Here is a 288358-nt window from a genome sequence, read left to right on the forward strand (position 1 = left end):
GTAGTAGGTATCTCCTACAAAAACATGGCGGCGCTTGCGAGCCTGTGGATAATAAAGACATTTGAAGAGGTTTGTGGCTTGATTTTGGTCATGGGTAAAGTTAGATAGCCTACCTTACTATCCTACTAGTATACTAAATCTTTATCATTTACTTATCTAGTAGAATGTCAACAAGCAGGTTTCAATACTTTTGAATAGTCTGCATTTTACAGACAATTCTAAAGACCCTAGGAAAATTAATTTTTCATTTTAGTAAATATATATAGCAGCTTTCAGCAGCATTTTTGAGGTGCAAATTTCTTTACTAATTGGCTTGATATCCTAGGGGTATCGGAGTCATGTGACCTTGGTAATGAAGGGGTTAAAAGAATAAGAAGTATTGTTCCTATAAACAAAATATGGTTTATGAGTGACTGACAAACAAAACCAAAAATTGTACATTTACCTTGATGGGACTCAAATCCACCATCTTCTGATTTGTAGCCAGACACTTTATCTATTAGGCATAAAGTTGTTCTGTTTGAAAAGTAATTATGTTAATTAATGTTCGTGTTCTGGTCTTGGAATGCTAGGTAGTTCAGCCAAACAAACTAGAGCGGACAAACAAACAAATGCTTTGTGAGTCGAGTCATGTACGTATATAGTTACCTACATGTATTTTATGCTGAGTTAACAGCTATTTTTTTCATAACAGAAAACATATAAAACTTTATTAGAAATCACATGGCACTATCTAGAATGTACTTTATAAGTTATCTTTTTGGTTAGGCATTCATTCTAAATGCATACATATTATTTTGATTGCTGAACTGTTTAGTGTGGCAGCTGTAACACAAAATTTTTTGTTACATAGATAGTCAAATGGTTGTGTTACAACAAAGGCACCAAAAAATCATCATTTTACTTTTTTGAGAAATTAGAAACAACAGCAACTTTGTATAAACTTTAGGCAAAATATGCCTGCATTTAGAGACATTTTGGTAAGGCAAGCAATGAAAATGAGCTGAACTCTAACAAAAATTTCTTATTTTTTTGTTTCAGTAATTTTACTGAAATTTACTGAAATTTGACTGATTTCTTTTAAGAAATTAGCAGCTAAGGAATATTAGCATCATTTAAAATAAAACATTAAACTTTTGAAAAGAGTTCTGTGAAAAAACCTTTTCTTGAATCAGAACCTGTACTAACACTCGCTGTTGAGGCTGATTAGTTTAAATTGTGTTAGTTTTGAATTGAACAAACCAATTCCAGTCTTCTTCTAGCTTTAGAGTCACACCGCCTATAACAGAACTTAGAGATTTTGAAGTTGAAAAATTTGAATTAATTTTTTAAATTAAATTTTAATTAAATTAATTCTAATAAAATTTTTGAATTAATCTACTTTTACAAAAATAAAAAGCATTCTCTAAAAAAAATTTAAATTGCAGAATAACTATAAAAAATACTAATAATAAAGAAATAATAAAGAATACTTATAAATTAAAAGCTAAATTATAATCTTTGATGTTTTTTTAATATTTTCACTTTTAGCAGTTACTTTTACAAGCTATACATTTTTTGCAGTAATAATAACACTCTTATTACTTCTGCAGTTTTTAAGAAACGCCCACACTTAACAACTTACCTACATGCAAGAATCGGTATGAAAACTCATGTATAAACCTTTGTACTAGCTCTTCTCTGAATTCTATTCATTGTATCAAAAGTTAACCATCGAGGTGGAGAGGAAGCACCAATCTGGTTGATGATCCATCGACAGAGATAAAAATCAGCAGTATATAAATGAAACAAAGATGTAAGCATCAACTCGGCTATCCTCATGCATCCGTACACTCTACATCTCATTAAACAAGAAACCAGTCGAATCATCTAATGTAGGGATCTATGAACATTTGAACTGAAGGGCAGCGTGAAGTTTTGAGCAGCTGTTTGATGCTAGCCTCATGTTCTAGGTTTACATAAAAGTTGGACGTGCAAAGCATTACGAAATTGTATTCAATTTTACTGGTAATTACTTAAAGGTTGACTTGCAACAAAATTCCCGTTACACTTATTTGGTATCAAAAGATTCACCATGTCTTACTCTGTTGTGTTGTCGGTGCAAAATATGTGGAAATGTGATTACAAGCTTTTAAAAGCTCAAAAATGAACAGTTAATCGCCGCTATGACAAAACCGCCGTAGATTGGAATTCTAATAATTCTAAACCGTAGATTCTAATCTACAGCAGTTTCGTGATGAGGGCGATTAACTGTTCGTTTTTTAGCTTTTAAGAGCTTGTAATCACATTTCCACATATTTTGCGCCTACAACACAACAGAGTAAGTAAGACATGGTTAATCTTATGATACCAAATAGCTGTAATGTGAATTTTGCTGCAAGTCAACCTTTAATGGTTATTAAAAATAACTATGTAGTTTTAAGAACCAAGAACTAAAATTAGTGTCAAAAAACATCAAAAAAAATTTCAATGTAAATGATGAAATTTGGTTTTTGATGTAAATTTTGTTAAAAGGTTTTGGCTGCAAATTAGATATTCAAAGCATTAATAGAAGTTTGGAATTCAAATTTGACAAATTGAATCTCAAATTGTATTTAACAGCCTTCATTTTTGAAGAGGTTTGTTAGTGCATATAATGTACTTGTATGTGGTACCAAACATAGATAGAAATCATGAAGTGGTGCGCCTTGAATTTGGAAACTTTTCATTAGGTAGAAGTTTATTTTAAACTTCCTTTCAATTTCATTCTATTTCAACAAAACAGCAATTGACAAAACCTACATTTTTAGTTCGGATGAAACTTTACAAGCTAGCAAAACTTCAATGGTTGCTCATCTACAACATAAACAGAGCTGCAATGACACTGGCTCAGAATTTTAAAAAAGTTACAAATTCTTACCCCAAAAAACCAGCATTTTCATAACTTGATAATGTTCTGTTATCATTAATTAGGAAGTTGATCAGTCTCTTTAATTTAAATTTAAGCTGTCAGCTAAATACAAGTTATAGTAAGGTGCTTTAATCTAAATATTTGATGCAAACATGTCTTTCGCCTTGAAATGTTGCATTACTCTCAAAAAGTTGCAAAAGGTTTCAAGCTATATCCATATCTATGGTGGACCTCACATTTTTTGAAGCCTTTCCATACCTATAGTTTACTGGAAAAGTTCTAATTATATATAAAAAAAAACTGGTTGTGGCTAAAATTTGCTATCATAGACATTAATATTCTTTTAAATTTACATTGAGATGTTTACGTCTCATATGTGAACTCACACTAAAATTTTAGTGGATTTTATCCGCAAGTACCAATATTTTTTATCATTTAAGATTGATTTTTTATGGTAAAGGTGATCTGACTGCCAGGATGTTTCACGATTGAAGTTGATAAAACCTGATCACATTTAAAACACAAAATTAACAACCATGGATAAATTTCAGATTTCTGTCAGAGCGAACAAGTTTTAAATTAAAGGGTAAATTTTCAGTTGTGGATTTGCTATATATTTCATGATGAATCTCACTAGCAGTATAAGTTCATCATAAATACAAGAGTTGTCTACTCTTAAGAATGAAACGAACATTTAATGATAACTTTTTGGATATCAGTGTACTTGCCGATGACTCTTATAAAAAATGATTTTCAGTCATGCTCTATGTCTGATGACTGGTTATCATAAAACCGTCAGTCAATTCTGTAAAATTGATAGCTCCCACAAGCAAAACATCTTTCATCTCTGGAGAACATCATTTGTTGTTACAGTTGAGAATATCATTCTCAACTGTAACAACAGGTTTAGCAGAACACTTTCTAAAGGTGATACTCATCTTTCTAAGCTCAACAAGTCTTTTTAGATGCTGGACTGTAAAGGAAGTTCCCTGACCCCTTACTTGCCATACCAAATCAATGTTTTAGAATGACTCATTGTGAAAACTTATAAAGCTTATAAGGCGGACATTCAACTATAGAATCTGTAGTATACTGTAGTATACTACAGTATACTACTATACTGTAGTATAGTGTAGTATACTATACTGTAATATACTGTAGTATACTACAGTATACTACTAGTACACATTCTACTACAGTACTATGTGTACACGTAGTACTGTAGTACTATGTTTACTACAGTACTACTACTACTTATACTGCTACTCACTACTTATACTACTAGTATACTACCGTATATCTAGTAGTATACTAGTAGTGAGCATAGAACAAGCATACAAAACAGGTACACAATGCTTCTGTATTCTATTGTGAATCTTCTCCTTTATAGTCTCTGGATTGCTAGTCTTAATCCTAGCAATCAAGCCAGCCTCAAATTGGCGGTAGTCCGATCTATGTCCAGGCTGGCTTGGCTTCCATTGAAGTCGACAACCTGAGCTCACCTGGCAACCAGCCGGCTGGCTCCCACTACCAAACATAAATTTTGTGCATTCTCAAATTACCAAACCTGCAATTCGATTGCTGTGAAGCGCTTCTATCATCTGGTTGAGATGCTGAGTGTGGTCTTTGACCGCCATGATTGACAGGCACTAAAATCTTTGTATTGATTTTTTAAATTCTTGTTATCTAGTTTATCTGTTTTTCTGTCATTTCTAATGACTTTAACAGATGTGTTATTCTTCTCACTTGTTCCACAACAATATTATTGTTAGTTTTTAATATATTTTATATTCCTATTTGTTGATAAGAGACTTACAACAACCTTACATAACGGCATCACTTTTTTCGCTTTTTATCCTTTGATACAGTTTTTATTAGCAGGTACTTTTAGTAAGTGTGTAAAACTGCATCATATGTCTAAAAGGGATACAATATTCCACTTTTATCCATTATTAAATGCAACATAGCCAGTAAAACATTTAAAAAGCTCTTGCATATAGTTACACAAGCTCAACCTATCTTTGTCTAATTATAGAGTTCCGACAATCTCTGTTCTACTATTAAATTTTAGAACAATATTTCTGAAATTTGTCAGGGATGTACCAATGACCAATCGATCCATCTAAGAACTTCAAACATTGTCTGGTAGAAACACAGAATGTGACAAACTCTAGCTTCTTTATTATTTTCAAATTAATAAGTAAGAAAATGTTTTTAATTACATTATTTTGGTATAATGTATATGTTATTTTATTGTGATTGTTGGTATTTGTGGTCAAGTAAGCGGAGAGCGAAAATTGGCAAAAAACATCTATGACCTAAAATACAGCCAAGACGTGTACCAGGTTTTTATACACCAATAATCTATGGACACTTGGGTGTGCCAGTGTGGAAGAGCTATGATGTGCCAAAAAGGAGATCATGTTTCTATAGGGCGCGGTTGTAAATAGAGAATAGTGTTTCAACAACAAAAAGTTTTGCATATGAAGCAATGTTCAGGAAAGCAGGAACTTTGCGCATACACAAGTGTGACACCATTGGTTGCTAAGGTCATTTCTACGGCACAAAGATGGCGCATCACATGGGTGTTTCACTTTCAAACAAGGACACTGAATCACGACAGAAAGAGAGCAACACGGCTGTTTCCATGGTGGCATTGCAGTGCCATATGAGTGCGTGTCGTTATGCTATAAATGTATGAAAACATAGTGAATATCAAACAGGAGCAGAGATTAATGATGGGGCACATGACATTTTCTTTGATATAGAGGAGCTGATGATCACCTATTATAATTGGTGACTGGTGAGATGAATTATAATTATTATTTTATAATAATATAAAATAATATTATAATAATTATAATTGCTCTTGAACTTTCTAATGTGTCTACACTCTAGTGTTGCCACTCTTGAACAAAGGAACAATGATCTACATGTTTACAGCTTTATGATTTTCAAAAATCACCATACGATTTGATAATGCAATTAGATGATTCAAGATATATCGTAAAAAACTATTATTATTATTATGTATTATCGTGTAACGAAATTTGTAAACTTTTGTTAACATTTTTTGTATATCCCAACTTGAAGTGAAACAGTTTTGTGTTCTTGATAATTAAAAGCATTCATTTCATGAATGCTTAATGCGCGTGGAAAGCTGTGGAATGAATTTATTATAGGACTACCAATCCGGTGTCTTTTAGTTCCAGTATGAAAGTCACTCCGAAAATTGTCAAATGTAAGATAAATCTCCATTAAACGAATATATCATTTATACGATTTGCAATATCTTTTTCAATGGTGACGATTTTTAAAGCGTCTATCTTAAAACCGTCACCAAACAATAAATTGTCATGTAGTGAAACTCTGCTCATGTTTAAACATAAAATATTTTGTAAATCCCAAACTAAGCTGGGGTTTAAATACACTAGTTTAGCCTATGGAGAACAATTTTAAAGCAATTGTAGGATTACATACAATATACTCACATACTTGCAAACACTAGTAGAAATGCAAATATAAATTGTACTCTGTGAAAAGTTAAAGTAACACTTTAAGTCATTTGCTAACTAGGCCAACAGCCAATGGGGTGTAATTAACATGGTTGATAACTGTTTACAGGTTAGAGCAGCCGTTGTCTAGACTGCAGGAAACAACTGGTCGGGGTTCAATTTTTACAAAGCCCACTGTTGAAATGACATCCATCCTCTCATGGCTGGGCATGTTTTCAGTTGATGAAGTTTCCTTGCCACTAGGGTCAGTTATGTCTAGCCAAGATCACAGGGCCAATGTTTGTGTTAAGTGGAACATACCGCTTGTGAAATTGCTGGCCCACAAAAGAGCCCAGCGATATTACAGGATATCAATGGGAAGGGGGCGGTTTATACCAGAAATTGACTGAGAGAAGCAACTGCCGTAATGATGAATGAGAAAAAGGAGACTGCAGACGTACAGAAACTGTTCGTTATTTTATTTTAGGTTTAAATGTGCTGAGGTTGTGATATCTGAAGTTGGTACAGATTTTGTAATTGTTGAGCTTTTTCCCATTACATAAAACATTTCTTACAATTTTAATAAAACTTGGTTATATTCCACAGAAAATGTGCACCAATAAAATCACTAAAATTTGAACTAGCAGAACAGAAAGGAGATCGAACTAATTCTATCAACAAAAGATATTTAAGGAGGCGGATTTCCAGCACTCAGCAGAACATGCTTGCCCTGCTTATCGGTTTGTTAAAGGTGTTTTCCCTCCAAGGGAGACAACTATGAACCCCCGAGTCCTAAAGCTGGTAGAGCTCTGTGTATCAGATACCCTTCCAGGCGAGACTGGTGCGCCTGCAGCACGAAAAACTTGGCTCAAAGATTTGCAAGATAGAATTACAAATTCATTTCAGCGTTGTTTAATGTTGAAATTACATTTAAGGAACTTGTTGTGACTATCGGTTTTACGCATATATTGATATTGTAAATATAATGGATCGATCTATATCGCCACTCTGACCAGTGCTACCTCTAAATGTTTATGGACAATACAAGCTATTAGATGAATGTCCAGAGTTGTGCGGGTAATAAAAACAGCTTATAAACAGTGGCAGGTAATGTAGTTGCCATTAACTAATTTGAGTAAGCTAGTATATTGCTAAACTGATTAATATGAGTTGAGAGAACAAGCTTAGTGACACTGCATCTAATACAGCATTGTTAACAGTATTTCAATCGATGTATTGACCACCTGCCCAATGAATCCACTGTATGCTGTATAGCTTAATGGATTAGATTGTCGTTTTGTTAACTGGAGGTTGGAAGTTCTATTCCAGTGCATTGTGGAATTTATTTTTGGCTAGAATTTAATAGCTATAGCTGGACATATACACGACTTTGAGATTCACATATATGATTAAATACTTGACAACGTATTGGGCTCAATTGTTGGATACTACCCTGATAGTGTTGTTAACATCCAATAACATACAAAAATCCTCTCATGTGCAACAATCTTTGCTGTAATTGGAGAAATGAAGGGCCGTAGCCATTGGTAGATGTTAGAAAAAAGACTGCATTGTATGAGATTCGAACTCCGACACTCGGCTAGGCTGGAGCGGTACCATCTGCAAGACCCAAACACCTTGGTGTATTCTAGAATTATTGTACACATAGTTATTACACATGACGATCTCTCACAGCGCGAGAGAATTCCAGAGTACTAGCGCTCGTAAAAACATGCACAGCCTCTGATAAGCAGGCAGCATACTGGATCTTTGAGGGATTGCTCAGACAAGCTGTAACAGTTATCCAGTAATAAAGGAGGTGTCACACAGTCCCAAAGATACAATAGAACAAGGCACCTGTTTAGATACTATGGCAATCAGAAACCTTAGATCAGCTGATCAGCAGTATGATGCCAGAGGGTTGCAGAGTTTCTTTGTATTCGCTACTGAAAACTAAACAATTGTGATGAGAACAATACATAATAGCAACATAATATAAGCTTTTGAGTATAATAATACATTTATCATAAATAAAATTAAACTTTGAAAAGCCCAAAATAAGTACTAAACTCATGCCTTAAGCGAGTGTGCGATGATACGCTAGTCCGACACTCACAGCATACATGAATGTTATAGAACCTAACAACCCCCAACCCAACTTGGCTGGCACAGGTTCGTAAGAAGCACAGGCTAAAGGGAAGCTATCAGTCGACTTGTATGAATCTATTGATGCTGTTTCAGGGTAGTTGACTCCTTTTTGAGTACATTAAGAAGAGTCTGTGAGCTCTCAAGTATCTGAAATATATGGAGTAGTGAAAATAAAATAATTGGAGATGTCATTGGAAACATGACCTTTGCTTGTTCCGACTTATAAAGACTGGGCCAAGTTTGGACACTGAAAAAGTCCAGGCAGTGAAAGTTGAGTATTGTACAGTACATTAAACAGTCTATATTGTTTCACACATATACTCCTAGGTTCCAATATGGTATAGGAAATACATATACAGTACACATGAGAGAGTAACATATGGTCATACCTACAATAGGGTACAGAATACTATTAATAGCAGTCAAATAAAAACCGAAAATTACAGGAAGACGGGAATTTTACAAACACGCATCGTCTGTCATGAGAACCACCTATCGATCGCAGTTGTCATTTTTCAGAATGACACGGCTACATCGAACAATCGACCGAACCACAGACAATTGAAATTCCAAGCACCCAAAGTCAGAAGAAGCAGGGGCGACTGTATACGCACTGCATGTAAACTTGTACAAGAAATATATTATGGTAAATACTTCAGATAAATAAAAGCATTTTATAAAACTACTATCTTTGAATGCCTGGCGTTGCACGGGTAATAAAACAGTTACCTAATGATTTTGAGTAACTCACCTGGAAAGCTAGAAATTTTTACTAAAACAACACCTGCATTTTAGGCCAGCTTAACAATTGTTACACGTAACGTAACGTCAACAGTGCTAGTGATTAACCCCAAACAATCACTTTATGCATAAGTATCTTAACCAAAGTAATAACTATTACTATTATTACTATCACTAAGTAATGACTATTTGCCCAATGGATCCATTGTATTCCGTGTAGCTTAATGGTTAAGTTCGTCGCCTTTAGGTCTGGAGGTCTCGAGATCAACATTAGTGTTGTGTTGATTTTCAAAGATAGATTTTAATTGCAATAACTGGACACAGGGTTTAACAAAAAGCCAAACACTAAGAAATATAGATATAGATGTAGATGTATATACGGTATGTTGGACTCGATGTAAGACACAAATCTATAGGTTCTTAGAGTGAATCCACACTTTCGCTAAAGACAGCTGAATTAAGGTACAGCAGCAGTGATAGCTGCTTTGTATATCTGCTGCTGCTGACTTGTATATCTGCTGCTGCCGCCTTGTATATCTGCTGCTGACTTGTATATCTGCTGCTGCTTTGTATATCTGCTGCTTCTGCCTTGTATATCTGCTGCAGCTGACTTGTATATATGCTGCTGCCGCCTTGTATATCTGCTGCTGACTTGTATATCTGCTGCTGACTTGTATATCTGCTGCTGCCGCCTTGTATATCTGCTGCTGCCGCCTTGTATATCTGCTGCTTCTGCCTTGTATATCTGCTGCTGCCGCCTTGTATATCTGCTGCTGCCGCCTTGTATATCTGCTGCTGCCACCTTGTATATCTGCTGCTTCTGCCTTGTATGTCTGCTGCTGCCACCTTGTATACCTGCTGCTTCTGCTTTGTATATCTGCTGCTTCTGCCTTGTATATCTGCTGCTGCCGCCTTGTATATCTGCTGCTGCCGCCTTGTATATCTGCTGCTGCCTTGTATATCTGCTGCTGACTTGTATATCTGCTGTTGCCTTGTATATATGCTGCTGTATATATGCTGCTGTATATCTGCTGCTGCCTTGTATATCTGGTGCTGCCTTGTATATTTACTGCTGCTGCCTTGTATATCTGCTACTGTATGTCTTCTGCTGCCTTGTATATCTGCTGCTGCCTTGTGTATCTGCTGCTGCCACCTTGTATATCTGCTGCAGCTGCCTTGTATATCTGCTGCTGCCTTGTATAACTGCCGCTACCTTGTATACCCGGTGCTGCAGCCTTGTATATCTGGTGCTGTATAGGTGCTGCTGCGGCTTTGTGATAGTAGGTGTACAAGGCTGGTTCACAGCAACGGAGTTGTCCTCTTGACGATTATTAGTCAACTATGCACACTGTAGACCGATGGCATCGCCGAGGCATCCCGGATGTCAGAAAATATTCCAGCTGTCAAACTTTCCAGATAGTTTGCCGAGCATCCACAACAGCCTGTGCACCACTTTAGTGATGGTGATTGGATGACATAGATTGCTTGATCTATGTTTCCACTCATGATAACTGCTGCAGGACTAGAATTTTATGGTTTCAGCATCCACATTGTATAGTGAGAATATTATGCCGCGGACTATTTACTGATATTAACGCAGATGGGTTTGTGATAGTGTGAACAATATTATTACAGACGGTCACCAATGTTTAGTGAGATTAATGTCGACACACTGCGATATAATATGCACCAGCCTTTAGGTGAAGGTCACAGAGATAAGGGTTTAGTCAACTTTTTGTACATGAGCTTTAAAATAGCATAACTTTCTGACGGATTTGTTATATTTGTTAGTTTCAACAGCTTACAGCTAGACTCTCCACATTTATGCATTTCAGGTTTTCTTTCTATTGTAACACTTCCACTTTTTTCTTTTCTTTGCTATTATTATTAATTGGCTTCAGAGTCTATATCAATAATGAAGTCATAATTTTTTTTTAAAGTAAAAGATTTTTTGATGAATTCGTTAAACATTTTTAAAGTTCTCTGGTAATCACAAGCGAAAAATAAAGTGGAAGTAATACAATGAATGGAAAACCTAAAATACATAAATGTGGAGAATCTAGCAGCGAAAGCTAGCAATAAACTGCAATTCAGACTCATTTTGTTCGATTAATCGGAACCAGTTCCTCGCAAAAAGGCAATACTACTAATGTATATACTACACATAAATATCATAGACCTATTAACTATATACTATAACCTATACTAACCTATATAACCTAAACTATACTATAACCTATTAGCTACATTAAGTATAGTTAATTGGTCTATCTATATATATATTTCTCAAAGTATGTCGTATGTGTGTAGGTTTTCCGGCTATAGCTATTATTAGAACAGCTGAGCTGGACAACAATGCAGACTCAAAGTCATGGCTTACGGTCATTGGAAGCCTAATTTTATTAAATAGCTTAGTGGAATTTTCCATTGGCAGTATGCCAGGCTACTAGCTGGAAAGGTACAGTTGTTTGACAAAGTTTTAAAACCTTTACAGTTGATTTCATTTTTTTCTTAATTTATTTCAACTACACGACACACTTCTCTCATGATATGTAGTTTGAAAGTTAGAAAGGCAAATGTTGTTATTTGTTAAATACAAATCAATTTTCTGTCCAAAGTCTCTTCTATTACACGGGCAACGCCGGTTAGCACAGCTAATGATAAATATATATACGATGTAGCCAACATATGGGCGCATTACAGTCACATATGCAATATGTACTACCAATGCATATACTACAAATACCCAAATAATGCATAACCATATATTCAATATTAAGAAGGTACATTGTATGCCATACTTTCATATATGCAGCTTCTGTTTCAGCTATTGTCTTGTCAAATTCGTTTCGCTGTGCCATTTTCTTTGCTAAGCTTTCGTTGACCTTTGCCAGTCGTTCTGTAAGGATTCGAATGTCATTTTGTATGCGAGATTTTTCTTCTTCTTCAACTATCGTTTGCCGATGCAGCTCATCCCGCTTGGCACACAAGTCCTCGATGCCTGCAGAGAATGGAAAATACAACAAATAAGTAAACCTGCCATTGATGTTTCTATTTTCTTCTTTCACACTATTTTTGATGTAACTGATCTGTTGCATTTTTTTGCTGTGTTATTATCATTTTCTGCGATTTTTTGTATTGTATCGTAACCTTTAATGTTTTTGATGTCCTAAGAGCAAAGCATATAAAGTGTTTACTTTTTGTTTTCTTTTTTAATCCTCATAGATAAAAAATTTATTAAAGTTAAACACGATCTACATCTACCTGGTTTTATTTATAATATGCAGTATACAGTACAGTTTATGGTGTAAAATGTTAAAAAATAAATTACCGAAGTTGTTAAATCGACTTGGAACGGATTAAAACTTATACATATTAATTCTAATGAGAAAACCTGTTTCAGATCTCGAACAACTCGGTTTTCGACCAACCTTCTGGAACGGATTGTGTTCGAGAACCGAGGCTGCATTGTACTAAAATAAATCAATATATGGACCTCTGCTAATTTTAATTGTAGCTATAATGCATAGCTTTCTGGCTTTAAGACGTGATAAGAGAGCTTAAGTTTAAAGGTTTATGGGAAATTCTATCGGCCGAATTAAGGTGTAAACACACTAGGCGATTTTATCGCGAGCGTCATGAGGAGGGCGGAGATATCGCTAGCGTGTGCATAAACACACTTGAGCGATTCTCTAGCAAACGATATAATGGTCACGCCCACAAACTGCCAATAAAATTCCGTATCATCAGTTTCTTCGGAGTTGTTAATAAATTTAGGTCAATCAATATGGCGCCGTCTAGGCGACAACGTAAACAACTTACGCATTTGCTATTAAACCTATCTCACTTTCACGGATTGTACACTGCCTACACTACAAGGAGACATAAGAAAAAACGATTATTGCATTTTTAACTGTAACATTTTTTACTATTTTTATACATATTTTATTTTGTAGTGGTTTTTTATATTTAGGCCTAATGTATTAAATATTTACCGTTCTCAAGATGGTCAACCCGCGCAACGATTGACTCCAAATGTTGGTTTTCAACATGGATTTTTTGTAATTTTTGTTTGTTATGGTGCACAGGACTGGGAGTGCTATTATTAAATTTATGAACAATTCAGTGCTCGTTCTGAAGATGTTTCAATATTAACAAAATAGCAAATTGTCGCTGCTGTACGTTGGTGAACATCGATAAGAAATAATTACCCACCATAAAATGGCATTCTGGTAAAATCCAACCAATCGAAATGCATCTCGCTAGCGATAAAGTTGTGCAGAGAAAGTCTAACGTTATCGCTCTGGATGAGCACGCTGGGTGAATTCTAGCGCAGATTAGCGCCACGCAGCGCGATATCGCTCTAAATATCGCCTAGTGTGTTTATACCTTTACACATTTGCCGAAATAACAATTGTTAAAATTGCAAATTTTCATCTAAAAATGTTGTTTTTGCCGAAAATTTAGAATATTAGTCAAAAACTAAAACCATTCAGTCAAAAATAATAATATGGGACAAAAATACTATTAGTTATAATATTAATAGTAAGCTTTCACTTATTAAGTAAATTTATATTTAACTTAGTGTTAGTTTAGTTTTATAATTTTGTACTAGCTCTAACAGCTAAACATATGTTATGTTCGGATTACTTGACCGTAAGAAAACTTCACACACAATTTTTATGCGCACGCAACTTTTTTTTCATAGAATTTTGTGACATAATAAAATATACTTGCACAGCATATTGTGTGTTCCTTTGATTCAAGATCCAAGTTGCAATGAAAGCTAATTCGTTAATTGAAAGCTACGACAACTCTCCCAACATACAGATATTTATTTGTTTTTTTTATATATATGGGTCATGATCACAGAAACCATGGTTAAGTCAGGATTGTAAGATTTGGAGTTATCTACATTAGCAGAAAGAGAAAATTCTCACAATTATTTTGCAAATTTTTTTTGATTCTAGCTTATTTACAGCAGATTTTATGGTCAATAAACTGAATGCGCGTTTACCATTAGTGCGAAAACATAGTTTCGAGAAAACTGGTGTTAAAGTTTGAGAAACGAAAACTAATGCCCAATTTTGTTTACATTTCAAAACGTCATAGCAACCAATATCAAGAGGTTGTGATATTCATCTAGATTTCTGTGTTTCTATTCAAAAAATTATGCTGAATTCAAAAATCTAAACAGATTTTAGCTGGTTGTCACAGAAATAGCTGTATATTTATAAGAAAATGTATTACTTAATTTTGTAGATATTTAAAACGGCTTGGCAGTACCGTGATATCGGGCACAACCAAATCATCAGCAAAATCTTTAAAAAAGTAACAACAGTAACACATTGCACACTATCGGTCACTATATACTTTGATCTTAGAAATTCGAATAATTATTCTTATAATTAAATCTGATAATAATCCTATAAAACCGAATAATTATTCTTATGATTAAATAATGTAATAATCTTTTAAGAATTGTTAGGAAATTATCATCGTCATTCCCTTTACTTTTACTGCTTTGCACTTCAGTTGGAACACCAAAGTACTCATTACAAGTGCCCAAAATGTCAGAGTTATCTTTAAAATCGGCAAAAAAGAAACGATTATATTTATCGGACGCCATTTATCTGTACTTCCTGTTTAGCTTAGCAACAGTTTTAAGAGGGTTTTTCCGAGGGTTGAAGACTTCTATTGGCTAAACTGATTTCAGATTCAGAAAGATCACTCTTTGATTGGTCCAGATGCACGTGTTACAAAAATCGTTACCAATATTATAAATTCAGTGGGTGCAACTTCAAAGTCGGATAACTCAACTTCGTGATTTGCGACTTAACCATGGTTTCTGTGACCGTGACACATATATATATATAATGAAATCTTTTGAGATGGCACAATTTTGATGTTATAACTTGGTGTGCACTTTTGAAAAGTTGTAGCAAAGTGATAATGTAATAATCAAGTCCTTTGAAAAGTGTTCAACCTGAATTTGACTTGTAGCCTGCATAGACTTTCAACAATTATCATTTTGATTAAACGTCCACTTACTAACCAAAAGACAGAAAATTACTAAATATTTTTATTTTTCAGAAAGTCTTTCATAGGTTGAAAGAAACATCCTTGTATGAACTATCAAATATTTGCTGTTAAAATTTTTTTCAAATTGTTTTTGGGCTGAGCAGTTTGTTGCTGCAAGATCACTATTAGTGCTGGTGCATTGTTGTATGGAAATATCACCAAAACAATATACAAACAGGGAGTGAAGCCCGACTACAAGATACACACCCAATACGCACTAACAACACGATGCCAAAAACTTCTTAAGATCCAATAATTGAAGAAGCGACCACAAGCAAATTAGAAATTCAATGGTGGAAGGAATTCATCACAGAAAATGAGTCAATCACCTGGCCAAAAAACCACCCAATAGACATTGGAAACGAATCAGATGATAATACGTATAAAGATCTGCCATCCTCTGCCAGACACAACCTAGATACCAAGAGTAAGTACGAGCTCTACCCTAGACATTTTACATCACATACACTAACTGGAGACTTACGCAAAAAAGATATCTTCACGCGTCTGACATAAAGCATTGAACCTTAACGCTCAACCTACTCCCCACAGGCTAGCCTTTCCACATGCTATACTACTATCAAAGAGAACAGCTGCAATGACTCTTTCTTCCTTTTCCCAAGGACCTGCAAAGCTCTCTCTTTTTCTCAAGGGCCTGCTGAAACACTCTTTCCTCTGCCTGCTGAGGAACTTATCTGTCCTGCATGTGGAGTTTCCTTTCTCGCACCACCTGTTGAAGCTTTTTCACCCATAGACTCATAACTGTTGTTTGACTGTCAAGGCTCGAAGCCGTACGGCACTGAGCAAACGAGTATGAATGACCGTTCGAGTAAGGTTGTAACATTCATTGGCTAGTTCAACCTTTTGTCATTAATATTATTGTGTTTAGAATTTTGTTAGCTGTGTATTTTATAGTTTAGCCTAGGTTATGGAAGAAAAATTCTTTTTACTGGTAAATATCCGCCATGCTTATATTAGCTTAACGCCTTCACTAGTACCAGAACCAGTAATAATCAAATTAGTTCACACAAGCTAAGCAAAAGTGCACAAACTAAACAATGTCAAAATAGAAAAAGATGACAAAGCAAATTCAATGCTGATGTTGTGTTCTAAATTCTCTCAAAACACACGTGACAACATCTGCGCAAAAGGCTTTAATTTTATAGCCAAATAAATACAGTTTTGCAGACAGAGTAGAGAAACCATAGATATAGTAAACCCTAGATTGGCGAATAGCTATCATTACAATGGAGCAAAAGTGGGCCTATAAATGACTGTTGTTCTCACGACGTTAGGTCGCAGTGATGTGCATCACGGCAACAGAGCTTTCAGCTGAGCAATGAGTTTGGTAGTGAAACCATGCTTGTCCTACTAGTTTGTAAGTCATAAATGTTAAAATAAGACCAAATTCTTGGTGAAATGTCATCAGAGGAGACTACAAAACCTAGATATGTGAACCCACACTAAACATTTTAAATACTTGGTAAACCTAACCTTTGCATGTGTACTATACCATTGATTCACGTTGTGAGAAACTACTGAAAACAAACTAACTACCAACTCAACTGAACTTACTTGTCTTATCATGGTCTCATAACAATGAACATACATTCCTATGATTATTCTGAATTGAATGTGAAGAGAATGAATGCTTGGGAATATCAAAAGAGTGTCTAGACTGATTACAACAACACATATTACAAGCTTGTCTCTCAGCTGATAGGGTTGTAATCTAGCTTGGCATGATTGATCAAATGCCTTTTTTGTCTCATTCCAAGTAGGCCTAATGCAATGATATTGATTCTACTACATTTATTGCTAATGTTTAGGCTAAGAGAAATTCAAGCCCCAGCTGGTGCTGTGCCTAATGATGTTCAAGCAATCCTGAGAAATGCCAGGATCTGACGTTTCACCGCTTTCCAAATGAGAAACGATCTGTAACCCGTAATGCTTGAGTAAAAGTGGTGCGAAGACAGGATTGGACTCCAACATCAAGCTCTGTATTATGCAGCGGACATTTTGAGAAAGACTGCTACAAGGTTCTACCAGGTATTGGAAGAAAACCAAAGCTAAATTCTGACGCAATACCTACAATATTACCTACAGCTTATCCAACCTACCTTCAGCCAAAAGCTGTGAAAAGACGGACACCATCTATAAGAACAGAAAGCCTGCCAAAACGCGAAAGAACATCTTAGACAGCAGCCAGCACCATAATACCTGACCCTGAAAATACTACATTTGGTGATACTACTATCCATGATGATGAGCAACCTGCAGCTTCTGACAATTAGGACACACCTACAGCCTCAACAACAAGCTGCCAACGTGATGGTAGACCTAAACAGCCTGCTGTCACACGTATCTCAATATTAAAAAGAAGAATCAAAACTCTACAGCAGAGAGTTATTAGTTTCAATTTCTATTTGGTCACTCTTTGTATTATCAATGATATAGAAGCTTCTAAATCATTGGTATTATCCATTACCATGTGTCTAAGATTTTTGCCTTTCTCATCCAAAGTCAGTTCTATATATTATCAATAAAATATAGTCTCACATGCACAAACTATGGAAAAATGGAGCAGTTTTTTTAGTGTAAGTCAATAGGAGTTCATAGATCAGCTGATTCGCTTTACACATCACCATGACGTTGCATCATGCTAATTATAGGCCTCACTTGTTCTGATTATTCGCATATTTAGGGTTTACTATACCTATAAGAGAAACTGTCGAGAAACTTAAAATCATAACTAAAATGAGTTACTTGAGATCAGTGAGAATCACACGAATTACAAACAACAGCTTGCTCTTTTCCTTTTAAACTAAAGTTAGCGAGTCAATGTTTTTTGTCAAAAGATAATATTTGTTGAAAGCACCATAAAACTTACACTCAAAATTAAAAACTACATTACATATACCAAACTTAAGTGAAATGTGTATCTAAACATTCAATATAGCTATCTCCGAATTTTTAAATAACAATTCTCAAATCAGTACGACTTCCATATTTTTACACTGCAAAATATAATGAATATGGTCGAATTGGTGAAACTAAATTTCTTGTTGCACCATCACGCAAGTTCTTGGGGCACCATCACGCACAGCAATACTAGATAATAGGTTAAAACTGAACAACGGGTTTACTCTTTTAACTTACATTTTACAAGTTCGTTGTTGTAGCTTTGCAAAGCTGCGCCTTGTTGGGACATTGCAGGAAACAACAGCTGACGTTTTAAACCAATTAATGTTGCAGAACGACGTAAAAATTTCCGCGAATACGTCAACACAAATTCAAATCTAAATTCGAAGCGGTTGTTGTCAACCAAACACAATGTCGCCGAGGAAGAATATGAAATATTGGAGACGGTAAAACACATCACTTGACGTCGAAAGTTGTTTGGTAGAGTTACACATTGCTATTTTCTAACATGTTCTATTACATGACACTTCATTGGTTGAAAAACGGAAACAGATTGGGATCTTTGCGCTTGCTTCAAAAGCAGCATCCGCTTTGTCGCCATAGACGCCTTTCACGCACTGGGATTGTACGCGGGTTTATCATTTTATGTTTACTTGCGAATATTTTCTCTTAAGGTATTTAGCTATCATAAGTGTTATGCTTGGTTTACAGAAAGTTATTTAACATTTTGAAATAAAAGCTTGCATATTATTTGCGCCCATACAAACATACGTAACTTTTTATTTTGACTTCCTCCCGTCGATGGTGTCAACGCTAAATGTATTATATAAGTTACATTAGTCTTTAACATAATTCGAAAAAATGCAATAAGTGGACATGTAGCAAAAGTTTATGAAACTCACCTGCATGTAACAACTTAGCACTATCTACGTCGAAACCCATATCAACTTCTTACCATTTCATCGTAGCTTTTTAATTTCCAAATCGACTGTTACTCTTACTCTCTCCCTCTCTTCTTTTTTAACACGTACAAGAGTTTGCGGCAAGGGATACGCCTCAGTGTTTTAACTTCTTTGCCAGCGCTGTTTAAAGTTTGGTTGCTATATTGACAACTAGTTTGCTATATTGGCGACTAGTTCGCTATATGAAGTTTGGGTTTTAATTCACGTACAGTTTTTGATTAAAAAACTCTTACAAAAGGTTTAAGTTTTTGCATATACTGTAGATGGGACACCTCTGGTTGTAGCTCTGGCGTTTTGAGTGTCTTAAGTTTTACTGTTCATCAATTCTTCATATGAGCCGATACGAGATGAATGATTTTTCTCCTTTGTTATAAGACTATGCAGAACGTTGTGTCTAATGTTGTAGCGCCATGATGCTAGAGTTTCTAGTTTTTTCTTTCACTTACATTAAAAATGAATCGTACAGCTGTATTGTGAATATTCTTTGCACATTTTGTGTTTTCTTCGTGTATAAATAACTTTTGTTAGACTTAGGTTGTCGGTTATGGTGGTTAATGAATGTGGTTTGTTTTTTCTGGAGAAAAATATGGGTCACATGATCAGATTATGACTAGATGATTAGACCAAGCTGAAACGAAACTGTAAAGTAGCAAGCCTCTATATTTGATAAGGGCTTGCTTTCCAGTAGAACCCGAAGTGTTTGTCATAAACTAGTGCTAAGAGGCATTTTATATTGAGATTTGTATTGGCCTTTTCATTTCATAAGATAACATCACGTGTCTAAACACTAACCACATCAAGTTGAATACGTCATCAAAATAAGGGGTTCCAACCTACAGCCTGTTTTTTAACTGTTCGTTTTTGCGCTACTAAGAGCTTGTAATCACATTTCTACATATTTTGCCCCTACAACACATCAGAGTAAGACATGGTGAACCTTTTGATACCAAATAACTGTAATGTGATTTTTGTGGCCAGTCAACCTCTAAAGACAAACTAATATTGCAGCATTATAAGAAATACTAAAAACTTTGCCTAAATACTAAAATAGTAGCGTTCATATACACTTCAATTGATGATGTCTTCATTATCATCATATTATTATTCATTACTATTATATATATACAGTCAAACATGGATAACTCGAACTTCACGGGACCGAGCAAAAGTGTTCGAATTATCAGAGCATTCAAGTTATCAGAGCACTGTCACAAGTCCATGTATTTACTTATTTATTAGTAGATACATGTACATATGCAAACTATAATATAAATCAAAAGCACAAATGGCTTGTTTCAAATTAAATGCTTCTAATGTAAAGTTTAAAACGTTTTTATCAAAAAGTATAGAGATTTTTCTATCACTTGAGATTGGTTTGTTGTTTGAGGTGATGTTATTGCCAGGACGTTTTTTTAGATTGACATTGGCAAAACTTGATCGTTGTTGAAATGCTCAAAAGAAAAGACATCTTTTTCTTTTGAGCGTTTTACCCACGATCAATTTTGTCGATTTTTCTTGAAGTTTATGCAACTTCAAGAAAAAGTTACCAAAGAAAAATCCCTTACTTTACCTGGGATTCGTTAAGAGCAACACTCCGAGGCAGTTCAATTAAAAGTTTTACGAGGTTTAACGGTACATTGTATATCACTCACGCTTTTTGAATGGATACTTATTGAATGTACACACGTATTCTGTGTTTAGGTCAAACGATGAATAGTTTTTTTAGCTAAGACAACGTATACGTTTAATAAAAACAATTTTAAGACGTTTTAAACATTCAACATTCCGACGTTGATTGAACACGAAATCAACGTCGGAAAACTATTCGTCACGGGCTAGCCGGGTCACGCACTCAAGGATTTTCGCCACGCACATACAAAACAACATGCTGTTTTTGTTTTGTATGTGCGTGGCGAAAATCCTTGCGCCCGTGACCCGGCAAGCCCGTGCTATTAATCGTATAGCAGTATAAATCAAATTGGACCAAACCTTTAGAAAAGTCGTTGACAAAATTATTTTGCCGATGGTGGTAATAACAACGCTTATGAATTACGAAAAGATGAGGTTTACCTCTATGGCTTTGAATAAAGTGATTTTCTAAAGCGATAACAACCGTTTCGGTAGCCGTTGGGCATAAAAACAGTTCGAATTAACAGTGTTGAATTTGAGTTATCTATAGCAATTTATCATTACCTGGGAACGGACCAAAGAAACCGTTCGAATTAACCATGTTTTCGAGCTATCCGTGGCCGAGTTATCCATGTTTGACTGTATATATATTATGTACATAAGAAAAATGGCATGACTATCTAGCTTTTTTTGGTTTTATATTAATTGACTTTCCAGTTGTACTGTGTCCAATCTTTTTGGTCCAAAACCCGGTGTAAAGATCGTAGACTCGCTTACAATGTAAATAATTCATTCCGAGAATGTTTACATTTGGCAGGTTTCATATAATACGGGCGGTAACAAAATGTATGTAAACAGCATAATCTGTAACAAGATCTTCTCAACCTCATCTCTTTGACCTTTCAAAATGAAAAAAAAAACTTGACTTCCTAGTTTAATTTTACTGTACAGTAACTGTGGCTTTATTGATTTGTATTGACAACTTTTCCTTTGTTTTTTTTTTTCATTTACCCTTGTTTTGGGGGCACAGATTTCCAGTAATTTTACAGTAAGTTAAAGGGAACATAAACTTTCAATGTCAAATTGAATCGATTGTTCTTAATTTTTTCTACAGCAAAGTCTATGCTACGAAGAAAATATATTGTATACACCTAATATAACTTATAAAAAGTATATATAATAGATTCTACTATACGTCGTTTTCTTTTTCAAGTGTTATTCAAATTGAATTTGAGAACTTGCACCGACTTGCCGCTTTATGTTGTGTGGAATTTGTTACGCAATAAAAAGCGAAAACCTCACAGAAATTCTTCAGAAATGTTCAGAGAACAGAAATATTCAGTGGAGTTTATGTAAAAGGTTCACATTATAGGACCGTCCACTGTATCATGTAGCAAAACAGAAACATGACAAGTGTAGCAACTGATACAATATTGATGCTTTTATAAGAAAGATAAATATTTAACAATATCTCACCTCATTAAACTCCAGTTAGGTGATTGTCAGTGTTCAGACTGATTTGCACTGCTGGTTTGGCAGAGAGCGCAATTCAAGGTTGCATGCTATTCCTGTTACAACTAGGGCCGTTACCGGGAGTTATACCTCAACCCTACTGTTCCCAGGTCATGCGCCCTAAATCATTATGCTACAGCTGTTTCTCAATTGATAATATTATAAAAACTTTTATCTAAAGCAATATTACAAAAGTCGAATCTTTAAGGTCGAGTGTCCTATTGGTTACTATCGATAGCACTTTTTGGCAATTTGAACCCTCCCCTCTTGCTCTCAGGTCAAATGCTCCAAATCGCTACAGTTTGATATGATTGGTCCCAATATATTCACACTCACCAGACAGTTTAAATTATAACTCGATGTGGTGTTTGTTGTAGATGAGTTTGATGCCGGTTAGAAAGGAATGAACATTGCCACCTCTTCCAGAAAAGATTATATACAGGTATAGTAGTAGTTTACATCAAAGTTCAGCAAGCACTCAGTTGATTTACCTTCAATAAACAAGGAAAAAGTGTCCTACTTGTTTTAGTAGGTAAGACACTAGCTTTTACAGAATTTTCTTCAAGTTGTCTACATTGCTGATGATTAAAGTTGGTATCTAATGGCTGAACTCATTACTAATCTGGTAGTTCATCACTTAACAAAGCCTCCTATTAGCTTTAATGTTTTTCTAAGCAGGTTTTTTGTTAATGACAGCCAATTATGTCCATGCTTTTTAATATATCAGTAAGACGTCTACCAGTTGGTGATTTGATGACCATACTAGGCATTATGTAAACGAATAGAGGTGTTTCGAAGGAACAGATTAAGATAGTGCCGGAATAGAGGAGCTATTAAAATATGTATTCTGTATGGCGAAAACTCATTTTTATCATAGTCAGAGTAAAACAAACGTTTTATATTCCACTAAATATACCGCTATAGAGCCTTTTAATTACTGTGACCATTAAACTTAGGCTTTAAAAGCATTTTCATTTTTGCCTTTTTTATTCCTGCACATTTGATTTTTGTTGAGTGAATTGATTCCAATTTGACAGTCAGTGTTTTTGTATTATTACGAGGGCTTTTAAAACAGTCTACAGTGTTTACATTAAACGTTGGTCTGGGGTAGATAAAAATATCTAAAGATCTGGTTTTTGTGGACTATTTAGACTCATGACACATAGTTTGCTTGTCTACAGCAATATATTAAACCTTCGACAGTGTCTGCTATTGTTTTATGTTACATCAGAGAAGCAATCAGTTTATTATAAGACAATCCAATTCATTATTTTGAACAACTTCTAATCTCAGGTTGTTGCTACAACAATGGGGATTGTTTGCCTATGTAAAACATCTCGTCACTCCATCTTTTTTATTTTGACCTCAAAATGAAGACTATCTGCCAATAATCTGCTCAAAAAAAATTGCATCACAGAATCTTTTCGGCTTCAAGATGAAGACTATCGGCCAATAATCTGCTCAAAAACACTTCGTCATGCAATCTTTTCGACCTTAACATGAAGAATATTTGCCAGTTATCTGCTTAAAAACATCGCATCACAGAATATTTTCGGCCTCAAGATGAAGACTATCTGCCAATAATCTGCTCAAAGAACACCTCGTCACACAATCTTTTTCAGCCTCAAGATGAAGACTATCGGCCAATAATCTGCTCAAAAACACTTCGTCACACAATCTTTTTCGGCCTCAAGATGAAAACTATCTGCCAATAATCTGCTCAAAACACTTCGCCACACAATATTTTCAGCCTCAAGATGAAGACTATCTGCCAATAATCTGCTCAAAAAGCACCTCGTCGCACAATCTTTTTTGCCTCAAGATGAAGACTATCTGCCAATAATCTGCTCAAAAAGCACCTCGTCACACAATCTTTTTTGCCTCAAGATGAAGACTATCTATCCACAATCTTTACAAGGGAAAACCTCATATCATACTCTTCTTGTTTTTGCCTCACATTCCAGAGTTAAGCCTTGTAGTGGCTTACAAATCTTCGTGAGATCGAAGTGAACGTTTTTTTAATAAAAACTAGCCTAGCACTCAACCCGAACACTTAAGTTACTATACGCACTGTTTGAACTAGCTGCGTCTTTAATCAAGTGTGAAATGATAACAACAGGCCCTCAGATGAGGTGACAATACATGGCGCTAGGAATAACGGAGTGTTAAATTACTGTTGTATACACCAGACAATGCATGCCTTGTGTTACAACATTGCTTTATTAGCATGCCTAGCGGCTGCCCGCTGACTTCATCGCCATCTAATATGTTGACCTTATCGGCAGCATTTCATTGAAGCCTTTATATAATCAGATTCCTTACAGCGGAGGTTGTTGTGAGTGCAATTTTCTATAATTTGCCATGCAGTTACGTCAGGCCAGTTCTTGAACCAGGCAAGTTTGCGTCATCTTCAAAACGGAAACAGCATAGACTCCGCAAGTCAATCGAGTTCTGTTACTCGCAAATTGTTATCGAATGTTTCATGGTCCCAAAAAGATGGAAACAACACTTGCGAATCATGCCTAAGAAATCACATGCAAGCTGTTCCATTTTAAACATTTTTCACTCTTCAGGCGTTCATATTTCTAAAGCGTCCTGCTAAGCGAGACAGGAGTGTGCCGCTATGAACTATGACCTACATGTAGAATTCCTTTTCTTTTTTAGCAGAGTGTGCGCACAATTCCAAATTTGCAGCATCCACACAGTGGAAACATTGAAGGGGCTCTTATTGGGTAACCAACCCCCATAAATACACTAGGTTTAATTTAATACGATTGGATTACTGTTACATAAGAAAACAACCATAGATTTTCATACTAGAAGCTGTGGGTTTTTTAATATTTCCAAGTTTGTTTCAATTTGAATGGAACCAGAGAACTTTTAGTAGTACTAACTAATGTTTAGCTATACTGTTTACTATTGCTTTACTACGGTATACAGTGTGCCCTCAGGTTACGACGACTCTGCTATACGATTGTTTCGCCTTACGACGTGAACACGATGTTTTTTCGCCTTCGCCATACGACAATTTTTCGCCATTAGATATTAGCAAAAGATTTCTCTCAAATTTGGCAGTCGGTGTACTAACTACCTCGGGATAACGAAGACGTTGATATGCTATTCGCCGAAATTCCTCCTACAGCCCATGAAAGAGATACTACGATGCTCACTCTCTCCCAGTAGCGTTATTTGTTATTAGTTATAGGAAAACGAAACCGGAAACAGAGGTGATAACATTTTAGCCAATAGAGAAAGTTCAAGTTCAGTAAAATAATTAAATATACCTACTAAAACCTAGCTTTAAGTTTCTGTTTAGTAGGCTGAATTAATTTAAATTAGATTCAATGTTATGCGTCTGTCTCGAAGGTAAGAACTTCCTACGGTACGTACTGCGCATAGTACATTGTAATGTTACATTTTATTGCAGATCATAACTAATAAATACACTAAAGTTACTGTTAGGAACTATAGTTACCAAGGTTAACATATTATTTTGTTCCTAATTTTTAATATGTACAGTATATATATAAAATTTTGATGATTTTTACCAGCGGATGATCGCATTAGATAATTACTATAGGTTTCTAAACCCCTCTATATGACATTCTCGCCGTACGATGCCAACACTGGAACGAATTAAAATCGTACGTCGAGGGCTCACTTTACTATGGCTACTGCTATAGCTGTTCACTAGCTCATTTTAGCTAATTGTGTCAATTGTAGCAATACTTTGAGGCTTTTCGTTCGACCAACAACTTGGGCTTAAATATCTCTGGATATGAAATATCACCTGGATCGGTTAGGGTTTTGGTCACATTCCAATCCATAACTCATGGATGATTAACAAAACTCTGGTGATAGCCAATACTGAAGTACATGTTCAGAGAAGATGAATAATATAATATATTAGCAGCTATAAACCAGCGTTTCACCAGTTTGAAATGTCCGTATTTCATCTTACCAGCCACGTCCATTAAGTATAGATGTTGGTTATAGGTCATTTAGTGGCTGATCAATCAACACTTTTCTCAGCGGCATAACTTGACATGATGACATGATTTTTTGAAATGGCCTCTTTAAAGAAAAGGAAAAATATGATCTCAGCACACAGTTTTTCACTTTAGTTTCCACTATGGTCTGATAAAACTACCATTTTTATAAATGCTCTATTTCCAGCTGACTTTGTTTCAGCAATAGCAGCATGCACTCGTAATAGTAGATCTCTACGAGGATGCATATCTCATTCGAACAAATTGATACCTGCTTAGTTATTTTAACATAAAACATCCACAGCAGTTACTATCCATCCCTTTAACTCTTATCAATGAGCATTCTGCTGCTTGGTTTTTTCAACACTCTTGGTACCTAGTTGATTGTTTAATTGGTCACAAATATGTCACAATCAACTATCACTATGTTTCCATGGTGCGCAGTACTGCGAAGCAGCCCCCTCCGAAGTCGAGAGGATTGTACGTTTCCATGCTGCGCAGTGGTTTTCAGCAAATACCGCAAATTAGCCAGAGAAGAGAAATTGTATAAATCGAATCGCCTGATGGAGAAATAGAATCGATCACGGATACCGAACGTCATAAACGGTCTTTTTATGATTCTGTCGTCATTATACTTTTATTTACAATACACATTCACAAGGTTTTACAAACCTTAACACACTTTTTACATAGTAAGATATTTTTAATAAAGTATTTTCAAGTAATATATTATTTAAACGTTAATTTAGGACTTGCCACCTATTTTTCGAAAAGTGTTGGCATCAATAACAAAGTCCAGGAAAGTAATCACCTCATCATCCTCTTGAATGCAGACCATAATTAAATTTAGGTGAAAGAAGATCGGAAGAATAGTAAAAAAACAAGATTAGCAGGACAACCTTTGTACTAGTTTATGGCCCTCGAAGAATCCGTCTCCACGGCATGAGAGCTATGCGCAGCCACTGCGCAGTCGCTGTTTCCTTGCTGCGAATTTGCACTGGCTTCGCACTGATCAGTGCGCAGTGATTTCAGTGCGAAGACGCCGTTTCCATGATTCGGAGATAGCGCAACTCCGAAGCACTGCGCATCATGGAAACATAGAGAATGTTTCAATGATCACAACCACGCAAAATTAGGACCAGTGTTATCTTTTATTTCAGTCAGTCATAGAAACTAGTTTAACATCTTATATCATTGTCTTCTAGTTTGTCAAATCTACATGAACAATTGTCAGATTCTAATAGCCAATTGGCTCAACCAATAGCTGAAGAATTCTGATAATTATTTTATTTATTGGCCTTGGAGATGTAGGCTCATATTAATTAGCAACGATATTATCGCTGATGGAATTAAAACAAGACAATATGCCATGTATATATAGAATATATATAATACATATAGATCAATTATTGGACTAAATATTGTTATCATTACTTTTATAGGTCTATTATGTGTTTTTTTTGAAAAAAAGACAGCGAATAAGCTTGTTTGTCATATATGGAAATAACAAGCATATAGACTGGGTTGTAATATATCTGAATAATAAGCTTGAAGACTGGGTTGTAATATATCTGAATAATAAGCTTATAGACTGGGTTGTAATATATCTGAATAACAAGCATATAGACTGGGTTGATATATATCTGAATAATAAGCTTATAGACTGGGTTGTAATATATCTGAATAATAAGCTTATATACTGTGTTGTAATATATCTGAATAACAAGCATATAAACTGGGTTGTAATATATCTGAATAACAGGCATATAGACCGGGTTGTAATATATTTGAATAACTAGCTTATAGACTCGGTTGTAATATATCTGAATAACAAGCTTATAGACTGTGTTGTAATATATCTGAATAACAAGCGTATAGACTGGGTTGTAATATATCTGAATAACAAGCATATAGACAGGATTGTAATATATCTGAATAACAAGCATATACACTGGGTTGTAATATATCTGAATAACAAGCATATAGACTGTGTTGTAATATACCTGAATAATAAGCTTATAAACTGTGTTGTAATATATCTGAATAACAAGCATATAGACTGGGTTGTAATATATCTGAATAACAAGCTTATATATTGGGCTGTAATATATCTGAATAACAAGCATATATACTGTGTTGTAATATATCTGAATAATAAGCTTATAAACTGTGTTGTAATATATCTGAATAACAAGCATATAGACTGGGTTGTAATATATCTGAATAACAAGCATATAAACAAGATTGTAATATATCTGAATAACAAGCATATACACTGGGTTGTAATATATCTGAATAACAAGCATATAAACTGTGTTGTAATATATCTGAATAACAAGCATATAGACTGGGTTGTAATATATCTGAATAACAAGCTTATATATTGGGCTGTAATATATCTGAATAACAAGCATATAGACTGTGTTGTAATATATCTGAATAACAAGCATATAGCTTGTTATTCAAGTATCCTATATGAACAAAACAGAAATGTGGATGCAGTTATTTTGGAATTTAAATTTCCGACTTTCCTGGTACTTCAGCCAGTGCTAGACAGTTAATATTTCAACACTCGATTTTAAATTGTCTCCACCTGTTTTGGTTGAACCTAAATATAATCGAAAGTATTATTAAACAGTATGTCTCAAAAAGTAGGCAGTGGTTAAGGTTTCATAGAGGTGTTTTTATAGTTGAAGTTTTACTTTTCCACTTGTAGGTTGCACTGACCTATAACTGACGTATGTCAGTCTCCTTAACCCTTTAGGCAAACAAAAATTAGCACAATGCAGATTACTATACAAATTTGATTGAACTCATAATACTGACTAGTTTTTATTTGCTCGGAAATCGTTTGTTATCGGAACTGTATTTATGACCTTGCCATACAATAAAAATTGATACGTCGGTATTCAGTATTATTGACTAGAGCAGATTGTATGATAAAGCTTTTGAAATAATTTCACAGTTGTTTGTATTGTGTATTATTAATGTTACTAGTATGCTGATAGTCCCGTGAGAGATCGTCGTGTGTAGTAAGTATATGCGTGATTATTCCCAATACAGCAAGGCGGTCGCGTGGCGTCATTGGTAGTGTGCATGGCTGCAAAGTCAGATATCTGAGTGCTATTTCTGTGTCATGTGTTTTTTAAAATCTTCAAGCGTGACTTTGGATGCACCTGACTCTTATTATAGTAAAATATTTGATTCTCTTAGTATACATAGAGAAGAGTTCATAAATTGGAATTAATTTCAGATACCATGAAGCCTTTCAAGTTTTGATCTAGAATGAGTTATATTCATGACCTTTAAAAATATTCCACTGTGCTTTAAGTGCAGATTTTAGAGTCTTATTTTGTCCATTAGCTATCTTAGTTTTTAAAATGTCTTCTTATCATTGGTACAACTCAAAATGAGGCATTCTATTTTACGCTAGACAGCCCTATCTTGACATATGGGTGCTCCAATATACGAGAAACTCGAGATATGAGCTGAATTTCAAGCACGTTTCTTTCTTGAGATATGAGCCGGTTCTCGATGGCCGCCATATGGTCAAGTACGCGAGAAGCCACTTTTGAGAACAGCATCCATAGGTCTTTCACCTCGAATCAGTTTGAAAGAAGTTTTTAAAAGGTAGGCTAAAAGATATAGTGAACCCAAGGCAAAACGCGGCTAACCAGAAAATTACTAAAAAATAGAAGACAAAATTAAAGTTAGTTTTTTGAAAGCTTAAAACTTAGCTTCAAGTGTGTGTTTAGTAGGTTAAGTTCATTCAAGTTAAATTCAAAGTTTCTACTACACAGGGTCACAATAGTGTACCGAACACGTTGCTCTCCACTCTCTCTTAGGCGTCCGTTATCCACAATGTCTGTTTCAAAGGTATAAACTCCATTAAGTAGTGTACATAGTGATGCTACATTTTATTGCAGACCGTAACAACTAAATAGGTATTTGTTACTTTTTTAGCGCGTGTACTGAATTACAACTAAAATTACGTTTTTGCACAGGAATATTCAGTTTAGGGGTTTTTTCAGTGTGTGCCAATAGATTAATTTGTACATAAATATTTTATGTTGGAAATAATGCCATGAGACGTGAGTAAATTGACATACGAGCTCAGCCTACAAACGCATTAAGCTCCTATGTCGAGGTATGACTGTAGTTTGATTTTCCGTTTTTACTAGCTGTTAATGAAGTAAGTCTTTTTCGAGTTTAACTATAAATATTTCTTTCTCGGTATCACATTCTGAGTCAATTTATTTTGTAACATCGTTATCGAAGGATAGCTACTTTCTATAAATTATAGTAAGTTTTTCAGATTTCTATGTAAAAGATGAAATCCCATGTTATCCAATCTCTTGACGCTTTGATATTGATATCTCAGCTACGTGTTGTGTTCGTACATTTGGGATATTGTTTCCATATCATGATAGGTTATGCAAGCAAATCACATTTAAAAACCAGAGCTTCTTTTAGGTGGCAGATATGTACCAATGGATAATGCCACCCTACTAGTGGCACTGACACTAGATGTCTTCAACTAATACTCCTAACCAAATGAGTCAGTTGACTGACAGTCACTATAACCTACAACATTGTTGACAAGTGTCAGCAAGTTAGGTGGCACATATGTCCATAACCAACAAATTTAGGCATTGTCGACAGGTGTCAACATGTTTTTTGACACATGTCAGGATAGGCTATCAACTTATATAAAATCTAAAGCTGTGGGAGGGTAATGTAGCTTCACCACTCGCATATGCTAACTGAAAATACAAGGTTTTCAGTAGGTTGAGTTTGCTGCCGACTAGTCATCAAGCTTGTCATGTCCCGCCTCTTATTATGCAGCACCTCGTATTACGGGCTGTTGAAAGGGCTTCAAGGCTTATCTCAAATTGAATAGAACTAGATTACGTTGTGTGTTTGTTGTCGTCTGATCTTAAGTCCAGTTGAATTCATTCAAACAAAACTAATCAAAGGCCTTGATTTAATCATACGGGTTCTCTGTAAGGCTTAAATTCATGGTTGTTAGTACTAGAGCCCCCTGTGACATTTCGGAATCAGGACATGTAATTAGGTTAGCCAATGATTGTAGGAGAAATGCCATTGGTGAATTGTTCTGCTTTTGTGTACTCCAAACCACTTCAACATTAAAGATGAACTCGTACCAAATTTTTTGTAGATTTTATCAACCATTATCGGTATTTTTCTATGATTTGCGATTGGTTTTGATGTTTGAATTGATCTGACTGCCAGGATGTTTCAAGATTAAAATTGCCTAAAAACTTGATCGTGGTTAAAACTCTCAGACGAAAGACCAAAATGACGTCATTAGTTGCGATCGTTGCTATAATTAATATCGGCTATTGCGTTCAAGTTGTAGCGTTACTCGTCTCTATTCCGTTGGTCTCTTCACAACTATAGATGTCTTAATCGCACTTTCGCTTGATCTGAGCGTTTTGACCTCGATGAAGTTGTGACGATTTTAATCTCGAAACATCCCGGCAATCAGAATACCTCAATACATCAAAACAATTGCAAATGATTGATTAATACCGATACTTTTTGATATAATCTACTATTTGTGTAAGTTAGTCTCAGAAGACTAGGTTGAAAGACAGATACTAAACTCAGTTGACTACTAGGCCTATCCTTCGTTTTTTCGTGACCTTCATTTTATCGTTGTCGGCCACCTTTATAGACAATTTTATCATTAAAAACATGAAGCTTTTGCAATAAATGTTTGAAAACGATGCTGTTGTTTGCAATTTTTTTATATTATCAAAACAACATCAACAAGTACTATTAAATAAAAAAACCGATTGTTTTCTACAAATATGGCGGCTTTTCATGAACGAGCCCATGTGCAAACGGCTTGATGATGTAAAAAAAACGATGGATAGAAGTTATAGTAGTCAGTTGTCCAACGCTGCTGTTGATGATGAGTTTGGTCTACGTATCCGTTCTCTCCAATGTTTCTGTTCCGGTGTAGACTCTGCCAAGATTCAATGGAGATTTCATCATTTTCCCGATTCTTTCATAAAGTGTCTTTATATCTCATCTTTGGACGCTCTATGAGTATCCTATGCGAGTTGAAAATAGAGTGTGAGTCGGTCCTGTCTGTTGGCATGTCTTGTCTACCTGAGAAATCTACTTGTGAACATGAAATACATGCTTGGTAGTAAAGTTACTTTTAGAGTCTTTCCATATGATGAAATCTATCATCAGCATATCACAATGTTTCCATGACGCGCATGATGCGCAAATTTGAGCCAATCCGCGAGTTAACTGCATCATGGAAACAGCATGAATCCGTCGTGCCTGCGAATAAGGGCAACAGCACTTGCAAATGATGCGCACGAAAATACCGTGCCAGCTATTTAATTTTCGACATTTTCAATACTTCCGTTTGTCCTTTCTCAATCGACTTTCACGCACTTGCGTCGCTAACATGTGAGAGGCTAATTATTAACTTATAGCATACAATTCCTTACCTTTTTTCAACAAGGCGCCGGAATCAATCGGCATCATGTGAATGTCCATGGAAACACTTGATTCGCGTGGTACCACGACTCCAAATCCGCATGATGCGCTTCATGGAAATATAGTGTATTACTAAATCATTTCACAGCTTCCATCATTCAGTATTGCGTTGTATCTTAAAGATATGCTCAGACAAAAAAGCCTTCTGCGCCTTCTCGATTTGATATGAGCTGCCACCATTTGATGTTGAGTCCCTGTTTCATTATATGTTCACTACTATAGCCTCAAAACTTTGTCCTAACCCAACAAAATGCTTGTTTTGTGGGATAGCCTACAGTTCCTCCTAACACTATTCAAACATTCCTAAGTTATAAGCATAAGCATAACATACCAAAGTTATGCTCACTTTGAAAAAGTAAGATTTCGTAGTTTTTCAATGTATCACGCTGTTATTTCTCTTTCAGGTTTTTTAATTACAGCTCCATTTTAAACTAGCAAATGTAAGCTATGTTGTTATCACGCACTCGGTCAGGAGGCCAGATGTAAAGTTCTTTATCTCTCAGTATCACTCATAAATTACAACCATTTGTCTGCATTCTCGGTAACGCAAGTAAACATCAATCACAGATAATCCTACGACATTTGGTCTAGGGAGATTGGCACAGACTCCATCATAGCGTTAGTTGGGGATATATTAATTTGACAGGTGACATTTAAAAACAAATTTCTCCAATATGAGGTTGCCCTGTTTACCAGAGAGTTATTCACTGCCGTCTTCCATCATCCTATGCATATCAGACATGCCTTAAATCTCACTCTGTCATGTAGAGTTTCGAGTGTGAGCGGATATTATTAGTTGTTAGTTAAGAATCTTCATGTACTTGTGTTTTGCTGAAAGGTTGATTTGATGCCTACCATTTCATCGGAAGTTTCCTTACTGATTACTGTTTGCAAATTTGCCAACATTTAAAGATGAACTTGTCCAAAATTTTTAGTAGATTTCATGAGGAAATATTTGATATTTTTCTATCATTTGAGATTGTTTTCGATGTTAGAAGTGATCTGACTGCCAGAATACTTCAAGATTAAAATCGACAAAACTTGGTTGCAGTTAAAACGTTCAGATCAAGGGGAAGTGCGATTATGACATCTATAATTGCCAAAAGACTGACAGAATGGAGACACATAACGCTGCAACTTAACACAATAGTCGACAACAACGATCGCAACGATAACAACTAGTGACATCATCTCGCATGAATTTTATTTCTGAGTATTTTAATCATAATGAAGTATGTTTGATTTTATTCCTGAAACGTTCTGGAAGTCAGATCACCTCAAACATCAAAAACAGCCTCAAAAGATAGTAAAATATCGATCATTTTGGATAAAATCTACTAAAGTTTTATCCAAGTTTATCATTAACTGATTTTGTATTGTTCTTCAGAAAGATAGCTAGAGTGATGGATAGATATAGCTTGATATATAGAGGGTTTGACAATTTGAGTGGTGGAAGGGTAAATTGTTAGATTGATAACTAGGTTGTCCGATAGACTGACAGACAGATACATAGATAGCCAACTATAAAATAGATAATAAAAGAGCAGTGTAAAAATTGATAAAAACTGTATAACTTAGTTTCATGCTAAAAATATGTTAAAATATTGAGCACTCATCAGACGCTAATGCTAAATTGTGTCTTGCGGATCTTATAAAGGAATACAGTACAATCAAATACAAGCTAAAAGACTAAAACATTAAAACTTTAGGATGGTTTGAATTTGGAAAGCATAAAATTACCTTAATGGCGGCATGAGGAAACGAGACCTCATTTGTTGTTGATAGCCAACTAGATGGAAAGTGGAATAGCTAGAGAAATAGATTGATGGGTAGATAGATAGGCCTATGTAGGTTTATTGGTGATGTCAGGTTTATTGGTCGCATTGTCACTATATTCATGAGGCTGCTACATGTACTGGTTGTGTCTACATCAATTACACTCCTCCGATCGATCGGAATCAAGCGCTCACGTCTCAATTTTATAGATACATTTCGAACTATGTTTCTTCCGTCGCGATACATTAATCTATTTTATAGTAGATAAAAGCTGATTATTTGATATGGTCAAGGTCAAATAATCCTATTGATCAGTTGATACAGTTCCTTGTTTAATAAAGTACCATCAAATAGATAATTTCATTGGTCAAGAAAATATGACCCGTTATTTAGTAAAATACTGTGACAAAAGATTTTACCGTTTTGCGGAACTATTTCGTAATGTTTTTGTGGGTCTATTACTGTCGCTCTGTTACTACGGATGATATAGATATTTTTAGGAAAAATATGACATTTTAGTGATGTGATAAACGACCTTTAGCCAGCACGCTCAAGCTGTGAATCACGCTGATGTTTTCTTTGCTGTGCTCTGCAAGCAGACAAATCAGATAGTCACTGTTTTATATATAATAACCAAGGACTTTATTAGGTCAAGGTCATTTTCAATTTCCTGTTTAAACTGGTAATGAATAAATAATAGTTTTATCATGAACGTGATTCATACTAAAATCAAGGGCTAGTGAAAAGCGATCTATCTCAGAGATCAACATTTGGTCTCGTTTATGCGATGAAGGCCTGTGCTGAACATCGTTTTTTGGATTACTGGGAGCATCGGAGTAAAACTCCACCCTGTGTAGCCAATTGTGTTTGTATTGACCTTTACTGCGAGGTCATTGCTAAAATCTCTGACTGTGCTGTTTGCGGAAAGCATAATCTTTGCTTGAACAGGCTCTAGTTTACCACCCAATCAATGTTATTGCTGCCTTCAGTATTCTGAGCGCCATAATTTCCTATTTGAGAGTTATGCTATTTGTCCTGTTTGTCTGGTGTCCCAGAGAAGACTGCAGACGTCTTCAACCCAACCAACAACTTGGCTACTTCTTTACAGTGGCTTGTGAAATCAACTGGACCATTTTTGTTGGGAAACTAAGATTCTCATTTACAATATCGTTATCTGTAAATTTAGTCAATAACCATAAGTTATACCTTAGAATAATCCTCATTTGGTTCTGATTTCATTTATGTAAACCAAACAGCTGTAAAATTGTGTTTTAGAATGTTTATGTAGGCTAAATTCTAAACATTTCATTTTTTTAATGGTTGATGATAACAATTACATGTATACATGTGTATAATCTGAACTAAGCAATTAAAAATGCATGTAGTATGAATGGTGTGAATTCACAATGGGTAACAATGTTGTAAATGGGAATTTCAGTTTTCCAGCAAAAGGGTCCAGTTGATTTCGCACGCCACTGTACTTCGAATACTTTGTAAATCTTGAAATTCTTTTTGAACCAACGGAATTTTTCTGAAAAATTTGAGTTCGACCTATTTTGTCGACCTTGACCTTTCTGCTCTTCCGTCCTTCACCCTTAGCTCGTATGTCAACACTTATTGAAGTTTTTCTAAAACCGTAATATCAAAATCTTCATCTATCTTTTTAGCTATCGTCGCTTCACCTCTAACAAGGATCTGTGATTCATCATTTCCCAACTCTATTATGTTTTCAGTAAAAGATGGCTGACATGTCTAAGATACCCTTACATGACATACTCAACACCTCAGATCACTTGCTGGATATTAGCAGTGAACATGAGTCGCTTACACACCACCCTTCTCTCACGTCAGCCTATGAATCTGAGCTACAGTTTGATGAAAGTACACTACAACACGAGACAGAACCTTATCACTCGCAGGTGAGGGTGGGAATCATTTACCATTTAGACAGATTAACTGTTTAAATGCTAGATGTCGGTTTTAGCCTTATTCTAATCAGTTTAACCAATTAGAATACTGTTTAAGAAAATATGTTGATAGGAGGAGTTGTCTATCCTTGTCTGACAATAAAAAAATTTCAAAATACTTGAATGCCAAGAATGATCAAGTTGCCTTGTTGAAAATAGCACACAAGCTGACCATATCCTGAAGTTGCTTAGCAACAGGTTCGTTTAGAAAAGTAGCCACTATGGAATTGCTTATTATGAAAAGGTATTCAGCGAACATGTGGAAACAGATCTAAACCAGCCAATCAGGCTGTTCCTAGGCTTTTAAGCAACCAATTACATGTAGATAAGATGCTATGATGAACTGAGCAATATCCACATAATTCATATTTAGGTGGAAGACAATGCAGAGCAAGAAACAAGTGCTGAGAATTTTAACACACAGTCTGACAGAGGAGACAACAGTCAAGTGCAATCAGAAAGGGGAGATAATAGCCGCATGGGTTTGGAAGATATAAGGGTTTATTCTAGCTCTCCGAGAGCTGCAGCAGGTAAGTTAGATCATGTTTTTGAGTGCTGCTAAAATAGTTTTGCGAATGAAGGGTGTTCTAGAAGATATTGGAACCTTGTTAAATGCAAATTATTTAATTTTTTGTTAAAGGTCATTGTGAGGTCAAATTTAATTATTGTCATATGTACACATATTAGGTAATTTGGAAACTAAAAAACGCATCTAGCTGAAAGGCAAGTTTATATCAGTACATTCCTTATTAATTTTTATTGTTGAGTCCCCTTACAACTGACGAGGGCAATCACCGCACCCTTTTGTTTCGAATGTAACCCATGGTAAATATACCAATGCAAACACCCCTGGTGAAAATCATCGAAATTTTATATATGCACTGTACATATTAAAAATTAGTAACAAAACGATATGTTAACCTTAGTAACTACAGTTACCTACAGTAACTTTAGTGTATTTAGTGGTTATGATCTGCAATATAATGTAACGTTACAATATACTATGTGCAGTACATACGGTAGGGAGTTCTTAATTTGAGGCAGACATATAGAATAAACGTTGAATTTAATTAAATGAATTTAGCTTACTAAACACATGTTTGAAGCTTAGTTTAGTACAGTCAAACATGGATAACTCGCCCACGGATAGCTCGAACACATGGTTAACTCGAACACATGGTTTCTTTGGTCCATTCCCACGTAATGATAAATTGCTATAGATAACTCGACCTCAACTCTGTTAACTCAAACAGTTTTTTGCCCAACGACAACCGAGATGGTTGTTATCGCTTTAGAAAATCACTTTATTCCAAGTCATAGAGGTAAACCTCAACTTTTCGTAAATCATAGGCGTCGTTATTACCACCGTCAGCAAAATATTTTTGTCAACGACTTTTCTAAAGGTTTGGTGAATTTTGATTTTTACCAAACATCCCCTTAGCGATCGCCTTTCGAAAGCATGGAAAAGTGAGGTGACCTTCGCATAAACTTCAAGAAAAATCGGCAAAATTGATCTTGGCTAAAACGCTCAAAAGAAAAAGAGGTCTTTTTTTCTGAGCATTTCAACAATGATCAAGTTTTGCCAATTTTAATCTAAAAAACGTCCTGGCAATAACATCACCTCAAACAACAAAACAATCTCAAGTGATAGAAAAATCTCCTATACTTTTTGATAAAAAAGTTTTAAACTTTACATTAGAAGCATTTATTTTGTAACAAGCCATTTATGCTTTTGATTTCTATTATAGTTTGTATATGTGCATGTATCTACTAATAAATAAATGGGCTAGTGACAGTGCTCTGATAACTTGAACGCTCTGATAATTCTAACACTTTCGCTCGGTCCCGTGAAGTTCGAGTTATCCATGTTTGACTATGAATTTTTAACTATTTTACTCAACTTCAACTTTTTTATCGCTCAAATTTTATCACCTGTCTCTGGTTTCATTTACACATTAACTAATAACAAATAACGCCGAACTGGCTATAAGCATAGTATGTCTTTCATTCGTTGTTAGAGAGCTTGTGGCGTAGAACATATCGGCATATTTCTTATTCCGACGTAATCAGCACACCGACTGCCAAATTTGAATTTTGAATTAATCCTTTGTTGATTTCATATGGCGGAAAATATTTCGTATGGAGAGGGTGAAAAATCAGCGTGTTCTATATCGCAGGGCAAAAAATTATATAACAGGGTCATCGTAATCCGAAGGTGCACTGTAGTTTGGTTTTTCAAGGTCCGGCTCATATGAGAGATCAGCAAGTACACTGTAGTTGGATCTTGAGTAATGACAAAATTTCCTTTGGAGCAAAGGCTTTTTCTTTATCTCTCGAATAGCCTTGACCTCTATCTTTTGAAATCCCGTAATGACAATACATTAAATTTCAATGTTTTCAATATAACCAACAGTAATTTTAAACTAACACACCAGCTGTGATTAAAATATAAAACATATATTGCCATTTATCGTTTTAAAACAAAAGGTGATACCCTAACTTTAGTTCTGTTCCTCGACGTGCATATTCATAAAGTTTTCACTTGAAAAAGAAACCTAAGCAATGCTCTAGCTCGCCTTGTTGTCTTAATGGGAGGACAACTCTTAGTGAAACCATTTATTCTCTATCCAGTGTCAATCTTATTCTTTCTGTTGTATGTTGCCGTGGTTTCTTTTAAGGGTTGATATAAGTCCTGTTTCATTGAGTTTCCATAACGCGAATGATGCTGATGTGGAGTTGTGCCCATGTTCAGTTACCATGTGATAAGTGTTTCAATGGACATGCCCATGTTGTGAATTAACGCGCGTGCTTTGGTAAAAAAGGTATTGATTTCTATATCAGAGGTCATAGAGACACATTCGGAATTGCTGAAGTTTAAGAAGTGAATTAAGTGTGTAAAATGTTTGAATGTTTAAAATGTAATAGTTTGGGTAGCATGTCCTTGGGCATCATTCAGAAGATATGTCTCCGTCTTTCGCAAACATGATGAAAAAAAATGAGGTTTGGCAAAAATTGAAATATTTGGCAAAAATTTGTGAGTAACAAAACTCACTTACCTTTTGAATTTTTGTTGTTTATATCTTGCGAATGACGACAAGCTTGCTGAGTAATGGCATCATGGAAACAGCGTTTGTTCTTATCAACCAATTTGCACACACAGGAGAAGATGTTCTGGAAGAGAGTGAAGAAGAGGAGGAGGGAGACAACCCGTACAGCTCGTATCAGCAATTCCACAGAGACCTTTCAAGCCACGAAGATCCTAAATCAGAACTCATGGAGTTTGAGCTTCTTGAACAAGGTAGACATTAGCGGTAGAAGAGTGGAGTCATTGCCAATAAAGTTTGGCCGATTTTTACTTTTTAATGAAGGTAGATTTTTTAACCTTGCATTGCAACTTTTAACAGGAAATACACCATGCATAATTTCAGTTTTATAGCTCTCCGTATATTACTCACAAAGCGGAGTGATTGATTGATAGATGGGCTGGCACGTCAGTTGTTGGCTGCAGAATGCCAAAAAGATTTACCATAAAACTTCAACTTCAATCTTATCGTTGTTATATCACAAAAGTAGAGGTGGAACGAGACACGAGACGTCTCGAGTATCGACCTGTCTCGTATCGGTCTCGTCTCGAGTTAACTATTGCCAAACTCGAGACAGGAAATAGAACTAAAGCGCCTGCGCACGGTCGTTAAAACATGGCTTCTTGCGGTAGCAACAACTCCATATATTGTAACGGATTGCGGGCAGCTGCCTTTGAAGTTATACCCGGTCCGTTACTACCTGTTGCTATTGATTATGTTGGCCACTGAGTCTAGTCACGTAGTCCGGACAACAGCCCTGTTATATTTTAGTTCGGTTCTGTGTTCTTAAAACAGATACCGGGTCGTATCTAATTACTCTTCGGATAATCCAATTTAATAAATTGGATAACGTTTGCGGGTAAAATGTCTGTATTTTATCGTATCGTGTCTAAACACCAACTGACCTTCATAAAATTCGGGCCTCTCTTACGTATATACTACCAATCGCGGGTAAAACTTGCCCGGGCACGGAGAAACGAACGAAAGGCCGTGTCGACCATAGTCCGTGTTCGGTTAACAATGACGTTTTGTTAACTCAAAATAAGAATATACATGTGCATGTATACAGTAATTAATATAATTTCATGAGTACAATTTAAATATAATTCACATACTACAGTTAATACATAAACAAAACTTGACATTAATGAAACGATAAGAATGAAAGTGTTATCGTGTGTTCTTTTAGTTGCGGTATTTCTTTGTAGAGCGACGGCTATCGGTTTCATTACACATTACATTAAAAAGTAAGAACTACTCAATAGATGGTAAAAATATACATGTACAAAGCAATATGTTTATAATAATTATGATCAATCAAGCTCAAAATTCTTAGAATATATAACTTCGGTATTTTAGAGCTGTTTGTGTCACTTTTGTTTACAAAAACTACATGCATATCACTATAATAATTAAAATGTTGTATTTAAATCGTTTACACCAGGCGAAAATTCAATTTAAAAATAGATTTATTAATTTATATATACCGAGTAGCTAGTACTTGTGTAGTGAAATCATCACCAAATGCTCATTATTTTACTGTCTCGTGTCTCGAGTCTCGAATTTTTACAAGACAGTGTCTCGAGTCTCGTCTCGAACTTAAAAAACCTGTCTCGTTCCACCTCTACACAAAAGGATTGCGTTTGTATCATTTTTCCTCTCACTCCAAGTTGTTAATTGTAATCATAAACTAGTAGGCCCTACATCCCAAACTTGAGAACAAACATTAATCCTAATGCTTTACACATACATGTATATGTGCAAGTTACTAGATGATATTGGAGTTGTCTTTTGTTGGTTATTAGATAAGACAACTACTCGATTACATGTAGCACTAGCACCAAATGAATGTTATTTCTGCCAACTTTATCTTCACACTATAACTTATTGTAGAAAACACAGACACTGCTACACCAGGTATTCGTCCTGTAGATTTTTTTAGCTTGCTAATTTGGATTGGTTTATTCCATTGCCCGAGTTCCCTTTGAATGCTCTGATTGGTTTATTTTCTTGCTTGTGCGTTTCGATTGGTAGTTCACCCCGTATGCAGCAAGGAATGATTGGCTCTGGTTGGTTTATTTTCTTGCTTGTGCATTTTGATTGGTAGTTCACCTTGTATGCAGCTAGGAATGATCAGTTTCTTCTTATTGTACAAAATTACTATACACTCGTTCTGCTCTACAGCTCAGGCATCAAGTTCGTCTTAAAGGCAATCCATGAGCCAATGCAGTCTAACTTTAATTGTATTCTCAATTTACAAATTCTATGTCATTTTGGTAGTTATTCTCTCTTGTTTGTCAGTAGGCCTAAATCTAGAACAAGAAACAAATTTTTCAGCTGCAAGAGTTTGTCATCTAAAATTGAATTTATTGTCAGCCATGTCTACAAATACTAAGCCAATGTGATAGTTATCTTCTTTTGTTAGTCAGTAAATCTATAACCAAAAATGAACTTTTCAGCTGCGAGAGATCTCAGTCTATATTTAAATGTATTGTCGATCACATCTACAACTTTTAATCCACTTTGTTAATTATCTTCTCTTGTGTGTGAATAGATTTATTGCAAAAAAGGAACAATTCAGTTGCAAGAGATTTTTGGCTGAAATTAAATGTATTGTAGATCAAATCTTTAAATTTTAAACAATTATGTTAGTTATCTTCTCTTGTGTGTGAAGTAACCTATAATCAAATTGAACTTTTTAGCTGCCAGCGATTGTAGTTTGACTGAGATATGATGTAAACTTACATTTCAATTTTTACATCAATTTTTGCTGCCCTTTGACCTTTAGGTATCAAGTCGTAACACTTCTATAAAGCCTCATATTAATCTTTTCTTTCTAATCTAGCCTTAGATGCTTGCTGTGGTGTGGGGTTTGCGATCCTACCCAACCCAGTGAGTGATTTTGTTTGTGATGATTGCAAGCTTCTGGGTGCAAGGCTGGTGTGCTTGGCTTAGGTGTGGGAAGCACTCAGGGTTCCATCACTGCTAAAGACAGTTTGCATGGCACTTGTCTGGCATAGGTTTATTCTCAGATGCATCGGGGCAGTTTGACCAATGGAAATAATTGGCAATGACCCTGGAAAAACAATCAACAACTCTTGTCCAATTACAAAGTATTATATAATCTGAGTTCAATAATTCAAGTACAAAATTATTACACATTAATGCATTAAATAATGCATTAATGTGTGAAAATGCATTTATGCTTTAATGCAATATTGCATTAGTGTATTCATGTATTAGTGCATTAATGCACAAATGCATTATCTGGAAGCATACTGTTTCCAATACAACTGAGAAGGTGCAAAGGCACATTGATGGGCAAAATATAGCAAACGCATGTTCGCTGTTGATTTAATAACCTCATCTCTCAGCATAGCTCTAAGTGCGTAAATTCATAGGTCATTTTAAAACTTAAATTCTAGTCTTTTCATCTAATTAAATATAATCTAATATAAATATTTTGTTCTCTGACTACAGAGAGTTGCAAGCTAAACTAAGCTGTAATCCTAAACTCGGAGTAAATTTGTCAATCATTTCGTATCCTGTAAGCATTTTTTGAAGTTATATAATCTGCTTTAATTCGTGTTGTGCTACAAAGACTGCAGGAAACTTCTGAGGAATTTACAACATCTCAGATATCTCAAAGCAATGACTACTCTATCTCGTAGCGAGATCGCTCCTTGTGTATTTTCCCTCGTACCGTATAATAAAACCGATGGGAAATCTTGTAAGAAAGATAATTAATGTGATCGCTAACATGTTGGCTAAGTTAGGACTAAACTATAATCGTTAAAAAGTATTAGCGATATAAACGTATAATAGAGACAGAAACAATATACAAAAGTAATGTAAATTATATAAGAGTGATTATATGCGGATGTTTTGAGAATATATTGTCAGAAATAAGTTTTTGGTCCGGCGTCTGCCAAATTTACTCTGATTTTTGGGATTACAGCTCAGTTTACCTTGTAACTTTTCATAGTAAACAAAACGATGTTTATTTAATTAGATGAAAAGAGTGCAGTTTAAGTTTTAAAATGATGTGTAGTTTTATGTATTTCGAGCTGAGATGAAAAGATCCCTCAATCAACAATGAACACAGAGGGGAGGTTGTCACAGTTTTGCATACCACTCTAACCATAGCCTGTCTTGACAAACTGTTGTTTTTGCGGAGTTGTCCGCCGTCAAGCGGGCGAGCAACAACAGCTTGTCACAAGACGTACTGCACCTGATGCATCAGCTGCACTTATAAGGAGTTGTTCTCTTCCGTCTACGCGGCTTGGCTGCGATGTTATGTCGGTCGCTCCATTGGTAATCATAACGGATTTCACGCAAAAATTTATGTAGAAGAAAATAAGATTTCAACGTTTAACCAAAGACCAGTCTTCATAATAAACTTTAGTAAAACTTAAAAATAAAATAAATTGAAAATAAAATCAATAAGAACAAATAAAACTTGACTGATACAAAAATATAAATAATACTGACTGAACGCACAATTAACGACACGTTTAGTCGCTGTTGTTGCCTAAGTTCTCAAATTTTACCAAAGTTTACTGCAGAGACGGGTCGCTAGTTAAACGTTCTGTTCTTATCTTAATTTTTCTACATAAATTTTTGTGCGAAATCCGTTATGATTACCAAATGAGCGACCGACATAAAATCGCAACCAAGCCGCGTAGACGGAAGATAACAACTCCCTATAAGTGCAGCTGATGCATCAGGTGCAGTACGTCTTGTGACAAGCTGTTGTTGCTCGCCCGCTCGACGGCGGACAACTCCGCAAAAACAACAGTTTGTCAAGACAGGCTACTCTAACCACTGCGCATGTATTTGCAACTTACAGACAATGATAACCATATTTGATACATTTAGGAGCTTCTGACCGTTCACAGGCTACTAGCATCACAGTTTCTATTTATATACAATTTTGAACAAATTTTTTTTCATCACAAAACAATTTCATTCCTCTTTAATTCAATCAGTTTTACTTATTTTAGACAAATGCTGTCGATGCCTGTCAGCATATTCTTAGCACTCCTATTTACCACATGAGCATCTACCATAGCCCAATGGATTTTTTTCGCAAAATCTGTTACATATATTAATGGTATCTTTTTGGCCATGATTTTAGGTCTGAGAAACTTGCAAATATTTATATCTGGTGTTTTTTGCAAAGTTTTTCAGTTAAAAACATGCTAATTTTTATATTCTGTGTCTTTTGCAGTTTTTTTAAAGAAAGTTTTAGAGTAAACATGCTAATTGTATATTCTGTGTTCTATTATAAGTCTTTTGTTCAAAAAACATGCTAATTTTTATATTGTGTTCTTTTTTAATTTTTTAGTCAAAAACATGCAATTCTTTTCTTAGAGTAGTTTTTCCATACTTGATTCATCCCTTCATTAGGTGTGTAACCTTTAATAGCAGCTGTGTACCTCCCAAATCTCTAAAAATATTCCTTGGACCACAGGCTACGCAAACATTTTTAAGATTGTAAATTTTTTCGAAATTTTTAGTTTCCTGATGTTTTATAAAAATAGTTCTTCATACATCCTGTTTGAAAATGAGAGAATAACTCCTAAAGCTGATTTGTATTGTGGTGGATGACTAATGCTGAGTGATGACTAATATTGCAGAGATAGACTTAGGTCCAATGTTGGATCAGCTGCTGTTAACTACTAACGATGACGTTCCCAGCTACGACTCACTACAGGAATATCTGCGTAAGACCTCACTCCCTAGTAGCTCTGAAAGCAACACTACTAACCCTGTTGGCACAACGCCAGATATGCATGGTGATTATTCTCCCCCTAGTATTCTATCTTTGATCAATTGCAGACAGTTTGAAAAAGGCTTACAAAAGTGAATATCTTGAAAATGGCTTACTGTGCAAACCGGTTTTCTGAAAACTCATGGTGTGCTATAGAGTCTAGCCTGTCTTGACAAGCTGTTGTTTTTGCGTAGTTGTCCCCCCGTCGAGCGGCGAGCAACAACAGCTTGTCACAAGACGTACTGCACCTGATGCATCAGCTGCACTTATAAGGAGTTGTTCTCTTCCGTCTACGCGGCTTGGCTGCGATGTTATTCCGGTCGCTCCATTGGTAATCATAACGGATTTCATACAAAAATGTATGTAGAAAAATTAAGATAAGAACGTTTAACTGGCGACCCCTCTCTGCAGTAAACATTATTAGAATTTGAGAACTTAGGCAAAAACAGCGACGAAACATGTCGTTATTTGTGCGCTCAGTCAGTTTTATTTCTATTTTTGTATTAGTCAGTTTTATTTGTTCTTATGGATTTTATTTTAAGTTTATTTTATTCTTAAGTTCTACTAAAGTTTATCACAGAAACTGGTTTTTGGTTAAACGTTGTAATCTTGTTTTTTTTCTAAATAAATTTTTGCGTGAAATCCGTTATGATTACCAATGGAGCGACCGACATAACATCGCAGCCAAGCCGCGTAGACGGAAGAGAACAACTCCCTATAAGTGCAGCTGATGCATCAGGTGCAGTACGTCTTGTGACAAGCCGTTGTTGCTCGCCGCTCGACGGGGGGACAACTACGCAAAAACAACAGCTTGTCAAGACAGGCTATATAGAGTCAAGCTCATATTGGTAGTAGTTAAATTTTACAAAATTAAATTATATTTGAACCAAATCCGTGTTCTAAAAATGATTAAATGGGTTCTCGTCAAATTTCAAGCGGCTGCTTGGTTGATGTTTATATATCGATTTTGCTTTGCATTAAAAATTCTTTTTTTTGCATATGAAAAAATAATAAAAATATTTAAAAATAATTTTCATTCTAGCAAGGGTTCACTCAAAGTATGTATATACAATGTATGTATAACTTTTGATTGACATTAGTAAATATCAACCAAATGTTGTTTTTCATTTTTTCATTTCCGAGTCACAAATTTTAAATGATTGATAATCGTTGATATTTTTTAAAATATGAACAAATATATAAAAGCCACTGGCTGTCACTTGTCGTGTTCTTACTACTTTTGTTATGTGTATATAATCTTCAGAGTAGCAACAGCCAATCCTATGCATGCTGTTATAATTTGGAGTAATGTCCTCTTGAGAAGATTCTATTCCACAGTTGTTTGCACTAAAAGTTGTGTTCATTGATCTTGCTCTATGACTTTTAACTGCTAACAATGATCAAATTCTTTAAAAAACTTTTAGTGGAGCACAGTAAAATATTTTACATCATTGCAACAGCTGATAATCATGTTACATTGCTATGTCGACCTTTCTAAACATTTTAAAGTGAAAGAAACTTTGCTAGCGAACTTTTTATAAAGCACTATTTATATTGATGAATAATTAAAAAATGCCTTTAGTTAATATAGAGCCATAGAACAGTCAAATATTTTGTAATATCACCTTATGTGGACCATCACGTAGGCAGTTGCCAGCTGTTTGAAATATGATCACACCAAAGCATGTGAAGGGAGGCAAATCCAAATTTACTATTGACTTAACCAGAACATGAAAAAAAAAATTGAATAGAGATTTTTAAAATCTTTTGACAGACTTAGAGAGAAATTAGTCATCAATACTACCAGTAATTCCTTGTGATTCATCACTTTTTGGTGTTAAAATTCAACTTTAATACAAGCTGTGTCCGTCTGTCTGTCCGAAGCCATAGTTGGAAGTTGGCAAAAAAGACTGCATCGCACAGGATTTGAACTCAGCCATTTGGCTTCTATGCCTGTTACCAATTGCATCACCCAACCACCTTGCTGAATATTGGAATACTTGTGAAGATAGTTATTACACCGGATGATAGCTCTCAGCCATTCGAACAACCGGACTGCCTGGGTAGTTGATAAAAATAAAACTGAAAAATAAAATACATTAATCTATCATACTCTGGCCCAGTGAGATTCCTCCAGAAACATAATTGTGATAGTAGTCATTGCGATTCGCTGTTTTCCTGTTGTTTTGTGATATGTAAGAATGTGAATTTCTTGTGACGCCCTTCATCATGCCTCTTGAACACCTTTGACCTTCCAAATCATCTAATGACCCTAAAAAAAAAATGCTTGAATTTAATAAAGAAGTGACTTCATTAAATTTGAGTTTCTAGATTTTATTTTGTGGACTCAACTTTTCGCCGAGGCACCATTCCTGACTAATCGTGAAAAATAAACCGGGATTATGGGAATTTGATTTTTGAATATATTGTCCATGATTGGTCAAACACTTGTTTAATAATCAAGAAAAGAGTATGTCAAAAAACTCAAAACTTGAAAAAATTAATTTATTAAATACTGCATTATTATTCCAAAGTTTGCCTAATAGATGTAAAATAATTTGTAAGATGAAAATATTATTTTTGTGTTCATTTAATAGGAAAGACACTACATTTAACTTGCCCAATATGTCCGCCCGTTCACTCATTCAAAAAAGCTCGTTTCCGTTTTCCTTTTTTCTAACTGTCTGGAATTTGATCAAATAACCCTTTTTATATGTTTTATGTGCTTCTTACCAACATTCTTATATCTCTTGATTCATTCTATATGTTGTCATAGACATCAAGTCTTGCAGGAACTATATCTAATCTTTACCACCATCTACACTCGACATCTATGAATTATTTCTAAGCATTACATTGTTTCTCTATGGAAGGATTTTGTGTAATAACCAAAAAGGATAAATTGTTAAAAGTTTAACAGAAATGCTAAAAATTTGTTAGTTAAAGTGTGACTGAAACACAATTGGTCAGCTGACAATCGGGAGCCAATAAGAGAAAAGCATTAAATTGTACGACTAAACATAAATACGACTTTTGAACTTTACACTTGATTATTCTTAGAATCTGGAATTTTTCTACTAGTTGATAAAAAACTTTAGAGAAATGTGCAAAACCTGGTTTATGTAGAAGCAGCTTCTTGTAGTTTCTCTTGGCATCTTCTCTATATTTCCATCCAAAATCTCTTTGCACATTGCCTTTGACGATATTCTCATTGGGTTGTCTTCTCTTGTGTCTTTTTTAAGACAATGAATTACCCATTTTGTTGTCATCTCCCTGCATTCTTCAATATATGTTGTCTCTCTAAATTGGCGGCTATGTTCTTGTATCTTGTAATTGTCTTATCTATTTTTGATTCTATTGTATCTCTTATCTCTATGAATCCCTTCCTTGATCACGCATTGTTGTTTGTGTAAGTTATTCTGTGCATTTCTGCCTTCACAGATTCTTTCTATATATTGTTATCTCTATGCAGGCTCTTTCTCTATGTTCTGTTGTTTCCTCTGGATTTGTCTGTGTTATTCTGTTTATCAACTCTCCCTCTTTTATTTTTTAACCTTCTCTTTGTGTTGGTGACTTTATAGATTGTATAATTATTATTTATAGATTCTGTGAGATTAGTTTGTATATTTATTATTTGTAGTTTATAGATTCTGGGGATTCTCTTTTTCGATTCCCTTGTTGAAATCCTCTGAAGTAGTTACTAGTTTTTTTCCATCTCACCTTTGTGTCATCACCAGAATTTATGCTGACTTTTGCATGTTTAATTTGTAAATGGATTTCTCCTATCATTTACATGTGTGCATTTTACTGGCATTCGTTTGTTTGTTTACTTCTGTGTTTGCCTTCAGTTGTAGCCAGCAGTGAACATTGAATTTAACTCTCTAAGTAATCATAATTGCTGAACAAGCAGCTCAATTTAAAACCATTTGGTGATTATAAGGAACGATCGGTAACTTTACAAGCGAATTAATCTCATGTAAGCTTCGCTCCTGTCCTAGCAGCGAGCAGTCGTGGCCGAGTGGTTAAGGCGATTGACTAGAAATCAATTGGGCTCTGCCCGCGCAGGTTCGAATCCTGCCGACTGCGAATGTTTTTTGCTTTTTAATTTCGGCATTTGAGAAACTTTGTATCCGACTTTTGCTTAGATAGATAGCATACATTTAGTTTATGCACTATAATAGAGTCGAAAAGGCAAGCGAGTGGTCTTTTCTGTTGCATGTCAGTGGCTAATTTTAGTATTAGGCCTACTTGTATGTAGTCCTATATGCTATTCTAAATTTAACTTATTTTGAATTAATGAATTTACAACCATTTGGAGACTGACAATATTTAGCAAAAATAGGTTTACGGAAGTCCATATGTTACAAATTAGGTGAGACATATTTTCTACGATATAAACAACCCTCTATTATTATCTATTGTATGTGAATAATTAATTATTCTTGATACTGTAGAATAAACATAAAGTAGCTTAATCCTCATTTTTAACTAGCGAATATTTAATAATTTTCAATTAGTTACACTTAATTAAATGTGTTGGTATATCTTTGCAATTCATTGGGAAATTATCTACAGCAAAGCCTTTGTGATAGCGGATTAGATAATAACAAACTACATACACTTATGGTAGCTTGCCAAGTAATCAATTTTGGATTTGTCTTCTTAGTAAATGAGAGCGCAACTCCTTATTAAACAGTGACATTTTTCAAGTTCTGTTGCCTACCCAATTTATTGATTATTTCCATTCAAGCTTGAATTAAAATTTCAAATTACTTTTTTAAATAAAAAAATGTATGTATTTTCTGTTTGATTTATTTGGCAGTCTAAACTAAACTAATTGCACTGAAACATTGTTTTAATACATGTAGTATAGTAGGAAATAAAATACTCATTTTACCAGCTAAAAATTGTGGTGAAGAAGCAATAATTATAAAAACTGCCTTGAGGATTTTCATTATGCTTTTAAGCATAGCTGAAAAATATTTGCAAATACTTTTTTCAATTAGCATTTAATCATAGAAACCCTGTGTGATAGCATTTAATGAGTTCATAAAACAGGATTTTGTGAGCCGTTTCACCATTTCAAGTTTTTTTAGCCAAAATAGTTTGTGCACAAACACCAAGTTTTTGGGCTTGTGATCCATTTACATTGACTTCACCAATAACAGATCTAGATAGTTTCACTATCATTTTAACTTGCTATATTGTATAAATTTGTAAATGTAAAATAAAATACAAATTTATAAAATAAATGATTATAAAATATTATTAAAAATTTATAAAGTATAAATTTGTACAGATATATGAACTATTAACTTTTACTATGGTTAGTGATTCTCTGATTACTCGTGTGTAGAAAGTAAACAATGATTCATAGATTGGTGGGTGACTAAATCTATCGTATAGCCTTTGCCTGGAAAAATATTTTTGTACCAACTGCACTGACTGCCAAATTTGAATTTCAGGAAAAGTTCTTGTTGGTATTGTACGTCGAAAAAGAGTTGTATGGCTGAGGTGAACAACATAGTGTTCCACATCATAAGGCGAAAACTCGTATAAAAGTGAAATCGTAACCCGGGTGTGCATTGTACCTAATACACTCTGGCAAAAATCATTGTGTATTACTTGACCAACATAATAGCCCTCTTACTAAATATAATATCTTAGTGTTATAACCAAGTGTAAACACCCTTTCACAAGGCGCTGCCACTAGAGGGCAGGTCATCACATCTCCATGTTTTTCATTATTACCTTCTTTATTCTCAAGTAATTACCTGAATATTGACTCGGTAATCCCCCTCATAAGTATCGGTCAGCAACCTACCGTCTTATTGTTAACTTGGGCCTTGCGCCTATTTTCCCTAACACCCTCGCTTTGTGGAAACTGAGGCTATGAATGTAGGGGAGTTTACTTTTCACTTGCTCGCCCGGGGTGCTGTTGGAAGGTTAGGAAATTATATTGGAAATCGATTTTTGTATTTTTTTGAGTGATTCGTTTGAGGCGAGGAAAGAAATGGACTGTTCTTGGCTGGATATGTGTGCCTCTGTGCGAGAGATGGGTCGATACGAACCAGGCAAGAAAAATAATAGTTTGTTTTTGTACTAGTTAATAAGTGTGCTTTTGGCAATAAAATGAATAATATTGAATATTATATTAGAAATTATTATTTATGATATATATTTCTATAATTATCAAGTTGTCTTATTTCTGTCATCGCTGATGCTAGAAATTTTAGCAAATCAAGCTTTTCAACTGCGGAAAATCTTTTTAAAAATATAATTTGATGCTTTTAACTGAGTGCGGGTAAAAATGGCGTATTATGTATGTGTATTTAACTTTTTATATTGTATGTATAACTTTCTTTGACATAAGTACTCATCAACAAAATGATGTTTATCGTTGACTGCCAAAAAAAAACAAAAATGAGCAAACGAAAATGAGAAGACGAGTCAGAAATTATTCAGTGAGTTGAATAAAATTGTTTTAAAAGTTGATAATCTAGTAGTATTTTGGAGGAGTCGGGATAGTAGATTTTAGTTTTAGAAAATTCATAAACTAAAGCATACGATGGTGGATGTAGTATGTCGATGTCATCAAGTAGAAAATGATGTCATATGTGTGGTATTAGCTGTTGTCCTTATTAAAAGATGCCTTTCGATAAACCACACCTCTCCATCAACCTCTACTTCTGCTGAGAGGTTGTCAGCTTCCAATGGGTATATTTTTGTCATTTAGGTCGCATTTTACTGTGTTTCTTCTAAACCTCAATCGCGGCCTATCAATACCACCGAACATCTTTTCTAAGTTGTAAATAAAGAATCTGTTTTGGGTAGCCTGGAATAGATGGATAAATACAAATATTCTGAGCATACCTTATGTAGGATTTGAAACCTGCACAAATGTGGAAACGAGCAAGTGTGAGAATCGTAATGTATATTATTATAATCTCCAGGTTGTGGTTTTTGTGATAGGTGTGGTGTTGTCCATCTTTTTCTAACTTAATAAGCCAAGCCTCTTTGCTTAAAAAGTACAAACGTCTGCTTTTGGCCCGAAAATGTTAAATAGGTCAACTATGGCAGCTTCCCAGATTTCAGTGAGTAGGCATAATGCATAATCGTGAAACATTAATTATAAAATTTGGAAAAAAATTATTTTTAAGACATTAATTAAAATCAATCTTTTTAAAAAATGAAAAGACTGAGTTCCTACCAAATCAAATAGCCTCATCATAGATCAACTATTTGTAAAAAAGGTTTTTTGTTGAAACATTAATTATAATATATGTAAAAAAGACTTGGTTTTTAAAACATACTAATTAAAATCAATTTTTTTTTCAAATTGAAAACTTAGCTTCTATAAAGTTGAATAGCCTCATCTTAAATCGACTATCTATAATAAAGATTAGTGAGTATTTCTTCTTGTTACACTCTTGCACAAGGACTATCTAATGCTCTTGTTTAATACATGCTTCATTAGTTTATTCCATTTGACAGAGATGGGCATCGGATCACACAAATCGAGGCGAGAGAAGTGGGCCGACAACTCCACAAGCGACCTCACTAGTTTCTCCACCCACTCCAAGTCTAAGCGAGGTACGCTGTAACATAGCCCTATCCTTTCAATCCGCACCGTGTTATGTACATATTATCTTATTGCAAATCATCCTTGTCGCATATGCAAACATATTCCGCAATGTGTTTAATCATAGAGTTACTCCCCATGCTTTTTGTAAGACTAGCTTTATTTCATTCATGAAATTTCAATGTAGGTCATGTAATGTAAGGTTTTTCCAATTAGTGGTTCTGCCAGATATCTGCAAATCATAATATAATAATATGTAATTATAATAATAATAATTGTAATAAATATAATTATAATATATTATTTAGGAGAAAATAACATCATTTTAAATTAAGTTTATTTCACACTTGTATTTTTACAGGACATTCCTCTCCTTCACGAATACCTAGAGTACCTGGCAGTCAAAGTCCTAGTGGTCGACCTTTGACCTCAAATGTCACTCAGAGCAGATCAAGGTCGATGACCCCGACAGGCATTCCCGTATTGAGAAGCAGGTCGCAGGCGTCGCCACGGGAGAGGTAAGTTTAATTCTCTAGATCTCATCAACGAATCCTACTTCCTTATTTCAGTTTGACCAATCGAAATTAAACTGATCTGATGGAGCCAAATGCATTTTCTATTATGTTGCGATGCGATTACATCAGAAATTGTAATCTCTGGTAGAAATTCCTGTAGCCTATCGGCTCTCATTCCAAAATTAATGTCTCTTTTGGTGGGAAACCTCTTTTGTTTATTGATGACTTGGTAGATTTTCATATTTTTTCCTTTAAACTGTAGAAAATGTTACCATTTTTAAAAATCTGTCAGCGACTTCAAATAATTTTCTCGAGCTAAAATTTTTACATTTTATGAAGAATTGAACATAGTGACTCCTCTTGGAACAAGATCTAGGAAAAGAAATAAATGTGACCAAGATTTAGTATTGGTAATTGTCTCCCCTACAATAAAATATGCTATACAGAGGGAAGCTCAGGATGACCCCTAGTCCTGGTCTGCGCAGGCCAGCGACTATAGCTACATTGTAAGTATGCATAGAGTCCGTGCTTTGGTTCCATTTATATCATTTTTGCACTCTCTTTTTTATATGTTATAGCAATGGCTAGAGAAATGCTGGCTGTCATTTCTATTCTCTTGTGCTAAAAAGCTAGAATTATTTGTAGTTATTTGCATTGCACTTCATTGACCTTTGTCCCACCTGAAAGGACTGCTACAAACCGAGAGAGAGAATTTATTCCTTTGAGTTTTGATGAAGTGGAAGATTAGTGATACAACTGTCATTAGCCAACATACTGCTCATCACGCATGTTTTATAAGCTATTGACAGAAGGTTTTGATTTTATTAATTGCAAAACATCAAACATCGTTGTCATTTTATCAAAACAGAACATGTTTGTTAGCAAACAACTTCTGGTCAAAAAAACTTGGAACGGTAAAACTAAATTTAAAATTTAAAACTTGTTGAAATTTGTGTAAAATTGTGTTTTCTTTATGTTTTGTCTCCTTCCGACACTGTCAGATTTGAAAATTTTTTTCCGTATCTTTTACATATATAAACATTTTGTATTGTAAAGGATTTGTCTTCTCTTTTGTGGATCAACTTAGATATATGCTACAGGACAATGTTATTCACGGAGTTATATTTTGCGAAAGTTGTCATTTCATGCATTTTTGCAAACAATTTACTTTTGCGGAGGAACGCATTTGCGAATAAATTAATTTGTGAATCCAGCTAGCAGTAGAGGGCAAAACCTTCGCCTGCTTACAGCATGCGCTTAACTTTTTAGTTGACTTTTCTATCCTATATGTAAATGTATAGAGATCTGCAAATCAAATAATATACATACCATGTTTAAATCAAAATCATCATTGCCAACTTCATCAACTTCAGTATTAGAAGTTGTTGAAGGTGATTGCACGGTGAAAAACTGGAAGACCGACTTTCGATGACGACATGCTGAATTATGAAGAAATTGTGACAACCTTGAATTATTTTGTAATGACTTGCGATGCATTAGCAATGGTCGCAATCCCACTTTCGACGGTAGTTACAAAAAGTTTGGAACTCAGCTATGTTTACTGACAGCTAGTTTTAATTACATGTAGTAGTTATTCTGACCTTTTCTTTAAAAAAGAGACAATAACACTAATTATTCACAGATTTTAACCATTTGCGGAATTTTCTGCCAGCGACTTTGTGAATTTTCAAATTTATCGAACAATGTCATTCTGCAGTAGGGATGATAGATGTTAACTTTATTTACACCGGTCAACACCATTTAAAGCAAATTAGATCGTGAGACAAAAATAGCAATGTAAGTTGTGTGTATTGGAAGAAAAAGCTCCATTGTATGATGCTGTTCTATAATTTAAATAGGCAAATTAATGATGTCTGGTATAATGTGAAGTGATTTTTGAGGGAAATAAGCGCGTAATGGATGGTCGGGCAGATCGGAGGAACAATTTGAGTATTTTATGCAATAACTACCTAAAACACATTTAGCTCTTTAGCATTTAACGGTTGTTCAAAAACTACAAACCTTTTTGAATCTTTATTATTCTGACTTTCGTATTAAATTACTTTGATAGAGAATATTGCTATTAAATCGTTCTTGAAAATATGGCAAGGTTGATCTTTTTTACAGAGCCGATACGATCTCTTCTGTTGATCATTTCAACGAAGCGTATGTTTCAGATCTCCATCAGCTAATAGAGGAAATTCTGTTGATGTCCCAGCCTCAGGCAGACGCTCCGTTTCAGCTGACACAAACAAATCAGCTACCGGTTTAGGGAGGTCCGGTGTACCGCCACCTAAGTGAGTATCACTTTTAAGCTATTATGCCAATTGTTTGTTGGTCTTTAACATGTCCAGCTGTCCAATTATACCGATTAAAATGTGCTTGAAAAAACATCTTCGCACTAGAGTTAAACTCATGAACACCGGCTTTGCAAAACAGTAGTTTTGCTAACCACTATGCCACGTGGCCACCATGCTACACTATGGAATAATTGTAGACATACTTATTACGCTAGCCATTCTTCAATTAAACTTATAGCGCACGCAGAAATAAAAAACACCTTCATTTGAAAGTTAGAATAGTAAATGCTGTATATGTTGATTGAAAACAAATTTTCTGTGCAAACAATTCTTTCTTACCATTCAGCTAGTGCCTAATAAAACACTGGAAGCCATGTGAGAGGTAGATCTATAAATTTGTGTACTCGTTCATGAGGACTGCTATCAAAATTTACTTCATTGTTTTATTCATTGTTCTTTTTTAGTTCTTTTGTAAATTCCCTCTTCTCTTACCATCAGCCTGTGCTTTCACATTAAATTTTGTATAATAAATGCTTCCACATACCAAAATAAAACAATACTTCTATAATTTGGTCTTTAAAAATTTCATAATTTTGATCTTAAATGGTACTTCTATTAAGGAGGCCATTTTAGGAAGCCCCACTCTCTTGCTACCTAAAGTTCTTTAGGCTATCCTGTGCCTGCACAAATCGGCCAATCATTGGCTTAGCTTTGCTACAGCCTAATCTCGACAAATGATACCGATTCGCTGTGAAATAAGTTTTGTATTTTGAAGTCATTGCATGTTGAAGCAAACATTTCTATAAAAAATATACTGTAATCATTTTAATTGGTTTCATGGCCCAAAAACATGATAATACAGCATGTATTTATAACATTGAACTGTATTTTAAGTATAGCTATCAAAAATATAATAAAAAATACTAAATCATACGTAAAGCTAAAATGAATATAAAGTAATAATCATTAAAACTGACTATATTGTTACATTACCATAGTGACATAAAAATGCAGTGTAGGTTCAACAATGTGTAACTTCGTATGACGTTGTGGTGACTTACTCTAACTTACACTATGGAAAGCTTTAACCAAATCACTTTATTCATACATTTTATAAATTTGTTAAAGTTTTTATAGTTTCACTAACCTTTTTAATTTTGTTCACAAAACTGCAATACTTCAAGACACTTAAAGTGCCGTATTTTAGGAACTTCTGGTATTACTTCTGGTGTCATGCGTTCAAAAATTGGTATGCTACTCATAAGGAGAATCTGAAATTTGAGGTTGTGCACTTGCCATCACTTGCCATCACTTGCCATCGAGCTGCAAAACAAAAACAAATATGTATTTATAAATCGTTGACCAAGTTTTGGCCGCCATGTTATTTGAACTAGTACCTGGGTTGTTTCGAGTCTTTTGAGGAGTCGTCAGGTTACCAATAAACCACAGAAAATAAGTATATGTCCATTCATTACTATAATGAGAGTCATGTCTGTCTGTCAGTTCAATGCCACGCTAAGAGCATTAGGAAAAAAGATGGATCCACACAGGAATCAAACCCTGTTATTAGGATTCCCAGCCAATTGTGCTACCAACTGTGCCGCTTCACCTCAATACATCATGGAATAATTATGCCCATAGCTATTACACATGACGATTTCTCACGGCGCACGAGACTGCCAGCATACTCAAAATTATAAAATCATTGAAGGCAAACCATTGATAGCATGCTAGATAGCTATACTGAACATTGCGGGTGTTGAATCTTATATAAAGCAGTCTTTTTTCAAACTTTCAACTGTAGCTTCGGACAGACAGATGGATGGAGGAACACGGCTCTTATTAAAGTAAAGATTTCATACCTTTGTACATGAGCATTATGTGTTGTATTTAATGTTCAATGTTATAATAGTACGTTCAAATGAATCTTTTAACTGGTAGTTGACACTTAGCTTTGTTATAAGTGTTCTTTGTACAAATTCGATGAATGGAATGACCCAATGCTTAGCATTTACCATACTTTTCAGACTATAAACCGCACCCATATATAAGCTGCATCTGCTTTATTTTTCAAAAAACAATAATAAAACAATACATAGGCCGCACCTATGTATAGGCCGCAGAACTCAGGTTGCTGTTTAACATGGCAGCAACTTTGCTGTTTAAAACGAAACAGTGCCTAACAGCACTGTTTCGTATTAACCAATGCTTTTTAACCTAGTGCCTAACAGAACAGTATCGTTTAGAGGTGGAACGAGACAGGTTTTTTAAGTTCGAGACGAGACTCAAGACACTGTCTTGTAAAAATTCGAGACTCGAGACACGAGACAGTAAAATAATGAGCATTTGGTGATGATTTCACTACACAATTACTAGCTACTTGGTATATATAAAATTAATAAAACTATTTTTAAATTGAATTTTCGCCTGGTGTAAACGATTTAAATACAACATTTTAATAGTGATATGCATGTAGTTTTTGTAAACAAAAGTGACACAAACAGCTCTAAAATACCGAAGTTATATATTCTAAAAATTTTGAGCTTGATTGATCATAATTATTATAAACATATTGCTTTGTACATGTATATTTTTACCATCTATTGAATAGTTCTTACTTTTTAATGTAATGAAACCGATAGCCGTCGCTCTACAAAGAAATACCACAACTAAAAGAACACACGATTATACTTTCATTCTTATCGTTTCATTAATGTTAAGTGTTGTTTGTGTATTAGCTGTAGTATGTGAATTATATTTAAATTGTACTCATGAAATTATATTAATTACTGTATACATGCACATGTATATTCTTATATTGAGCTAACAAAACGTCATTGTTAACCGAACACGGACTATGGTCGACACAGCCTTTCGTTCGTTTCTCCGTGTCAGGGCAAGTTTTACCCGCGATTGGTAGTATATACGTAAAAGAGGCCCGAATTTTATGAAGGGCAGTTGGTGTTTAGACACGATACGATAAAATACAGACATTTTACCCGCAAGTCTTCTTTATTAAATTGGATTATCCGAAGAGTAATTAGATACGATCCGGTATCTGTTTTAAGGACACAGAACCGAACTAAAATATAACAGGGCCGTTGTCCGGACTACATGATTAGACTCAGTGGCCAACATAATCAATAACAACAGGTAGTAACGGACCGGGTATAACTTTAAAGGCAGTTGCCCGCAATCCATTACAATATATGGAGTTGTCGCTACCGTAAGAAGCCATGTTTTAACAACCGTGCGCAGGCGCTTTAGTTCTATTTCCTGTCTCGAGTTTGGCAATAGTTAAGTCGAGACGAGACCGATACGAGACGAGACAGGTCGATACTCGAGACGTCTTGTGTCTCGTTCCACCTCTAGTATCGTTAGGCATGAGATTCTGGTAAATGCGCCCTAGCGGTGAAAGAAAAAGCCACAGAATAGCCGCACCCTTACATAAGCCGCATGGCTCGAATTATCAGAAAAAAGCAGTGGCTAATAGTCCGAAAGGTACGGTAGATTTTTCGAGAATTCTTTTGAAACCATCAGCTAAAATTACTTTTAGGCCAACTATGAGTCCAGGAACAAAGCGAAGGAATCTCTCTACCTCACAGCTGCCAAGGTCAAGACCTTTAACTCCTTCCTCGTCAATCAGGTCATTTGATAGACAGAGTTCAGAGGAGATGAGGTCAGAAGTCTCGGAGGTGACAAGCACCTCCCGTCCCCCGAGTAGACTCCCGATAAGGTTAGAATATTTGGCTGTAATCATGCATGGTGCCGCTGAAGGGCGGGCTGAATATGATGAAGATATCTGATGAAGCAGGTGTGATTAGTTTCATCACATAGTTTCATTAATTTTTTCTCATATGTAGCAGCCAATCAACAGAAAGTTCATAAGTCTGAGCTAAATGATTGGTTAAAGCTTCTGATTTTTTAGATCTTCAAACTGTAACAATAATAGTTTGTAATTGTATTTTATCAATTATCAAAATTAATAATCTATAAATACTTATAAAAACAATAAGTGGTTTAATAATTAAGAGTTGCTGACTGAAAGTAAATCAATAATGTGTTTGGATAACATAAACAGTCAGGTGATCAAAACTGACCCATTTCTCTGTCCGATCATCAGCCGACTCTATCTATCAACGTTAAAGTATATGATTAGTGATGATTAACAATGCAGGATGTAAAATTCACTCTAAATAAATGATAATTAATTTATAAACACCAATAAAATGCATGATGTATATATTATATACTATTTTGTATTATATGTATTATATATGTATATATATTATTTATATTATATATGCATATACATCTATATGTATATTTATATATATATATACATATATATATATTATATATGTATATAATATATATATAATGTATATAATATATAATGTATATATTATATATATATTATATATATATACATGTATATATACATGTATATATACATATATATATATATTATTTATATTACATATATATTATATATACATATATAATATATATGTATATATGTATATATATTTATATTACATATAGATGTATATACATATATAATATAATATAAATACATATATATGTATATAATACATATATTAAAACTAATATATAATATATACATCATGCATTTTATTGGTTTTTATAAATTAATTATTATTTATTTAGAATGAATTTTACATCATGCATTGTTTATTATCACTAATCATATACTTTAACATATGCTGTCAGGGATGGGATAAAAGACACAAATACTAATGCTTTAAGAATCTTATAAATTCCATTCAGAACTATACAAATACCAGTGACCTCATCAATCTTCGCTTGTTATGAATCCATCTGCATAACCAGATAATTGCAAGTTGCTACCAGAAAGTGATCAGAATTATGAAAGGACATGATAGTACATTGATTATGACCTCCAAATCTTGCTGCAAACGTATGTTACTAAGTGCAATTTTTCCTATCAGCTCAAGTTTTATAAATACTTTGTCAGCTGCCGTGGTTTGTTTTGAGACAACTACATAAGGTCCATGAATAAAATTGTCAGCTCATTTGGTTTCAACATGACTAGCACATGTTTGGTTTCCTTATGTTGTGTTAAACCATAACTGTCACATACAACTTTTATTGTTCCTTCTAGGTAAATCAGGCATGCTGATTCCGGTTTTGTACTCAAAATAAAGATTGGTTCACTAACTTTCAGAGTAATGAAGGCTTTTTTACAGCGTTTTAATATTGGTCTTGAAAACAGCACGATCCGCACAACAAGCTTCGCCCATAAATACGTGATGTAACCTAGCTTTTTAGGAACGGAAGTTATAGATGTTTAGACCGATTTAGAATAATGGAGATGGGTGTTTTAAAATCCATTATTATCTAAATTCAGCCTTGAAAAATAATCTCAGTCTTTTCTGAAAGGGAGATAAGCTATTTAACATTGCATATTTAAAAATGAACTCAAAAAAGCGCGAAAGCAACGCTAGCTTGTGATAAAATTGCGCTTTTTGAGCTCATTTTTTCTTGGCGTTCAGTCTATTTAAACATCATATAACAAGATACGAGCAATTTTAAATAGTTTATATACCTTTCATAAAAGACTGAGATTATTTTACAGGCTGGATTTAGATAACAATGGGTTTTAAGACACCCATCTCTATTATTCTAAATCGGAATAACCATCCCTAACTTTCGCTATCAGAAAGTATCAGCGTTTTTCTGTCATTTGCGATTTTTTTTAGTTTTGTGGTGATCTGATTGCCAGATTGCTTCTAGATTGAAGTCGATAAAAATTGATTGCAATTAAAACGCTCAGGAAAAATATATGTGTGAGATGACATCACTAGTTGTTATTGTTGCAGTAGTTGATATCGGCTATTGGGTTCAAGATTGAGCGTTACGCGCTCTTTTCTGTTGGTCTCTTGGCAATTATAGACGTCATAATTGAATTTTCGATTGATCTGAGCATTTTAATCTCGATCAAATTTTATCGATTTTATTCTAGAAACATTCGGGCAGTCAGAGCACCTCAAACATAAAAAGCAATCACAAATGATAGAAAAATATTGATACTTTCTGGTAAACTCTACCTAAATTTCATGTAAGTTCATCTTTAAACCCTAGGTTAAGCATTTGGGGCGCAATCATATATCCCTTACAGTTTTAAGGTTGTTACAATAGTTTTGAATTGATTAGGGTAAACATGGTAGGCAATAACTAAATTGTTCATAGTCATTCTGATTAGAATTCTGATTGAGATTGAGCAATTACCATGTCAGTCGCGTATCATTGAGGGCATTGAAGAGAAGATAACTCCAATTTTATAGAGATGCATAGGATTAAAGGGATCATTTAAAACTACTCAGGCAGTTGATGCTGCAGAGCGAATAATTATTGACACCATTATTTTGCAATGCTAGATAGTGGTTGGTTGAGGCTCGATCTACCGGGCTGCAAAAGGAGAGTTCTAATCCTGAACAATGCAACCTTTTTTCCCATCATTTAACCGTGGTGTCTGATGGACTGATGCAACTCTGATTAGAGTAAAGACTAAGTACTCTAGCAGTCCGGTGTGCCGTGAGAGATCGTCAGTCAGGTGTAATAACTAACTGCTCAGTTATTCTTAAATGTGGAAAGGATAGTTGATTAGTGTAGGGTGTTAAGAGTGTTGGTCTCCCAAACTGAAAGTCACGAGTTCGAATCTCGTTGGAACCATTTTATTTTCAACCATCATTTTTGTATTTTCAGATCCAAGTCAGGCACTGCCCAAGGCAATCCTAATCTCTCTCGGGCTTCTGTTGAGCCAAGGCTGCTGCAGAAGAACTCTTCCAAACCTTCCAGTGAGTTACTTTTTGCTTGGTAACATATATTTTACACACAATGCTACCTTCTGGTTGTTATTGTGTGTATGTGCGTGCGTTAGCCTGTTAGTGATTCGGCCTTTGCTGAGTGTTTTGGTGAATAGAGACTTATATAAAAAAGCCCAGTGAGAATATCAGTAGTGCAGCTCACCCTTTGTAGTGCAGTTAGTAGGGGGCCTTGCCAGGGAATTGTGAGATAAGCTGTTTGAATCCCAGGTGGAGTATTTGGTTTTCATAATGGTGTAGGAATGAGAAAGTTGGCTGCCATGCACATGTATTATTGGCCTGTTTTGTTAATTCGTTTCATTGTTCATCTCGCGTGACCATGTTGATCACCAAATCTCAATTTACCTAGCTTGACATCAAAATAAATATAAATTAAATAAATTTGACAAAAGAAATTTGCCATTTGTCTAATTTTAACCAATAGAGTTGAAGCTTATTTTAGCCTCGAATTCTCTATTTGTTTGAAGGGCTACCCAGTGCTCGCCCCTCTGTTACATCAGCGACAGAACTTACATCACAAGACGAGCAGTCGCCCGGCCTTGACCTTAGCAGCGGAGATGAGATGAATGCCAACCCAAGCGACCCCATGCTGAACACGGCCACCTTCATCACCCCACCTCACAAGTATGAATACACCGGCTAGCTTCTTAACACTTGGCTAAAGGAAGTTATATAACCTTGTCAGCAAGATCTGTTCTCTGTGGCTGTCACTGTTCTTTAGCCGTGAAACTCTAGTCTCTTATTTCATCTTATGTAGCTCTTTCAACTTCCGGAATCCTCCGTCATCTGATACTCAACCCTTCTCTACCCAAGCCGACACGCAGGAGCAGTTCACCTCTATGGATGAAAAGTCTTCCACTGATGCACCACAGACTCCTAAGATTAAGTAAGTTCGCTATTGGCTTTTCACAATTCTATCTAGTTTGGTTTTACTTTAGCATTTTAATGTTGAGAGGTGATTTAAGTAAGTTTGCTATTGCTGAGTAATACTTTTATCTAGTTTAGTTTTTCTTTAGAATTTTATTGTTTTAAGTAAATTTAAGTAAGTTCACTATTGGCACATGACACTTTTATTTAGTTTAGTTTCTCCTTACCATTCTAATGCTGGAATCTGATACTGTAGCCTCCTTTTACAGCATACCCTCAAGTCTGCTTGTTATTATAGTCGAACTCATCTTTCAACCACAGTTGAGGTCAGCACAATGATAGATAAAAAATTTTCTATCACATATGATAGAAAAAAGCCGATACTTTCTGATGAAATCAGAGATTTTTTGCAAGTTCATCTTGAAGTAAGAATTTTAGTTCCACTTTCTTTTCTGCCATAAAGACCATCCGTCTATGCATGGTAACTGTAAGTGTTCATTGTGAGCAAAAATTACTGAGCTTTAACAGCGAGTCATTGTGATGACCTTCACCTTCATAAGTTTTGCACTGAACTTGTGGTTAGTTTAGTGCTAGGGCTAGGCATTCATGAGTTTAATGTAGAGTAGGTATTAAATATTTAATTAAGCAAACGAGCACCTGCAATCACTTGCTATTGCCTGTCTGTCATTGCAGATGTCATTAGTTTTTGTGTCCAATTGTATCAAATTGATAAGTTGGACCGCAATCAATATTTTCATGCTTCATTCAACCGCTTTACCAAACTGTACCCAACTTTGCAACGCCTTGCAATGAGAAGGATGAAACCAGCAGTGATGCCATTGATGGCACAAATAATGTGAGGTCATCACTAAACGACATACCATATTACATGACAAGTAGAGTCTTTTTTCAAAAGCTAAAAGTGCCTTACTAGATACAGTCAAATCTCAACATTTGAAGTTAGTCTGTGATGTTACACTCTCTTTACCCTAAGGCTTGTTCACACTATATCGCCCTATCTTGGTTGATGCCACAATACTTTGATGATCGTCGATGATAACAATGTTTACACTAACACAAACCCATCTGCGTTTACAGCAGAAAATACTCTGTGATGCAGTGTCCTCATTTTTCTTTTTAGTTTTTGCAAAGAAACCTCTTGGTTTTCGCATGCTTGAATCAAATACCAGTCCCGCAGCAACAATCATAAATGGAAATAGACAAATCACGCTATCCCATCCGCGAATTGCTATCGCCGAAATGGTTCACTTTGTACAGGCGGTCGTCGATGCTCGGTGGAATATTGCTAAAGGTTTGACAGCTGCAAACTTTCCCGACGTATCCGCGTTGCTTCATCGATGCCATCCGTTCACATAATCGATGATGAACGCTAAAAGGAAAATGCTCACATACGGCGATATATTGTGAACCAGCCTTTAGTACTGTATCAACGTTGGGTTAATGTAAGATCGTTATTGTTCTCTTTCTCACATAGGACGACGACGATCACTCAGAGGACGTACGATTATGAGGAAGTGGAGACAACTAAGCGAACTACTCGAATCCTATCTCAGCCATCTCCTCCAGCTTCCGAGGAGGTCATCAAGGGTGAGAAGGACCGCAGTAAGAATTCGGCAAGGTTGAAAAGGGTTGAGAATCTCATGGACAGACAGTTAACCGGTTTTGATCGGAAAGGTGGGTGTTGCTTAGATCCTGTTGAGTACTAGCAAATTTATCACGCATAGTGTTTGGTTTAGCTCAAATGGCTTGTCAAGCGCAAAGGTAGATGTTGCTTATATCTTGGTTGGTGCTAAAAAATTAAACTCTGTTGATATTTTTTGTAGCACACATGTTCGTTTGGGCCCAAAGTTTGACATTGTCTAAATCCTTTTGGGGTGAGCAATTTTAACATTGCCAAAATTTTCTCTAGCTTCGATTCTTTTCAAGTGCAAAATTAGACATTGTTATATTAAGCTGGGTGTAAAAAAAATTCAACATGGATGTCATTTTGCTTTAACGAAACTATTAATTTGTCTGCAAATTCATGTCATTTCTTCCAGGAAAATGCCATATTTGGGAAAATCTTAAAATTCATGCTATTTTCTTTAAGAAAATAGCATAAATTTTTGCAAATATTTTATATATGTAATAAGATATTTTATAAAATAGCATATTATTTTTTGATATAAGAAATAATATGCTATTTTATTTCTTATATCAAAAAATAATATGCTATTTTATAAAATATTTTATGAAAGATAATAAATGTAACAGATGTGGCTATCAACTCTAATGAACATTCCTGACCCACCGCTTATTTCTCCAGGAACCGATAGTTACATCATTTGGAATTTTGTATCTATTTGCATGGGCAACAGTCTAAAATGCCGTTCTCCCTTTAAACTCTATTTTCAGATCATTGATAATCCTTTATCTCAAGACAAATCCCTCTTCCGAGACAAAAAATCTTCACTTTTAGCCAAAAATCAACATATTTTATCTTTGCCCATTATTTCTTAGTCTCTAAAACCTCTCTCAGTGTTTGGTTGCTCCAAGGTGATGTGTGCTAAAATATCAGTTTTTTTTGCTAAGGTTATATGTTGATGTTAGGGTGCCCTCCACTCCTCTCTTCATGTTTTTTTAATTTTCTTATCTCCTTTTCCTAAGGCAGCTCATATTTATTATAGTAAAATTGAGAGAACACGAGATACATTTGCAATGCCTGTCTGTATCCGTTCTCACTTGTTATACTGAGAGGGTATCTTAGTCGCTTCAATTGGTTTGTTCAGAGTAAAACAAACAGAATCAGATATCATTATTATTTTTACTAGTATCTCATCAGTCTGGTGTCCTGATGTCGAAATGCGATCGATTCATACAGCTGTGTGAGTGTAAGGCTGCTAGGCTGAATGCCACGAGTTCAAATCTCGTACAAAGCAGTCTTTTATCCATATTGCTAGGCGTGATTTCGAATGAAGGGACATGACTCGTGTTATAGTACAGATCAGCCAGATGTCTAGCGGTATTAAAACCAGCTTATAAACAGTGACAGGTGATGTAGTTGCCTGTCACTTGCCATTAGCCTGGCACATTGCCAATGGCTAATTTGAGTAACCTAGTATGTGTATTGCTAAAATTACTCATAAGAGCAGTGAGAGCAAGCTTTAGTGACGTTGTGTAACTCAGAGTGCTATGCGTATTTCAATCCTGAAAACAACTCGTATCGCCCAATAAATCGATTCATCTTGCGTATCTTAATTGGTTAAGTAATTCTCTGGTGATCGGAGGTTCCGAGATCAATTCTTCTGCCATACACATTTTTCATCGCTAGATTTAATCGCTAAAGCTGGACAGACTGAACCACAAACGAGGACAAATTTTGAGATTTATATATATATAGACTAGTGCTCTGACAGTCCAGCGTGCTGATAGAGATCGTCAGATGTGCCGATAAAACCGGGAATAAGAATGTGCACAACTATTCTGAAATACCGGAAGCCGGTCAATTGTCTCAGGTGTTAGAGTTTCGGTATAGCCAGGTGAATGCTGCGAGCTCAAATCCCATTTATAGCAATTATTTTTCTTAACCCACTAATCATGGCTTCGGGCGAACGGACATGTCTCTTATTCAAGCAGAGGTTTCTTGTACAATTATGTTCTTTTTAACATCATCATGTAGCTGTTTTGTTGCATAGATATAATAATTACGTTTAGTTATCATTTTAATGTCTCTTTTGAAGGATATTATAATTCGTATAATTATTAACAATAGTATTATTACTGTCATAATTTTTGTGCCGTTACTATTATAGTTTTTTTATTTTGGTAGACTCACCCTCTCAGTTTGGTGAAGCTAAGGCCCTCAACGATGCCATTAAACTGCTGGAGGCACGTGAGACTAAGGAGAACAAGTCATCAACAGGTCAGTAAAACCTAAGGCTTCCCATGGATTTTGAAGGAAAAACTGTTAAAAGACATCTGGCTTCAATCTACTGAAATCTTTTATTGGCTATGTTTAGTTAATGTACTTTAGTAAGATTTTGGGATTTACTATTAGTACTTAGTTGCCCATGCTCGGTGATTTTTATAGTGGATCCCACTAATTCATTCGATATTATTTTAAGGTTTGTTAACAAAGATCGCATGATAAACACTTGGAAAACTGTCAATTCTTGACAACGTGATATACTGTATATACCTGCATACTAGCTGGCTTTAAGTACTGAAAAGACTTGACAAAGTGATATACGGTATATACCTGCATACTAGCTGGCTTTAAGTACTGTAATGACTTGACAAAGTGATATACGGTATATACCTGCAATGATATTAGCTGGCTCTAGATACTGTGAAGGTTTGACAAAGGGATATACTGTATATACCCGCATACTAGCTGGCTTTAAATACTGTGAAGTTTTGACAAATTTGTGAGCCTTCCTAAATGAATCACAAATGAAGCTGATTTCAGATAAGGGATTGTAAAAAAAAATTGCAACATTGACAACACGAATATGCAGACTGAGTTTGTTTAAATTACCTCCGTTTAAGTTAAAGTAAGTCTCTATCATGTTTCTATCACTAACTTCACCTCTAAGCCTACGCATCTCTGAGTCTACGCTTCGGTTTTCATGACTCGATTGTAAAGTTACAATAAATGCCACATTTTCTATATTATTTTATTAATTTATGTGTTTTTTTTCATAGTTCAGTATTTATATTGTGTTTTTAATTAGCTTTATTTGATGTATTTTTTTAAAGCTATTTTTTGACATTTGGGGTACCTTTATTTAAAACAGGATTATTGGCAGCTGTTTCAGTTGTTTTGTCATAGTGCAGCAAAAGCTATATAAATCACCAAACATAGTTTGCGCTTTACCCCATAGATCACAGGAGATCACACTGTAATGTTTTTTTTACCTAAAGAAAAAAAAACACAGTGTTGAAATTGTCCTTAAAGATGAAATCTCACAAAGTTTAAATGTATTTTATCAGAAAATACGGGTATTTTTCTATCGTTTGCGATGGTTTTGGATGTTTGAGGGTCTGACCGCCAGAATGTTCCAAGATTAAAATCGACAAAACTTGATTGTGGTTAAAATGCTCAAAATCAAGCGAAAGTGTGATTATCAGGTCTATAGTTACAAAGGGACCGACAAAATAGAGACACGTAACGCTGCAACTTAAACTCAATAGCTGATATCAATTATAGCAACTAGGGATAGCATTTGTAGTTTGGAAAGGTGTGATCGACTATCGTTGGAGTTGTCCCATCGATAGTGATAGCTATCGAATTATCAATGAGCAGACAGAGTTCACCGATAGTTATCGCGTGACTTGGCAGCTGGTAAAACTATCGTATTGTTGAGTTACCTGAAAAGAAAGAAAAAAACTTCACTAGCCAGATGACTACAGGTGCCTGAAAAGATCGAGGAATTTGGGAAAGGATGGGAAAAGGAAGTTGCAGAAAAAAATCTGCAGAAAAAACAACAAAAACTATCTGCAAAACTATCGGGTTAAATTCTTTTTTATTATTCGATAACGATATATAAGTTTCGGATGTCTGATAAGCTAAAATTAGACAACATATTCATATCGAGAAGACAACTACCGACTATCGCAGTCGACTATCGAGCTATTGTGCATCCCTAATAGCAACTAGTGATGTCATTTTGGTATGTATTTGTCTTCTGAACGATTAACCATGATCGCCTTTTGTCGATTTTAATCTTGAAACATCCCGGCAGTCAGATAGCTTCAAACACCAAAAACAATCTCAAATGATAGAGAAATACCGACACTTTCTGATAAGATTTATTAAAATTTTGTGGAAGTTCATCTTTCACTGGCCTGGCCATTAAAGGAGAAGGGCGGTTTTACATATGACAGTTTATGACGGAGAATGACGGTTTTACTAGACATGATCCTACATGTACTTATGGAACATTGTCAGGTGTTGTAGTCATAGAATTTTAGTTTCACAGTGTTTAGCTTGTGTTTATATGTGTTAGTGTTTTATAGCCTGTGTTCAACCGTCCTTGTATTACAAAGTATCCATTAGAGGTCTTTGTACCGTGTAAAAAATAAACAAATACGATGCATTGCTTCAGAAATTTGGTCTAATTTTGAAAAAGTTAAGTCTTGGAAGTTATTGACTTTATATGTATAAATTTGATCGCATATTACACTTGAGTATTTCACTACTGCTCACCTTTTATTAGGACTAATTTGAAAAAATAATATATTTTGTTTCTTTAAAAAAGTGAAATAAATTGTTTTATTTTACTTTGTTCGAAGTTTGTTTTACTTTGTTTATCTTTAAACAGAGTAGATCAACAGACTGCTATTGAAAATGTTCATTGCTCTTATTTGGCCAAAGATTAGCCTTGGATTCACGCGATTCTTTTTTTTGTATAGAGAAAAGCAGCTGGAGTCCGTCTATGCCCGACGATATGGGAGACAACTCCAGGCCTAGTAGCACTTGGACCTCTCTTGCTGACTATAATGCTGATGACACAAAGGCTAGCACCGCTGCTCCAAGGTATTTTAAAAAATATGTTAAAATTATTTTAAAATATTTTTCAAAACAATATTTTGAAATTATTTTAAAATATAGTCTATATATATCTCCAGGGTATTTGAAAAAATGCCAAGATTTAAAAAAAATATTTCAAAATATCTCTTAAAACAATATTTTAAAATAATTTTAAACCTTAATCTATGTATATATCTTCAAGGTATTTAAAAAGGTGCTAGGATATGATACAGATACATTTATTACAGAAGGGTGTTGATACAATCTACTAGCAGGTCGAGTGAAAATGGCTGTCAAAGCAAATTGGCGGAACTTTGTCAATCTTTCGTTATTACATTCATCATATATTGTTTTTATCTTAGTTTTAACTTTATTAGGCTATGCAAATGTTTCTGAAAATTATCAGATAGAACAGCTGCAAGGTCAAGGTTACAACAGATATGAACAGGCAAAATGGCCTTGCAATTAAAAATAGGTTGTTTTCATCTAATTTGTGATACCAAGGCTAAATGGGTCACTTTGCACAACATTTGTGCTTGTCTGTTCCTTGGCAATCGAGTTCAAGGTCATAACAAGTATGGATAGGATAGTGGGCCGTGTAACTCAAAATAGTTTGTTTTGATTTAATTTGTTATAACAAAGCCTCAACAAGATCCGTATTAGACTGGATTTATGGTTGTCTGCTCTATCAAAGTTGTATTAACTGTGGGAAGACAACACTGAAATTACCTTGTTTTCAAGAATTTAAAAATAACTAAAGTACCTGCTTTACGGAAATAATAAGATTTGTAAGAGATTAATTTGTAGAGCTTGATTTTAAGTATTGAAAAATCCAAAGATTGCATTCTTACTACCCTCTGGTTCATGGCTCAAGTATAAATAACAATGAAGTCACTGTTTGTATATATGAAACATAAATTGTCTGCTATAAACAGGATACATCTGATTAGTTTCCTAAATATCTTGTTTTACACGATCAGTTTTTGTACTGCTTTGTGTTACCAAACTATATGTTGGAAATCCATGGTAAATCAATACATTCATCATTTATGGGTGACGCATGTGATTATCGACTTCAAGCTGTGTGACTATTTATGTATCTGTAGGCATCTATAATTAATGGAAATATCGTTAGGTTATTAACGAAGCTTGATTGCTGGTCTTGCTATACATGTTTGCTATCTAACAGGCTTCAAAGAAGCCTAGCAAAGTGATTTTGCCACCCTGACTTTTTGTCGAATTTGTTTTGTATTTTATGGGTTCCTGTATTGCTAGGTATTTCTAGATTTTGAGGCTATTTACTAGGTGATTACTGTGAGGTGATGAGTTACTTAGTTTTTTTTCTGACAGTTGGCTATAAAAGCATTAAATTTATGTCTTTTTCTAAAAGTCCAATGGGTAATTGATGGCTACCGGAATGATATGGAGAATATATGTGCAACAGTTTTAGATATTGCAAGAGGCCTGTAACCGGCAGATTATCTAGTTGTTGTCTTATTTCAAATGCAAATTGATAAACATTCCTTTTATTGGCTCATTTGTTTAGGCTGGTTGCATCACCCACCCCACCCAATCATCATTAATCATAACCTCCCAGACTGAGATTAGCTCACTCCCACAGTGTAACGTTTTGCTAGGTCATACAGTGAACGCGATAATAGGTCAAAAGTTAAAAGTCATTACTAACCAGCCGAGTGAGTCACGCGCACATGAGCGCCAGCCTTGCGTGCAGTGAAGCATCAGTGAGCTTCCACGTTAGACTGAGTGATGTAGGCAACTATTTATAAATTTTTCTGTATCCCCGGTGATTCAATCATTTCATATACACAAAACAAGAGTCACGTAAGTTTGCTACATCTGTACTTCTCAATCGTTTGCCGATCTTTCTCTTCTGCTAACAGCTCTGAAACGGATTAACAATGCCTTCCTACGATCGGTAGAATTCGTGTCTAGTTTTAAAATTTGTTTTTGCTTTCCAAACTATTAAGCTCTGAGGGAAGCCTTTGAAAAGTTTTAGATTGCTTGATTGGATTGTGAGTTCTGTAGGGAATACAGTGCACAATCATTTTATCTGGGCATTTCTGCCTGCATGGGGAATAATCTGGGATCAAGGGTACAACAGTCGTTTCGAAAATACGTAGTAGTACCTTGTGAAGGATGTAGGTTTAGTGGCTGACATCATGCTAGATGTGTAATGTTTTTAGCCAATGGTATAATGATTGCAATACTACATATTGGCTTGTCGGTTTGTGATTTGAGTGTAGGCATATCAGGGTTCAGAGCTATTCGACTACAATTGCTTTGTAACTAATCAATGCTACCATGTCTTATTCTTCAAGGAGGCCCAACATGTTTTCATTCCATCACGGAATCTTTTTATGTTAATACCAACCTGATCATAAAGTACAACTCATAAAACACCTGTACCTCTTCATTAGCTCTACTGGTAATCATTTTACTGTGTGAATATTGTTGTTATTATTACTACTATTCCTATGTCTGGTGTTGCATGGGTAATAGAATAATTACCTAATGAGTACCTGGAAAGCTACATCTTTACTAAAACTTCTTACATTTTGGGCCCTGCTTAAACCATAACTGTCACGAACAACTTTTATCGTAATTACTAGGTAAATCAGACACGCTGATTCCGATTTTGCACTCGAGATAAAGATTGGTCCACTAACCTTCAGTCATTTAGGCTTTTTTAAAGCGTTTCAATAATCGTTTTGAAAACAACACAATCGGCATTACAAGCTCCGCCCAAAAATATGTGACGAAACCTAGCTTTTTCAGGGACGGAAGTTAGGAATGTTTAGTTCGATTTAGAATAGTAGAGATGGGTGTCTTAAAACCCATTATTATCTAAATCCAGCCTGTAAAATAATTTCAGTTTTTTTATGAAAGGTTTACAAACTATTTAAAATTGCTCGTAGCTTGTTACATGACATTTAAATGGGCTGAACGCCGAGAAAAATGAGCTCAAAAAGCGCAGTTTTATCACAAGCTAGCGTTGTTATCGCGCTTTTTTAAATATGCAATGCTAAATAGCTTATCTACCTTTCAGAAAAGACTGATATTATTTTTAAGGCTGAATTTAGATATTAATGGACTTTAAAACACCCATCTCTATTATTCTAAATCGGTCTAAACATCCCTACGTAACTTCTGTTCCTAAAAAGCTAGGTTACTTCACGTATTTATGGGCGGAGCTTGTCATGCCGATCGTGTTGTTTTCGAGACTGATATAAAAACGCTGTAAAAAAGCCTTCATTACTCTGAAAGTTAGTGGACCAATCTTTATTTTGAGTACAAAATCGCAATCAGCGTGTCTGATTTACCTAGTAAATACGATAAAAGTTGTTCGTGACAGTTATGGTTTAACAATTTTACTTCAATGGTCAGTTCAACAGTGCTAGTTAACCAACTTGAAGCAAGTGATTTAAACGTGAGTATCTTAACCGATGTAATGACTATTTGCCCAATGCATACATTGTGTTGCGTGTAGATAATGGTTAAGTTTGCCCCCTTCAGATCTGGAGGTTATGAGATCAAATCCAGTGCCGTACAGATTTTCATTGCTCGATTTTAATTGCTATAACTGGACACAGGGTTTAACAAAAAGTCCAAAAGACAAATATTGATAATAATATACCGAGATCTGTATATATAGATTAATGATATTATTATTTGTTAATGGTTCAAGGTTAAAATGAGTTTTTTTGCAAAGACTGAACTCTGCTCAGCAACTCTGCTCAGGCTAATGGTATTACTTGAGCAATAGAACTTTCATGATACAGGGACATTATGGGCCTCATTGCCAAATGCTTCAACTCAGAACAAGTTCTACTAAAGTTTACCGCAGAGACTGGTCGCTCGTTAAACGTCATAATCTTATTTTTTTATGTAAAAGTTTTTGCGCGAAATCCGTTATGATTACCCATGGAGCGACCGATATAACATCGCAACCAAGTCGCATAGACGGAAGAGAACAACTCCCTATAAGTGCAGCTGATGCATCAGGTGCAGTACGTCTTGTGACAAGCTGTTGTGTTGCTTGCCTGCTCGACGGGGGGACAACTCCGCAAAAACAACAGATTGTCAAGACAGGCTAAACTACGACGTACATTTATGAAAAAAACTTGTGGTGATATGAAGGTTCTGCAATTTCCTAGTATATCGTTTGAAGTCATGTATCCGTCATCTGTTTGCAAATCCACTGTAGTCAAAAGATGTACTAATGGATTATGCTGACATTGTTATCTGTTGACCTTTGGCCTCGATGTTATCCATTGTCTGCTTTTTCATTCCGCTGATGTTATCACTAGCGAACTTGTCTGCATGTCATCTACTCTCTTGCCAACTGTCGGGTTTCACAATAGCCATTAGGGATTTGATCACCGGGGCTAAGGTCCTGAGGTCGGGTGGTGGCGAATACGCAGCCATAACTTGACAACATATATTTCCTCTAGGGTTATATAGAAGTTGAGTGACTGCAGGGCAGGATAGGTTTACTAAGCATTGTATAACTGTGTTTTGTATTCTTGTCCCTAGAACCGGAGGTGTAATTCCTAAGGGAATTACACCTCCGGTTCTAGGGAGGTGCCCAGCACACAGGTTGGTGCACTTCAGCACCACTGTGTCGTAAGGTCACCCCTTAGCTGACACCCTTAGTGCATAGCTAATGGTTGGAAGCTGTTGTTCCTGGGGGTGCAAGAATCCATGGTGAACACGAATAAAGTGTATTTGTAGTCGTAATGGCTTGCTTATGCAAATCTGGATATTCATCTCTACTATTCATAAAAAATAAATTTTGTTGTGGGTGATCAATTTTGAAAATAATGTGGGTATTTCACTCATCTACAAGAAACCACCTTTCAACCAATGAATACCAGAGAAGAGGTCGGAAAAACATTAAAGATCTGAGTTGTTTTTATACGTTGGCGCTGTGTAAAAAAAACGTTAGACTCTTCCTAGCATGACCTTTCAATAACTTTTTTTCATATATTACAAATATGCCTTTTTTACATGTGACTCAAGCCATTTTTGTTTCATTCAAAACAAGGGATTACGAGATTGCCCTCATACGAGATATTGAATAGGGAAGCTTTGGCTCGCATGATCATTTCCTTGCCCAATATGGAACAGCCAGTAGTAGAGAAGAAATTCCTAGTGTATTCACTTCCTTCACAGTTTATTCCTAAAGAAATGAAAAGATAACACTATGAAATGAGAATTGTGTAAGACACTATTAGCTTGGGGCAGTTTACTACAGTTCATAGCTGTGCTGCTTTTTGATGCCACTAGTAGTGTAGTCTGTTTTAGTACACTTACAAAACTGCTCCCTTTCTGTGAAACTGCCATTTTCCCCGGAATGGAAAGTGATTTTGTTAAACAAAGAGTTAGTAAAAGTCAATGAAAAAGCCATCATGCGGTTTTCTAGCCGGCTGCTAACCCTAGCAAGTACTAAATGTAGCTGCTGGGCTTCCTTTCTATCTGTCCTGGGATGAGTCATATCTGCCAGCTGATAGGCTTCTCATCGCAAATGAGTGCGCTTGGTGCATAATTTCCAGGGCATGATAAAATCCCAACAATTCTTGCACTTAGTCAAGTTTGTTGTATGTCTTCTCTCACAACTTGTCCTTCAGCTTTGGTGGCTTCAGTACATCAGGGCAGAGAGCGACCACAGTATATAACACGACCTGCAAACAACTAAAAACAAAAAACAACTCCCAAAACCCCTCTTCCGGTGACAGCAATGACATACAACCTTAAATTGCTCTCTGCAACTTGGCATATCTCCGGCTGTCTAGGTTCCTTTGCTTCGATACATCGACATGTCGAAGTGGCCAATATCACAGAGCCAGTGTTCGGGCAACAATGCCCCTAAAACACACATTGTGTTTCCATGACGCGCATAATGCGCAAATTTGAGCCCATCCGCAAGTTAACCGCAATCATAGAAGTGGCATAAATCCACAAGCTAAGCGTGGTTTGAAATTCGAAAACCTTTATTGTACATCATAGGCCTACTTGCGAATACTATAAACAGCACTTGCGATTGATGCGCATTAACATACCACACCAGCTATTCAACTTTAAACATTTTCAATACTTCCATTCGTCTTTTCTCGATTGAGCTTCACATGCATGCGTTGCTAATTATTAACTTATAACGTACAATTACATTTTTTCAACAAAGCGCAGGAGTCAATCCGCATCATGTGAATGCTCATAGAAATACTTGATTAGTATGGTTACGCAATGTGTGCACAACTCCAAATCCTCATGATGCGCGTCATGGAAACAGTGATACATGTCGAAGTGGCCGATATCACAGATCCAGTATTCGTGTAACAATGCTTCTAAAAACCAACACGCAGCTTCTACCCTAAGGCACTTATGTATTCGCATCATCCAACTTTCGCGTTTTCGCGGAATCATCCTCTCGCGAAAATTTCATGAGCAAAACTAAACTATCATAACGGACGAGCGAAAACGTGGAATTAAATAGCTTTGTTCATTAATAGTCCAAGAAACAAATGGCATCAAGCGATCAAATTGCATTATCGATCTCACACACACAATTCTGCCTCCGGTTTACAATTACAAACTAGTCCCAAATTGAATTTTCTTACCGGTGAACCAAACCTGAGGAATCTAATTATGTTTGTTTCACTGCATTTATTTTCACATCACTATATTTTCGCACTCATCATAGCTGCGAAATTAAGTTGCAGCGAAATTTTACTCTGTATGCTACTCACGAAACTAAATACTAGCAAAATATAAGTGTCCTAGGGTACTTGCAGTAAGCTGACATCATTCTCGATCTTCGAGGAATCGCTCATATACTTTGTGTGCAAAATTGATATTCTCAGTACAATTAATAGAACAAAAACTAACATACATGTACATAACTCGCTCTCTCGCATACACAACTGTGTAGATCCATCTGTGAGCATTATTGCGATATCAGCCATTGCTGTTCGCGGTTTTTTTGTAGTTTTATGAAGTAGCAAAGTGCTTAGGACATTTTGCATCATGCCGTTTAATTGCTCTCTTCTCTCAAAATCATCTAATGTACCTATGAAAAGGAGGAAATTGCCTATGATTTCATTAGAAAACCGAAAATGGAAAACTTACTTATTGGCATGTAACAGATAAGCTGTGCTACGTGTCATATAGAACTAGCTATCTCTATATGACTCACTACCAGCGTATTGGTGTCTGTGGTCTTATGCTGGTGTTACATCAGCAATGGGATGTCTGCTCAGACCACAGAAGGCACTAACCTGTTTAGAAAATTATTTTGACAATTGTTTCCTGGCATCAGTGTGGAGCCCTTTGATTATGTTTCTATGACGCGGTTAATCAATTAATCCAGAAATTTACCGGCATACCACAAAATGGAAACAGCAGCTATCTGCAAGTAGGGCCTAAGTGAGTTTTGTAACTCACAAATTTCATCGAATGTTACATGCTAACAAAAAATAGAAGCAGCACTCATGGGTGATACGCAAGAAAAAGTGCTTGAGCTATTCCATTTTCTGCATTTTAGTCATTCTTATTTAGTTTTCACCAGTTCTGAATGCGCTTCTAGGATCTGTGGCGTAGAAATCCTTATCTTTTTTACCAAAGCACAACATGCGGATGTCCATTGAAATACTTATTGCTCGGTACCACAATGTGCACACAACTACAAATCCCTATCATACACACAATGGAAACATAGTGTATCACCACTCACAATTCACTAGGCAATTCTGTTAGTTTACCTTTTAGAAGGTAGAAGTAGCAAGCGCCTTGTTAATATACAGTATGACATCGTTATTCTTGAGGGATTACCCTCTACCACTCTGCTAAGAGCGACCAACCACAAATATCGGATACAGTTGTTTGATGTTTCATCTTTTGGGCTCCGTGTGTTCAAAATAAAAGCTGTGTATATAATTTATACATAAGTAATCCCCTACTACTTTTGTTGTTTTAATACTTGCAAAGTAAAACCTGTGTTCATTAAAAAACTTTAAAAAAAAATAAATAAGGTGAATGCATGAAATAGGTAAATCTCTCTGATTTGTTGGCCCTGTGAGATCATTTTGCAAACATCATTGTGTTAGCAGTCATCTCTACTCTAGGACATTTATGTATTCCCCTCACCTAACTTTCAAGTTTTCACGGAGTCATCCTCTCGCGAAAATTTCATGAGCGAAACTAAACTATCATTACGAACGAGCGAAAATGCGGAATTAAATAGCTTTGTTTATTGATAGTCCAAGAAACAAATGGCAGCAAGCGATCAAATTGCATTATCAATCTCGCCCACACAATTCTACCTGCGGTTCACAATTACTAACTAGTCCCAAATTGAAAAAATTTTTCTTATTGGTGAACCGATCCTGAGGAATCTAATTATGTTTGTTCCACTGCATTTATTTTCACATCACTATATTTTCGCACTCATCAGAGCTACGACATTAAGTTGCAGCGAAATTTTACTTTGTATGCTACTCACGAAACTAAATACTAGCAAAATATAAATGTCCTAGGGTATTTGCTGCAGCCTTATTACATTTTATAAAGTGTAAAAGTGCAAAAGTGCTTCTGACGCCCTTTCATCATGCCTTTTAAACGCCGTCAACACTCGAGGTTGTTTGTAAAACCTAAGAATATGTAGAAAATGCTTGAGATTAATAAAAATGTGACTTTATTAGATTTGAGTTTGTTAGCCTTCATCTCTAGATTTTCATTTTTGCCGGGGTAGGGGGGGGGGGGTTCGCCCGTCACGATTAACAGCCATAAATCAGGAATTCCTATATATATTTGATTCGGTTGCATAAATGTAGCCTTTTTATATAAGCTAATGGAAAAAAAAACATTAGAATGTAGGCAATCGAGTACTGCCACGAAGCCCTTAAATATCATCAGCTCGAGTGGACACAGCTTTGAATCCTGTTCTATTCATGTCAATAGCAATGTGAATAGCCATTTGGTACCTTTAGAAAACAGCTTGCTTTAAATTTCTATGAGTTGCTTCAAGAAGTTCATTTCTATCTTGATTGTTTGGTTGATAAAACTGGGACGATCGACCTCTTGCTGTGTACAAACTCTGAAATTATTAAAAGTTTGATCTCTTTACTAGTCAGGCGATGTCCAAGATTTCTTTCATGTTTAATCTGCCGGTGGTTGTTTCACATGTTGGCTCACAGGAACCAGATCAGTTATAAAACTATTTTGACAACCTGTTGGAAGGCATGGAGCATATGGGGGTGAAGTTTAGATAAAATCAACCAAAAAAATTTGAAAACTTGTGTTGGCGCGGATTAACAAACACACAGACAATGGCAAAGTGGTCATTTACTGATATTGATTATAAAATCAATCTAACTTTGTATATATCGACTGTTTTATGCATTCTTGCTTAAAGGTTGACTTGCAACAAATTTCACATTACAGTTATTCGGTATAACACACATTCGACACGCGATAACACAACGTGTCAAAACAATAACAAAGTTGGCTTGAGTACGTCAGCAAAATAAAAAGATTTTAGCTTGCGGCGCTTGCGTAATAGCTGTGATTAACTGTTCATTTTTAAGCTTTTAAGAGATTGTAATTACTTTTCCAAATATTTTGCACCTGCAGCAACAGAGTAAGACATGGTGAATCTTTTCATATCAAATAACTGTAATGTGAATTTTGTTACAAGTTAACCTTTGAAAGCATTTTTAGGAATTTTTTGAATAGAATCGAACCAGTAAACTAAATTCAATATTAAGTAGATATGCCTTTCTTTAGCTAAAGGAACTATTAAGTGTGCTTTTAACTAATAGGGCTACATGTAACAATATCAAAAAGTATCGATTGTGAAATAGGGTCTACAATAAATGTTCGTTTAGCCCTAGTTGGAGTTATCTTATTTATGCCGCTTTCAACGATGTGTGACTAACACGATAATTACACTATCAATGACCCTTGAACGAATCTATTAAATCATTTTTAGCATATACCAAATGTGTCAGTTATAAGGCTTGCGTTCAGTTATGAAAACATGTACATAAAGATTTTGGGCTAAAATTATGATTGTACATCGCCACTGCCTCTAGACGATAACTGATACAGTTATCATATACCCTCATTTACTAACAAAAAACTAACAATTGCTCCACAAGTGTGTTGGTTGTTACACCTTTGGAATCGATATGTATAGTCCGAATCTGAAAGCAACCTCAAAAGCAAACTTTTGTGGCTGTGTCAAAATTGCCAGTTGCATAGACTTGATACAGATATACAGTTATTAGAAGCATTGATTATTCAATGTCTATGCCTAAAGCGTGGCTCCCATATTGACTGCAGGACCTGGCTGTAATATCACTCAGCAAAACACTTGCGGCGCTAGGTTGGACGTCTTATGCTCACATAAAGCTGTGTTGTTGATGATCGCATAAAAATGGCCGCTTGCCATGCTGTTTTAAAAGTGCCGACCTTCACGTGTGCATCGAATTTAGGAAAGGTTTTGCTTTCGGCTTTTTGGGAAGTTGAACAGCGCTGAACTCTTGCGTGTGCTGGTACTCCCCGCGCAAGTTCCTATTTCACCGCCGATAGCCCTGCGATCCTGCCACCAACGGCCGTGGGTGTATGGAAATCAGGCTTTAAAGAACATGATCTCCACTCTTTGCTCCCAACTGTAACCTTTCATCGTCACTGAATCACTACCATGCGTGTCAATCTTCCCCTTTCCTTTGTTTTTGTTGATTCTCTCCGTTTGAATTACATAAAACGTTTCAAAGTTATTTACTCTACTCGATACTATTTGTTCCCATGTTCATTGATAACGTAATCGCTGCCATGCTGCCGCTCCTAATCTCGTAGCCCCTTAGTGGTTGAGCTCTCCAGTCGAAGTGGTCAGTGTTTACAGAGCTGGCAGCATGAAAAGGCATCGAAGAACGAAGAGAAAAAGGGTGCGAATGTGAGTAGTAATTGCTGTGGTTCTGTACTCGAGTGAGGGTGGTAGGGTGGGAGTGTTTGATAGTTCACATCTTGGCCTTGGTTCTTCAGACTTCTAGCATTTCAAAACTATGTCACTATAAGCTTTTGTGACACACTCGATTACGATATTGTGATCACCGTAAACAATCGACCCTTGCTACTTTGAATTTCCTCCCCTAGATTTTTATTTGTTCGGACACCTGGAAACGGAACGATTGTCCGATGCGGCCATGTCTGTCCGAAGAATGACAACCTTGACCGATAGGTAGCTCTCGTGGCAGACGATGCGAGGGATGTATGCGCCTGAGTGAGTGCTGTACTGTGATTTTCATTTCCTATTAATAATGCTATTAGTATATTATACTGTACCCTACTGTAGGTATAACCATATTTTACTCTCTTATGTATACTGTAGGCCTATATGTATAATGTACTATATTGTAGCATAGGAGTATGTGTTCACGACAAGATAGGCTGTTTAATGGAATGTACTGTACAGCACTCGATTTCCGATGTTACTACATGGCTCAGTCTGTATAAGTCGGAACAAACAAGGTCGACTGTATCACATTTGTTACTTTTGGCGGATATAACACTTGTACAAGTATTTTGTATAGCTTGTGGTACAAAATTTTTATGTTAAATCGATAGATAGGCTCTATATATAGCGATGGTTTCATGTTGTACAGACAAAGACGCGCTAGTCATTGTGTTGATATAATTGTTATGATAAACTGTCAATGCTGTTGGGGAAATACTGCGTATCGAGGAAATTTCATTCAGATTTTTATTATCTTCAAGTTGTCAAACAATATTCGTAATATTCCAAAAATGACATATATAGCAAATAAAAGTTTCAAACAACCAAATATTTCTATGAATAATAAAAATCTAGAAAGTTCGCTATGTGTTAGTTATGCTACGCATATGATCAGGCAGCTAATTCCAATGGTCAACACCAGAAAATTGGAAAAAAAATTCTGCAGTTAAAACCAGTTTTGATTAAATTGCCACCAGCTATTGGTCAAACATCTAGTGTATACATACCTCCTGGCATTACAGTAATACTTCAACTAACGAGTGCTCCAACGTACGAGAACCTTGAGATACGAGCCAGCTTTTAAGCAAGTTTTAGCACTAACATACGAGCCATGTTTGAGATACGAGCACGTGAGTCAGTTGCCAAGTATGCCGGAGGTGTTTTATGAGAACAGCATCACTCTGTATTTTTCAACTGCTCAGGTTATACTTTAGTACCGTGTTTTTTGTGCGCGATTTTCAGTGCAGAATTATGTGAATTAAAAGTACAGTGCGTAGACCGAAAGTTTGCCAGTAAAATGAAAGATGAAATGCAAAGAAAAAGCAAATGATAACAATTATTAAACGGAAAATTATTGAAAAATGCGCGAAGTGTGTATGCATGATTGAACTAGCTCAGCAATTTGACAGAAATACATTCACAATTATCAAACAGAAGGATTATATTCTGGGCATTTATTTAGTTCGCAAAAGGACGAACCATAGTTTCTAAACGGCGCAGCGATCTTCACGACCGCTGATGGCGAGACTGCTCAGGCATTGGATAAAAGATCAACAATTGGCCGGTGACAGCGTAACTGAACGATGCTATGTGAAAAGGCCGGTCCTATCTTATCAAAACTATAAACATTCGGACAAGTTGGCTAGTGGTCGTACATTAACCGTTTGTGACGACACTTGTGTTCGCCCTAATCGCAACATGTTGAAAGGGCGACAAAGGTAAACGTCCTTAGATAGGTTTATCTTAAAACGGCCGGCTAGTCGTGAAAGCGAAACAAAGGAAAAATTTAGCTAACCAGCGAGAAACTTCCAACTACCTTATGAACGCCGAAGAAATTTTAATTACGTAAAGTTAAAAATGAAAGTTTGCTTTTAGGTTTGCTTCTAAGTTTGTCTTTTAAGACTTTGATAAAATCCAAGTTTATCAAAGTCAACTGTTGTAATGAGGGATAATTTATATCTCTCTCTGGCAAATGTTAGCGTTAGCTGCTATTGTATGTATTTAATTTTACATTTTAATTAATCACATTTTCTTGCATTATTTTTTATTCGTTGCTTTTTAAAAGCTTATGGTAAGTTAGGACAATAACCAACATGTTTTTTCTGTTACAATATCTTGTTTTGAGTGTTTTATTTGCATTTTTTTAGAGTATGGAAACCAATCAATATATATTTAATTGTTCTATATATAAATAAATTGCACCAACATGCGAATAAATTGACATACGAGCTCAGTCTCGGAACGCATTAAGCTCGTAAGTCGAAGTATGACTGTACTAATATAAGTTAGTGGTGATAGTTAGTTACGTTAGTTAAGTTAGTAGACAACTCCTATTATAAATATTCTTTTAGTTGATTATACTCGACACTGTACACTAGTGATCATAATAATGAAACCATCCTAGTAATCCTTTTCAACCTGTTTGACAGTGATGGCATAAACTTACTTCACTCATTATCTCAGCCCATACATACTGTACTTATTTGGCAAGTGATTTTTGTAGTCATTCTTTCTGTCCCCAAAAGTATTCTCGAGAGATATAATCTATTTATTGGGACCCTTTTTCATTGTATCTTGTGATTGACAATAAGGGCTGGCCAACTACATATCAAAATGTTTGTTATACTTTAAAGGCCACCATTATGCTTGCACATATACCTACAGTATGTTCAAAGACCATGTTAAATTTAGCCAATTTTGTTGACAAATTTAAGGTTGGTTTTTATTGTTTTTTTGGTCATAATGTGGTGCTACAGTGACGTTAGCCAGGCTGAAAGGTAAATATCAGTTGATATGTAATATTATTCATGTGTAAAACATCTTTAGCTTCCCATTAATGTATATATTATCATCATTCATCTAATAAATATTTAACAAACTATGAATTAATGATATATAACATGTTTATTGTAAGCAGTCCCATAATTACAATTACAACTGTAGTTGGTTATTTTGTAATTGTCTTCTTCTGCTCTGATTTAGATCTGTTCAAGTCTGGATAATGCTAAAAATATGCCTTGTTGCAGCTTCCTTTCCTATCTCTTTCATCTGTCTCTGGGCGGAATTTAGCGCTCAGCAGGGCCCCAGTTTTGTGTACTCTTTGTGTCTAATTGCTGACATTTGAAGGCGGCGGATAGCAGGAGCCATTTTGGCAGCGTAAGGATGTGCCCTAATTGCATGCATGTGGCATCGGTCATGCTGACTGAAAAATGTTCATTTTCCTTTTATGTTTTGATCTGTTTCCTACTCTGGCTCTGATAGGGTCCTTCCTGATTATATGTCTGTTGTTTGCCTCATTTTCGCTTTTACGGTCGAGCGCTTTTTTATTGGAGGATGGAGTTTGTCTGTAAATCTCCCGCTTCATGAATTGTGATGTCACAAAATCAGAAGATTTCAACTTGAGTATTTATTATATAAAAATAATCACAAATATTAAAGAAAGCAACATAGTTATTTGTGTATAATAAAAGATTTGTAATTGATAACTCCCAGGCCGAAGCAACCATGTCCCTGCCATCAATGCAAAAAGGCAAACAACTCCAATTTTTAGAGTTAGGATACGAAGTTGCTTGGCAATTGTACGAATGGCCCTGTTAGGCACCCCTAACCATTTCATCTGCAGTGTTGTAGTTACTATGTTATAACCTGTGTAGAGGTTCTATCGCAATAGACTTTGTCAGCACATGACATCCACGTAATAAGTGGTTATTTCCTGATGTACTCCATTGGGGCACCACTACTAATGGGTTGACCAGAATCTGTCATCTAAACATGTCTCTCTGAAGCCATGAAAAAAGATTGCACGATGCAGGAGTTGAACTCGCATCATTTGGTTTGCCAACGCGACACCTCCTACGCTAAACATTCACCTAACAGTATCCTTGAGTAGTTGTGCACATAACTTATACTCTGTGCTTTATTGGCATACCTGAAGACCTCTCATCACGCACTTGACTGCCACTAGTGGACATAAAATGCCTTATCTTGAGCTATTCCGACCATTAACCAGATATTTGTAAGGGATTAAGTAACAATGTGTAGGCCGTGATTGGATTATCATGTGACTAGGCTGTATCACTATACGCCTGCAGAAGATTCATTTTTCGGTAGCCACATGTCTTGGTTTTGTTAGATTAGTTGCGAGCATTTACGTTCTCCCTCTTATTCTATACTTCATACATTTGTTAACAATTGGGAAATAGTTTGGCCCAGCGTATGTTTGGAGTTGTCCGCTAAATCAGTGCCAAATTGGTATCGACTTCAAGTCGAACTAACTCAAAATTTTAGTAGATTTTTTCAGAAAGTATCGGTATTTTTCTATCGTTTGTGATTGGTTTTGATTTTTGAGGTGAACTAACTGCCAGGATGTTTCAAGATTAAAATCAATAAAACTTTCTCATTGTTAAAATGCTCAGAAGAAAGATACGTGCGAAATGATGTCACTAGTTACGATTGTTGTTATAGTTGATGTTGTCTATTGTCTTCAAGTTGCAGCGTTACGTGTTTCTACTCTGTCAGTCTCGTTGCAACTATTATAATTATAATCGGCATCATATTCTCACTCATGCTTGATCTGAATGTGTTAACCACGATAAATTTTTTTGATTTTTATCTTGAAGCACCCTGCCAGGCAGATCACCTCAAACATCAGAAACGATCCCAAATGATAGAAAAATACTGCTACTTTCTAATAAAATCCACTAAGATTTTGTGCGAGCTCATCTCTAAGGAAAATGTGTGAAAGTTTGAAGCTCTTTTTACATAATTTTTATCTACATTCCAAATCGTTTATCTTTATTATACCGGCTAGTTTCTTGTCAACAGCTGGCAGTTTTCCCATTCCATGTTTTTAATTAATACTAGTAGGCCTAGACCAATGATGTAGCGTTTGTAAAACATGCCATGGATTTGATTGGTTTAGCCTTCCAAGTATAGCAAACTCTCACTTGTGGTTAAGGGAGACCATGACCATGTTAAGTTGTGACTAGACAAATAAAAGACCACAAAACCTACACCTACTCTAATTGTACATGGATTAAATCTTTACATATTATTTTCAAAGTTAGTGTATATGTCCAGCTATAGCTATTTAAATCTTACAATGAAGAATCCGTATCTCAGAAGATTTGATCTCAAGCCTTCCCATCCACCAGTCCAATCCCTTACCAATTAAGCCACATGAGATGTATGGATTCAAAGGGTTGATATATGTCGCTATTTGGGTAAAAACACATGGTTCACCTGTTGCTTTACCTACAAACCACTGTATTGACTTGCTTGCTTGTGTATTTTTCTTTGGTAAGCAACAGTCTGCCAGGAGATTTCACAGCCTAAATTATCTCGCTAAAAACCATCACTTATTTAGCGATTAGATCTTTACGATTTTTAAAAATCATTCAACGAATAAATTCAATATTGCAAATAGACATTTCGCAATATATCGTGATAATTATTATATAATAATATTAATTAATTTAATTTTTTTATAATAATAATTAATTAATTAATTAATTAATTCGTTAATATTATTTGTGTATTTTAACTTGAAAAGAAACTGTATTGTTTTGGTAATAATTTGAGACATTTATTTCATGGATGCCTGTGTGCGTGGAAGGCCATGGAATGAACTTATTATAAAACTAAAAGGTCTATGCATTTTAGTTCCAGTATCGCTCACTCTATAAAGCCTGGTTCCCATATCGATTGCGATACTCCGGCGGTAACTTGCGCAGCAAAACGTTTGCGACGTTAGGCTCGGCGGCATATGTTCACATATAAGCTGCATCGCTAAACATAATCGCGTAATCAAATAAAATGTTCGCTATCCATGCCGTTTCTATAATGGTGACCTGCACCCGTACAGTGCATTTCAGGAAGGTTTTGCCTGCGGCCTTTTGCGAAATTTGAACAGCGCTAAACTATTGCGATGCCGGCGGTACCCGGCGTGTAGGTTCCCATTTCACCGCTAATAGCCTGCAGTGCTGTCGCCGGTGCTTTGCGACGTATATGGGAACCAGGCTTAAATCATCAGGCGTGAGATAAATTGCCATTACACAATTACATCGTTTATATGATTGGTGATATCTCTTTAAATGGTGGCGATTTTCAAAGCAGCTACCTTAAAGTAAAGTCATCATCTATTAATTAAATTGTCATACCCTGGAGCTCTAGTAGCAATGATAATTGACAAGCAATTTTTAAAATGTTTGTTCCACCAACCTATATGTTAAATCTAAGAGACTCATGCACTGTTTCCAATGTGTGGATAATGCGGATTTGATGTTTTGTGCACATTAAGTTACTATGTGATTAGCGTTTCAACAGGTATTCGCATGTTGTGGATTAACACTCTGGCCCTTTGTTAAAAATATATATTTCTATACCGGGCGTCATTTGGAACCGCGCAAATCAAGAACAGATCGACTGAAGTTTGTGAGATGTTTGAAATGGAATTGCTTGCGCAGCATTTTTTGCGCAACATTCGCAAGTGTCGTTTCTATTTATTGCAAACATGAGACATTCAATGAAATTTTGCAGCAAAACACACATTACTCGCGGGATTATACCGTTTCTATCTTGCGGGTGATCCAAACCGCATTATGGAAACTTAGTGATAGGCCGATATCTCGCTGATTTGTTTGCTTGAATTATTGTTGAAGCTTTACCAACACCGTCCCTACTAATCTCGTCATACACCATAGAACTTGGGCTATTGAGAAATCTGCAATGGACTGAGCTCCAGCTTTTTTCCATGAGCAGCAAGAATCGCAGGAGCACAAAGTTTAGTTTTTAGTGAATGGGCTCTAGCTTTCTTCCATATAATGGCTAAGGAATGTGTCGAGGAATGCTTGTATGTTAGATCACAGTCTTGCTATTTACAAATGATAAGATAAACTTTCACTAGTATAACCCACCTGTAGTCTTATCTGGCCAAAGGAAAAAGTTTGCACTAAGCTGGGTATAACACACTCAACAGGTGGCATTTGACACTGGTTAACAAGTATCTGCCAAAACAGTGTCATTTGAACTAAGGGAAGAAAACTCTCTGTTCATGATCTAAATTATTTTTCTTGCGGCAAAACCTATAATTTTTACAATAAAATTAATCCGCTCCAAGAATGTTTACGTTAAAGGGATTTTGTGTGGAAATAAGCGTAAATAGCTTGAGCCGTTCCAAGATCATCCCAAATCGCCTCTTTGGCCCTTCGAATAGAAAAGAACCGAACTGAGCTTGTCGATATAATGACTGTACAGTGACCCTGGTATTGTTGGTTTGTATCGACCAATTTTCTCTTTTATCTTGTCACTTTCACTCAGTTTGCGGTTTATGATTATATTGATTTGGCATAAAGGGAGCGAACGTCTTCGATACCAATTTAAAACGATTTTCTTCACTTTTTACTCCACATCAAGGTCCATGCCGCTAATTAAAAAATAAAGATATATGCTTGAAATAGATTTTTAAAATATATAAAATATGCCTACCCCTATACGACGTTTTCTCTCGCAAGTGCTTCAAAAGAGAAAACGATACTTTCAAGGCTAACTAAGGAACTCCTTTATCCCAATCGAATTTCAGTACTTGCGCCGCTTGACATTTTACGTTATATGGAATATTTTAGGTAATACTCAGCGAAAACTTCACATAATTTCTTTTCCGTTTATTGGAATTTACGTAAATGGAATTTTACGTTACTTCAGCTGATCAAATCAGTGCTAGGGTTTTATGCTGCCGGCTGCGGACTCCAGTGTTTTCGATTAGAAGCAGCAGATATAGTAGTAACTAACTACACACAGATGTCTTGAAGTAATTGCTTACGTACTAACTACTAAGTCTCTGACTAAAAAGGTTGGGTGTAGTATTCTCCATCCTTATTAGCTCTAAGAGGACATTTGCTAGGCCATCATTTCATGAAAAATGTCATTTTGATTCCACATTATAACATCATTTCTGAAAAATTGTCATTTCTTTCATCTACTAAGTTAATTATGCACATATCATACTAGCTTCTGCCGCTTCTAGTCTGTCAGATTTCAAGGTCACTTCTCTGGAAATGATCATTTCAAGATTATACAGTTTGCATCGGTTTACTAGCTGTATCTAGTAGAGGTCCTTTAAACTTCCTATGACCAACAAGCGTTAAGTAAATGACCTCTTATAAACACATATATACAGATTCAAATGGTTTTGTTCCATGTACTCTAGTCTTTGCACTAGGTTGTTACATGTTTAGGTAATCCGTGTAGAACTGGCTGCCAACTTTGTAAATTGCTGTCAGCGCTGTTTAAAAGTATCATGTGTGAAACAATAGCTGATTGAGGGGATTCATTTACTGCTCGACCCTGGCTATCCAACAGATCTGTTGCAAACATGCTGGACATGACATCGGCAAATAGTGTTACTCTTTAGTTTATCAGTAGAGTTATTCTTAATTTTATTAATAGAGCTACTCTTAATTTTATTAATAGAGCTACTCTCTGAGTTGAATTACTCTTTACTCTATTAATAGAGTTACTTTTTACTTTAACAGAGTTACTATTCTATTAATAGAGTTACTCTTTACTCTCTGAGTAGAGTTACTCATTATTCTATTAGTAAAGTTACTATTTACTCTATTAATAGAGTTACTATTTGCTCTACTCGTATATTATCACTAGTTAGGGAATGAATAGATCTAGTGTACCTCTTTTCTAACTAATATATATATATATGGTATAGTTATAGTATAGGTATAGTATATATGGTTATTATTCAGTATCTACCTACTGTTTTCTGCATAGTTACTTTTTGTAGTTAAGGGCCCTCTCCGATTCCCTAGACATATCCTAGAGGAGTACATGTGACAAGTTATTAAAAAAATGTCATTCATGAAATAGAGTACGCGATAAGCTTTAAGTTAGTCTTATGCAAATCCATTCCCTTGCAGTTATCGTCCGTCTGCCTTTTTAGTAATACATGATCAACAGTAATTACTCTATTGATGGTTGCGAATGAGTGGTATAAAACATTTCTACTGTATACCGAATGTTTGTGATCAAACAATTGTTTAGTTATTGTAGCCGAAAAAACTTAACAATGTTTATACAAAGATGTCTACCATGGCTTCTGCTAATGCATCGACAATGAACTCTATCTGAGTCGGTTATCATGTCCCCAAAAAAGGCATAAATAGTCGTATTTCTCTTTAAATTATGAGGAGTAGGTGATTAGAATTCTTAAGAGCTACTAATGAATACATTTATTTCGTATATAATCATAAAATGTCTTTTGATAAGCGAATTAACCTCATTTTTATCGAGTATCGATTTTCATATTGTCATATGCATTAAAGTAAGATATTTATCGTGTGACCTTTTGCTTATTCTGCTTACCTATTGCCTACAGAATGGAAACATAGAAATATGTACATTTATGGAATATGTTCAATGAAACCAACGAGCTGTCCAAGTCTAGGTTCTATTGATGTGTCATCGTACCATGAATAATATAATAAAAGTAGTTCAAATTTGGAGCATGTTTGACTCATTTGTTGTTCCCTTGGGCTTTTGCAGAGCATGCCTGTCATAAGTACTTGCCATGCCTGTCTTAGGTACTACTTGCCATGCTTGTCTTAAGCGCCTGTCATGCCTGTATGCATCCGTAATCTCTGCCACATTTGACACTGATGGATTAGTACCAGCAGGTTTATCACTCTCTCTACCTGAGCTTATGTCATCAGCTCCTTCTTACTGTGATAGCCGCAAGACCATAGGTGAAGGTTAAGCTGATAAGCCACTATTGTTCTTGGCTAACCAGTAATCCTATGGTTCATCTGCTGTCCATGATAATCTTCGGTGATGTACACACTATGTTTCCATTGCGCGGCTGATGCAGATTTACAAGGGTGCGCACATTCAGCAGCAGCGCGAGAAGTGTCTCAATGGACATTTGCATGTTGCGGATTAACACCGGCTCTTTGTTAAGAAAGATAAGAAATTCTATCGCACTACTATTTCGATTAGCAGCAAACTTTCAGAATAAGAACGACAGTGTGGAAAATGTTTAAAATGGAATAGCTGGTGTGGCATTTTCATGCACATCATTGCCAAGTGCCATTTCTATCATTAGCAGACATGGAGCATTCTGTAAAAAAATGTGCGATCAAAAACTGCATGACTTGCGAATTTTTGCTATTTCCACCTTGTGGATTTACCATGTCACGGACACATAGTGATTGGACTGCGAGGCTGTGATGCCTTCTTGCTTTTTCAACACGACATCAGTTTTTTTATGCCTTTACACTGTATCTAGACTGGCTTAACCTACGGGAGTACAAAACTAATTAAAAACGAATGACATCATTTGAGTTAATCATTTCTTTTGCCAGTGTTGTTAGCCTTGCATTTTCCCTCATTTAATGATCGGATTAATGAAATGGAATGAAATATATACCATCACTAGCTAAATTTCCTGCATTGCACAGGTAATAGAATAATTACCTAATGAATTAGACTAACTTTGCTGGAAAGCTAGAACTAAAACAATACTCGAATTTTGGGCCAGCTTAACAATCGCAACTGTCAAAATTGCTAGTTATTAACTCCTAGCAAGTGCTTCAAGCGCAAGTTTTTAACCAGTGTAATGACTATTTGCCCAAAAACTCCATTGTATTTCGAGTAGTTTTATGGTTTAGTTCGCGGCCTCTAGATATGGAGGTCTCGAGATCAAGTCCAATGCTGTGGGTTTTTAGATTCTAGATTTTTATTATTTACAGTCCTCTAGAAATACGTTTCCATGTCTCAGTAGTCGTGCAGCGATCATGTGTGCATCATGATTAAATTTGTGCCAGTGAGCGAGAAGCAGAACGGTTCATGAGTATGTTTTTACTGAAGCCTGCCATGCTAAACAGCATTTTAGACTTTACAGACATGTCATAACTTCCCTCCATCTTCTTATCTGTCAATGATATGTAGGGTTTCTTACAGCAGTCCCATTGCAAACAAAACCAGTTGAAACTGCTGGAATTCTGTTCTGTAATACACAAGTTGCACTGAAAGACTTTTTTCTGATGCTTTTCATGTAGTTGTACTCCCTTTAAGATTGAGTATTACTTAGGTTTCTTTTTGTTGTAGAGCTGAGGAACTAGTTTATGCGAAACCCTCTCAGGTATGTTGGAGTTGTATTTCACTTTTCCTATATAGAGGACAACTCCGTTTTAGTATTCCTCATACTGACTTGGCACCTTTACTGTAATGATCATTAGCAGTGTTTGACCAAACTAAGTATTTGTTTATTCCCTTGAAACTGAATCAAATTTTTTAAAGTAATTCTAGTTGTTGCATATTTCTTCACTGAATCGTTGAGATATGTTTTTACAATAATTTACATTTATTTAGTTTTAAACAGTGGTTTTGGAATAAAATTAAGCTTTATTCAAATGATAATTAATTACATCTCATTATTGTTCAAAAAAAGTTTTTTTTGTTTTTTTTCACTAACGCATTTCTCAAAGCCGTTGGTCTACCATTCTGCCAAAAAACGTTTGCAAGGGAACATTTTTAGCAACAAACAAATTTTTTTGACAAACAATATATAAAATTTTTATTTTTTACTGATGCATGGATTAAGCAGTAGAATTCTTGAATCTAATATTAAATATTAATTTGTGTATAAATGATACATCATCTGTTGGAATTATTGATAACGTTTTTATAGAGTAAAACCTATTAGATCATGTCTACTTTCCCATGTAAGCAGTTGACATATGTCATGTTTTCAGAAAAGAAAAGGGGAGGACATGCCTCGCACTAACCACACTCACTTGCCTGGAGCTGTCAACCATGCACACTATGCCCTTCCTACCACTTCATATCTCCACAAGTTAGTATTAGTAAAAAACTAAAGCATTTTCTAGCGTTGGCATCACAATGTAGTTTTAGCAAATCGCTACAATATATAGTTTGACTAGAGTTATCCTCTCATGTTGGCTCTGCCCATTTACCTTTAGTTCAGATTGAGTGCTGGATTAATTACGTTTAGATATTTTTTTCTGAAATTTGTAACGCAATCACAAACATTGTTGTTATAGGTGTAACAAAAAGGAGGATGATCGGAAGTAACAATAGTCAGTTGGCTATTGTATTAACTTGCAATGCATCATGGTTAAAATCTACAGTTGGAAATTAATTTGATTTATTTTTTCTTCTTTTGATTGTTTGCATCATTAAATTTTAGTTTTTCAGAATCAAATGTTGACAGCAGTTAGTGAAACTTTCATACAAAAATGGTTACTCATTTGTTTTAAACTGAAAATGGATGGAATGGATCTGCTAACAGGTTGCATGTGTTCTGAAATGGTTGTTGAGTTTTTTACGGACATTTATCATGGGTTATTGCCAATTTTAAATGTACTATGACTAAAACCAGATGATAGAAAGTTAATGTGGTTTGTTTGCTTACTTTGTGCCGATGACAGACTACAGAAATGGCCTTGAAGCGCCACTTTGAGATTCCAGCGATTAAAATGATAATAATTTATTTGTGAACATGGTACCCATATAAGTAGATGTGTGTCATTTTTTTTTTCTCAAACGAAATGTGAGATCATATTTTTGCTCCTCAGGCAATCGCTTCCCAAGTATATAAATTTATTTCGTTTGATTACGTTAATCTTCCAAAGAATAGAAAGTAATATTCAAAAATCATTTTTATACTCCAGAAGCATGATGATCAGACACACATTTAAACTTGGATAAAATTTGTTTCATTTTGTTAACATTTATCAGTATTTATTAACATATTAATTATATGTATTTGAAAGAATAGATTATTTGGGCTTTTAAAATATGTAATACGGCTGATTTGAAGTTGACTCAATACAACTTCTAATCTTTTTTAAAAAGGGCTTTTCATAGAAGTGACTATTTTTGTAACAAAGCCTGTCAACTATTTCCATATCACAAACTGTGTGTTGTGCCTGGGCGCTATTGTTAAAAGCTCAGACAGTCTTTAAAGAAAGAATTTTCATCAATTTAATAACTTTGTGCGACATTGAAAAATCACCTAAATTGGTTTATAATCTTTTTCGAAGTGGGCATGCGTATCATGATATGGTTTTTATGGTCATTTGCATGAGATCTGATAGTGGTGTATGCTTGTATCAGAGTGTGGTTAGTTGTGTACATCTCTATAAACTTGTTCTTATAGAGATGTACACAATGTATACAGATGTGTAGGCCTATACCTACCTAGATGCAGTAGTTGTGTACACTTGTATCAAAGTATGGTAGTTGTGTGCCATTGCTCGAGGTGTGATAGTTGTGTGTACTTGTATCAAGGTATGGTAGTTTTGTGCACACTGATTGATTGAAATAGTTACACAGCTGCCTTTCTTATATTTATAATGAAGTATTTTTTTTAAAACTGATTTAGCTTTGCTCAGTCAGCTGCTTTTTTGTCAGCTTTGACCTTTGACCTCATCTTTTTGTAATATTTTAGTTATAATTTCATTGATATTTATTAATTTCTATTCTTGTTCTTTTTTATATTTGTGAATTCAACTTTGATGGTTGATTTGGTCGTAAAAGCAAATGAGGACAATACAAATGGACAATTGACAATAAAAAAACAATAGTAACATGGTAATTCAATTGTGTTTAAAAAAGAAATTCTGACAATAATTTATTTTATAAGAGTTTATTTTTATTTATATTATTATATTTAAATGTAAATAATAATTTAAGTATAATTTAAATATTTATACAAAAATATTTAAATATTATGTCTTTCTATCAAGGATAACATTGATATTATTTTTATTAATATTATGTCCGTCTTCTATCTAGGACATCCTTATATATAAGGTTGTTCTAGATAAAATACATACGCGATATTAATAAAAGTAGTATTAAGGATATGTCCTTGTATATTAGGATATCCTGGATAAGAGACAGGGAAGATGTTTGTCTGGTGTGCTCAGTGGATTCTGTTGGTGGATGTGATCAACGATGATAGTCATGAAGTAGATAGTTGGACATATGAGACAGTCTGTTTGATTACTTTATAAAGCAGAGATTCAGAAGTACTGAATGTTTATTGAGGCCGAGGGTCTCCAATTATTAGTCATAACTCTTCTCATGAGGCTTCAATACTTTAACAAAAAGTCTTTGTAGCCTTTCTAGCTTTTTTCATCTCTATCTGATAATATATTATATTGTTATCTTGTTGCTATAGCCGTAGAGCTCGGAACAAGAAAGACTGGTAAGGGGCGTGTCACAAAAGCCGCCAACTCTTGCTATCTTGTTTTGTGTGGCAACCATTATAGCTTTGCTATTAATTGATTGTATTCATATTTATAGTTTGTTGTGTGGCTGAATAAGTCTATGAATTTAGATGGTACACTTATGAACTTTTGGTTATTACATTATTAATATTAACGGTTACTTAGTAAAAAAATTTCATAGAGAAACTGTAAAACTTGAAATATGAAAATTTTATCTCGGTAGAGACCATCGTCAGCCAATCACTGTAGAGTTTATTTCGCACCTCAGTAGTTAGGGAGAATATCACAACCTTTACCTTAAAGTTTTGAGTTAAACATGTATGAAGCCCTAGACTTAGACTTAGAGGTTGTATGACAACTTCCAATTCCTCTGGATTGTGTCGGAGTAAAAGGATTAGACATGATTCTTTCTTATTTTGATCATTTACTCTTTAAAGACGAATTAACACAAAATATTAGTAGATTTTATCAGAAAGTATCTTTATTTCCTGATCATTTGAGATTGTTTTTGATTTTTGAGGTGATCTGATTGCCAGGATGTTTCAAGATTAAAATCAACAAGAAACCAAAGTTGATCACATGTACGGTTAAAATTATCAGAAGAAAATATGTGTTTAAGTGACATCACTAGTTACTATTGTTGCTATCGTTGATATCAGCTATTGGTTTCAAGTTGCAGCGTTATGTGTCTCTATTCTGTCGGTCTCTTTGCAGCTATAGACTTCATAATCGTACTTTCGCTTGAGTTGAGCATTTTAACTGTGGTCAAGTTTTGTTGATTTTAATCTTGAGACATCCTGGCAGTCAGATCACCGCAAACATAAAAGAACAATAGCTAATGGTAGAAAAATACAGATTCTTTCTGATAAAATCCACTAAAATTTTGTGTAAGTTCACCATTAAATAAATGCGTGTTCAACAGTTTAGTAACAAATGGCTGCTTGACCTAAAATAACTCAAATTTATTTTTTCTGAATACTTTCACAAAGTTGTATAATTACTGTAAAACCTCTATTTGAACGCCTCTTTTATTTGACCGCCACTATGAGAGATGGGTTGAAAAATAGAGTGCTATGGCGTTCAATTAGAGGTTTTACGGTAACTTGGAAGTCTAAGCAAATTTGCTCACTATTGCTTCAGCCGAAATTGGCAATGCCGGCAGTAGAATTGAAACGCTGATTTTTGTTAACCGAATATTCTTTAATATTTTTAGCTTCTACTTTTCAGCATATTTTTGTAAAAGGTGTGTTAGACTGGCATACGCGACTGTGTGTTCTGTTCACTAATAGCTATAATCTCTCTATTCTATGGTCTCTTACTCTGCCACACCAGCCAGGTGACTAGGTCTTTAGGCTATTATGTGTACCTTTTTCACGCTCTAGCTATTGCACTTTCTACCTTTATTATTTCTCCTCTCGATGTTTACATTTCTTAATGTGATAGTCAGTAAGCATTGGAGTCGTCTAACCATTTGTAGTCTACCTGTTCTTTACAATTTGTCACCAGGTCAAAAAGATAAACAAGGTTGAGCTGTCATTGAAATATAACTAAATTTATTTACGTATAGTGTCTCAGTGGAATATTAAGCGACCTGAGTGAATAAATTAAAAAAAGTAGGATAGATTCTTACCGCAGAGGACTACCTGCTTATAAACAAAGACCAAACTTCTAGGAACTGGACTTATGGATTCTAGATCAATTGCGCAATCATTAGAAATGCATGATGAGCCATGCAGTGGCCATGTACAGGGTATATTCAAATTAGCTATGCAGTAGTTACAGCAAACCATGCTAAATATCTGCAAATGACACAAAGTGCTAGCCACACACAAACATTATCAGAAACAAAAACAAAGGTGTGTCAAAATAAGACTACATACATGAATATCAGACTCTACGTGTACCAGACATGTATGTACAGCTAAATCTAGGATTTTTGACGAAATTCATCTGCGCAAGATTAGAAAATTCTAGAACATCTTGTTATGGTATCTTATTAGGCTCCAAGATGGAGAACGGGACAGTTCATCTAGTGAATTGCCTCGTAAGAGTCCACGAAAGAAGAAGTACGAGATGCTGTCTGCTCAGCAACCAGACCACCCACCGAAAGAGACAGAGAGCCAAGAACTAGTTAAACAGCTTCAAACCGTAAGTCTTTTGTGTTGAAGGAATGAAATGGAATAATGTCCAGGTATGTATCATTAGCATACATACTGTAACTTCTCTGTGCAGACAATTCTCATTTGTTCGCACTAATGCAAATTAGGCCATATCCGGACATTGAAAGTTTGTACCTTGAAAATTGAGAACTGTACCGTACGTTGGACAGCCTATATTGTCTTGTACACCTACTCCTAGGCTACAATAGGGTACAATATACATATACAGTATACATGAGCGAGTAAAATATGGTTATATCTACAGTAGGGTTATTGCATAATATTAATAACAGTAATAATGACAGACGAAAATTGCTGTACAATATTGTTCAGACCTTGAAAATCGAACATCTGAGGAAGCGGGGGAGGGTGTTGACTATATTTTCAAAAGAAGAATTGAGAAACTATGGTTAGACCAAAATTTTGTACATAAAAAGATCTCTTGGAAGGTTGGGATGGTCCGTGTGCGATTGGGATGGTCCGAGTGAGATACATCGGCCTATTTTAAATGTAGTTCAGCCCCTTTGGGTTGTTACAGCTTTTAAGAAATTTTTAGAATAACATTGGTATCCTTTTCCTGTTTTACTAGACGGCAGCTTTATTAACTTCTGCCAAAAATGACATGAATGTTGGGTTAAAAGGCATAAGAATACATAAGCAAGCCAGTTGAAAATAATTTCAAATTTTAGACCATTTCACCGTAGTACCATTGTATGCATGCTTCTGTTCATGCAAGTATTCAACTTCAGCTCAGCTAGGTGCTGGGCCGCGGATATATTTGGATTTAGGATCTCAGGCTACTGCTATAAGTGTTTTAAATTTTTTTTTAGGACTTTGATGATTTGCTGTCGAAATATGCAATGGCTGAAGTGACTATTGATCAGCTTAGACTGGGAGCAAAGTTGAATATGTACGCTGATCCTGCACAACCCTCTCAGGCTACGGTTGTGCAGCCGGGTACAGCGCGCAGTGCTACAACTCTCTCTTTACCTCAAAAAGGACAAGTTTCTCTGAACTCTTCACTTCAGAGTACTAATATGGCCTACAACCTGCCAGGTTAGCTCTTCTCTCAGTTTTGTATGATTTTATTTGTAATTTTATTGCTGCTGTCCGTGTTTGAGGAGCATTAAGGACCTTGTCAGCACATTTCAATTCTGTGGTAGTTGTGCACACATGTATTAAGATATGGTAGTTGTGTACACTTGTATCAAAGATCAAGGCGTGGCAGTTGTGTGCACTTGTATTAAGATCTAGTAATTGAGTACACTTGTATCATGATGTAGTAGTTGTGTACACTTATATCAAAGTATGGTAGTTGTGCTCACTTGTATCAAGGTATCTTAGTTCAGCTTTATCTAGGTGCTGTAGTTGTGCCTATTTGTTTCAGAGTGTGATAGTTGTGTCCCTTGTAACAACATGCTCTGTACTTCGTAGCATCTGATGTATGTATGATTTCAACCTTGCAGGTTCATCACCTCGCCAGCTTGCTGATGCCGGCATCTTAACGACTGGTTCTCCTAAACCTCTCACTGACTCCCAACGATCTATTCAGGATAATATTATACATCTTCAAGATCAGGTTAGTTCTTGTGGAATGTTTGCGTAATGTTAACATTGTGTTAACACATGTTAGTTTGTTAATATTAACATGTTAACATTAATGTTTTAACAGGTTTCTTGGAAATGATCATGTGCGCAGTGTTTAATTATTTTAAATATAAAGTTGTGGTCATTATGTAATCTTTGGCATAGTAAGTGTGCCAGGCCCAGGTCTGCTTAGTATGCCAGGCAAAAATTGTGACTAAGATTAGCTTATGACTATTGATTTTCTTGTCATTAGCAAACTTAATGACACGAAATATGAAATCCTATCAGTGTCTTCTGATGACCAGCCATTTATACCGAACCGGAGGAGTTTGCTATTTTTAAATTTCATTAAATTATTTGCTATCGACGAATCCAGTGTTATTTATCATGTTGAGATCAAAGTTGTAACGTTGGAAACAAGCCATACGCATTTTGAAAAGGTCTTTTTGCATAATGAGTATAAATGAAAACAAATACACTATCTATTTGTCTGAAAAATGGATTGATTTTCTCTGCTTAGTGATATTTATGGTTGAAGATGCTTTTGGATGTTTGTAGGTAGCTTCATTCATCGCTGGGGTCAGCGGAGAGGGACGCCTTCTTAACCTGAAACCCGAGGTTCATCACCAGTTGTATGAGGCCCTTGAGCAGAGCCAGGACACCCTCCACCATCAACTCAATGAAGTAGGTTCTAAGGCTGACAAAAGGGATTTAATTCTGCAGCCATTTACTGAACAGTGAAAACAAATTTATCTCCTTTGATCATGTGACTTTCTGTTTTATCTGTTTTATGGCTTTTGATAGCAACTATAATTTTTCACCTTCATTATTTCCTGGTTATGTTACTATTAATTAATACTACAATTAATCAATTATTATTTATTTAAATTCACGGTGTTCAATTTATGTATACCAGTAGTAAGGTTCGCTTGTTGAAGAAATCATCCATCGATTACATTGATCGATAGTTGATTTTCTTCGCTTCATCATTCAAGCCTAGTGAAGGACTTTGTAAGTTTATGGTTTCAAGGTTTCATTTTAGGTTTCCGGTATTTAAACCAAAGAGTAAAACTGATACTCGGAAATTTGCTTTCATTATAATTGAGAAATATGTTTCTTTTGCCAAAATATTTCATCTGAGTGTCGCAATTTTTTACGAGGTCAAAAAATTTCAATTTGTCTTAAGTCTTCAAGTTATGTCCAACTCCTTCGACGCTCCTAGAATGATCAACTTCATGAATTGTACCAAATATTCATTGGTTTCTAATCAGGCAGTTCAAGTTCGAGGATTCTGGCATTCAATGAAAAAAGGAAAAGAGAACTACTGTAGTTGAAAACTGTTTCTGGGCAATGGATAACGTTGTCAGGCTTATCTAATGTTATAGGAAAAGAGGAACGACCCGTCTTTTGACGAAGAGAACCAGCTAGCGGGACAGCTGCATCAGATACGCATGGCCATGGATGAGCACCTTGACAGGCTGCCTCAGGTTCCTCAGCAGCATCCATACGTGAGTCATTCATGAAGTCTCCATGCTGCTGATGTAGAAAGCCTGAACATTTTTGTTTGTTTAGTTAACAACATTCTGAGCTGCGTGCGGTAGGCTAGATAAATTTTGGAGTTGTTCTCTTTTTAGCTAGCAATTGACAACTCCAAAATATAAAGCATTTTGGTGTTTCAGGGTCCTGTCAAGTACAATTCTGATGAGGAGACGCGGTCAAATACCCCGTCAAGCCTGGCCTCTGGTTCCACAAGCACCCAGAGGCCTAAGAGGGGCAATGACAAGCGCAGCAAGAGAGGCAGTCGCAAGGTGAGCTGGAATACATGTTGTTGAATAATGCAATGATTTGTTATTCTTAGCCCCACTGTTTCGGTTTTTGGCTTTTTTTCCCAGCCTCCAACTGATAGCGTTTTTTTGTTGCAGCATATAAATTTCAAGCAGGTATCGTATCACAGTGAACTCCTTAATGTATATGTACATTATATGACACAAATAATGCTTCAGCATCCTCATATCAGTCACAGCGTGTACATTTATTGTTTACATATGCTATAGCAAGTGCCTTTCGCGTTTCCATCAGCCACAGCAAGTGCATTCGCTGTGTTTTCAACTACAGCAACTTCCTTTACTATTTGCATCAACTACAGCAGGTGCCTTTTCTGATCACTTCAAATATAGCAACTGCCTTTACTGTTTACTTCAACAACAGTAGGTGCCTTTGCTGTTCACACCAACTACATTAGGTGCCTTTTTTGTTTCTGTCAAGTACAGTTAACACCTTTATTTTTAGAATTTGCTTCGATACCGCCTTAATCTTTATCTTTTAAAATACTGTTTATACTTCCAGTTCGTGTCTACATTTGTAAGTGCTGAATCTATATCGAAGAATTTCTATCCATTTATTGTAACAACAAGCTCTACAATAGGTGACGTAACTGAAAGGTTTTGGGTAATTCATCATCTTTTTGCATGAAACCTAAGTGACATCGCGCAGCTCAAAGGTACATTAAAATTCTACGCGATATTATATTAGTGTTTAAACTATGAGGAACATGTGGCTAATTCGTAATCGCACAAAACTTGGGATTTCCCTGAAGATTACTCATAGATTTTTTTAGACATCACCTATTCCATCATTAAACAGGATGTCAGTTTTCAGTTTTGGTATGAAGCTCCGCATAATTTAGGATGTGCTTCCCCTTAACAAAACTCAGACACAGACATGTGACGAGTGACAACTGCAGACAGGTGCTTTAAATTCATTTGATCATACTCTGTGCTATCTTAGACTCCGTCTTTGGCATCCGAAAGGAGTTCATCTCCCGGCGAAGAGATAATGACAGATGATGATACAATTAGACCGAGATCTCATCGAGTCTCACCGTCTAAGGTTAGCTACACCGGATGTTTTGACAGTTATATATATAATTTACTTGCATTACCTTTTAAAATGTTAGCACTGCAAACAAATCTCTAATTAACCATTGTTGATGTTTTTCACAGTTTCACAGCTGTTAATAAATATAGAGTGAAATATTATCCCGCGTAAGATTACTGTGAATATATTGTAAACTGTATCAAAATACAGTAAATGCTCATTCATCGTAATAATCCGTTCCAGGAACATTTATGTTATAGGGATGTTACGTTATACTAACAGTAAAGAACATGTAAATTGCCTAATCCATTCCAAGATATTTCTAAACTCACCCTTTTGGTCTTTTAAAAAGGAAAAAATAGACTCAACATTTTAATTTATTGGCCATACCGTAACTGTAGTATTATTGGTTACTTCGACATCACTTCCTTATCACTTTCACTGGTTCATGATTGCAGTAATTTTGCGGTAACTACGAGATTCTGGTTATTCAACTCGACTTCTGGAACTTGCACCAACTTGACGCTTTACGTTATATGAAATTTTTCACAGATTACGAAGCAAAAACTTTACATGAATTCTTTCAAGTTATGTGGAATTTGCTTTATAGGTGGTATACGTCTTACGAGTGTCCACTGTATTTCTCGTTGAAAGGATTGTTTGTTTTAATAGACTCACAAGGTCAGGTGACCAGACTGCTTACATTTCATGAGAAATGTAGGCAGTAGAAGCTAGATTAAGCTTGTTTGCTGAACTTTATCGATTTAAATTGTCCATCTACATTAGTTTGTATTTTCATCTCGCTTCCATATGTCAAGGTCAATGGCTACCAACACACACAAAATCAACTATCGTGATACAAACTATAGCAGTGATAGCTACTAGTGATATTGTTTTGCATGTATTTTTCTTGTGAGCCTTTCATCTCACGGAGAAAAAAAACACTTTACCTCTATTTCATCGGTCTCTTTGCAACTATAGGCGTCATAATTGTAATTTCAGGATATCTGAGTGCTTTAACCACGATCAAGTTTTGTCGATTTTAATCTTGAAACTTCCACACAGCCAGATGGCTTCAAACATCAATAATAATCACATGTGATAGAAAAATACTGATACTTCCTGATCAAATCGTCTCAAGTTTTGTGTGAGTTCATATTTAATGATTTTCTGCAACAGATATATATTTCTGATATTGATGCATTTTTGTTACCTATAAAAGGAAGTTGCCCATAATCACACATTAGGCTACCCATAAAAAGGAAAAACGAAATGTTTTAGCTGTTATTGATAATACAATCCTGACAGTTATTTTACACAGTGGTGAGACAGATATTTACAAGTCAAGCTTGTATCACCGTTTCTGAACTGGTTTCTTCTGCATTTTGAACAGTCAATTAGCCAACGTGTCAGCACAAATTCCTTAGTAATCGGTTATCACTCGTCGATACGGGAGAACGCTTGAAATTGACTCCTTTGTTTGGTTTGAGTGGATGTTAGTGTCTTGCCTTCTATTGATACAAATGATCGCATCTAATTTACACAAAGTACGCTGTGTATGCACTTGTTTACTAGCTTCAACGGTTGACTAGCTACGGTCGCGTTGCCTCACAGTTTGCGAGGGGTGTAGCTAGATACTACACTTTATTTGAATAACACGGCTTACCTTGATTTTGCTTATCGAGTCAGCCCGACCTGAATGGTAGGAAGTATATCATAACATGCAAAATGAACTTGCTTAAAGATTGTGCAGGTCTCTAATAATAGTAATGCAAAAATATAAAATAATGCAAAAATACTGATGCATCATCATAAAGCATCAGCATTTTTCTATCATTTGCATTTTCTTTATGTTTGAGGTGATCTGGATGCCAAGATGTTTTAAGATTAAAATTGACAAAACTTGATCGTTGTTAAAACTCTCAGATGCAATGCCGAAATGACGTCACTAGTTGTTATCGTTGCTATTGTTGATATTGGCTATTGCGTTCAACTTGCAGCGTTATGCGACTATTCGGTCGGGTCTCTTTAACACTATAGACGTTATAATCACATTCTTGCTTGATCTGAGCATTTTCACTACGATGAAGTTGTGTTGACTTTAAATCTTGAAACATCCTGTCAGTCAGACCACCTCAAACATCAAAAACGATTGCAAGTGATAGAAAAATACTGATACTTTCTGATAAAACCCACTAAAACTTTGGACAATATCACATTGAACAGGTTCTTAGTCTGCTTCACTGACGCCGTTTAAATAAAATTTGTTTGTTTTGTCCTTCCCCTTGTTGCATCCACCACTGTTAATTGTAGGGACTACACGCGGCCAGTGCTAGCTCAATAGCCGGGAGTGATCAGGGACAGCCGAGAGTTAAGTCGAGTGCAAGGCTACAGGGTAGCTCTGACAGTGGATTTATCGGATCTGAAGAAGGCAAGAGTCCCAACACACCAACCGATAAGTATGTATCTATGATTTGTTCGACCAATTTAACTCTGTAGATCAATACTTCACGGTTTGTATACAGCCTGTGCTCCTCAATGTACATTATGTATATTTCAATGTCTTATCATTCTCTCAAGAGGCTTGGTTAATTAGCCGAGGAAATCCGTTGTCCCGGCTCGATTGCCAACTTTCTCTTCTTATTTCTAGTAGTCAACGAATGTATGCTGTCATTTTTTACATAAATACTTAACACACCAGCAAGATTTAAACATTTTTTTAAACACAAGATTTAAATTTGGTTGCCATTAAAACTCTCAGATCAAGTGAAAGTGTGATTATGATGTCTATAGTTTCAAGGAGACTGAATAGAGACACGCAACGCTGCAACTTGAACATGATAGCTGATATCAACTATAGCAATGATAGCAATTAATGACATAATTTCGCACGTATTTTCCTTCTGAGCGTTTTAATCGTGATCAAATTTTCTCCATTTTAAAATTGAAACATCCTGATAGTCAGATCACATTAAATATCAAAAACAATCTCAGATGGTAGAAAAATACTGATATTTTCTGACAAATTCTACTAAAATTTTGTGTGAGTTCATTAAAACAACCAAGGTATAAGTTATATTTGAAAGAAGCCTGGGTTCCATTGCATTTTATTTTGAAATCGTTGATATTCACGGAACAATTGTTCATAAAAGTTCACTTGCAGACTTTGGCTTTCACACTTCTGTGATTAGTTGGTTGAGCTGAAACATTGAAGCTTGTTTTTTGAAGATCTTTCACTGGCTGTCTTGGAAGCTTGAAATCTTATCTTAACTGCTTAAAAAGCCTTTGTTTCAAACTATCACATTACTATTACATTTGTTGTTATTTTGCATAGTTTATGCATAGGCAGATCTCGAGCTGCATTCACATGTACTATTTTTTGTTTTAGACATCATTCAGGGCTGCCAACTATTCAATCACAGGCAGAGAATAGTGGACTCGACTCTCCCAGAGCTTTAACACCAGATTTAAGTGAGAGCAGGACTGCCGAGTGGGCACTCCGGCATAAAGTCCCGGTATGTGTGGCTCGTGAGATGCTCAGGCTATCATACTATACGAATGACTTAGTGGTTGTGTTTGGAAATATTTCATTCTACTTAGTGTCTACTCACTTGTAAACACCTATTATTATTCCCAGTTCTGATGTTGTTCCAAGTGAGAATTAGTTAGCTCAATATTGATTGAGAAGTTGTAATTTTTGTGTTACGAATTTTGGCTGGTCTTATTATGATTTCACAGAAAAAATATAAAGCAATATAAAATATATTTTATATAAAGGTATAAATACAAAACAAATTATGTTGATGGTGACTTTATCATTTGTATGTACAAGTTGTTAGGTTTGGTTTTGCATTTGTTGGTTTCGCATTTGATCGGTTGGTTTGTGGCTGATGACAGAACTATGTTACAGCTGGACCACGGATCGGTACCCGTTCTTCCGGAACCCAAGAAAAGAACTCTTTCACGTAGCAGTCGCAAATCTGTGAGGTCAGAGCGCTCCGGCCAATCATCTCTGCGGAGGTTGGTCGCTCATTCTCTGTTAACCTAGTTAGTTTATGTCCATCACTTACTCTAATTCACTCATTGTACTAGCGAACGGAAGTTAGTTTCGTGTTTTTCTTCTATTATATCAAATCTATGTTTTGATTTGCAGCACAGGGCAATCTAAAAGGTATTGTATCATAACAAATGTTTCCATGTGCCTATTGCAGCCAAGGCATCTTGTAGTTATTGCAGCCAGTGTATTCCCTTCTTAGTATCTGCATATGACAACCGACACCTTAACCCTTGAATCTGGTGCATACTATATATTCCCTTCTTTGTATCGATTACAAGCAGCACCTTAATTCATGTTTTTTTTTACAGCCCACCACCTATTTTTTATGTATCTAATTCAGCCGGCTGAAACCTTAATTTCTTTGTATCTATTACAGCTAATGTCCAAACCTTGTAATCAGTACTGCAGAGATATGTGTTTTCATGGATTTATTATAGCCACCACCTTAACTTCAACTCATGGGTTACAGCCACCACCTTAACTTTGTGCCTTTTTTCCAGCCAATATATTATCTTTCATGTATGAGTTGTGCTTCCCAATGCTAGTCATTTGGGTTACAGGATTACTAGATGACATCATGCCATATTTGTTACAGCTACCACCTTTAAGTGTTTGAATTCGGCTCCTCCCATCAGTTTTTTGGGCTGAGCACAAAATTGTTGTAACTATATATAGAACATAAGGGAAGTTACAACAATTTTGCGCTCAGCCCACGACGAGGTCTTTATACTGTAGTGCATTGTAATGGTCAAGCGCAGAACTTTTATGGTTACAGCCTAGATGTAAGGGTTCATGATGATTTTTACCAGCTGAAATGCATATTAACTCAATCATTTTAATTATAACTTAAAGTGCAGTAGAGGCTCCTATAAAGTGAATATTCCGTTCCCAGAACGCTTTTATTATAGGGATTTGCGATATGTAAACAGTACAATAAATGTAAATTGCTTAGTCCATTCCAAGATCTTCCCAAACTCACATTTTTGCCCTTCAAAGTGAAAAAGCAGTTTAATGACCGTAACTGTAGTATTATTGGTTTGTATTGACAACTTTTCCTATTTTTATCACCTTCACTCAGTTTAGAGTATATGACTACGGTACCTTTGGGGAGCGAATACCTTCAATTTTCTTTGAATCTTTTGTTTCTTTTTTTCCACACCTAGGTCAAAAGGGTCAAGGTCTGCTGCAGATTAAAAAATAAGAAAAATGTTGTAAATGTTAAAACAAGTTTAAAAAATAACAGGTATCTGCCATTTTCTCTCCCAAGTGCAGCAAAAAATAAAATAATATTTTGAAGGCTAACTATGGGACTTTCGTTATTCAAATTGTATTTGAACTTGCATCGACTCGATACATTATGTCATATGGAATTTATTTTGTTATTTCTTATGTAAATATGATGCAAGACGTTTACATAAATTCTTTGTAATCAGTGAAATTTCTGCAAAATGAAGTTTACACTATTGGGGTGTTGGCTGTACTATTGGGGTGTTGGCTCTACCTGAATATTTTTTCTCGCAAATGGTGTCGCGCAACATTTGTACTACAGTATTTACTAAGAAGGTTTGACAGTCTGCGCGTAATGTTATTATAAATGTAATACTGTGTTTACGTAAGACGGGGTTATAACGTTACAGCGAAGCCCTCAGATCAATACAGTCAGAAATAGAGAAATTAAGAGATGACTTCCAATCCCAACAAGCCATGCGATCACCGGATAGAGATCAGACAACTAGCCCTCCCAAACACACCTATGGGAGTCCTATGAAAGGTAAATTAACACGTATGACTTAATGAGAAATGTAAAGCAGATGATATGTACCTGTAAATGTGAACTTACACAATACTTAGTAGATTTCTTCAGAAAGTATCGTATTTTACTATCATTTGCAAGTGTTTCTGATGTTTGAGGTAATCTGACTGCCAGGATGTTTCAAGATTAGAATAGACAGAACTTGATCATGGTTAAAACACTAAGGTCAAGCGAAAGTGTGATTATGACATCTACAGTTGCAAAGAGACTGACAGAATAGAGAGATGTGTACTGCTTCATCTTGAACGCATTTGCAGATATCAACTATTACAATGATAACAACTAGTTACGTTATTTTGCATGTATTTTATTTTTGAGTTATTCAATTGCAATCAAGTTTTGTTGATTTTAATCTTAAAACATCCTGGCGGTCAGATCACCTCAAACATCGAAAACAATTGCAAATGATAAAAAACGGCGATACTGTTTGATAAAGTACACAAAAGCCTGAGTATAACCCCAGATATTATCTTCTCTTTATAGCAACATACCAGTTGCCCGCAGGATATAAGCAACCCTCAGTTCCCAAACCCTCACCTAACAAGGCGGATGTCAGAAACTCTGACCTTGATTTGAGTGAAGTAGAAGGAGGAAGGGGATACGCACCCGCCCCGCAAACCAAGTAAGCACTGTTTTGACCAATGGCTAAAAAGTACTATTGTCCTTTTGAGAGGTTTCAATCAGACTTTTCACGTTTGTTTGTTACTAAAAGGGAGCTGAGATAACTGCTTGTAATGTATAGACTAAGATGGTGGGGGTGTAGAAGAGAGAAACTCCATAGGTCCTATAAGTGTAATTATAGCATGAGATCCATATCAGTAAAAACAGTATCACATGATTACAGATTAGAGCAAGAATTACAATTGTTAATGGTAGTAGATCCCATGATACAAGTACGAATAAAATCTACAGTAGTCCCCCACTTTTGATGGCTTATCTGAATCAGCGACCTCCGCTATAAGGAAAAATCCACGAAATAGAAATCAACAAAACAAGACCTAATACAGTCATACCTCGGGCATTCCAGCATATGAAAGTTTTGGGTTACGAGAAAAATGTTGACCCAAGTTTTTGTCCTGAGATACAAGACAATTTTGAGGTAGAAACCAGTTTTTGATGCAGCCAAGTATGCGGGAAACATGCGAAAATAACATCGATTAGTATTTCTTGTCGGATCAATTTAAAAGAGTTTTAAAAAAGGCCGGCTAACATTTATAGTGAATGCAAGTCGAAAAGCGCAAACCGGAAACGAATAACAAAAACAATAAAGACAAAATTAGAATGAGATTTGGTGTAAGATTAAGAAGTTAAATTTAATGTTTGTTATATAGCGTCACAAAAATGTATCGCACCAAATGTGTTGCCTTCACGATGTTAGCTTGTGTTCTCCTAAATGGACCAGAACATGACAACCCCTAATTACATTGTATACATCTAGTGCGTTGAAAAGAGTTCTGAAAATCTGCTCTACAATGTTCAATATGCTTGTTAAAATATTCATAAAATCTTGTTTAGCAGGAGGGGAGGCAACCCACACGAGTATTACCCATCCACAGACGAAGATCCAAGGATTCCTTTAGCTCACTCGGATGAGAGAAAGAGGGGAGACCAGAAGCCATTCCTTGATAAACAATATTTAGAGCACTCTCCTCGAAAAACTAGAGATCCTGAGTATTCTACAAGACAGCCTGACAATCGACCATTAAAATCTGAGTATTCAGGGCCTGAGGCTACTAGTAGGCCACGAGGCGAAGTCGCAAAGCACTCTGATACTGAGGTTTGTTCCGATTTGTTTTGGTCGATATACCTACCTGTATAAAACACTGATCCTGCGATTTTGTTTGAAATCGTTGCACCGAAAAGATTAGCCGCTAATTAAAATGCTTCATAAAATATTGCTTTGTAAGGGTTTTGATCTCATGACGCTCTCTTTGCTAGACTGACACAACCAACTGCACAAGTCGTCGTACTATCACTGAATTTCTTGATTGTTAGATATGAATCTTGACTCACTAAAATTCCTGTATAAAGTCAATTTGCACTCATGACTTTGCTCCCCTTTCAGTCTAACGCACGCCGAGAGGAGATGCCAGGACGAACATATGGCGACTCGAGGCGTCAGAGGGACTCCAGACAATATAGTGAGTCAGTGAACTGTATATTCTTAGCTACCATATTGCACCACATATAATTGTGTTGGAATTATCTCCACTAGAAATTATTCTACTCAAATTATTTTCACTTAAGACCAATTCCGTTTGAATCATCACCGCTTGGATAATTCTGTTTGGAATTATTGCCACCCTTGCACTTCAAGAGTTTATATTCATTCTATTCCAGCACTTTCTATCTGTGAAGACAGATTCAGAGTGTGATTATTTATAGTAGTACGACATTCTGAAGTTATTCAATGCTAGTTTGATCATTTGATGTTAAAATGTAGGAAATTGATATGAAATGGATATTTAGAAAACCGGAAAGACGTTTGCACTGTTTCATATGAAGGTCGCTTGTGTATATACTAGCAGGTCCTCGGTGGTAAGGCATTTCTAGCATTTGCAAAAAATAAGTTGATCATCTCGAATCATCATAAAAAGCTACAATATTTTGGTCTTTTCACACGTAACCATGTTATTGACTTCCTGACAGGGTCTTCACCAGTTGAAAGGAATGTTGGTAAGGAATATTCTCCTGGGAGGTCACCTGCTCCACAGTATAACTATGACAGGTAAAAGGAAACAAACCCATAATCATCTGAATATTCTTCGTGAAAGGGCAGTCTTTAATTGAGCTTTAAGAGGAACCCCACACAAAATTTTATGTTAATTTCATCAGAGAGTATTGGTGTTTTTTATCATTTGTGATTGTTTTTGACATTTGAAGTGATCTGACTGTCAGGATGTTCCAAGATAAAATAGACCAAACTTGGCGGTTACAACGCTCAGATTAAACGGAAGTGCAATAATGACCTCTATAGTTGCAAAGAGAACCAACAGAATAGAGATTCGTGATGCTGGAACTTGACTGCGATAGCTGATATCAACTACCGCAACGATAACAACTAGTGACATCATTTTGGACATCATTTTCTTCTGAGCATTTTAATCGCAATATAGTTTTGTCGATTTTACTCTTGAAACATTCTGGCAATCGGACCACCTCAAACACCGAAAACAGAATTGATAAAAAATATCGATACTTTCTGATAAAAGCTAAAATTCTGTGTAAGTTCATCTTTAAAGAATAGAGAAAGCATAATATTATTATGCTTTATTATTTATCTTGAGGTGTTGACTGATGTTCTAAAAAATGAATCAAGGAGATTGACCAACCAGAAGCTGAGATATAGCCAGCCAAACACAGGTCTACCGAAAAACATAAGTGTTTTGGTAATCATCAATATATGACGTATGAAATCGACTTGTGTGCATTGGTCAATTAAGCCAACTAATGCGCTTTCTTATAACAATCACCGCGTTTTAATTGGTTTAATCCCTGGAAGTATAGAACAATCAAATTGGGCCTAACAATCATTGCTCTGAGAATTCCGAACCAGTCCCTCTGACGTGTAGAGTTTTAGCATGAAATAATTACACGCATCTATTATTTCGCAACATTTCGCTCTCTTGCTAGTTCAGCTCAGTTTTGTTGTTCTCCTACTTAGCTTCCCTATTCAGACTCATCTTTAGCGCTGTTCAGATTTTTTGCTAGATTTTTTGCTGTTCAGATCTATAGCTAATAAATGGAATCAATTAAATCAATCATCAATCTCGGTTATCATTTGGAATTTTCTACAAATTATATTAGTTACATCATTTATTTTATACGCAGTTATATTATTATTTTGTATAATATGCATTATGATTATTATATTAATCATGAAAAATAATCATAGATAATATAATAGATAAATAGAAAAATCAAATCAAAAGTTATCGTTTTCTTTTCTTACAGCAAGAGCAGCACGGTCAAGTTGTTCTTTTTAAAATTATGGCTGTAGTAAACTTACAGTCTGTTAATAGTGACGATAATCATGAAAATAAACTGAATGCTGCAGTAGGTACACAGTAGAAAGATGATGAATGAACAAAAATTCACATTCCCATTACTTATTCTAAACAAACTGCAAATCGCGGATATCACATAATGTAGACTATACACGCGCCGTTCGTTGAACAGAGGATCTTCGGAGCATATCCGTGGAAATCGAGTTAAAATTTGAACACACAATAGTCAAAATCTGCTCTTCTGTTTTGAAAAATCATGGCGAGGGGTTGTGGGCAACTGCCTTTACGACACAATGTTTGCTTGATTTTCCTGAGAAACCAGAGCTAGTCTGTTAATTCTTTACTATCGCGAGAGGCGTTTCACATCTCGTAGCCTAAAACAATCATTATACGTAACAGCGGTAAGGGTGCGCAACTCCGGCACATGTCCAATAAGTCGATTTCATACGACACAATTTTCAGGATTTTCGAAGGTTTTTTTCTCTGATTCATTATTAGGTAGACCTGTGTTTGGCTGGGTATATCTCAGCTTCTGGTGGGTCAAACTCCTTGATTTTTTTAGAACATCAGTCAACACCTCAAGATAACTAATAAAGCATAATAATATTATGCTTTCTCTACTCTTTAAGGGGCGGTGGCTACACGCTCCGATGTTTTAGGTGTTATTTGTCAAGGATCATCAAGCTAATCTGTTAGTAGGGTCTACAATATACTCCTATGCATTCTCCATTGTAAAGTTTAATTGTCGTTATCGCTGGGGTTTTTAGATGACAAGCTAGCAGTTTCGATGAGAGTGTTCTATGAAAATCAAATAGTTTGGTAGTCAACTAGTAGCCTATCATATCTTTGCAGTCGACCGTACTACAGGTCTGAAGACCCGCGTGTGAGAGATCGTCCCAGTTCTGGTCGAAGCCTTAGATCCAATGATGATGTTGATTATCAGAGGGGACCGAGATGGGGGTACAGGGAGGAGATGTCTCCGATATCTGAAAGGCCTTATGAGGAGCCGGCCAGTGAATATTACAGGAAATACAAAAGTCCGCTGAGGCGGAGCAGGTCGTTCCAAGATATGCGTGCTCCACCGAGAGACACTCTCACTATGGATGAGTTGAATACGAGAGATCTGCAGCAGACAACTTTGTATCCAGACAGTACAGTCTACACTCACCAAGCCAAGTCCCCTAACCTTGCCCCTCCTAATGCATACTCTACTCCACATCATCAGCAGTCTCATATCAGTCAATCGCAGCCACCGAGACAGCCAAGCCACCAATCAGGCCAACCGTATCAAACTCAAGAAATGTATCACTCATCGCATATGCCTAATCAGCAATCGTATCCACAAGCCGTCCAAAATGCTTCCATGCCCCATAATAGCCATCTGCAGCCTATGACATCAGCTCCTGACAGACCACCCATACCTCAGCACTCCACTATGCCTGCTGCTCCTTCTAGTTAGTTACTACATTTGCTAGTAGAACAAACCATGGATTGCAAAGTACATTAATTGGTGACCAATTGGTGAGGTGGTTATCGCATGTCAAATCATGCTGGTCAATATTTCTTTTGTAGATATTCCAGCTACAACGGCTACATATCAAACATGCACATCATGTGCTGGTCGGGGTGTTCTTGCCACTGCCCACCACTGCACTCTTTGCGGCACTCAGGTTCAACAAGCACAGAACGTTCAACAAGCACATAATGTTCAACTGGTTAATCAACTGTCCAATCTTCGACTGACCAATCAGCAGCCAACACACATGTTAGTCACCAATCAGACATCAACACCTGTTGTTTTGGCCAATCAGACTACAACACCTGTCGTGCTTTCCAATCAGTCTTCAACGCCTGTAGTTCTAGCCAATCAGGCCACAATTCCTGTAGTGTTAACTAAGCAAGTAACAGAACCTGTTGTGGTGGCCAATCAAAATGCTGCTGTTGTTATACCAGTGTCAAATGAAAAGAAGGCTTATCTGACCCAACAGACATCTGAAGGATACCTCACTCAAGGTGTCAATGTCCTCGAGACAGCAGAGACCAGGTGAGTTGGGAGATTTGATAAAAAAAGGGAAAGATTGAAATACTGCTATGCGATATGCAGCTGACGTTCCTACAGTGGAAATATTTTATGCCGGGAATGTTTACGTTATAAAAATTTTCCGTCATACTAAACAGTAAAATGCTTGTCAATTGTCTAGGCCATTCTAAAATCATTCCAAACGCATATCGCAAAAAACTAGACTTAACTTTTGTAATTTAATGACTGTACACTGACTGTGGCATTATTGGTTTGTATCAACAACTTTTTTCTTATCACTTTCACTCGGGTTAGAATTCATGATTATGATAATTTTACGTTAATTTAATAGGAGCGCACACTTCTAATATCAACTCAAATCAAATTTTTTCCTTTTTTCTAGACCACGAGATCTATGATGAAGAGAAAAAAATGTATGTTTACAATAAAGTAAAATAAAAATACATGAATATTATACCCAGTTAGAGGGTTAAATTTACCTTCCCAAAATGACATGTTAGCTAAAAAATACCGCGCCACTTTTTATTTGACTGTCACCTTTAATAAAAGGCTATTGGGGAAGGGTTGAAAAATACAGCGCCATGGCGTTCAAATAGAGGTTTCACCGTAGTTTTAAGACATGGTTTATTCCAATGGCATGGAAGCAGAAGGCATTTATAAAGTTCTTGGTCTCACTCTATTGTATTGCTAAATGCTTATTCTTGTTTTCTAGAGCAGAGATAGCAGTGCCAGTACATGGACCAGAGGCTGGGGTGCGGTACTATGTAAGGGATTATGGCGTCATTCATTCTGACTCTGAGCCGGGAAGGTCAAGGAGCCACAGGAAGAAGGGGAGGCGTAGACACAGTCCCGCTAGAGTGAGTCATTCTTCAACTACCATTGAGTCATATAAATAAACCTTTCGATCTATATGTACGTAATCAAGTGTTTGTCTGTCTGTCGTCGTTCGTATGTCCAGTTAATAGTGATGGGTTAAAATATGAGCGCTTGAAGTCCAGTGTGCCGCGAGAAATCATGATGTGTAATGATAATAGGCACAATTATTCTGAAGCCTCGCAAGGTGGCTGCATAGTTTAGTGGCAGCACGCTTGGTTTACAACTGTGCATCTGAATTTATACGTTGAACTCCTGTGCGGTGTAATCCTCTTTTCTAACGCTCTCTACAGGCTTATCCTAGACTTCTCTACAGGAGAAAACACGGCTCTTATTATAGTACAGATTAAAATTTTAGCGTAGGTTACTAGCTTGAGTTACTCAAATTCTTTGGGTAAAAAATCTAGCCAATGGCAACTACATTACCTTCTACAAGCTATTTCAAATGTTCAGCGAATGTAAAAGTACAAAATGTTTCTAAAAAATCTGGGTTAGTTGTGCCTTAAGATTTCAAATATTTGAATTATGTATCGGCCAGTTATAAGTTAGAATAGTAAATGTTGTAGATGTTGATTAGAACCATCATCAACTGTGCAATGCCGAGCATTCACCTAGTCTTCACTATAATAAGCGAAAATACAAAGCCGCATTTAGTTTTAAAAAGATCACTTATGATAGGATTTGAACTCTAGACTTTCAGCTTGGTAGCTGGGTACATTCCCACCAGCACCAAGCAACCACCTCGCTGAATATTGGAATAATTGCAGTTAGTTATTACGTTTGACGATCTCTCGGGGCATCAAAGTGTCCGGGTACTATTTTTTATCCAAAAAAAATAAAAATTTTACTCATACTGCTATTTCAGGTAATTGTTTCTCAGAATTAATTTAATTACCAAGATTCTGCCACTTTCTTGGTTGCTTGGCAAAATCTTCTCCATTGTCAAAGCGGCCATATATTTCAACGAAATAGTCGTTCATCTTATTATTATCGTGATTTCCCGGTGCTTATCTCTTATTTGACCTCTACAGGCTAGCATGGATGATTTAGAGACATCATTGAGAGATGCTCGTAGGTCAGCAGAATCTCTCAAACGTCTGAGTAGGGGGATGAGAGATGAGCTTCAAGACGAACTCACCAGGTCACTTCATCGGAGGTCATTGAACCACAGCTGGTTGTTTTAGCTTCACCGCATGCTATTTAAAAAGCTCTGCCGACTCTAACTTTGCTCTCCGTCTCTCTGCTGTTGATTCACTGCATCAGCTTACTTTTAACCAGCTTACTTTTAACCAGCTTTGAATTTCAGCTTAATTTATTGGTTGAATTCATTATTCTGACTCCGCCCATTTTTTTTAATAGCAGGTGACATGCTTTATTTATCTTAGTAGCTATTTTGATTCATTCATGTAGCATGTGCTCCACGACAAGCTGTCGGAATGGAAATTTTTTATATTAGAAACATAACCAAAGATGTAATCTAACGGGATCTCATTCATTTATTCCTATATACTTGTGGGAGGCCTGGATTTTACTGGCTAATGTCTAGCCAATCATATGATAGTTTAGAATCATTTCTTTGATTAATAGAAATTTATAAAATATATATTTAGGTTTTTCTCATAAATAACGTTTGATAATGGTTTTATTTTGTGTAAAAATCTTCATGTTGTTTGAATTAGCTATGCAATGGTATATGCATGCTATCTTATATTTATTTGTTCAGTGTTAATATTTTTATATAATTATTTATATATGGTATTTTTGAGTGGTTTGGATGGCCAGTGTGATGAATCACTGCCATGTGTTTCAATAAAACTTCAAACTTTGGCAAACCATGTTGAATCTGTTGCTCTAACAGGTGTCGCTACACAACGATAGTGAAAGACACGTGTCAGATTTGAGGAAGCACTTGCTCTAACATGTCACAAAGACCGTGACAATGTTTGCTAAATTTAACAACGCATTCAGCTCAAAATTGAATCAATAGTTAATTGAAAGTTAATTATTTTATGAGTAATCATAATGCATCAATATTCCGTCCAATAAAAATCATGAAAAGATCAATAAACTGATCAACATGTGATGCAATCGATAAATCATCACCCTACTTCATGCTGAATAGTAAATACTTTGACAGACTTTCTACTGGCGGTACAAAGATAGCATCACATGAAAAATATTAAAACTTGACCTGAATCATCTATAAAAATAGATAAAAAAGAAACAAACAGAAAATACCTCTGCTGACAGCATTTGCTGTACCACTCTTGAGTGCTATGTGAACAATAAATATAACGGATGAGAATGAAATAAATAACGTAGGCTATCCCTTAAGTATTCACCATAATGGAGGGAGGCTAGGAGTACCACCCTCACCTTTTTGCAGCAAACTGATCCAATGCATCATTTACTACCTTCCAGTTTATACCACGCTCAACTAACACTGCATGGACACCTGTAGAAACATATAACAGGCTTAAATTACCCAGAAACACTCAATAATTACGCCGTGATCAGGCGTCCTACAGTAGATTACTTGGCTATAGCTGGTTCTCAATTCGACAATTTTTTCAAATGATAACACTTATAAAATCATGTCTTATTGAAAAAATAACATGGGCAGTGAGTGGAGTGCTTGAAAAATGACTACCTCGTACGAGTCTTAATCTCATCCCACTCTGGTTAGCAGACCAACACTAAACCAACTGCACTAATCGACCACCTTGCATGATCGTTGAATAATATTTACTATAAAGAACCAGTGTTGCTAATGGCACTAGTTATAAGAGCAGACTGCCAGGTCTCTAATGTTACATACGACTTATTTACTGTGAAACTGCAGGATCACTTCAACCAATGTCAGGAGCAAATGGCAATCTTAAAACTCTTGTTTTCGGAAATCTATCGGATTAGAAACTCTAAAATGCATTTTTGCGTGCAAAAGAACAGTTTTCCTAAGTGAAGGGCTTCATGCACTGCTGTCGTGAAAACATTGAAGCATTTTAGGTAGGAAAATCACAGAAAACCAGAGCAATACAGGGCTTACGGCAAGTGAATTCTATACCTACATAAACCAGCCATTAATAGGAAATTATAGACACCATTGGTGAACATGTCTAATGGTTATAGTTTATTGGATTTATCCACCCTTGTACAAAAAACACCCAATTCACTTGTGTCTGATATATTTCTCGGTTCATCATCAAAAAAGAGCATATCATTGAAATTAGTGCCAGACTGCTTCTTCAGCCTGTCAAAGTACAAATTACTTGTGAATATACCAATATATACTACCAAAGTATGAAGCACATGTAAATATATCAATATGTACTACCCAAAGATGGGTCACATGTAAATATATCAATATGTACTACCAAAGTATGAAGCTCATGTAAATATATCAATATGTACTACCAAAGTATGAAGCTCATGTAAATATATCAATATGCACTACCAAAGTATGAAGCTCATGTAAATATATCAATATGCACTACCAAAGTATGAAGCACATGTGAATATATCAATATGTACTACCAAAGTATGAAGCTCATGTAAATATATCAATATGTACTACCAAAGTACAAGTCACATGTAAATATATCATTATGTACTACCAAAGTATGAAGCACATGTAAATATAGCAATATGTACTACCAAAGTACGAGTCACATGTAAATATATCAATATGCACTACCAAAGTATGAAGCACATGTGAATATATCAATATGCACTACCAAAGTATGAAGCACATGTGAATATATCAATATGTACTACCAAAGTACGAGTCACATGTAAATATATCATTATGTACTACCAAAGTATGAAGCACATGTAAATATAGCAATATGTACTACCAAAGTACGAGTCACATGTAAATATATCAATATGCACTACCAAAGTATGAAGCACATGTGAATATATCAATATTCACTACCAAAGTATGAAGCACATGTGAATATATCAATATGTACTACCAAAGTATGAAGCTCATGTAAATATATCAATATGTACTACCAAAGTACAAGTCACATGTAAATATATCATTATGTACTACCAAAGTATGAAGCACATGTTCCAGGATATATTTGTGTGTAACTAAAACACTTCTCCCAATCAAGGAGTTTCAGAATGGATCTGACACGGTCTGGAGTGTCGGATCTAGAGGCAACAGCCAGCTCATATCCCTCACTAGAAAGGGTTTGAAGTATAACTGGGGAATCGGAGTAATACTTTACTTTTCGATTTCTCCCGTCTAAGACGGTGCCAACCTTTCTGTAACAATCACAAGTTATGAGGTTTGTTCACATTTTTACCCACAGTTTCCACGATACGACGGTTAATCCACAAGGTTGTGTCATCCACCATATGGAAACTTCTGGAAAAAAACTGGAGAAAAATAGCAAATGCAAATGATGCACAAAAACTACTGTGCATGTTGTTTCATTTTAAACATTTTCCACATTTCAGCCGTTTCCATTTTGAATTTTGAGTGAGACAGGCGTGCGCTGCCATGACCTCTGGCACAGAATTGCTTATTTTTCTCAACAAAGCACTTAATCTCCAGAGTGCTGGCTATTAGAGATGGAACGAGACACGAGACATCTCCAATATCGACCTGTCTCGGATCGATCTCGTCTCGACCTAACTATTGCCAAACTCGAGACAGGAAATAGAACTAGAGCGCCTGCGCACGGCTGTTAAAACATGGCTTTTCGCAGTAACAACAACTCCATATATATTGTAATGGATTGCGGGCAACTGCCTTTAAAGTTATACCCGGTCCGTTACTACCTGTTGTTATTGAATATATTGGCCACCGAGTCTAATCATGTAGTCCGGACAACGGCACTGTTAATATATTGTAGTCCAGTTCTGTGTCCTTAAAACAAATACGGGGTCATATCTAATTACCCTCCGGGTAATCCGATTTAATAAATAAGACTGTTGCGGGCAATATATCTGTATTTTATTGTATCGTGTCCAAACACCAACTGCCCTTGATAGAATTCGGGCCTCTTTTATATACTAACAATTGCCAGTAAAACTTGCCCGGACACTGGAGAAACGAACTAAAGGCTGTGTCGAGCATAGTCCGTGTTCCGGGTAACGATGACATTACCGTTAGTTCAATATAAGAATATACATGTACATGTATACAGTAATTCATATAACTTCATGAGTACAATTATAAATATAATTCACATACTACTGTTAATACACAAACAAAACTTAGCATAAATGAAACAATAAGGAAAAAAGTGTTATCGTGTGTTCTTTTAGTTGCGGTACTTCTTTGTAGATCGACGGCTAACGGTTTCATTACACATGTCATTACAATATAAAGTAAGAGCTATTCGATAAATGGTAAAAATAAACATGTACAAAGCAAAATGTTTATAATAATTGTTATCAATCAAGCTCAAAATATATAACTTCGCTATTTTAGAGCTGTTTGTGTCACTTTTGTTTACAAAAAATACATGCCAATCGCTATTAAAATGTATTTACATCGTCTACACCAGGAGTAAATTCAATTTAAAAAGAGGTTCATCAATTTCATATATCAAGTGCGCTAGCCCTTGTGTAGTGAAATCAGCACCAAATGCTCATTATTTTACTGTCTCGTGTCTCGAATTTTTACAAGACAGTGTTTCGAGTCTCCTCTCGAACTTAAAAACCTGTCTCGTTCCACCTCTACTGTCTATTGAAAAAATGTGCACACAATTCCAAATCTTTATCAACTGCACAACAAAAAATGGTGAATAATGCATAATATAATATATGTGTTTTAAAATATTTAGAAGCTTTTCAAAGAATACCAAAATATTGGTACATACTAAAGGTGGCTCCATTTCACCAACTTGTCCTAAGCACAATTTCTCAATAATCAGTCGTTGCCAGCTATTTTGATATCAACCAGTTAACTTAAATAATGAAAAGGCAGACAACCCCATGTACCTAGCACTAGGAACTGACAATCAATTGTTGAGCAAGTATAAATACCCACTCTTTTCTAAATGGTGAAACCACGTGGGTATCCGCCCAGAATGGCCAGAGTGTGTAATCTGAAACACAAGCATTCACTTATGACACAAAACAAACTGAAATTACAAAATGGAATTAATAAGTTACTGATATATATGAATTGAATACTAGAGCAGAAGCATGTTTTACAGCCTGTGGACCTAAAAACAGAATTAGTAGACCAGTACAAAACCAAAACTTAAATTTTGACCTGTTGAGCAAAAGTAATGAAGGTTGGCATGTTGTGGGCCTATATCTACTGGAACAAGGGAGTTATTAACCTAGTAAGAAGAAATGGAACACAACTCTTCATAGCTGTGGACAGACACCATCAGACAACCCAATAGTGATTTCTTATCCTCGACACTCACTTCTTTATCATGCCTTTATATCATAACTCAGCAGAAAGTCAAGACAGCAGAAGGTTTCAAGAAAGCCATATATTGTTTAAATTGTATTATAAATTATAATTATAAATTGTAAATTGTTTCTATTATATAAAGGTATATATATTGTGTTTCATTCATATTGAATGAAACTTACCAACATCAAAGATGATCAACTTTGGCTTACGCGTAGCCGCCATTATACTAAAAGTCACCAGTATATCTATAACAGAGATAATATATAAGAAAGCTAATTATTACTGTTTGATCATGGAATGGTATAAAATATAAACACACAAGATGTTATGCGGCATCTTCATCTCTGGAATTCCTGAGTTATTATTCTTGAGTAGTACCATGGCAGTCTGAGGCGCTATGAGAAATTGTTAGGTGTACCGATAGACCATCCAAAATAACTACTCGCACATTTATTCTGAAGTGGCTAAAATGAGATTTATTAGCCCATACGTACTGGTGACAGGTTTTCAAGATAATTGTTGTGAGTTTGAATCCAGTACCATGCAATCTTTTCCCTAATTTCCAATTGTGGCTTCGAAAATATAAGAGAGCACTGCTCTTATTATAGCAACGACTACTGAATGCCTGGCATGGCACGAGTAACAAAAAGTTTTTTTCCACAGAAAAATTATTTTAAATCAACATGTACAGCATTTACCATTCTAACTGTTAAATGAAGGTGTTAGTTTCTCATTGTGTGCAGCCATACCTCGACATATGAGCTTAATGCATTCTGGGTCTGAGTTCGTATGTCAATTTACTCGAATCTCAAGGCTTTATTTTCTATATAAAATAACCAAGTAAATTTATCTATTACACTAGAAATTCCACTGTCATACAGCCCACGACCAAAGTGATATTGGAAAAAAGAAAGGGTGCTGATGGTTGAGAAATGCAATATTAGCAGTCAAATAGGATAATTGCAATGGTAGCTGTAATGTACTGGGTGTGGGTGTTATTATATACAACAAATAGCAATAATGAAAGGAAAAGATTATATGTTTATATCTCTCCTCCTGCAAAAAGAGAAATGCAATATTGGCCAATATTAGAAGTAAAATGCACTGATATTATTAGAATAACCAATATTATTTATATAGTAATAATATAAAACCAATGTACAATGTTTTTTACATTTCAAAACGGCATAGCTAACAATATCACGAAGTTGTGATATTTATATAGATTTTTAGAAAACCTGTACTATGTAGTCATTGTTCTGTAGTCATCCAAACTTATAATTAATTATTGTAATAAACTCATTAGAGACGCTAAAAAATATCATTGTCATTTGCTTGTCTTACACTGCGTTGGACATCAGTTAGAATGCGAAAGTATTTAAATGTGTCGGCAAATGAAAATGAAAAAATTGAAATCGGCAAAAATGAAACGATTTCTGTACTCCTATGTGAATTGCCGAAACCTTCGGCAATTCGACAATGCTATAGACTGGTGAAAAGCACACGTTATTTTTTCGTGAAATGCGCAAGACTTTATCGTTTTATTATCTGTCGCTCGGCATTTCAATTTCCGGTCTTAACTTTTATTAAACCAAGCTTTTCAAGCATTTTGTGGCGATTTTCGTCCAAATTAATCTGTCTATTTGTGTATAATCCGATCAGATGGGTTAGTTTTAGGAATTTGTGGTAACCCTTCAAAGGCTTGGTAACATATTTAAATAGGTTTAAATTTGTTTTGTATCGTAATTATACCTTAACGACTTTACAAAACGATGCTTAAATTTGTTGATGAAATTTCTTGACAAGGGTTCGTCTCATTGTTGATGAATAATTTTCGTAAGTTGTGTGCGCATGCATTTATCATAAAAACTCCCACACTTCGCTCCGCTCGTTTGGTCGTGGGAATATTACGAAAAACCATCTTAAAAGGATATGACGGTGGAAAAGGTGTTTTAATTGATATAATTCAGTAACTCCATTAACAAAGCAACAAATACCTGATTATACTGAATGAAGTTTTTACCCTCAAGACAGACGGGCAGATAACGGCGATCTAAGAGAGACCTGAGAGGAACGCGTTCGGTGCACTAAACTTTTGTATCCTTACTAAGAATTCCTCTTCAAAAAATTTAGTGCATTAAACGCCCACTTTAAGGTGAGTTTTAATCTTTTACTCAACTTACTTCAACTTTGCCGTCATATTTGTTACTATTTGCTTCCGGGTATGCACTTCCACTTTGCATTCAGTATAACTTTCAACTTATAAAAACGTTTTTCAAACTGATTCGAAGAGAAATTCCGACCGATGCTGTTCTCGAAAGCAGGCTCTCGCATACTTGATTATATACATGTAGTGTATAACATTACTGCCATCACCAGCTCACTTAGATCAAAGCAAACAGATGCAGGATAACCGATCATCTAAAACAGTTCATCATTACGCAGTTGGAACACCATACTATGCTTTATACTGTGGGCTCAAAAGAGATAAACAGCCTAAATGGGTGGAAGCTGTTGTTATAAAAGTATCTGGCAGCAGAACAGTCAATGTTAGGACTACCCAAAGGACCAACCTGGAAGAGACGTCTGGAACAGCTTTGTCCTAAACATGCTTCACCAGAAGATGCCAAACCACCTGCCGAAATACCAACCACTCCAAGCAGTCTTCCACACTCACAACCATTGCCTGCAGCTACAGTACCAAAATCGAAAAGACGAAATCCAAGATTACCTGATGGCAATAAATACAACAGGGACAGTCCCAGACACTCAAAGGGACAATCTAATCGCTGAAGTCACCCATACAACTTCAAGCGAGCAGGGAGGTGTTGGGACATTACAATGGACAACCAGTGAATTACATTGCGAGTGAAGTTGGCTATGTCATTATAGTATTATACATAGCTGGTTATTTATGGAATAATTACAGATTACTTTCACTTGCTTAATGTATAATTCCAGGATAATACTTTTGCTATAACAGCTCTCTATGCATATACACTTGGGATCTCTTTTACCAATTAATTGTAAACTCAGTACTGGAATAAAGAACATTACAGTGAGAACACAACAGTGAATTTGGTTGCAAGTAAACCTTTAAAGCACATAAATCACACATTTTTTAATTATATATTTCATCAGAGTCTTGGCTTTCGAATGAGCCTATATTCAATACACAAAGTACAGTGGTGTGCATAAACTTGGAATCACATTATTTTGTTCACTCTATATCGAAGGGATCTTACATTTGCTTTCTGTTTTCCCGCCAATTATGATGCCATGCCAGATATTATATATCAATCTGATCAGCAGAAGATGTGCTTTCAAAAAATGCATGTTTGAAAGCACATCTTCAACGGCAAAAAGCACCTCCATTGGCAGTCTTAAACCCACCTACTCTGCTGGACGACCCAAGAAGACGACTATCCGTGAAGATCGGTACCTGGTACAAAGATCCCTCGCTGACAGACATCTGAACAGTACTCAACTTTGTAAGGAGATCAAGGACAACAGAGATATTGAGATTCACCCCCAGTACAGTGCGAAGAAGACAGCTTGCAAATGGTTTGAAAGGCTGCAAGGCAAGGCGTAAGCCCTTAGTTTCTGAGAAACAGCAAAAGCGTCGTCTAGAGTGGGCTAAAGATAAACGGTTCTGGACAACAGCCCAATGGCAAAGGGTCTTGTTCAGTGATGAGTCAACATTTACTATCCAAAACCACTCTGGAAATTGTTATGTGAGGAGACGACCTGGAGAGGAGTACAGCCCGGCTTGTACGCTACCAACCATCAAGCACCCTACTGGAGTCATGGTATGGGGTTGCATGACAGCTTTTGGTGTGGGAAGACTCTCTATTTGTGAAGGCATGATGAATGGAGACAAATACATCAAGACCATAGAAGATGTCATGCTTCCAAGTGCTCGGAGCCTGTTCACCAGCAACGACCAACCCTGGTACTACCAGGATGACAATGCACCCTGCCACCGTGCCAAGAGAGTCAAGGAGTGGATGACCAGAAGTAATGCGAGGGTAATAGACTGGCCAGCACAAAGCCCTGACCTGAATCCCATTAAAAATCTTTGGCAGCGTATTGGTGTGATAGTCAGCAAAAATAAACCAAAGACAAAACGGGAGCTCATAGAGAAGATTATTCATGCTTGGCATCACATCATCACTCTTGAAGAGCTCAGAAAGTTGGTAAACAGCATGCCTCAACGGTGTCAGATGGTGATCAAGAACAAGGGCTGGCTAATAAAATACTAATGCTCAGCTCAAGACACCTTACCAGTCCTTCTGAAGACCAACAATACCCCAACGGCCCTTTTCAGGGCCACCAATTTGTATAAAAGAGTCTGTTTGTATCCTATTTTGTCAATTATCACTAACAACATTCATAGCCTGCAATAAGTCTGCCTTTCGGTAGATCCACCCCCAGCAATAAAATCTGAGAATATTTTTGAATATTTGGCATCATCTTGTTCTTCAGAATTTTCTCTTTCAAATGAAATATATATTGATGGGGTTGAGGCACTTAACTCCAAAGAATTTCTTAGACAACAGCATATAAACATACATATTTGAAGATTTAACTGGTGATTCCAAGTTTATGCACACCACTGTATAATAGAACTATGAAAAGCGGGGTGTCAAAAGTACGCCATAATTCTCATTTAGCCTTAGGTCGTCGATCCCTTTCGCTGCCATTGAGGCTGCATTTTTCTGTGACAATTGGTGCTGTTAAACCCGGAGAGCGCTAATAATAAACTAAGATTCTAGGTAATCAACAATGCCTGCGATCGCTAACGCCTGACCAATACAAACACACGTTCTGGGTTAATTAATCATGCTTCAAAAATGTACTGTTGTTGATAAAGCTAATGAAATCACATCGATTAAATTATGCGGTTGCGTGGCCCTAGGACTAAATGTCAATCGCACTTTCGCGAGATCACGCAATGCTTGAAAATAATTAGTCCAGTCGTCACCCTCAACATCACATTAAAAATAAAGAGCTAGTGCATAATATCATCGGGAAAATATAGTAAGGTTCTTAGAGTCTTAAGTACTTATCATAAAAATAATATGTACATGGAAAACTAATGACACTGATTCCTTTGTCATCTTCATTCGTCCTCTGGAGTTGTCCTACCTTCGCCTGCCACTAGCGTCATTATCGTAGTTAATAAATAAGCGGTAAGAGCACAAAACAACGAATATGAAAATTGTGATGTCACAATTTTCGAGACTGTGCCAGTAAACTTTTACGCGGTAGAGCTCTGGGGAAATCCTATAAACACCAACCAATGTCTGTCTCACCATGGCAAACAATAGCTCATTTGAAAGCCAAGATTCTGATGTATTGAAATATACAATAAAAAAAATTATGTAATTTATGTGCTTTAAAGGTTGACTTGCGACAAAATTCACATTACAGTTATTTGGTATCAAAAGATTCACCATGTCTTTTTCTGTTGTGTTGCAGGCTAGGTGCCAAATATGTGGAAATGTGATTACAAGCTCTTAAAAGCTAAAAAACGAAAAGCCGCCGTAGATTGGAATCTATTTATTTCTCTGACATAGTCATGACAGTTTGGTTATTGTCTTGTCAAGTGATGTTCTCATGTGAATTGAATGGCCAATAAAAAGCTCAATATAAAACTGATCGTAGCACTAGTTTATGACAAACACTGCGGGTTTTACCGAAGAACCCATATCAAATATAGATGCTCGATACTTTACAGTTTTGTTTCGGCTTGATCTAATCGTCAAGTCGTAATCTGTTTATGTGACCCAATACTTCGAAAGTAATTTTTGCAGCATTTTTCGATTATCACAGGTGACCAAGAGGCTCGTCTTGATTATCAGACAATGATATGTACTCCTTCGAGCTAAAGTTAAAAAATTAAATGAATTTTTACGGTAAGTTATAAGATATCACTGCTAAAAGTGACAGCATTACAATGACGATAAAACAGACGCGTAAGAACAATATACATGGTTTTATTGATTGCGTGAAGCATATATGTGAAAATATTTCGGCGAATGAGATTGCATGAAAGTGTAAACAGAAACCACATTTGAGCCGTTTTGAAAAGAGAATCCTAACTACGGCGGTCTCGTGTGGCTGCGGTTTACTGTTTGTTTTTTTAGCTTTTAAGAGCTTGTAATCACATTCCTACATATTTTGCACCTACAACACAACAGAGTAAAACATGGTGAATCTTTTGATATCAAATAATTGTAATGTCAATTGTGTTGCAAGTCAACCTTTAAAGTAATTATAATCGTACTAGTAAACGTTCATCAATGGCAATTAAATATTTTGTTATTGCTGTAGTGGCTACCATGGTTTTAATGATGGTGTAGCTGGAGAGCTCGATCATCACAATCATCAGAACTAGGCTGTGAGTCAAAGACACTAAAGTGTAACTCTGATCCAGTCTCCAGATTCATCCACGATGTGGTTTACAGTCTGACCCAAAGATTTTAAAGCACTTTCATGAATGGTGACAATACTTTTCAAGAACACTGTACGACGTAATAGCAGCCATTGTTATGGCATATCGAAGTTTGTCTTCTAACTCCAAAGCTTCAGGGTTGCCTCTGTTGACCTTTGAAAGCAACACCATTGAAATAATTAATAACGGTACATTAGCTGGCTAATAATTTTCACTAAAGTAGCTCCCTGTTTAACTTGGTCAAATACTTTGACATATATAAAAACAACTGAGCAAAAATTCTGAGGCTGACGGCATTAATGTCGATCTGTCTGAAGGAGAGTACAAAATATAAGTGACATTAGCATCGTTTCACCTGCTAAATAGTCGAAATAAACTTTTTAAAATTCTGACAAGCTAGTTGAAAAATACAGCGTCACCCTCTTTATGCACATCACTTCTAATAAAATGCCACTATAGAGGATTGGTTTAAAAATAAAGCGCCATAGCGTTCAAGGTAGAACTTGTATGGCAGCTGTCTCATAATCGTCATATTAGATTTCATCAGTCTGATATATATGTGACAAGAACCAACATCAAAGGCTCAAACCATCAATAGAGACAAGTATGGGCAAGAACATACACTTGTAGAAGTGAAGATCACCATCGCATAAACCTACACAGTTGAATATTTGCAGTGCAGACAAAGAAAGATGCCAGAGATACTCTAACACCTATCTCCACAGGTGTGCTCTACAATCATCCAATAATAAAATTTGTCTGGATGAGTCTAACATCAGGACTCAAAAAATTGAAAACCTTTCCTACTTCTTCATTTTAACTGCTGAACCTTTATATCTAAGAACTGCCATGACTATTGTTTGACTGGCAAAACTCGCAGCAATTTGGGACCGAGCCATATGGGATTAGAAAGTGGCCGTGGTGGTAGAAAGCTCTATGAAGAACCTCATGCGCGGTAAGCTCAAACTTAGCACTAGCAAACATGGACAACTGTTCGAGTAAGAGGTGTAACTTTATTAGCTATTTAAACATGTTGCCATTATATTATTACTTAGAACTCTGTTAGTTGTGTACTGTAATTGCTAGACTTATAGAATAAAAAAGTAACATCGCCTGGTAAATATTAGTATTGTTTACAATGTATTAACACCTTCACTGGTACCTGAACCAGTAATAATCAAACTAGTTCCCACAAGCTAAGCAAAAGGGCAGTCTGAACATAGTCAATTTTTCCACATCGACCCATGACATCATCCTAAAAATTACCAAAACAACTAATTGAACAGACAGCGGTCCCTGTTTGAACTATGACAGGGACCGCAAGAGATGCAAAAGAAAGGCAGTCTTTCGCAACGCTCGTAGTACCTGTGAAAATACTTGATGACCATATTATATTTTAGCAGTGACACTTACACAAAAGATAAAAATTGATCTTTTTCAACGCTAGAATTATTCTTAATCCATCTAACAGTTGCTTCAAACCAAAATTATGTCGTGGCCGTTAAGAAATCTCGACATTTTGCACTTTCAAGAAAAGATTTCACGAATACAGTTTTAAAAATGGGGTGTAACTTTATTAGCTAGTTTAACACTTTGTTATTTGGGTATATCCATAAATAAATGGATTTTTTGGCAAAATTTCAAAACAGTAATTTCATTAAAATAATGCTTCACATATGAAGTATACATACCAAACCCCAAAATAGAAAATAATTGTGGGGGTAGTGCTCCTCTATCGTGTTTTAATAGTTTGCTAAAGTCAGTGTATATGCACAAAATACTTTATAGTCATAATGGCAAGATAGAGATACTTGTACACGGTGTACATATTACTCTGAACACAAATATCTAGTAATGGATTTCACAATGGCTTTGCTGCCCGTTAATGCATAAATTGGTATTGCGTGCACTGATCCATTGGTATGGGGCTCTTTTATAAGTTGGCATGTTTTGAGTACTAATGGTGACAGGAAACATCAATAAGTTTCTACTACACTTGTATTATTAGTTCAAAATTAGTAGTAATTTGCTTTCAACGCTAACTTTATACGCTGTACCTTTAACTAATTTCAGTTTTGCTCAAAGTTGCACATGTTTCCAAAATTTGCATCCCCGCTGTTACACTGTCACCATTGTTACACCTCTCAACTCATATAATTATAGGATTAATTTGGGTGAATTTCACATTTAGCAGTAATTTGTGGTGTTGTTGATGTTCTCATGTATGAGTTACTCATTATATTGTAAATTTAAGCTATTGTGGGAACTTAACAAGCTTCTTCTAGCAAATTACCAAATGGTTGCTACCTTACAAATGTATTACTAAGACTTGCGACTCCGATATTGCAAATGGTTCAACATTTAATCAAATCTACTCATGGGAGTAACTTGTAACAAGTGTTTGAAACAGAAAATTGTTAGGTGGAAAGTCTGATGGTCATTTCTGTTTTCAACATGGGTAAGACAACATCTGCAGATCAGATGTGTAAATATCGTAATAAAATGCGTCATGTTCAAAACAATAGACTCAATATTTGACTGCCCAAGCTAGTCAAAATCAAAAGAGTAGAACAAAAAGAAGAGCTAAACTTACAGAAGATCAATTGGAGATAACTAGAAAAAGCAAGAATTAGAGTTTAGCAATACAGAGATTGGGAAAAAACTTTTGAAAGTAAAATTATCAGGTATCTACATTCATTTTTTTTCTTCAAAAAACTTAATGCTTTACTAAATCTGCGTACATTATGAATGTTTTAAGTTAATGTTTCAATTATTTTGTAAAAAAAGATGTTGTTAAAGTTTAGATTCATTTTCTGTAGCAACCACTTCCCAATTTGACAACCCACAATCTGAAGATAAAGCTGTAAAAAGATTGATCGAGCACTTTTAAACAGCCCAAGCAAAGCTCGCCAGACTGTCCATAAACTAGCAATGACAGTTAGACTATCATTACCGGAAGATGGCAGTAGAGATGAGAAAAGATAAAACAAAACAAAGAAATAGAAAAGTAAAAATATGCCATTCGAACGTTTTAACTTTTTACTTTTGATCCTGATGACCATGCAATTAGTGATCCAGAAAGTGAGCGCAATTCCGAACCCATGAAACAACAAGCAAGCACATTGAAAGAAGGTGATTTTGTGCTAACATTGCTGCCTGGAAAAAAAAACTTCTAGGCATTATGTAGGAGTGGTAAAAAATGTAGATGCACTAGAAGCTGAATTGCAGTTTTTCTTAAAAGAGTGAAGCCAAAAAACACTTTTGTTGTTAATACAAAAGATATATCATGGGTAGAATTTCATCGCATAGCCAAGTCACTGTCTTGTCCTACTTTCTCTAAAAGAGGTCAGTAATGTTTTACAAAAGATTTAGAGCATGCAGAATTATCAAAAACATTTTGTTAGTACATTCTCACAATTACATGATCAATATTCATTTTTCCATCTTACGTTATTTAAGCTAAATCATGTTTGTCATGTATTATTACTACTATATTATTATACTTTATACTTTGAAACCAATAAAAACATTTCAAGTTAAGGCTTGCCTATATATATATTGTAATCACTAGCTTCAATACCATTATTGATCTCATTGCAGTGAACTTAAATACTTATAAGTTTACAGGATATAAGAAGCGTAACGATGATGACAATCGAATGTAACAGCGGTGACATGTTTACAAGCATGTAGTTCACCACTACCATCTAATATCTGTATAAATTTTAGTGCATATGTCAGCAAGCTTCTTTAAAATAAGACAAATAAGTTTATATAATTGTGCTTCTCACCAAATCAGAGAGTTTTAAGGATAAGCGACTAGCTCTTTAAAATGCATATTTCTCTGATGTAACGCGAGTGACACACTAACTAAAAGATTTCTCAGTAAAAATTAATGTTAGTGTGACATATTTTACATCATTCGAAAGAGCTTGTTGAGCTCTAAGAGAATATCTGATTTAAAATCATCTTAAATGCAATACCAATATTTTATAATTAAATTTCTGCTCTAATTGTAACAATGGTGATTATGGATAGACCCATTTGTATTATTACTTAGAATTGTGTGAGTTGTGTACTGTAATTGCTGGACTTATAGAATGAAGAAGTAACATCTCCTGGTAAATATTAGTATTGCTTACAATAGATTACCACCTTCACTGGTACCTGAACCAGTAATAATCAAACTAGTTTTCACAAGCTAAGCAAAAGGGCACAGTCTGAAAATATTCAAAATAGAATAAAATGAACAAATGTAACACTGATGTTACGTGTGGATTCGAATTAGTTATATGTAAAATAGTTCTTCTATATCCACCCAATACATCATCCTAAAAATTACCAAAACAAACTAATTGAACAGACAGCGGTCCCTGTTTGAACTATGACAGGGACCGCTAGAGTAGCGAAAGAATGGCAGTCTTTCGCAATTCATGTAGTACCTGTGAAAACTGAAAATACTTGATGACCATACTATATTTCAGCAGTGACACTTACAAAAAAGATAAATAATGATGTCTCAACGCTAGAATGTTTCTTAATCCATCTAACAGTTGCTTCAAACCAAAAGTATGTCGTGGCCGTTGAGAAATCTCGACATTTTGCACTTTCAAGAAAAGGTTTCATGGATACAGTTTTAAAAATGGCTTTGCGAGAATCGCCAGTCTATTCCTGAACGTTTGTATAACGTTGATTTTAAAGCGTTATTTTTAGGATAAAATTTCGAACAAGCTATGTGAGGTACACAGGCTACGCAACCTTCACACTGCACACGCCCCTCGCAAGTTTTGCCAGTATAAAAAGTAATAAACTAACGTAAGTATTATGGGTATGCATTTATTATAAGTACATTTTAAATGCAATCATAAAATATTCACGTAATATGGCACTTTTCATGCTAATAAATTTTAGAAAGCTCATGGTAATTGAAGCTTTACTTTTCAGTTATGGTGAATGACGTGAATACAAAAGACATTTTTCTTTACTAACACGGTTTTAGGAAATGAAAACGTCTTCTGTCCTAAGGTTTTAGTAAATTCTAAACTTGATGCTAGTGAGTAAAGTTGCTATATATTTTAGATTCAACTGTATCGGACTATAAACCAAATATATAAGTATGAAGCAGCACAACAAACGAAATTCTAGAACGAATGCCAAAAGAAGTAACAATAATAAATATGGTTGTCGGTTGACTGTTATGTTTTATTTGAAATCTAAATTTTAGGGAGTAGCTGTGATTCTTATTTTCTGAAGTGAGGGTAGAACTGCAAAATACATTTATTATTTGTTGAAGATTACTGCGTGGGAGCACCAGAATGAAGGATTAAATTATTGTAAAACTGCTCCAGCCTTTGTCGATATTGAGACCAAGGTGAGACCAACCTTTGTCTAGATTCAGACCAACCTCTGTCAAGGTTGGGACTGGTTTAGGTTTAAACTTGTCGATGTTGGGACTGTTTCCCATCTACTTTAATTATTCTTTTTTTACCCTAGCTAACCACTGTTGCAGATAGGGTTGCTAAAACCCGTGTGCCCATAATGTGAAGACCGTTACTACTATTTTTGGTGTTTGTGTGAGATTATGTGATTGTACACGTGAACTCACATCAGAGTTTAGACCGTCAAGTTTTTAGTACAGTAACAATGGTGGCAAAAACGATACAAATATTTAATAAAACATCAGCTGTCATAACCAAATACTAATTGAAAAATGATAAAGACTTATGACAGACCTTCTGTTTTTTGCAGTGGATATCAGAAACAGAATTATAATTATTCTGTGATAAAAGTTCTAAGTTATGAGCTGCTGTTAAATTGTGTTTGACTTTCTTAGGGTTGGCTTGGTACTTACAAGAAACAATGTTAGTGTGCAATAGTACAAGAAGAAAGTGACAGATAGCTTTTCTGAGTTTTTAGCTTTTCAATCTGTTAAGGGCTGTTTGCTGAAGCTTTGCCTAACTTGCTCTTTGTTTATTTAAGATCAAATCAGGTGAAAATCATTTTGGCTAGATTTAAGCGAGCTATGTACATGTGTTTTGACTAGTATTTAGTTAGTTAAACCATCCACTTGATTTGTACAGTTTAACTTCTTAAACCCTACGCATTGCCTCATGGTTTTGATATATTTGACAAATCATTGTGTGCAAAAACCAAAAATAAAAGTGTGTGTTTAACAGCATAAGGCTAGATCGCTATCAGTTTTCTATTTGTTGTCTTTAGTCAAATTATATAGTAACTAGGTGAATGCCTGACAATGCTATTAATGAATTATTGCTAATCAATGAATTATTGCTTATTGAATTTGAGTCACTGACATAGAGAGCTAGATTTTTACTAAAATCTTTACTGTAACAATACCCACATTTTGGCGAGCTAAATGTTACGCATAACCTAACAGGTGCGTGTTGACTGTTATGTGTAACGGTCAAAGTGGTGGGCAAAGCTAATACTCGTGTCGGGCAATATTCATGCTTAAAGCAACCACTTTAAGCATGAATATCTTAACCAGTGTAATGATTTTTTGCCAAATGATTCCATTGCAATTTATGCAGCTTAAAGATTGACTTGCAACAAAATTCACATTACAGTTATTTTGTATCAAAAGGTTCACCATGTCTTACTCTTCTGTGTTGTAGGTACAAAATATGTGGAAATGTGATTACAAGCTTTTAAAAACTCAAAAACGAACAGTTAATCGCAGCCGTTGCAAAAAATGACATAGGCTGGAATCCCTTTACTTTGATGGCATACTCAACTTGACTTGGTTGTTGTTTTGACACGTGATGTTATCATGTGAAGTGAAAGGTCAACAAAAAGCTCAATGTAAAACGTCTCGTAGCACTAGTTTATTACAAACACTTCAGGTTCTACCGGAAAGCCCTTTTCAAATATAGATGCGAGATACTTTACAGTTTCGTTTTAGCTTGGGTCTAATCATCTGATCGTAGTCTGATCATGTGACCCATACTGCCTGCCAAATGGTGCGAACAATTTCTGCAGCATTTTTTGACTATCACAGGTGACCAACAGGCTCCTCGTGTTTATTAGAGGATGATATGCACTCCTTTGAGCAAAGATTGAAAAATTAAACTAATTTTAGGCTCGGTTTTTAGATATCAGCTCTCAAAATGACAGCATTACAATGATGATGAAATAGACACGTAGGGACCATATACATGGTTTTATTAAATGCGTGAAGTATATTTGTTAAAATTTTGCGACGAATGAGGTTGTATGAAAACTTAAACAGAAGCACATCATGTTCATTGGTGTACCATTTGAGCCATTTTGGAAAGGAATTCCCATCTACGGCGTTTTCGTGATGGCTGCGTTTAACTGTTCGTTTTTTAGCTTTTAAGAACTTGTAATCACATTTTCATATATTTTGCACTTACAACGCAGCAGAGTAAGGCATGGTGAATCTTTTTAATATTAAATAACTGTAATGTGAATTTTGTTGCAAGTCAACCTTTAATGACTAAGCTCGCCGCCTGTGGCACTGGCGGGATCAAATCCAGTGCTGTATGGATTTTCCATTGTTAAATTTTAATTGCAATAATTGGACACAAAGTTTATCAGAATGACAAACACTGAGATTCGTATAGATTTGCAGCTTTTATTGAATAATTATTACATGTATGTTTACACTTTGCTATTATTTTAATCTGAGTTAAAGCACAATTAGTATCATGTAAATGAAAGCAATATTGGAACAATGGAAAGACAGAATAATATTTAATGTTCAAGCAGGAGTTACCATACCATCATTTGGTATTTTTTTAAAAAGATTATCCAACTAGGTTTATTCTTTGCTTAAATATATAAAAAAATTAAATTGCCTGAATGATTGTTTGATGCTGCCATGACTGGTTAAAGAATGACAGTTTTAACCAATAGGTGGCTCCTGCAACAGATAATGTAAACGACCTTTGCTCGTGGAGTTACTGCAAGATTTTTGTACTGTAATGTTGTTGTTAATATTACCGATATTAAAGCTATATTGTTCCATATTGTGGTATAACGATGTTGTTCTCACAGGAATCTCTGTAAACCACTTTGAATTTGAATGCCACTTTTATTCCCACCTCACCTTTAATAGAACACCACTATAGATTAAAAGTATAAAAAATACAGTGTCGCCTATAATTGAATGCCACCTAAAGGTATATTTGCTCACCACTTTGACAATGTTTGATCTTTCCAAACCCGTAATAGAAATTGATCAGCAGTAAAGTCTGTTAAATAATACTAATAATGACTCGATTACATCAATAACAGTAACCAAGAAATAATAATAATTATTCAATAGCAAATAATTCTTTCATCGTCAATGCAGTAGTTCTCATGACTTTAATTATGGTGTACTTGAGAAGATCTATCATCACAATTATCAGTCAAAGTCACTATGGTCTAAACCTTATCGTCTATATCTTATCCCTTGTTTTCAGATTTATTCATAATGTGATTTACTATTTCACCTGAAGACTTTAATGCATTTCGATGAATGATGAGAATACTACTCATGACAATTGTACGATGTTATAGCAGCCTTTGTTATGTTGTAGTCTAACTTTGAAACATTACAAACGTTTTTAAAATTTGAAATGTAATGTATAGTTTCTTGCTCTAAAGTTTTGTTTTTTCTTCAAAACATCAAAATAATTAATAACTATATCTCGCTAATATTTTATAATCAAAGTAGGCCCTTGTTTAACTCGGTATGATACTTCAACAAATATAAAAAATGGTTTTGCAAAACGGCTTTGTTTTCTTTGCATTGTCAAAATTCTTTATGTCTCTTTATTATGCTCTATTTTAACTCCGCTAGCTGATCTTTAAATTGTACGTTGTGAACTGAAAACTAAATGATATGACAACGGTAACAAAAAATCAGATGAGAATGAAATTGACTAGCAAAACATTAAAAAGAGTGTAACACCGATTGCAAAAGCAGAGGCTATAAAAGCTCGTTCACACTATGTTGTTGTATGTCGTAGTTGTCATCTCGGCTATTATTCTTTGACCATGTTCATCATAAACTTAGGGCTTTGTTGAGGCGACGCTGTTACGTCGACAAAGATTGCCTGTATTATGTTCCCTATAGCTCCCTATATGTTCCCCATATTATGTTCCCATAAAAGTGCCTCACTTCGGCGGTGGTAGTTGGCTGTTTAAGGGTCCTCCGTCTCTATATTTTCTTTCTTGACAATTGCTGTGGGGCTGTTATTCCATTGTTCTAGTACTGCATGGTCTAAAGGAATTGCTATGCCACCACCTGTTTACTGATGGTTTGTGATAGTATGAACATTGTTATCATTAATGATCATTAAAGTATTGTAAACCAGCCGATACTGCATACAGCGATATACTGTAAACCAACCTTTAGCACAGCTTTTATAAATCATGTATATTTTATGATTTATTTTATTGCTAGAGCGAAGCCTCTCTTTTTGAAACAAAAAGCACCTAGCTGCTAATTATCTAAATTCTGTAGGTAGAAAAAATGGATGAAGAAGGCAATCTACTTACGATTGAATGTGGATTCTGTTTGAGAAAGAATTTAGACATTCGACAGCCTAGACTGATGCCCTGCTCTCATGTCCACTGTCTCATGTGCCTCAACCTTTTCTTTGGTGATAACCACCAGGTTGTCTGTCCTCTGGAAAACTGTCAGTAAGAACTTTCAATATTGCAGACTATGTATTCAGCTCAGTAATGTTCACTTGTAGCAAATCAAAGTTATGATTTGTAACTTACCTACATCACTTTGTACATTCAGAAGGTTTTTGGTCTCAATATACTGACCATGTTTCTTTATCTTAATGTCTATTATGTCAGCTAGTCTTTGTTAATACTTTTGCAGAAAGAACAATTTTTGGTCAAATGTTCTTTTGTGAACATCAATGTCATCTTTTGAAATCAAATCTCAACTTCTTCTTAAACCAAGAGATCTAGACAACTAAGCCACAGTCATTTCCATGAGATGAATGAGTAGAGATTTATGAGTCTTTACGTTATCTAGAGAAATCTGTGGAACCCCTATAGCTGACCTGCCAGCGTATGAAATTGCTGAAGATACATCAAGAAGCTGTGATGTGTGCTTGGAGAAGCAAAAAAAGACCGTAGAAGCATTTAGCTACTGCTTGGATTGTTCTAGAAAGTTTTGTCCCAGCCATTTAGAGGTACCTTCACTTCTGCTTTATCAAGTTGACAGTTGTCTTATGTTTGCTGTGGTGAGATTTCTTTAATTTGATTTCTTCATATCTCCTGTAGCAACAAAACATGACTTGCATCATCATTCAAACCCTTTGTTGTTATAAGCATACATTTTTAACGTTTGAAGTATATCCCACACTCCTTGGTCTTTGGTAGCTTCATGATGAAGTGCTTGGTGGTCACTCTAACATAACAGTGAAAGAGTATTTAGAGCAGGCTATAAAACTGGAGACGAAGATGTGTAAGCAGCACAAAACAAGTCCGTACATACTAGGCTGTAAAAACTGTTATTCTGTAGTCTGTGTCAAATGTATGGAAGACCCAAGTTCATGTAGCAAAGAAAAGAAAGGTTGGTGAATATGATGAGCACATGAAACGGTTTCTATCTCTTTACTTTGACATTGATTTTTTCCTATTTCTCTATGTATTCTCATTTTTTTCTCATCTGCCATTTTTCAGCCTCATTCAATGTTCTGCCGTTTTTCGATCACCCTTGTTCTCAAAGCTGAAGTACTTGTTCTCTTTTGCCTTTTTACTTTTGGTCTTTTGTGAACTACCACGGTTACGGCTTTTCTTACTCTCCTATCTTATCTTTCTTCTCACCTTTATTTCGTTTTTCATTTTTTCCTGCCCTTGCTTTTTTTCTCCTCAATTTTTGCATTCTCATTCTGGCTCGTACACTCACTAATTATCCCTTCCTCCTAAACTCTCTCGCAGTTATTCCCTCATTTTTTACAGTCTGAACAAGCTTAACTTCCATTCATTTCACAAATCTAACTCTTTGTGTAATGAGTGATAATGAAACTGTCATATACTAATTTAATGTTTTGTCAATATGTTAGGTTATTATGTTTTGCTCAATTGTTAATTTCACTCTAATGCTTTTCATTTTTTCCAGATATATGAATTTGTAGAATAATTGTGTGTCTGATATTATCAAAATTATTTTAGTATTATTGAAATTTAACATATTTTTTTAAAATAAAGTGATCCTAATGTTGCATATGTTTAAATAAGTTGTTATGTTTATTCGGTAGAAATACTGCTGATTAATTTTTGGTAGGGTCTCACCATGAACTTATGGAGTTGAATAAGCTAGTGAAAATCCTGGTAGACAAAGACATGAAAACAAAAATACTGGATAGAGAAGAGGAGTTGCAGAATATCTTCAAGGAAGCATCCAAAGCTCAAGCCTATTTTGACAAGAAAACTGTTGAGTTGATTGAGTTTCTGCATAAAAGACGGGACGAGCAGGTGAGTAGCCTTCAGATGTGATTGATAAGTCAGAATTCTGTGGCAAGAATTTGACAGTTGTTTTTTCATTGTTTTACATATTTTGAGGTTCAATACTAATGCCTAGTTGGGCTTAGTTAGTTGGACTAGTTAGTTGCTAAGGTGGTTGCCGTTTTAAGTTAGGACTGTAGGCTAGATACCGTCGTCACTAAGTTGCAAGTCTTTTAGATTTAATTGTATTGATTAAGCCATATCAACATAAGATTAAAAAAGGTTTTCATTATTTTATTGATTTGAAAATTTAAACTAAGGAGATCAAAGAAGTTATTTTGTTGATTTCCACAAGATTTATGTTTGATGAATGAAATGGTGGTTTTGTGTGCTTGGGTATCATCTTGACAATTTTACTGAAAAAGAAAGGCGTTCTTGCCTTTCCCTCTTCTCTTTTCTCCCTTTCCTGTCTCTTCCCTTTCTTTCCTCATTCTTTTCTTTTTGCCTCCCTTTTTCTTCTCCCTCTCTCCTCTCCTGTTTTTTACTTATTTTTTTCTATTTTCTCCCTTCCCTATTTTCTTTCTGTCCTCTCCCTTATATCTTATCTTTCTCTCTCACATTTTTCTCCTCTTTCCTCACTCTTTTTTGTCTTCTCAATATCTGCTCTTTTCTATACCTTCCTCTTCGTTTCAACTTCTCGTTCCTTCTCCTTCTCTCTTTGCTCCTTTAATCTCTCTTTTCTCCATCTTTGATTTTCATAAATCTTTTATTTAGCAACTTCTCTATTTCATCAAAAACTTGTTTTTTTAAATTGGTCATTGAACGCACTATTTTAAATTGAACTTGATCATAAAACATTAAAGTGGAACGCCTGTCTTATTTAGTCTACATCTTTAAAGGCTGAGTCAGGGTTTTATATTCTACAGGTCAAAATTATCACTAAAGAATCTAATCTCCTAATCTCTCTTTTTTCTTTCTCTTTCATTTCCAATTATTAATACTCTCATTTTGTCTCTCATGTACTCCTTTGTTATATATAGTATTTGGAAACATGAAACATCTGCCTTATTTGAAATCAGGTCTTAGAGATGAGCATTGAAAGGGTAAATGAGCGCTTGATATACTACAGGTCAAGGCTATCACTGAAGAATACGCTCAGCTAGAAGTAGATTTGCTTAAACACAGACAAGAAGAAAAATTACATCTTACTGAGTTCATTGATGACAAAGTTTTAGTCACCTGGACTAAACTAAGAAACTACCGACTTAAGATAGAGTCTCACGTCGCACATGTACATCAGGTTGATATTATTGATTATTGATATTAGGGTAGGTAGGGTAAAAGCAGTCTCTATTATCTGTTTACCTAGTTTGAAGTATTCATATTATTTTTTTATTTTATCGCGAAACATTATCCTCATGATATGAAGTTTTAAAATTAAAGTTGTTGAAAAAGTTTTAAAACCTTTACGGTTGTTTTTATTTCCTCCTAAATTATTTCAGTTACACAAATCACTTTTTTCATGATATGTAGTTTAAAAGTTAGAATGGCAAATGTGGTTATATATGTTAAATACAAATCAATTTTCTGTCCAAAAACTTTCTTATTACCCGGGCAACGTCTGTTAGTACAGCTAGCACTGAAGTCATTGTAGGTTCTAATTACCGTATTAATTAATAATTAATACAGTAATAAATAAATTCAGTAGTAAACCTACAATAATTCTAATTATTGTAGGTTCTAGCCTCTAGTTACTAAGGTTAACATAGTATTTTGGTACTATTTTTAATGATGGTGATTTTTACCATGGGATAATTGAATTAGATAAAGACTATGGGTTTCTATGTACGTCTATTATAGCCTACGATATTTTCACATGTCAACACTGAAACGAACTTTTAAAGTATTCATTTATACGTTAATTATCATTAGAAGTGCACAGGGAGATTCTTGACTGTTTGCTGTGCTAGACTAGACTAATTCATTTCACTGAAAGATTTTGTCACAAACAAGTCAGCAATGAATCAGACAACACATTCTAAGAGAAACAATATTATGGATTGCCACACTGAAAGCATAACAAAGAAACATTTCTGCACTAGCTTGTAAAAACTGTTGATTCACATAATGTGTTGCATCAGCTGACATGCAGGTGTGATGATCATGAATAATCAAAGAATACAAACATTGGTACATTACAGAACTGAAATCATATAATTGTCTACTAAATAGTTTTTGATTGTAATCGTAGCGAAATAGACTACATTTAGCCATTACTCTCTAAGGATTTTACATTTAAACAATTTTACATTTATATTTTTCCTTCTAATTTGTTTCAACGAAACACTTCTTTTAAAGGTTGTCTTGCAACAAAATTTACATTACAGTCATTTGGAATCATAAGATTCACCATGTCTTACTCTGTTGTGTTGTAGGTGCAAATATATGGGAATGTGATTACAAGCTCTTAAAAGCTGAAAAAACGAACAGTTAATCGCAGCCACACGAGACCGCCGTAGTTTGGATTCCCTTTTCAAAACGGCTCAAATGAGACGTAGTTGTTACAGGATGGTCTCTGTTTAAACTTTCATGCAACCTCATTCGTCAAAATATTTTCACAAATATACTTCACGCATTCAATAAAACCATGTCTATTGTTTTTCCGCAACTATTTTGTCGTCATTGTAAGGCTGTCACTTTTAGCACTGATATCTTATAACTTACCGTAAAAATTCGTTAAACTTTTTAGCCTTTGCTCTAAGGAGTAAATATCATTGTCTGATAATCATGATGAGCCTGTTGGTCACCTGTGACAATCCAAAAGTGCTGCAAAAATTATTTGCGAAGTATTGATCACATGATCAGATTACGACTAGACGATTAGACCAAACCGAAACAAAACTGTAAAGTAGCGAGCATCTATATTTGATACGGGGTCTTCGGTAAAACCCGAAGTGTTTTTCATAAACTAGTGCTACGATAAGTTTTATATTGAGCTTTTTATTGGCCTTTCAATTCACGTGAGAAAATCACGTGACAAGACAATAACCAAACTGTAATGACTACGTCAGATAAATAAACATATTCCAATCTATGGCAGCTTTTGGATTTTGAGCTTTTAAGAGCTTGTAATCACATTCCCACATATTTGGCATCTACATGTACAACACAACAGAGTAAGACTTGGCGAATCTTTTGATACTAAATAACTGTAATGTGAATTTTGTTGCAAGTCAACTTTTAAGTTATGTAATTTTAAACTTACAGTAGTTTGTAGACCTTTACAGTTATTTTGTTATTTTTAATTTATTTGTCGTGCACAAAACCATTTCTTAATGATATGAAGTTTGAAAGTTACAGATGTTTGAAAAAGTTTGAAAACCTTTACATCTGTTTATATTTCCTCTCAATTTATTTATATTGCACAAAACACTTCTCTCATGATATGTAGTTTGAATGTTAGAATGGCAAATGTTGTTATATGTTAAATACAAATATATTTTCTGTCCAAAGGCTTTTTTATTTCCTGAGTAATTCTGGGTGGCACAGCTAGTCCTGCTATATATGTGAATTTACATAGTAATGATTCATTTATTGACAGGCTGACATCATTCAACGCTATCAGCAAACCATTGATGAAATGGAGAAATTGCTGAATGAAAAGTTGCCAAAAGTACAACTACCTGAAGTTATGGAGCTAAGCATTTTGGGTAATCCTTATTTCTATTACATCTCTATGCAATGTTCTCAATAAAAACGGTACTTTTCTACAGTTGTCTTGTTAGAAAGGTTGTAAACTTTGTTGTCTAATATGAAAACAGTAAGTAGGTTGCCACTGTCACAAAAACGGTAAAATAAGCTGAGTTGTCTAGTTTGACATAGCTTTCAAGCAGCTTCGCATGTTTTCAGGTGAAAAGAGAGAAGCCGAGTTAAAGCTTATGTCTTTTGGTCAACTATTAGTGAATATTGAAGATGGGGCGCACATCAAGCCAGCCTTTGAAGCTCCTATATCTGTCACTGAAATACCTGGACAATGCAATCGCCACTCAATCGCTGAAAGATTGTTCACTTTTCTTGACGACCTGTATTTTTTATCTTCTACAGTGACTTACTCAAGATCTCCCACACGTAATGCATACACTTTTGACGGCTTACCTACTCAGTATAACGATCAGCCTTCAAGATTTTCTACACTTACCAAATACACTGTCGATGGCCCATCTACTCAGTTTGACTTGCAAGTGTATCCTAGTTCTGACATAGCTACTAATAATGATGAGGTGTTTGTATTGAGCTCTTCTAGTGTCTACGTATACAACTCTCAGTTCCAACAAGTCAGAAAGTGGAACCTTAAACCTGTGCAAAAAGTGCAGCAGACTTCAACTTGTGACATTCGACCCTATGTTTTGGCTGTGGTGATGAATCAACTCGTATTCAATTATCCTGAGAAACAGATGATGGCCATTTATACCCTTAATGGAGAGTTTGTGAGATTTGTCTGGGTTTCTGAGGTCACCCCGTATCCAAATCGTCTTGTCTCGGTCCTCGGAGAGAGTACATTTGTGTTATGCTTGTCAACTATTCATCCATCAATGTATCAACATCTGGGAGACTTGGTAACTAGAGTGGACATCAACACAGGGCTGAGCGTTTGGTCAAGTGAGAAAAAAGGAACCACCTTCATTGCCTATTACAAAGACAAGTATGTCTTCCTGACGTCTCCTAGCATAGTAACGATACTGGATATCCAAACAGGTTAGTTCTCAATTGGGAACTTATTTTTCAGATGTTCATTTTCATCGATGTTTGTTAAATTATTCAAAGTAAGTATAACCAATGAAAGTTTGTTATACTTTTGCTTCTAAATGCATTTTATGCGCCAAATTCCTTCTGAAATTTTCAACCTGAGAATCTAGGGAGGTCTTAAAATTTTAGTGTGTTATAATGAATACATTTAGTTCTTCTTCCTATAACTTTTTTAAGAGGAGTTGTTATCTTCTTCTTGAATAACCATAACATGACTCTTTGTAGGAACTGAGATCCGATCTTTAGCAATTCCACCGACCTCTCATTCAGTCAATCATAATAGCCAACATACGGGTAATTCCTATGCGCAAAACTATTGCGTAGGAATTACTGGTGATACCTTAGCCATTTTAACCGTATACCAATACTCAAGATGCCTCTGTTTCTACAAGTTGGGCTTTGAGCTGATGAAAATTAATGGATAAGCTAAACATCGGCTTTGACCAGATACACCTAAGTTTTCATATTTTCTGAAGACAAGATTAATGGCATCTCCTGAAATGAATGTGATCAGTGTGTAGTTAGCTGTTCATAAACGTGCATCAGGAACTAAACATCAACAATTGCCGATGGAATTTTGATATTTATATCATGGTGATTGCTTTTTCAGATTTCTCAGTTTAATTTATACTAGACATTCACAGACTAATAATTTTACTCTATGTACAAATTTATAGTCATGCTTCTAAAGGATCTTCATGTGCATATATCAAAAAGTAATTGCAATATTGCTCTTCACATACATGGTTTCGTGATAAACATGGACACATGCCAGGCTTGAGAAATTGATATTTTGAAAAAAGGTTGCAAGTGTTTTATTTTAATCGATTTTTATGATTTTTTCCTAATTTTAATATTTTGGCTTATGTTTGCTAACCCAAATCGTCTTTATCGTATGCACATCAAAATGCTGGTGAACTCACTTTTATATATTGGTGATTTGCATGTGCAGTTTGAAATTTTCTTATATTTTTTATGTTCAGCATTAATATAAAAGTATACTTTGCCAAATACACGTAAGTCACTAAATTAGATGTTTTAGCAGTCTTACAAACTAGTAAAAGAACTCAGACTCATAAAAATGTCATATGAAGTATTTAAACATTCTTTCTGGGTATGGTCGTTGTGGTATGATCATACTATTCACAAGAGCAAAATTGTCTCACGCTCAAGGTAAAATAGTCAAATGAACGCACCAATAAAAGTGTGCATCAGCATGACTATAGCCTGCAAAGGCTGATCATGACAAATAGACTTCACTGAGCAGAACACTTTATTAGAATTCCAAACCTACAGAATACTGAAACAAATCCTCTAGGTTAAACTAGTAAATGGAAAACGCCCAAAGCAAGAGTTTCAGAGACTGTCTAACAAATAACTTGAAAAGATGTCACATCAAAATGGAATCGTAATAATGGAGTGCCACTAGAATAACCTTTTTAAGATCTCTGAAAGATAAAAACAGCAAGTACCTTTGAAAATAAATGAATTACACACGGATGAGCTCAGACTGAGGCAAAAAAACTGTCCAGCTCATTAGGCACTCAGAAGATGAGCTCCAATGTCAGCACTGTAACCAATTGTGCAAACCAACAACAGGATAAAACCGTGGTCACACGATGGCCGGACCGACTTAGGTTTGGTTTGGTTCAGAGGTTGTTTTACTTCAGTTTGGCTAAGCCACATGTCACACGGCATCCAAAATAATTTTGCTTCCTAGATACCATACGCATGGAGACGCGACACTGTTTCATTGGTAGTTTTAATGTATTTGAGCTAAATATTTATATTGTAAACAAAAAACTTTGAAGAACGATTGATAATTATAATTACACAGCAGATTTATCAGAAGATCGTTTAGCTGGTCAAAATGAATCACTTGAAATAAAAATTTTGCCAACTCTTCCCATCAACAAAATTATATTTTTTGTTAAATATGAATGTTTTTCTATGCTGAGTACATAACAAACAAAAACAGTCTTTATCATAGTACTGTGGTTTTACATAAATAAATCAGTCACTGATTCTTCATCAGGATGAGTATGACACATTACTTCTATCCTACACGAAATAAAGCCACAACCAATCTCTTACATTTATGCACAACTCTAATGTCAACACTTTAATCGACTGTGCAAACCAAGAATAGGGCTATGGAGTCGTCTAATGACACACTGATATGCGAGCGAACAGCTTATTCTAACTAGAAGGATTGCAGAGAAATTGGTTTTCTTTCTGAGTACTCTCCATAGTAAATATGTAGATGACCTTTATTTTCCTGAACCACTTACTTCTTGCCAGCATAAGTGATGATTATGACAGTGAGTTTAATCTGATGTAAAGACGTGACTTGGCTAGTTAGTAACTCATAGTTTTTAGTAATTTGTATCAGTATTGGCTGTCAGCATCGTTGTTCTGTAATCATTCTCAGTAATCATTTGTCAGTTTACCCCTTCCAAATATGTGTATTCAAGATCTCTGAAAGATAAAAACAACAAGCACTTTTGAAAATAGAAGAATTACACATGGATGAGTTTGGACGGAGACAAAATTAAAAAGATCAGCTCATCAGACACACAGTAAAATGCTCACCTCCAAATGCCAACAGTGTAATTGCTTGCTCAGACCAAAAATAGGGCTACAAAGTCATCTAAAAACACAATGATATGCAAGCGGACATCTTATTCTAGCTAAAGGAATTGCAGAGAGAGTGTTTTTAGTGCACTGTATGTAATAGACATGTAGATTATCACTGGTTGAATACATCCCTTTTAGAGTCAGTCTTTTTTTACCGAATTATTTACTTTTTACAAAAATAATTGATAATTATGACAGCGCGTGTAATTTGATGTAAAGGTACGAACCTCACTATTTAGTAACTCACAATTTGTAGTAGATTGTAGCAGTGTTGACTATTAACCTCGTTGTTTTGTAGTAATCATTCACTGTGTCCACACCTTCTGTAATTTATCAGTTCCCTTCTTAAATATCCCGTCATCCAAGTCTGTGTCTACCCGATAGCTTTTTGGCATGAATATGTCACATTTGTGAGCAACCACAAGAACACTTCCACACTCTCCCACAAATTTCCTACTTTATATTACTACACAAATGCTGTTAATAGCCAGTGGCCAACTGTTTGCATCGAGTCAGTCAGGATTAGATAATAGAATAATATATCTGGTAGAAAACTAACTGGACACTAGGTTTTAAGATAGATTAACTTAAAGCCTCACACTTAAGACATAACAGTGAAGCTAAAGTTTTGTTTTGAAAGTGGGGTGTGGCCTAGAAACACAGTTCAGAAGCTGTATTTGTAAACTTCGTTTAGAATGCACAAAAGTGCTAAAATTAATTTAGTCCACCATCATACACTATCAAACACCCACTATTTTTACAGACATAATAAGGCCATTTGCTGTAGTCATTGTCAAGTGACATCTACAGCTTTTAATTCTATTTGTTGAGTTACCTTTTGGCTGATGCAAAATCTCTGGCAACATGTCAGTTAGTTCCTACAGTTTTTAAAGTTTCAGCTTTAAATTTAAAGATTTTGTATTTTGCTTTTGTCGATGACATTTGCTAGAATGAGCTTGCCAATTTGGTACTTTATTACTGTATAGTAATTTACTGAGGGCGTAAAATAGCTAAATCCAAAATGTAAGCACTCATTGGTCAGTTGCTGCCTCTTCGCTTTAATTTAATTAGATGACCCATTCATTGATGTGGCTACTACATTTAAAACTTCATTTGCTCGTGCATTACTTAGAAAGACTTTTGCTACGACTAAAAGATCGGATAGCACCAACAAATATAATCTTTTATGAGTACATGTGTTATACGGTATTACTATTATTTTATGATATCCATTTTTGCTCGAAATCCCACAGATTTGTTTTTGTTAGTATTACTGTAATTAGAAACAGATTCACCAACTTTATTTCTTGTCAGATATTTTATTAAAATGGTACAAACCTTGAAAGGCTTTAAATTCTGATAAAATAACCACATTTGCCTCAAAACATTTTTCATCGCACCTGCTTACCTAATTAAAACTTATAGCGACTTTTCATTCTTCAACCTCAGGTAAAATGGATCAAGAAGGCAATTCTCACACAATTGAATGCAGATTCTGTTTGTGGAAAAAATTAAACAATCAAGAGCCTAGACTGATGCTTTGCTTTTATGTCCACTGTCTCATGTGTTTCAACCTTTTTTTGGTAACAACCACCAGGTTGTCTGTCTGAAAAACACTTAGTAGGACCTTTTAGTATTGTAAGATATATGCTCAGAAAGTTTTTGTCTTTTAAAAGGGCAATATTCTTACTGTTCATTCCTGTAGAACGAATAGACTAAACAGCAGGCATGATCTACCAGAGAACATTATAGAGATAGATGCTTTTCTTGTCACCATTAATACCCTTTCCGGGAACCCGTTCACATTGTGTCTTCACAAATTCAAGTATTTTAGAAAAGTGAATTTTAACGTGTTATGATTCATGACACATTTTTACTTACCAAAATCCTGGAGACACCTCTTACCAGATGATGCATAATAAGACACTTATTCAGAAATGTGTATAATTAATAATCGTTTAATACAAATCTATAAGTTTACTTATGATGATCACTTGGCTTTGTTTCTCACTGGAAACCTACTGTGATGACTCAGTGCAGCTCTGATTTGCTGCAACACTCGTTTCATTGCACCCACTAATCCAATTTTAGATTTTTAATAACCACAACTATTTGTCTAAATTTTATTGCAATGGACAATAGATGAATATAAAAAACTGAGAACATTAAATTTAACTAATCATAATGTTGCATAGCTGCTAAACAGTTAAACTGACAGATGTTTTAGCTTCATAGTAGGGTTAAAATAAATATAAAGCTCAACTTGGAAAATTATTGGATACATGCTAAAAGTCAACTATCCGCTGTCTAGGGACTCATATTAGCCTAAAGTTATTTTTAATTTTTAGATAGCCCTAAAGAAAAAATTCCATTTTCTTAGAACATATCTTTCATAGAGTATTATTATAGTTGAATTATATGCTGCTCTGCTTATAAGCACAAAGTTTTGTCTTTGTACGAATTGCTAACGTTGGAGACTCAATAAACTAAAATAGGAGTCTTTAACCCTTTGGAACCCAAATGCATATATACACAAACTAAAATTATTTCCTTTTGAATTTAAAACAGGGAAGGGTCAATTTAGCTACAACAACCAAATTTTCGGCTCACCCACTATTAGAATGGAATCGGCAGGGTGTAACATGTATGTAACATTGGGCTTTGGGGTCACAACTGCTTTTATTTACAATAAATCAAATATAAAGTGTAAAATATTCTGAATGTAAATTGTTGCCAAGTGTAAGCTCACTAAATGTATAATATCGATTGCCAAAGCTTTGGGCCACAATAAGACCATTATTTAGTGTGGTACTCCAGAAAGTAGCTTCGATCTCCAACATAACACAACCTGACATTGCATTTAGTACATCCGTTTGTTGTGAGGTTTGACTGGCACAGCTTGCACCACCCTCACTTTTCAACTCTGTGTGGCCAATGAGAGTAGCCATCAAAGCGAATATCCAAACCTGTTTCCAATTGCATTTGACGTTTTTTTCTTCTGCTGTGCTTCATCTAGAGAAGTTCGTGGGTGCCCAGGTTTGGACCCATCAACATTTATGAGTGCTGCTGCTACTGCTGCCTGAAATCGTCTTCTCGTCATCATTTTTTTTCCAGAGCTCCTACCAGTCTATAGTCTCTTTTGTACCATGTGTTGATGAGGCAAATTATCAGCATATGCCAGAACAGATAGGTGTACCAGCGTTTGGACCAGAAAGAATAGCGATATCGGGCGAGAAATCCATACAACAGATCCACACCGCCCATGTGTCTATTATAGTCATTGATGACAGCCGGTTGCGGAACAATGACGCTTACTTTGTGTTTCTTGTCCCATCTTTTTACTTCCCCAAAAGGCTCAACTCCAATTTGACTAAAGAACAAAGTTACAGCTTTATTGTCATACCAGCAGACGGCAGACATGTTGCTGACCTCTTCAACACTGCGATCATAGCTTCCGCTGCCAAGTTTTTTGAGTGTTTTTTTGTCTTTCACTTTGCACCCATGAACTTGATTTGATCGCATTGTACTGGTGTACAGCATTCCTTGTTCATTTAGCTTTTTGATTAAAGGAAAATGATAACGTCAGCCCCCTGTCTCAACTCGGTTCTTCGGCTTTACCTCCGGTATACATGTCAAAGTCATAAAGAATGAGCGTGACTTCATCAGCATCGCTATCCTCTTCCAAAATATTATCGGCGTCACTCTCAACACAGTTGACCATGTCTATTATATTCTGCACACATACTAGCCTGGCTCACTGGTTGCTACCACCGCCACTTGCAGAGGCCATTGTCACTATAATGGAGAATGTATGGTGACTGAAAGAACAGTTTTATGCATACAAGTAAATATAATAGTAAGCGCAAGGCTCTATCATAGCTTGACAGCATAGCGAATAATAATCATAATATTAGGTAGCATTGTCTTTCAAGCCCAATGTTACGCCGGTGTAACAGGTAGTTTTAAAAATAATATCTTCTACCAAGTTTTATTTTTTATACCATGAACACTTAATATCATGACCAGAAAGGCATGTAGAAAAAGTCAAACAATAAATTAGTTACTCACCTGATCTATTATCTCTGTAGGAAGCAGAAATTTTAGTCCTTGTTTTCATTTCACCAGAAAATAGGGGAGGTGGCCATTTTGATAATCACATGATGGTCACATGATGCTTCAGCAGCCAATCAGATCTTATTATTTTTTGTTACACATGTGTAAGTTTGGGTTAATAGTATTCCCAAGCCAATGAAATCATTTATTATGAGTTTAGTAAAGAATAATGGTGATGTAACAGGGGTGTAGCATGGGGCTACAATGGGTTAAAGATAAATATGAGATGTATTAAAATAAATTGAATCTCGATAAATCAACTTTTGTCCGATTTGTTGTTTAAAAGATACAAACATTCTATTGCTTTAAACTCTGATCAAACACAACCCCAAAAATCTCTTTCACCTCATCAGCTTATATAAAAGTTGTACATACCGGTCAATTCTCTACCGCAGGTAAAAATGGACGAAGAAGGCAAACCAATCACAATTGAATGTGGATTCTGTTTGAGGAAGAATTTTGACATTCGAGAGCCTAGACAGATGCCTTGTTTTCATGTCCACTGTCTCATGTGCCTCAAACTTTTCTTTGGTGCTAACCACCAGGTTGTCTGTCCTCTGGAAAACTGTTGGTAAGACCTTTTAGACTTTCAGGCTTCATATTCAGGAAGTATTTTTATTGTTTAAAGGGTAACATTTTTATTGTTTATCTCTGTTTGAAGTAGTACCAGTAGACTAAACTGCAGTGATCATTTATTTGAGAGAGCGTTTTAAAGTTACAGTAGATGCTTTTCTTACAACTATCACTACCCTTTCCGAGAAGCAATTCACAATGTGCCTTAATGAGGTCACTTACATTAGACAAGCTCTTTTTAAACTGTTTTGAGTTGCGACACCGTTTGTGCTTTACCTAAAACTGGTGTGTACTACTTTCAAATCAACACATAATAATACACTGATGCACAAGTGTATGTAGTTAACAAATGGTTTAATATATGTTTAACATTTACTTAGTGGGATTGTTTGGTTTGGTTTAGTAAATATATCAAGAATACCCTTGAATGAATAGCAGGAACACACATGAAGCTATAGCTTAACAGCTCTGTTTCAGCTTTTGCTGCTGTCAAATTTGAAAAAGTCAACTAAAGTTCCATATCCTATGATTGTTACACTCACATGTAAACTCTATACATGTATATACGTATATATGCTTGTGTATACAATTGTACGGTTTAATAGCTTTATTTTATGAAAATAATTCAAAACACTATAACTGTGTTTTATAACCTGACACTGATGAATCATAGAAAATAATAATAACGCTGCAATCACTGTAAACACGGTGATTATTATTAATAGTATTATTAGTAGTATTATTAGTAGTAGTATTATTAGTAGTATTATTAGTAGTAGTATTGGTAACTATTATCAACAGTTTTACACAACGAGCTGGGATATTTCAAAACATCGCATATCTTAACTATTTGTTCAATATGTTGAGTTCTTAGTCAATGTCCTCACCATCAACATTCGCTGCTACTCCTGCTTCAGTTTTGTTTTAATGCATGCATGTGCAAAGCTCTGTGTAAGGCAGCTTTGCCATGATACCTGTACATCAGTTCCCTTGGCGCCTGGTTCCTAAAAACTCCCATAGAACTGCTTGTAGAATATCAGGTGGGGCGATGATTTTGGTCTGGCGCTTTATTGCATACTCATCACTTTTCTTACCCAGTATCCACTGATGTAAAAAAAGAAATGGTACATTGGCGAGTTGTGTTGTTGCCTCCTTCCATATACATGTAGGTAGCTGCTACATAATTGACACAATGCACAAGTGTTTTCAGCAATTGAAAGGAAGGAGGGACTGACTGGCCTAGACACAACAAGCCTGTACCTTAGTCAGTTGAAGTCTGTGTCATTTTCCTGGTTGCTATTTTCTTGGTCATAGAGTCTGCATATTTAAGTCTCACAGAGAGAATAAATTTGCCCCAAAAAATTAACGATTATCCAAGTCCTTCCATTGCCTGCTGAAAGTCGACTTCTGTTTTGATGAGTTTCCTTTGACTTTTTTTCTTTGCCTGCAAAGGATGAAACTACATAAAAGCTAGAGAAATCGTGCAAACCTCTGAGGTTTTCACATTGGAAGTTTATCTCCAAGCTTAGTAGCCTTAGTAGCTTTGTTCTTGCAATAGTTTTCGATCACAAAATCTACAAAAGCAGCTTTGTTCTTCTTAGCATGAGCAAAAAACACATCAATAATGGTATCAGCAAATTGACGAAATGTTGAAGGAATGACACGGGCAGGCAGGGTTTGGCTAGCGTCATGGCATCCACAAGGATACCCCACATCCTCAATAGCTTAGAGTCACTGCATATATGGTAGTTTGATAATGTCTGTCATAGATATGAACTAATCATCTGAGAAGGTTTCTAACTCAGTTACCCTCTGGGAATATGGGCTGTAATATCCACAAACTGCAGTTAGAGGCACTGCTCCCTGCTTGTTCCCTTATATAAAATGTTCCAAGATACCATAGGCAAGTAGTGAACAATCTTAATTGATTCTGTTGAGGCAAGATTGATCAACAATTTCACCACTTGCACAGTTGTGTATCTAGCATTACGCAGATATACTCGTCATGACACTTGTTATGAGAGACCATCTTTAAAGCAACCATATATTGATCAAAGTTCTAAAACGTACATGTTTTTCCTGTTTGATGGTAGCAGCGTTTTTCAATCCATCTGCATATGTAGACAGGTGCAACTGTCGCAAAATTAGCAAGTTGTTTATGCGAAACCATGCTTGAAGATGTCAATAGGATGTCCTTTGTGAGGGCCATAGCTGCTTTTGGGGCAATATGATGCTAATCATTGGTGCCATACTAGTACAAGTTGGTCTGCAAAACAATACAGGGCACTGCTTATCAATTACTTATCAATTACTTAATCATAGTCCAAGCAAATGAAGAAATCATATCTTAGGTTAATTTACAGAATAGATGGACATACCAGCAGACACAGTTTTGTAAGGACAGCTTTGTAAGTAGTAGATTTGTGTGAGCAGTACCGCACCTTATTTTCACAATTTATGCATATATGTTGAAATGTAGGTCTAAGATGCGCCTAAGTGGACAGCAGAATTTGATCTTGCAATTCTCTTTGGTGGCTCGCCTTCATCTTGATAAGGTGTATCATGATTACCAGGTTTACGACTCTCTTCATGTAGCTAAATGAATGCCAGGACAACATTAACTGGAGAAATCACTATCAGTCACCTTAGACCAATAAACTAGATTGAATATATGATTGATTTGTCCATTTTATAATCAAGGGCAAGACTAAAGGTTAAAGCCTTGCTGGATAGAAATTTAGTTATTTTTCAAACTGAATACAAGCATTTTGATCAGTAGCGACCACTACTGGTTTGTACACATTACCATATTAGCATTCGTTTCATCTTAATAATAATTATTAATTATGTAATAAACTTGCATAATAATTATTTTATAGAATAATCGTACGTCCGTTATCTTACCTTAAATGTTTGAGAGGTAAAGTACTACAAGTTTAATAAAGTACTCACTCATCTCACTGTGTTTCCTCCTAGTATGCTCAATTTTGCTGTTGTTAGCCAGTATCTGATAGCATGTTTTGTGAATCTGAAAGCCCTTGCAGACAAGTTGAAAGCATACACTATTAGAAACAGACCTTTCAGGCTCTTTAAATAGTTTTTTTTCAGCTTTCTAGAGAGTGACTAAGTGTTTGACCTGTGTACTTAGTCAATGTTTATCAAATTAATTGTTTGAGAGCTATGAATGTGGGCTACACAAGTCATGTCAAAGGTCAAACCATGAATGCACTTGACTTGTGTTTTATTATTTTCTATGATTCATCGGTGTCAGGTTGTAAAACATAATTATAGTGTTTGAACTATCTTGTAAAATTAAGCTATTAAACCATACAATCATATACACACGTAAGTCCATAAGTCCTTATGCTCAAACCGCCCGGCCTGTCGTTGGGCGCGGCTTCTGGTTCAAGGTCATAAGCTGCGGCTAAAGCCAAGATTTTATAACTTACGTGAGGCTCAGCGCGGCTTCTTGATAAATGCGGTTTCTGCTCAGTTCCGCGCTCTAACCATAGAATCGCAGTCATGATACACTTTTATGTACGAGGTTTTGGCGACCTACTCATTTATTTTCAAAGTCATGTTTATGGAATACTTTAGAAAAAAGAAGAATTTATCGCCCATGTTTAACTCATCACAGTCGTAGGTAATTAACACCTCTTCATTCTTGACCTGCATCTTTCCATAAACGTGAAGCCCTCTAAGAGTGCAATAACATCTAGCTGAGACATGGCAAATAAGTTATTGATGCAAAGGTTTATGAATATTTTTATTCGAACTTTGAAGTAAAAGAAAATTCTTTTCAAGTGTACTGATGTAGCCTGGTTTCTTATTCACGAGGACGGGGGTATAGCGAAACCCATTTTAACACTGTCGCTTCCGAAGGGGGGTCAAGGATGACCAAATCTCAGTCATTAGCCGCAGTCTGGGGGCTTATGCGGCTTGTTGGAGGATTATTTTTTCTTTCGTTAGACATCTGTTTTTGAGCACAAGCTGCGCAGCTTGAGTCTGAGGACTTACGAAATATACATAAACGTATATAGTTCATGTGTGCTTGTAACAATTGTAAGATGTTGAATGTTTGAAAATAGATAGAGAAGGACTTCTTTCTTTACCACCGACATCTAAAATCACTGCAAAATAAGTAAGATAAAAAGCTGCAAATCTGATGCTTCTACCAAAGAACTATTATTCACAAGGGAGATAAATCCTAAGATATTATTTTTAATAAATTTGATGTAGAAGTGGGAATGGCAGCTGCGGCAACTCTTCAGTTTTGAATTCTTCATACCAAATATAGTCTAATTCACTGCATAAGTTGCCACTGAAAGGGTGTGGCAACGGAACATCATTTCTAGAGCTCTTTTGCCTACTCGGCCCAGAGCCTAGAGCCAAGTCCATGTAGCAAAAGAGAAAAAAGTGAGGAAATATTTTGAGGAGCCAAAAGTATTTTTTTCTGTTTTTCCTGACAGATAACATCCGAACTGAAAACTTTATGCTCCAAGAACATTACATTCCAGGGATTTTCAAAAAAGTCCCAGAAATGTTTTATTGTAATGTTGAACCAAATCAAAATGTAGCAATAATCACAATTCATGAAGTACCTAACATGACCATATGTAATAGGTCATATGATTTTCGATACAAATGAGCTCAAATCACACAATTGTTCTTTAGCCCTATGCAATAGAGAAATTGTTCAGCTTTTTGTAACTGTCTCCGTAATTGAAACTTAAGCAATTTAGCCTGAGCTGTAGCTCCTCATCAAAGGTGATGTTGGTCAATATGATCAACACAACAAACATAAAATATGTCTCGAAAGATGATGGATTGAATAATAAACAATATTATTTGTTGGCGTTTATGTAAGTCATGGAGTTATGAGCAGATGTAAAGAAATTGTTATGCATAACCAATACAATTTTATAAACAACGCCAGTGTAGAAATTGTTTTGTAATTTTTTTCTATTTTGACTATGTTTAGTTTGTGCACTTTTGCTTAGCTTATGAAATTTTTTGTTATTATTATTGGTTCAGGTATTAGTGAAGGTGTTAAACTATTGTAAAGAATATGGATATTTACCGGTAAAACATTACTTCTAAATTCTATAAGTCAAACAATTCAACACTAACAAAAATCCAAAACGATAATATTAATGACCAGAGATTAGAATAGCTAATGAAAGTTAGATCTTTATTTGAGTGGCGGTCCATGTTAGTTTGCTTAGACCCATATAGCTGTGAGTTTCGACAGTCAAACAAAAATCGTAACAGTCCATAGGTAAAGAGTTTCAGCAGTTAAGGCAGTGACGTCAAAGAAGCTCAGCTGATGAAGGAGAATGAGGCTCCATTAGCGGGAGAGAGAGAAAAAGAGGCTCCTCAGCAGGTAAAGGGGGAGCATCCAAGGAAACCCTCAAGAAGAGAGAGAGAAATGGAGATCCTGAGTTATTGGAGCTGTTCTCTTTTATAGATGTATGGCATGTGGGATGGCTAGTCTGTGGAAGTTGGTTGAGTGTTCAGTTTCAAAGCTTCATGTCAGGCATTTGAAGATATCTTGTTTGCGTAACTCTTCAGCTGGTGCACGTGATGCCGACATGTAGGGTAGAGGTGGTAACTTACTCTTGGCATCTAGGTCAGACTTGACAGGAGTGGCAGATCAGCATATTTGTATCCATTCATTAATCTCTAATGTTTCTTTGGTGGTTTTGTGGTGATCGTGGTTGGTAGGTTTAATTGCTTCAACATCCCTTTGGATATGTTCTCCATGTAGTGATGAGGCAATTTCTATGATTAATTTCTCCAACTTTGAAGCTTTTAAAATGTTTTTGACATTTTCTAATTACTGTATCTTTTGATATTTTTGGGCGTCTTTCTGCTTTTACATATTACATGCTTATCCTGTGGTCTCGCTGCGTTCCTTGCCCGTATGTTGTCTTCGCAACAGCTCCATATAACAATAGCAACCACACGCTACAAACACTACATTTTCATGAAAATTGGGAATGACTTGGCTTTACAAAAGACCCAGCCACATGGACAAGTTTTACCTTTAGAGTTTATCATGCATTACATTAATTTCCATTTCCATAATTATCATTTTCTCATGATGAAAATCATAAGACCTGTCAAATATGCTTTTGCTATTACACTTTTATGCAAACACACTCTAATGAACCCTAGTCATTTTTGGGATATTTGTAATGAAGTGCGAAAATTACCATTTGTAACGACTTTTTTTTACCAAACATTTAAAACTCGCATAATTCGTCTATATAATTTGCTTTGTTTCTATATACATAATAAAAAACCTGTATAGCTTTTAATCTGCTTCAGTTTAAATAATTTTTGATTATCAAAGAACGACAGCTTCACCAAAATAACATTCTACCTATATTGTTCCACATGCTGTAACATTCTAGCTTCAATTTCACAGGAATATGCTTTGCTAAAGTTATAATAACGTGGCTAGAGACCATTGTTGTTGAATGTCCAGCATGGTTGCAGGAAAGTCACTTTGGAGTGTTTGACCATAAACATCCATATAACATTGACATGCAATGTAACTGACATGTTATGGTGCAACATCATTTTTACCTTCACATGAATGTTCTAGCAATGTTACAGATAAGTAACTATATATTGTTTGGGTGTAAACATTGATATAAAATCGGGTTGCCATGTAGTTGAAGCATTATGACATAACATCATTTTTACCTTCAAATGAATGCCCTAGCAATGTTACAGATAAGTAACTATATATTGTTTGGGTGTAAACATTGATATAAAATCGGGTTGCCATGTAGTTGAAGCATTATGACATAACATCATTTTTACCTTCAAATGAATGCCCTAGCAATGTTACAGATAAGTAACTATATATTGTTTGGGTGTAAACATTGATATAAAATCGGGTTGCCATGTAGTTGAAGCATTATGACATAACATCATTTTTACCTTCAAATGAATGCCCTAGCAATGTTACTCTTTATCTTGCCTACATGTTGTTGTATTTGTTTTTTCTACTAAAATTTTTTACTGTTTGCCACTGGGCTGTTTTCATCCTCAATTTTTTACCTTTGATAATTTGTGAACATCTCTTGCCTTTTTGTGTTTCAAACTTATCCTGTTGTTTTTCTTCCGTTTGTCTACTTTCCATATTCTGTCTCAATCTACAGTAATACATTTTTGTACATCATTCCATCTGATTATTTATTATCTCCTTCCTTACTCAGCCTTTTTTTCTTGAATGCTCTTTCTTTCATGCTATTTTTCCAGTTATTTAGCTGTTTTTGTAATAATCGCTAAAAAGGCTGTAGTATCAACTTGTGTGCTGCTTGATCAAAAGTTTGTGTTGTATTGCATTTTTCAAATCCTCCATTTACTATAATATATTACATTTTCAAATGTAGTATAGCATTATCAATATATGTACTAGAGTGCGACTAAAATTACAAAAGTTACGTTGACTTTCTGGTTTAAAGATAAATAGATATGAACACTATATGTTTATCTAAGTTGTTATGAATTTTTGGTCCGTAGAAATAGTGAATTATATTTTTCTGTAGACACTCACCATGAGCTTATTGAGTTGAATAAGCTAGTGAAGATCCTGGTAGACAAAGACATGAACACAAAAATATTAGAGAGAGAAGAGGAGTTGCAGAATATCTTCAAAGAAGCGTCTAAAGCTCAAGCCTACTTTGACAGAAAAACTGCTGAGCTGATTGAGTTGCTATGGGGAAGACGGGACAGGCAGGTGAAAAGTTTTGAGATGTAATCAGAACCAAACAGGATGCAACGGCATAATTTAGACAGTTGCTTATGCATAGCCTTAACATTTTCAGTTTAGTAAAACCCAACTAGTTTGGCTAAGTTAGCATTGATGTTTTGACCAGTTTCAAAGTAGTTGTTTCATAAACCTATTGATTATTGGTCTGTGTACAGAAAAAACATGTACCTTATTACTTTCTTGGTTTGTGACATTGGAAGGTATTATTGTCTTCTTTGCTGGTTCAATATACTAATGCCTATTAATTAACTAAAACAAGGCAGTTTTAGGCAAAAGACAGTAAATGCAAGTATTACCAAGTTGTAAATTTTTTAACTTTAAATTAATTGAGGAAGTCCAGTCAATTCAAGATTTAAAAAGTAGCAATAACTTCATTAACCTTTTGGTAATTTATGCCCATGTTAACTGATTAAACAGTTGTTTTTTATGCTTGTGCCTATTTTTGCTCTCGACTTTCCCCTTTTTTCTTCTTTCCCATTGTTTCCTTTCTATTTTTCCTCTCATTCTGTTTTTGCTTTGCCTTGTCTCTTCTTTTATTTTCTATTATTCTCTCTCCCTTTATTTCATTTTCACTATTCTCTTTCATCTTTTATTCCTTTTATTTTCTTTCTCTTCTTATCTCTCCACTCTCCTTAGTTCTCTCAATATGCCTTCTTATCCTCTCATTTTCCTTTTTTCTCTCACTTTTTTTCTTTTCTTCCTCTTTTTTTCTACCCTCTCTTAATCACTCTTCTCTTTTTTTTTCATCTTTATCTCTACTTTTTGATTTTGGTCTTTCATGGACTCTCATGTTAAATAATTTATTATTTTTGAAAAAGTGAAGCGCTTTTGGCAAATCTAAAAAGGATGAATAAGAGAATATGCACTACAGGTCAAAGTTATCACTGAAGAATACGCTCTGTTAGAAGTAGAGCTGCTTAAACACAGACAACAAGACAAAGTAAAACTTACTGAGTTCTTTGATGAGGGAGTTCTTGGCACCTGGACCAAACTAAGAAGCTACCGCCTGAAGATAGAGTCTCAGGCTGCACATGTACATCAGGTTGATTCTATGGGTTGATAGTAGTAGGGTAGGAATAGTAAAAACAGGGTGTACCACATCTTAAAGACAGTTTATCTAAATAGAAGTATTTAGACTACATGCTAGGTTGGTAATGCAACATTCATTGATGCAGTTTTAGCATTAGTAAGTTGATTTCAACTGTTTTCATAAACAGGGTTTTGGAGTCTTTGCGTAAAAATTCAAAACTTAACAAACTTTTCTAACATTTTTTCATTACATAAGACTTATTAATACCTTTGCCGGTAATCTGCAGTATAAATCAGTTTGCTACGGTAATAGCATTACCATACTGTGCCCAGATTAGTCATTGTGATGTATTCAGGAACTTACAGTCATAAAATTAGGACGATTTAAATCATTTCAAAACAATTACACTAATAATAAGATTTGAATAATTGAAAATAAAGTATTTTATAAAACTTAGTGATGAACTTTAAATTCACTTGGATTATTTTTAAAAATATCTGTTTTAACCTGATTATCTCATTTTTTACGGGAATTTACAAAATTATGATCCATATATTGACAGGCTGACATCATCCAAGGCTATCAGCAGATTTTTAATGACATGGAAAAATTGTTGAATGAAAAGTGGCCAACAATGGAACTCTCGGAAGTTATGGAACTAAACATTTTGGGTAATACTTATTTCTAGCTCTATTCTAAGCAATATACTTATAACAAGTCTAAAGTTCTTTTTTACAGCCGTAACAATATTGACAAAAGATGTATGCTCTGTTGTCGAGCTTGACAACGCAAAGCAAGTTGAATTGCCCAATAGAATACTGAAAGCTAAACTTGTCAGAGTAGTTCATTTGACAGCGATAGACAGGTTGAAACTGCCGTTTGAATTAAAAAAATGGTGCACCAAAAGGTAAAATATAAAAATTCAAGTGACTTCACGTATTTTTAGGTGATAAGAGAGAAGCCGAGTTGAGCCTTATTTCTTCTGGCCAATTAATAGTAAATATCAAAGATGAAGCATATATCAAACTAGCCTTTGGAGCTCCAATATCTCTCACTGACGTACCTAGATTACGTCCCATCTCCGCAAAACCAGAAAAACTTTTTACTTCCCCAGAAGGCATTTATTTCTTTTCTGGCTCAAGTTCTTCTACCATGAGTCACTCAAGATCTTCCACACTTACTAAATTCACTGTCGACTACCCATCATCTCAGTTTGACTTACCCGTGTGTCCCATTACCGACATTGTTACTAATAATGACAAAGTGTTTGTATTGAGCTCCTCTAGTATCTACATATTCAACTCTCAGTTCAAACAAGTCACAAAGTGGGTCATTAAACATTTGGAGAAGATGTCACATGAAGGTTACAGGCCAACCACACAAATTGTCCCATCTTCACTGGCTATAGTAGATGACAAGGTTCTATTTATTTATCTAGAGGACACAAATATGGCCATTTATACACTTACTGGAGAGTGTGTGAAATTGGTCTGTCTCTCTGAAAAACTCATCTCATTTCAAAATCGACTAGCCTTTGTCTCTGGTGGAAATACATCCGTGTTATGCTTTTCCTCTAGACAACCATCGGCAAATCGTCAAAAAAAGCCCTACTAATTAAAATGGACATCAACAAAGGGCTGAGTGCCTGGTCCAGAGAGATAGAAGAAAGTTTTACAGCTATTGACCGGTACAAAGACAAATATGTCTTTCTAACCTCTGCAAACAAAATAAAAATACTTGATATCCAAACCGGTCTGCAATCTTTAAACTTTTCAGATATCCATTGTCATTGATTTGTGTTAAATCATTTATACAGACTATGAAGAAAATTTACCATCAAATTTTACTTGTAATTAAAATGTGCCAAATCTTATTATTTCTGAAAATTTCTACCTAAAAATACAGAATAATCTTAAAATCATTGCAATTTGTAATGAATACGGAGAGTTCTTATTGCCATGACCTTGTTAAAAGTTGTAGTTATCCTCCCAATGAATTAACATGAGATGACTATTTGTAGGAACTGAGATCCGCTCTTTAATAATTCCACAGAACCCCAATCCATACAGCCATTTAGCTTTTAGTTACCAACAGACGCCTAATGTCCTTTGTACAAGTTTCACTAACGATACCTTCACCTTTATGACCATATTTCAAAACAGAAAAAACCTCTGTTTCTTCAAGATGGATTTTCAGCTGATGAAAATTAATGGATAGGCTAAATATCTGTGAAGACCAGATACGCTGAAGTTTTCATGTTTTCTGAAACAGACAGATCACCTCTTCTGATACAGATGTGATCGGTGGATAGCTAGCTGCTCGTGGCATGAAACAAAAACAAAACATTAACAATTGGTAATAAACTTTAAATATTTATATCATGGCTATTGCTGGTTTAAGATTCATTAGTTTAATTTGTACAAGACCTTTATGTACTGGCCTCCTTATTTACTGGGTTATAACTTTATCCTATTTACTGTATAAATCTATTGTCATTTATCGGATGGCTCTTTATTTTTTATTAATGAAAATAGACACTTGCTAAGTTTGGAATATTTCTGATTATTGTTTTAAAGCTTGGTTTTTAAGTTGGATTTTGTTATAAAGTTTAATATTTTTATTTTTATGGTTTGTAAAAATTTTGATATTTTCAATCACTTTTGCTCATGTCAATTTTCTGTGAATTGCATTTATAAATTTGCATTGCACATCAGAGTTCTGGCAAACTCACATTTCAGTATTAGTGACTTGTATACACTTGTTTGACAATTTTTTTATAATTTTTGCATTCAAAATTCATATAAAAATATAATGTTTGATCTGCATGTAAGTTGATGACGCAGAGCTTCTATCAGTTTTACATGAATCAAATTCAAAGGCATAAAAAGGCATTATGAAGTATTTTTCACTTAATATTCTTTGACCCAGTGATGTCCCAATTGCAAGCAAGTACTAGGACACCTCACAAAACTCCTACTTTGTACAGTGCACCCTCGATATACTATGTTGATCAGTTCCGGGGGTGGCCTCGTAGGGTAAAACTTTGTATGTAGGGGTATAGAGACCATTTTAATTATACAATGCAAACATCCCCTGGTAAAACATCGTCAAAATTTTGTAAAAATGTGTACATATTGACAATCGGCAGCAAAATAGTATGTTAACTTTAGGAATTTAGTTACCTACAGTAACTGTATTAAATGGTTATGATCTGCTATAAAATGCAAAATTACAGTGTGTGTACCAAATTCAGTACGTACGGTAAAGAGTTCTTACCCTCAAAAGGTCTGCGTAACATATACTTTGAATTCACTTCAAATAAGTTTAGCTTGCTAAACCTACACTTAAAACTAAGTTTTAGTATGTATTTTGAACTATTTTACTGAATTACAACTTTTTATCACAAAATTTTATCCTTCGGCAGTTCCTATCTTCACTTTCACTATAATGTTTAGCGTGTCTGGTTGAAACCTTTTTTAATCTAATTCAATAAGAAAGGCCGAGTGATGCAGTTACCAAAAGCGGCCTGTTGCACACTTGGCCTTTTAATGGCTACCAAAAAAAAATGAAATTTTGTTTACTATACAGGACGTACCTACCCTTGGAGTAACATGACTTTAGCTGGTATCAAAACGTATCAATGGTAATTATGTTGCTGTACACTTGAACATAAATTTAATACGTAATCAATTGTAATTTTTTTAGCAGCCTAAAAGAAGTTGTCCATTCCTGTTCAATTTTTCTACTGGTTTAAAAGAAAAAATTGCTGGTGCAATGCAGAACATTGTTAGCTAGCTAACGCTTGTAAAAGGATCCAGAGAACGTGGTACAGTAGTTTGTCTTGTATGAAATGTGCACAAAAATCGATGTAATCATACATACAAATTTGTACGCATTTATACCTTAGAGGACAGGGCTTTAGCAAGTTCCAGAAAGTAATGTGGAAATGTCAGCTATTTTGAGTAGCTAGATATATATGAGTTACATACATATGATGAAATGTATTTATGTAGTAGAGAACAGGCCCGACTGCAAAGACATGGTTAAACAAGAAAACAAAACATAAAATCGAATGAAGTAAATTAAACATAAAATGAAATGAATAAACATGAAAAAATATGCCACACAAAGAAAATAAAAAAATAATAATATACATTACACACATTGATTTTATGTACCAGGCCACATCAGTAAATTAAACACTTGAAATATTTCTGCCAATGCAGGTTTTTCTGTATCTTCTACTTCCTCGGCCCTCGCCCATTCTAACGGGTTGCTCCTCTTGAATGCTGATCGCGTGCATGGCCTTCTAACTCCTTCGAATCATCAGTCGTAAGCTCCTCCTTGCATTTGCTTTAATGGAGTTCTTGTTTTAATAGTACCTGCCAATTTTGATTGGTTGCGACCATATTCCTTGAAAATATTCACAATACAGTCGCTTTCTTCTTATTTATTTATGACCTCCAACTTTGTTGACATAGAAATCATTTTTCCTTCGTTTTGTAACGTTTGTATCTGTCTCAGTTTCCATAGCTAACAAATTAAATATAGATACTTGTAGTTATATACGTGTGCTGAATAAAAGTTTCTAGTAGAAGAGAAGATAACGCGAAAAATGAATATTTGCTCGCGATTGTGTATTTTACACAACATTCCCAAGCGGAATGCTGACCTGAGAGAAGTCGGTCATCGTAGCTCTTCTACCATTCTGCCATTCTCATTCTGCCTTTAGTGTAACTTCACTTAGGTTGTCTTTAGTGTAAGTTCACTTAGATTGCATTATTTTACTATTCATTGTGTTTTTTTCTGTTGGGTTTTATTACTTTTTGCTTCATAATGTTAGATGTCAGTAGTTTATACTATCTGCTTGTCTTTTAGATTCAATATCTATCATGCAGTTGATAATAGTCAGACATGTTCGAGGATATAAAGCACTGAATAATGTGAATTACTAATTTTCTTCTGATTAGTTATTAGATGTAAATAATTAGCAAACATACCTTTTAGTTACTTCATCCATGCCTCACACAGCTCAATTGAACACACAGAAAAGTGCACTAGTTTCTTTCAAACACTAAAAGCAATTTATTGAGAAAGTTTAAATTCTATTTTGAACGATACATATGTAATAATTATGAGTAATACAACAAAAAGTTGTCACTTAGCCCTCAACCGCATCGATGGTACACCACCTCCCCTTTGCTACCAGCCTTCATCATTACAGCGTAACTTCTTCCATAGCGCAATAACTAAAACCAAACTTATGATAGTCTCTACTGCCAACATCTGGGCAATGGCCAATAGCTGCTCAGCAGCCAACTGCTAGATGATGGTCTCTGTCTGCCTCGGCAAACAGAAGCAGGTGTTATGTCAACAAACGAGAAAGGAAAGACACCTCAGCAGCTCGTTTCACACCTTCTGCTCTACTTACTAAGGCTTCTGCCTGACAACTGATTCATCACCTATATAGTAAGTATTGCTAGTAATATCCTGTTTCACTGTGAAAGCCAGTTTTGCATTACTGGTTGCTCACAAGAAAGCCTCAGATATTTACTTAATATCCCACAGCAAAACTTCAAAACAATTTGTACCAGATAATCCAAGATGTCTTAATTTTGGAGTAAAATAGTTTAACAATGTATTAAAATAACTCTCCTGCTAAAATAAAGAGCCATCTTAAAAATCACTAAACCAACTGGTTGAGCAGAAAAAACTACTAAAAACCAAAATCGGTCGAATGAAATGATACTATCTTAATAAAATAAAAGAAGCGAAAGCTTATAAACTACCACGGGCACCATGTGTTTTGTGAACGCTTTATTATATTTCGCAAAGCTCGCGGAACCCGTGAAAGTACTCAATGGCAATATATCTTACCGGCGAAACTTAGGCACAGAAGATGCTCTGCGTAAGCATAAGTATTATTCTTAACTGATCTAATAGTTACTTCAAACCTAAAATGTCTCGGGGCTGGTTTTGTAAAGCCGAAAATGCGTGCTTGCAAGGCAAGGTTTTACAGATACAGTGTTTTAAAATTGCTTTGCACGAAACTCTAGTTTGATCCGGGAAGTTTATAAAGTGTCAAGCTTTATTTTCTGCATGACATATATTCGACATAAGTTCAATAAACGTTATATGAGGTACCAAGGCTACGCAACCTTTGCACTGACTATGCCTCTAACAAGTTTTTCTCGTGTAAAACAAAGAAGCTACAATCATGAGTATATATTCATGTAGACTGGTATCTTCCATATTAATAACTTGAAAATAGGCAAAAACGAGGACAAAAGCGATAATAATATTTTATGACACACTAGTTGTCATGAACCAGAGCTAATTAAAAAAAGACTCAAAAATTATGTAAGACTTTTTGTTTTCAGTATTAGATATAAGAAACAGAATTGCAATTACTCTGTGGCAAAGGCTCTAATTTATCAGCTGCTAATTTAATTTATTCACCTGATTTTGGCTTTCTTAGTGTTGGCTTGGTGCTTACGAGGAATAATTGTTACTGTTGTCAAGTATCAGTTCTGGAAGAACACATGAGAACCTATTATGCCAAAAAACAGAAACTACTATAACCTATCATGACAACAATGCCTGTTGAAAGGGTATTTACTTGCCTATTCATCTCAGACACAATACACCAGACCATCCAAAGGATGTCAGATGCTAACTGGATGTAAAAACCCCAAATTACTCTATCTTACCATGATACACTATATAAACTTACTAGATGGATGCCTGGCATTGCACTGGTAATAAAAAATTTTGTACAGAAAGTTTGCTTTTAATACACATATTCGACATCAGCAATCACCACTCTAACTTTCAAAATAAGGTGTTTGTTTGTTTCTATGAACTTTGCTATTATGCTGTGTTTATTTCATAAATAGTTTAAATCATACCGCGCCGGCTGCAGCGACTACTAAAGATCTACAATTATTAAAACAGTCTTGCTGGCTATATGAGTTAGAGCATTTTTTTTCACTTATAAGCATGCATTTTTCTTCTAGTAAGGCTTCATGGATTTTTTTCTGGTTTGGCTTTACACATGAAGCTAGCTTCAGTGTTTAACATACATGTAAAATATTGGCATGTATTACTTGTATGTGCCAAGTTTATTCCATCATGTACATGGCAAGTTGGACAGTGTAGTGTATTAGATCATTATACAGTCGCAGAACCGGTGGTTGCGAGTTCAAATCGAGTTCGCAGCGGGTTTCATAATCCAAAAACCTTGTTGGTATAGCTTGTCAGACAGAATGACAGCTGGAAAACATTGAGGTATATAGATTTACTAGCCGGATGCACCCACATCGCTCGGATAAGAAAATATTTTTGTAAAGAAAATTAACTTTTACTTAACATATTCAACATCAGCATTTACCATTCTAACTTTTAAATCCAGGTCTATGTTTTTATCTGCAAGCTGAGTTTATTTCTCTGTAATTCATACTGTACCTGCTGCAGTGCCTACTACAGATTGATACTGATTGCAATGGTTTTGTTGGCTATATGAATTTAAGGTACTGCCACATTTAACAATTTTTTCGTTGGTTCTGATCGAAATCACAAATAACAAGAAACACAGAATTATTCCGCCGAAATTTACAGAACTATCTAAGCTGTGCATACACAACAAAAACGTTGAAAAAACGCTTTTAATTGGTTAAAGAAACTAATAGAAAGCATGACTCTAGCAGCTTTTGCAATTTATATAGTCCAAAACATAAAGCCCGACGCTGAAAAAAATACTAGCGCGATGTGTCGTAATAAACACGATGCAACTGACCTGATTGCGCTAAACACGGCAACTCTTTTTACATCGGAACTTTTGCTGCTAAGAAGAAAATGTTATTATTATTATAAAAGAAGCAATTTGTAGCATAAAGGTTCAAAAGATAAAAAAACAACAATAGGGCAATCAAGTCATTTGCGTTGTATTTACTATGGCAAATCGTGTTAGTATTTTTCCTGTGCGTCACATTATGTGCATTGAGCTATATAAATTGCGAAAGCTGTTAGAATCGTGCTCGGTAACAACTGGTTTAGCCAATTGAAAGCATTTTATCCACGATTTTGGTGTGCATGCACAACTCAAATAATTCTGTGTACTTCAGCCAAATAATTCTGACTTTTTTGTTCATTTCGGGATTTCGGTCCAAACCAACAAAATATTGATAAGTGAGGTCGTACCTTTAAGCATTTTTTTCACTTATGGACCTGCATTTCTCTTTTGCTATGGCTTCACACATAACTCATTCGCACCCGACGAATTTTCAGGCGATTAGCCCCAGATACCGCTAATTTTTCAGAAAATTGTCGTAATTCAAATTACTACAGGAGACAGACTTGAGATAATTTACTCAATCAAATTTCAAAAGAACCAACCAAGTCTCCTCTTTTAAAATATATTACATTCATATAGACACCTTGTATCCCTTTTATGTAGATCCGTGCCTCAAAGAACATAGTTTCAGGACATTTCCAATTTTGAAAAAATTGCCATTTGCTGAAACAAAGTTAGATTTGCACCATAAAAATTACAAAATATACAAAGTTTGACTGAAATTATTCATTTATTACAGACAATACATTTTTATAATTATTATTTGTACATATGCAGTTAGTCATGAACATGAAAATCATGAACCTCTAACTTCAAACTTTTCCTCTCGAGCATCATCCTTCAAACAAAATTATAGCAAATCTATATGCCAATATAACTCAAATAAAACATCATGAAAATGTTTCAAATAATAAAAACATGTTCAATAACTCTGTTCTTGACTTTTCAGACTTTATAGACAGCTCTAAGAATGAATATGATCCTATCGAAACTGAAAGATAACGTTAGTCCGACTACGGCTGGCAGCGTGAAGAGTGCATTTTTATTCGAGCATGTTGTAAACGTAAAAATAAAGCGAGAGATTCTAAAGAACAAACTCTATGAAAGGAGTGGTGGCCATGAAAAAGGCTGTGGGGGGAATAACTCCGAAGAGTTGTCTTATTGGACGCTATCGATCCCATGGACGTCAGGCTCATCAAGGCGCTCCGAACACCCGGCACAAAAAAACATGGTGAACTGATCAAAGGGAAAAGGTGACGTAGCCAATATATATATATATATATAGAGAAGAGACTTCTGGGATAGTGGTTGACCTAGAAAAGATAACAGACGCCATTTATTAAGGCTTTTACGCAGTGAACAATCTTCTATAATTTATTTCTTACCGTTCACTCATAGGAAGACATTTTTTATGTTCATGGTTACATGTCAAAATATTCTAAGTTTCTGTTTTAATTAATTGTTAGTAGTTTAAGATTACTTAAACAATATTGTTTCCGTTTTTGTTCTACGTTTTCTCGAGATAAGATTTTGTAATTAGCCCTTTTCGTTATCGAAATATGTCTTAATGTTTTTTTACAATTACTGTTCGCTACCCAGTATATGTAGAATTTCCTGGGCTTTTTATTAGTGTTTAGATTGTTACGCTATAATGGCTCATTGTCTAGCAATAGTTTTTTATTGTTCTGTATGTGAAAATTCTTAGAAACTCGACAGTCAGCAAGACGATATGATTGGTCGGTTTGAACGATAACTGTCAATCTCTAGGCCAATCGCTTATGTAATATAAATACTGCCACTAATTTTTAGGCAGTTCAGCTTGGGTGTGACTCTTGAATTGGATGCATGATTAGTATTACTATAATAAAGTCGTTATTGTTGGAGAAATATCGTTTATAATCGTCACTAACAGCAAGCTCACACAAAATGACTACAAATAAATAGGATAATTAAATAATTATTCTTGCACGAGTTGTGTTCTCTCCTGTTGGTTTCAGCAGGTTACAGCGTTGGTTTTAGCGCACTCTGTTGGTTTCAGCAGATTGGAAGTGAGTTGGTTTCAGCTCCCTCCTGTTGGTTTCAGCAGGTTGTACAGTCAGCAGCGTTGGGTTCAGCGCACTCTGTTGGGTTCAGCAGAGCACAAGTGAGTTGGTTTCAGCTCCCTCCTGTTGGGTTCGGCAGGTTGTACAGTTGGAAGTGTTGGTTTCAGCGCATTCTGTTGGTTTCAGCAGAACGGAAGTGAGTTGGGTTCAGCTCCCTCCTGTTGGTTTCTTAGGATGTAACACTAGTGATTATATATTACAGCCTACAAACTCTTGGGACTAATTTTCTTTTCTTGTTTTGTGCCAAATTGAGGCTTATTATTATTGTTAAATTAACACACTATTGAAACCTTAGATAAAAATACAAATACTGTTAAACCTCTGATTGAATGCCACCTTTATTTGTAATTTGCCACTTTGACACCCTTTGATCTTAACGAGCCTAAAATATCAAGTGATTAGTAGAAAAGTGTCTACAAAATTGTTTTATTAATGAATAATTTACAAAAATAACAATTAATCCTCGCTCTGTTGAGCTTCAAAGCTTTTCATTATTGTTTCTCATTGAAACTTTCAAAGCAATACTATAGAGATAATTAACGACTGTCTCAGGCTAGTATCAGTTATTGGTTTAACGTTGTCTTGATACTTCGAAGTATTTAAAAAATTGGTTTACATTTATGATGGTATATAAATGACTGTTTTGCATATGCATACAGTGAAAAAAGTTAAGAAATATCAAATCCATCTACTCCTTCCTTCAATGAATAATCAAATAATTAACCAAACAAGAAGTAAAGGCATTCTTTTATTGAGAATTCTACATTCTTTTACCAGTACATTTATCTGCCAGAACAATTTATTTCATTGTTTGAGGGTGCTTACTGTAGTCAACTTTTTGATTTAAATATAATCAATACAATTAGGTCAGTTGAAGCAGCTCAGTCGGGACTGATTTAAGTCTGATACTTCTACAGCAAAGAAGCTTCATTGTGAAGAAAGTCTACTCCTACCACTCCTATAGAAAGGACTACTGTCACATAGTGTATACGCAAACTGTTTCTACTACAATTGAAATTAGTAAGTTGAGCTAATGACTTTGTATGAGCTGTGTGGAGCAAAATTAAATTTTTCAAGAACCCCTTTCACTATGAAAAGTGTGGTCTAATTTTGGCCTTGATTGAAGATAGATCTTATGTTTAGTTTGCATGTTAACTTTCATACTTTCCTAACTAGCACACCAAACATCTTGCGTACCAAGAAAAATCACAATAAGTAATAACTATGTTCCTAAGTATTCTAGAATGTGGCAAGGTTTTCAAGCAGTGTGGTAGTTAACCTATTTGAGAAAATTACATGTCCAAGTTCAACTCTTGTGCCGAACAATTTTTTCACTTCCGGCGTGACTTTGGACAGACGATTGCGGCTCTTACTATAGCAAATATATAAAAACAAACACATTATAACAGACAATAGGATCAGATACCAACATTGCAATTGTGAATCCAAATATCAACATGCACTCCTTTTAAATATATAGCTCTGTGGTGAGCTACGCCCTTTTTTATTTTGGTGATTGTAGGGCACACGTGATAACGACAAGCTAGTGATAGCTTAGTTGGCTAGCTAATTGTTAGTGACCTTGACTGGCTTTTTGCAGTGTTTTCTGACCGGCTTCTACTGAAATGCTTTTACTGTAGGAGTTGATGAAGTAGTTTCCATGATGTTAACAGCTAATACTAACTGAACTTTTTGATACTAACTAAAATCATGAAGTAAAATCATGCTGCTTTTGTAATTTTTTTGAGCTTTCACTAATCTCAAGTGTAAAATGGGTTGAAATATATATACTAAAAATATTTCATTTATTTTGTAATTGATGTTTTTCCTGAGAGGTTTAACTCTACAGCATTTCTTCGACACATAAATCTCAAACACTTTTAGTAAAAATTTGCTCATCCATTTGGTAAGTGTGACTGACAGTTGCCGACCTGCTGTCATAACTCTCAAATAGTCTACAGCAAATCAAAAATAAGACGGCAAATGAAGAGTGTTTCTTGGGCTCACTGTCAACAACAAAGAGCAATTTATCACTAAGATACCACTTAGAAAGTTGGCTTTCATGTCACTATCTCAATTTTTTATTGAAAGACTCGTATTGAGTTACCTGAAATGTTAGTTGACTAGTCTGTAATCATACCAAAATGTTCAGTATCAGTAAAAACCAACAAGTTGATAAAACAAGACTAAAACTACTATTTTCATGTTAGTTGAGTTTACTGTGAGAGATCATCAAGAGTGTTAAGCCGGGTTCCCATATACGTCGCAAAGCACCGGCGACACACCGCAGGCTATTAGCTATGAAATGGGAACGTATGCGCCGAGGACCGCCGGTAGTTGCCGGCGGCATCGCAATAGTTTAGCGCTGTTCAAATTTCGCAAACGGCCGCAGGCAAAGCAATCCCGAAATGCACTGTACGGGTAAAGGTCACCATTATAGGAACGGCATGGCAAGCGAACATTTTATTTGATTACGCAATTATGTTTACTATATTATTAACGATATGCTAACGCTGTGACTTTATGTGAACATATCCCGCAGAGCCAAGCGTCGCAAGCGTTTTGCTGCGCATGTTACCGCCGGAGTCTAGCAATCGATATGGGAACCAGGCTTTAATAAAGTGCAAAGAATCAGAGTGCGCGCAAATATTCTGAGTGCCTTTTTATGTTTTTGGCTATCATTAGTATTTCGTGTGGGACTGCTAGAAACTCTACCAGCTTAAATGAGGTTTACACATAATATTATTGCATGATGAATGAAGAAGATAAAAAAGATTATCCAGCTACAGCATAAACGTCACAAAGATTGAAATTTAGTAAACACACTAAACAGAAGGGTTCGTATTAGCAAAAGTGAGCAAACAATCAAAATAAGCAAACCATGAATGTAAAAAGAATAAAACATGAAAGAGAAACTGAGCTGAAATAAAAACCGTTTCCAAAAAGTCCTGATTTTTTCAACTTAGGTATGAGTCCATATTTCCAATTTAAAAATGAAGAGCCTTAAACTTCAAAGTATGCGCATAAAAGCATTCATAAGCATGAGAATAGCTTTATACATGGAGTAAAAAATAAAACAGTAAATAGGAAGGCCACGTTTATCAATGTTGGATATAAACTAAACTATCTAAAGATGCCATTACTGCGGTTAAAACATTAAGAGTTTCTTAAAAGGGCCTGATGCTCAGTTATTGATTGATGTCATTACCAGCTAGCTAAACGCTGATCATATTTTTATCAAAAAGGTGAGTAATCTGTTTTCGGGAACTATGAAAACTTTAGTGTCTTTGGTCAACACAGGTCTTTAGTCTATCCAGCAATTCTCATCAGTTCAAAGTCCATCTTGTAAAGTCTGTTGCAGTAGTGGGTGTAGCCAGACTGACTTGGGGTCAAAATAGCTAAAGTATCACCAGTAACACCGATGGAGAGGACACTAACATGATGATAACTATGATGATAGTGCGTGACTGGTTGGGCGTTCTCTGGAATTGTTAATGAGCGGATCTCAGTTCCTATAAAGAGTCATGTTATATTATTTCATAGCAAACACAACTACAGCTTTCAAAAAAGTTATTGCAAAGAATTATGTATTTATGACAGCTCCTAACACTTGCACTATTTCTCTAGATTGTCGAGTTTACCAATCCGAAAGGCATAAGATGTTACATAGATGAAATAGTTCCAGAAGCAAAGGTTGATGTATGACATACTTTTATTTGCTCTAATTTAAATTATTTAACATACACAAATATAAATAAACATCTGAAGCAAAAGTTTATGATTGTAGACTAACCTGTTTGGATATCCAGTATTGCAACACTGTCAAGGGAAGCTAGGAATACATATTTGTCGTTGTAGGGAGTACAGGCTGTAAAACCTTGCTTCTCAATTGACCAGACAACCAGCCCGGTGTTGATGTTCAGTTTAGTAAGAATCCCTGTCTGACCATTAACTGATGGGTAGTTAGGAGAAAAACATAACACGGATGTATCTTTACTGTGGACTAGGGCAGGAGGGGTTGGATATGAGGTGACTTTTTCAGGTAGACAGACAAATCTAACAAACTCTCCAGTAAAAGTATAAACAGGCATCTTGGTTTGATTAGAGTATGGAAACAGTAGTTGATTAGTTACCACAGCCAAAGAAGAAGGGTGAATGTTAGAAGTTGAAGTGTTCGGAAATTGTTGCACAGGTTTAAGCTGCCAGTTTCTGACTTGTTGGAACCGAGAGTTGTATACGTAGATATTAGAAGAGCTCAATACAAACACTTCGTCCTTACTGGTAGCTATGTCAGTAATATTAGACACTGTTATGTCAATCATAGTAGATGGGCCATTGAAAGGGTATTTGGTAAATTCACTTTTAGATGATGAGGAAGACATGAGATACAGGTCTCCGAGCACAGTGAACAATCTGTTAGCTTGCTGGTGATTTAGTTCCGTTGATTCAGTGATAGATATAGGAGCTGCAAGGGCTGGTTTGATGCATGCACCTTCTTCAATATTCACTATTAATTGACCAGATGAAGTAAGAGTCAACTCGGCTTCTCTCTTTTCACCTAAAATGTGCGATGTTGTCTGAACATTTTTATCTTAACAATTCAAACAATGTTGTTTTTTTAACATTCTATTGGTAATGATATCATATTTATTGCTGTCAAACAATACAACTGAGGTCATTTTACTTTTTTTTTGAAAGTGTCAACTTGCTTACAGTGATCAACTTAAACAAATGAGTCTATAATTTTTTTGTTTTATAATACAACTATGAAAAAATTCTGATTTTGTTATTGAGAAAAATGCTTAGAAAGTTACTAAAAATAAGGATTACCCAAAAGGCTGAGCTCCATAACTTTAGATAGTTCTATCTTTGGCAATTCTTTATTCAGCAAACTCTCCATCTCATCAAACATCTGCTGATAGCTTTGGATGATGTCAGCCTGTTAATACATAGATCAAAAGAACGTAAATTTATCTGAAACCTGATAGTTCAACTGAAGCAAATGTTTTATAAATTTTCGAAACTGCTTAAAAATACATCAACAGTTCTTATAAGATGCCTTTCATTGACTATATATCATCTTTATTATAGTTGTAACGCTTGTAAAACATGTTTGAAATATTTCTAAACTTTCTGACACAGAACTCATCATCCAATCACAATGGATGCTGGCTCAACAGCATACTGCTATTACTGTAAAAAGCTGTAGAATACTGAAGGGTATAATTCAGCTATAAGGACAATAAACTATTAATATACCATGGATTAATTTCTAGTCGTATTAGTCGTGCCCTTAAAAAGTATTAATCAACCTAATACTATTATCTTATAATTGATATAAATCTACTATAACTATGACTTATCTGGCTGTTTTATGCTATACAATAATGTTGGAATGCTATGTTAATCTTTGCACTTTTGTACATGAAGTCCTAACATCTGCATATATTTCAGAACACCTGAAACAACACTGATAATACTAAAATTGTATGACTGAGCGTTGCATTGATTGTCCAGTATGCAATCTGAGCACTTGTATATCTAGCTAAACAGTCTTTAATATATGTATTAATATTACAATACATAATTTATAATTAATAATATAAAACATTTTGGTTCTACTACCAATAAGCAATAATATTCACCTGATGTACATGCGCAACATGAGACTCTATCTTCAGCCGGTAGTTTCTAAGTTTAGACCAGGTGTTAAGAACTTTCTCATCAATGAACTCAGTAAGTTTTACTTTTTCTTCTTGTCTGTGTTTTAGCAACTCCACTTCTAACTGAGCGTATTCTTTAGTGATAGCCTTTACCTGCAGCATATAACATCCTTAAGTTTATGTCCTATCAAGCATAACTCAACTGTCTCATCTTTCAAAGTAGTCAATTCAAAAAAAGAATTTATAATAGACCAATACAGAAAGTTAGAGAGATGATCATGTGAAAAAAATAAAAAATATATTAGGAGACTAAGAACAGAGAGAGAATTAGAAATGAGAACACAGAGAAGATAAAAGGAGATATTGAGAGGCTTGATAAGAGAAGAGAGAAGTAAAAAAATAGAATAGAAGAGGAAAAGGGAAGAGAAAGAATAACAAAGAAGTAGGAAGAAAAAGATGAGCATAAATATAGAGGCAATGGGTAGAGAAAGAGAGAAGAAACGGCGAGAGAGAAAAAAGATAAAAGATGCAAGAAAAGTTTGAATTATTCAAAATAAAGCTAGATCATTTAAAATTTAAGACAATGTATCATTTTCTTAACTATAGGTCAGTTTGGCTTATTCCACTCAAAAAAATTAAAAACCTACAACGACCTAAGCAAACATGATCTGAACAAACAACTAATCTACTATTTGATAATAACTGTATCAACTGTTGTAGCTTACCAAACTGCAACCATCCTGGTAATTAATTATCATTAGTATAGAACTAACAAAAATGAACCATAGCGTGTCACAACTCATAGTACTTACAATTTACGAAAGCAATATACATGTATGTCTCTCATCAAGAAAAGCTGATAATCTGTAAGGTTACAAAGGTAAAACTAAGCGCACGCTCAACACTAAATTATTTGAGTGGGTCATTGATAACTAAAATGAAGAATGCTTAAACTATAATGTAAGAATGCTTGTCAAATTTTTGCTATTGCATCATTGTGTAGTTTGGATAACATCTAGACGCTGCTCGCCTGCTCATCCCGTTTTTTCCAAAGCAACTCAATCAGCTCAGCAGTTTTCCTGTCAAAGTAGGCTTGAGCTTTGGATCCTTCTTTGAAAATATTCTGCAACTCCTCTTCTCTGTCTATTATTTTTTTTTTCATGTCTTTGTCTACCAGGATCTTCACTAGCTTATTCAACTCAATAAGTTCATGGTGAGACTCTACAGAAAAACCGAATGCAATATTTCTACAATATACACATTTTCTAACAGCTGGCTTGAATATACAGTGTTAATATTCTGCTATGTCAAAAATGGAAATTTAAAGAAAATTCTGTAGTTGTAGTGCCACTCAAGTGAACAATAAGTTTGTATTCTTCAATCCAGAATAGAACATACTTGACCAAACAAAGTATTTGAACAAAGCACAATGAACACGAATAAAAACCAAGTAGCACAATCATCAAAACCACAACTTTCAGAAATTATAACAAAATAGTTAGATAACTACAAACATACTATCTGAAAGAAAAATACCAAGAAAAAAACAGAAATAATATGAAATAAAGAACATATAAGAAAGAAACGTTGGTCAAAGGATAGAGTATACAAGGAAAAAATAGGATGACGCAAAAGAAGTCAGTGAAGAGAGACAGACACAAAAAATGAAAGGTAGATAAGAGAAGAAAGAACAACAGAATAAGTTAGAAACAAAGAAGGGTCTAAGAATGTCAAAAAAATAATAAATGTAAAATAAAAGCAAAGAGACAAATGGAATGTTGAAAAATAACTAAACTACCAAAAAAAGGTGCCAATAAAAAAGCGGCAATGGCAAATAGGCAGAAAGAAAATTGATGAAGTGAGACAGAATAGAAATAACGGGTGTAGTTTATTAGTTATTAATAAGATTCGCTTTGATTAGTTACCACTCTAAAATCACAGACATCCGACAATCAATACAACTGGTTGAAACTCGAACCAAAAAAAGTAAAAGTCACTCTATTCAAAAAAGAAAGAAATAAACTTTTGTGTCTATTCATTACATTCACTGACCTTTTTTTCCCTTGCTGCATGGACTCGGGTCTGCCATACATTTGACACAGACAACAGAATAGCAATTTTTACAGCCTAGTGTGGACGGACATGCTTGATGCTGCTCACACATTCTTGTTTCCAGTTTTATAGCCTGCTCTAAATATTCTTTCACTGTTATGTTGGAGTGGTCGCTAAGCACTTCATCATGATGCTGTAGAACAAAAACAGATGGGAGAAAAATTACAACTCATTTGTGCGAACACTGTTCTCTTCTAATATAACATGTCGTGATGCTCCATGATATATGTAAATGTAATGCAAATGTAAAAAAAATAAAGAAATCTTATTATTTAGCGAACATAAAACACAGTCAACTTGATAAAGCAAAATAAATGTAGTTCATGTACCTCTAAATGGTTTGAACAGAACTTTCTAGAACAATCCAAGCAGTAGATTAGAGCATCTACAGACTTTTTATGCTTCATTAGGCAAACATCACAGCATCTTGATATATCTTCAGTAATTTCAAAGACGGGCAAGTCGGCTATAGGGGTTCCACAGACTTTCCTAAATAACATAAAGATTCAGAGCATTTTACCTATATACCCGATGATAGTATTTTTAACATAAGAAACTATAGCCTAGCTGTCTTAATCCTCTGATTTAGAGACAACAGGCTCCATTTGATTAAAAATACACTGATGGTTGCAGGAAGAACATTTGACCATGAGTTTTCCTCTCTGCAAAATCATTGACAGAGATTAGCTTACATCATTTAACATTATTTTATAGTACCTTAGAGTAGTTAGGATTAGTTTAAATTAGCTTGAAAAATCTCAGACATCTACCATATTTAACAAAGGTCTGACATGAATAAATTATAGAAAACAGATTATTAACCTATGGAGAAAGGTTGCACATCAGATTCAGGCTGTGCAGTCAGTAGACATTTTCTAAGATGTAGAAATTTTTGAATGAGAAGTCACAATTAAGTCAGATTATAATTAAAGCCGCACAGCTAAGCCCATTGCCGGAGAGCAAGCCAACCTTTGATCGGTACTATGATGAATTTATTCGCGGAGTTAAATTTCGCGAAAATTGTCTTTTCATGTATATTCGCGGATGAATTTATTCGCGGCTGAAAACTGCCACTCTCTAGGAAAAGTTAACTCTATTACGTCTAGCAATAGAGTTAACCATACGCATGCGCGGCTACGCGCATTGCGCGTTTCGTTTTCTATTTAGCTTACAACTACGGGTGGATCGTACGAAGCTATAAATTCTTTGTTGCGTTCAGAGGTTTTCACGAATATTCACAGATTTGGAGGCCTTTGATGAACCAACAATTTGTGGTAAGTAATGAGTTTTTCACATTTACTAAATTAGTTGAATCTTACTTTGGTTCTTCGGTAAAACGCAATATTCATGTTTTCCATCCCTACCAATTCATTATTTGTTTTAGTGTGAGAGAAATTTTTCATCATACACGGAAGAACAATGATTGCAAGGGTGGTGTATGTCATTTTTAGAAGATCACGAATCATTCAGGGAAGTCTGGAAATTTAGATAGAAGTGACCGCAGCTACTTACGAGGAGAATATATCTGATTTAAAAAAAGAGCTAAAACGCCTTTACGAGCACAAATTTTTGGCCAGCCGGCAGAACTTTGCAATAGTAAGCTACGAGGAGAGTTCTGATGATAACTTCCTTACCAGCCATGTAGTAGCAAGAGAATCGCCTTTAACATCTACCCAAGACAGTGACAGCGATGTAGAGCTGCTATTACCAAAATAACTAGTCAGAGAGCGCCATTACACGCTAGTATTCACTTATCAAGAGTATCAGTTTAATTTTATTGCTCTAGACAACCGCAATATAGACTAAATAGACTATAGACTATTTATATTTACTCCATTCATGGTTTGTAAAATTTTATTTGTACACCCAAGTTTGTAATAAATTATAATATATCTTTACATGAAATAAAATATATAATTTAATCATGTTTGCTGCAGCGATATCAAGGAGTTGTTGTCAATGAAGGGGTCTAGGTTGACTGGTTGCTTCTCTGCCAATATTCCTGCCTTGATGAATATTACTACTTGTCTCAAGTTTTCGTAATCGGAGTAGGTTGTTTTATTCTCAATCTGCAGTAAACACAAAAAAGAAAAAAATCTTACAAGTGTCAAGGAAGTACAAAAACAATAGCTGAAGTATTTAATGAAAGCGATCAGTTTTTAAACAAAAGAATTAACTAATGCAGGTAATAATGGAAAAACGTATCTGCACTGCACATCAAATACATACCATAATGTCCAGATCAGAATCATGATCGTCCTCAACTTCGGTATTCGAGATTGATGGAGTTGATTTCAATGTATAAAGACTAGGAGAGCTTTTTTGCGATGATCAAGCCATGCCGAACTACTTATAAAAACCTTGAATAATTTTTTAAAGTTTGCTGCAATGGCAATAAAACTCGAACCCCGGCGAGGATTTTAAAGAAGTTTTGGAACTCGGCTATGTTTAGTACTTCTGCCTAGTGGCTATTTTCGCTATGACGCCGTTCTGCCTATCTTGTGACAACCTTGAATAATTTTGTAAATAAATGTGATGCATTGGCAATTGTGTTAGCTGAAAGCCTAGGCAATGATTTTAAAAATGTTTTGGAACTCACCTACGTTTAGTAGTTATATTAAAAACTAGCCTAGCGACTAGTTTTCAATTTGATGCAGTAGTTATTCTTCCTTGTGATAAAAAATAGAACTAACTATTCACGGAATTTAATAATTCGCGGAGTTGACTGTTCGCGAAATCGCAAATTTTTATATCCATAGGATATTTTCATCCTGTACGGTATATTGATGCATGGTACATTTTATGGACCATGCAAGAAAACCAAGAGAGACTAGCACTACTGAATGACAGTGGAAGTTTCGCTTTAGCATTCATCACATACCTGATTGTTTCACATGGGTTACCACTGTCCGAGATGAATTTTTGTCAACAAAGTAATCATCAAAGAGATAGCTGTGCTAACAATAAGCATTTATGCGGGTTGACTCAATTCGGTTCACTCATTAACAATCGAGATTCCAGTTGATTAATTTATGTTGAAAGTAAAGTGGTGATTCAATTGATTTTTACTGGTAGGAAACGCTAAGTGAATGTAACTTTCTATTGAGTAAAACACAGCAGACGATTGATTGAATTAATCACATTTGAGAGGTGAGTTTTAAGGACTGCTAGTTCTAGCATGTAAGCTTGGGTGTTGTCTAGACCAGTTGGTCTTAGTTTCTGAATTAAAACCAACTACTGTATTGAAAAGTCTTACCGGCAGTTCTCTAGAGGACAGACAACTTGGTGGTTGGCACCAAAGAAAAGTTTCAGGCACATGAGACAGTGGACATGAGAACAAGGCATCAGCCTAGGCTCTCGAATGTCCACATTCTTCCTCAAACAAAATCCACATTCAATTGTGAGTGGATTTTCTTCTTCATCCATTTTTACCTGTGGTAGACAATTGACCGGTATTTACAATTCTTATATAAGCTGATGAGGTAAAATATATTTTTAGGTTTGTGTTTAATCAGAGTTTAAAGCTTTGGAAAGTATGTACTTTTTTAATAAAAGATCTGATGACAAATAAAGTCAATGAGTCAGTTTTCTACTTCGGCAGTCCTTACAAAAACAAAACTTTGGAGTTTTGACCAGAAATACATATAATACATTTATACTATTACTATATCGTATCGGCACTCTAAAAACAAAATATTCTTCAGTACTATCCTGTCATGTTAAGCAATTTCTTCATAAAGTTTACACGAGCAAGGCAAAAAGCAAAGCTGATGCTATAGTTGTTATGATCTCATCAAGTTTACTTGAAACTTTAGATACTTTTTAACACAAAACTACAAAACAAGCTGATTGAAGTGGACAACTGCCTGAAACTACAGAAACAACTCCATCTATATAAGTAACCCCTTAAAATTATTGGTTAAGTACATTTTCTAGTTTATTCTCTCTTTTACATACCTTGCTTTGGGCAGCCTCTGTTTCTGTTTTCAACTGTTTACTGACTGTGTGTAGACTAAGAATTAACAAGTGTATTGGTGCAGAGGTGAAGTCAAGACTAGCTAATAGAAATCTGGGCTTTGTGTTTAGGTACCCAGACTAAGTTGATCATGCATGAAAATGTATGAATAGCTTTGTTTAATCAATAAAGAAGGTTATTGTTCATAGTTAGTGTTTACTGTGTTGCTATGCAACGTTACGTAAATAACCTTAACTATTAGGCAAATACGTAAGGCACACTGAATGGCCTATTGTTAGAGATAATGGTTTGGAATGTGGTAAAGAACATTGACTAATGTGAGCCCTTGCGGCATTGAATAGAGTTGAACTTTGCCTTTTATCCAAAAACTGTACAATTTCTGCTTATCATTCAAATTAATCTTACTATGGAGCCAAAACTTCTGCCACCTAAAATTAGCTAACCAGCAAAAGAAAAACAACGATTAGTGATATTTTATGTCTTCAGATTTTAATATTCTTCTAGTTTCCATTGCATTTACAAGCTGAGAGACTGTTTGGCTGTTAGAAATTTGAAAATTAATGCCAATGGTAACCTGATATGCATATAAGAACAGCTGTAGCTCTATTAATCAAGGGTGTATAAGTGCAATAAAACTAGGGTTGTAACGAATTGAAACTACCCGTACACAGCAGTGCAGTATGGACTGTGATGCATTGCAATTTCCTTAGGCAGTACATGTTTACTGCAACAACAATCTTGCTTCAAATTGCCTACTAAGATCTACTAAGCATTTATTTTTATGATGCATTACCTAAAACCAAATAAGTCATCAAAACTGCAAGGGTGCATTTTTCAAAACTTGAAATGTCTTCATTTGTACTGAGACTCCATATTAGTATGGAGTTAATACTGTTGATCACCTGAAACTGCTGGCCTCCTAAGCATCTTTGTTGCATTGTACAAACACGCCAGATACTGTGTTCAGCAAGCTTATGAACTCCGGCTATAATTTCAGTATAGGTGTCATATATCTTAGATCTCATATACTTTTAGAATAGGTGTCATATATCAACAACATTCTAAGTGACAAAAACTAGAACCTTTGTAATCTATTTCCGTTAACCTGATGGATTAAATATAATGTTAACATATGTTGATATAATATTTTATATGTACATGTATATAATAGTGTATCTTGAATAGATATTCTTTCAATCATTTACAACATGCTACCTTAGATATTTGTATTTGCACTCATACTCAAGTTTGAGCAAAACTGGCATCTTACAATCATGCTGTGGTTGCAACCAAGTCTACTCAATAGCTGATTCGGTGATGAGGTTTGGTGAATACTATATATACAATGCTGTGCAAAGGTCCTACCGCATGCAACGCTGCTAAATGAGCTCTAGCAACACACCTACTACATACACCCACTTTACACAGTGTAGTAAGTGGATGCAGTAAAAAAAGGCGATACCACCACTTCACTAATGCTGCTTGCTATGCATCAAAATATTGGTATTGTATGTATTATGGTGGGAGCTAGAGAACCCTGTGTTTCAGCAGAGTTAGTGAGTTTGCTTGGTTTTGCTTTACTTTGTGCAGCTCAACTCAGTTTTGCTTTACTTTGCTCAGCTCAACTTGGTTTGATTTGGCCAAGATAACAACAAGAAAGCAGAGACAAAGGGACAATTCCTACCTAATGAAGGACCTTATAGAACGGAACAAAAAGCATAAAGCAGACACATCATATTTGCAACTTCTCATTATATGTACTTTGTTGTATAGGCCTGTATACTAAATACATATATCTATAATTATATATTTAGATTGCAATAAGGCAAGGTGAAGAAGTCTTTCAGGTTTCCTTTACAATGAATTGCGTACCACACAGTGGTATGTCATGCAATTATCTTGCATAACGCATGGCTGTGACTTGCTTACTACTGCTTTTGCACCGCTAATGCCATTCTATAAATATACAAGTCAAAAATTATTCAACTGCAATGCATTTCACAGCGGACCACAAGTGAACACTTCACAGTAATGCACAAGTGTTCAATCATGGTCAGCAAAAATCAAGATTTTGCAATAAGTCACAATTTCGAGATTCACACAATCTCGATCAAAAAATCAAGATTAGATTTTTCCAATGCGCCTTCATGAAAGCCATAGATTTGGCAATTTATTTTTTTCGCTAGAAAAGCTACTATTTTTGAAGCAAAAAAGCAACTTGTTGCTAATAACAAGAATTCTGCAGGTAAAAACAAATGTATGAAGAAGGCAATCCACCCATGATTGAATGTGGCTTATGTTTGAGGAAGAATTTTGACGTTCGAGAGCTTACGCAGAAGCTTTGTTCTCACGTCCACTGTCTCATGTGCCTTAACCTTTTCTTTGGTGCCAACCACCATGTTGTCTGTCCTCTAGAAAACTATCAGTAGGAACTTTAAATATTGCAGATTATATATTCAGTTAAGTAATGTCCACTTCTGGCAAATCAAAGTTAAGATTTGTAACTTGCCTGCACCACTTTGTACATTCAGAAATTTTATGGTCTTAATAAACTGATCATGCTTTTTCATTTTAATTTTAATTATGTCAGCTAGCCTTTATTAATCCTTTAGCAGAGAGAACAATTTTGGCTCAAATGTTCTTTCCGTAAACTTCAGTGTCTGCTTTTGCAATCAAATCTCAACTTCTTCCTAAGTCAGAGGTTCTAAAAATCTTGGCTACAGTCCTTTTCATGATATCGATGAGTAGAGAGTTATGGGTCTTTATGTTATCTAGGAAAATCTGTGGAACCCCTATAGCTGATCTGCCAGTGTATGAAATGGCTGAAGATACATCAAGATGCTGTGATGTGTGCTTAAAGAGGCATAAAACGACTGCAGATGCTCTCATCTACTGTTTGGATTGTTCGAGAAAGTTCTGTTCCAGCCATTTAGAGGTGCATAAACTCTTGCTTTACCAAGTTGACAGTAGTCTTATGTTTGATGTTGGAATATTTTTTTAATTTGATTTCTCTATATCTCATGTAACAACAAGACATGATATGCTTCATCGTTCAAACTTTTTGTCGTTATAAGCAAACAATGTTTTGCGTCTGCAGTTTATCTCACACTCCTTAGTCTTCCATAGCTTCATAATCAGGTGCTTGACAGCCACTAAGACATAACAGTGAAATAATATTTTGAGCAGGTCGTAAAACTGGAGACAAGGATGTGCAAGCAGCACAACGCATATCCGTACACACTAGGCTGTAAAACCTGCTATTCCATCATCTGTATCAAATGTATGGAAGTTCCGAGTTCATGTTGCAAAGGAAGGGACGGTTGGTGAATATGATGAGCACCCAAAATGGTTTAAATCTGTTCACTTTGACATAAACTTTTCCTTTCTTTCACTATATATTTTCCTCTCTTTTTTATCTGTAGTTTTTCAGCCTAATTCAATTCTGCTGTCTCTCGACCACCCTTGTTCTTAACTCTGTTGTACTTGTTCCCTTTTGCCTTTTGCCTTTTATACTTTTGATATTTTGTGAACTATTATGTTTACGACTTTTCTTACTATCCTCTCTTACCTTTTATATTTTCACCTTTTTTTTCATTTTTTCCTCCCTTACCTGCCTTGGCTTTATCTCTCCTCATTTTTTACTTTTTCAATCAATACTCACTCATCAATTGCTTTAAAACTTTCCTGCTGTTATAGTCTAATTTTTTAAACTGAATAATCCAAACATCAGGTCATTTTGCAAATCTAACTCTTTGTGGAATGAGTGATAATGAAACTGCTATCTACTAATTTGTTGATTTGTCAATATGTTACGATGAGTTTTGTTTTTCTTAATTGTTAATTTCACTCTAATTCTTTTTATTTTCTCAGAAATATGTATTTGTAGAACAATTGGGTGTAAATGATTAATATCCTTTACTTTTAATATATTTGAAAAAAATAAAGTGACACTAACTTTGTATATGTTTGAATAATTTATATTAATTGATACTTCTGTAAAATACTGCTGATTAATTTTGTTGTAGAGTCTCACCATGAGCTTGTTGAGTTGAATAAACTAGTGAAGATCCTGGTAGACAAAGACATGAACACGAAAAGAATGGAAAGAGAAGAGGAATTGCAGAATATCTTTAAGGAAACATCCAAAGCTCAATCTTACTTCAGCTCACTTGAGCTTCCGCATAGAAGGCAGGACAAGCAGGTGAGTAGCATTCAGATGTGATTGATAGGCTCAAATTCTGTGACAATAATTGGACGATTTTTCTTTCAGGGTTTTACATTTTGGAGGTTCAATAGTAATGCCTAGTTCAGGAGTCGGCAACCCGCAGCTCTGGAGCCGCATGTGGCTCTTTAATCCTTTCACTGCGGCTCCCTCTGACTTTAGATTTTTTTTTTCAACATATGCCAAGTACTTCATAACAATATAAAAGTTTTGTTAATGGATTTTGATATATAATTTTTAAATTTTTACTTATGGTGATAATCAAACATTCTCGCTTGTTATACTCCAATTAAACCGACAAAATTACACCATCTAGCATAACACTTCTTGATCTTTTTTACCTCAGGTAGACCAACTATGTCAAATACTAAAAAAAGAAAAGTGACAGATGAAAATAGATCATTTAATCCCCCGTGGGCTTATTCGTTTGCTTTGTTTAAACCAAGCACCACACGCACCTCACAGATGACAGCTTGGAATCCTGTGTAAATATGAAAGTGATGTCATACCGCCCCAACATAGAGACGCTGTGTGATGTGTTCCAGGAGCAGAAATCACATTAACCGAATATAATAGCTTAATATTTTAATTTGCTATTTTACATATATTCATATTTTCTCATTGTTTGAATAATTTGTCTTTTATTATTTAGGTTGACAGCTTACTCACCATACAGGCCAAATGACAGCACACAGAAGAAACTTAGCACATTTGCTGCTGTTGGAATTTAACTTTGGCGTTTTGTTAAAGGGGGACTAAATTAAACATGAAGCTGCAATTCTTTTTGAAAATAACCTTAATAACAATGATATATTTTTACAAGTTATTATCAGCTATTTTATCGTTCCTTGCAAAAGTGTAATTTCTCAACAGTTTAATCATTATACATGCCACGCCTCTTTACGTTTTCATGGTGTAAACAGAGTATAAAAAACATTTCAAGCTAAACAAAAACATTACATGTAGAAATTTTTTTAATTTAGAAGGGGTTTATGGCTCCCACTGCGTTCTTTCTGCAGAAACGGTTTTGAATGGCTTTATGAGTGGAAAAGGTCGCAGACCACTGGACTAGTTAAGTGAGCTAATTAGTTGCTAAGATGGTTGCCATTTTAGGCTTTTCATGCTTAAATGCATTTGTTACTAGGTTGTAAGTCTTTTAGATTTAATGGAATTGAATAAGCCAAGTCAACGCAAGATTAAGAAAAGTTTTTTATTAAACTGATGATTTGAAAATATAAAATAAAAAGATTAGAAAAAGCATTTTGTTAAATTCTCCAAGATTGATGTGTACAATTGATAAATGTAATCGTGGTTTGGTGTGCTTAGGTGTCATCTCAGGATTCTCACAAAATAAGGCTTTGTCACCTTTCCCCTTTCTCTCTTTTCACTTTCCTGTCTCTTCCCTTTCTCTCACGCTTTTCTTTTCCGCTCCCTTTTTTCTTTTCCCTCTCTCTCTGTTTCTACTCTCCTTTTTCTATTTGCTCTGTTCCCTATTTTCTTTCTTCCCATTTCCTTCTCTTTACTTTTTTTCTCCTCGTTCCTGAATCTTTTCTGTTTTCTCAGTATCTGGTCCTCTCTCATCTTTCCCTTCATTTTAAGTCCTCATTCCTTCTTTCTTCTTGCTTTTTTAGACTCTCTTTCCCCATCTTTGATTGTCGTAATTCTTTCATTCAGCAACTTCACCATTTCATCAAAAACTTGTGTCTTTAAATTAGTCATCGAACGCACTATTTCAAATTGAACTTGATCGTGAAACATTAGAATGGGACGCCCGCCTTGTTTAGGGTGCATCCTAAAAGGCTAAGTCTAGGTTTATATGCTACAGGTCAAAATTATTACTAAATAATGTAATGTCTTAATCTTTCTTTTTCTTTAAATTTCGTTTTACTAGTCCTGTGTCAATGTCTCTCATGAACTCTTCTGTTAAATATACTATTTTGAAACATGAATCATCTGTCTTATTGTAAGCCAGGTCATGAGATGAGTATTGAAAAAGTGAGTGAGAGTTTGATATGCTACAGGGTAAGGTTATCACGGAAGAATACGCTCAACTAGAAAGGGAGTTGCGGAATCCCAGTTAAGAAGAAAAACTACCACTTGATGAGTTCATTGATGAGAAAGTTCTAGTAACCTAGACCAAACATAAAAACTACTGGCTTAATATAGAGTGTCAGGTTACACCTGTGCATCAGGTGGATATTATTTGTTATTGATGCTAGGATAGGAAGGATAAAATCAAAGTCTATCCTATTTTAAAGACTGTTTTCCTTGCTAGAAGTATTCATATTACATCCGGGATTTGTAATGCAAAATTCATTGATACAGTTTTGGTATTAATAGGTTTATTTCAGGTGTCCAAGCTTATACGTTTTTAGAGTAAGTGTACAAATTGCTGTCTTACTTTAGCATGTTGTCAATATTTATAGCATGATGCAGACTGATTAATCATTGTTATGATAGCCTAATTGTTATTCTTGTATATTTGAAAGCTAGACAGCAACTGACTTACTACATAAGTGAGACAAGAGAGTAAAAGGATTATTACATAAGAATTACATAACAGATGAGTAAGCCGATATGAACAAAGAGTCTGACAACAGCTATATACAAATACAAGATAATGACTGGTCAATGTCCACAACTAGTACATATTCAACACTCCCACATAGTTTTGACATGTTGAGCCTGGCTTACATACTCGTCAATTCCATAGCGAACCGGAGGTCTACGTTTGCGAGGAGATAAGCGTCGCTGTTGCCCTTCACCAATGCATTGCCCAGAGAAGTTTGGAGTTGTCTGTTCATTTACTGAATGTTCAACAACAATAGATTTCTGCTTTGTATATTGGTCACATGATGGTTTAACGGTGTTTGTAAAGTTCGTTTCATCAAATACCACGTCTCGCCTAGTAGTGACTTTACCAGTCGATTCATCAAGCAGGCGGTATGCCTTTGACTGTTTGCCGTATCCTATAAACCTTAGCTTCTGGCACTTCTTGTCAAGTTTCTGTCGTAGTTGATCTGGAACATGAGCATAAGCAATACATCCAAACACCCTTAGATTGTCTATGTTGGGTTTGCGTTCATACCACTTCTCATACGGTGTGAGATCATTCTTGTGTGAAGAAGTGGGAAGCCGATTTCTAACGTAGGCAGCAATAGAAATGGCCTCAGCCCAGTATTCCTTTGGCAATTTAGCATGGCACAACATTGAACGTGCTGCTTCACACAGAGTTCTATTCATTTGCTCAGCAACACCATTTTGTGCTGGTGAGTAGGCTGATGTGAGTTCATGATGAATACCTTTAGATTTCAAGTAGTCAGTAAGTTCTTGAGACAAGTATTCACCACCTCTATCTGATCTCAGTGTTTGAAGGGTTTCTCCAGATTGGTTGGCTGTATATGCTTCAAACTCTTTTAACTTCTCAGGTACCTCAGATTTGTTTCTAAGAAAATACACAGCACAGCATCTAGAAAAATCGTCTATAGAAGTAACGAAATATTTGCTACCTCCAATTGATTCTGTTTCCATTGTACAAACGTCGGAATGTACTAGTTCTAGCTTACGGGTAGCCTTGATATCTCCCACAGGTTTGAAGGGTTCACGAGTCATTTTCCCTTCAGCACAGCCCTCACAGAAAGAAATGTTCATTGATGGTAAGCTTGTTGCACAGACTATATTTCCTTTGCTCAGTTTTTTCAGATCAGAGTCATTCACATGTACTAGACGTTGATGCCAAATCTCTGCGCTAGCAGTGTTTGCGTATTGAGTTTCAGTTTGCACACAGTCTAGACTAAACAGCTTATTAGCTAGTGATCCCATGGCCCTAACTCGACCAGTAGAATCTTTAATTCAACATCGAGTATGGCCGAACTGAACAATGTAGCCTTTCTTAGTGGCAGCTTGAACTGAAAATAAATTGCTAGCTAGCTGAGAGACATGAAGTACATTGTAAAATACAGCCGCACATTGAACTCTACGATTGAGTTTTAGCATCACTTTCACAGCACCAACTCCCACAGCTTCAACTGTTTGACCATCACCTAGGCTGACCATTTCTACATGTTCTAGCTTCTTGTAGCTGTTAAAACTTTCCCTGTTAGGTGACATATGACACGATGCTCCAGAGTCAATTAGCCAGAGTGAGCTACTGTGCAATGAAAATGTGTTGTCATGATGAGTGATAAATGTAAATTCATTGCCTACACAGTCATTGTCACTTTCACATACAGTTTTTCTACATTCACTTACTAACTGCGCGTTCGGTCGGCGCCTGTCCTTTGAGCATTCTGGTGACTTGTGCCCAGGCTTATTACAGTTGTAGCAAATAATAGGTTTTCTGGCTCTAGGCTGCTTTCTTGACACCAATGCAGAATCAGATGCACCGGCAGAACTAGATTCATCGGAGTTTCGCTCACTACGTTTCAACTCTTCATTTATCAATGACTGCTGGGCAAACTCAAGACTCAAGTTGTCTACTCTTGCTTCTAATGCTGTTGCAAGATGAGCATAGCTGTTTGGAAGGCTGCCTAAGAGCGTGACTACTTGATCTTCTTCAGAAATTGGTGCATCGATAGCGGCGAGTTTATCTGTAAGTCCTTTCATGTGTTTCAAGTGCTGTTCTACAGGTGTACCCTCCTTCATTACTGTTCTAAAATATTGTTTCTTAAGAAATAACTTGTTTGCTAGTGTATTGCGTTCAAAGTGGTTTTGAAGCCGCTTCCATGCTACATCAGGTGCTTCTGTATCTGTTATTAAGTAGAGAAGCTCAGTACTAACAGACAGAGCAATTACTGAGAAAGCCTTACGATACCTGGATGTAAAAGCAGTTTTCAGCGCTTGATCAGCCGAACCTTCTGGTGCTTTCTCAGTACCATCCACGATATCGTACAGATCCCTTACCAGCAAAATGTGTTTCATCTGAAATTTCCATGTTTGATAGTTCTGACTGTCCAACTTATCTATTGTCCATTTATCACTATCCATTGTAGAATGAAAGATACAATCTAAGTTCTGGTTCAGTAGTCCTTGTTTTACTGTTCCTGATATCAACTCGTGTACAGCTTCTTTGGTTGCCTGTCTGGGCCCATAACCTGTTATTCTTGTATATTTGAAAGCTAGACAGCAACTGACTTACTACATAAGTGAGACAAGAGAGTAAAAGGATTATTACATAAGAATTACATAACAGATGAGTAAGCCGATATGAACAAAGAGTCTGACAACAGCTATATACAAATACAAGATAATGACTGGTCAATGTCAACAACTAGTACATATTCAACACTAATATCAATTAAAGGATACTATCATCAAATGGAACACCACTTTTTCGGCTAATAACATTTGAGCAAGATTAAATATGTGGTTTGTTAATACCATAGATATATATATATATATATATATATATCTATGGTCAATACAAAGATATCTGTATATGTATATATATATGTATCTTTGTATATGTATCTATACAAAGATACATATATATATATATATATGTATCTTTGTGCAAAGCTCATCACTTTTGTGATTTGAGCACTCTGGTGCCAGCACATTGACTTTCTTAAAGTCTGCGAGGCAACTTAGTTGTTTCGTGGCAGGAAGTCAACTCTCATTGGTAATGGGATTTGTGTCCCTTGCCTAAGCTCTGAGCTGCACTGATGAGGCTTCAATAGCCGAAACAGTACTGTCTGTAGCATGAGTATATGCTCCCTTACTTCGGTTTGGTTGAGCACTCTGTGAGAGGTGCAGCACTGTTAGCCTTTGTGCAAAGCTCATCACTTTTGTGATTTGAGCACTCTGGTGCCAGCACATTGACTTTCTTAAAGTCTGCGAGGCAACTTAGTTGTTTCGTGGCAGGAAGTCAACCCTCATTGGTAATGGGATTTGTGTCCCTTGCCTAAGCTCTGAGCTGCACTGATGAGGCTTCAATAGCCGAAATAGTACTGTCTGTAGCATGAGTATATATATATATATATATATATATATATATATATATATATATATATATATATATATATATATATTTATATATATATACCTATATATAGGTTTATTTATCTATGGTTAATACATGTAGCTTTATGACCTGTATATCTACGGACTCTGCAGTATGGTAGTAGCATTACCATACTGTTTCATGACTATTTGATGTGTTTTATTTAGTACTATGATGTCATTTATTTAGGGTGATTTTAAAAAGTGTTTGACAATTGGTACGGTGATAATAAGAATGGTATATTTAAGCATGATATATTTTATTAAATTTGTTGATGAAATTGTAAAATGAAATAAATTTTAAATACAAAAGTGTCTGCTTTACCCAGATTATCCTGTTTTTAATGTGAATTTACAAATTGACAGGCTGACATGATCGAAAGCCATCAGAAGAATATTGATGAGATAGAGAAATCGCTGAATGAGAAATTGCTAAAAATAGAACTACCTACAGTTACGCAGGTAAGCAGGTAAGCATTTTGTGTAATCCTTATTTTATTAGATCTACACATGTAAACACTATTATAAAAAAAATTTTAAGTTCTTTTTTTACAGTTGTATTGCTAGAATGGCTGTATACTTCGTGGCCTAATTGGAAAACAGTAAGTAGGTTGCTACTGTCACTAGAACGATAAAAAAAGTATTACTGTCTAGTTTGACAAAAACAGGCAGATTGACACTAACAGTTGGGATTTAAGCTCTCAAGCTGCTTTGCATACTTTCAGGTGAGAAGAGACAAGCCAAAATGAAGCTTATGTTTTCTGGTCAACTATTGGTGAATATTGAAGATGAGGCGCACATCAAGCCAGCGCTTGAATCTCCTATACTTGTAACTGAAATACCCAGACAAAGCTATGGCCACTCGGGTGCTCAAATAATGTTTACTTTCCTTGAACACTTGTATTTCTTATCTTCAGCAAAAAGTTACTCAACGTCTTCCAAACTTACCAAATACACTGTTGATGAACCATCTACTACGTTAGACATACAAGTGTATAGTATTTTTGACATAGCTACCAATAATGACGAAGTGTTTGTATTGAGGTTTTCTAGTATCTATGTATACAAATGGGAGTTCCAACAAGTCAGAAAGTGGGACCTTAAACCTATGCAACAAGTGTAGCAGACTTCAACTTATGACATTTACCCGTCTGGTGTGGCTGTGGTGGTGAATCAACTAGTAATTAATTGAGTTGGTTATTTTAATATTAATTGAGTTGATTGAGTTGAGTTGATTAATATTAATTAAATCTCACAAACTCTCCCTTACTGGAGAGTTTGTGAGATTTATCTGTGTCTCTGAAAAGGTCGATCCGTATCCAAATGGTCTTGCCTCGGTCCATGGAGAGAGTTCATTTGTGTTATGCTTGTCAGCTAGTCCGGGAGACCTGGTAACTAAAGGGGACATCAACACAGGGCTGAGCATTTGGTCAAGTGAGAAAAGGGAGTCACATTCATTGCCTATTACAAAGACAAGTATGTCTTCCTGGCGTCTCCTAACATTGTAACAATACTGGATATCTAAGCAGGTTAGTTTCAATTGGTAAATTATTTTGCAGATAATCATTTTCATTGATGTTTGTTAAATTATTCAAAGTAAGTATAACAAATGAAAGTTCATCATGAACTCTTGTTTCTAAATGCATTTTATCGGCATAGCACCAAATTCCTTTTGAAATTCTCAACCTAAGAATCTAGGGAAGTCTTAGAATTATATTGTGTTATAATGAATACATATAGTTCTTCTTCCCATAATCTTTTTAAGAGTTGTTGTTATCTTCCTCATGAATTAACACGACTCTTTGTAGGAACTGAGATACGCTCCTTAACAATCTCTCAGACCTCTCATTCAGTCAATCATTCTCACCATAATAGCCAACAGATAGACAAAGTGCAAAACCTTTGCATAGGTATTACTAGTGATACCTTAGCTATTTTGACCATGTACCAATACTCCAGATCCCTCTGCTTCTACAAGTTGGGCTTTGAGCTGATAAAAATCAATGGATAATCTAAACGTCTGTGGGACCTGCTACACTAAAGTTTCCATCTTTCCTGAAGACAGATTAATGACATCTCCTGATATGAATATGATCAGCGAGTAGTTAGCTGCTCATAAAAGTGCATCAGGAAGTAAACAGGAGTAAACATTAACAATTGTCGATGGAATTTCGATATTTATATCATGGTGATTGCTTTTTCAGATTTCTTAGCTTAATTTATAGCAAACATTAATACACTTGGCCTTTGTATTCACAGACTTATAAATTTACTCTATGTACAAATTTATTGTCATGCTTCTGAAGGATCTTCATGTGCATATATAAAGAGTAATTGCAATATTGCTTTTCACATAAATGGTTTCGTGATAAACATGGACACATGCCAGGCTTGAGAAATTAATAATTTGAAAAAAAGTTTCGAGTGTTTTATTATAATCGATTTTGATGATTTTTTGCTAATTATGATATTTTGGCTTATCTTTGCTAACCCAAATCGTCTTTATCGTATGTACATATGAAGTATTTAAACATTTTTTTCTGGGTATATGGTCGTTGTGGCTGATCATGCAAAATATAAATACTAGTTTGGTAGATCTTAGTATCTAGCCAAATTTGTACTTTTGAATGAATGAAACAATCCATTTGAAAGCTCCATATATTTTAGTAGTAAGTATGGACGGATACTATTTACAAGAGGATAATTGCAAGTGTTTTATTTTAATCGATTTTGATGATTTTTTGTTAATTTTGATATTTTGGCTTATCTTTGCTAACCCAAATCGTCTTTATCGTATGCACATCAAAATTCTGGTGAACTCACTTTTATATATTGGTGATTTGCATGTGCAGTTTGAAATTTTCTTATATTTTTTATGTTCAGCATTAATATAAAAGTATACTATGCCAAATACACGTAAGTCACTAAATTAGATGTTTTAGCAGTCTTACAAAACTAGTAAAAGAACTCAGACTCATAAAAATGTCGTATGAAGTATTTAAACATTCTCTCTGGGTATGGTCGTTGTGGTATGATCATTCTATTCACAAGAGCACAATTGTCTCACGCTCAAGGTAAAATGGTCCAATGAACGCACCAATAAAAGTGTGCATCAGCATGGCTATAGCCTGCAAAGGCTGATCATGACAAATAGACTTCACGGATCAGAACACTTTATTAGAATTCCAAACCGACAGAATACTGAAACAAATTGTCTAGGTTAAACTAGTAAATGGAAAACGCCCAAAAGAAGAGTTTCAGAGACTGTCTCAAAACTAACTTGAAAATATGTCACATCAAAATTGAATCCTTTCAATAAACAAAGGCATGACTAATAGTTAATGTCTTGCTGGATGGAAATTTAGTTATTTCTCAAATTGGTGTACAAACATCTTGATCAGTAGCCACCACTACTTGTTTGTACACATTACCATGTCAGCATTCATTTCATCTTAATAATAAATATTAATTAGGTAATTAAATTACATGATAATTAATTTAAAAAATAATTATAAATCCTGTTATCTCACCTTAAATATTTGAGGGGTAAAATAACACAAGTCTAAAAAGCTACTCACTCATCTCATTGTGTTTTCTCCTAGCAAGCTCAATTTTGCAGTTGTTAGTCAGTCTCTGGTAGCATGATTAGGAATCTGAGAGCCCTTGCAGACAAGTTGAGGGCATACACCATTAGAAACAGACCTTTCAGGTTCTTTAAAAAGTGTTTTTTTTAGCTTTCTAGACCGTGAATAAGTGTTTGATCTGTGTGCTTAGTCAATGTTTATAAAATTAATTTCTTGAGAGCCATGTATGTTGGCTACGCAAGGCATGTCAAAGCTCAAACCATGACTGAACTTTTCTTGTATTTTATTATTTTCTGTGATTCATCAGTGTCAGGTTGTAAAACATAATTGTAGCATTTTGAACTTTTTTGTAAAATAAAGCTATTAAACCATGCAATTATATACACATGAACAATATACTCATATACGTGTACGTATATAGTTTAGATGTGCTTGTAACAATTGTAAGATGTGGAACGTTCGAAAAACAGATATAAAATGAATTTTTCTTCACCACTGACATCCTAAATTACTGCAAAATAATTAAGATAAAAAGTTGCAAATCTGATGCTTTTACAATAGGAATTTAGTTTACAGGGGAGATAAGTCCTAAAACATCAATTTTAATAAATTTGTGGTAAAAATGGGAGTGGCAGCTGCAGCAACTCTTGGGTTTTGAACTCTCCATAGCAAAATTAGTCTAAACGACTGCAAAAGTTGCCAACCAAAGAGGTGCCAACGGAACATCATTTTTAAGTGTTCAGTGATGGTTGCAATTAACTGTTCATTTTTGACGGTTAAAAAGCTTGTAATCACATTTCTACATGTTTTGCATCTTCAACACAGCAGATTAAGACATCGCAAATTAGCTGATATCAAATAAATGTAATGTGAATTTTGTTGCAATTCAACCTTTAATAATAATTTTGCAAGGAATTAATCTGTGCTTTACGGTGGAAAGCAATAAAAAATTGGACCTACAATGGCTAATAAAAATACAGATTAAGGTCCAAAAAGAACATTAATTGATAATCTTCTGCAACACATCTAATGATCTCTCACGGCTTACTGATACAAAATAATTGCATCATGCCTCTGATTGCTATTGAACATATTTGCACTCAAGTCAGGCACTCTAGACCAAAGACCATGATTGTATTTAATTGAGTATGATTAACACAAGCTATATGGTAATTATAATATTAATGTGAAGAGTAATATAAATTTTCATGTTATCTAGGAAAGTATGCGGAACCACAATAGCTGACCTACCAGTGTGCAAAATCACTGAAGATACATCAAAATGCTGTGATGTGTGCTTAGAGAAGCATAAAAAGACTGCGGATGCTCTTATGTACTGTTTGGATTGTTCTAGAAAGTTCTGCGCAAACCATTCAGAGGTACATGAACTTTTGCTTTATCAAGTTGACTTTTCTTACGTGTGCTGAATGGATAAGATTTCTTTAATTTGAGTTTTTCATATTTTTTTGTAGCATCATAAAATATTATTTTTTCACAGTTCAAACTACTTGTTTAGACAATATAATAGTATTTGCAGTAATGAAATGTATTTTAGTTTACTTCCTTTCATCTTCTGTAGCTTCATGATGAGCTGCATAGCAACCACTCCATGATAACTGTAAAAGAGTATTTAAAGCAGGCTGTTAAACTGGAGACGAGGATGTGTGAACAGCACAAAACAAGTCCGTACACACTAGGTTGTACAAACTGTTATTCTGTTGCCTGTGTCAAATGTATGACAGAGCCAAGCCCATGTAGCAAAAGAGAAAAAGGTGAGTAAATATTTTGAGGAACCAGAAGCATTTTTTTCTGTTTTTCCTGACAGATAACATTCGAACTGAAAACTTTATGCTCCAAGAACATTACATTCCAGGGATGTTCAAAAAAGTCTCAGAGATGTTTTATTGTAATGTTGAACCAAATCAAAATGTAGCAATAATCACAATTCATGAAGTACCTAACATGACCATATGTAATAGGTCATATGATTTTCGATACAAATGAGCTAAAATCACAGAATTGTTCTTTAGCCCTATGCAATAGAGAAATTGTTCAGCTTTTTGTAACTGTCTCCGTAATTAAAACTTAAGCAATTTAGCCTGAGCTGTAGCTCCTCATCAAAGGTGATGTTGGTCAATATGATCAACACAACAAACAATAATATGTCTCGAAAAATGATGGATTGAATAATAAACAATATTTTTTGTTGGCGTTTATGTAAGTCATGGTGTTATGAGCAGATGTAAAGAAATTGTTATGCATAACCAATACAATTTTATAAACAACGCCAGTGTAGAAGTTGTTTTGTAATTTTTTTCTATTTTGACTATATGTTTAGTTTGTGCACTTTTGCTTAGCTTATGAAAATTTTTTTTATTATTATTGGTTCAGGTATTAGTGAAGGTGTTAAACATTTGTAAAGAATATGGATATTTACCGGTAAAATTTATTTCTAAATTCTATAAGTCAAACAATTCAACACTAACACAAATCCAAAACGATAATATTTATGACCAGAAATTAGAATAGCTAATGAAAGTTAGATCTTTATTTGAGTGGCGGTCCATGTTAGTTTGCTTAGACCCATATAGCTGTGAGTTTCGACAGTCAAACAAAAGTCGTAACAGTCCATAGGTAGAGAGTTTCAGCAGTTAAGGCAGTGACGTCAAAGAAGCTCAGCTGATGAAGGAGAATGAGGCTCCATACGCGGGAGAGAGAGAAAAAAGAGGCTCCTCAGCAGGTAAAGGGGGAGCATCCAAGGAAACCCTCAAGAAGAGAGAGAGAGAGAAATGGAGATCCTGAGTTATTGGAGCTGTTCTCTTTTATAGATGTATGGCATGTGGGATGGCTAGTCTGTGGAAGTTGGTTGAGTGTTCAGGTTCAAAGCTTCATGTCAGGCATTTGAAGATATCTTGTTTGCGTAACTCTTCAGGTGGTGCACATGATGCCGACATGTAGGGTAGAGGTGGTAACTTACTCTTGGCATCTAGGTCAGACTTGACAGGAGTGGCAGATCAGCATATTTGTATCCATTCATTAATCTCTAATGTTTCTTTGGTGGTTTTGTGGTGATTGTGGTTGGTAGGTTTAATTGCTTCAACATCCCTTTGGATATGTTCTCCATGTAGTGATGAGGCAATTTCTATGATTAATTTCTCCAACTTTGAAGCTTTTAAAATGTTTTTGACATTTTCTAATTACTGTATCTTTTGATATTTTTGGGCGTCTTTCTGCTTTTACATATTACATGCTTATCCTGTGGTCTCGTTGCGTTCCCTGCTGGTATGTTGTTTTCGCAACAGCTCTATATAACAATAGCAACCACACGCTACAAACACTACATTTTCATGAACATTGGGAATGACTTGGCTTTACAAAAGACCCAGCCACATGGACAAGTTTTACCTTGATAGTTTATCATGCATTACATTAATTTCCATTTCCATAATTATCATTTTCTCATGATGAAAATCATAAGACCTGTCAAATATGCTTTTGCTATTACACTTTTATGCAAACACATTCTAATGAACCCTAGTCATTTTTGGGATATTTGTAATGAAGTGCGAAAATTAACATTTGTAACGACTTTTTTTTACCAAACATTTAAAACTAGCATAATTCGTCTATATAATTTGCCTCGTTTCTATATACATAATAAAAAACCTGTATAGCTTTTAATCTGCTTCAGTTTAAATAATTTTTGATTATCAAAGAACGACAGCTTCACCAAAATAACATTCTACCTATATTGTTCCACATGCTGTAACATTCTAGCTTCAATTTCACAGGAATATGCCTTGCTAAAGTTATAATAACGTTGCTAGAGAACATTGTTGTTGAATGTCCAGCATGGTTGCAGGAAAGTCACTTTGGAGTGTTTGACCATAAACATCCATATAACATTGATATGCAATGTAACTGACATGTTATGGTGCAACATCATTTTTAACTTTCAAATGAATGTTCCAGCAATGTTACAGATAAGTAACTATATATTGTTTGGGTGTAAACATTGATATAAAATCGGGTTGCCATGTAGTTGAAGCATTATGACGTAACATCATTTTTACCTTCAAATGAACGCCCTAGCAATGTTACTCTTTAGCTTGCCTACATGTTGTTGTATTTGTTTTTTCTACTAAAACTTTTACTGTTTGCCACTGGGCTGTTTTTATCCTCAATTTTTTACCTTTGATAATTTGTGAACATCTCTTGCCTTTCTGTGTTTCAAACTTATCCTGTTGTTTTTCTTCCGTTTGTCTACTTTCCATATTCTGTCTCAATCTACAGTAATACCTTTTTGTACATCATTCCATCTGGTCATTTATTATCTCCTTCCTTACTCAGCCTTTTTTTCTTGAATGCTCTTTCTTTCATGCTATTTTTCCAGCTATTTAGCTGTTTTTGTAACAATCGCTAAAAAGGCTGTAGTATCAACTTGTGTGCTGCTTGATCAAAAGTTTGTGTTGTATTGCATTTTTCAAATTCTCCATTTACTATAATATATTATATTTTCAAATGTAGTATAGCATTATCTATATATGTACTAGAGTGTGACTAAAATTACAAAAGTTACATTGACTTTCTGGTTTAGAGATAAATAGATATGAACACTATATGTTTATCTAAGTTGTTATGAATTTTTTGGTTCGTAGAAATAGTGAATTATATTTTTCTGTAGAGTCTCACCATGAACTTGTTGAGTTGAATAAACTAGTGAAGATGCTGGTAGACAAAGACATGAAAACAAAAGTTATGGAGAGATAAGAGGAGTTGCAGAATATCTCCAAAGAAGAATCCAAAGCTCAAGCCTACTTTGACAAAAAAACTAATGAGTTGATTGAGATACTGCGGGGAAGACGGGACGAGCAGGTGAAAAGTTTTGAGATATAATCAGAACCAAACAAGGATGCAACGGCATAATTTAGACAGTTGTTTATGCATAGCCTTAACATTTTCAGTTTAGTAAAACCCAACCAGTTTGGCTAAGTTAGCATTGATGTTTTGACCAGTTTTAAGGTAGATGTTTTATAAACCTATTGATTATTAGTCTGTGTACAGAAAAAACATGTACCTTATTACTTTCTTGGTTTGTGACATTGGAAGGTATTATTGTCTTCTTTGCTGGTTCAATGCTAATGCCTAGTTATTAACTAAAACAAGGCAGTTTTAGGCAAAAGACAGTAAATGTAGGTATTACCAAGCTGTAAATTTTTTAACTTTAAATTAATTGAGGAAGTCCAGTCAATTCAAGATTTAAAAAGTAGCAATAACTTCATTAACCTTTTAGTAATTTATGCCCATGTTAACTGATTAAACAGTTGTTTTTTATGCTTTTGCCTAATATTGCTCCCTTTTTTCTTCTTTCCCATTGTTTCCTTTCTATTTTTCCTCTCATTCTGTTTTTGCTTTGCCTTGTCTCTTCTTTTATTTTCTATTATTCTCTCTCTCTTTATCTCATTTTCACTATTCTCTTTCATCTTTTATTCCTTTTATTTTCTTTCTCTTCTTATCTCTTTACTCACCTTAGTTCTCTCAAAATGCCTTCTTATCCTCTCATTTTCCTTTTTTCTCACTTTTTTTCTTTTCTTCCTGTTTTTTCTACCCTTTTTTAATCACTCTTCTCTCTTTCTTTCATCTTTATCTCTACCTTTTAATTTTGGTCTTTCATGGACTCTCATGTTAAATAATTTATTATTTTTGAAAAAGTGGATCGATTTTGGTAAATCTAAAAAGGATGAATAAGAGAATATACACTACAGGTCAAGGTTATCTCTGAAGAATACGCTCTGTTAGAAGTAGAGCTGCTTAAACACAGACAACAAGACAAAGTAAAACTTACTGAGTTCATTGATGAGGGAGTTCTAGGCACCTGAATTAAACTAAGGAACTACCGGCTGAAGATAGAGTCTCAGGCTGCACATGTACATCAGGTTGATTCTATGGGTTAATAGTGGTAGGGTAGGAATAGTACAAACAGGGCGTACCGCCTCTTAAAGACAGTTTATCTAAATAGAGGTATTTAGACTACATGCTAGGTTGGTAATGCAACATTCATTGATGCAGTTTTAGCATTAGTAGGATGGTTTCAACTGCTTCCATAAACAGGGTTTTGGAGTGTTTTCGTGAAAATTCAAAACTTAGCAAACTTTTCTAACATTTTTTCATTGCATAAGACTTATTAATATCTGTGCCGGCATCTGCAGTATAAATCAGTTTGCTACGGTAATAGCATTACCATACTGTGCCCAGATTAGTCATTGTGATGTATTCAAAAACTTACAGTCATAAAATTAGGACGATTTAAATCACTTCAAAACAATTACAGTAATAATAAGACTTGAATAATTTCAAATAAAGTATTTTATAAAACTTGGTGATGAACTTAAAATTCACTTAGATTATTTTTAAAAATATCTGTCTTAACCTGATTATCTCATTTTTTATGGGAATTTTCAAAGTTATGATTCATATACTGACAGGCTGACATCATCCAAGGCTATCAGAGGATTTTTAATGACATGGAAGAATTGTTGAATGAAAAGTTGCCAACAATAGAACTCTCGGAAGTTATGGAACTAAACATTTTGGGTAATACTTATTTCTATCTCTATTCTAAGCAATATACTTATAACAAGTCTAAAGTTCTTTTTTACAGTCGTAACAATATTGACAAAAGATGTATGCTCTGTTGTTAAGCTTGACAACGTAAAGCAGGTTGAATTGCTCAATAGAATACTGAAAGCTAAAATTGTCTGAGTAGTTCATTTGACAGCGATAGACAGGCTGACACTGTCGTTTGGATTAAAAAAATGGTGCACCAAAAAGTAAAATATAAAAGCTCAAGTGACTTCACATATTTTCTGGTGATAAGAGAGAAGCCGAGTTGAGCCTAATTTCTTCTCGCCAACTAATAGTAAATATCAAAGATGGAGCATATATCAAGCCAGCCTTTGGAGCTCCAATATCTCTCACTGACGTACCTAGATTACGTCCCATCCCCGCAAAAGCAGAAAAACTTTTTACTTCCCCAGAAGGCATTTATTGCTTTTCTGGCTCAAGTTCTTCTACAATGAGTCACTCAAGATCTTCCACACTTACTAAATTCACTGTCGACTACCCATCATCTCAGTTTGACTTACCCGTGTGTCCCATTACCAAAATTGTTACTAATAATAAGAAAGTGTTTGTATTGAGCTCCTCTAGTATCTACATATTCAACTCTCAGTTCAAACAAGTCACAAAGTAGGACATTAAACATTTGGAGAAGATGTCACATGAAGGTTACAGGCCAACAACACAAATTGTCCCATCTTCAGTGGCTATAGTAAATGACAAGGTTCTATTTATTTATCCAGAGGACACCAAGATGGCCATTTATGCACTTACTGGAGAGTGTGTGAAATTTGTCTGTCTCTCTGAAAAACTCATCTCATTTCAAAATCGACTAGCCTTTGTCCCTGGTGGCAATACATCCGTGTTATGCTTTTCCTCTAGACAACCATCGGCAAATCGTCAAAAAAAGCCCTACTAATTAAAATGGACATCAACAAGGGGCTGAGTGCCTGGTCCAGAGAGATAGAATAAAGTTTTACAGCTATTGACGGGTACAAAGACAAAATTTGTCTTTGTACCCGTCAATAGCTGTAAAACTTTCTTCTATCTCAATCTCAATCTAACAATCTTAATATGTTTTTCTAACCTCTGCAAACAACATAAAAATACTTGATATCCAAACCGGTCTGCAATCTTTAAACTTTTCAGATATCCATTGTCATTGATTTGTATTAAATCATTTATACAGACTATGAAGAAAATTTACCATCAACTTTTACTTGTAATTAAAATGTGCCAAATCTTATTATTTCTGAAAATTTCTACCTAAAAATACTGAATAATCTTAAAATCATTGCAATTTGTAATGAATACGGAGAGTTCTTATTGCCATGACCTTGTTAAAAGTTGTAGTTATCCTCCCCAATGAATTAACATGAGATGACTATTTGTAGGAACTGAGATCCGCTCTTTAATAATTCCTCAGAACCCCAATCCATACAGCCATTTAGCTTTTAGTTACCAACAGATGCCTAATGTCCTTTGTACAGGTTTCACTAATGATACCTTCACCTTTATGACCATATTTCAAAACAGAAAAAACCTCTGTTTCTTCAAGATGGATTTTCAGCTGATGAAAATTAATGGATAGGCTAAATATTTGTGAAGACCAGATACGCTGAAGTTTTTATGTTTTCTGAAACAGACAGATCACCTCTTCTGATGCAGATGTGATCGGTGGTTAGGTAGCTGCTCGTGGCATGAAACAAAAACAAAACATTAACAATTGGTAATAAACTTTAAATATTTATATCATGGCTATTGCTGGTTTAAGATTCATTAGTTTAATTTGTACAAGACCTTTATGTACTGGCCTCCTTATTTACTGGGTTATAACTTTATCCTATTTACTGTATAAATCTGTTGTCATTTATCGGATGGCTCTTTATTTTTTATTAATAAAAATAGACACTTGTTAAGTTTGGAATATTTCTGATTATTGTTTTAAAGCTTGGTTTTTAAGTTGGATTTTGTTATAAAGTTTAATATTTTTATTTTTATGGTTTGTAAAAATTTTGATATTTTCAATCACTTTTGCTCATGTCAATTTTCTGTGAATTGCATTTGTAAATTTGCATTGCACATCAGAGTTCTGGCAAACTCACATTTCAGTATTAGTGACTGTATACACTTGTTTGACAATTTTTTATAATTTTTGCATTCAAAATTCATACAAAAATATAATGTTTGATCTGCATGTAAGTTGATGAACCAGAGCTTCTATCAGTTTTACATGAATCAAAGTCAAAGGCATAAAAAGGCACTATGAAGTATTTTTCACTTAATATTCTTTGACCCAGTGATGTCCCAATTGCAAGCAAGTACTAGGACACCTCACAAAACTCCTACTTTGTACAGTGCACCCGCGATATACGATGTTGATCAGTTCCGAGGGTGGCCTTGTATGGTGAAAAATTTGTATGTAAGGGTATAGAGACCATTTTAATTATACAATGCAAACATCCCTAGTAAAAATCGTCAAAATTTTATAAAAATGTGTACATATTGACAATTAGCAGCAAAATAGTATGTTAACTTTAGGATTTTAGTTACCTGCAGTAACAGTATTAAGTGGTTATGATCTGCAATAAAATGCAAAATTATAATGTGTGTACCAAATGCAGTACGTACAGTAAGGAGTTCTTACCCTCAGAAGGTATGCATAACATAAACTTTGAATTCACTTCAAATAAGTTTAACTTGCTAAACCCACATAAAACCAAGTTTTAGATGGTATTTTGAACTATTTTACTGAATTACAACTTTTTATCACAAAACTTTATCCTTCGGCAGTTCTTATCTTCACTTTCATTACAAAGTTTAGCGTGTCTGGTTGAAACCTTTTTCAGTCTAATTCAATAAGAAAGGTCGAGCTTTGCAGTTATCGAAATCGGCCTCTCGCAAACTTGGCCTCTTAATGGCTACCGAAAAGAAAAATGAAACTTTATTTGCTATACAGAACGTACATACCTTTGGAGTAACGTGAATTTAGCTGGCATATTGGAGCGAGTAAAGCAGAGAGGAGAAAAAACGCGGAATGCTGACCTGAGAGAAGTCGATCATCGTGTCTTTTGTAGACGTTCTGAAAATGTTTTTGGCGAACAGCATTTTAGCCTCTTTCTTTTTTCGAAGTGCGTTATTAGCACATTGACCGCCAAATTTTAACTCGGCCAAAAACTTTCTCAAAATCATATCGTGAAATAAAATTTGTATAGTGAGGTGAAGATCTTACAATGTTCAACTTCGTAAGGTGAAAGAATTGTATATCAAGGTAATCGTATCCCGAGGGTGCCAACTGTTAGCATTGAGCCAGTCAGGATCAGATAATTGATGAATATCTTCGATCGTAAACTAACTGGACACTAGGTTTTAAGATAGATTACCTGTTAAGCTTCACATACATGCTACACCTACAAACCTATTTTATTTAAAAAAGAAAGATGGAGCTTATAAACACAACTCAAAAGTTAAACCTTTAAAAACCCAAATCCCTCATATGAAAATGATACAAGCTTACTAAAATAAAACAAGAAAAAACTTATAAACTAGGCACTACATGCTTTGTGAAAGCAAAGTCATCTTTCGCAACGCTTGCAGAAACCGTGAAAGTACTCAATGGCAATGTATCTTACCGCCAATACTTATACGCACAAGATAAATAGAAATTATCAGTGTAAGCCATAGTATTATTCTTAACTGATTTAACAGTTACTTCAAACCTAAAATATATCAGGGCTTGTTTTGTAACACCGAAAATTGCGTGCTTGCAAGGCAAGGTTTTACAGATACAGTTTTTTATCAATGCTTTGCACGAAACTCTAGCTTGATCCGGGAAGTTTATAAAGTGTCAAGTTTTATTTTAAGCATGACATGTATTTAACGTAAGTTCAATAAACGTTATACGAGGTACCAAGGCTACGCAACCTTTACACTGACTATGCCCCTAACAAGTTTCTCTCATGTAACACAAAAAAGCTACAATCATGAGTAAATATTCATGTAGACTAGTATCTTCCACACTAGTAACTCAAAAATAGGCAACAACGGCAACAAAAGCGATAATAATATTTTATGACACACTAGTTGTCATGACCCAATGCTAATTGAAAATGACTCAAAAATTATGACAGACCTTTTGTTTTCTTTAGTAGATACAAGAAACAGAATTACAATTACTCTGTGGCAAAGGCTCTAATTTATCAGCTGCTAACTTAATTTATTCACCTGATTTTGGCTTTCTTAGTGTTAATTGGATGCTTACGAGGAACTGTTGTTACTGTTGTCAAGTATCAATTCTGGAAGAAGACATGAGGACCTAGTTTGCCAAAAAACAGAAACTACTATGACCTAACATGACAACAATTCCTGCTGAAAGGGTATTTACTTACCTATTCATCGTAGGAACAACACACCAAGCCACCCAAAGGATGTCAGATGCTAAGTATATGGACAAACCACAAATTGATCTATCTTACCACGAGATATATACATTTACTAGCTAGATGCCAGGCATTGCACGGGTAATAAAAAAGTTTTGTACTGAAAAGTTACTTTTAATCAACATACATGTAATTAACATCAGCATTTACCACTCTAACTTTTAAATTAAGGTGTTTGTTTATGTCTGTGAATTGTGCCATTTATCTTTACTGCGTTTAATTCTGTGTAATTCATACCGTATCGCCTGCAGTGCCTATTACAAATCTATACTGATTGCAATAGTTTTGTGGCTCTATAATTTAAAGCGTTTTTCTTTATTTATTGGCCTGAAATTTTCTTCTGGTAAAGCTTCATAGACTTTTTTTGGATTATTTTTGATAATTATACGTTTGCATAACTGGAGGTTGTTAGTTGACATCCAGCTTGCAGTTGATTTCTCATTCCTAAAACCTTGTTGTTATAACTTTACTGACAGAATTACAGTCCTGAAACATTGACGTATATAAATCTACTAGCTGGATGCCCGACATTGCAAAGGATATTAAAAAAGTTTTTGAAAAGAAAATTAACTTTTAATTAACATATTCGACATCAAAATTTTTCATTCTAACTTTTAAATCAAGGTGTTTGTTTATATCTGAGAGCTGAGTTTATTTTTGTGTACCGGCTGCAGTGCCTACTACAGATCTATACTGGTTGCAATCGTCTAGTTGGCTGTACAAATTTAAGGTATGGCCACACGTAGCAAACTTTTCATTGGTTCGGTCTGAAATCACAAAATGAACGAAAAACACAAAATGATTCAGCCAAAATTCACCGAATTATTAGAGCTGTGCATGCTGTCAAAATTGTCAACAAACTAAATCTGTCAACATTACGCTTTTATTTGGCTAAACAATTTATTAGCATGCACAATTTTAGCAGCTTTTGTAATTTATGTAATCCAAGACACATAATGCGACACAGAAAAAAATACTCCTCTGTGTGGCATTAAAATGACTTGATTGTGAGATATCTTTTACATTGGTGCAATGTAGAAGATATCCTACTATGTTATCTTATTTTCTTCAAGCACTCTCTGTACCAGCAGAAAGTGAAATTCAGTACAATAGTTAAAAACACATACTAAAACCTAGTTTTAAGTGTGTGTTTAGTATGCTAAACTTATTTAAAATGAGTTCAATGTTGATGTTATACATATGCCTTGAAGGTAAGAGCTCGTTACCATACGTACTGCATTTGGTACACATATTATAATGTGGCATTCTATTGCAGATCATAAGCACTAATCACAATACAGTTACTGTAGGCAACTATACAGTAGTTACTAATGGTAAAAAACTATTTTGTTACTAATTTTCAATATGTACAACATTTTTATAAAATTTTGATAATTTTTGCCAGGAGATGCTTGTATTGTAGAATTACAATGATTTTTATACTCCTACATACAAATTTTTTACCATACACTGCCAACCCTGGAACGGATCCACATCATATCCTGAGAGTGCAATGGAATACGTTTGTTCTGCTTGATTACATGATGTTTATGTGGCGTCACTATCAAATAAAAACTTAAAATGTATAGTTTTCGAATATTACATTTATAAGTTTAATGTAACATTTTAAAAAATTGAGACAAGTTTTTGACAGTGCCTAAAAACAAAATTTCAGAGACATATGTATGATATTGTATAAATAATCTATTCTGATTGCAAAACCATCTGAAAATATAACCCAACACCTGAAAGTTTTATTTTTATCCATGAATTGTTCATTAGAATGTAGAGCAACGCCTAAATTCGATGACAACTTGGCGTCAGCATGTTATGCTGTCTACTAACCTTTGGAGCCTGTCAACCTAAATCACATGATGCCAGGCCTTGGCTATATGCTCTTTTGATATTCTATCAGTTTTTAGCTTGTGTTTATTAACTATGACTTTAATCTATGGTCAAAAATGTATCATAAGATTTAGGTCTAGTGACAAAGCGGGCCACTCTATAATTTTGATAATTTTTGCCAGGAGATGCTTGTATTGTAGAATTACAATGATTTTTATACTCCTACATACAAATTTTTTACCATACACTGCCAACCCTGGAACGGATCCACATCATATCCTGAGAGTGCAATGGAATACGTTTGTTCTGCTTGATTACATGATGTTTATGTGGCGTCACTATCAAATAAAAACTTAAAATGTATAGTTTTCGAATATTACATTTATAAGTTTAATTGTCTATAACAGTGATATTTTTTCAGCTAAAATCATGTTTTAATAGATCTGACAGCTTGCATTGTCTTGTAGGAATATTCAATCCCTCAAGTCTCGTTCAAACACAGTTGCTGCAGATTGCAATAACTTTCTTATAAGTGTGTCAGTGCACTTGGCAGCATTCATTCCGCCTACACAAAATCTATTCTTCTCTAACCAACAAATGAAAAGCAGCCCTAAATCATTACTGTGGTTAGGTGCTTAGTAATAGGTAGAAAGGCCGAGGGTAATACGTTTCTTCTCCTCTTTTCGGAATGCTATTTGCCCTAAATGGCTGCGAACATAGAAGTTTGGCTTGTCACTCTAAATAGTCTTGTTCCACTGCTCATCAGTCTGCTCGTAACTCAGAAAAATAATTTTAGACACTGAATCTCTGTTACAAAAGGGTTTTTTGTGGGTCGCCTTGTTCTTGTTCTTTAACAATTGTTGAATAAAATTTATTTGACAGTAAAAACAGGCAATTTAATTCCTTTAAAACTTTCAAACTTTGCTTCAAGGTCAGTGCTACAACTAAACCAATGTTGTTTTCAAAATCTTTTTAGACTCAGCTTTTCTCATGATAGTGAGTTTGCCGGTTTTCTTAATCTCAGCTCTTAAAAGATCCTTGATATCACTTAATAGTCTATCTTACTCTAGATTAAGATGCTCAAATTTTATTTGAAATACTTTTATAATGCAATCCTTGCTCATTCAGGTATATAATTACAGTTCTCGAAGCTTCAGCCGTTTCATGTGGTATTTTCAATGTTCAAACCGGAATTAATTGTCTACTAGTCTTATGTCACATTTGTACCCGCTAAATGTTCAGCTAAAAATCTCTAACAACACTAGGGTGATGCAACCTTTAATGTAATGTCTATGAAATTTTTTTTTATCATCATTGCCACCTATTGAAGGCTAACACAATTGCTCAAAAGAATTAGCAGTGCCAAACTGAGCAGACTTATAAGTTCAATATATCACATTCTTTTGAATGGAAAACAGTTTAATTTAAGCTATTTGTCATGACTATGTGTAGTTAGTGACATAGGCCAGAATATCAGCTTTCGAATGACATAAAATGAGCAGTTAATTAAATACTGGGTCAAAAATCGTTCATGTAGTGCTACTATATATATTCAAACCTTTATATAAACAACCCAAATTATTTGGGGTGCTAACACTTATGATCCTGACTGTAACATAGTTAGGGATCAGTATCTCATTAAGGAAATCATTTTTTTTACGCAAATACATTTTACATACATGTTATTAATACATATATTTATATATATGTAAATTTAAATATATATATGTACATGTAGATACACATTATAAATATATAAATTTATATACACATGTATATATAAATACCCAAAATATGTTCAAAACACTCTTAGCCCAAAAGGTTGCCAAAATCCACTCAAGTATGGGCCTCATACCAAAAACCTGAGCGTTGGAGTATCTCAGTCATTCCTAATGGCAAACATTTTTGCAATCGATTTGTACTGAATGTTCACGGTTTTATAGGGTCATATTATATTTGCAAAAAATCTTTGCAAAAGATCATTGCAAAAAACATGATGCACATTAGTGCACAAATATCCATTGTTTGTTTTTGATGTCGTTACCCTGTTTGTAGAGCTCTCTTCTACAAAAAAGCAGCCATATTTTTAGAAAATGATCGTCATTCTCTTGATTAATAGTATTTTTCAGTGTTGTTTTGATACTAAAATAATAATTTTGCAAACAAAAGCATTGTTTGCAATAATTAATTGCAGAAACTTTGTGTTTCTAACGATAAAAATTGTCCATAAAGATGGCAGGCAACGATAGAATGACGTCACAAAAAAAGCATTTAACCATAGTCAGACATGAAATGTTTTGCAGTCATAGTAATCTTTGTCTGAATATAAACAGAATTGCATTAGCAGTGCAGCAGCAGTAGTAAGAATGTTTTCTGTTATTTGTACATTTTGCAGAACTAGATGCAACAAGACTTTTGCATAGCACAGCACTGTACATACATGTACATGTTCCGCAAATTTTCACAATAACTCAGAATTGCAGAATCAAGTATTGAGTTAACTTGGTTGCAAACACAATGCAATTCTAAAGTGCCAGCTCTGTTCAAACTTGAAAATGACTTGGCAAGCGAATATCTCAACTAGCATTTTGTAGATGGTAGAAATTGAATTTTAAATAAGTTTATTTATTATTTATAATTTCACTGAAAATAGATTAAAAAAATCCTAATTTTATCCATTGGAATGGTGATGATGCCTGACTCCCTATGCCGAGATGATATGGCAATTAGAGTGAGGTTCATGGGCTGACTGAACACAGCGTCTGACATGTTTGCACAATGAAGAGCAGACGCATAAAAATACAGTTGTGTTATGTAATCAACAGCTCTAACTTCATACAAGTGTTGGGCCGGTAAGGGGTTATCCGCCTTTACCGACATCGAGTGATTATGGGTATCTGGAAAACCAATCATTTTTGGAGACAGCTAGTTATCCGCGGCTGGTTTGATATGATTTGTACTTATCTGTGAAAGCCTATCGGTAATTGGTTATCCAGAAATATTTTTGTATTTGACAGGCTACATCATTATCAGCAACGTGTGCACGGGAGAATCTCCTGCACAATGAGCTGCTTATAAAAAAGCTCATTTAACGTATCACCCACAATCGCTATGTAATGGAATGAGAAAGAAGTGAGCATAATAAAAAAGAATAATCGCCCGTCAATTGATGTTATGGTTGATAGGAAAAAATGCATATTTGAGGAACACAGTAATCAAAATGAGTCGCTCAGCACACATTGACAATCACAACTTTTTTTCTCAGACATTCTGAAAACACAACACATGCGAATTATATTATAACTTTTTCTTCAACAGACATTACCACGCTTACTTATAGGTATCTAGTATTATATTACGTCTTACAATGATAAAATGTTAAACGTAATATACATTTTATATTTTATCAACTATAAAACGTATATTTTGTTTTATATTTTATAAAACTCCCGTTTGATATTTGATACGTCTGATATATTTATACGTTTTATATTTGATTTATCCCCCCACCTGCATTATATAAAAATGGGCAGTAGGTGAGCTGAAGTTAAACACACACTGAAAACCATATACCGAACTACAATACCTACAATACCGAACTCTCTTAGTTGGCAAAGGATATCGGAGATGGTAAATACCAAGGATACCAACACCGGGAAAACTGATAAAAAAGTGCAAGGATATCGTATCCGGCACTAAACTATATACCGGCACAACACTACTTCATACCAATATGCGGTCTAAGTACACATGAGGATATTTCCAGTTTAAAAAGCACCCTTGCAGCATGGAAGAATTACTGGGTTTTAAATAATGCATCAAAGAAATAAATGCACATACATAGATCATAGTGGGAATTTTACAGTATGGCTGTAGTTGCAGTAAACATGTTATATCTACACTAAAAATTATACTGCACTGCAAAATTACCGCATACTGCACTGCAAGGAGACAGTGTATTTCCATTGCTTCACAACCTTGTCTCTATTGCACCCAAATGACTAATAGAGTTACAGTTGTTCATATATGCATACTATGTCACCGTCAGTGCACCGTCATGTCACCGTCAATTTAGGTTCCATAGTTAGATTAGCTTCGATGATGAGCACAAATTGTAGTTTCTGATTACATGCCTAAATTCTACTATTCATTGCCATAGGGGCTCACATTGGTCAATGTTTTTTTCAACATTCCTGACTATTCTTTCCGACAATAGGCAGTTCAGCTTGCCTTAGGCATTTACCTCATGGGCAAGCTTATTTAGATAAGAGCGCCAAGCAACACAGATAACACTAACTATGAACAGTACCCCTTCTTGTTGATTCAACAAGGCTGATCATATACCTTCACGCATGATTAACTTAGTCTGTGTACCTAAACACAAGACCAAGATTTCTATTAGCTACTCTTGACATTACCTTTACACCAATACACTTGTTGATTCCTAGTCTACATACAGTCAGTACACAGTTGGAAAGAGACACAGAGGCTCACCAAATCAAGGTAGCTAAAGGAAGGAATAAACTAAACAACGTACTTAACCAATAGTCTTAAGGTAATTATTGTATGGCTAGTGATGCTTCTCTAGTTTTAGACAATTCTCTCAACTTCTAGCTTGTTCTCAACAATATTGTTTTGTAGTTTAGTTGTAAAAAGTATCTAAAACTTCAATTAATTATGATGTAAGTATAACAATAAGCATCAGTCAAATAGTTATTTCGTGAAATACTGAAATTTGTATAAAACTATATTTGAAACTGAGCTTTACAACTTTTACTAGTAACTAAATAAGTGACTACAAATTTAAATCTTGCTTGGCTCGAGTAGGCCTTATAAATACGTTTTTTAAAATGACAGAATAAGATAACAGCGATGAAGATGTTCACGTTTTAAAAATACTAAGAATAGAGTAATATCATCACTGTATTAAATGCATCTTTGCATAAAGGTTCACAGTTTTGTTTTGTTAAGATTGCTGTAGTTGGAAACTGACTCATTCACTTTATTTCTCCACAGATGTTTTGTTAAAAAAAGTACAAACCTTCCAAAGCTTTAAGCTTTGATTAAACCCAAACCCAAACATTTTGTTCACTTCATCAGCTTATATAAGAATTGTAAACACCGGTCAATTTTCCACTGCAGGTAAAAATGGATGAAGAAGGAAATCCACTCACAATTGAATGTGGATTCTGTTTGAGGAAGAGTTTAGATATTCGAGAGCCTAGACGGATGCCCTGCTCTCATGTCCACTGTCTCATGTGCCTCAACCTTTTCTTTGGTGATAACCACCAGGTTGTCTGTCCTCTGGAAAACTGTCAGTAAGATATACTTTGGTTTGTGTAAATTTATAAATTTAAATTTAAAGACAGATTAGGTTGGTGGCATGTGCCCATCTATCAAATTTTATCTATTAAACAGAGAACAAAATGTACAAGATACACTAAAATTGTTGCAAGGCATAACATAAAAAATGTAAAAGAATATTCCCTCCACTCTAGAAAAACAACTCTGCCTCTAGGCTATGTCACACAAAGAGTTACTTGCCTGAACAGTGAATAGCTCTGGTAGAAAGTCTATAAGTGTGCAAGTGAAAAATATAGTTATAAGCGTAAATGTGCCAGCGAGTGTGTTTCCAAAGTTACTGGATACTGGATCTCTGTGATCTGATAGAAAAATGATAAACTTCTCGCTTTTATAATAATGGTAAATATTCTGTATATATAGCTGGTTAAAAATATCTTGTAATTCTATTGGCTAGCATCAGACTGACGCAAAAGGGTTTTAAAATAAGAATATTGAAATGTGGTTGCAAAATCTGTTCGTTATCTGTTTGTCATGTTTGTCGTGACCCCAAAAGCGGAGATGGACCGTGAGAGCGGAGAGGTGCGGTTTCTGGTAAGCTAGTTCAGCGGAGGTCTCTAGTTTGCTTTAGTCCTGGGTCCTGATGTGGGTTTGGGTTTCAGTATAAGGTAATGTCTGTAAAGATTTTATCACATGTAGGCTTGGGCAATTGTCGATGTAAACATCTTTGTTGACCTTCTACTATCATCTGGTGTAAGTCTGATTGATAACAGATTGACTAGCGTTTATCGCGGGTGTCTCCGGAGATTGACACGCTCTCTTTCTCAAAAGCTGTCTGCAACAAGATTAAATGATTTTTAATGCCAACTTTTTCTGCGACACTGATTCAAGTAAATGAAAAACATATCTCTATCAAAGTCAAACAACATTACAACAACATGTGTTTAAGTGAGGTTGCTTATACCTTCCCTTTTTCAGAAGGTGTCGTCCTTGACATCCGGGGGAAGTGTAACTTCCGGCCGAAGTCTGGATTGTGCCTGGTGTGGGTAGCACTAAAGGGGTGGACCACAAGTCTGGTTTACTGCCTGGAAGGTATGAATGTCATACCCAAAGTAATCGCCAATCCCCAGGCCCAGGTAACACATTAGCTGTTCCCAGAGCATCTTTGGGTGTGGGAGGTCTGGCTGCCGGGGCTGGTAGTGAGGAAGCCTTGGATTGTGTCTTTCAACCTGCTCCTTGAGCGCCCGTTGCCACATCAACATCATCTCCCGCCTCATCACTGGCTGGTCAGTGAGGGAAGATTCAGCTGACTGGTAGAGATGGGCCGTTGCAGTCGGATCTTTTGCAATCCGTGAGCGCAGGGCTTTTGTCTCAGCCTCCTTTTCTGCCAGGGCTGTTTGGAGTTGTTGCACCACCTCCTCCTGCTCCGCTAGTTGGCTCCTCAAGTACTTCACCTCATCCTTCATCGCATCATAACGTAATTTTCTCTCCACTCTCCTTCGCTTCCCCTCTACAGCCCGCTTCGGAAGCACTTCTCACTCCTGGCTTCATTTTCCCAGCCGCTCGAAGATGTTTGCTGCCTGTGCCATCCTTAAACATAAATAGACATGCATTGCACAGGACCAGATGGCTTTTTCACCATCAACAGAAAATGTCACCAAACATTGTAATTAACCACGACTCAAACACATTTTTTTTCACAAGGAAAGTCAGTTATTCTACATTTCCTCATACGGGTTCCTGCTTAATGGTCCACTGTGCATCTGTTCTGGCTCCGAAGATTGTACCGGAGCTGCTCTTCGAGCTCAGGTTCTGCTTTTGGATCAAGGTCAAAACTCACACCGGGTTGAGGATCGGCTTCCTGCTGCGGCAATGGGGTAACATCCATCTCCGGGCTTGGCTCGCCAGCGTTTGGCTCCCAGCAGTGCTCTGGCATCTGTCTAGGCATCATTCGTCACAGATGGTTTAGGCGCACCCACATCGTCTTTCCAGGATTTGGAGGTACTGGCCCAATCAGTCCACTGGCTCCAAGAACGATGTTCAGCTGGTAGGGTTCCTTGTACTTTGGCTGCAGTTTGAGAGAAAGGCCAACCTTTGGGTCAGGCCTCAAAAGGTACACTTTTTCTCCAACTTCTAGTTTGGAGGGGTTTACGCTCCGGTCATGGTACTTGTTCTGTCTCACAGTTGACGCCCAATTTGCTTATCGTGCAGCATCATATGCTTTTCTCAACTGTCTTTGCACATCCTGAACATACTCATCTGTTGATTCAAAGACTTGGGAATTGTCCGGAGCCAGGAGATGTGTTGAAAGACGCGCCTGCCTCCCATGTTGTAAATCAAACGGGCTGTATCCAGTGGAAGAATGAACACTTGTGCGATAGGCCATCATAACAAGGTCCAGGTATGCGCACCAGTCTGATTGGTTGGTTCTCACATACTGTCGTAACATCTCTGCCATCGTGCGATTCCATCTTTCTACAAGGCCTTGTGATTGCGGCCTGTAGGCACAGGAAAGTTGTTGTTTCATTCCAAGCAGGCGGGACACTTCTTCAAAGAGTTTAGGAGTAAACTGCCTTCTCCGATCTGATTGCAGCACTAGTGGAACTCCATGTCTTGTCACCACTTTATTCACAAATGTTCGAGCGACAATAGGGGCTGTTGCTGTTCGAAGGGCTACACACTCAGGCCACTTTTTTTGTCCGTAAATTTGTCCATTATGCAGAAGATCCACTGGTTCCCTCGGGTTGACCTTGGCAGCAGTCCCACAAGGTCCATGCACACCACTTGCCATGAGGCGGTTGCAGATGAAAGCTGCATCTCTCCTAGGATAGGGTGCATCGGCAGCTTTCTGGTAATGCAGCCTTGACGCGAGGCTACCCAATTCATCACATCTGCTCTCATCTTTTCCCAGTAGAAACGTTGTGCAATCTTCTCGTAAGTTCGATTCGTTCCTAGGTGGGATCCCCATCTGCAACCATGCATCTCTTCTAAGATTCGTCCTTTGAGATGAGATGGCACAATGTATCTTGCACGACTGGTACTTCGATCAACAATAACTCCCAGAACTCTATTCTTCAAGATGGTGTAATCATTTGCCAGCCTCTTGGCTGCGGCATCAACACTGGGTAGAGTCCCATGCAGAAAGTCTAAGATTTTGGCCAAGGCGGGGTCTTTCATTTGTTCTTTTAGGACGTAGTTTGGCCCATTCCCAAGGCTGACCTCATAAATGGCTGACACGGACACAGGCTCCTTGGAATCGTGCATCAGGGTAGAAGAAGAGGCTACCGACATCCTGCTTAAGAAGTCAGCGGGCCCCTGTTTTCGTCCTTCACGGTAAAAGATCTTGACTGTGAACTCTGCCATTTTTTGAATCCATCGCATCATCCTTGAACTGTCGCACTGTTTGATGCCCCAACTCAAACTCTTTTAATCGCTGTAGACAATCACTTCATGGCCGTAAATGTAGTGCTTCCAATGCTTCAGACTCAGGATGACAGCGTATAATTCTTTCTTGACTACTTCATAGCGAGTCTCAGCTCCGGTGAAATGTCTGCTGAAATAGGCAATGGGTCGATCTCTTCCTTCACTTTCTTGGCTCAACACAGCTCCACACCCGATATTGCTAGCATCACAGGAAATCATGAAGGATCGGTCAAACTTTGGGTAGGTCAGTAGAGTACTCTTGGTAACCATCTGTTTCAGGGTTTCGAATGCTTTTTCACATTCTTCTGTCCATCGAAACTTCGTTTCCTTCTTGGTGAGATTGGTCAGTGGTCTGGCAGTAGTGGAGAAGTTCGGGCAGAAGCGTCTATAGTAATTGGCAAAACCCAAGAACGAGCGTGTTCCTGTAGCAGTGGTGGGTGGCTGAAAGTCTACCAGTTTCTTCACATTAACAGGATCAGGAATGACTCCTTCAGTGGTGACTAGGTATCCGAGAAAAGGCAACTCTTGATGAGCGAAAGCGCATTTCTTTAATTTCAACCTCAAGTTGTGGTGCTCTAACCGTTGGAACACTTCTTCAATGTGCCGTTTATGTTCTTGCCATGTTTTAGATGCGATGAGAGTGTCATCCAGGTATATCATGCTACTGTGAAAAAGAAGTCCACTCAGTACGTATTGCATCAGAAGGCTGAAGGTAGCGAAGGTGCGTTCTTCAGGCCAAAGCACATGTACTTGTACTCAAACAGACCTTTAGATGTGATAAAGGCTGTGTACTTCTGAGAATCTTTTTCCATCGGCACTTGATGAAAGCCAGCAAAGAGGTCAAGGGTGGTGAGGTATTGTGCTCCAGACAGGAACTCCATGCTCTCATCAACATGAGGTAGGGGGTAGCTGTCTGAGATGGTGATTGAGTTTAGTTTTCTGAAGTCCACGCAAGGTCTTATGCTGCCATCAGGTTTCTTCATGATGAGCAGCGGAGATTCATAAGGAGAGTTTGAAGGGGTGATGATCTTTGCTTTCAACAGCTCGTCTAGCTTGTCATCGAGTGGCTGGCGCAAGCTGTTTGGAACTCGGTACGCTTTCATCTTGATTGGCTTGGTGTTGGTCGGTTCGATGCGGTGCTCAACCACTTTGGTGCCTGGCAGCTCGGATTCGTTTTTGGCAAAGAGGTGACTGTACTTTTCCAGAAGAACTAGAAGTTCCGCACGCTCTTCATAGGTCAAAGCACTGTCCTGTAGATTCAATCCTTTTAGCCAATCATCTCTACCATTCGGGTTATAGTCAGCATGGTCAATAGTCTGGATCTGTTGGGCTGCCTCTACATATCCTAGCTTCTGGTGTTGGTAGATGGTTAGGGGATGACAGGCCGGGCTGACAACTCTCACTGGCTTTGCATCTCCAGCCTTTACCAAAGAACGAGGGCTCATGAAAAGGTGGTACTTTTTGGGATCTTGTTCAAACACCAGAGGTTGGCCGGGCTTGATGAGAATATTGCTTTTCGTCATCACCACAGCAATGGCTCGAGGAGGAATTACTACTTTCTCTGTTGCTGAAACACGCAGTGGCGGGGTCTTCGAGTGTTCTAGGGGTATGTGCTGACCTCCAATCTTGAGTTTTTGTGCAGCAGGATCCAATAGGATTGGTCCCCACTTTTGGATGTTGTTCCATCCTAGAATGCCATCCTGGCAGCAGCCTGGAAAGACGCGGAAGAGTTGTCGGACCTCTAAGTCTCCAATCTTCAATGTCAGCTCTGTTTCACCGATCAGGTTAAGCCTTTCTCCAGTGACTGACACAGCCTGTTGACAGATGAGTGGGTAGATGGGAACTCTCAGGCGTCGTATCAATGCTTCAAAAAGTATCAATAGTGCTGATCCAGAATCAAACAGGAACCTTCCGACTTGGCCATTGACAGCAGCCAAAATCACTAGGCATAGACCTTTCTGCCTTCCGTTGTATAGTTGTCGAATCGGGGTTGTTTGCAGGGTTTGTCTGGCTACCTCCCCAATTGACTCTGTGTCATTGGTCTCTTGATTGGTTAGGGAGTCTCTCTCAGCGGCGGTGCATTCTATTTCATTGGAGGGTTGTCTCCTTTTGGCTCTCCATCGGTTTCTTACTGTGGATACAAACCTTTCAAATTGTTTGCGGCCCAGTCTAAATACTCCATAGAGGGTGATGGCTGAGCAAATTAGGAATACCCACACATGGAAAAGATTCTTGAGAAGGACGATAAAAGGAGGTCATTCCTCTGGACACTATTCTAGCAGCAAGTTTATCAGCAGTAGACTCCAAGTCTTTGAAGTCCCCTGCACTTGGTGAGGCTCCCAGGAAGGCTAAAACTTCAGCATGGGCTGACACAGTATGCAAAAAAGCATTTAATTGCTCAGTCGGAAAAAGTTCCCGCCAGGTGTACATCATAATTGGTTTGAAGATTATAGGCCTCATCAGGTCAGCGTCATCAGCGATTGAAGGGTAATTGAAGGCATGAAGTATGAGAACTTGTCCTGTCTTGGGTAGCCGACCGGTCGGTCTGTTGTAAATGTACACTTCTTTGGAGACTCTGACGGGGATGGACGATGTCAATGAGCAGTTGGCTGGTGTGCCATGATGTGAGATGATCAGAGTTGAGGGGTCTAAGTATCCGTGGGATGACTGGTTGTTATACTCGAACTTGAAGGGTATTTCTTTCATGCAGTCCTTTGGCTGAGCAAGAAGGTGGTAGTTGTCTATAGGTATGGGCACACAACTCCAAACTTCCAGCAAGTTGTATCCAGCACGGCTGTAGAGCAAGTACTGGTTCAACAACGTTTGAATGGTCTCAGTAGGTCTGGTAAGGGCAAGGGTTCTCATCACTGTTGTTGCGGACTGCATACTTTCACAGGTCAACTTCAGAACATGCTGATAGGCAAACCGCTGTTCTTCTCTTACTCTAAAGTACAAAGCTTAGAGTTCTGCGGCGAGCTCATCTGAGGCGACAACTCCGACATCTGTGGCTTCTCGTTTCCCTCTGGAGATGTCCCCTCGGATAAGAGAGCTCTCTAGGATTTCCATGGTGAAGGGAATAGACTGGTCAGATACTTGAACGGTTTTGCCACAATCCATCTCCGTGACATTGCTTTGAAATGTCAGCGCCAATTGACCGTCATTCGAAATCCAGCTCTTGTGAAGATACTGACCACTCATCTTCTTATAGAAAAGGTACTTGCATTTGGCCTCCATGTTGGCCTCCCAAATTAATGCGCTGGTTTCCAATTGGCATCCGTTTGCAAAGTAACTAGGGCAGCTAGTCACATCTGCGCCGGTGCATTGGAATCTTGCGGAGTTGTGTCTCTTGTAGACTTGAACAGGGGTGGCAAAGTAGTTAGTGGCGTATACTCGTGTCAACGGCAACATTGTGGAACGCCCCATTTTGGTGTGCTGTATGTGAGTTGGTTGTTGGTAGCGAGGGCTCCCTTTGGTTGCAGTTCCAAATTACCCTCACTGGTTTTTCGGGTTTGCACCATATCTCTACACTCCTTTACAATCACTCTTATATCTTCAGTAGAGGTCTCTTTGAAGTGTTCATCGCCAAATAAGTATGTCAGCAACCGGACAGTCTGCTCGATGCCTCTGCAGTGCCATCCAGATACATCATATTGAAGAACATTATGACGGTACAAGCTGAATATGGCAGGTCGGGGCTGCGAGTCATGATCTGCAGCTGGTAATTGGCAATTGATTGGAGCGGGAAGGCTGAAAAGTTGCCCAAGAGATGCTGTAGGACATACCATTGGCTGTAGTTCAGCGTTGACACATACTTGCTCCATTGGGCTGAGGATAGAGAAAGTAGCCAGCGCAGAAAATTTTAAGAGTAGGCTTGCAGAGGTTGGGGTAAGGCAGCAGGCTATAGTCATCATGGTAAGATACAAGTACGCATTCGTTGGTGAAGGCGATCGTCCTCCTCCTCCTCCTTCTATGCGTTTGGCTTCAGCAGTTTCCACTTGTCGCACATTGGTTTGGTGTTGTTGGTGGCGTGGGTGGGGATTGGGTTGGTACTGCTTGCGAGATTGAGGTGGATGCTGTCGTCGTTGGTTGCAAGTACTAGCCATGTGATCATATGCTTTGCAGTTGAAACAAAGTGAGTCTCCATCTTGATTATAGGCTGTTCGTCTGCCATTCTTCCAATTTCGGTTTGGTCTGGGACCTCTGTCTTTCCATCTTTGCGGTTGCTGATATCTTGGGCAGGCTGCTGCTGAGGATCTCGGCTGGCGGTATTCTGGTAGGTGGTGCTGTGGGTTTGGCCAATTCTGCTGTTTTTGGAAATCAGGAGCCTTCGGTTGGGGATAAGCTCTCTCCATCTGCAAGTTATTCACCTGCGCAGTGAGCTCCTCCATCTTCCCCAGCAGTGCCTCCTGCTGTGAGCTGGTGGCTACTGCATGTACAGGAACTGTTCCTTCTCTCTGCAAAAACCCTCTCTGAGCTTGTGCTTTCACTGCCAACTTTAATGCTTCTTTCGAATTTTCTAGGTCCTTTGGAATTATCGTTTTCCTGGAGGTATCTGGCAAGCCTCCTATAAACTTCATCATTAACTGGTCATCTGCCTTCGGTCGCTGCTCATCAGGACAGATTTCTCCTGCGAGATGTTGCAAGTCATCGAAGTAGTGCACCACGTTTTCGCCTGGCGTTAGGGTGCGTAGGTGGAACGCGCCAGTGCCATACTTCTTTCCATCAGTGAGAGGTTGAAAGTAGTCATTTAAGGCTTTAGTGAGGTCATTGTAGTTCTCTTTCAGATCAGCATTCTCTCTCACTTTTTCTTTGTAGATTTTAAGTGCATGCCCCTTTAAACTATTGGTCAACCACAGCGCTGCTTTGGCGTCATTGAAGCCAAAACGGTCACAGGCCATCTTGTAGTCGCTGAGGAAACTCCGGAAGCTGCCATCCGTAGCTGGGTCTCCGAAATACTTGGGAAAGTTTCCATCCAGATTTGCTGCAAGATCGGCCATCTGTCTTCTTTGCTGATCACAAAGTTTCTGTTGCCGGGCAAGCACTTCTTCTGCTAGTCAGCGACGATCTCTTTCTTCAGCTTGTGCTGCTCGATTGGATTGAACTTCTTTCAGAGTGCTCATACAATGGAAATGTGTTAGATTTGGTAGAACTGCCCTAATCACGACTCACACAAACTGCTTTTTCACAGTTTAATGGAAATAGGTAAAAGTGTTCTCTGGCATTTTTCTTTTTGCTAGTCAGTTAAATCGAAGGTTTAAATGTTGTAGCTCTTTTCAGCTCTTTTTCAAGCTTTGAGGCTGTTGAGAGGGTCTCACATGTGTCCTTGATATAGCGGTTCTAGCTCTTTTTCAAGCTCTGACGGATGTTGAGAGGTTCTCACACGTGTCCTTGAGAGAGAGGTTGTAGCTCTTTTCCAAGCTCAGTACTGAAACATGAAAAAAGGTGTATTGACACGTAAACTGCTATCTCACAGCCAGTAATGATTTTTTTTGTCTCCGACTCACTGAAGCTCGCTCAACTGCACAGCCCAAGCAAAATTCGTACTAACACAGCCCTAGGCTTGTGGTGTAAATAGCAAGCAGATTTTAATTCACAGTAGTAGAAATGTTCTCTGGTTCTATAAAACAGAATTTTTTTTCTCTCATTAGCTGAAGTTATTCTCTCTCAAACAGTGTAAGTCGCACAACTGTTGTAAATAAAAATCTCTGTTTTTCTCTCATTAGCTAAAGTTATTCTCTCTTAAACAGTGTAAGTCGCACAACTGTTGTAAATAAAATCTCTGGTTTACTCTCATTAAAATCTATTTTTCAGCTCTGCATTACTTGAATACTCATCTGCTTGCTTTTTCAACCACGCTTGAGTTGATGATGTGCAGAATTGTTTTCTCACAATAATGCACATCATGCTCCCCACAATTTTTCCAAAGTGTAGGGAATTTCCCTCAAAAGAATGTAAACAAACATTCTACTCATGCTCTAGCAACTCTTTAGAAAACTAGAACAATTAATAACTCATCAATCATTCTAGTCGCGCTCCCCCTGCTAGATTTATTAATGGCTTACGCCCATCAGCTATGCCTGCGCTAACAGTTTACTCTACAGGGCAAAGGCTTCAACGCTGCCAAACAAACATATTTGCATGCCTCGGTCATTGACCACCAAATCTGTAATAAGTTTTCACTTTAGATTTGTCTCCACCACACCAATAGAATTGTTTGGCTCAATTGTCGAGCGCCCAATTTGTTAAATTTTGAACATGGTGTGCTGAAGAGCAAATCTGAGTTCTAGGTGTAATGTCGAGACTTAAAATGCCAGCAAACTGAGTTCAAGTCATGCAGGTTAGTTTGTGAGGCAACGCTGAACCCTGTGATATTTTCCATATAGACCTAGTCAATCATTTTTAGCTAAGCTGGTTAAGCTAGTATTTTGAACCATTCACTATGCCAAATAACAAAGCCAGATGAGGTTGGTGGCATGTGCCCATCTATCAAATTTTATCTATTAAACAGAGAACAAAATGTACAAGATATACTTAACTTGTTGCAAGGCATTACATAAAAAATGTAAAAGAATATTCCCACCACTCTAGAAAAACAACTCTGCCTCTAGGCTATGTCACACAAAGAGTTACTTGCCTGAACAGTGAATAGCTCTGGTAGAAAGTCTGTAAGTGTGCAAGTGAAAGATATAGTTATAGGCGTATATGTGCCAGCGAGTGTGTTTCCAAAGTTACTGGATACTGGATCTCTGTGATCTGATAGAAAAATGATAAACATCTCGCTTTTATAATAATGGTAAATATTCTGTGTATATAGCTGGTTAAAAATATCTTGTAATTCTATTGGCTAGCATCAGACTGACGCAAAAGGGTTTTAAAATAAGAATATTGAAATGTGGTTGCAAAATCTGTTCGTCATATGTTTGTCATGTTTGTCGTGACCCCAAAAGCGGAGATGGACCGTGAGAGCGGAGAGGTGCGGTTTCTGGTAAGCTAGTTCAGCGGAGGTCTATAGTTTGCTTTAGTCCTGGGTCCTGATGCGGGTTTGGGTTTCAGTATAAGGTAATGTCTGTAAAGATTTTATCACATGTAGGCTTGGGCAATTGTTGATGTAAACATCTTTGTTGACCTTCTACTATCATCTGGTGCAAGTCTGATTGATGACAGATTGACTAGCGTTTATCGCGGGTGTCTCCGGAGATTGACATGCTCTCTTTCTCAAAAGCTGTCTGCAACAAGATTAAACGATTTTTAATGCCAACTTCTTCTGCACACTGATTCAAATAAATGAAAAATATATCTCTATTAAAGTCAAACAACATTACAACAACATGTGTTTAAGTGAGGTTGCTTATACATGTATGAGAAGCCATCAGGTGTAATAACTATTCCACATTATTATTTATTTCTTTGAACCCTATCAAACAGTATTCCGGCATTTACGGTATTCCGGCATTTTAAGGTGCATCAGAAACCCTAACGTCTGGAATAATGGCATTTATATGGCTCTGTTTACAAATGTTGTTTCCTCGATGGATATAATGCTACTGTAAACATTTTTATGCGATTTTAAAAATATTAGAATTTTTATGGTTTTAGCCTGAAAAGCAGTGAACCACTGTTTTTGACTGCTTAGAGACATCTTCTGTGGATTGCCAGATTTTTTTTACTAGTGCTTTACCAATTGTTTTTGTATTACGAGCAAATTTAGATATATTATTTTAATATCAGTTTAAAAGCTTTGGATCATTTGAAAAAATTGCCCAGGGTTGCTGACACGGATTTACAAGGACAACCATAGTTCAAAGGTTTGATAATTATTTTTGAAGGTGGGAAGGTGGTCAAATGGCCCAGATACTATTGTGTTTGGTTAATGAGCTGGATCGCCAGGTTTAATACCCTTGCGTTGCAATGCTTTTCTAATGCTATCAGTGTGGCTGCAGGCAGAGGAGCTCATTTCTTATAATATGAACCCTTTCTGTACCGAAACCGAAAATGTTGTAATAAGAAACTTGACTCAGCGTACCAATCCAAAAAAATCCCTACAGAATTCTTTCTTTGGTAGACCTTTTCTAAATCATTTTAGTTATTCAAAAAATTGTACTATAGTTTATTATTATTGGCTTAAGCAATTACGATAGGCTTTGTACTACTATTTGAGGCTACAAATAGTGCATATTACGCATGTGCAAGGAATACACACATGGCAACAATTTGATCTTTTTAATGGAAAGCTATTCAACATGAACGCATGGTGATTATTCGAGCTCTGCGAAATAATTCGTTTGAAGGGAGGCATCGGCAGGTTTGGAAGTGAAGAAGAGAATTTTAGGTCAGAAGAAAGTGGGGAAAATGGTAGAAATAAAAAACAACCAACAAAGTGAATAGTGTTGTGAAAGTAAAACAGTCGGCGTTAAAACAGGAGATAAGGAAGAGGATCTAGTTTAAAATCGAAAGAATTACATTTTACCGACGCTTGGCAGGAGTATAAGTTCAAACTCCTAAACAGGTAAGTATTTATGATTATGTCAAGTATAAAGATTATTTAAAATTTAATGTTATTTGATTGTTTATTTAACTATCGACCATTATGCATGTTATTGTTAACAAAACGAATAGCGATGGCCTTAAGAAATGTGGTGATGCCTTGGAAGCTGTTAGTGTCAAAAAGGCTTGGTCAGTTTTTAGTTTAGTTTTGCATACTTTTTTTACTTGCCTACTCTGTTGCCTTACCGGTTCACCAACCCTTTATTATCTACACCGACTGTTAGTGAAATTATTTCAAGAAACAGGTTTTTATGGTTTTAAAGAGTTTGAATTTTACTGAAAGTTCTGAAGACCCTGCTAGTAATGAATTGTTCCAGCTAAAATATATTTGCCATGATATGCGACTGGTATCTTCGGTTTTTCTCCTTAGTAAATTTATATTTTTAGATGAAAGTTTGCTGAGTTGGAAATGACAGCTCTGTTTCAAGCAGTATATTCTATGCTGACTAGGTGTACAAATTGACTGTATTCATTGGTGATGAAGGCGAGCAAGCTCGAGGCACTGGCAGAGAAGCCATCAACAAAAAATTGCAAATTTGTATCTTAGTTTCTCAAAATGATTCATTGCTTTGTATTGCTAGGTTTTGTACTTTCCTTTGCTGAAATGTCATTATCTAATACTTGTTACCCACTGGTATTTCTACTGCTCTTTACAGAGTACCCACCCAATCAGAGAGTTCAGTTCTCAAAATTTCTGCAATCTAGCATTCCATGAAGTCCTGTTTCTGCTCATGATAAATGGTGCTTCTTGTTTTTTTTGCTTCACCAAATGTGTGAATACAGGCTCACATTTCAATTTTTCTTATACACAACCAGTCAACTTTTGCTGTGAATCGCAACAAACATATGAATTTGTGCTAGGAGTTTGGAAGCAATCTTTTTACATAAATCTATAGCTTCAAGGATGCATAAAAATTTGACAGCAAAAATTCATAACTACAAATATTTAGAACTCAGGCTGTAAAGTCTCCGCCAGATGGCTGGATGAAAAAATCTGTCTGTAAAAAGGTTTATCAGCTTTCCAATGCATATTCATTCAAAATGCAAATGCCAATTTGCATGTAAGTTTTAGCAGAGTTTAAAAAGCCATGGCAGGCAATTGTCTTGCGCAGCTCATCGGTACGGCGTAATGAACATTTTGAAAATGTGCAGCCCCAATGCATAGGAACACATAACTAGCCTTGCAAGTAGAGCTCTTAACTCTACTTTCAATACACTTATAGCACCAAACTTTCTTGCAGACTGATGCAAAGATATGAATTTATGGACCATTTTGACAGAGTTATCGGTTTTAAAAATGTGTTTGCTTTTGATATTTTAGACTAAAAATGTTATGACTTCACAAAATCAGAATTTTGACTAAAATATTCACATGCACTTTGGAGGAAATGAGTGACTGCTTTCTGAGCTTTCTGCTACTGAGCTTTCCAATGTGTATTTATTTACAGCTCCATGTCAATTTGCACGTAAGTTATTGCAGTTTCAGTGACCATGCCAGGCATTCATTTTGTCCTGCTCATTAGGGTGACACAATGGGCATTTTGAAGGACGGGCCCACAATTCACCAGAGCTTATTACTTTACTTTTAATGCACTTAGACTTAGTCCTTTTTCAATATGTTTTAAACATATTAATCTATGCAAGTATTATATATACAACATTGTCATATACATCTATCAATTATAACAAAGTAGTATAATTTGGCTTATTAAAAGGAAAAATTCGTGACTTCAACAAACTGGTAGTTGTGTTGTAAAGTATCTGCAAGCTATATACATTGAAAAACTTTCGGCTTGTAGGAAGTTTTTTCAGTTTTTCTAAGCTTGTGAATTTATGCATCTACCACATTTTTAATGTAAGTTACTGCATAATTTAGGCACTCATGTTGAAAGCTCAAATCGCCTTAGTAATTTGCTCATTAGGCTGAGTATTTCCCAGCCGCTCGGTAGCGAAAGGGTTAAAGATGTATGGTAAATTTTGTAGGAGATATATACAAGCTTATAGTTTGATCAATTCTATATGTCTTTAAATTTAAGATTTGTAACTGATCTGCATCACTCGACCTGTTTGGGTAAAATGATAATCGAATAAGTGACCAAGCTGATCAAGAGACCAGCTTCTGGTCAGATGCGATTTCCTTAACCATTGGTAGCAATTTATGGAAATCAAACCACATCCGAATTTCCTTAATTTATTATTTAATGGTTTTTGATAAGATGACTAGGCTGAAATGTCTGAATCTTGTAGTCACCGCAATACCAAAATTCAACAGAAGTGAGCAACCTACATTGAATGATGACTGTAGGCACCCAAATATACTTTGTATACATTTTCTAGAAGGCTTGTAGTTTAATAACCTCAACACAGTATGAGTCTGAAGTCGTGACCCAACTAAAAAGGCACTCATTTTTTCATCACAGATTTATGTTTGAGACTAATCTACAGTGATAATTGTCTAGAAGGAACAAATCAAAGTCGTAGAAAATTTGGTGATCCGCAGTTGCTTTTTTGGAAATCGAATCATAATCTGTTTTTCTAGGTCTATTGTTTTAGACCAATTTTACGGTTGCTTGCATTGAAATGATGATCAGCGCAAGTTAGAATTATAAAATTGACAGGCAGAGAGTTAAGAAATTTCATATTATCTAGGAAAGTCTGTGGAACCGCCATAGCTGACTTGCCAGTGTATGAAATCACTGAAGACACCTCAAGATGCTGTGATGCTTGTTTAAAGAAGCATAAAAAGCCTGTAGATGCTATTATCTACTGCTTGGAATGTTCTAGAAAGTTCTGTCCCAACCATTTAGAGGTACATGTACATGAACTTGCGTTTCATCAGTTGACAGTATCTTTTTGTGTGCTGAACAATAAAAAAGTTTTGATTTGACTTTTATATATCACCTCTACTACCTCTATTTTACCATCACCTCTATTTGACCGTCACTATAAGCGAAGGGTTGCAAAATAGAGCGCGCCACCCTTTAATTGAACAACATATCCATTTGACTGCCACTATAACATTCTTTGATATTTCCGCACCCATAATAGCAAGTGATCAAGAGAAGTGTCCACAAAATCGTAGTAATAATGACTCTGTTACATCAATAACACTTAATACTTTAAACTTTTCTCTTCAATTTGAAGTCCGTTTTTCAGCTTTCAAGCTTTTAATTTTTTTGTTAAACTTTGAAAGCATTACCATAGCAAAAATTTAAAACTGTGTCAGGCTAATAGTATTTTCGTGTTCAATGCATTCTTGATACTTCGACTTATGTTAAAAATGTTTTATAAAATTTCTCCTTAGTGCCTATCCAGCCTAGGGTTAATCGATGTTTAGGCAAGGGTCACTGAGTAAAAGTTTTTCTCTACTAAAAAATTGTTGTTTTGCTAATATCGATTAAAAGAGTTGAGGTCAGGAGACACTGTAGAAGGTATCGGATAACCAGAAGATGTTCGTTTAATAGAAAGCAACAGATTGAACACAGCTGGCCGAAAAAAAGATGGATAAATTCTTGTTTTAAAATTGTTAATTTTTGTTTCTACATGTTCTATTGATATGGTTCATTTATGCAACTTGTTTTTGAATATATAAATTTTTGAAGCATTTGATAGATTATCATTGTAAAACTTTTAAATTTTCAGATTTATATCATATAAGTTAATAGCATCACTGTGTTAATCTTAATGCAGTTCACAATGAATCAAAGCTCATAATTTTTTTTTAAAAAGCCAGCATCTATTTGAATACACCTCCATTTGACCATCACTACAGGGAGAGGGTTGAAAAATAGAATGCCAAGGCGTTCAAATAGAGGTTATATGCTATAACATTTGTTTTACTGTTTGGACACCTTGCTGTGATAGCGGACAGTGCTCTGTGTTTCCAGTAATGATATGTGTTTCATTTCACTTCCTTTTATCTTCTGTAGCTCCATGATGAGATGCTTAGCGACCACTCGCATATAACGGTGAAAGAATATTTAGAACAGGCAGTAAAATTGGAGACCAGGATTTGCAAGCAGCACAAAGCATATCCATACACACTAGGCTGTAAAAACTGCTATTCTGTTGTCTGCATCAAATGTATGGCAGACCCAAGTCCATGTAGCAAAGGAGGGAAAGGTGGGTGATTATAATGAGCACACCAGAGTTTATTTCTGGACAGATAACATGTTACTCTGTTGGTTTGAATTTCAACCATCAGTATTGATTGTCTGACAACTGTGATTTTACAGCAGTAACTAATAATAGCAAACCATATTGTTAACAAAAGCTGTAAATATGTTATTCATAGTCTATTCTACTTCTTCACTTTTCTTCTCACTGAATTATCCCGCTTACTTTGTTTACTGTCCCGTTTTTGTTTTTCCTTTAGCTCTTTCTTACCCTCCATCCTGCGCCTTTGCGCCTTCGCCTATTTCTTCTCTTGCTCTTGTCTACATTCTGTCATTTGTTTTAATCTATGTTTATTGTTTTTTTTGCGCTGTCCTAACTAGGACTTTTTGATTTCTCTCCTTTTTTGGCCTCTTTTTCTTGTCTGCTCTTTCTTTCTCATCATTTTCAAGAGCAATCCAATGTTATTACCTGGTAAAAGTTTGCTATTGAAGTTTATGCCACTTGGTTATTTAGTTTAAGCATTCTATTTTGTTCAAACCTTTGTTCTCTATATATTCCTTTATTCAGTATAGTCCACTTTGGATCAAAGTATACAATTTTTTAATACACATGAGTATGACTGAATTTTCAAGTTTGCTTTGAATTCTTTTGAATATTTCTGTCTTTTCTTGGTTTCTTTTTTGCAAGTTTTTTTTTATTTTCCCAATTTATCATAGCTGGTTAACTATTATTCTTGTAAAGAAGCTGTCGAATTAAATTATAAGCTACTTTTTTAAAAAGTTCAAGTGTTTTGTTTTCTTGCTTGTTTAATATAGTTCATCAATTTCGGGTTGATGTTTACATATTTGCAATATACTAAAGTGCGACTGATATTACAAGAGATAACTTGACTCCCTAGTTTAGAAATAAGTGGACATTATAACTATATGTATGTAAGCTGTTTTGGATGTTTAGTCTGTAGAAATAATGCTAACCGATGTTTATGTAGAGTTTCACCATGAACTTATTGAGTTGAATAAACTAGTGAAGATCCTGGTAGACAAAGACATGAAAACAAAAATAATGGAAAGAGAAGAGGAGTTGCAGAATATTTTTAAGGAAGCATCCAAAGCTCAAGCCTATTTTGACAGAAAAACTGCTGAGTTGATTGACTTGCTACAAAAAAGACGTGATGAACAGGTGAGTAGCATTAAAATTTTATCAGAATCAGACACGAATGCTCTAGCAAGAACTTGACAAACATCATTGCGTAATTTCAGCGTTCTTCAGTTTAGTATTTCACGACCTGTTCCACTAGATAAGTTTTGAGTGTGACTAGTTTTAATGTTTTGTATGTAATGTTCCGTTAAAATACTGATTGTCAGCTTGTCTGCTATAAAAATATGTATTCGTTTCTTGAATTTCAATGTTTAATAGTTTATTGTCCATTTTTGGTGGGTTGACAAAATACCACAATCTTGGATTGACTACTAACCCAAGATGGTTGCTGTTTTAGGCAAGAACAGTTTGTTCAGCTATAACTATGTTGTAAGTTTTTTTGAGTTTGATCAAATTTAGCAAGCTAAAGGTCAACTTGTAATTGATAAAAGTAGTACTTTTGTAATCAATTTTGGATAGTTTATGCTTATGTTAAGTAAATGAAGCAGTAGTTTCCCATGTTTGAGCCTAATCTAACACTCGTCCCTCTCCCTTATCTCTTCTTTTTCCCTGTCTCTTTTTTTTCACTTCATGTCCTTTTTTTTATTCTCTTCCTTCCCATCCTTCTTTTCTTTCCCCTCTTTGATTTCTCCCACCCCCCTTATTATCCTCTTTCTTTTTTTCCGTATTGCTCGTCTCTCCTCACCCCTTGTGATATCTTATTTCTCGTCTTTCTCAATTTTCCTTTTCTTTTTGTCCTTCTTGTCTCTCCTCCCTGTTTGTGCTTTTCCTCTCTCATTTTTTCTATTTCTCTCATGGATTCTTTGGACCTTATTTAAAGTCAAAGCTTAAAGTTTATATTTAAAGGGTTGAATGACCGCTTCATATGCTACAGATCAGGACTATCACTGAAGAATACGCTCGGTTAGAAATTGAGTTGCTTAAAAGCAGACAAGAGGATAGATTAAAACTTACTGAGTTCATTGATGAAAAGGTTCTGGGCACCTGGACCAAGCTTAGAAACTACCGGCTAAAGATAGAGTCTCAGGCTGCGCACGTACATCAGGTTGATGTTATTAGCTCCTCTTGCTATAATAATGATGGTAAAATAGGCTATATTTTAAAAACTCGATAGAAAGAAGTATTTAGATTACATTGCTTCAACCATCATGCAGCAGAATGCAATACTCATTACTCAGTTTTTGTATTAGTAGGGCTGCTGCTAGTGTTCTAATGCATAAGCAATTGTTAGGAGTACATGTATGAAAGTGCAAGTCTTGACATCGTACTCCACCATTATTTTTTAGCAAAATACACACAGATTAAGCATAGTTATGGTAGCTTTGTATCAATTATAAGATAATAGTGTCAAACGAAATTCCACTTTGTCTGATGGTAGCATTCGACTAGTATTAAATCTATTGTAAATGCATAGCTTAATGACCCTAAGTCTTTGTATTTGGTAGTATACTACAACTTCCCACAGTAATATCTTCATGCTGTGAAGTCAGTGTTATTTTTGATTTGATGATGTTGTTTGTGTCAAACACTTGAAAATATTTTGAATGCGTTTTGCAGAATTTGCAATGGTAATGAGATTATGGATAATTAAACACTAGCATCTTATAAAAGCTGGTGTAAAAAGTTTAAGTCATTTAGCTTATTTTTAAAAGTGTCTGCTTTAAGCTGATTATCCTGTTGTATATTTAAATTTGCAAGGTGATGATATATACATTGACAGGCCGACATCATCCAAGGCTATCAGCTAATTTGTGATGAGATGGAGAATATGCTGAATGAAAAATTGCCGACTCTAGAACTGCCTAAAGTTATGGAGCTAAAAATTTTGGGTAATACTTATTTCTGGCTCCTTTCTAAGCAATATACTTATGAGAATTTTAGAGCTCTTTTTTACTGTTATAGTAATAAAGAGAAGAGTTATATATACCATTGTCTAGGTAGACAACATTGAGCAAGTTGACACTATCAATAGAAAGGCGACAAAACCTGAGTTGTCTGTCTATTTTGACAACAATAAACAAGTTGACACTATTAATAGAAAGGTTAAAAGATCTGAGTTGTTTAGTTTGGCAACATTAACCAAGTTCAAATTTTCAATAGAATGTTAAACAAAGCATAAAAAACTTAAGTATTTTTAGGGGAGAAGAGAGAAGCTGAGTTGAATCTTATTTCTTCTGGTCAAGTGATAGTGAATATCGAAGATGGGGCCTGCATCAAGCCAGCTCTTGCAGCTCCTATGTCTGTTACTAAATTATCCGGGCCAAGTTACCAGGAAGTTAACAAAATGTTCACTTTCCTTGAAGACCTGTATTTTCTGTCTACCTCAAGTTCTATGAGTCACCTTACCAAGTACACTGTCGATGGCCCATCTACTCAGTTTAGTTTACACGTGCATTCCATTACCGACATAGCTACTAACGATGACAATGTGTTTGTTTTGAGCTATTCTAGTACCCATGTATACGACTCTCAGTTCCAAAGCGTCTCTAGTTGGGACTGCAGTTTTGTGCGACAAGTTAAGATGATGTCAAGGGAAGGTTTTCCATTAATTAAAACACAACGAATCGCACCATCATCATTGGCTGTGGTTGATGATCAAGTCATATTTAGTTTCCCTGAGGAAACCAAGATGGCCATTTATACCCTCGCGGGAAAGTGTGTGAAATTTGTCTGCCTCTCTCAAAACGCCACATCATATTCGATTCCACCAATCCTTGTCCCTTGTGAAGAAAAATTTGTACTATCATTATTTCCTAGTCGCACACCAGCCTATCCGCAACAAGGCCTACTAACTAAAATGGACATCAATACTGGGCTGAGTGTCTGGTCAAGTGAAAAACAAAGTGTGATGGCCATTGCTCCCTATAAGGACAAATTTGTTTTCCTAGCTGGTCCTAACATAATAACAATACTGGATATCCAAACAGGTTAGTCTAAAGATTTGAAATTTTTTTTCAGATATTCGTTGGTACTGTTTCATGTTAAATTATTCAGAGAGTAACGCAAACCGATTGATGACTAATTTGTTCTTGTAGATGTGTATTATTTGTTACATATTGTTACTTCAAAGACATTCAAACCTTGAATCTATAGAAACCAGTGAATTATCGGAAGCCCAACAAATGTCTATGGTTCTTTCTGACAATAGTTGAAATTTTTAATCGTCCCCGTCATCAACTCAAACTTTGTATTAATTGAGATCCGCTGCTCCGCATTTTAATGGAAGTTTTGTTTAAACTGGATTCTTGCTACAGCAGCAGTATTAAACTTGATAGAAATTGGTTATCTGGTTTCGATGATACTACAGACCTTATAACTGCTCTTGCAAGATGAGCTTTTCTTTTTAACGCTCATCTTCAGCAGTCACTTTTTAATTTATAATAATGTTAATAATAGTAGTAATCTTAATTATAATATTTTACAATCAACTTATTAGGTCTGTTTGCACTATATTTACAATGAAAATTTATTTTATACCTCTCTGCAAAAACAACAATGGTAATTGTTTAATGCTTGCATATATAGGTGTTGCACTTGAACCTGGACAGTAAGACCTTTGATTAATTCTGGTGAGTTACTCTGTAAATAAATACAATACACTGTGATAATCTTTTAGAAGGTCGTTGTTGTTTGTATCGTACTCTCAAAAGTTTTGATATATTGTAGGTAAAGAGATCCATTATTTTGCCCTTCATTCAACATCCGATACGAATGCACAAGGTCCTGATCCAACATCCAGTAAGATTGTACGAGGTCTTGAGTTTGTTGGCGATACTTTAGCTATGTTAACTGAAAATGGACTCAGCGTCTACAAGATGAACTTCGAGTTAATAAAAGTTACAGGCTAGACTAAACATTCACGGGAACCGGATTTAATATTTTTTTCAACTCATATTATTGATTAACTCACATCTCCTGATACAAATATGATCAGCGTTTAGCTAGCCATTCATGACGTAAATGAGAAACCAAACATTATTTACTTCAAACGAACCTTGAATATTTAAATAACGGCCATTTTTTATTTAGGTTACTTTTTCAAAGTTTATAGTTCGATTTCTACCTGACTTTGATAAGCTTGACATTCCAATTTCCTGATTAATAACTTTATTATAGAAATAAATGTATTGTTATATACCAGTCAGCTTTTCATATTTTATTTAGAAATATAGACATGCAATATTACAATAATACAGCTTTTCTGAATACAACACCATTAATAAGCAGGTATTTAATAACGACTCAAATGCATGTACATACTGGGTATAGCTGCTAGCTTATTGATTACTTATGATTACTGGAACATTGACTAGGACCAAGTATAATAAACTGTTCAGCTTTCCCAAGAGTCATACATGAACACGGGAATTACACAGGAACTCAACCCATCACATTAAAATTTTGCATTCAACACTCTTAAACTTGCGCTAATCGTCCATCTTGGGGTTTCCCTTTAGGAAATCATTACCAATTCCTTGTTGCAATGTGATAGAAACTAGCCAGAAAAGCGCAGCAAAGAGTCGCTAACAATTACAGCCATCCAAGTAGCCAGCCAAGCCATCACTAACTGATAGCTGTCAGATAACCACCACAATCAGCCAAGCAAAAACAGGGCTGAGCTTAACGCAGAGCCCCTTGTATAAAGAGAGTGCACATTGATCATTGAGTTCACAATGCTGGTGCCTGGCACAGGTTTATTTTATGAATAAATAAACATAAACAATTTTTTTGTAATTTTTGTATTTACCTGCTTTATACATGTACTTTAGATTACTAAATGCTTATAAAAATACAAAATGAGTATTATTTTTCTCAGAGTTTGGTTAGTATTGATTGATGACATCATGACAACTATTATCAGTTCCAAGTTGTATATTGTGATACATTAAGTCAGCCAGATAAGCAATGCAAAGCGCGGGCAAGGCTCAATAATAATTTACTCGCTAGCTAAAGGCTGGTTCACACTATATCGCTGTATGTCCGCGTTGTTCTTTTGGTGTTCTTCGTTGACAATGTGTACTGTAAACGGATCGACCAAGCAACACAAATACCTCAAGATAGTTTGGTCCTGGCAAACCTTCTTGATAGTTTGCCGAGCATCGACGACAGCCTGTACATCATGCACCATTTTGGCAATAGTAATTTGCAATCACCGGATATAATGGTTTATTTGCTTAGGTTTATGATAGTTGCTGCAAGACTAGTATTTGATTTGGGTACGCAAAACAGAGAAGTTTTTTGGGACAAGTTGAATGAAAAATGAGAACACTACATCAGGTGCCATTTACTGATGCAAACCTGATGGGTTAATGGTAATGTGAACATTATTATCATTTATGATTATTAAATTACTTTGAATTTGATACGGTGACATAGTTTAAACTTAAGCAATCATATAATATGTAATAAGTAAGCTATCCAATATGTAAGCTATCACAAGCACCATACGCAAATTTGTTTGATGATCCGTTAAACAAGAAATGAAGTCTATCAGAAAAAAATGCAGAAGACACTCCTATAACACAAGCAATACGTTTTGAGCGTATTTAATTTATAAAATTTAACAATCTAGGAACAGTAAAATACTTCTAAGCTGTCCAATCTGTTCCAATATCTTATTGAATTCACCCTTATGGTTCTCTAGAAGGACAATGATGATGAAATAAGTTTATTTTTATTTTTTGTGATTGTATCATAACTCTAGTATTGCAGTTTGTATCAAAAAATATTTTTCATTTTTTATCATTTTCAGTCAGTTCATGGTCTATAATTGCGGTATTTGTACAATAGATTAAAGAGAACGCACACATTCAATGTGAATTTACTTTGCTTTTTTCAATTTTAGACAGTTGTCCATTTTTTCAAAAAGGAGACAACAAAATATTTTCTGCTTAATGTACCGTAAAAAGAAAACATCACTTTACTATAATAAGAGCTGGGTCTACATGTCCATTTATCTATTCATCGAATAAGTTCAAGGTTATGATAAAGCAGGGGTTCCCAACCTTTTTTTTAACCCCTTTGAAAAACTTTTAAATGCAAATTTTCTCCTGGAAACAGTGAAGTGTGAACATATACTATATTGTATTTTCTGAAAGGTCTACACAGGTACGTATATATAGGTCAGCAGCATGTATACTTGTATTTATTTGTTAAATAACTGAGGGTAGCATGTACATGTATAGTAGTAAATCACGTCAACAGGGTTATTCCGGTACACTCAACGGGTGTGGGGCAAGATTATGAATTTAAATGAGACCGCTCCTGCTTTTATAATGCAGATCTCAAGTCGCTCTCAAGGTCAGGTCAATTTCTGTTCCCATTTTTAAGGAGCAGCATTGATGAAAATCCTACTTCGCGTAGGTAGGTACAGCTAAATGGCATTAGAATCTTTATTGCCATTTTGGCAATGAGTAGAGAAATCTTTCTTGCTGAGAGCCAAAACTGGTCAATAGACATTGATCTGAGATCATCTTTCAGTGCGGAAATGTTAACTAACTCAACAAACTCCCATTGTAGCTTCACACGGTACACTCAACAGGTGTGGGGTGAAATGAAGAATTTTAATGAGACCGCTTTTGCTAGTGCCTCTGTGCAAGTTTACACAAATAAAGGTTTGTTTTTTTATAATGCACATCTTAAGTCGCTCTCAAGATCAGGTCAATTTCTTTTCTTATTTTTAAGGTGCAGCATTGATGAAAATCCTACTTCGCGTAGGTAGGTACAGCTAAATGGCATTAGAATCTTTATTGCCATTTTGGAAATGTGTAGAGAAATTTTTCTTGCTGAGAGCCAAAACTGGTCAATAAATATTGATCTGAGATCATCTTTCAGTGCAGAAATGTTAACTAATTCAACAAACTCCTATTGTAACTTCTCTGAAATTTTTTCAACAGGGCATTGAAATGGATTTCGTGTGATGTTGAGCATCTTCTTTTTTCTGAAGGTAGCTCAGGGAAGTAGCATCCAAATTCTGTTATGAGATCAGACAGGTGTTCAATAATGGTTGCCACTAGACTACCAAAAGCAGGTTTTGTATTCCAATAATTCAGTGAGTGTTGTTGTATTTATTAGATGTGACCCTAATCATAAGCCATTATCGGATTGTCATTAGTACTGAATATATTAACGTTTTAGAATACCAAGTAGAAACTGAAAGAGTGCTTTATTACCCATAACTCTCACGTTATCTCCAGCATAAAAAGCGGCAATACACATAAACAATATTGATGTCTATGCATAATTGATGCGAAATAAGGCTAACTCAAACTAAGTAAATAATGCAACCGGTGTGAGAAAGGATACCATGTTCCCAGTGCATGTATCATGTATGCCACAGTACCATCTTTGCTTTGAAAGCATCAATGTTGTCATGAATGGCAAGGACATGATGATTGCTCCTTGTAACTTCAAGTTCTCCTTGTTTAGCGAGGTAAATGTATCAACGAGGTATGCAGTCTCAAATACATAGTTATCAGCTTTTATGGCTGCTGAAAGTTCATGCTGGCCTTTACTTTCAAAAATGTTCATAACCTCGGATGTAGCTCAAAGAGCCTACCTAACATGTTTCCCTTGGACAACCAACTTACTTCAGTATGAAACAATAAAGTTGTAGACACGACATCACTTTCAGAACATAGTGCTGAAAACAATGTGGTATTTAGTGCTGATGCTTTGATGTAATTCACAACTTTTATGTTCACATCCAAGTTTGATTTCAATGCTTGTGGAAGAGTTTTTGATGCCAATGCTTCATGGTGAATGAAGCAATGCACACCTTCTATATCAGGGTTTTCTGCTTGATCTGTTTTACAATACCTGACCTACATCCTAACATAACAGGGGCTCCAACAGTGCAAATACTTATTAACTTCTCTCAACTGAACTTGGCCTTTTCAAGGAGATTTTCAACTATTTTCAACACATCTCTCACTGAAGTTGTTCTAAGCAAGGGCTGACAAAACAGAAACACCTCTTCAATGGATGTGTCATGCACATATGTACCATACACCAATAGCAACATCAGTTGGCTCATCAAGTTGTGTGGCCCAAAATAGGAATGCTTTAATCTTAGCAACTACTTTATCTTCAATGTTTGCTGCAATACCATCAATACGTCACTTCACAGCGTTGTTGGATGGTGGGATGTCTTGAAATTTTTGCCCAGCTGGTTTTCTATGTACTATTGATGCGTAGTCTAAAATACATGGCTTGATCAAAGTCTCTGCTATTGTATGTGGCTTTTTACACTGAGTAATATGGTAGGAAACCTCGTATGAAGCTGTAATAAGTGCATTACTATGAGCATAAAGATCTCCCCTTGCATCAAGTCTACTTCTCTTTACTTGCCGCTTTTTGGACTCAAAGTAATCTTGGATGTTCTCAGCTAGTGTGAGGTGAATCTTTTGCGAGGGTTGCTTCAACTGAAAGTGTTTCATGGAGTCATTCGAGAAAGTATTCAGGCATTTCACACATTGCAAAAGCCGAAGAACATTTTTCATACGATACGAAAACCCATAATCTAAGTAACTCTCAGTGTAGGTTCGTTTCTTTGCCTTTGACATCTTGCACTAATTAATAGTTGTAAGAATAAAGCGGCAGCTGAAAAATAATATAAACGACCTAGTATCTGTTTGTACAATAATAATCGGCTGAGACTGTATTAATATTGTTTATTCAATCTACCACTATATATGCATCATTATGTTACTTATTTGCAGAAAAGCGAGTAAGACATAACATGAGTGATAATAGAAAACAATAATGTGAGCATATATGTAATTATACTTGTACAAATAATCTTACTGATTATTTTTTACATGTCATGCAGTAGTTGATAAGTGAGTGTGTCCTTGTGTCAAATACATGTGCACTGTGAGTAGCACAATGTCAAACTAATCCTTAGTTTGACCTTAGTCACTAAGGTCATTAATTAAGGTCAAGCTGGCTTATTGGAATTTTTCCAAATTGTTGGCAAATATGTAGCTAGCTACTGCACATTTACAGTAGCTACATGCAGACTGTATTACAATGAATGTACAGTAAAAGGTACTTGGTCTACTGCCCGAGCCAGAATATACATGTAATAGAAGAGGAATGAGAACAGAAAAGACATCTAGGGTTTATTAAGGCTTAAAAGCGCGTTCACAAAATGCGAAATTATAAAAACTAAAATTCCCCCCTTTAAAATGCCCAATTTCCCCCTGGGGGAGGAATTCCCTCCAGGTTGGGAACTCCTGTGATAAAAGATAGCGTTTGATGATAGTTCAACTCATGAGCTTCAGATCGGTAGACATACAATCTAACACCTACATCAAGCAAATTCAAGGATTAGTGATTATCTGTGTTTGATCTTTTTCATTTTCTGTGCTATTGACACACCTGATATTTTGTCACAAAGAGCTAGAGAACTAGACTGTCAGACTGTTAGTCCGTATAATGGAGATAATCCTAAGTCACTTTCTCTTTCAAGTGCGGCAAGAGGCATAGTGATATATTAATGCTAGCCTCGAGATGTGCATCAGTCAAATCAAATTTGAGAACTCACGCCAATTTAACACTTTACATTATATGAACTCTTTTGTTTTACCAAGTAAAAAACTTACATAAATTTTTTACATTATATGGAATTTATGTTATGCGAGGTATATATTATAAGAGCGTCTACTGTATATAAAATGAACGCGAGTTGATTTTTGAGTTCACAGTAGGAAAGCTTGTGGATGATGCCGGTTTACGTTTTGATTTATTTGTTTTCAAATCTTTACTATAATAAAAACGGATTCCATTCATCTCTCTCAAGCCACGCTAAGGCCTTTAGGGAAAAATTGTTTAGCATGAGGTTTCAAATAAAACATGCCATTTTACAGACATGCGTTCTACCCACCACACCACTTTGCTTCCTTACCACACACTGAATAACTATGGACATACTTTATTACATATGAAGATCTGTCACAGTGCACAAGACTGTCGAAACACTAATAAATATAACATATTTTTACCATGAATTCTTGTTGTTGCAGGTACTTTGTAAGTTGGTGGAAATAAGTAAAGTGCGTTGCTTTTTAACTAATAAGAATCCCAGTCTGTTCCGAAATTAGGTGTTTTCATAATTTGGAAAAGTTGCTAGCTGTTAATGCAACTATGATACAACAATGATTCAAGCAGAGACTTTTCTACAGTAGACTTTGTTTACCAACAGCAAGTCAGTAAGTCGTTAATACTTTGTTAGCTAATATTTTAATTACATTATGCAACGTTTTTAATATAACAACATTATTTTATAAATCAGCTATTATGACTCTATCCCTTTATAGTTTTTCATTCCTACAGTTTGTGTTCAATAAGTAACGATGAAGAATTAGGGAAATTACATAAAAACGACTTGAATTCATTCTTTACACTACTATTTAATGTAAGAATAATGATGCAATTAGGAAGCTCAACTGTATTTAATATGTGGTCTATAATTGTGGTTTGTTATTTATTATACCAAATTTTAATTTGTTATGATAAATAAATAGCATAATAACATAAGAATATAATATAATTATAGTAAAATAAGTAACATTACCCATCATAATATATTTTATACAGAGTAGGCCTTGCAGAGTAATTTTGTAAATTATCAGTAGATATACAGTATAATATATACTTTATGTATATATATATATTTTAGATATTTATCTATAAAATTTATATGTGTATATGAACATATAAAAGTCATTAGGAAGCTCAACTGTATTTAATTTTAGGCATGAAACAGGTTCTATTTTAAATTTTCAGGCATGTATAAGCAGCTTAAATGCATCTCAATTATCAGCATTATGTTACATAACAAGTACTGAAACTTCTGAAAGCTGAGGAGAGCGGGTTGATACAACTTCTTTATGTATGTGGAAGTTATCTTGCATTCAAACACGAATATAAGGGCTTTCCGATTGATGTCTACCCATAACTATCCAACTGTGATGCCTCTATGTCTTATGTTATGGCGGCAGTCATGTAAATACTTTTGTATTCACGTATGATTATAACAACTGGAAGGCCAATGTTATTAACATGTTCATCAGCATACAGCTTCTCTGTAAACTTTATTAAACTTTGATGTATCCGTTTCTTTTAATCAGTAATCTCACTTGATGAGCTTTAAAAGAAATCATTGACCATTCATTTACTTTTAAATCGAAGTAAAATAAGAACGTTGAGTCAACATGCAAGTTTCTTAACTACATGTAAAAGTCTGGAACACGCTGCCAACCAATTGCTGCACCGGTCAATATAGCTTCATTTTTTCTCACATCTTTTATAAGAAAGCAAAGTTGTACATTCAGAAGTTTGTAGCTGCAATTTCAATGAAGTGTCCAGGGACTTCTTTAAAGGTTGACTTGCAATAAAATTCACATCACAGTTATTTGGTATCAAAATATTCACCATATCTTACTCTGTTGTGTTGTAGGTGCTAAATATGTGGGAATGTGATTAAAAGCTCTTAAAAGCTCAAAAACGAACAGAAAATCGCAGCCACATGAGACCGCCGTAGTTTGGAATCGTTTTCCAAAACGGCTAAAATGTGACGTATGTGTGCGAGCTAGTTTATGTTTACACTTTCATGCATCCTTATTCGTCGAAATATTTTCACAAATATACTTCACGCTTGCAACAAAAACCATGTCTATTGTTCTTACGCGTCTATTTTATCGGCATCGTAATGCTGCAACTTTGAGCACTGATATCTCAAAACTTAGCATAAAAATATGTTTAATTTTCTAAACTTAGCTTGAACGATTGCATATCATTCTCTGATAAAAATGATGAGCCTTTTGGTTTCCTACGATGGTCGAAAAATGCTGTAGAAATTTTTCGCCCCATATGGCGAGAATTGTAAGTCACATGATCAGATAATGTTGGTTTCAGTTCATGTTTGATCTATCGCAAATAGCAAACACGCTTTCTCGTATTAAACTTGTTAATTTCAATTCGTCATAATGTCTAACGCGCCACATCGTGTTTGTGCAGCTGCCAAGCTGAGAAGCATCTTTTTTCTTGGCCATGAGCAGAGAAAAGACCAGACCTTCACCGGGCGTAGAGCAACTGGGTGAAGCTAGATGTGACAAACTTTATTTATTCGCCTGCTTACTCTTACCTTTGTTTTCGCCATTTCAAAGACAACATGTTTTTTAACCTGTTTGCATAATCCACGTGTCACCAAAGCATGAGAGTAATTTATTTTATGAACTACTTGTATTGGTAGTAGTAACTCGGGTTATTTTCTAGTATTCTCACAATACTACTGTATTAATCTATATTTAATATAACCATATTAATGTCATTTAATTGGAATATGATATTATTAGTATTTTATCTTTTTAATTACGTGTATTATTCTTATTATAATAACAAAACTAATTCATGTGGCATATCTATCTGTAAAACGTAATATATTAATCTATAATTGATAAAATAATGTTATAAGTTTCACGATTAATTTTGCCAAATTTCTTAACCCCACTCACTTATAGATATGTTATATAAAATAGTTATTGTCATTTTCTGGTAGCATATTAATATTATTAGATGACTATTATTAGTATTAGATGAAGAGTTTGTGCCAACTACTGCCGACTGGGCAGAGTTTGAGCGCTTAACTTAACCAAACTTGACAAAATATAAAGAATACCCATAAAGTTATTACTCACATTTTAATGTTTACAATATCATGGATTCTGATAAGGTTTTGTAAAATCTGTGTCATGATTGCATGGCTATATATTTATTTTTTTTTCTGATCAAGCAAATATGATATAATAACAGGAAATGTTGTTGTACAAATCTTATTGCAAGTCAACTATTGTGTTGTGATTTCAGACCCGAATCCTCCTTCAAAGAGGAGAAAATAATAGTAAGTGTGACAGCACTCCAGCGGCTATTTCACTGTCACGCCTGCGTCCTCCCCTGCTCATTCACGATGGTGCGAGAAGGCGGATGGGTAGAGTTCAAGGTTACATGTGCCTCCTGTCACCAATCGTACACTTTAGAAACAACTGCCAGGGTGAACAGAGCTCACGTCTTCAACCCCTTGCTGGCAGCTGCATCACTCTTTTTTGGCGGATGCCTTACGCAGAACCTCCGTTTTCTGTCGCTCCTGAACATCGCGATACCAAGCCACAGCATTTGCTTCTATCAACAAAGAGAATACTTACATGGTGTGAGTGTTAATATTTACCCATAAACTTGGAAAATGTGAGTAAAAGCTTGGCACACTAATTGAATAACGACATTTAGAAAATTTTTTTTTCTTGAAATGAAAATATGTCATCCTTCCAGCGAAATATATTATAATTTAAAATTCTGATTCTTTATCATAATATAGCACAAAAAGGGGAGGAGGATTTTACATTCTTAGACTAATGATAATGATACAAATTAATCTTGTATAATGAAGTTTTACAATATTTTACCGTGTATTGCTGAGCAGTATCCCCTGCATAACGAGGGATTGATGGCAGCAATCGATTGGGAGCTTAATTTGGCAGGTGACGATAGATGCGATAGTCCGGGGCATTGCGCACTATACAGGGCCTACACTATGATGGATCAGAGCTGCGGTTTAATAGTCAGCAGCCATCTTGTCAAGGTGAAACTTTGACAGTTTTTACTTCAAAGCCTGACAAAAACGCAAATTTTTTAGTAGTTATCAATACATAAACATCAAATTGCTGATCTAGCTAAATAATTCATTTAAATAATGTGAAAGTGATTGTTGGTCGTAACTTTTTCTACTTTGCAGTCAACAGAGACCACCAGCTCTAACGCCATAGAGCTGGAAGGCTTCAAGCGATGCCAGTCCAATCTAATTTCCCACGGCCTGAGAGTGAGGTCCATTACAACGGATGTTGTTACAAAGGTTGTGTGCATACCGCAAGCTTGTGTTTTGGCTTATGCCGCAAATTCGTCACGCTGAGCAACGGCCTCTACCTGCCTGTTTGGTGTCTAAGATTCAGGCTCTTTTCCCACCAACGGATGATGAAAAAGATATTGCAGACTTGCAAACAAGATTTGCAGCATTAGCCAAAACACAAGATTGCGGTATGCACACAACCTTTTTCGAGCATTTGGCGATGGCTCTCCAAATGGGAATAGATTATCTACCAAAACAATTATTGAAAATCAATAATTGCTGTTCATCAAAATAATCTCGATCTTTATATAATAAAATCATATAACTAATACACTTTCTACTGTAGTAAGTGTACAAGCCAAATATAACAGTTCTCCTTGTGTTCCACGAGTTCAAAATATGTGTGTTCAACCGATGCATTAAATGTGTAACACAAGAATTGTAAATAATGCTTGACACATTAACATAGCTTTGGTGTTGTTGGCATTAAATGAAAATTCAACTCACTATGATATCGCAGGTAATTATTCTACCCCAACTCAAGGGGTGCAGGCGCTACAAGTTCGTCCACACCAGGATGCATACACAGGCATTCATGCTTCCCGCGGTCATGGAGACGATGCACAAACTCGGCATCATGGCAGCACAAACTTTCAGGAAGTGATGGCATGTCTTTTCAGCGCTTGCAGACACACTACTCTGTAGCCGGTGGTATTAGCTCCTAAAGAAATGAACAGATATGTCTATGTGACCATAGCTCATACATCAGGTCGATGTTATCCAACAGTATATCAGTGCAGCACTAGATTAAAATTGTTAATGTTGTCATTCGAGAAAAATCTGTAATTATTTTTTCGCAATATGAAGCGATAATTATCATCACTAAAATCATATAATAATATTCGTTTCATCACTCTCTAGCTAAAACTATTACTACTAGCTAGCTTGGCACATAAGAGCTGGCTAGTGGCAGTGCTTACTCGCTGGAAGGTTTGATTCTGTTGAGGATCTTCTTCAGATAGAGCGTCAGGCTCGAAACGCCAGGGTCTTAACTATTCAGAATTTGACATTTTTTATGATTGCAACTCAGACATGTACACGTACGTTGAATCATTGGACAGAATGGCCAAGCTGAAACTGTAAAGTAGCGAGCATCTATATTTGATATGGGGTCTTAGGTAAAACCCGAAGTGTTTCTCATAAACTAACGCTACGATAAGTTTTATATTGAGCTTTTTATTGGCCTTAAAATTCACCGGGGAACATCACGTGACAAGACAATAACCAAAATCCGTGGATACGTCATCGAAATCAAGAGATTCCAATCTACGGCGGCTTTTCATTTTTGAGCTTTTAAGAGCTTTTAATCACATTTCCACATATTTGGCACCTACGACACAGCAGAGTAAGACATGGCGAATCTTTTGATACCAAATAACTGTAATGTGAATTTTGCTGCAAGTCAACCTTTAAGCTTGATACAGCTTTCATCCACAAATTATTTTATCATAACATGGTATGATGAAACAGGTATTTTGTTTGGGTGTTGGGATAAGACAGAAGTATGATATAAAAGGGTGTAACAACCCATTGCAATTATTTAATGCAAACAACTATATATTCTGAATTATTAAATAACACACATTTCAAAGCATAAGCAAAAATATCTTAATCAATTCTTGAGACATTGCATCAATACTAGCCGTGGATCAATTTTCAAATATTCATTTGTATTAATTTGGTCAGAATAGTGAATTTAGCACAATAGTGAAAGAAGTGAAAGGCTTGTTTTTTTAGAAACAAATTTGTGTTTTGAGACCAAAAAGCTTTGAAATGTGAAAAAGGTGAACAATCTACGCATATCAAGTTCGAACAAAATTTGCCATAGAATATGGAAACTTTTAGTGTATACATATACTAACAAACATACATGTAGCTACTCCCATACAATGACAAATAGGAGTTTATTAATATACAGTAGATGTAGATTATATTTCATATAAAATTTTAAAGTTGGTCACAGTATCGTAATAGCTGGGGGTTTTAGTAACCACGTTTAAAATAACCACGTTTTTTTAACATCAAGACTTTTACATAAGCTTCATTCGTAAAATTATTCGTGAAATTGAGAATCAAAAGTATATTTATGACAACGTTTTACAAACTTGTATTGATTTTCTTCTTGATGAACTGACAGCATTTATGCAATATAATGTTTTCAGTTATAATTGCATCAAAATTTGTTCATACTTGATTAAGTAAGATGAAAATAAGTATGCATACTAAACTTCTCATAAAGGTTTGATTACTTATATGTTTACAACACTGACAAACAGCAAAATTGAACCGTTGAAATAGATGAGGTGGTGTTTTTATTACCTAAATTTAATGACACCTTTGTTGAATTTACAATTGTTTGTTTTGGGTTGCAGTTTTTGAGCAGAAATTGTAAAGGAGTAAAATTAAAATTTTTATGCCAAAATTCAAAAGTTTCAGAAGGTTTCAAAATTGTTAAGCATTGTAATAATAGTCTGGTGGCCACAGGGCATTATCGTGTCAACAGGTGGCAGAAGATGGGGTCTATGGTAGCTTGACACTTTTAACATGTTTCTAATTTATTCATTACTAATTTAGTTTTCTACCGCTATTTTAGTTGATAAGCTAAGAGTAATTTGCCATTAAATGGTGAGTAGTTATACAAAAATAAATTTTTTCTTACGCCGTGTGCAGTCAGTCGGACCAGCCAATCAGAGCCGTAGACCAACATTTACGTCATGTTGTGGTACGGGGGTATTAAATTACCCCGATATCAATTAGGTTTGTTGTTAGTTTCCTGTCTCATCGAGCGACCGCCGGCCTTTGGAGTAATGATCGAAAACTTCAATTTACTAATTATACCGATTTCCAAAGCTAGCTGTCATGGATTACATAATTCAATATAATCAACTACCACATTCTAATAGATAAAAGGTTGTTCAACGATCTAACACGTTCAACACTGCATCTTTATGGCAAGTCTGATTCTACAAGTGAAGCCGACGCCAGATACAGGTTGTTCTCATCAAAAACATCTTATGAAAAAAACCTTCCACCAAGAGGGTTCTCTCCGTCGGCATTTAATGAGGGTCAATTACTAAGCAGCAATACAGCAGTGGAAAATTCAACCATTAATGGTGCCCCCAGATCCCACAAACCATGTCTGGAGTAAAGATGATGATGAGATTTCTGACATATAAGACATATAAGAGCTGACATACATTTATGGTGCAATATTTATCGATCATAACCTACCCGAAAAACGATCTATCAAAGCATGTAGCAATAAATTTAAAACTTGAAAATAGGAAGAGCTACAATACTGATTTGAACGTATACGCAATGTGCATAGCCCTACATAAAAGTAATAGATGTACCCCCTTTAGCTTTAACCACAACAATAATTAGTTAACTCATACATCGCATACTTCTGTAAGGTAATAATTGATACGTGAGCGCTATAACAATACAATATGATACAATTGATTAAAATACAACAAAATATGTATTAATATATATTATATGACACAACATAATGCAACATATCAATCCTATAACACAATTCAAATCAGTTCAATACAACATAATACAGCTTTTATAATACAATACAATAGAATATAGTTTAATAACACAATAATACAGTACTGATAAGTTCTGCATGACACAATATAGTAACTTAAAACTAACCAAACCATCAGTTAAATAACAATCATACATTTGCATAAAAGTACTACACTTTGTGTTGATATTGGTTTAACGTTTCAAAGAGCAATACAGTCTCCAATTTTGTAAATAGGCGAGCTAATTCTTAATAAAAATCAGCAGAGGCATTCTATATTACAAATAGTCCAGTATTACTGGTTTATTAAAAAAATACCCAATCTAGGTATTCTATTTATGAAGCCCAATAATATAAGTAGCTTATAATGTTATGTAGTGCTACCGTTTTAGCCTAAAAATTAAACAAATTGAGTTGAGCTATTGAGTGTATGAAACAGTGAGTGTCTAAAGACACAGCAACAATACCTACGACAGAGAGTAGTTTATTGTATAGTTTGTAACCAATATGTAAAATCTGGACTGAGAAGTTTGACTTGAGAGTTTGATTCATTATAATCAACACCTATCACTTATTGATCCAACTGACTACAGTACACAGTGAAGGAAACGCAAGATTTTCAATAAAGCAATGCATTTAATCTTTGATTACATTTACATAAATATTAAGTAAATGAGTTTGCTATCATCTCACCTTATTTTTTCAGAAGTTTGAGATTCTTTGCAACTTGAGAAGCTCTTTGTTATTTCGACTCACTAGCAATCTTCCTCAAGCATTCAGTGTGGCATTTACATACGACTAACACTGCGAGTTGCGATCTGACTGTTTGTAGATGGTGCTCTACATCTCATAAAAACTTTGGATTATCGCTTTTTTCCGTTAGTAAAACTTTGTTGACTTCTTAGCATGTAAAACTTGATTATAATGAATTATGTAACCGATAATAGCTAGCTGTGGTAATCAATTTAAATAGAAGATACTAAATTCGCGCTACTACTAACCGGCGTATACGGCAGTTTCTAACACGGAACAGCGGAAACAGACTAAGGGCACAAATGTTATCGGTGAAAGCAAATACGCCCCGTATTAAACAAGTGCATAGATTTATGTTTACCTAGCTGATTGGCTGATTTGGCTAATTGCGCATGGCGCAAGGGAAATCTCATTTATGTATTTCTACCCATCTTTTAATGGCAAATGATCACTGCTTGACAAGAATAATTCCGGTAGGTATAATAAAAAAATTAGGAGATGATTTATTCTATCCATTAAATCTAAGATTCGTTATACCCCATTGTCGTGCCACCTTGGCAAAAAAACGACACAAAAATGCCCTGTGGCCACCAGACTATAAATAGTAATGTGTTTAATGTCAATGTGTAAAATGTGCTAAATGTGTTTCATGAAGTTGAATAAGTTTCCAAAATTTCTACAGTTGTTGAATTGTCAGATTTGAACTTTCAGCTTTATTAAACATGTGAGGTAAATGGGAGACAAAAAATAGGAGAAATCTTAAAACCATCGGCAGTATATTTTCTTATCCAAAAACTTGCATGTAATACAAAATTATCAAAGCAAAGAATGAATACATATAATTAAAAGAATGTTCAAGTAAAATATTTGAAATAGCTTCACTTCTGTTTTAGTTACAAAACTGATAAAGATAATCTAGATAAAGGTAATTAAAACCCTGTAATGCTTTTCTCTTCTAGAAAAGAGCAGCAATAGAATAATTTCAATTATTATTCTATCAAAATTTGAATATAAGATATATAAGGTCATGCAAAATGCGATTAGGTATGTACATCAAGCTTTTCATAAAGGTTTAATTACTAATATGTTTACAACACTAGACAACAGGAAAATGCAACAGTTCAAATAGCTGAAGTGGTGTTTTTATTATCTAAATTTATTGACACTTTTGTTGAATTTACAGTTTCTTGTTTTGAGTTGCAGTATTTGAAAATAAACTGTAAAATAAAAACTTAGAATTTTTATGCCAAAAAATTCAAAAGTTACAGAACAAAATTCAAAACTTTTAAGCATTGTAAGAAATAGAAATGTGTTTAATGTTGTATCTGTTAACTGTGTTAAATTTCCAAATTTTCTACAGTTATGTTAAGTAGTGATATTTGAACTTTCAGCTTTTTTAAACACGTGAGGTAATTGGGAGACAAAAAATATGATAAATCTCAGAATTTTTGGCATTATAAAGGCTGCACCAAAAACTTGTTTGTGATATACAATTATCAAAGCAAATAATGACTATATAAAGTTATAAGAATGTTCAAGTAAAATATTTGAAATAGCTCCACTTCTGTTTCAGGTACAAAACCGATATTCATTTTTTAAAGTTAAACTTCTAGGCTGGTAAAAAACTTTAAAGGTACTTCTTCTCTAACAGGTGCTGGTCAGCCAAAACCAAATAGAAGATATCAAAGAGCAAAAACAGGTGTACCAGCTTGAGTCAGCTTAGTAAACATTAGCTTTCAGAATGTTCCAACAGGAAGGTATTAAATCTTTAGCATCAAAACTAAATCTAGTGAGCAGAGGTGAAACACCTGGTCACGGGTTACCTCGTACACTGGGAATAAAACCAGGCAAAGCAGGATATTACCAAGATCTGGAAAATTGGACGAATATTTCTTGTTTTGGTAGAGTGACTCATTACACCATTGACGAGGTAGCAATCCACAAAAACTCGACGGGTAGTAACCGATGCGCTGTGTTTGTCCTAGGAAATGCTAAAAATCATGTTCCCTTGCTTCTTATTTACCTTGATACCCAGCAATACATTACAGTTTTAAATTTGATTGGTACACATATGCTTCTCAGTGCAAATAATGGACTATCATATGATTGTCCTAGTGTTGTAATCGAAGCTGGTTGCCGAAAACTTGGAGAAGTCATACCTAAACACATATTTGATAAATCAGGAGAATGTACCCACATTATTGAACGGTGTCCTTTTATGCCCCATGCAGGTAACTACAGATGAAAGTTATCACAAAAGTGAAGCATTCAACCAAAAAACTTCAATGTTCTCCGTGAGCAGAGAAGGATTCTAGCTCAGTTAGGAGAGCCCTGGTCTTCGCCTATCTCTAAAGCCTTGATGATTATAGCCGCTATCAAATGCTACTATCGTCTAGCCAAGAAGCTTCCTTATCCAAACATTGTGACTCTTTTTGATAGTAATATCCATCCAGCTCTCTACGATTTAGTCTGCAAAATACCAAATTTAAGGCAGATTGAACTTCCTTCCAATAATGACCCAAACTCTGTAAAGGTAGACAAGGACGATAGTCAGCTTAAAGCAGTAACTAAAGCTTCTATCGAGTTTGCAGCTGTAAATTTCAGAATGTACAAACACTACTTTTTTGTAGTAGGTCTTGTGAAAAAAAGTTATATTTAATAGTGAAAAAACAGCTTCCGAAAGTCTCCAGATTTCCGCATAAGAAACTTTAATTCAGAATCGACTTTGTTTTTTTACGAGAAAATGTCACAGGTTGTGAAATCGCCTGTAACTTTGGGCCATAAGACAATAGGGACACTCATTAACCAGATGACAATAGACCGAAGTTTGAATTATTAATAAAGAAGTTATCCTTACTGAGAGGCAGGCTGATGGTACCAACAACCCACTGCTCACTTTTAGACGCAGATTCCGAAGCCTTTACACGGTGGCAACCACAACGTTTAATATAAAAAGTGCACAAGTTATTTTGAAATCTGAGGGAATGTGGGATACTCCATGGAAAGCTATTTTATTTTCATTGGCATGCAAATCATATTTTTTTTACTTAAAAAGACTTCAACGACCACCAGTCTTCAGTTTTCATGAGTTTTGAAAACTTGCCCAACAGAGAAATACTACTCCTTGAGATCATCATTTATCATGTGTCATGCTATTCTAACATCTATAGTGTCATGCAAATACAATTATTTGGTATCCAAAAAATTCAACATAAATTGTTTGCTTACATAAACTACTCAGTTTCAAATCTATGGTCTGATCTTAAATATTTTTAGCACAAGTGCTCATGAGCTTGTATAGCTCTAATATTGTAAATACCACATATCGTGAGGTATTCATGTACAGATTTTTCTTCATAAATATTTCATCTTACTCAAAGTGTAAAGTTGGTGCAAGTTTTCCAACTCAGCTCTTAAGCAAAAACCGACGTTCACCGTAAAACCTACATTTGAATAGCTATTTTGTTTAGGCATTTTCTTTAACACAGATTCACTCCAAGAGAAAGGTGGAAAACTTCAGCACCAACTTTCATTTGAGTCTTTGATTTTGATAGCGTACGACCTCTATACGATTGTTATCCTAAGATTCTCTGATCAATACAAACCAATGGTATATATATATATATATATATATATATATATATATATATATATATATATAGAATAACTTAAAAGAAGATAAAAATTTTGACTATTATATTTACACTACTAATAGTTTCGTGTTAAAAACACTCACATATATATATATATATATATATATATATATATATATATATATATATATATATATATATATATATATATATACAGTCAAACATGGATAACTCGTCCACGGATAGCTCGAACACATGGTTAATTCGAACATTTTCTTTGGTCCGTTCCCACGTAATGATAAATTGCTATAGATAACTCGAACTCAACACTGTTAATTCGAACTGTTTTTTTGCCCAACGGCTACCGAAACGGTTGTTATCGCTTTAGAAAATCACTTTATTCAAAGCCATAGAGGTAAACTTCATCTTTTTGTAATTCATAAGCGTCGTTATTACCATCATCGGCAAAATATTTTTGTCAACGACTTTTCTAAAAGTTTAATGAAATTTGATTTATACTGCGATACGATGAATAGCACGGGCTAGCCGGGTCACGCGTGCAAGGATTTTCGCCACGCACATACAAAACAAAAATCGCATGTTGTTTTTGTTTTGTTTGTGCGTGCCGCAAACCCTTGAGTGCGTGACCCGGCTAGCCCGTGATGAATAGTTTTCCGACGTTGATTCTGTGTTGAATCAACGTCGGAATGTTGAATGTTTAAATCATCTTGAAAATTGTTGTAATTAAACGTATACGTTGTCTGAGCTACAAAAAAACTATTCTTTGTTTGACCTAAACACAGAATACGTGTGTAAATTCAATAAGTATCTATTAAAAAAGCGTGAGTGATATAGAATGTACCATAAAACCTCGTAAAACTTCTAATTGAACTGCCTCGGAGTGTTGCTCTTAACGAATCCCAGGTAAAGTAAGGTAATCTGCATAAACTTCAAGAAAAAACGGCAAAATTGATCGTGGGTAAAAACCCCCAAAAAAAAGTATTTTCTTTTGAGCATTTCAACAACAATCAAGTTTTGCCAATGTCAATCTGAAAAACGTCCTGGCAATAACATCACCTCAAACAACAAACCAATCTCAAGTGATAGAAAAATATCTATACTTTTTCATGAAAATGTTTTAAACTTTACATTAGAAGCATTTAATTTGAAACAAGCCATTTGTGCTTTTGATTTATATTATAGTTTGTATATGTACATGTATCTACTAATAAATAAGTAAATATATGGACTTGTGACAGTGCTCTGATAACTTGAACGCTCTGATAATTCGAACACTTTTGCTTGGTCCCTTGAAGTTCAAGTTATCCATGTTTGACTGTATATATATATATTGAAATGTATCCTACTTGAAACTAAAATCAGTGTGCTCAACATAGGATGGAGCAGTATAAATTGGAAAGTCAAATAGCTTATTTATCTTTCAGCTACTGTCAGTTTTCTGCTGGCGCATTCTTCAGGCTGTAAACTTCAACTGGGCAAGATGGTGACTTTTCAAACATCCCTTTCTTTTACTTGATTGGTGGGTTTTGTCGCGCTTTGATTAACTTATTACTAAAATTGCAGAGAAGATAACTTTTAGAATGAGGACAAGATGAGGCAATTTCTGTTCTTTTATTAAGTGTTGACATGTCAGGTTTTTTAATAATGTAATATTTTTCAGAAATACATAAATTGCACCTTTGCCTTGAGTTGCTGTAGGATTTGGCTTGTTTTAGTATAGGCCACTCAAGTTTGAAATTAATGTCTCGGTCTTTTAGTGCCCATATGTGTTTGCTCAGTTCTGTAGCATTTCTTCTTGCGCTATTATTTATACTGCTTTTATGGTTGCGGTACCTAGTCTTAAAGTCTGTTCCACAAAGTCCGACGTAGGTCTCAGCAGTGTTGCTGTCTAGTCTTGTCACTTGTGCTTGGTAGACTATGCTCTTCTGAAGGCAGTTTTGGTTAAGCGGACAGTCTGATTTTCTTCTACAGTTGCATTTTTTGGTTTCGGTAGTTGGCGGATTTGAAAGGAGGCTGTTATGGCTTTCTATTCTGTTTTTGATGTTAGGCATAGTTGAGTAGCTCAATTTCAAGGTATTTTTGTTAAATATTTTATGTAAAGGGTTTGTCTTTCGGAAGCATTTGTTGATCAGAGTCAGGAATCTTTTTCCTATTTTAGTTTTTACACTTGAATTAAATGGTGGGTTATACCAGGTTATGGTTCGTTGTCTAGTTCGTCTTTTTCTTTTGTTAGTGGAGTTTGCATTTTCATAAGTAAGTATATGGTTGTATCCACTGTTTGTCAGAGCTGTCTGGTACGGTTGTACGGCCTTGTCAAAAATATGTTTACTAGAGAATATATAACAGTATAACAATTCTGTTATACTTCCAAATTATATATATATATAAATTGGAAGTATAACAGTATTTATATATATATATATATATATATATATATATATATATATATATATATATATATATATATATATATATATATGTAATGAATATATACATATGACGTTCAATCTTTTTGACACAATGAGCAAACAGCCTTCATGTAGGCCTAAGCATAATTAATAACCAACTAATCTTACACTAGAAGTCTCTAGCCTGGTCTCTAGCATTTACTCATTTAACCCTTTTTGCAGGCATTGGAGCTTCTCTCATACATAGTTACTAATAAGTCGAGTCATTTCAAACTAGCTGCAGTCTTAACAGATTATTTTGATAAGATTTTTTTCGATGAATATACTATAAATGAGAATATCGCTGCAACTGGTAGATGGGTAAGAAAAAACTCATACTAATCAAATGCAAAATGCTATGTTTAACATACAATTATATACTTCCAACATTGTATGGCGCTTTTTTGGCCATGGCAGTTAGCCATTATCTTTTTTTTTTAAACTAGCAAAGCAAATAAAGATATATATTTTGAAAAAGTTCTAAATTTGTATTTAAAAAGTTGGCGTTTCATGAGATAAGAGTCAGTTTGTACCTTCAGTGAACGGTGTATGATAAACCTTGCATTACAGCTTCCCTCATGATCATTTAACACTTCATTTCCTTCACTTTTTCTGTGCTGCAAAGCTTATGGTAAACTACTGATTAATATTTTTAAATATTTATAAAATCAAGTTATTTATAGTTAGTTTCAATTAAGTGTTTGCTTGTTATAACTATAAAACTAGTGAGCTTTTGAAGAGTTTTAGTAAACTTAGTCGTAAAGATATCTTATATACAAATGTCTCTAGTCACTTCACTAACTTTGCTGCTTAGTATAAGACATAGTCTTCGTTTGCTTGAAAGGGAAATTATTGTGTTGGTCTCTTTCAATTTTACATAATAACGTTGACATTTCTTATATGTTAGATTTTATTAAAAAAATTCATGTTCATGTTAATTTGTTTATGTAAAATTGCTCAAAAGTTATAACCTGTAGGCCTAGTACAAAATTTACAGGAAACTGACAGCATTATTATAAATAAAATCAATGAGGGTTATTTCTTAGTTTATAAAAAAACTTTTAAAGTTGCACTAAAAATTCAAAGTAAATATTATCATTTTTCAAATTGATTTCCCTATTTGTATTGGCAGATAAAACTACTAGAGTGTTCAGGGTGCAAAATACATGAAGATGAATGGTCTGAAATTGTTTTAATGATGTCATCATGTTTGAAAGGTCAACAAGCTATTCGAGCTGTAAGTGATATTAGTCTATATAAAGTTGTCTCTCAATTTTCACAGTTACCTAATTTTTCAGTACTATAATGAAACCTAATTAAAGTCTTTTTATGACCATCAACTTTATGTTAACCATTACCTTTAAAATGTTTAGAGTAATAATTTTTTATAATAAATTGTCTACTTAATTGAGTTTACTACAAGCACGTTTTATTATACATTCACTACTGAATGCCTGGCGCTGTTCGAGTTATAAAAAGGTTTTTAAAGCATAATTTATTTATATTCAACATATAAAACATTTAATATTCTAACTTTCAAACTTCATATTGTCAGAAACGTGTCTTTGTGCAGTTCAAATGAACTAGGAAACAAAACAATGTAAATGTTTTCAAACTTTTTTCAAACCACTGTAAATTATAAATTAACACATGAAAAAACTGTGTTGTTAAAATAAGTTAGAAGGAAAAATATAATTGTAAATGTGTTTGACGGTGACTGGGAAATCACTAGCAAGTAATGGCTACATATAGTCTGCCATGTAACCCCTGTCCTTTATCACCGGCTAAGCCTCCGGGCAAAAGAGGGAGGCCTGGCCTGTTAATTGATCGTCACGCTGGCACCGGCTTTTTTTGCGATGCTCTTCCCTCCCAACACTGTAATATAATATAAAAGTATCACAATATTACATAAGGTAGACTAATGTTAAGTCATACAAAGCAAAATAGTATAAACCATCTACAAAACTGCCTAACATATCAGATTGCTGAATACTAAACTTTCGTAGAAAATAAAGTAACATAATAAAATATAGCACATGAAATTTATCACTTATCTATATGTTCTTTAGTTTTTATGATAACAGATTTGCAAACAGGTAACGCATTTCAATCACCAAAGTTTTATTCAGAGAGAAATTATTGTTAATGTCGTGATGTTGAAAACAAATTTACACAATATATTTTGAGTTTAAAAACTTGTGTTATATAGTAATACGCAAAATATTGTTTAATAACAGGGCATCATACATCATAGGTGTAATTTATCAATGAATTTGTCAATCAGCGCAAAAAAAATCATAAAAAGGGTATACGACGTAATTACATGTATGTTAAGGGTGATAGAATTCTAAAGACTGTGTAGCTCATTGGTTAAATGTGTAGTTAAAACATGTGGTTGTAAGCAAGCTTTTTGTTTCAAGATTTTAATAGCTATAACTAGACCAACCGATTCACAAAGTCACAGAATCACAAACTTTGCGACTTTTATATAATTATAGATTATTAGGTAAAATATTGAATTAGGTAATTCTTGAAACCAACAAAAAATTGTATGGAGCTGTTACTTCAGCTGACATAAACTTGAAATTTTTTAGATAATATATTTTTCTTCAGTTACTGCATTGTAGTCAGGTAATATATACTTCATATTTGCCTTGGGCACTCATGAAAAAAAGCTGAGAATAAACTAATATATTTTTCCTTATTATGAAGCGCGAGGTGGGTAGATGTAGATTGAAACAGCTAATAGAGATTAAGTCTGCCAAAGTCGATGTTAAATATTTGTATCTTGCTGTAACCAAAGCAATATCTTATAGCATTAGACTTGCAAACACACTTAAACTTATAACTTAACTGACTGGAGCAAATTAATTAAAAAAACACCTCAATATTTTAGGGTTTACATAGGTATTTTAAAGGCCATACTTTTTTAAACTGTTTTTAGTGCTAAGATTAAAGTTTTTTGATTCGAGAGAAATTAGGGCTTTTCATGATAAGATGCAGCAGGTAACGCATAGAATGTCCAGAGGATCTAAATGCTGCAGCTTCAATTTAATGTGGATTAAATAATATTTTAACGAGTTTAGGTGCTTTATGTAGCAATTCCTTGAGAATCACAAGTTTCATTTAAAATTCAAAAAATATTTAGTGCCATTGAGTACAATTTAGCAGTGCCTGCTATCTCAATCTCAATTAGGAGCTATTTTTAGTTACCAGTAGCTTTTTGCAAGGAGGACTTGTTGAATAACATTAAAAATGATGAAATTTTTATTGTTCCCTATTGCAATTCAACTGTTCAAAAGTATTTAAACTCTATGAATTTGTCTGCCATCCGGAAATTAGTTATTTCATTTAATGAAATTTCAAACTTTTAGATTTCTGATATTTCATCATCAAAGTCTTTAAAAGTTTTGGCTATAAAATTCCCTACCTGCTATGGAAGAGTCAGAACAGTCGGTATAACTAAGCATTGTGTATGTGGAAGGAAAACACAAGAATCATTCGATATGAGTCACACATGCAAAGAATGTTCACTGATTCTCTGCATGTACCCTAACTGCAACTTCAGTTGTGAAAAACGAAAGTTAGCAGTAAAACATTACAGAGCCAAGCATGTCGTCTTCACATATTCTTCTAACAACAGTGTCAAAGAAAAATGCAATTGTGGAAGCTTGTTACCAATTAGGAGTCATAAGGTGCTGCGATGTTGTCAGTCTTGCAACTATATATGTATGTACAAAGGCTGTAATTACTCCTCAAAGTTACAGAACAATGTCACTTCACACCAATGTGGAAAACATGTTTCTGAGTTGTTCTCTCATCGTGATAACTATACTTATTGCGTCTGCAACTTTGTGAAGAATAGATAAATAGAATCATCATACGCGAAGTGTCCCAACACAAAATGTGATTATATATGGTGTTTAATAGAAAAGTGTGAACGAAACTTTTTAAGGCTTCAATCTTGGAAACTGCACTACAAACCAGAACATGATAAACCAAAGAAACGTAATTCGAAAAAATGTAGTAACTGCGGCAGATCTTCAAAGTTCCGAAAAGCAAATTTTATTCAAGGAGTGTGTCCTTCATGCAAATGGCATTGGTGTCTTGTAGGTGATTGCACAGCTGATTTTGAAACTCTCAAGGGATTGAAATGCCATCAGAGTACAATACATAAAACTCTGCTAATCATGGAAAGTGATTAATAATTAGAGCTTCGCCGAAACCTTTATGTTAAAGTTTTCACACTCTACAAGCCTTTACATTCGTTAGATTTTTTCTTCTAGTAAATAAATTTGATGGAAAAATTTAAACCAAAAAATTATGTTATGTGTAAATAAAATTTTATTCAACTGTGAAACACTTTTATATATGTAGTACTTTTTACCAAAATTATAGTTCAATAAGGTAAGGACCCTGTGGAGTAAATGAGTATCTATAGACCTTTCAGGTACCCATGCATTTCCTGGGCTAACCCAACTCTTACAGCACCCCTGTACCAAAACAGACTATATTAAAAGCAGAGAGTTGTCCCAGTATATCAAACTAGTGCTAGCCCATATGGTTACACTATGTGATAAATATTTGAAAATTGTTTTTTCTGTAAATATTGATCACAACAACTAATTTTTGCCCAGAGTAACTCTGGTTAAATCAAAAGTTTTATTTTGATAGTAAACTTCATACAAATTTCTATCTTCAGCAAATATGTGTCAGCAAAATTGGCTTTAAATTTATTTTTTTATCTTTTTGAACAAATATGTTATAAGAAGCATGGCAAAAAGATTTGCTTTGCTAAAAACTGTTTGAAATCTAATATTCACTTGCTCAACAGTGCTAAAGAAAATTTTAAATGTGAAGACGATGTGGAAGGTTTTGGTCAGCCAAAAGCAAATAATTTCTTTTAAAACGTGTTATTTTAGATTTTGCATGTGTTATAAATTTTGGTCTTTATGTCACCAATTTTTAAATATATGTGGCATTTGATAAATTATCATTATATATTTTATTAACATACAGATTAGTAAAAAGTTATCGGACAACATCATGCGTGTTATGCACACTTTGTTTTTAATGGACAGACCCATTGCTCTTATCTTAAATTGCACATAAAAAGCAAGTTTTGATAAAAGCGTTGTAGCTAACATATCAATGAGTGCAATCGGTTTTATGCAAAATTGTTAAATAAAATAAAAATAAGATTTCAAAGTTAGAAAAATCAAACAAAAAACGAAAGCTTCAATTTTTAGTGCAGCCCATAATATACTCATAGATTAATTACAAGCATATATTAAATTTTAGATATGTGTTTCTCAATTTTAAATGCACATTTATTTAAAGATCTAAAACAAGTTACATTGGCATTATAGTAGCCTTCTTACGTATATGTCAAATTGTAAAATATTCTAACTTACAGGCCCCTTAAGCTAAACAATTTAAAGTCAAATACTCTCAGTAGCAAATAGGGTTCCAAAAACAGAGCTATGAGAAACAACAATTGTTTTAAAGTCATTGAACAGTTATTGAAATTATTTAAGTAGTGAAAGTACAACTGAAACAATTTTGAAAAAAATATGAGAAGCTTACCTAATTTATCTTGCAGTTTGACATCGCTTAGTTGACTCGGTTTTATTTCAGGAAAGAAGAACAATAACTATGTTTCAAAACTGCAATTTCATACAATACTTAATGAGAAGTTTTGCATAGTACATTTTTTACATAAAAAGATTGCACGATATTTAATTACCATTTGCTTCTTCAAACTAAGCAACAAGTTTTTTCAAGATGTGAATGTTACATTGCGGTCAATCAATAAAAAATGAAATGCACAAAATGATATGTATATATGAGCGTTCCTTCAATTGTCTGTAAACAAGTGTTTTGCAACATTTTAGATAAATTTTATTATGCTGCGCCATTTTAGACTAGACCAACTATTTGCCTCACCTGACGTTCTAATAAGTCAATTAGCTCAAGTCAAACAAGTTTTAATTGAGGGCAGGCATATGGCTGCCACACTCTCTTTTCCTCATTAGATACAGTGTGAAGATCTGATACAGTGTAGGGAGGTAGCAATGTTTCTGATCGCTATATTCAAGCCATCACATCTTTTACAGCTTGAAGTCCTGGCTGGTTTGATTCAGGTTGGTGTCAGTGATTACAATTTTTGCAGTCTTGTCGGCTTCTGTTACAACATTGTTGGATTTATTTAGCTCCTCAATTTTCTGTTGTTGGCATTTTTCCAAAAGCTAGATCACTGGGTGGCAGGTAAGGAGTTGTTAAGAGGGTTATCTGACTGCCAGGGTATCTGGCCCTCAATCTCCAGACATAGCTTTTTTCTTTTGTTGGTATAGCGGGTATATACTGGTCATGCTTTTTTTCCATGGTTTAGCACTCTTGTTCCTTGCGCCGCCTATCATCTATATACATATATAGTTCTCAAAGTGTCTGTCAGTTTTTCGGCTATAGATCTTAAAATCTTGATTTTCCACCATCTGATAGATTCAAACTCACAACAATTTTTTCATCGACGAGGGTTTTATTCGGAAGCTCTACCACTGAGCCATAACACCACAGTTACCCCTGCCGTTTTTATATACGCTTACACATAACGGATACGCCATGCAAATTATAAATTAACCTTGCTAAACGATAGCTATTAAACCCTTGCCATTAAAACTGCATTTGAACTCACGACAAATTAGAAGGATACCCGTGTGCTTTTTTTAGCTTTGCGTCCACGATATACGATGCTACCGTTCAGAAATATTTTTGGACCTAATTATATGCAACGCTGATCATTTGCAGCTGATAATTTATCTCAAACTTTTAATTTGTCAGTTTTTGTACTGATTATATGTTACCAAACTATATACGTTTTGTCGACATTTTGTACCTTTCATATCTGCTATTTATTTTACATCTAAATTTAGTTATTTATTCCAGCTGCTCAGGAGCCTTTTTCACAGCTGCATTATGTTTTTTTGATTTTCAGCTGATTTTCATTTTCATATTAGGTCCTCATTTGATACTTTGCGTTCCACAATCATTAAATAGGAACTAAAACAATGTGTGTTTATAAAAATCTATAAAATTTTTTTTAGTTCAAATTAAAACATCTTTGTTTAGATAAATATTTTGCAATTTATTATTAAACCTTCATTTTAATAGTGATATAGTATATTAACAAACGCAATTTCCTTTTCTCAACAGACGGTTCGCAACGCCCATGAAAATCACAAAAGTTCCTATCAGTGCTCGCTTTGTGTACTAATTTACACATCTTCCCTTCTAAACCTAATCAATTAGTAGTTCATAATTAATTTTACCTTTTACAACAAAAATTTGTAAGATTACTGTGAAATAATGTTAGACTTTTTGTAAGAATTATTGTAAGATTTATTGTGTAACATTATAAGTATTAGTTATTCCTCATTATCTTATATTTACGCACACATTTTTAAATCTAGATATATATATTGAGACATATATATCTAGATTCACATTCTCCTATTACATTCTTTACATTCTTTAATAGTCTGTTTATTACATGTATTCTCAAAATTTACACATTGTGTAATGCCTCCAAAAAAAGACCCTGCAGTGAGTCATCACAGAAAAAAGAAAAAAGACTTAGAAAAGACAAGCTGAGGAAAGTGGCTGCTAAAGTTACTTCCATATATATTATAATAGCTCTCCTGTTCACCTTGTCCACCACCACTATATCTGGTTGGTTTGCTAGGACATGCTTGTCAGTCCGGATGTAGAAGTCCTACAGGATTTTAGCACGGTCATTTTCATTGACCTTACCAGGAGCTTCCAACCAGTGTTGTGGGTTATTAAGGCCATACTCGTCCAATGGACTTCTATACACAACATCTGCGACATGATTATGCCGCTCAGTGTATGCGTTTCCTGCTAGCTGCTTGCATCCACTGTTGATGTGTTGGATGGTCTCAGGTGCACAGTCTTGCACCTTGGATCTTTGCACAGTTTACATCTTGGATCGTCTTTAGTGTGACAAATTTTCGTTTGGAGTTGCCTAGTTGGGAGCACTTGCTCCTAGGCTGCCATGATTAGCGACTCTGTATTTGCCGTTAAGTTTCCTTTGTTTAGCCAGATATATGTCTGGTGAAGATTGCCAACCTTCGATATTTGTCGGTGGTAAGCACCATGAAGAGGTTTCGTGTGCCAGTCAATTTCTTCATCATCAGGGCCTAGGTCCGTTGTAAAAGCAGCCGATTGAAATTCAGATAGCAACTTATCTGAAATGGCCATGGAGGCTGCATTTGCTTTGATGCTTTGCTCCTCCTCTTTCACGGTCTGCTGTACACTTTTGAGTCCCCTACCGCCATCTTTCCTATCGAGATACAACCTAGTAGTATCAGACTTTGTATGGAGTGGGCCATGCATGGTCAGCAGTTTACGAGTTGCTATATCTGTTTCCTTGATGGCTTCCTTGATGGAGCCATCAAGGAAGTTGGAAGTTTTAACGTTTTTCGTTTTCATAAACATTTATTATTTCTTAGTCAGTTTTCAATCTTTATTATTAATATTAGTAATTCTTAATTAATTTTACCTTTTTCAACAAACACGTTTGTTGTAAAACTTATAAAATAAGTTTTCAAGTTTGTTTCATTATTGTTATTATTTCACCTTGCCTTTTTTTAAACATAGATTGAGTTTCGTGTATGAAGTTTTAACATTATTCATTTTTATACACCCTTATTATTTCTTGGTCAGTTTCCAATCTTTATTATTAATATTAATAGTTCATAATTAATTTGACATTTTACAACAAAAACTTGTAAGATTACTGTGAAATAATATGTTAGACTTTTTGTAAAAATTATTGTAAGATTTATTGTGTAACATTATAAGTATCAGTTAATCCTCATTATCTTATATCTGCACACACATTTGTAAATCTAGATATATATATTGAGACATATATATATCTAGATTTACATTCTCCTATTACATTCTTTACATTCTTTAATAGTCTGTTTATTACATGTATTCTCAAAATTTACACATTGTGTAATGCCTCCAAAAAAGACCCTGCAGTGAGTCATCACAGGAAAGAGAAAAAAGACTTAGAAAAGACAAGCTGAGGAAAGCGGCTGCTAAAGCCTTGGAAACTGAGCAGAAAGAAAAGAACACTCTGCAAAGGCTAAAGAAAGGAGAGCATCACAGACTGAAGAACAACATACAAAAAGACAAGCGTATGATTGAGAGAATTGCAACTGTAAGATCTTTGGAGGCTGACGAACGACGTGAACAAAAACAAGTCTGTGATCAATAGAGGATTGCAGCTGTAAGATCTTTAGAGACTGATGAACCATGGGCTCAAAGACAAGCGTGTAATCATGAGAGGATTGCTGCAAGAAGATGCACATTTTGGTAAGAAAAGTTTAATGCAGCATTTATGTATGACTGCTCCTTTAATTATGAGAGTGATTCTTTTTGTTTAATAGGAAATACGAATAAAATTTGTCACAACTGTCAAGCACTCAAGTGGAAAGATGAAGCTCCAGGAATGTGTTTCCTTTATAGAAAAGTCAAAATACCAGGCATTACTGCACCCCCTGAACCATTGCAAAGTTTAATGATTGAAGAAAGTGCATATTCTTGCCACTTTCTATCTAACATTTGCAAATATAACCATTGTTTTTAGATGACATCTTTTGGAGCTTCGAGAGAAATTTGCGAACAAGGTTTTATGCCCACCTTCAAAATGCGAGGACAGATTTATCCTTGCACGAATTGCTTTTACCAGCTGAAAATGAAAGCAACAAGTTTTTGCAAATTTTCTTCCTGGACAACTCTGATGACAAAGTTACTTAAAGATGTGAAAATGTCTTAGGTGTTACGCATAGCATTGTTCATGATTTGCAAGACTTTTTTCATCACTACAACAACTACATTCAGGAATTTAAAACATCTATGGAAAATCAAACAGATGACAGTTTGAAATTTGTAATTTGTGCAGATAGGCAGCTAGCTGGAGAACATGAACATGACATAATGCACCTGAAATAGACGAACCAGTGATTGTTATTGTAGGACAGGACTTTGATAATAGCGATATCATGTTGCACAAGTGACAATCAGGACTAACAAGAGTTTCTGAAATGCATACATCCTAAGATGCGCTACAATACCCAATCATATACTGGCAAGGACAAGATGGATATCATCTTACAATTAGGCGAGTTGAACCAAACACAGGCAATGAAGCACAAAGGAAGACGGTATCTGCCATGGATTTTTATTCTTTCAGGAGAATGATACAAAACACAAGATAAAACCCTTTACTCAGATGCAGACACCTGCTCCATCAATTTCTGACAGACATGTACGCAAAAATTGAAAGTGAAAGATTGGCTTATATTAGACATAACCAAAGAAGACTTAGAGCTGACAGTTACATTCACCTAAGAGATGCTATGCTAAATGGTGATACACACAACATCAGTCAATTAGTCATTCTTGCTTCTTCCTTTACTGGTAGCCCTCGATACATGCAGGAGTATGTTCAAGATACTATTACCTATGTCAGACAAGATGGAAGGCCAGATATATTTGTAACATTAACGCGCAATCTGAAATGAATAGATATCAATGAAGCTCTCCTAGATGGACAAGCAGCTCATGGCAGACATAACATTGTAGCTAGAGTGTTTGGGCTAAAATTGAAACTACTGCTCAACTTGCTAACAAAGGTAAAAAATTCTGGCGATGCTCAATGTTTCATTTATTCAATAGACTGGCAAAAACGAGGTCTGCCACATTGTCATCTTCTTCTATGGCTGGTAGAGAAAATATGCTCATTTCAGGTCAACACAATAATATCTGCAGAAATTCCTGATAAAGAAGAGGACCCAACTCTGTACAGCATCGTTACCAAGCAAATGATACATGGACCACGTGGCAACCTTAATTGCCTTTCTCCTGTATGCAAGAAAGTGCACTAAACAATACCTGCGAGCACTAATTCATGACACTCTTACTGCTGATGATGGATATCCGCAGTATAGAAGATGAATGCCAGTAATGAGAGGACTTTTTGCAATAATTCAATGCGGTGGCACAGAAATAGAAATTGAAAACAGATGGATTGTGCCATACTGCCTTCTTCTATCGAAGATCTTCAACACCCATCTCCATGTGGAATATTGTCATTTGTTTAAATCCATAAAATACATTTGCAATTACATTCACAAAGGTAGGTATCAAGCAGCTTTTGTTATAAAAAATAACAGAGATGAAGTTACTACTTTTAAACTGGTAGATATATTTCCAGCAATGAGGCTGTTTAGAGAATTCAGGTTTGCCAATTCATCAGAGAAATCCTGCAGTAACACACCTTGGTGTACTTCTAGAAAATGGACAGCGAGTATACTTCAAGGAAGAGAACATCGAACAACGTGCACAGGAACCACCAAGTACTACTTTAACATAATTTTTTTAAAGCATGGCAAAACGATGAGTTTGCTCAAACGCTACTATATCATCAAATGCCTACTTACTATGCATAAATAGCAAAGAAAAAAGTGGCAATCTAGAAGACAAGCAAACGTGGTTGAAAAATGGCTTGACATACATGCGTCAGATGCGCTGGGCAAAGTATATATCGTTCAACCAACAAACGTAGAGTGTTTTCATTTGCCCATTTTACTACACAAAGTTACAGGACCTACTTCGTTTCAACAGTTTCGAACTGTCGACAGAATCATTTGCTCAACATTTAATGAGGCATGTCTCAAACGAGGATTACGAGAAGATGACAGACAGTGGCACAACACTTTTCAAGAAGCTTCAGTTTCAGACTCACCTTCTCAGTTGTGTAATCTGTTTGCTTTCATTCTTATTAGCATCAATCCATCTGATCCTAAGCAATTATGGCTATATCATAGAGATAGCATGAGTGATGATGTACATAGACCATTGAATCAACTTCAACCGCAGATCTCTTTAGACTTTACAGCCAAAATTTTTAACAAAGCTTAGATTTAGTTAGACGACAAAAACATTAACTTTTATGTTAAGAGACTAGAGCAACTCAGATTCAGATCGCGATGCAGAGATTTAGACCTGCTTCTACAGACAGAATTGCTACGGGAAACCAACTATGACATGGCAAATTTAGATAGATTTGTTAAGAGCAAGGAACCAATCTTACATTTGTTTAGAATTTAGTTTATGGAAAAGTTTTAAAAGCTGTGGATGATGAGCGTGAAGCGATCTTTTTCTTGAATGCTACCAGTGGAATTGGCAAAATTTTCTTGCTCAATTTTTGTTTGCTAAAATCAGATCTATGCGACAAGTCGCACTGGTAGTCGAATCTTCAGGTATAGCCGCTACATTGCTGGAAGGTAGAAGAATGTCTCATTCCATGTTTAAACTACCATTAAATGTAGGACACCTGGAGACTCTTGTTTGCAACATCCGTAAAGGTACTGGATTGGCTCAATTTTTACAGACCACAAAATTAATGGTTTGGGATGAATGCACAATGATACATTAAGCAACATTGGAAGCTCTGGATCGCACACTTAAAGACCTTTATAACAGTGACTAACTTATGGGTGATGTATGTGTACTTCTCGCCGGCGATGTTCGTCAAACCCTATCGGTCATACCTAGAGGAACTCCAGCTAATGAAGTCAAAGCTTGCTTAACAGATTCTTATATATGGCACAGTGGAGAGGTTTGTAAACTAACGACAAATATGAGAGTGCATCTGGGAGGAGATGACGCTTTGGGAGAGTTTTCTGCACAATTTTTAAATACCGGTGATGAAAAGCTACCAGTTAGCAATGGGCTAATCTCTCTTTCTGAAAACTGCAGATTTATTGTAGACACAGAAGACAATTTACTACAAAATGTGTACTACGATTTTCACAAAAACTATCCTCCGCACTAATGGCTGAAAGAAAGGGTAAATCTGGCCCCTAAAAAGGACACTCTTGACCACATCAACCAACTACATCTTGAAAAAATTCCTGGGACTACAGCTTCATTCCTTAGCATAGACTGTGTTGAGAATGACTCTGTCAATTAACCTACAGATTTCTTGAACTCTTTACAGCCTGCCAGTATGCCTCCTCACAATCTTCAACTATGCGTTGGTGCCCCAGTTATGCTTTTTCAAAATTTGGATTTACCTAGACTCTGTAATGGAACAAGATTGATCATCAAAAATCTATCACCGAATCTTATTTGTGCTACTGTGCTTACCAGAGCTGCAATGGGTGAAAAATATTTTATCCCTAGAATACCACTAATTCTGACAAATGTACCGTTTCAACTTAAACGTATACAATTTCCTGTTAGACTGTCATTTGCTTTGACTATCAAGAAATCCCAATGTCAATCACTAATAACTGTTGGCATTCACTTCCTAACACCTTGCTTTTCACATAGACAGTTGTATGTTGCGCTATCCCGGGTGGGCAGTAAAAAATGGCTTATACATTCTCTCGCCATTCGGTCAGACAAAAAACATTGTTTACCCTCAAGCGCTTCAGTGATGCACTAGCTGTATGCCCGGCAGATTTGCAAAGATATCTTCCTCAGCAACAGTAACTTTTCATTGTTATTATTCATGATATTTGGGTTTTTCATTTTGTATATCATATTTCTATCAATTCATATTTTTTGCAATCACTGTGGTAGAACAGACTACATTTAACCATTGCTTGCTAATTATTCCACGCTTAAACACCTTTACTGATGTCTTATTTTTTCTACAAATGTTTTGTTTTCATTGTCATGTAATAAACTTCAACAATGAAAATCTAGAGATATTAAATATTGTATACATGTTTGGTGGTTTATATGCCTACTGGTTCTTACAAAAATGGGTAATGCGTCATTTGTCTACCTCTTGGGTGTTGTGGAAATGACATGTCCACAAGTATTACAAAATTTATTTCATTCATGGTTTTTACCTTCTTTCTTTAAATTTAAATAACGTTTTCAATCATTTCTATTTAAATAAATTATTTTTTTTTGTATAAATATTTTACGATTTGTTTAATGTTTATTTTAACTCTTTGTTTTAACTTAATTTAACTTTAAATTTAGCATTTATCTGTTTGTGAAGACTTTTTTATTATAACATATAAAAAAACAAATAAAACAGAGTCCTAACTGTGAAAGGAAAAGGTAATAGTGAAGGGAAGTCACTAATACAACAATACAACACTCTATAAGCAAGGTTGACTCAGAAACAAGTTAGATAAAAAGTCAAATATGCAAAAAGTGATTTCTAATCACTGAGACAACATCTAGGTAGGATCTACATGTATGTGCTGCATATTAAGATTCATGAAACTACCATGAAAATGTATACATTTTCATCGTAGTTTATATGCCTACTGGGGAACCTGCCACATTAGAAAATGTGTAATGCACTATTTGTCTATTTCCTGGGTTGCGTGGAAGTGACTTTTGTCTAAAAATATTAAAAGAATTTTGTTTCTCGAGTAACGCCGGGTAGTACAGCTAGTGTATTGTCTATAAAGAAGTTACAAAGGTAAATCCATAAGTTCCAAACTCGATTTTGTAAAATGTTGTTGTACTATTGTTTGTCAATGTCCTGTTACAGGTCTTCATAACTGCTGTTTTAGAGTCTATGTCGGTGTTGAATCCATTTATTTCGGGACATCTTTTACCATCTACAGAGACACATCAAAAACATAAATAATTTCAAGGGCATGATATCGTTTGAGCTAATTTCTCATTAAATAGTCACAAATTCTGCATTATACCTTTTAGAACTGCTGTAATGTGGTCTCAAGTCTTCTTCATATTTTGATTCTTTGCAAATGATCTTTTTTGCTTTCCTGGAAGCAGTTGGATACTTTGAGCATTTCCAGAAGCAGTTTTTAGTAGCAGAGGTGTTTACAGAGACTAGCCATTTTTTGCAACATCCAGTCGGGAATCTGTAAAATTCATAACATAGTAAGCATTTCAGTCTCAATGAGATCTTGGAGATCTGATAAATGTGTTTTGCCATTCAGTCCACAACTATCAGTACAGGTGTAGGTAAGCTGGCCAGGTTTTTTGTCCGGGCAACTATATGCTATGAAAAATTGTCCGACTGGCCCTTTTTTAAACAGTCAGTCTTAACCATTTCACTGCCATCCATGTACAGTGTTAGCTATCGGCTTACAGCCAGCCATTTTTAAAAATTGCCAATTTTGCTGCATCTTATGTATACAATATCTTTTAAATTTCAAACTTTACTTAGAACATTTTCGGTATATATTTTATTTTTCCAACAGGTAAACAAACAGGAATTTGCCTAAAAGTTCAATATATCTACATTGTGTGCATTACTGAAGTTACTTGAAGCTACAATCACTATTAAGCTGAAATGATCCTCTACAACTTTCCCTACTTTTACAAAACTATTCCTTTCACTGCTATCAAAGTCAGTGATGCTGTCTTAACTACATGTAAAACCACTAAGATCTTAATCTGAATTGACTATGTTGCCATCAAAATAAGTAATTCTCTGTTTAATAAAAGCCATAATAACACTAAATAGTTTAGAAAAAATCACAAACTAATTGTCAGAAATAATAAAATGGTTAGTTTTAGGTTAAAAAATTCATAACAAAAATTTTAAATTGCTTCAAGACTTCAGGCTAATTTTATAGATCAATTGTATTCCAACAACACTATTAATGCAAAAATTCCTAAAGATTATTAGTTATGTTGTCAATGAATGAGATTAAGTTACAACAAAACTGCTAAACAACTTGCAAACATGTTCATACAGCTGCAGTGAGCCATAGATTTTTCATAAATGCGCGTACTGCAGTGAAAGAGTTAATAAAGTTTCAGGTCTACCCACTCTATTGAATGAAGTCAATTGTATGGATTGGGTAGCTTGCTACTAATTGATTGCCGTCATAGGGCATAATACATGCTACTTTGGTGTCCTTAGAACCGAATGTTTAAATGTAAGCTGAGAGTGACTCAAGTCAAACATTTTCTGCTGACTTAAAGTAGAACTTTTTATGTTTTCTAAACTGCCTGCCTAACGCAAGACTTGTTATTGGATTTTTCCAACGCTCCACATTATGAGGCAGTTGATTGACTGCCTCGGACAAGTAGTCTAGTTTTTACCAAGCTTGTGCACTCAACACCTGTCCCCTTGTTCAAATCTTGGGAAGAATAACATCTCGTCAATGGTGGAAGTGTTTGGGTCTACCTGACATAAACTTTATTGAGCAAGACTAAAAGAGAGACATTTATTTCACCTGGCTATATAATGCTTTTGAATGATGACCGTATGTAAGGAAATGTGTATTATGCTGATCAACTTTTAGTTCTCTCAGAGAAAGTGTTTTGTGCAACGTGCCTGATTGTTATGGTGCTTTAATGATACAATGATATTACTTGAAAAGTTTTTACTTGATTGATTTTTTTGAATGCAAGATACACTCCATCATACCAATAATTTGGCTTTTTAGTTGTCTGGACTGGTCTGTGGTTGTGTAGTATGACAAAAGTAATAAAAGGCTAACTTGTTTGCATTCTTAGCTTCAACCGGCAACAAACTGGTTATTATTCACAAGTTTTGAAGTGGTAAATAAAAGATAATTCTTCAGCATTAGATTATGGCACCTTTCATTTTCTAATGTGTTTTACAAGTCGCTCCTGAACAATCCCAGAATAGACCAAGATTCCAACTGGTTCTCAAATATTCTAAGTAATAGGCCTAAAAGAGTTATTTTCTAACGTTTGATACAATTTTTAGCTGTCTTGAGACCATTTCACACTAGACACCCTAGACTCAAAAGAAAAAGACACCCTGATATTGTAATCAAAAGCTTCAGAACTTTGTATGTACATGTATGGTGTCAAATTGCATGAACTTAAAAATGTTCATTTTAAATAGTTTGTTTTAGTTATGCTTGTAAATGCATTAACTTTTACATGCTAGCTTTTATTTTACGGCAGGAAAACACATATTGTGCTCAACAATCTATGTTATCAGGAAGATGAACAATTTGCTGACTTTATTGAGGAGGTACCATATAACTAAAAGACTTTTTAGCTACCACCAGTAATATTTGTGTACTCATTGTTTTTTATGGTTGTTAAAATAGGTGATAAATCTAAACTATTTGACTCATAGCTGCTAGATTTCCAGTCAGTAAAATTCAATGATACAATTTAACAACAACTGTACCTGATTGTCTCATGTCTGCCATAAAAACAAAATTTGATCTGTTTTAAATTAACCTGATTTTTTTCTTTATCTCACCATTCAGTCTCACTTATTTTTCATTACACAGTTTTGCAGTTTCTTTGATACAAATTACATATAAAATTTCACTTATTGACAGATAAGATGCTTTGAGCACAAATAAAAAAAAAAGTATTAAGCTGCAAAACCTACCAAAAAATATCAAAAAATATCTTTTTTGTGTTTTGTGAATGCTTTAGTGGTATGTTTCACAAAAGAATAAAAACATATAAGTGTGGTAATATATTAAAAACTATTGACTTGATTTGAAATGAAATGAAAACTATTTTCTTTCCTAGGTAAATAGCTCCAAAATTGTTTTTGTCACTCAGATTTATTGAAATAAGTACATGTTGTTTTATGGCATATTCAGAGTCCAGGTTTGGAGCTAGGGACAAAAACTAATCAAAGTGGACCATCATTCAATGAATAAAGGTTTAATAAAATTAGAAAGAATAGCATGAAAAATAAACCTTTTGTTTTTTTCTGGTATGTCTCTTGGACTAAACTAATTCGGAGATTATCCAAATTTACAAATATACTTAGTTATGTTCTATATGGTAGGCTTTTTCAAAAACATTTTCTTGAAAGTATATTTGTAAAAAAGATCTCATAGAATGACCAAGCTTTTATTTTTTTTACATTAGGGTGGTTTAAATCATGCAACTATAGTTTAGCCAAGTCTTCCACATATTCATCTCGTTTTGCGAATCATAAATAATATACCTCATGTTAGTAGACAGAACAGGTATAGCAATAAAAAGTTCTTTGCTGATTGAAACTACATAGACTTACCAGGAATTAAACTTTAAACATTAGAATTGAGCGTCACACTATTGAACACTGTGAAGGAAAAGAATAGCGATACTCCACTCTAAGGAGAGCTGTTATTGCTAATAGGCATAGGTGAGGTTAGAAGTCAACTCAGCCCACCAAGCCTAGGAAAACTTGGGCTTTATCGGGTTAAAGGAAAACCGAATTACCTCACGATCAGGCTGGAAGCACAGCTCGTCGACCACTGTGTGGTAGATGGCAAGCTGGGCTACCGACTCAGCCGACATATTAAATATGTAAGTACTGCCAAGTTTGCTAGTTATGCATGCATATGCTCTAACTTTTACATATTAGCTCCATTTTACACCAGAATACACATATTGTTGTCAGCAGTCAGATTAATGTGGAAGATCAATAGTTCGTCACCTTTATAAGGAAAGTAGCACCACATTAAAAGGCGGTTTAGCTACAACCAAATATTTTTTTTATGATTTGTTGAGTTTGGTTGTTGTTAACTCAAGTAATGAATGTAGATCATTCGATTGTTTATCTGATTGTTTCACGTGTGCCATAAAATTGATATACAACCTGTTTAAAAACAACTCCATATTTTTTTGATATCTCACATTTCAGTCGTGCTTACCTTTTTTCCACAGTTTTGAAGTTATGGTTTATAGATCTAGCCTAGGCTTGAGATATAACTTGAGTTGAATAAAATTGACCATTGCTTTATTAAAGAAAAAAGAAAACATCTTAATTAACATTAGGCATGAAATAATTTCTAGAATAAATTTTCAAGTATGTAGAAGAAAATTTGTGTCACTTAGTCAATTGAGGTCTAATAAACTCCTTCAATAACAGTATACTGTTTAAATTATCGAAAATCTGTCTTGAAAGTCTCTAAGGAAATTCACATAAAAGAGCTTTCTTTAAAGAGCAGCTGTCTACTCTATTGCAAACTTGCAGAGTGAAAAATGTAACTAAACATTGCAAAAGTGTAAAAAGATATGTTAAAGTCATTCTAAATAACTTACAAAAACAATGTAAAATCTAAATAAAGTGTAGTATATATAATAGAAAAAAATATATATCTAAGCTAATACACAAAGCGAGCACTGAGAGAAACTCTTGTGAAACTTTGGGGATTGTTATTATACCATATCGCTATTAAAATAAACCGTAAATAACAAATTCAGAAATACTAATTCAAACAAAGATATTTTATTTTAAAGTAAAATAACTAACAAAAAATATATTTTAAATTAACTATATTTTTTTCTGTATTTAATGATTGTGGAGCATAAAATACCAAATCAGAACCTAAAAAAACATAATGTAGCTGGGAAAAAGTATTTATAGCAGCTGGAATAAATTAGTAGCAAAGTAAATGTAGGGGTAAAATAAATAGCAAGTATACCTATGTAAACTGTGAAATGTTGATGAAACATATATTATTTTGTAATGCAGATTGTAATCAGTAAGAAAATCGCCAAATTTTAAGTTTGAGTTCAGTTATTAATTTTAATAAAAAGACAAAGAAGCATTGCATATATTTACATGTAGGTTCCAAAATATTTCTGAGCAGGGGCATCGAAACGCAATGGGGCAAGGCTAAAATAAGTTGCACATGCATGGGGTCTGTAGTATACAAAACACATCTTATGGTTATACCGTTATAGCTCAGTGGTAGAGCGTCCCGACATAAAAATTGTTAATCATACTGTGCTGAGTTCAAAACTAACTGTTAGAGGAATATCTATATTAAGATTCCCATAGATATTGCTGGAATGCAGACAAGCATGTGTCATACATATTTTGTGAAATTTATGAAGATATAGATATACATTATATGTAAAGATTTATGTATAATTCAAGGAAAAAAAGTATATATGTACATATACATATATACTTGATTATATTATGTATATATGTATATATATTATGTAAACATGTATATAAACATACATTTATACATGGATATCTAGCTACTGTCTCTGACTAGACATATTCATCGTGTAACTAGAAGCAGGTGCAAAATGATACAAAAAGAACTACAATAAAATCCAAAATCCACTAAAATCTACGACAAAAACTGAAGTGGGATTTTGTTATAATATTATAAAATGATATGATATAGTTTTCCTTCATAACAAAAAGTATTTGGCAAGCTCATAAAAAAAAAATGCCGTGATAGAGACCATTGAAATGGTTCTTTGTTCGTTGAGTGAAAGAATAATCATACGTTTACCATCATTATCAAAGTCAAGTTACTTTATTGGTTATGTATGTGCGTAAGATGTTGAAGAAGAAAGAATTACTTATCGTACTGTCAAGCTCTCATGCAGTTTAATTTATCGGCTAAAGGAACTTACAAATAACCAGCTCATAAAGAAAAATGCCACATCAGCAAAAATGTGTTTTGAAATCTTTTACAGGCTCAAGTCAGCTTTCGTTATGTGTTCTGTTAGTGTTTTAAAATCTCAAACTGAATACTAAACTTCCCTTTTCAAAAAACCGTACCGCCTTTTAAGTAAATATTTTGTGCATACTTTGTGAGCTATTTATTTATTGCTTAATTTAAATTTTTAAAATATTTGCATACATGACTGAAGTTCAAACAGTTAATGTAGTTCTTCTTGAAATGTTGTATTAGTTCTGACATGGGAGAGCGGCGGGCTATATTCAATATGTATGAATCTTCTCGAGCCGTAATCTATTTATATCTGTTGTACAGGTAAAAATTTTAGAACACTTTGGCTTGTATTTTGGTTAGAAGCAGCACTTTTTGTATTAGCTTTGTAATTAAATGTTTATTAGCTGTCAAACCCGGTATCATTAGGTAATATAAATTTTTGGACAGTAATTTTAATAGTGATATAGTATATTAACAAACGCAATTTCCTTTTCTCAACAGACGGTTCGCAACGCCCATGAAAATCACAAATGTTTCTATCAGTGCTTGCTTTGTGTACTAATTTACACATCTTCCATGCTAAACCTAATCAATTAGTAATTCGTAATTAACTTTACATTTTACAACAAACGTTTGTAAGATTATCTATTAGATTATCTGTAAGATTTACTGTAAGATTTATTGTGCATCACAAGTATCAGTTTTTCCTCGCTATCCTATATTTACACACATTTACACAATTTGAGAAATATACATCTAGATTTACATTATATTGCATGCTTAAACCTTTCATAATTTTTGAAGTTTATAATGTTTGTTTTTGAAGTTTGTTTCATTATCATTATTATTTCACCTTGTATTTTTTAATTGTAATTTGAGTAACTACTGTAAGATTATCTGTAAGAATTATTGTGTAACATAACAATTATTAGTTATTCCTCGTTATCTTATATTTACACACGCATCTGTATATCTAGATATATTTTTCGATAAATTACATACTCATTGTCATACACCTTTATTATTTATTATTCAGTTTCGAATCTTTATCATTAGTATTAGTAATTCACAATTAATTTTACATTTTTCCACAAACGCATTTGTTGTAAAACTTATGAGATAAATTTTAAATTTTGTTTTATTATTGTTATTATTTCACCTTGCCTTTTTTTAAACATAGATTGAGTTTCGTGTTTGAAGTTTTAACATTATTCATTTTCATACACCCTTATTATTTCTTATTCAGTTTCCAATCTTTATTATTAATATTAGGAGTTCATAATTAATTTGAAATTGTACAACAAAAATTTGTAAGATTGCTGTAAAATAATTTGTTAGACTTTTTGTAAGAATTACTGTAGGATTTATTGGGTAACATTATAAGTATCAGTTATTCCTCACTATCTTATATTTACACACACATTTGTAAATCTAGATATATATTTTGAGAAATATACACATGTATATCTAGAATTGCATTTTCCTATTACATTATTTACATTCTTTAATAGTCTGTTTATTACATGTATTCTCAAAATTTACACATTGTCTAATGCCTCCAAAGAAAAGAATCTGCAGTGAGCCACCACAGAAAAGAGAAAAAAAGACTTAGAAAAGACAGGCTGAGGAAAGTGGCTGCTAAAGTTACTTCCATATATATTATAATAGTGTTATGACGGAATCTGGACGTTCTCAAATACTCGAGTTAACAAGAGGGAGTGAGGGGATTAACAACCCGAGCGAACTAGCCACACAATCCCGTATAACAATGATTATTAATTGCACTCGCTTAGAGCAAGAGTTTTATTTGTTTAATATCGTATTTCCTAAAACATTATTAATATTAGTTTTACTAACAGAGACACGTAAGTAAATGATTATTACATGTTTAAAGTTCTTATTAACAACTTAATAAAACGAAAGTACACAGATATCTGTAATACCTGTTTTGAAAAGAAAGCGCACGGCCAGCTGGGCACTCCTTCTTGGATGTCCGCAGCCAGCCACGACAAGCGTGGATTTTGTTTGTTGGGTCAGTCAGTCAGTAGAAGGATCACGCATGTCTATCCACCAGGAATCTAGGAGAGAGAAGAGAACACGCAACGTAGATAGTGGGATCAGATTCCTCTCAGCTCCGGCAAGTGTAGACGGGATCACTTCCGTTTACAGTCAAGGGAGGAACGGTTATCACGAAATTGTCTCACTAAAAGAGAACTTGGGCTATAGTTCATGACTCCAGACCTGCTGGTGCGAATCTATTGGCTAAGGAAAAATCGCGCCACCCTTCGGCTAATTCAAACGGCAATTGCGATGCAATGCGATATGCGCCTTTACCGCAGTACAGCACAAGCCATGAGAATCAACCCGGCGCTGGGCGTCGGGAGTTATCCAAAGTAAGACGACAACTCCAAGTCTCAATAGGTAATTAAAAATGGCCGGAACCATATATAACAATAGCTCTCCTGTTCTCCTTGTCCACCACCACTATATCTGGTTGATTTGCTAGGACATGCTTGTCAGTCCGGATGTAGAAGTCCTACAGGATTTTAGCACGGTCATTTTCATTGACCTTACCAGGAGCTTCCAACCAGTGTTGTGGGTTATTAAGGCCATACTCGTTCCATGGACTTCTATACACAACACCTGCGAAATGATTATGCCGCTCAGTGTATGCGTTTACTGCTAGCTGCTTGCATCCACTGTTGATGTGTTGGATGGTCTCAGGTGCACAGTCTTGCACCTTGGATCTTTGCACAGTCTACATCTTGGATCGTCTCTAGTGTGACAGATTTTTGTCTGGAGTTGCCTAGTTGGGAGCACTTGCTCCTAGGCTGCCATGATTAGCGACTCTGTATTTGCCGTTAAGTTTCCTTTGTTTAGCCACATATATGTCCGGTGAAAATTGCCAGCCTTCGATATTTGTCGGTGGTGAGCACCATGAAGAGGTTTCGTGTGCCAGTCAATTTCCTCATCATCAGGGCGTAGGTCCATTGTAAAAGCAGCCGATTGAAAATCAGATAGCAACTTATCTGAAATGGCCATGGAGGCTGCATTTGCTTTGATGCTTTGCTCCTCCTCTTTCACGGTCTGCTGTACACTTTTGAGTCCCCTACCGTCATCTTTCCTATCGAGATACAACCTAGTAGTATCAGACTTTGGATGAAGTGGGCCATGCATGGTCAGCAGTTTACGGAGTGCTATATCTGTTTCCTTGATGGCTTCCTTGATAGAGCCATCAAGGAAGTTGGAAGTTTTAACGTTTTTCGTTTTCATAAACTTTTATTATTTCTTAGTCAGTTTTCAATCTTTATTATTAATATTAGTAATTCTTAATTAATTTTACCTTTTTCAACAAACACGTTTGTTGTAAAACTTATAAGATAAGTTTTCAATTTTGTTTCATTATTGTTATTATTTCACCATGCCTTTTTTTAAACATAGATTGAGTTTCGTGTTTGAAGTTTTAACATTATTCATTTTTATACACCCTTATTATTTCTTGGTCAGTTTCCAATCTTGATTATTAATATTGATAGTTCGTAATTAATTTTACATTTTACAACAAAAATTTGTAAGATTACTGTGAAATAATATGTTAGACTTTTTGTAAGAATTATTGTAAGATTTATTGTGTAACATTATAAGTATCAGTTATTCCTCATTATCTTATATTTACACACACATTTGTAAATCTAGATATAATTATATATTGAGATATATATATATATATATATATATATATATCTAGATTCACATTCTACTATTACATTCTTTACATTCTTTAATAGTCTGTTTATTACATGTATTCTCGAAATTTACACATTGTGTGATGCCTCCAAAAAAAGACCCTGCAGTGAGTCACCATAAGAAAGAGAAAAAAGACTTAGAAAAAACAAGCTGAGGAAAGCGGCTGCTAAAGCCTTGGAAACTGAGCAGAAAGAAAAGAATGCTCTGCAAAGGCTAAAGAAAGGAGAGCATCGCAGACTGAAGAACAACGTACAAAAAGAAAAGCGTATGATTGAGAGAATTGCAACTGTAAGATCTTTGGAGGCTGATGAACCATGGGCTCAAAGACAAGCGTGTAATCATGAGAGGATTGCTGCAAGAAAATGCACATTTTGGTGAGAAAAGTTTATTGCAGCATTTCTGTATGACTGCTCCTTTAATTATGAGAGTGATTCTTTTTGTTTAATAGGAAATACGAATAAAATTAGTCACAATTGTCAAGCACTCAAGTGGAAAGATGAAGCTCCAGGAATGTGTTTCCCTTATAGAAAAGTCAAAATACCAGGCATTACTGCACCCCCTGAACCATTGCAAAGTTTAATGATTGAAGAAAGTTCATATTTTTGCCACTTTCTATCTAACATTTGCAAATATAACAATTTTTTTTAGATGACATCTTTTGGAGCTTCGAGAGAAATTTGCGAACAAGGTTTTATGCCCACCTTCAAAATGCGAGGACAGATTTATCCTTGCACGAATTGTTTTTACCAGCTGAAAATGAAAGCAACAAGTTTTTGCAAATTTTCTTCCTGGACAACTCTGATGACAAAGTTTCTCAAAGATGTGAAAATGTCTCAGGTGTTACGCATAGCATTGTTCATGATTTGCAAGACTTTTTTATCACTACAACAACTCAATTCAGGAATTTAAAACATCTATGAAAAATCAAACAGTTGACAGTTTGGAATTTGTAATTTGTGCAGATAGGCAGCTAGCTGGAGAACATTAACAAGACATAATGCACCTGAAATAGACGAACCAGTGATTGTTATTGTAGGACAGGACTTTGATAATAGCGATATCATGTTGCACAAGCGACAATCAGGACTAACAAGAGTTTCTGAAATGCATACATCCTAAGATGCGCTACAACACCCAATCATATACTGGCAAGGACAAGATGGATATCATCTTACAATTAGGCAAGTTGAACCAAACACAGGCAATGAAGCACAAAGGAAGACGGTATCTGCCATGGATTTTTATTTTTCAAGAGAATGATATGAAACACAAGATCAAACCACTTACTCAGATGCAGACACCTGCTCCATCAATTTTTGACAGACATGTACACAAAAATTGAAAGTGAAAGATTGGCTTATATTAGACATACCCAAAGAAGACTTAGAGCTGACAGTTACATTTGCCTAAGAGATGCTATGCTAAATGGTGATACACACAACATCAGTCAATTAGTCATTCTTGCTTCTTCCTTTACTGGTAGCCCTCGATACATGCAGGAGTATGTTCAAGATGCTATTACCTATGTCAGACAAGATGGAAGGCCAGATATATTTGTAACATTAACACGCAATCTGAAATGAATAGATATCAATGAAGCTCTCCTAGATGGACAAGCAGCTCATGGCAGACATAACATTGTGGCTAGAGTGTTTGGGCTAAAATTGAAACTACTGCTCAACTTGCTAACAAAGGTAAAAAATTCTGGCGATGCTCAATGTTTCATTTATTCAATAGACTGGCAAAAATGAGGTCTGCCACATTGTCATCTTCTTCTATGGCTGGCAGAGAAAATATGCTCATTTCAGGTCAACACAATAATATCTGCAGAAATTCCTGATAAAGAAGAGGACCCAACTCTGTACAGCATCGTTACCAAGCAAATGATACATGGACCACGTGGCAACCTAAATTGCCTTTCTCCTGTATGCAAGACAGAAAATGCACTAAACAATACCTGCGAGCACTAATTCATGACACTCTTACTGCTGAAGATGGATATCCGCAGTATAGAAGATGAATGCCAGTAATGGGAGGACTTTTTGCAATAATTCAATGCAGTGGCACAGAAATAGAAATTGAAAACAGATGGATTGTGCCATACTGCCTTCTTCTATCGAAGATCTTCAACACCCATCTCCATGTGGAATATTGTCATTTGTTTAAATCCATAAAATACATTTGCAATTACATTCACAAAGGTAGGTATCAAGCAGCTTTTGTTATAAAAAATAACATATATGAAGTTACTACTTTTAAACTGGTAGATATATTTCCAGCAATGAGGCTGTTTGGAGAATTTAGGTTTGTCAATTCATCAGAGAAATCCTGCAGTAACACACCTTGGTGTACTTCTCGAAAAATGGACAGCGAGTATACTTCAAGGAAGAGAACATCGAACAACGTGCACAGGAACCACCAAGCACTACTTTAACATAATTTTTTTAAAGCATGGCAAAACGATGAGTTTGCTCAAACGCTACTATATCATCAAATGCCTACTTACTATACATAGATAGCAAAGAAAAAAGTGGCAATCTAGAAGACAAGCAAACGTGGTTGAAAACTGGCTTCACATACGTGCGTCAGATGCGCTCGGAAAAGTATATACCGTTCAACCAACAAACGTATAGTGTTTTCATTTGCCCATTTTACTACACAAAGTTACAGGACCTACTTCGTTTCAACAGTTTTGAACTGTCGACAGAATCATTTGCTCAACATTTAATAAGGCATGTCTCAAACGAGGATTACTAGAAGATGACAGACAGTGGCACAACACTTTTCAAGAAGCTTCAGTTTCAGATTCACCTTCCCAGTTGCGTAATCTGTTTGCTTTCATTCTTATTAGCATCAATCCATCTGATCCTAAGCAATTATGGCTATATCATAGAGATAGCACGAGTGATGATGTACGTAGACCATTGAATCAACTTCAACCGCAGATCTCTTTAGACTTTACAGCCAAAATTTTTAACAAAGCTTAGATTTAGTTCGACGACAAAAACATTAACTTTTATGTTAAGAGACTAGAGCAAATCAGATTCAGATCTCTATGCAGAGATTTAGACCTGCTTCTACAGACAGAATCGCTACGGGAAACCAACTATGACATGGCAAATTTAGATAGATTTGTTAACAGCAAGGAACCAATCTTACATTTGACTAGAAATTAGTTTATGGAAAAGTTTTAAAAGCTGTGGATGATGAGCGTGAAGCGATCTTTTTCTTAAATGCTACCAGTGGAATTGGCAAAATTTTCTTGTTCAATTTTTGTTTGCTAAAATCAGATCTAAGCGATAAGTCACACTGGTAGTCGAATCTTCAGGTATAGCCGCTACATTGCTGGAAGGTAGAAGAATGTCTCATTCCATGTTTAAACTACCATTAAATGTAGGACACCTGGAGACCCTTGTTTGCAACATCCGTAAAGGTACTGGATTGGCTCAATTTTTACAGACCACAAAATTAATGGTTTGGGATGAATGCACAATGATGCATAAAGCAACATTGGAAGCTCTGGATCGCACACTTAAAGACCTTTATTACAGTGACTAACTTATGGGTGGTGCATGTGTACTTCTCGCTGGCGATGTTCGTCAAACCCTATCGGTCATACCTAGAGGAACTCCAGCTAATGAAGTCAAAGCTTGCTTAACAGATTCTTATATATGGCACTGCGGAGAGGTTTGTAAACTAACGACAAATATGAGAGTGCATCTGGGAAGGGATGACACTTTAGGGGGAGTTTTCTGCACAATTTTTAAATACCGGTGTTGAAAAGCTACTAGTTAGCAATGGGCTAATCTCTCTTTCTGAAAACTGCAGATTTATTGTAGACAGAGAAGACAATTTACTACAAAATGTGTAATACGATTTTCACAAAAACTATCTTCCGCACAAATGGCTGAAAGAAAGGGTAAATCTGGCCCCTAAAAAGGACACTCTTGACCACATCAATCAACTACATCTTGAAAAAATTCCTGGGACTACAGCTTCATTCCTTAGCATAGACTGTGCTGAGAATGACTCTGTCAATTACCCAACAGAATTCTTGAACTCCTTACAGCTTGCCAGTATGCCTCCTCATAATCTTCAACAATGCGTTGGTGCCCCAGTTATGCTTCTTTGAAATTTGGATTTACCTAGACTCTGTAATGGAACAAGATTGATCATCAAAAATCTATCACCAAATCTTATTTGTGCTACTGTGCTTACCAGAGCTGCAATGGGTGAAAAATATTTTATCCCTAGAATACCACTAATTCTGACAAATGTACCGTTTCAACTTAAACGTATACAATTTCCTGTTAGACTGTCATTTGCCTTGACTATCAAGAAATCCCAATGTCAATCACTAATAACTGTTGGCATTCACTTCCTAACACCTCGCTTTTCACATAGACAGTTGTATGTTGCGCTATCCCGGGTGGGCAGTAAAAAATGGCTTATACATTCTCTCGCCATTCGGTCAGACAAAAAACATTGTTTACCCTCAAGCGCTTCAGTGATGCACTAGCGGTATGCCCAGCAGATTTGCAAAGATATCTTCCTCAGCAACAGTAACTTTTCATTGTTATTATTCATGATATTTGGGTTTTTCATTTTGTATATCATATTTCTCTCAATTCATATTTTTTGCAATCACTGTGGTAGAACAGACTACATTTAACCATTGCTTGCTAATTATTCCACGCTTAAACACCTTTACTGATGTCTTTTTTTTTTTACAAATGTTTTGTTTTCATTGTCATATAATAAACTTCAACAATGAAATTCTTGAGATATTAAATATTGTATACATGTTTGGTGGTTTATATGCCTACTGGTTCTTACAAAAATGGGTAATGCGTCATTTGTCTACCTCTTGGGTGTTGTGGAAATGACATGTCCACAAATATTACAAAATTTATTTCATTCATGGTTTTTACCTTCTTTCTTTAAATTTAAATAACGCTTTCAATCATTTCTTTTTAAATAAATTATTTTTCTTTGTATAAATATTTTACGATTTTTTTAATGTTTATTTTAACTCCTTGTAATTTAACTCTTTAACTTAATTTAACTTTAATTTTAGCATTTATCTGTTTGTGAAAACTTTTTTATCATAACAAAAAAAAATTATACATTCTAGAAAAACAAATAAAACAGAGTCCTAACTGTGAAAGGAAAAGGTAATAGTGAAGGGAAGTCACTAATACAACAATACAACACTCTATAAGGAAGGTTGACTCAGAAACATGTTAGATAAAAAGTCAAATATGCAAAAAGTGATTTCTAATCACTGAGACAACATCTAGGTAGGATCTATGTGCTGCATATTAAGATTCATGAAACTACCATGAAAATGTATACATTTTCATGGTAGTTTATATGCCTACTGGGAACCTGCCACATTAGCAAATGTGTAATGCACTATTTGTCTATCTCCTGGGTTGCGTGGAAGTGACTTATGTCTAAAAATATTAAAAGAATTTTGTTTCTCGAGTAACGCCGGGTAGTACAGCTAGTTTATTGTCTATAAAGAAGTTACAAAGGTAAATCCATAGGTTAAAGTTCCAAACTCGATTTTGTAAAATGTTGTTGTACTATTGTTTGTCAATGTCCTGTTACAGGTCTTCATAACTGCTGTTTTAGTGTCTATGTCGATGTTGAATCCATTTATTTCGGGACATTTTTTACCTTCTACAGAGACACATCAAAAACATGAATAATTTCAAGGGCATGATATCGTTTGAGCTAATTTCTCATTAAATAGTCACAAATTCTGCATTATACCTTTTAGAACTGCTGTAATGTGGTCTCAAGTCTTCTTCATATTTTGATTCTTTGCAAATTATCTTTTTTGCTTTCCTGGAAGCAGTTGGATACTTTGAGCATTTCCAGAAGCAGTTTTTAGTAGCAGAGGTGTTTACAGAGACTAGCCATTTTTTGCAACATCCAGTCGGGAATCTGTAAAATTCATAACTTGGTAAGCATTTCAGTCTCAATGAGATCTTGGAGATCTGATAAATGTGTTTTGCCATTCAGTCCACAACTATCAGTACAGGTGTAGGTAAGCAGGCCAGGTTTTTTGTCCGGGCAACTATATGCTATGAAAATTTGTCCGATTGGCCCTTTTTTAAACAGTCAGTCTTAACCATTTCACTGCCATCCAAGTACAGTGTTAGCTATCGGCCTACTGCCAACCATTTTTAAAAATTGCCAATTTTGCTGCATCTTATGTATACAATATCTTTTAAATTTCAAACTTTACTTAGAACATTTTCGGTATATATTTTATTTTTCCAACAGGTAAACAAACAGGAATTTGCCTAAAAGTTCAATATATCTACATGTACATTGTGTGCATTACTGAAGTTATTTGAAGCTACAATTGCTATTAAGCTGAAATGATCCTCTACAACTTTCCCTACTTTTACAAAACTATTCCTTTTACTGCTTTTCAAGTCAGTGATGCTGTCTTAACTACATGTAAAACCACTAAGATATTAATCTGAATTGGCTAGGTTGCCAGCAAAATAAGTAATTCTCTGTTTAATAATGTGGGACATACTTACAAAAGCCATAATAACACTAAATAGTTTAGAAAAAAATCACAAACTAATTGTCAGAAATAATAAAATGGTTAGTTTTAGGTTAAAAAATTCATAACAAAAATTTTAAATTGCTTCAAGACTTCAGGCTAATTTTATAGATCAATTGTATTCCAACAACACTATCAATGCAAAAATTCCAAAAGATTATTAGTTATGTTGTCAATGAATAATGAGATTAAGTTACAACAAAACTGCTAAAAAACTTGCAAACATGTGCATACAGCTGCAGTGAGCCATAGATTTTTCATAAATGCGCGTACTGCAATGAAAGAGTTAATAAAGTTTCAGGTCTACCCACTCTATTGAATGAAGTCAATTGTATGGATTGGGTAGCTTGCTACTAATTGATCGCCGTCATAGGGCATAATACATGCTACTTTGGTGTCATTAGAACCGAATGTTTAAATGTAAGCTGAGAGTGACTCAAGTCAAACATTTTCTGCTGACTTACAGTAGAACTTTTTATGTTTTCTAAACCGCCTGCCTAACGCAAGACTTGTTATTGAATTTTTCCAAAGCTCCACATTATGAGGCAGTTGATTGACTGCCTCGGACAAGTAGTCTAGTTTTTACCAAGCTTGTGCACTCAACACCTGTCCCCTTGTTCAAATCTTGGGAAGAATAACATCTCGTTAATGGTGGAAGTGTTTGGGTCTACCTGACATAAACTTTATTGAGCAAGACTAAAAGAGAGACATTTATTTCACCTGGCTATATAATGCTTTTGAATGATGACCGTATGTAAGGAAATGTGTATTATGCTGATCAACTTTTAGTTCTCTCAGAGAAAGTGTTTTGTGCAACGTTTCTGATTGTTATGGTGCTTTAATGATACAATGATATTACTTGAAAAGTTTTTACTTGATTGATTTTTTGAATGCAAGATACACTCCATCATACCAATAATTTGGCTTTTTAGTTGTCTGGACTTGTTTGTGGGTGTGTAGTATGACAAAAGTAATAAAAGGCGAACTTGTTTGCATTCTTAGCTTCAACCGGCAACAAACTGGTTATTATTCACAAGTTTTAAAGTGGTAAATAAAAGATAATTCTTCAGCATTAGATTATGGCACCTTTCATTTTCTAATGTGTTTTACAAGTCGCTCCTGAACAATCCCAGAATAGATCAAGATTCCAACTGGTTCTCAAATATTCTAAGTAATAGGCCTAAAAGAGTTATTTTCTAACGTTTGATACAATTTTTAGCTGTCTTGAGACCATTTCACACTAGACACCCTAGACTCAAAAGAAAAAGACACCCTGATATTGTAATCAAAAGCTTCAGAACTTTGTATGTACATGTATGGTGTCAAATTGCATGAACTTATAAATGTTCATTTTAAATAGTTTGTTTTAGTTATGCTTGTAAATGCATTAACTTTTACATGCTAGCTTTTATTTTACGGCAGGAAAACACATATTGTTGTCAACAATCTATGTTATCAGGAAGATAAAGAATTTGCTGACTTTATTGAGGAGGTACCATATAACTAAAAGACTTTTTAGCTACCGCCAGTAATATTTGTGTACTCATTGTTTTTTATGGTTGTTAAAACAGGTGATAAATCTAAACTATTTGACTCATAGCTGCTAGATTTCCAGTCAGTAAAATTCAATGATACAATTTAACAACAACTGTACCTGATTGTCTCATGTCTGCCATAAAAGCAAAATTTGATCTGTTTTAAATCAACCTGATTTTTTCTTTATCTCACCATTCAGTCTCACTTATTTTTCATAACACAGTTTTGCAGTTTCTTTGATACAAATTACATATAACATTTCACTTATTGACAGATAAGATGCTTTGAGCACAGATAAAAATAAACGAAAAAAGGATTAAGCTACAAAACCTACCAAAAAATATTAAACAATAACTTTTTTTGTAATTTGTGAATGCTTTAGTGGTATGTTTCACAAAAGAATAAAAACATATAAGTGTGGTAATTTATTAAAAACCATTGACTTGATTTGAAATGAAAACTATTTTCTTTCCTAGGTAAATAGCTCCAAAATTGTTTTTGTCACTCAGATTTATTGAAACAAGTACATGTTGTTTTATGGCATATTCAGAGTCCAGGTTTGGAGCTAGGGACAAAAACTAATCAAAGTGGACCATCATACAATGAATAAACGTTTAATAAAATTAGAAAGAATAGCATGAAAAATAAACCTTTTGCT

The 288358-nt window shown here is 35.3% G+C and overlaps 4 protein-coding genes and 1 non-coding gene across 5 annotated transcripts; 2 read left to right on the top strand and 3 right to left on the bottom strand.

Moving 5' to 3' along the window:
- Window positions 1-8207: 8207 nt before the first annotated feature.
- LOC137398631 (microtubule nucleation factor SSNA1-like) lies at window positions 8208-18687 on the bottom strand. The gene is made up of 3 exons (XM_068084808.1): window positions 18514-18687; window positions 12075-12274; window positions 8208-8679 (listed from the first exon to the last, which is right to left on the bottom strand). Exons 1-3 carry the CDS (start codon window positions 18563-18565, stop codon window positions 8608-8610), a joined length of 324 nt encoding a protein of 107 aa, XP_067940909.1. The 5' UTR covers window positions 18566-18687; the 3' UTR covers window positions 8208-8607.
- A 236-nt stretch (window positions 18688-18923) lies between these two features.
- LOC137398270 (serine/arginine repetitive matrix protein 2-like) lies at window positions 18924-116715 on the top strand. The gene is made up of 36 exons (XM_068084378.1): window positions 18924-18950; window positions 22757-22821; window positions 36418-36603; window positions 37025-37181; window positions 39812-39949; window positions 53002-53100; window positions 53451-53607; window positions 55782-55901; window positions 59461-59640; window positions 62655-62746; window positions 63241-63397; window positions 63531-63659; window positions 65136-65335; window positions 67470-67562; window positions 70055-70178; window positions 92317-92350; window positions 92964-93064; window positions 97466-97613; window positions 98455-98680; window positions 99091-99203; window positions 99770-99895; window positions 100597-100719; window positions 100891-101019; window positions 101999-102100; window positions 104402-104547; window positions 105477-105603; window positions 105999-106108; window positions 107783-107916; window positions 108442-108580; window positions 109474-109735; window positions 110024-110099; window positions 110608-110686; window positions 112818-113419; window positions 113538-114009; window positions 114719-114863; window positions 115911-116715. The coding sequence occupies exons 3-36, from the start codon at window positions 36424-36426 to the stop codon at window positions 116061-116063; spliced, it is 5373 nt and encodes a 1790-aa protein (XP_067940479.1). The 5' UTR covers window positions 18924-18950; window positions 22757-22821; window positions 36418-36423; the 3' UTR covers window positions 116064-116715.
- Trnas-aga (transfer RNA serine (anticodon AGA)) lies at window positions 49512-49593 on the top strand. Its single transcript has one exon. It is a non-coding gene; the product is annotated as a tRNA-Ser (tRNA).
- A 175-nt stretch (window positions 116716-116890) lies between the features above and the next one.
- LOC137398271 (magnesium-dependent phosphatase 1-like) lies at window positions 116891-129216 on the bottom strand. Its single transcript, XM_068084379.1, has 8 exons — window positions 129138-129216; window positions 127611-127877; window positions 123841-123998; window positions 121447-121512; window positions 120887-120944; window positions 118949-119151; window positions 118044-118169; window positions 116891-117334 (listed from the first exon to the last, which is right to left on the bottom strand). The coding sequence occupies exons 3-8, from the start codon at window positions 123875-123877 to the stop codon at window positions 117252-117254; spliced, it is 573 nt and encodes a 190-aa protein (XP_067940480.1). The 5' UTR covers window positions 123878-123998; window positions 127611-127877; window positions 129138-129216; the 3' UTR covers window positions 116891-117251.
- A 20489-nt stretch (window positions 129217-149705) lies between these two features.
- On the bottom strand, window positions 149706-150327 carry LOC137398273 (piggyBac transposable element-derived protein 2-like). The gene is made up of 2 exons (XM_068084380.1): window positions 150225-150327; window positions 149706-150097 (listed from the first exon to the last, which is right to left on the bottom strand). Exons 1-2 carry the CDS (start codon window positions 150325-150327, stop codon window positions 149706-149708), a joined length of 495 nt encoding a protein of 164 aa, XP_067940481.1.
- Between the last annotated feature and the right edge of the window lie 138031 nt (window positions 150328-288358).

The sequence above is a fragment of the Watersipora subatra genome, chromosome 6, assembly GCF_963576615.1.
Source record: "Watersipora subatra chromosome 6, tzWatSuba1.1, whole genome shotgun sequence".
NCBI classification, from domain to species: Eukaryota; Metazoa; Bryozoa; class Gymnolaemata; order Cheilostomatida; family Watersiporidae; genus Watersipora; species Watersipora subatra.

What these genes read in the sequence shown, in the direction of transcription:
- LOC137398631 (XM_068084808.1), bottom strand. Translation starts at nt 18,565, where the DNA reads ATGTCCCAACAAGGCGCAGCTTTGCAAAGCTACAACAACGAACTTGTA. An exon ending in CAACAACGAACTTGTAAAAT is followed by an intron (nt 12,275 to 18,513) that starts GTAAGTTAAAAG and finishes CATTCTCTGCAG; the next exon opens with GCATCGAGGACTTGTGTGCC. An exon ending in CAGAAGCTGCATATATGAAA is followed by an intron (nt 8,680 to 12,074) that starts GTATGGCATACA and finishes CATATATTTCAG; the next exon opens with ATACTTGAGAGCTCACAGAC.
- LOC137398270 (XM_068084378.1), top strand. Translation starts at nt 36,424, where the DNA reads ATGGCTGACATGTCTAAGATACCCTTACATGACATACTCAACACCTCA. An exon ending in TTCATCACCCCACCTCACAA is followed by an intron (nt 63,398 to 63,530) that starts GTATGAATACAC and finishes CATCTTATGTAG; the next exon opens with CTCTTTCAACTTCCGGAATC. An exon ending in CCACAGACTCCTAAGATTAA is followed by an intron (nt 63,660 to 65,135) that starts GTAAGTTCGCTA and finishes TTTCTCACATAG; the next exon opens with GACGACGACGATCACTCAGA.
- LOC137398271 (XM_068084379.1), bottom strand. Translation starts at nt 123,877, where the DNA reads ATGTTTAGGACAAAGCTGTTCCAGACGTCTCTTCCAG. An exon ending in GTTTCACCATTTAGAAAAGA is followed by an intron (nt 119,152 to 120,886) that starts GTGGGTATTTAT and finishes TGATTGTTACAG; the next exon opens with AAAGGTTGGCACCGTCTTAG. An exon ending in ACAAATATATCCTGGAACAT is followed by an intron (nt 118,170 to 118,948) that starts GTGCTTCATACT and finishes ATACTTTGGTAG; the next exon opens with TATATATTGGTATATTCACA.
- LOC137398273 (XM_068084380.1), bottom strand. Translation starts at nt 150,327, where the DNA reads ATGGTCAACTGTGTTGAGAGTGACGCCGATAATATTTTGGAAGAGGAT. An exon ending in CTTTGACATGTATACCGGAG is followed by an intron (nt 150,098 to 150,224) that starts GTAAAGCCGAAG and finishes ATGGGTGCAAAG; the next exon opens with TGAAAGACAAAAAAACACTC.